Below are 288,358 nucleotides of genomic sequence, written 5' to 3' on the forward strand. Positions count from 1 at the left end.
TGGAGCCTGGTGCAAAATCTGAGTCCCCCCTCCCCCCGTGCAGCTGCTGTGATGCTGGAATCCACCCCCAAACAGCATCACTTTCAATGATGTTTAAACTAGAGAGCCCAAATTCTCCTTTTAAATCCACCTTAAAGGGACAATCTGGGGTTCCTAGTTAAACAACATTGAAAGTGATGATGTTTTGGGGTGGATTATCCCCCACCCTGAAACAGCATCACTTTCAATGTGGCGTAGTGGTTAAGAGCAGGTGCATTCTAATCTGGAGGAACAGGGTTTGATTCCCTGCTCTGCCGCTTGAGCTGTGGAGGCTTATCTGGGGAATTCAGATTAGCCTGTGCACTCCCACACACCCCAGCTGGGTGGCCTTGGGCTAGTCACAGCTTTTCGGAGCTCTCTCAGCCCCACCCATTGCCCAATCAGCCCCACCCATTGCCCAAGCATTGTTTTCCTTTCCCCACCAACTCAGACCCACAAGTGGGACCCAGGTAAGTCTGGGCCCCTTGCTTCACAAAGCAGCCAACAACTTATTCTGGAGGGGAAACAAAATGGGACATATAGGTAAATTATTGGTATTCAGTGTTTTGCTGACTCTGTATCTGGTGGTTCCTTTAAATCACAACAGCTAGAAGTCACTGATGGATCTATCCCCCATGAATTTATCTTCACCTTTTAAAGCTGTCTACATTCATGGCCATAACCATTGGCAGTGAAATTGATGACATCATTACTCTTTGAGTTAAGAAGTATTTTCCTTTTATCTGTCTTGAATGTATTGCTTATCAACTTCTTTGGCTGCCCCCGAGTTCTAATATAATAGGAGAAGGAAGAAAAGGTCTATCAACTTTTTTCAACTCTTCCATAATTCTATAAACCTCTTTGATGTTCTCCCATAGCCTTCTTTTTTCAGACAGACTTTTTTTTCAGGACTCCTAGAAGTCCTGACTCTTTGAGCTGAAGCCAGCCTGCTGAATCAACTTGCGAAGAAAGAAAACAATATTTGTACATATTTGTGTTTATTTCTCCATTTTAAAACATGTTATTTTTTGCCTCATGTTAAAGGATATAATTCTACTATGGCTGGGTTGTTCAAAGGCAAATGTTCAGTTTAAGATGGGTGAAAATAAGAAATCTGTCTGATGTATATGGCCTGTTTTGTTGGTTTCCACCTCTGACTTCCAGGTTATGAGCACCTGAAGTGTTTATCATAGGATCTGTGAATATCAGTGGAGCTCTTTTAAATAGGGTAACTTCTGTGACGAAAGCATCATTTGATGAATAAAGAACTCTATTTTAGAAATAGCAATAAAATGCTACAAAGGCAAAGTGCGCAAATGCTTCACATACAGATCACTGCTTGGCAACCAGGTCTCTGGGTTTTCATATTTTACCTACTTGGTTGCTAGGAGACAGGAGGACTATGTTTCTACCAGCTCCGCACTTGCTGTAGAATCTAGTAATTGGTATGTGTGTGTGCATGTGATTTCCCAAAATATCACAGAAATGTATTTGACAGAAGAACTTTAGCATACTGAGGAGAATGCTAGAAGAACCTGAAAAGGCCATTGATATTTGGAAGGATTTTCAGTAATATACTGAAAGGAAGACTGGTCGGGTGGCATCCTAAATTATGAAAGAAAGTGAATTTTTATTTTTAGCAGAAGTTCCACTCAGCTTGACTTAGGCTAACGTAAGCAAGATAAATGAGTGAAAGATGACTGAGAAATATCTATATATCCCATATACATATTCTGTAGACAGAGGATTCTCGCATAGTGCATAGAATAGTAAAACCAAGATTGACATATCTGATGTTTAAAACCATCATAATTACAAAACATGAATACAGTAGTTACAACAATCACTAATGAATAGGGACTTGTAAACACAGCAACCACCCCCCCCCCCCCAATTCTGGCATGGTACAATTTTTGCTATTATACATCATGCTCCCTTCCATGCAGGAGTTAGACATCATCTGGTAGACATCAGTCTTCTCAAATGATGATGTACCACCAACAATAGGTGGCACAGATATGAGAGACTGATGTACCCTTCCCCTTATACTGCCTAAACCGTGTTAGAGAATAGAACAGAGGCTGTATTTATAACTCTGCAACTCTCTTAAGAGGTACTAAATTTGCTAAAATGTATCCAAGAAAGGCAGCTTGCAAGCACAAAGACAAAATAAGAATCTGGAATAGTGCAAGCCAATATTTATTCACTGCAAGCCACTATTATTCAGCCAAACTGAATAATTCAGTCAACTCTTTTTTGAAGAATTAACAAAAAACAAAATACAAACCTGCTCCCTGGACAAATGAATTTCTGGAAGAGCTCTCTCACTATGATTCTATGCCAAACAAGTATGTTTATCTTTTGATAAAAACTAATTCCCTTTACAATGTATCAGAACATTCCCTGTACAATGTATCAGAACATTTAAAATAATAATTGCTTTCACCAAATTTTTTAAAATTAGTCATTGTATTTGATTTATTAGTGGCACTATCCTATGTTACTTCCCAGCATTTCTCCTGTATTTCCACTTTTTGGACAATGAATCTTTTTCACAAAGGAGTAAATTACAGAATGAATACTAATTTAAAAACTTGCTGCTTCTGGTCTATTGCACAGGCTGTAGGTCCTTGCACACGGAACATTATCTGGGAGAGCAGTTATTGCTTAGATCTTTTCATGCTTTACTAGCTTTCCACTTAGCAGGAAATTGTCATACAGGGGAACTTTGAAACATGCAATCCCTTACCTGTGGCCTGAAGAGGTACAGCCCACTCTTCCCCCTTTCCCCCATCACAAGTTAATTTTGCTGCTGGCCTCCAAGCAGGGGTACTTACCTTTTCAAATAACAGTCTATTCCTGTGTTGACACCAACAGGAAGTATTTCACTTTTCTGATGGGATTGGCCTCTCCAGTTTCTAGGTTGTCAGCATCATGTGGATAGATCTCATGGCTCTGGGTTCCCCACCAAGGGACTACAGTATGGACTCCTTCCTCATCGAAGCACTTATCAGAGTATAGGACCTACATTTATCCCCATCTCACAGAGAACTAACATGATCTCTTTTCAGCCTTGAAGACATAGCCAGCTGGGTCATAGGGCACCACATCTTCTGCAAGCCAGATGCCACAGACATTTTTTCTAGCTTACTGGGTTGGGCCTTTCTGAGCACGGTCTTCCTGCTGGCTCTCTCCTCTGGACAATTAATGCCCTGAGCACTCAGATATGGGCATGTTGCCTTGGCAGTCTGTTTAGGCTGTGATTTTGGGAGCACCAGCAACAGTGGAGTAGGACACCCTACTTTTGTGGTAGTCTGGGTATTTGGGTAGATCCACTTCACCTGGGGTGCCCATATCCCCCAATTTGGGACTCTTATAAGGGATCTTGGGATTGGGATCATGTAGCCACATGCCCAGCTCAAAGGCTGAAGGCTCTTAAGTGGTAAGAGAATCATGTGCCCACTCACACCTGGGTGGATTCCGGTTTTGTCACTCCAGGTCCCCACCCCCAAGCAAGTGGGCAAGGGGGACAATGTAATATCAGATGGCATAAAGAAAGCCTCATCAGTGGGGAAAAATATGATAATCCTGATCATGGATTACATGCATTCCATTCAGGAACCAGGTCTTCACATACATAAATGATTAGGAGTCATGTTTTCAGAGGGAAGAGGTTGGAATGGGAGAATAGAGATATAGATAGATTCAGCCCTTTAGCCTTCATTCTTAACAACAAATTATAACTGCCGCTGATTCATTAATCTGTCTTGATTTAAAATAAATGTTAAAAAAAGAAACCTACATGTCTTGTTTTCTGAACAAAGATGGAAGTGCAAAATAATGATGCTATTGTTGTGATGTGTGCTACACTAGAGAAATGAAGTTAAAAGTTATTAGGGTATTACACAAAAACTTGTTGATCATCTCCTATAGACATTCTACAGAGAATTTTTTTCTTACAGTTGATTTTACAGTGAATAGTTAAACAGAAAGCGCGGCCGCGATTTAAACGCGGCCGCCGTTGCGGGAGGGCGAGGGGCCCGGCGAAGGCTCCAGGCCCCCTTTTGCGCATGCGCGGCCGTCCGGCGCATGCGCAGAGGGGCCGGACAGCTCGGGCTCGCCCTGCGCAAGCGCAGGGGAGCCCAGCTGATAGGAGGCGTGCTCTCGCGATACGCGAGAGCACGTCTGCGGAGGGGGGCGAGAGGCTGGGCCTATAAAAGGCCCTGCCTCGTGGTCGCCGGCCCCACTCCGCAGCGAGAACGTCGAGGGACTTTCATCGTGGATTTCATCGCCGAGGATTTCATCGTGGATCTATTGGGTATGGTGGGGGGAGGGAGTGAAGGCCACAGGTCGCAGCAGCGGCCGCGACGCTTTACCGGCATTTTACCGGCAACGGCCGCAGCGCCTTGGCGGAGGTGACGGGCCTCCCGCCCTCCCCCCCTTCCTTTCATCGGCAACGACTGCGGCGCCTTAGCGGGGCGACGGGCCTCCTAGCCCCCCCCTTTTTTCTCTACAGCGGGTCCTCCGCTGCACCACTGACTCCGCAGCGGGTTGGGAGCAGGCAACGGCCGCGGCGACGGGGGGGGGGCGACGGGCCTTCTTGCCCCCCCTTTTTTCCTTTGCTCAGCAACGGCTGTGGCGCCCTAGGGGGGCGACGGGCCTCCTTGCCCCCCCCTGTTTCTACCTCCGCAGCGGCATGACTAGGCCTGTGGGGGAGGGGGGAAACCGAGCAAGCGCGGCGGCTGGGGCTACCCAGACGCACGTGCCCCCCCCCCGGGCATTTATCCCGGGCAAGGGGTTGATTCCCCACTCTGCAAGGGTGGTGGACCTGGTGTGAGGGAAGGGGGATCTATCATCACCCCCCCCCCCATTGAGCAGGTGGGGTGGCTTCAGGCCGGTCACAGTCCTCTCAGAAATCTCTCTGGCCCAACGCCCCCATCCCCCGGTGTTTCTTTAACGGGCCGGCTTTGGGGAGAGGAAAACCCCGCAGTCCAAGGGTTGGAGTTGGCGGGCCCAGGGCAGCAGGGGTTGGCCATATACTTTTCATAGTAATCCCGGCTACTTACTAATGCTTGGCTTTGTTTTGGGGATCTCCATTTCCATTCCTGTCCAGCTGGCTGAGTAGCTATTCGACGCTTTGGTCGTTGTTCCCAGCAGAGTGGGTTACCACGCTATAGCTCATTACAGCTTTGCAGCTCATTATTCTCATTACGCCGCTGTTCATTAGATCATGGCACCCGCTAAGGGAGATAAAAGAAAGACCCCGAGCGAGGTTCAGGGCCGGGCTAAACAAGCCCCCAAAGTGAGAGTTACATCCTCTCGTGGGTCGGGTTCCAGCAGAGCACACCCGGGCCCCTCCCGGGAAGCTCTTAGGGAGCCCCCCCCGACTAGCAGGCCCAGGCGAGCAACGGCGGGGAAGGCGCCTGCTTGGCGTGACCTAGATTCCCCAGCAGGGGCCAGGGCGGGGCAACCCATTTCCTCATCTCATGTTGCCCGGCCTAAGCGCTCTAAAGGGGCAGCCACTAGAACTTCAGAAGCCCAGAGGCGGGTGGCAGCAACCCCGGCGAACAGGCGTACGGGGCAAGGGGCGGCACCAGCCCCCCCCCCTGGGACACAACCAGGGGTTTCAGATCTCAGTGCCCAGATTTTCAACGATTTGGCGAATACATTCGCAAGGTTGGCCAAGGGCTCTTCAGCCAGTGGGGCAGCGGCTTCTTTCGCAGCTACATCAGCAGGACCATCTCAGCCAGCAGGGGACCAGGGGGAGGAGGCCTTTTCACAGGAAGAAGAGGAGGAGGCCGAGAGCCCATCATCGGCAGAAGAGGGCGAAGGGTCCAGCCGGGACCGCCAGCGTAAGAAGCCAAGGAAAGGATCTCGCCGCATGCATCTCGGCGCTCTCTCCATCGCTCTTCCTCCAGTGAGTACTCCTCGGATGAGGACTCTCCTCGGGGAAGGAACATTCTGGGAGGATGCGCAGCCATCCCATCACTTCCCCAGGCCTGAGCGATCGCAGGGGACCCGCAGCCTGGGCTTCCCCGCTTAGGGGCCCCACCCCCACCAGTCCCCTTTAGTGGTGCGAAGCCCACCAAGCATCCCCCCAGGAAAACACCTCACCCGTAAGCTGAAGGATAGGGCCCTCAAACGGGTATTACGTGGATATTTTTAAATTTATCCGCCCAGGTGCCTCTTCAGGTGTCACGGGGTCCTCCTCCACCGGCCCCAAGGCAAAACGGGTGGAGAGGACCTTTGATAACTGGTTACTGGGGTTTGGGGAATACATGGCATTGGTTTCGGCTGCTTACCCGCTAAGGGCCTGGCACCTGGGGACCCACCAGTGTAATGTGCTACGGGCTCGCCTTTATAGGGGACTCTCTGCGGCTCTGAGTTACGACGAGGAGTTTCGCAAGGATGCATCAGGTTGCAGTGATGCCCGATGGGACAAGTTAAATCAGGAAGCGTGGACAATGTTTGTACAGCCATTTGCCCGCCCCCAAGGCCACTCTCTTAAGAAACGGCCTAATTTTCGGGGGGAGGGTTCCCGCCAGGTTTGCTGGGAGTTTAACTTGGGCAGGTGCAACAGGGCAAAAATGCAAATTGGAAAGCACTCCTGCGAGGTTTGCCTAGGCCCCCTACACTAAGACAACTTGCACAAGAGGCCTTAAGTCCCGGCCTCCTTTCGGGAGCCCGGCCCCTCATGTAACCAAACTCCTTAGGGAGGGGCGGGCCACTCCGCTAGCCGCCTTCATCTTAGATCGGGAATACTTGGGTCCTGGGAACTCCTGGCCGCATCCCCGTCAAACTCCCCGCACTACAGTCCCTAAGCTATCTGGCTCCCCCACCCGCTGGGTTGCCAAATTCCTTTGGGAGGGGTTTTCTCAGGGCTTTCACATCCCATACACTGGCCCTAGGGTGGCAACTGACTGCGGCAACCTTAAATCTGCCCGGGAAATGCCCCTAGTGGTAGAAGCAAAACTTGCGAAAGAAGTGGCCGCCGGCCGCATGGCTGGCCCCTTCCCTTCTCCCCCACTCCCAAACCTGAGGGTTTCCCCCTTGGGCGTGGTGCCTAAAAAGACCCAAGGAGAGTTCCGTTTAATTCACCATTTATCCTACCCCAGGGGCTCCTCAGTAAACGACTACATAGAGCAGGATCTCTGCTCCGCCCACTACGCATCGCTTGACCATGCCATCAATCTGATCAGGGCTTATGCGGCCAGGGGCCCTCCTGGCAAAGTGCACATACAGTCCGGGCCTTTAAGTTACTCCCCATACACCCAAATGACTTTTGCCTGTTGGGCATTAAATTCCAGGGGCAATGGTTTGTCGATAAAGCCATGCCCATGGGTTGCTCCATCGCTTAGCGCAGCCTTTGAGGCCTTCAGTTCCTTTTGGAATGGGCAGCAAAGGGTCGCTTTTTTCCAGTCCATTTGTCACGCATTACTTGGACGACTTCCTCATAGTGGGGAGTGGGCGGCACCCTGCAATGCCACCAAAGGCTTCACGACTTTCAGGCATTGGCGGCAGAGCTGGTGTACCCACTGGCTGCGGAAAAAAACCGAGGGCCCTTCGCGACACCCCTCAATTTCCTGGGGATCACGCTTGAACACGCTACAGGGCACATCCAGCCTCCCAACAGACAAGTTAGAGACCATTAGGGGACTTATTATTTCAGCTGCAGGGAAATCCAAATGTACTTTGAGAGATATCCAGAAGTTGTTAGGCCACCTGAATTTTGCATGTCGGGTGGTGGCACCTGGCAGACCATTTTATACCACCTGGCACACGCCACTAGAGGAGTGGGACCACCCCCCACCACCACATACCGGGCTGACCAGGGGCATCAAGGACGACATGAAGCGGTCTGGCAGGAGTTCCTCGCCCATTTTAACGGGATTTCACTGTGGCAGGAACGGGTTCACCCTGAGTCCACTTTTTACAAGTGCATTCCGATGCTGCGGGCACAATGGGGTTCGGGTCTACTTCTAAAGGGCAATGGTGTGCCCAGCGTGGCCATCAGACTGGAGTGGCGAGGGGCCTGGGAAAAGATGCCTTTACCTTCTTGGAATTTTTCCCAATAGTGGTGGCTTTATACCTGTGGAAGCCAGTAGCGGTTGCCAACCGCAGAGTCGTCTTCTGGTGTGACAACCAAGCAGTGGTCAAAGTGATCAATCGGCAATCATCTCGCTCTGAGCGGGTTATGCGGCTTGTCAGGAAGTTCGTGGTGGTGTCTTTGATCAATAACATTTCCTTTGTGGCCCAGCACATTCCAGGTGTGGAGAACGACATAGCAGACGCCTCTCCAGGTTCCAGATGGAGAGAGATTTCGCTACTCAGCCTCTGGAGCATCCTTTGATCCGTCCCCTTCCGCAGGGAGCTCTGGGCCCTTTGGGAGGATACAGTCATCACCGGAATCCTGAACTCGCTGGCCCCAGCAACGCTGGCAGGCCTATCAGGGTGCAATCCATGCTTTCTTCCAGTTCCAACAGTCTCTGGTATGGGGCTCCTCGGTCACTGAGTCGTCTCTCCTGATGTACCTTGGTTGTTTACAAACGCAGGGGCGGTCTCCCAAAACGATGCGAACACACCTGGCCGCAGTATCCTTTTACTGCAAAGCTTCAGGGATTACGGACCCCACGGGATCCTTCCTGGTCAGGCAGGCCATAAAGGGGGGCCCGGATAGCGCCTAGGGTCAGGGACGGGCGCCTCCCAATTTCTCTGAACTTGCTCACTCAGATAGCCGCGACACTACCCCGAGTGTGCACATCCCCTTTTGAGACTTGCCTCTTTAGAGCAGCCTTTAGTTTGGCATTTTTTGGGGCTTTCCGAAGCGGGGAAATTGTCTCAGCGTCCAGGGAGGGTACTAGCGACAGACCCCTGTCACTCAAGGATGTCCGGATCCATGAGGGCACTATATATATCCACCTGTGGCGGTCCAAGACGGATCAGCAGGCCAGGGGCACCTGCATCTCCATGCAGGCCTCCACAGCCCCCGGCCCTTGCCCCGTGGAAGGACACGTGGGCCTTACCTGGCAGTCCGCCTGAAGGGAGCCCCTTATTCGCCCACATTGATGGGACTCGCCTCAAGGCTACCAACTGGCGGCGGTGCTGAGGCTTTGCCTATCGGCCCTGCACCTCCCTGCGACATCCTACGGGCTCCATTCCTTTCGGATCGGAGCAGCGGCCCACTCTAGCGGGGTGGGAGCCCCAGCCGGCAGAGTCATGGACGTGGGCTGTTGGCGGTCTTCGGCCTACAAAACATACATCAGGCCGTTTGCGCATTAATAGGGTTCTGCGCCCAGTGGCCCCACCTAACTGCGATTTTGTCAGCTTCTTAGGACACCAGAGAGTCATTTGGGTGGTTGGCCACAGCATCGTCTTCTGGGCCGGCAGACACGCAGCCTCTTCAAGATGGGGTCGGGACCTGGGCTTACACCACCAGTCCAGGCTACGGTGGATCGGAAGAAGAGGCATGCATTGGCAGGACCTTCTCCCCATCCCTTCGGACCAAGCTGAAAGTTGCCAAGCCCCCCCACGCTGGTGCTGCAGCTCGGAGAGAGAACGACATCCCTGCAGTGAAGAGCGCGGCAGCCAGCAGCAGACGATGTTAGCGGACTTGGGACTCCATTCACCACCTGCTACCGGATACCATGATCTTCTGGTCTCACTTGTTGGGAAGACGCTGCCTGAGGGTGCCTTGGACCCGTAATGGGTGAATGGAGCCAGAGCCGGTGGATCTGGCCGGACCGTGGTCGCTTTTGTTCAGGGTTTTGGGGGGCGGAGGTTTCACATCGGGACATTTCACCTAAGGTAGAAGCACTGTACAGACAGGGATGGGGTTCATTTATCGCCTCAGGGCACGGATTTATGGTTGTATAGCCTTAGAACAGCATTGTGTGATTGGCTGAAGGCATAGGAGGCTTTTGGCGGGAGCCGGGGAAGGGGATTACCTTCGCCCGGCTCTGTGGCGGGTGGCGCATGGGAAGTGATCCGCTGGCAGGGGAGCTGGGAGAGCTCCCCTGTTCATTACACCTCCGTAAGAGGTAGGGGTGGAACAAGCCCACGGTTGGAATGACTCCCGCTGGGGCTAAGGAGCTTGCACCCCTAGCTTAAGGATGGAGATGGGGCCCCCAGTCATGGAGCACTTCAGCCGGGTCTGGAAGGTCCCACTCCAATCTCTGCTTGGTTAGATTCCCTCCAGCAGGCGGGCGGTAGGAACTAGTCACCCTCTGGGGAACAGCACTCGGGCTGCCCAGACGCTTGGATCACCTCCCATGCTGCGCCAATTTGCCTTCCTGTACTTTCGGTCAATAAATTCTTTGGCTATGGCCATTTGCTTACCCACACTATATACCTGTCCTGTGTATTATCTGTGTATCCGGGTCACTGAGCTTGTGAAGGGCCACATTCCTCTACACGCAGCGCCGGCGATTTAAACGCTGCCGCCGCCGCTATGGAGGGCTTAGAGGCCCGGCGAAGGCTCCAGGCCCCCTTTTGCGCATGCGCGGCCGTCCGGCGCATGCGCAGAGGGGCCGGACAGCTCGGGCTCGCCCTGCGCAAGCGCAGGGGAGCCCAGCTGATAGGAGGCGCGGCTCTCGCTGAGCACGCCGAGCATCGCCTGGCGAGGGGGGCTGCAGAGGCTGGGCCTATAAAAGGCCCTGCCTCGCGGTCGCCGCCCCACTCGCAGCCGCAGAACGTCGAGGGACTTTCCCACCCACCCGATCCCTGTTTTAGAAATGTTTAAATGTTGTGTTGTTGTCATAGCCATTTTCGGGTTGCGCATGGGAAGTGATCCGCTGGCAGGGGAGCTGGGAGAGCTCCCCTGTTCATTACACCTCCGTAAGAGGTAGGGGTGGAACAAGCCCACGGTTGGAATGCCCCGCGGGGGGCTAAGGAGCTTGCACCCCTAGCGAAGGATGGAGATGGGGCCCCCAGTCATGGGCACTTCGCCGGTCTGGAAGGTCCCACTCCAATCTCTGCTTGGTTAGATTCCTCCAGCAGGCGGGCTGTAGGAACTAGTCACCCTCTGGGGAACAGCACTCGGGCTGCCCAGACGCTTGGATCACCTCCCATGCTGCGCCAATTTGCCTTCCTGTATTTTCGGTCAATAAATTCTTTGGCTATGGCCATTTGCTTACCCACACTATATATACTGTCCTGTGTATTATCTGTGTATCGGGTCACTGAGCTAGAAGGGCCACACCTCTACACGCAAAACCTCTTCAAGTCCTACTGGATATCTGCAGTTTTCCAGCTCACCTCTGCACTGTGTGTGTGTGTGTGTATGTGGTGCATAGTCTTATAAAAACGAAGTACCGGTATATATTTTTAAACTCCAAAGGTTTCCAAAATGGCTGGGACATATCCTGCTAATTAACCAGAGAAGTACAGTCGTTTTGGGGTGCACACTTGAGCCATGGCTATAAGAGCCTTTTTCATGGGAGAGGGTCTTTTTCAAGGGATGGGGGAAGGTGTTGGCAAGGCAAGACATCTCAGTGGCAATAAAAGAGAGCCTGCTGGTGGTGTTGGCCTCAATATTTCTCAAGTGCTATCTTGAAAACAGACTTCTGAATTCTACAAAGCCAAGGGACACCTAATGAACCTTTATTATGGCAGTAGGCAAGATCATGTGGAAAATTGCAGGCTGTGGAGATAATGTGCTATAGCTGATGTGGTACAGAGGAAATGCTTAAGGCTGCAATTCATTTGAAATTATACCAAACTCAATGGGACTTTTGCAAAAGTACATAGAGAATTAGGTTTCAAGTTTTCCAGAGCTTACAAAACCTTTTCAGAATTGTACCGGGCCAAGTATGGACAGAATTAATCAAACTGAAAACATTTATGATAGAATAATTCTCACATAAATTTAAATAGAGAATACTTCAGTTCTAAATGGTAGTTTTACATACACAAATTATTTAATATTTCCAGTGGTCTAATGAACTGAGGACCAGAGCTGAACTAATTTTTTTTTCATTTTTGTGTTGAAATTTACATTTTCAAAAGGGCAAGGTTTTTGTATTGATGATGGCTCATACAAAGCACACAAAAATCAAAACTATTTAACTATTTGATCTGCCATGGATATGAAGCACTGATCACAGTGAACTGTATAGGAACTGTATTTATTCTTTAACTCTCCAAGGAATGCTATAGTCTCTGTTAATTAATGAAACCAAAGCAACATTGTTGGAGGGCATGAATGCCTGGGAGACGCTCGAGTACGGTGGGCACCCCCCCCCCCTGGAAAAGGGTATTCCACACTCCCCCGACTGACCTCTCCTTCCAAAATGTGGATTCGGAGAAACTGCTGAGGTTGCAAGACCTCCTGGCTTCAATGTGTACGTGCAATTGCCAAATCCCCTGCCCAAATCCCCCTGCGCCCTTTGTCCTGTTCATTGTCTTGTATCCAGGTGCTGCAAACCCCTGCCTGCCTTGTTTGTTTTTCCTCTTGTAAACTATCAATAAAAGGGCTTGGGAAGAAACGGGACGGCAGAGCTGCCCCTGCATCTCTCACTTGCCGAAACGACACGCTGTCTCCGCTGGTGTAAGACTACACAACATGCTCCTTCTTTCTGTTCCCCAGAATGGTTTGTGGCCTTCCTTTGCCGTTTTGAGTCATGTTTACTCTGTGAGTGGGCAGTGTTTTATTTTATTTTATTTATTTCTCAGTATTTTGGTGTTGGTGATAGACCTTATGGAAGACTGTTGCCCATGATTGTTTTGTGGAGTTTCTGCACAGAGGCACATCCATTCTTTTACTCTCTCACTTTGGGATACTATAACTTTGCTTGCTATGCTTGGAATTTGCACTTTAAGTTCATTCATTCCATCTGGGAAGCTATTAATGTGGCATATGAGAAGATAAACATGTGGCTCTGCTACATGTATTTTATCAACTGATGTACCACTACCTTGGCCAAGACCACCATATCTACCACCCACTTTAGGAAAGGATTACTGTACCGTATATACTCGTGTATAAGTCGATCTGCATATAAGTCGAGGCACCTAATTTTACCACAAAAAACTGGGAAAACTTATTGACTCGCGTATAAGTCGAGGATGGGAAATGCAGCAGCTACTGGTAAATTTCAAAAATAAAAATAGATACCAATAACATTACATTAATTGAGGTATCAGTAGGTTAAATGTTTTTGAATATTTATTTCAAATAAAAACAGTAAACTAGCTCTGTAAGCTGTGATTCTCCCTTTAAATCCACTCAGACGGGGGGGGGGGGTGATTTAAAGGGAGAATCTGGAGAAATTTGAGGGTGACTGTCAGGGAAGGAATGTTTATATTAGCAGTACCAACATTTCAGAGTATCTTTAGAAGGCCCTCCTGATGATACCATCCAGGTTTGGTGAAGTTTGGTTCAGGGGGTCCAAAGTTATGGTAGCCCCATCTATTGGGGCTACCAAAGTTATGGTAGCCCCAATAGTAGCCCCATCTACTATTAGCTTCCATTGGAAACAATGGGGGATAGGGGCACCCCTTTTGGGGGTCCATAACTTTGGACCCCCTGAACCAAACTTCACCAAACCTGGCTGGTATCATCAGGAGTGTCACCTGATGATACCCTAAAATTTTGGTGCCGCTAGCCTAAAAACTGTGCCCCCTAGTGGCCAACAAAGTAAAAACCCTAAAATATTTTTAAAAATACACCTCACTCGCGTATAAGTCAAGGGGGGGGGGGGCTTTTTAAGAAATTTGACTTATATGTGAGTATGTACGGTAATTCTTGTTTATAATTCTTATTGGATCAATTTTATTTTTAAGTCATCTTGAAGGCCTATGTCTTAGGAAGCTAGAGTATAAATCTTGAAAATAAACAAATAGTAATAACATTCATAATATCAATAGACACATAATTCCACTTCGTGTAATGCTTCTTTCTCCCAAAAGAGTGACTGCAAAATCAGACCTAAATGAGTCCGTATTTGTAAAAGTGCAGTATCACACATTATCCTATATTGTGGGTAGGAAAGATATGCACTTCTTTGTTCCTTATGAGTATCAGATTCATGAACGGCAAACATTTGAAGCTGCTCTAAGTGAAAAGCTAAAGAGATGTCAGAGACTATCTTTATCTAATTGATGAATTTGTCTTTTGAGACTAGGAAGAGGGCATTTTGTCCTGGCTCTGTTATTTTGGTCCACAAGCCCTGAATAAAGTCTATGCTGTCCGTAGCCCAATATGGCTTCCATACAAATCTGGCAGTTCATTTTAGTACAGAGTGCTAGTAGTCATAGGACACAAAGTTCATAAACGTTCTATACTTTCTTAAGTAATAGTCAGTTTATCACTAACAGGTTTTTTTGAGGATGACACTGTTTATTGTAGGACATCATTTTCATTAAATACACTTTAGTACAAGAGACTTTCCATGTCAAACTGAGAGAAGCTGATCACATGATTCACAAACAATTTTTTTTAACATTGCTACTCAAGCATCACTTCAAATTCAGCCAAGATGCAGCTGAGTTTTGTTTTTTTTAAGCAGTGGATTTGGATAACAAATGGCAAAACAAGAACCACTAAATATCTGCACGGAGATGTCACATTCAAATAAAAATGGAAAACACCAGGTCACAGTTTAATATAGATATGTATACTGATCTCCAGCTCCTTCTCTTGCTTTCTCTCACAACAGACAATGAGAAGCCTAGAGAAAGACCTAGAAATATACCTATATACATTTGCCTATGTACATATACTATAGATGGCCCCTTGCACTGGGACAAATACTTTCCAAATTAAATTGATTCATGTTGCAATTAAATCCATAGCAGCTTGAATTACTGATTTACAAAACATTCTCAGCTGTTGATTCAACATTTGGTATTTTTAAGTTTCAGAAAGATACCTCCTGTGCTGTATGTAGGTCTCTGGAAAGGTTTGAATTCTGTTTTCTTCTATCTTCCTGTCAAACAGCCTTGCAGTCAGCAGCATTAGCTGCCTTGGCTTAGCTTTAACCAAATGTCGTTCTTAAATCTTCTCTCAGCAAACAAAATAACCATAGACCTGGCTTTGAATGCATAGATGGTAAAAAAAAATAACCATCAGTTCCCGTTTCTTCTCCTGAGACATATGTTAAAAAAAGATGGCAAAATAGTAACTTGGTTGGTTGTGTGAAATTCACAGTGTTTTCCCTGCAACGTATAGAATTTTTTTGCTTCATATTTGCAATGAATGTATAAAAATTAAATTAAAATAAACATTAACTAAGGCTTTTAAAGGATCTCTTAAATCAGAGGAGCACTGTCTCAGAGCCCTGATAGAAAAATATCTCAAGTGTGCTTTCAGACCTTCACATTTAACTATAAACTACACCACACTGCTCTCTATTCTCATAGCAACATTTGCAATTTCTTTACAGGCTTTAACAACCCCATGACAGTTTTCTTAGTCAACCAGTGAGTCAATAACTTCATTGGGCAGTTTCTTTCCTTCAGCTTTTTTGAAAATGTCTGTTTCAGTCAGAATTATTCTACACCCCATACAAATCTACTTCAAAAAGAGAGAGAGGGGCAGCATAAAAAGGCTTCAGAAAAGCAAGCCCATTAGGAAACATGCTACTACATGCCATTAGGAAGCAGGAGTACCTGAAATATATTGGACCGTTCAGAGGATGAAATATGGAGGCTGCCTGCAAACGTATGATGCTTTCTGATGCAATAGCGTCAGGGCAGTTTGTTGTTTGGTGCGGGTGGTATTCAAGGGCAGGATGCAGAGGAGAAAATGAACTGGGAAAAAGGTCTCAGCCCATCTTCTCTGTCCTGTAAGGCCACACTTGCATCACCCCCTAAAGAGATCATGTCTGGCCAGTCATGAGCAGGATATGCTGAGCGAAATCATGGAAATCTTTCACAGGGAGGCCACAACAAGGCCAAGACTATACCAGACACCTTCTGAAGGTTGGCAAATCTACCCGAACATTAAGTTCAGTTTCATTTTGGCTTTTTGTTATTGTCAAAAAAGCATCTCCAGATCTGTTACTTGCCTTTCAAATATAGATACTAGAGGGAAATGTGCAAAACAACCCCAAAGGGCAGCATTTAAGCCTCCAGGAAATTGTGTAACCCCTAACCTAGCCCAAAGGTTACAGTATTCAATTCTATACTTCATGGATAATGCAAAGATTTTTTTAAAATGACATAAGTCTTACTCCAACCCATATGACTGGGAAGAGCCTCTCTCTAGCCCTGCTTAAAAGTTTGTCAGCTTTGTGTTCATAGAATATATCAGCTTTAATTCAGTTGCTTTGAGGAGATTCTCTGTTAGTCCGACAAGCTCAGGGACTGCACAGCTTTGTTATTCCCAAGTTTTGGGAGCTTCTCTGAGTTGCTGTCTAAGAACTTTATCTCAGGGACTATAGTGTTCCCTAGTGTTTAAAAAGCTGTTGGGAGGTTGTCTGTCTTCACACTGAATCATGTCCCAAGATTTTTGACTAATTTGATTAACAATTTGATGATAAATTCTCTCTAACTGAACATGCAAATTTAGACACAAAGCATACACAAAACTCATCTCATCTCTAGCTTTAATTGAACACTATTTTCCCCTTGTTTCTATCTCATCCATTACACAGTACCTGAATTTTCAAACTTATCCTTGGAATGCGACTGTGTATTAGTGACAACTGGGAAATCACAATGTGGGAAAGGATGCTCGTCAACATAATCACAAATAAGAGTGAGGAATAGCTTAGCCTCAAAGGAGACCCATAAACACAATCAGTTAATTCCTCTGCAAGAAATCAATAGATGAAATGAAGACCGTGATACTATTTTAAACATTTAGAAAACAATCTGTAACCTTCTTCCTAGAATTTTTCCACTTATGTAGACCTACATGCAAGTTAAATACTGATCTCAAATGTCTGAGGAAAACGTGTTATTAAAAAAACTTAGAGAAAATGTGGAAAATAAATGGATTTTGGTTACTCAGCATATCAGTCTATCTATAAGTCTATTGATCTCACTGACCCCATATGTTACTAGCAAGAATATATGTGTACAGAAATTTATACATATACACCCAATTATATTGTCTGCATATGTATAAATCAAATATTTATAAAATACATATACAGATATGTATGTACTGTGGATATATATACATTACTTATGTAAACACATATATATAACATATATTATATATATGATTGTTTGTAGCATAGTCAAGAAAGTTTTTTACTTTATTAATAAGCCTGATTGTCATATTTGCTCAGAGTTGAATGTTTAGCTGAAGTCATAAGCATGACAACTATGTACACAATAAACCTTTAACTCCCCCTTTGAATCTATTTCTTTTTTAATCTTGACACTTTCTTTTATGTACATCCAACAAAAATGAATAAATGCAAATGTTGCTTTGATAGTATTTCACACCTTTCCTACAATGGCAGCTTTTATTCACTAAGGTCCACATTTGCAGTACAGACCAAGCTTTATCCACATTGTACAGAACTCTGGCTGTATTGAACAATTTGGTCCTTTAACACAGACACATGGTTATGCTACAGCACACTATATAATAACACAACATTTTTAATGACTCCACAATGCTTCTCCAGCAAGGAAACAAACAAAAAACCTCCATCTGGTCAAATTATACATTTCTTTTGGTATACAGTCTTTCTCTACTCATACAATATACAAAGTTGCTTTCAAGATGAGGCTATCTCAAAAAGCATGTATTGTTAGATAAAATGGGATCTTTAAATAAAGATTTTGAGAAATGACTATGGAACACATGGGTCTTAACAGATATGCCTCTTGCTGATCTCTGACATTTAAAATTTTTATTTTACACATTTATCACATATTGGAAATGAAGTTGAATGATGTTTTTAAATAAACAGGCAAACAAGCAAACAAATAAATTACACCTTAAAAGTAATAGGTAAGACAATGTGCAACACTGTTTTGTCTCTGTGTTAAGTTCTCCCCAGCCATCAGTGATATACTTTTCAAAGTTCATTTCATATTAACCATCATTTGTCATTTAAAAATATCACTGGTCAAACCTTATTTAGCAACTAATATATATGGCTTTAGAGTTACATGGTTATAGGTACCGTTCACTAACTTTTGTCAATTACATCAGAGAATCCAACTCCATCACATTTTTTAACATTAACTATTTTAGTTTAGTTTTTGAATATGAAAAGTTTCCAAACCATTGAGGAAAAACAAAAATATTGTACTCAATAAAAATGCAAGCAAAATGTATATTAACCAATATTGATACACTTAATAAAATAAATGCTTAGCTTCTTAAATAAAACAACAGTAACAAACATTGATGACCTTGTTGTGTTATTAAAAATCTCATTTTTTTTGCAGAACCCTTCACTCAGATGGAGAAAAAGAGTTTGATTTGATCTTACCATTTAGTATTTATAATATAAAATGACCTGACAAATGTAAAATCTTTCACATCTATTTGAAAAACCGTTATCTATGCCATGAGCTTGTCTTCTTCGATCTATCACCCATGCTGTATTCACACAGTATCCACCTTAAATCAATAACAACAAAACACTTGGCGGCTAGGAATATACCCATTTGATCAACCAGAAACTGGTGCTGAACTTTGGCCCTAAAGTTTTGCACCATAGAGTGAACTTCCCTCTTATCTAGTATCTTTTTGGCCATCTTCTCTCACCCATCATACTATTGAATTACTCTGTTGCATTTGTAACAGTGTAAACAGGTTTGAATGTAGTTAACCTCCCCTACAACTAAACAGAGGTTTTCCTTGATGAGTTTGGGTGTACACTTAGATAAGCAACTGTTTTATGCACAAAAGGTATTAATAGACAGAGACCATGCTAGGTTTGGTTTGCACAGCGGGGTGAAAAGAGGAATAGGAAAGAGAAAAAAAGGAGGAACACGCTGTTGAAACAGCATCATACAGGATAAGCTTCCCTCCATATCTGCGTCTGTCCTCTCTCATCTAAGCTATCATGTTCTGGGAAATCGCCCTGAAAATTATACTGCACTTTAATACATCCCATCTTTCACTAGCATTGCCAAACTCTCACTAGAGAAGATAAGCAGCAATGGCATAACAAATCCTTCTGGTGAAACAATTCGGGGATGGTGGTCCTGGTTGAGCATTTTGGGCAATGTTGGCAGCACATTTTACTCTTCAAAATGGATTGTATTGACACATCTATCAATGCAAAAATGCTAGCCCCTTTTCTGCTTGGAACATTTCTCAGTAGAAATCATGGCATTCTTACCCTTTTGTCAAATCATTTCATTACATGTTAAAGTGGTACGTTGGATGCCATCTGATCCTATAATTTCTTTATACAGTGTGTTATACAATATGCTGATATGTTTCCCTCTGGCTTGATCACAGCTAGAAAAAAAAGTTTCCCATAGAGAATGCCAGTCTTCTGCTTTCCACCCAGATGCCAAAGAAATGAAGTAGAAGTGAATCCATAGAAGCTCCAGATATCCATACAGAAGTCACGAAGTCATTTTCCCTTTTTTATCCAGATCAAAGGCATGAATACAAGGCATTATTAGTTGTGATGGGCAAAACTGCGTGTCTGTTGATATAACAGGTCAGGTTTTTAAGGCCTTTGTCTATGCAGAGTTATAATAATGCAGAAGCCAGATTGAATACAAATTGAGGAAAAAACAGAAACAGAAAGAATGGAGAGAAGAGATATATTTCAATAATGTCAATATTGTGTCTACAGAGGGAGAAATGCACACAGCTTGCCCTTTGAAAGCTTCTCCATTTCCTTGTCTTTAATACTTTCAGAGGTAAGAACACATTTTAATGGAGTTTAGTGGCAACTGAACATTTTGGTTCATACATTCCTTATGAGTTTCTACCCTAAAATATCCAGGTAGACAGGTGATGCCTTGGCCAAGTTCTGAAGGAGGGAGTGGATTTCTTTGATGTTGAGCCTCATATGAGGCTCCCGCTGCCAACAACCCAGCATCAGATCATACACTTCCTTTGGGCACGTACGAGGTCGCTGCAGAACTCTGCCCTGAGTGATGCACTCGATTACCTGGAGAAAGAAAGAAGACAGCCAATGGGTTTATTCTTTTATTGAGGATTCAGGCAGATAGCCCATAAGCTGTGACAGCTACCTACTTCCCTGCTGATATTTGACTAACACTTCAGCTCCCATTTCCCTACAAAAGTCCTGACTTTGGCAAATAGAAGTAAATGTTTGGATGCAAATGGGTGGATTATCTCTAGCCTATAGTCTATCCATAAGATTATGGACTACCACATCTTGACTCTGGGCCTTAACAAATATATTACATACCTCATTGTTTGAGAGCTGGTACCATGGCTGCTTGCCGTAAGTAAAGATTTCCCATAAAACAACTCCAAGGCTCCATACATCACTTTCAGTGGTGAATTTTCTGTACATTATACTTTCAGGAGGCATCCAACGAATGGGTAACATGGTGTGTCCACCAACCTATATAGAAGATTTGTAAAGAATTTAGATGGCTTGTTGAGGAAGAAATGTACAGAAAAGGACATATATTTTTCTGTCTTGGTTTTTTTTATATTACAGTATAAGATCTTAAATTTACATGATTTTTCTCATCATCTCTCGTGCACCCCTCATTATCTTCATCAGCAATGTGAAATTATCTCAGTTCATGTACAAGTAGTTTGTTATTTTCTGCTGCTGTGACAAGCATCAGAGGAACCTACCAGTTCAACCAAGGTTTCATGGAAGATTTTCTTCCACCTGAAAATTAAAGTTTAATTATGGTGTAGTCCATACACATCAAGTTCAGAGCAATTACATTGACTACTAGAGCTAATTATTTATTGGTATAAAGTGCTTGTTGTAAACTGGGTCTCTCTACTGATTTCTCTGACTTCAAGGCAGAGCCAGGCAATGGCAAGTCCCTTGCCTTAAAAACCCTATGGGCTCATCGTAAGTCAGCTGTTATTTGACAGCACTTTCCAAGGTAAATAGTCAACAGTGCAATCCTAAACAAAGTTATACCCTTCTAAATTCATTGAAATAAATGGACTAATAAGGGGGTAACACTTTATAGCGTTACACTACAATTTACCTTATTCCTGTTTATGAAACACCTTGCCCTTGCTGCCTTCTCAGGGCTGCCAAGTCACAATGTTGCTGTGTGAGCAGAAGCCATAACTAGCATAATTCTTCTTTTTTTGGAAGCCCTACAGGATCTATAGTTAAGGTTTGAGTGACCCAGCCTCCCTATTAATTATTTTTGCACATCTGGGACATGTCAAACAAACCTTTTCTGTTCTGTTATATTTTTAAGAGTTTAAGAATCCTGCAGAGCTTTCAGAGCATTTCATGCATTTATATGAACATGCTACCAATATGAGGTATAAAAAACATCCCTGCATTATAATGAACCACCAATGGCTGAGGTAAATTTGGGAAATATAGTGTTAATAATGTATTAGTAATCTGCACTACCAGACACAAACAAGGATTCAGTTTCTGACCTTTGCTCTAAGATGAGCTAAGGCAAACAGCTCCCCTCTACTGCATTTACTCAGTGGGAGAATAATCATTCATTAGAAAATAAAACACATTAGACCCTTAGAAATACGTGACTACAAACCAGACCAAAGGGCAAGTGCCATTAAAATGTTATTAGTTGTTAGAGGCTTTTGGTTCATTAAATATTAAGTAGCTCTTAAACCTATTCATCATATGATATCTACCACTGATTTGATTCAGTGGGGTTTTATGATACAGTCTTTAAAAATTAATGAAAACTGGGATTGTAAAATACAGTTCCATCTTTTATTACAGTTTTATTATGATTTAGGTTTTCAACTGTCATTATAAAAATGTAAAAGTCTATGAGAATAGATGAATTTCCTTTCCTTTACTAGCCTTCCTATAGCTCCCTATAGCTTTCCTGATTGCCTCACTCACAGGGACATCAAAATAACCATTTACACAATAGATTAAAACACTGCTGTAACACCTGTTGATGTTGCAGTCTTGTTCCATTCCCCAATGTCAATGTTAACTTCCATTTGAATCAACTGCACACAACATGGGCTTCCAAGTACTAGAAAACTGAATAATTTTCTACAGCTGACAGTTTGGCCTGCTTTACATTTGTTCTAAACTCAATTCTTATGATGTTTGATGAGAAATAATTCCCCAAAAGAAGTGTCTAGATTTGCTAAACATTTGCTAAATTTACATGTACTCGGTAAATTCAGTTTTGGGTTGTCTCATGCAATAGAAGGCTGTTGTGTTTGTGGCTTCCACTGAGCAGAAACACAATAGCAAATCTACAAAATTTTTGAAACAGTCCCTTGAGTGGTTAAGTACCAAAACAATAACTTCTCCTGAGCTGCCTACATGAAGGTTGTGCATCTAATTGTATCTTAATCCAATTGATTTAAGACATCAAGCATGATAAACCCTTTTTGCAGGCCTTTTTGAAATGGAATGGCAACATTTCAACTACTACCGATCAATTATTGCTCTTCAGATGCATCTACAATACAGGCTTTAAAAAGGCAGCTTCATTATGTGCTGTCATGGCAGGAAAAGATGCAGAATGTTATGATTACTGCAATAGTTTCATTTTCTCAATGTACTGACTACAGTTGACATTGAACTAGCTGCTACCAATAATTAATTTATCTCAAGGCACAACATTTAATTTTAGTTTTGGTGCTGATGAACTTTTTCATGAGTCTGAGCTGAAAGTAGAGGGAACTGTGTGAAAGTATCAGTGCAATACAGTGGCTAAAGAATTTCGTTCAAAAGCCTTTGGAGAACATTCAATTTCTATTATAGGTTAGTAATGGAAAACTCTCTACTGCCCAGTGTAAGATACTTCAGAGAAAGTTACAGACTTATTAATGAATTGGAGATTGTATGATCTCCTGTACATAAAAACTGATTCAGAATGATAATAGTAATGCTATCAGATCTGATATCCTCCCCCTTCAAAATCAGTTCATAGGATCCTCAATGTCCAATACACAGTCACCACCACTTTAATTTGGTATTTCATACTGAACTAGTGTTCTAGTATTTTTTCCTTCCTTATTATTTATTTTAACAAGAATATGTGGCTTTGAATAAATAGCTTATTTCTTTCAGATTAACTCAAGGAGAATTTTTAGTCTTTACCACTGATCAATGTTCAAATATCTCAGTACCCCGCATCTCCTATGTCTGCTAGAAAAGATTAAAGAAATACTATATTTTCTTAGAATAATAACTATTTGTGTAATCATTGTAATATTTTCTGGTCAGTATGGTATAAAAGGGAAAAGGGGAAAATCTAGACTAAAGGTACACACAGAAGCACATATCTGGTGTTCCTTATCAGTCTCAACTGCCTATTATAAGGCATGTTCATGTTGGTATAATAGGTACCTGTCCTTCAGCTCTGCATGCCACTGGTTAAAAATAAGAGAACATGTTCTCTTCTAATTCATTACCACTCTGATGCTGCAATGGCACAAAGCATTGCCTGCTTTTGTGGGAGCACACTTGAAAGATGGCTATGGTATTGCATACTAATTGACATACTTTAATGACTCCTCTGCCTCACTCTCCCCCTCCCCTCTCCTCCCCTGAATTACCAGTTAGTAGCACATGAGGTTCGGCTGCCATGGAAACGAAGTCTCCAAATGCGCAAAACCCACTACATCAACATTTTCAGCATACTGCTAGCGAACTGCAAAGATATGATACGCTAGCTAGAGGAAAGGCATAAAAAGAAGCATTTGCAGACTAGCTGCTAGAATCCTAACAGATTTATTATTACCAGCAGATAAAATTCTTGCCCAACTATTCCATTTACAGACCATACAACAACAATGAAATATTTACAACATACACACTACAGAGTTCACTATATGGAAAATCATCAGGTAAAAAATGTACCAGCTTATTTGCTTCACATTCTTCCACCAAGGCTTACACTCCTTTAAAACACAGATATTTACTGGTACCTGTGACAATTAATGATTCACCAAATTATATAGAATTAAAGTTTTCTTGCCACTGCAATGAATTTGAACAATGAAAATGCCATCTGCGGAAATGTGCTATGGAGCCATTCCAATTTTTGTTTAAGGGCTGTACAGGATCGAAGGGGGCCTAGCCATCCAGGCAGGCTGGACTAGGTGGTAAAGGCTCAGGACAGTCTCTGAGCTGGAGTTATTTGCCAGAGTTCATAAAAACAAGTGCTTGAGCAGCTGATCTGAACTCAGGTCAATCATCATTGGCTCAATTCCTTGGCAGGTTTGTAGGACACAGAGGGGGAATAAAGGGATTTGCAATAATAATTTAGGTCATATGTAAAGTTTTATGTGCCTAGACAGAGAGGTAGTAGCAGAGCAGGGTATGGGCAACAAGGTAACATTCTGATGTTTTGCCAATCTCTGCATCTAATAGTAAACTGGCAGGCCCCTGTGTAGATAAAAAACAACTAAACCATACACAAACCAGGTAGGATTTCCTAAGCAATGAATTTGAACAATGAAAATGCCATCTGCGGAAATGTGCTATGGAGCCATTCCAATTTTTGTTTAAGGGCTGTACAGGATCGAAGGGGGCCTAACGTAGTTTTGAGGATAACAGCAGATAATGAACTATCCTCATGAGCTCCCATTTTCCAGGACAAACTTGATGATTGAATCACAATGGTATCAATTTTGGATACTATAAATCACTGCTTCTGCAGTTTCCATTTATTGAACAGCAGTCATGAGTCCCAGATTGAACTGATGAAAAACAATAAATTGAAAAAAAGGAACAGGACAGCTACATTACATGTTATCCTATCTAGATAGATTTTTTCCTTTTGCAGGAAGTAACAATACTCCACATTGCAGCAGAAATAAATAGTATCCACAATTTAAGACATTTAAGGCAACTTTTGCATTTTTTCAGGACACTTTTCTCTAGATAGTGGATAAAAGGGAAGCATTTGAACCAGCAGATGTCAAAGGCAAGATGATTGAATAGGCATCAGGAATAAAATAAACAGAATATATTCAAAAGCCTAGCAGGAAACCCCTCAGAGTAATAACATGGGGACAATAAGAAAAGTGTTCCAGTTATGTTTAATTGTGCATTAATGGAACAATGAGCATTAGCTTCAATGTCAAACCATTTATATGAATATGCTAAGGTATGTTCTGGTATAATAATGCTTCTCATTCAATTATGACATATTCATGTAACCAATGTGTTGTAAACTCATGTTACAAGCATGCTTAGTACAAAAGGGTAAACCTAAGTAAAACTATTAATTAAGTAGAAGCTCAGAAGTAAAAAAAAGTGGCATAACTTGAAGTCAACATAAATCTAGAACCCAGAATTCAAACTAACAAGAAGTACCCAAAAACTATGGCCATTTATGCACTTGCAGTCTGTCCCACAGTGAGCACTTTTGGTCAGATTCTTGGGCCGTTTCCGCACGGCCGTAAGGGCGCCGTGAAAACACGCCCGGCAGGGAATTCCGCCTGCGTGGAGGCGAAGGAAACCATTCGGGCATGCAGGCATCGCGGATGAAAGCCTCTGGAGAGGTCGACGTAGATCGGGCAGGCGGCTCTGCATGGAAGCCGCCTCTTCCCCCCTGATCCCTAGATTCCAGCCAATGTACCTCTGCATTAGCCGCGCGTCCTGCTGGCCTCCTCAGCCCTGCCCGCGCTGCCCTCGGACCTCTAGGGGGTCGGAGGACAGCGCAGGGAGGGACTTAGGGAGGCCAGCAGGACGCATGGCGTACTCCAGAGGTACATGGGAAAGGGAAGAAACTAGCGTTGTTCCTCGGGCGGCGCTGTTGCGCGACCAAGCTGCCAGCTGGAAGACGCTTTCCCCTCAACAATAACTCCTTTAAAGGGTTAGTTTGTTTTAGAAAGCGACCCTGATGTCAGCCCTGGGGGAGGGGGAGCGCCTGCGCGAACAGCGGCCTGGGGGCGGCGTTTTTACCGCCCCCAGGCCGTCGTTTTTTGCCTGTGCGGAAAGGGCCTTGGTTACACACAGATTTCTCCCCCTCCTGAACTCACTGAGTTGCAGATGAGAGGAACCAAGTGGCTCCCAGAATCTTTTAAAGTGCAATGTTTCCCTTTTCTTTGCTGAAAGAAAAGCCAAGCTCTGTTCATCCCTCCCACCTTCTTTTGCCTACCCAACAGCAGTTCCTCACACTCTCGGCCACCAGAGCAATGCAAAGGGTTTTTTTTTTTGTTTAAAGAGAAACAAAAAAAGTGGCAGGCAATAAGAGAAGTGGCAGGTAAAGGAAATGGTGGCTGGTTTGGAAAACAACCACTAGCCAACAGGCCCTGTTCCCTTCCCCACAGCACAGTTCCTACTTTCTTTATTGAATGCCTTGGTAGTTTTATTTCTGATAAAACTTATTGCTGCTAAGATATTTTGCATAAAATACAAAAAAATGAACTGATGATGTATGGATTTGAGGACTAAGAAAATAAGAAAATGGACATAATAGAGAAAATATGAGAAAAATATGAATCATACTTAATTAGTAATAATAAGTATGAGTTAATTGAATTATACTTTTACTAGGCAGACTGTATTTACATGGTGATTTGCCACTGCCTTCTCCCGGTCATCTATACTTTACCCCCAGATAGCTGTATTCTCATTTTACAGACCTTGAAAACATAGAAGATTGCCAAAAATAGAAGATTATCCAAAAGGCCAGGCAACCAGATGTGGTGATGCCGCTGTGCCAGACCGCCTTTCCCAAAGGAGATTTTCCAGTGGCGTCAGGAAGCTGAAAAGCCAAAAAAGCTTCCAACTGCCAGAAATTCCCTGTTGGGTTTAGTGGATCTATGACACTGAAAATATGGCAAAAGTCCCAAGCTCCAACCATTGGTGCAGCAGAGGCAATGGCTGAGTAGAAGTCAACTACAATTGGCTCCTCCCCCTGGCCTTGCCCCCAGGCCACCCCCGCTATGGTAGCAGTGGCAGTGGGGGCTCAGGGATAATGGCTGCCCACTGGTGGATTCACCCCTTCACCAGGCAAGTATCCCAGGGAGGGCTGGCATGGCCCCGCACTACTCCCAAAGGTGGATTCATCACCCCTTTTGGATGGGACTATAAGTCAACTTTGAGCCCACTACCTGAAATTGACTTCTGTTCTGTTGGAATCGAATTGAGGTCGTGAGCTTTGACTGCAATACTGCAGCTTATACTAGAGTTTTTTCTTCTTTTTTGTGCATATTTTTAGTTGTTGTTTGATTCCTTAAAAAACGTAATTAAAAATGATGGCATAATCTTGCATTGTCTGTGGTGGCTCTACCTTGTGAACTAGTCTGTTTGAATTGGTCTTGAAGGCTCTCATTCTTCCACCATTCTACAGAATGTGCAAAACAGAAATGATCAGGAGGGAAAACAGGTATGGCTGCCTCCACCATACTCTGTATTTGGCATCTGGGTGTCCTTCGGTTTGATCTAGCATGGCAATTCATGTATTCTTAGGCTGCTTAGTTTAACTTTTTTTGCTAAAGATTTTTTTTAACCTTAAGTTTAATAAGAAGATGTAGGAATTGAGGGAGGATGGCTATTAGCTTGAAACTCTTTCCCCCCTTTTCCTTTCCTGATGTGGGTATTTAAGTTTGGCTCAGGGTGTGAGTAGATCTTAACTCATGAAATACAGCATGTAGCCTAGCATTGTCAGTTCCAGGGGTGGCCTGAAGATCTCCTGGAATTACAATCTCCTGGAATTACAATCTACAAAGCTCATCTCCCCTAGAAAAAACAGCAGCTTGGAGGGTGGACTCTGTGGCTTTTTACCCCATAGAGGCCTCTCTCTCTCCTCCAACCTACCCTCCACACAATCCACCTCTCAAATTTCAGAAATTTTCCAGCCCAGATTTACAGTATCAACCTTGCCACAGCCTTGACTAGTCAGATTAATGTAGTGAACATCAGCCTAGGACGTTATGTATGCTTTTTTTTTGTTTATTGCTTGTTTTATACTATGTATTGTTGAAGGTTTTCACGGCCGGAATCACTGGGGTACTGTGTGGTTTCCGGGCTGTATGGCCGTGTTCTAGAAGCATTCTCTCCTGACGTTTCGCCTGCATCTGTGGCTGGCATCTTCAGAGGATCTGATAGTTGAATGCTGCTAGGACACGGCCATACAGCCTGGAAACCACACAGCACCCCACTTGTTTTATACTGTTTATAAATTTGTTGAAGGTATTTTTGTAAACTATTTTTGGTCCTCACTGGCGAAAAAGTGGCATAAAAATATACTTAATAGATGACTAAATAAGTGGGGCAGAGCTTCTCTATGCCAGCAGTAGCTGCTACAAATTGACGACATCAGTTGCTGCTCCATGTTATCCTATTCTGATTAGGCTGAAAGTCTCTTCAGCATGCAGGGGAACATATCCCAAATCATGTCCACATGCTCTACTGAAAGTGGATTTTACACAGCAAAAATATATATTTTGGCATTTTGTGTTCCCACATGGGAGAACACAAGCATTGCCCACAAAAATGGATCTTTTTTCCCACCTGCTGCATAGAGCTCTTGTCAGTTTCACTGTGGCCCCCACCATTTTGCGTGCTGCAGGAGATTTTCCATGAAGATTCCCCACAGAGGTTTCCTCTGCTTGTAGCTCATCCATTTGCTATTTCACTGTAAAAAGTAGATGAATAAAGTTTGTTTTGCCTAGCGATTCCATGCATGTGTTGTTTTTCCTTTTTTGTTTTGTTTTGAAGGGGATGTCTGTGAAGCTAAAGCAACATGATTAGAGATGCTGCAATATGCAGATATTTGTGTCGCCATAGCTTTGCAGAGATACCCCTCAAAACAAAACATGGAAAAACACATGTGCACAGACAGGATTGCTAGGAGAAACAAACTTCATTTGTCTACTTTTTCCAGCAAAATAGCAAATGGATGAACTGCAAGCAGAGGAAACCTCTTTGGGGAATCTCCACAGCAAATCTGCTGCAGCACACAAAATGGTGGCCGGAAGTGACAGAAACCTCAGTTAGAAGTTTGAGCTGGAGAAATAAAGCATTTCATTACTGCTTGTGTTTGCCCAGCAGGAAGGACACATCTTCAACCCGGATTAGGGGGAAAAGATCACTAGTTTTGTGATTTTGGAAGAACCCAGGTTGAGAGGAACATAACAGGCCAAACTCATTCTGGGGAAGAGAACTGTGTGAAGTTCTTCCCCAAAATGCTTTTTATAATGTCCTAAAGATGTTATATTTGTGCTGTGCGGAATCCACCAAAGTTTTGTGCTACTGTTGTCCTGTCAAGAGATGCTGTAGAAGGATCTAGTTAGGCTTGGATGTCTCATTTCTCAATTTTATGTCCTTCTTTATCAGCAAAGGCATCATATAATCTCTATGCTGTGAATCTTCTCTATAACCAATTTACTTTGGGGGTATTTTATAGGGCTTTTTTCTGACAAATGGGTTAAGAATAGTTAAAAAAATGAAAATAAGCTAAAAATAAAGTCAGATTCTTCAGTAGTTCTAGCCACTGAAAATCTCGTTGTCATTCTCTAGATCCTGGCATGACACAGTGGCCCAACCAGGTTGTGACGTAAGAATAGAACTGAAAAGCAAAGGTGGATAAGGAGCTCATTTCATCTGAGTACCAGTTGCCAAAATAGCATCTAATTAAAAAAAACCCTTCGAACTGTGACAGTTCAATACAAACACCCACATGGATCCCTTGGCAAGGTGTTTGACTCGTCACAAATTCTTGCTTTTTCCTGTGCGAGGCTTCAGCATAACTCACCCACACAGGTATGCAGCTGCGTAATGACAGCTAAGACCTGCAGGTGGGGATTGCCATTTCTGAAGCAAAAGAAAGGCAACTTGTCTGTGGCTTCAAGCATTTACAGTGTCATGCTTCTACTGGCATTTCAAGCCCCAAAATAATTTAAAGAAAAATAACAATCCTGCTGTCATACATTAACTCTCCTTAATGAATAGGCATTTTGTACTAGAAATAGGCAAAGTGAGATCACCCTCTGGGCTTATTATGCTGCCTTTATCTTTAACAAACAATTAAGAGAATCACAAGGAAATGGCTGATGTGCAGAAGCCAGAAAGCAAGACATTGAATAGCTCAAATTCTAAAAAATTATGATCAGACTGTGCCAAAATTATGGTCAGACTGTGCCAAAATCAGCATCATTCTACTGAGTGAGTGTGTATGTGTGCGTGGGGTAACTGCTGTTTACACTGAAGACTGAGATAAACATCTACCAAAAAGTCTACAAGATCTACAAAGCCACATAATGTTATTTAGACTTCCAAAAAGGTGAGGGAATTGCACATTTGCATTGGGTTTTACCTTCCAAGCAAACCATAAAGGAGGTAGGCAAGGTGGTGACAAACAGAAAGAGATTTCCATGGTGCTTCTTGATAGGCAATGAATAATTTCATACAAGTCAATGGGAAGGACGAGAAGGAAAACTAGAATTTCATTTTATGTGTGCTGGTGTTATTGTTGTATTCTGCCAAAAGTTTTATTATTTGGTGACAAGGTTTTAATTAAAAAAAAAAGACTGCAGGGCTATGATATCTTCATAGAATTACAGGAAACTGAAATTTGAGTGGATTTCTTCTAATATAAGCACATTAATGTTTGCTTAACTACATTTACTTTATATTTAAATAGAATTACTTGTCAATCGTACGTTTCTATTATATTTGGAGGAATTATGTGTTAGATGTGGTTCCATGATTGTTTTTCCAGATGGTTTTCTTTTACATGCAGAACAGCTGCTGGATGGTTTCAAATCCAGTAGAGTACCAGGAAGTAACTGTTTAACACTTTTCTTGCTGGATGCTTGTCAGCTAAAAATGGCCTCTACAACTGCTCTTCCAAGCAGTAGGAAAAAAATTAATCTTTTTTCTTTGGAGAAAAAAGCAGCTTAGTCACAGATGGTAGGAGAGAAATTGTACTTTCACTGTAAAGTGTTCTGGGCTGAAGACTGCTTCTTAAATTTTTTTGATCATTTTATTTGAATGACCCTGAAAAAAACAAATACTGTGACAGACTGTATACATTGATGGCTGAATGGAAGTCAATAATATCAGAAGGAATTAATTAATGCATGTATGCATTGTATTATTTTAAGGTTTGTACAGTTTTGGATGCTTTTTATTTAATTGTTATATTAAATTTATTACAAGCACTGAAAAGAAGTTGGTAATCTAATCAGCATGAAATTCAAACACAATTTAAGCTAAAGAGAGCACCTATAAATAGGGTATAATTTTGCAGAATGTCAAAAGAACTTTTAAGGACAACGTTCTTAAAAGTTCTATCTGGTCTCCATCCAAATAGAACCAGGGGGAATACATTGAAAATGCTGGGGGAGAAGAATTAGGACTAATAAAAGGAAACACTTCTTCACACAATGTGTGATTGGTGTTTGGAATATGCTGCCACAGGAGGTGGTGATGGCCACTAACCGGGATAGCTTTAAAAGGGGCTTGGGCAGATTTATGATGGACAAGTTGATCTATGGCTACCAATCTTGATCCTCCTTGATCTGAGATTGCAAATGCTTTAGCAGACCAGGTGCTTGGGAGGCTATTGCTTTCACATCCTGCATGGGCCACTGGTGGGCCACTGTGAGTAGCAGAGTGCTGGACTAGATGGACTCTGGTCTGATCCAGCAGGCTCTTTCTTATGTTTTTAAGGGCTTTATATCTTGCAACTAAGGTAGCCTGGCTTGTGGGGGGTGAGGGGTACTCTCTCATTTCATTCCATGTTGGTTTTACTGTACAGGATAATTAAAGTACTTTTCCATCCTATCTCTACTATGATTCCAGGCAGGCTTTAAACAAACAAACAATGTCTGTGTAGCTAACACCATGCTGTAGCACAACATGCCAATTATCCAAAGGTTATCTCTCTCCACAGTCATCCCTGCAGCATCTCTTAATAGCTAAGCTGCCACTGTGCAAAATATCATTAACAATCTGACAGAACACAAGAGGCACGAGCCTCTTTTCACTATAAGCAGGCAAATGGTATATAATAATCGCAAATGCAAATGAAAATCTCAACAAATCAGAGCAGGCATTATGGAGTGCCACATTCTAACACATTAATAAAGACAATTATGTTGACATCAGTAGCTGCCACATTTTTTTCCACCATCTATGGCAAAACCGGAGAGGTACAGACCAGACAAATGAACAGCTGATAGAACAGTCAGCAGCATATTATGTAATTAAATAGCACAATGCAGGAACTTACTGTCTGTCCTGATTTTTTTTAAATAGTAGAACTAGTTGTTGTTGACCAAAACCCACATTGTTAAAATGGCAGTTCCTCCACATGAGCAGAGCCTGTCTATGTCTGGCACTGGGTTGCAAGAGGGGAACTCAGGCTGGCACCTGAGCTTGTACTGCCATCATGCAATACCATTAGCTATTGGGGAATTAAGACTTTTGGGCAGCCTGTCAAGGTTCCCTATTACACTGTCAGCTGGGAATGCTTCACTGCCACAGTTCACTACAGCCATCAGTAAACTGCTACTTTCAGTGAAGGAAAGGAGTTGTCATGTCCAGTCATATACAGGGCTGACCATAATCCCACTCCTGGCAGGAGGTGGGTACAGTGCTGTGTGTGTGTGTGGGGGGGGGGGAATGGCACCTGGGTCAAAATGATGCCTGGCCCCACCAACCACGCCCCACACAGCACCCGCTTCCCCGCACAGCACTCGCTCCCCCACTTACCTTAGTATTTTAGATGTCCTAGCAATTTATGAGTTTGCTGCTAAGAGTGTGCTGCTACCTTAGAAAAAGCAGCCTGGTGGGACCTACACTTCCCAGGAGACCTTGCGAGTCCAAACTCCTGCAGCGAGTCCAAACTCCTTTGGGGCTCACAAGGTCTCCTGGGAAGTGTAGTTCCCACCAGGCTGCTTTTTCTAAGGTAGCAGCACACTCTTAGCAGCAAACTCAAACTAAGGTAAGTGGGGGGGTGCACAGGAGGAAGTGGGAGGGGGGAAGGGGTGTGGAGGCGATTTTCTGCCCCCACGTGACCCCAACGGCGTGCGCCCAGAGCACAGCGTCCCCAGCCCCATTGCAGCTCCATTTATGGGTGTGTATGATAGTTTGTGTTTCCTCTCCCACCTTGAATTGAGTTCTGGGAACCCACAGCCTGTTATTTTTGTTAGACACCTGGGGTTATTTCTTATGTTGGTTAGGATGAATGCAATAAGAAGAAGCCAGCCACATTCCTTTCCAGCTGAGAGGGAACAGTCATTTTTTTTCTGGGAAAGGGGGTATGGCTTGGGGTAGGGAGGCAAATCCTTTTTCCTGTTTGAAAGGCGGTTTTGGCGGAGTTTCCCAATTCTGTCAATAAACATCTGATGCTATATCTTTCCCTGAACTGCTTTTTCTAAAAAAAAATTTTTTGCTCACACGGAAGTGCTTTTCTTGAACAAACCAGGGGTCATGACAGGAGTTTTGCTTGTTATAAGACTCATTGGGTCAAGCAAAACTCCTGAGATTACCCCTGTTCTATTCAAGAAAAGCACTTCCGTGTGAGCAAAAGTTCGATGACTATTTCATAATCAAACCCATCATTTTTCTTGTGATGATTTGAGGACTCCAGTTTCACGATCGGCACTTTTGCTTCAGGTAGGCTCTATGCCTTTGGAGTTTTCACCACAGAGGGTACTCTGAACTAGTCCAACAATTGGAATCAGATAGCAGTGACCTTGCTATCTACAGGGTTACTCCCAGGCTATAGTCTTCATTGTTACTCATACTTCTATTCAGACGCCCTCAACTATTGACCTGGTTGCCGCCTTTGTTACTCACAGACAAGGTTTCCCCACCCACCCTGGACACTCCAACAGATATATACTCCACTTGCTTTCCCACATCAGATCCTCTGAAGATGCCAGCCACAGATGCAGGTGAAACGTCAGGAGAGAATGCTGCTAGAACACGGCCATACAGCCCGGAAACCACACAGCACCCACTCCTAGTATTCTTTTCAAACCCCCAGTGTCTCGGCATTCTATTGCTGATGCAATCACCCCTGTTTCTTTGTATCTCCGCCTGAATCTTAACATCACAACTTCTAAGTGGAATTGTCAACACTGATCCAATCCCCCTGCTTGTCATACCTCTGCCTCAACATTACATCACTAATTTGATTTGACAATGAGAAAAAAATTCCTTCTGAAAATAGAAAAGGAGGTGGAAAAATGGCTTTAAGGGAGGTTGGGCAATTACGTGGAGTGTGAATAAGGGCCATATGTTTGGTGGGGCAGAGAAATAAAGATAGTTTCAATATATTTGCATGCTCAAAAGAAGCTGGCTCAGAAATTGATCAAAAATGTGGTTTAAGTATTCAGGAAAATATGAAGGAAAAATGTTTCTGGAAACAAATGGAGGCAACAACCTGTGGAATTAAAAGGATAAAAAACCTGGCAGCATTTGTCATCAAGATGCATTGTAAATGACTCATACAGAAAAGGCCTATTATTCATAAATTGTAATTGTGTCATGGAATACTCAAAGCTTTACGTATCAAGGAAAAATCAGTTAATTATCTGCTTTCAGGAAAACTTGTCTGCTATTGTTGAGCTTTACCAGGCTTCTCTAAAACAAACTGAAAACTACTGCCTTGCTTCCAGGATTTTAGCAGACTGCAGATTCACTGGAATCTGATAAATCTGCAGCACTCTAGTTGCCTTTGATTGGTAACTGAGAGAAATAGGATGCTGGACAGGATGGATTATTGATCTGATCCAACTGGATCCTTCTTATGCTCATATGTTAACTATCTTCTCAGTTATTGTTTCACCATACAGCAAACTTCAAGAAGGACTCATAAAATCCACAAGCTGAAGAGACTATGGATGGAAACTGTTGAAACTTTGCAGATGTAAACCGATTGATGACGACTTTTCTGTAGCAAAATCACACAGTTGTACACTAGCCACTCATCTCTACCCCATTTTCAATCCTTTGATGTGATATTATTTCTTATATTGTAATGATGAACCCAGCTAAAGTTCCAGAGGATAATATGTGACAGAAATCTGCTTCAGATGTCTGCTAATTGCTAGGCTTGGATCACTGAAGGAAAAAACAGTCCATACAACCCATAATAAAAAGTGTTCTTTGCAGTTTTAATTAAAACAGCTGTGTGAAAACAAATACTATCCTTGTGTGTAACTTCCTTTGCCTTGCCTCTAACCATATGCAACAACTCACTTCTGATTCAACAGTCTCACTCAAACAATGGTGCTGCTCAAAATATGTTCTGTCCTATTATAGAGTCACTCACTAAAAAAAGAATGAGCTAGCAAATATGGTTATACACCATAACCACAATGCCATATGAACATGACCTTTCATGTACAAGTGATCAAAACCAACTATCCACATAAGGCACTACAATAACCACAGGGACTTGCCTCATTAAAGAAGCAACAATAAAAAATAGCAATAAACAATCAGTTTAAATAGAAGCTTTTTAACTTTGGTTGAATTCTTTGTAAATTTTACAAATTGGCCTATAAGTAATAACTTAATTTCTGCTCTACCCTGAGTTCATAATCCAACCAAATGCATGAGGAATCAAATTATGTTATTACAGGAAAGTAGACATTGCGAGACTGGAAAAAGCAGCAAATACTAGTAGCCCATTATAAGTAGGAACTATAAGTAGGAACTATAAGTAGGAACCACTGCTGGTGGTTCCTGGCCCCTCAATGATGTGGCTGGCCTCCACACGGGCCAGGACCTTTATGGCCCTGGCCCCGGCCTGGTGGAACACTCTCCCTCCAGCTGTCAGACCCCTCGCTTGGGACCTTTGCAGTGAGTTCCATGCTTGGGGCCTGTAAGACTGAGATTGTTCCTACTGAGACGCTTTGGAGTGTCCAGTATAAAGCTGAGGTACGCCCCCTCCCCCTCCCCCCTCCTGTTGCTTTGCTCCTTGGGCTTTTTTGCTCTCCTATTTTATAATTCTATTTGTATATTTATTGTTATTTTTAAGAAGAGTCTGGCCGCTCCTCTCTCCTTTTTGGGGCGGTTCTTAAAGAATTGGGTTATGTGGGACATGCCATGTCATGCATTATTGTTTATTTTACTTTGTTTTTGTCCGCTGCTTAAATGGTTTTAATGGTTTTAATGGATTTTAGTGTATTTGGTCACCATTGTGACCCTTGTTATATATTGTGTATATAATGTTGTACACCGCTCAGAGCCCCCCGGGGATTGGGCGGTTTATAAATTCAATTAATTAATTAATTAATTAATTGTCATCTCTAACCAAACTTTTACTCAAGATATAGTCTCTCTTAAACTTGGGATCAGATATTGTTGCTGTATATTTTATGCCAGCTTCATAAAATCAAACATGATAAGATCAAGCTAAACCTGTTTAGGGAGGGACCATGTCTCAGCAGTAAAGCAAATGCAGAAGCTACCACATTTAGTCCCTGGTACCTTCAGTTAAAGGTTCTTGGGAAGCAGGTGTTGGGAAGGACCTTTCTCTGCCTGAGACTCCAGACAGCAACTGCCAGACAGAGTAGATGATAAGGAACTTGGTGGAATGATGGTCTGACTCAGGGTCTTAAGAACCAGAAACAATAAAAGTGGTCAACTGGAGCCCTTCAGGAAACCCATAATCAAAGAAGGAAGGTCTACCTCTGCTTTTTCCCCTCTGGTATTCAGAGGAGCATTGTTATTGAGCATATAAGTTTCAGTTAGCCATCTTTGCTAGGAGCCATCAATATCCTCCATGAATTTATCCAGACCCTTGCTAAAAAAATCTAACTGTGAAATCCAAAGGGATGGGGCCTGAAGTCACATTGGAAGCAGCAAGAGCCCAACACCAATGTCTATACCCATTGTGCTGGGCAAAGGGACACAGAGTGGCATAGAATCACGTACTTAGGCCTTAGGTCACCACATGGCTGTACAGCAGCCAAACCTGGAAGCTGGCCCCTGCCGTTGTGGCTCTCAACCACAAATAGCTGTGTTGGTGTCATGGGCAGAATATTTTGGGACGTTCCTATAGGCAGAGCTGATGTTAGCTGGCTCCCAATGTACTTTCAAGTTGGGAATGCTCCCTCCCAGTGGCGCAGACGTACACCACCAACAAAAGTCACTCTATGCTTTCCTGGTGGAGTAAAGGTTTTCTCCTTCTCATCCAGGCTTACACCACTGATTGCTGCAGCTCTACCTCCCCACCCCCGGACTAAGCTGTTCACTATCTTGTTGTCATAAGTTCCATTTGTACATTGGAATTTTTTTGACAAAAGTACCTCCTGCATCTACAGCTCATCAGGACACAACACTTTTTTAGCACACAGTGTTTAACTTACAGAATATATTACCAAAAGTTAGATAATCGGTAGTCAAGAACCTCTTTCTCAACCTTTCTCAGGTTGTCAGCCTGCCACATAGCTTTTAGGCATCAGAAGAACAACCCAATAAGAAAAACTAACAACAGCTATCTAGTTTTTGTATTCAAGATACTGGTAAACTACAACCAAATTGTGTTCAGCAAACTATCTGAGACAGGGGTGAGTCAGCTACTGTCCAGAAATTCACAAGCAATTTCTCAGAGTCTACCCTTGATATCTTAAACTCATTGCTCTCAATGATTCCATTCTTGTAGATTCATAACAGAATTTTTTTCTATTGTAAAAATGTCACGAATATTTGCAACAAAATGGCAGATCAAAGCCACTGATATTAAAAGAAACAGATTGCTTACCCTGTAATAATCTGTGCTGTACACGTCTCTTGACATTCCAAAATCTCCAATTTTTACCAACAAGTTTTCACCAACTAGACAATTTCGAGTGGCAAGGTCACGGTGCACAAAGTGTTGTGATGCCAAGTAAACCATACCAGCTGCAATTTGCTGGGCAATATGCAACATCTGTGACTGGGTCAGCTCAGTTAGACGATTACCTTCAGCCATCAGAACAGCATCAGGTCCATGAGCCCTGCATAGGACATATGAAAAATACAAGCTGATCACGCTATTCATTTCTGAAAGATTAGAGACAACTTCAGGAGAACTGAAAGAGAAAGAGAGAAACAGGGATTTAGGGAGAAATCCTATGCAGTATCTTTAAATAGCTCAATATACCAAACAAGTCCTATGCCAGCAGATTCTCAGGGTACACTGATGTATTTCAAAGGTATGTTAATGTCTCTGGAAAGACTCCATTGGTGCTGCACTAGTGTGCCCCACTACCAGCATAAAATTGGGTAGCATAAGGAGCATATGGGGACAGGGAGAATGGGGCTTAGTCATTATCCTAAGCCTTTCCAGTGATAACCCTGGCATCATTGTAAAAAATCTCTCAGAGGTCATGGCTAAATCTGCTGTCAAATACAGCCCTCCAAACCAATATTAAAACTTCTGCCAGTACACCTATAACTTAGATGACAAGGCATGCAGGACAGGACTCTGGATTTATGCAAGGCACACTTTCAGCATCCCTTAGTGATTGCAACTCTAAATAAAGGACACTTGAAACAAAAAGGGTAGAGGCTAGGGTGGACTCCATTCGCAGTCCATTGCCAATCATTTGTTCAGCCACAACACACCAGCATCTGCAGAGAGGTGTGTTTCTAACTATCCTGCTATGGGGTTGCCAACACTCTTAATCTAGCCTGGTTACAGCACCATTGCAAACTGTGTGTCACTTGTCTGATCACCACTGTGTTGGAAGTAACACTGTCGAGTGCACAAAGGAACTGAGAAGAAAACCCAGCAAGGATGGGTAAGTGTTTAGATAGATAGAGCTGTAAAATTAGAGACCTTTCCATCCTTATGTATCACCTCTTGTCCATCCTTAGACTGATAATCTCAGGTCTAATCTCCTCCTTCTTGGAAATCTTTTTTTCCTTCTTTCCCTAGCTTGAGAGGTAGCTGAAGGCCATCCCTGTGTCTCAGCACTCCTATCTAAAATGTAGTTTCATAATAAAGATCTAACTTTATCTTTAATCAATAAGTCTGCTGCTTCTCTGAGTAATTAGCAAATGGCCATCACTGGGTTATGGGCTGGACTTGGCTATACTGATTAAATGAAAGTATGCCCTGAGGCTTAGGAGAGTTAGTGAATAAAGAGAAAGGAATGGTTGTTGTGGGTTTTCCAGGCTGTGTGGCCATGGTCTGGTAGATCTTATTCCTAATGTTTCGCCTGCATCTGTGGCTGGCACCTTTAGAGGTGTATCACAGAGAGAAGTTTGTTACACACTGTGTCCAGAGAAAGGAGTTAAGATAGCCAACTCCCTTGGAGATTGGTATTGAAGCATTAACAGATTTGAATTATGGTACCTGGTGTGTCAAGATTGAAATATTTTTACAAGAAGAGAAGTTATACAGCATGATCTCATTGGACAGAAACACACAAGAGGGCCTTCAAGTATTGTGGGATGAGAAAAATGCCCAGGTCAGAGATATTATAATTTCAATTGTCTCTAATTATTTGCTTATGAAAATAGCAGATCTCATAACTGCCAAGCAAGTATGGGTTGAATTAGAAAAGGTGCTGGGAAAGAAGACATCAAGAACAATAATATTCCTCCAGTAATAGTTATCTACTATATGCATGCTTGATGCGGGAGCTCTAAAGAAACATTTAAACCAAATGCATAGCCTGGTTGGCCACTTAAAATAGCAGGAAAACAGATTGTTGATGAGGATGTGATACTGTTATTATTGATTTCACTTCACAAGAGCGGCCATGAATCACTGCACCCGCCATTGCTGCCTGGGAAGGGCAAAGGAGAGAGTCCTCCATCCTCTGCCCTGAGAAGGGCGGAAGTCAGGCTGGCAGCCATGCCCATTAAGAGCAAAGATGTAGCGATGCCACCAGTGCCATGATGTCATCGAAGAGGGACGGCCAGGGCCTATAAAAGGCTGGCCTGGCCTTTGTCCCTCTTCCACATGAAAAAAGCAGCTGGCAAGTCCACCCATCTCTCCCCCGTTTTTTGCGATGTTGGTAATGCATGTGTTCTCTGTCACAGTCATCCTGGTGAAGTGTGCATGGGAACTGATCTGATGGTGCAGGGGGGGGGAGATAAAATCAAACACATGGGAGGGGTCAAATCAAACACATGGGACCTTGACAATGGTTGTACAACCCTTTTAAGTGGAGATAAAAATTTATTTGACACTTTGGATAAAAGTAAAAGAGAAATTTTGTATGAAACAGATGATCACCCTGTAGAAGGAGCAATAGTGGGGCAAGTTACCATCAAGTGTTTGTAATCAGGAGGATTTTTCATAGAGATTACAATTACAATCTGTTTTTTTGTACCAGTACTTACCATAGAAACAACTTGATATAAATGAATGCTTTAACAGACAAGGGAATTATTATATTGTTTGTCAAAAAATGCCTTATAAAGGAAGGGCAGAATTGACTGCATAGGACACAAGAAAAGAGAATTTTGTTCAGAGATAGGCAGTGCATAAATGTATGCAACCACAGGCACAGTGCATAAATTTATGGCATAGACACTATGCCCATAGAAATGCTAATGTGTCACTTCTTCAAAGCCAGAATTTAACTAAGAATGTGTAAGTTGTTACATGCCCCCAGGAGCAGGAACGTGCATTAAAACAAAGTGTGTGAGATCATGTTTTTCAAAACTCCCAAGCAAAAGCTGTATCATTTGGAATTATTATACAGTGATGTCTGTAGACATTTTAAAATGCAAACACCATCTGGGAACAAATATTTGCTAACCTTTATAAATTATTTTTCAAGATATACTGTGACTTACTTCATTAGACAGAAAAGCCAAGTACCAAACAAATTTGCACAATATAAATAACAGATTTCAGAGAATGCCAGTTGCAATGCACACTGACAATAGAAGAGAATATATAAGAAATCAGATGAAGATTTTTTTTGAATGGGAAATACAGCATAATCTAACTGTTCATGTTAGTCCAGAAATGGAGTAGCTGAGAGCAAAAATTGTTCCCTAGCTGAGATTGCTAGATGCACACTGCACTGCATGAAGCAAAACAGCAAGCAAAATATTGGTGAAAAGCTGTTAATACAGCAACTTACCTGCAAAACAGACTACCTACAAAAGGTGCAAGGAGCACACCATATGAATAGTAGTTTGGACATAAATCTAGCATGAGTAAATTGAGAGTGCTTGGATCAAAAACATATGGTTACATCCGAAAGGAAAAACACTCTAAGATGGATTTCAGAACTGAAAACATGATTTTTGTAGGCTATGCACTTGGATGCAATGGATACAGAATCCTCAATCCAGAAACAAATGTAATAAAATGTGTAACATAGTCTTCACTGACAAAAGGGAGAAAGAACATTCCAGTGAATCTGTTTTAACACAGCAAAATCAAGCACAGCAGCTGGATGAGGTCTATGGACAGGACACTTGAAGCACCTGCAGAACAGACCACCATGGACAGAGCACATAGGAAGTGACTACAGAGCCTGTCGAGTCAGAAGGGGATGCAAAATCATGTGTCAGATGCTCAGCAAGATCAGAAGAGTACCACCTTTGCGTTTCACTTATCATGTAAAGGCAGCAGTTGTTCCAGAGTCCTCCACATGGGAAGACTTTGAAAGAATGCCTGCAAAGAAGCAGAAAGGTGGAGAAAAATCTGCAGAAGAAGAAATTGATGCAGTAATTCCAAAAAGGCAATAGGGTGCAAATGGATCTTTAAATCCAAGCATAGTGCAGAAAAGGAAGCACAAAGATACAAAGAAGGACTAGTAGCTAAAGGCTATTCTCACTCTCAGTGAGACAACTTTTAAGCATTGCAGCGGCAAGAAAGATGCAAGTGATGCATATAGATGTAAAGAGTACCTTTCTACATGGCAAAATAAAGGAAGAATTCTACCTACAACAGCCACCAGGATTTGAGAATATAAAGGTAATTAGCTTATGTGCAAACTGTGAAAAAGCATCTATAAACTAAAACAAACTGCTAAATGCTGGAATGAAAAACTTCATCAAATTTTTACCAAGATTCCTGTTGAACAAGGCAAAGCAGAATCTTGCCTGTACTCAAAATACAGAGACAACAAATGGACTTACATTTTGACATATGAGGATGATCTGATTCTATGCTATGAAAGCAAAGAGGACCGCAAAACAGTTCAACATTTGAATCAAGAAGTGGAAGTGGAACAACTTGGAAATGTCTACTGTTATTTTAGAATACAAATAAAAAGGGAAGAAGATGGGAGCTGTCTTCTTAACCAAAGCAGAAAATCTTGGAATTTCTGGACTGTATGAATATGAAAGATGCTAAACCAGTCAGAACTCATATGGGAACTCATTACTTGAATAAGGAAGGAAGCAGTGAACTTCTACCTGATAGCATGTGCTACAGAGAAGCAATTGAGAAATGGCTGCTTACAGACACACTGACACATGCTGACCCAGCAGCAGCTATAGGGATGTTATGCAGGAAGACTGGGTCACTGAACACAAGCAACTGGAATTCAGTCAAGAGAGTGGCCAGATATCTATATAGAACTACTAATCTGAAATTAAAGTTAACAACAAGCAAGAATCCAGGGTTGATTGGATTCATGGATGCAGACTGGGCGGGTAATACAAAATTTTGGAAGTCAACAGTGGACACCTGTTCTTTTATGGAGATGGAGCAATCAGTTGGAGCAGCAGAATGCAAAAAAGTGTTGCTTTATCATCAAATGAAGCCACACATGCACCTGAGGCATGCAAACAACTTGAATGAATACTGCAACCGAGGCAGAACTTTGGGACAGATGTTAAATTCTAGATCTAAATTCATGCATGTAAAGCATCATCTTGTGAGAAGCATGTGTGAAGATTGGCTTGTGATTTGCAGCAATGTCATACAGAAGAAATGATTGCAGATACATTCACCAAGACTTTACCTGCAGACAGGTTTGAAAGTCTGCATAAGATGAACCTGGTGGACTTTGAAAAGGGGTGTTGGAAGTAACAATGTCTAGCATGCAAAGGAACTGAGAAGAAGACCTAGCAGGCAATGGGCAAGTGGTCACCTAAACTGGATTGTAAGATTAGACCCTTCCAACCTTTTGTGTCACCTCTTGTCTTTACTTTGGCTGATAATCTCAGGTCTAATTTCCTCCTCTTTCTTGGGAGCCTCTTCCCTAGCTAGCGAGGTAGCAGAAGGCTATCCCTGTCTCTCAGCTTTCCTATCTGCAAAGTGTTTCCCTAATAAACATTTAACTATCTTTACTCACTGAGTCTACCACTTCTCTGTGTGGTGTAGTGGTTAAGAGCAGGTGGGCTCCTCTGGAGAACCGGGTATGATTCCCCACTTCTCCATATGAGTGATGGAGCCTTATTTGGTGAACCAGATCTGTTTCCTCACCCTGCTGGGTGACCTTGGGCTAGTCATAGTTCTTTGGAACTCTCTCAGCCCTACCTAGCTCACAAGGTGTGTGTTGTGGGGAGAGGAAGGGAAAGGACTTACAAAAGTAAATCCCATTGAGTCTCCAAACTCAATCCAAACTCCTCTTCTTCTAACTAGTAATCTGCCGGCGCACTATTGTTCCTCTCATTGGCATGCGGTGATATAACAGCTCCACCTGTGATCCTGCAGCTTTCAAAGGCCAGGAGACCTTCCTGGAATATGAGAACTGGCATCACCATTAATTTGTCTTGTTTTTGGTATTCCTGACACTGTTCAATAAATGTGTTGATTATCTCATAGATGACTTTCTGGTTGTGGTAGACAAGGAGTGATTTTAACCCCCTAGCCTTCAGAAAAAACAAATTAGAATATTTCAGTCCTTGTGTGACTCTTCCATAGCTTTTATCACTCTGGCTTAGATTGATTAAAAGAGATATGTCAGAGCCTGGCTGAATTTTCTGCAGCACTCTTCAAGAGATTGAACTCATCCTTAGAAGCAAAGAAACTGATTTTTTCTCTCTCAAATACTGACTCACCTGTTTTGAACAGAGGGTTGCCTTTTGCCTTTGCAGTCAAGAAGATATGGGCAAAAGTTGCATTTGAAGAGTGAAATGTTTTAACATAAGTGCTTTTTAGAACTGATTATGTCATTTGTGATTATGTTCTTTGTGAATGATTGAAATAGCATTTGGCTATGTACAGTAAATGCTGTCACTCATTTATTATCAGATAGTAAGCTTGTGCCAGGGTCCACTGTGGCTGAAATGCCTTTAAGAATGAGCAATGCTCTGTCATTCTAGTCATGCTTCTGCACTGCTTTCCTTTCCAACCCCCCCCCCCCCCATTTTTTATCCATAAACAGTGGGCCATGTGAGATAAACCATCTTACTCTGCCTTACTGGACAGGTAGGAAAACATAGGTTAGCGTAAGATGTGATGCTGTTGCAACCGTCACCACATTTGTAGGTAGTCTGTTAAATCACGAATCTCTGCCAAAAATACATAAGAATTATTTCCATCTAAATTTTAAAATTAACATTTCTTTTTTGCCTATGTTCAGGTTATGTGTACAGAACTGCCATGTTTACTCCGCTGCCTTGGCATTGCTGCTGTTCCCCTCACCCAAAATGCTGCACATTGGAAAGCTTCTGACCTTCAGTTCCTTTCCTGAAATTTGACATGGTGCTGCAGAAAGCAAACACCAAAGGACACTTGTGAGACAGCTGAAATGGAGAGAGCTTATTTTTGATTAGTGGCCTCGGGGGCATTGCAGAGTAAGAAATCAGTGTTCTGCGGAGTCCCTACTAAAAGCAGTTCTTCATTTGTTGAGCAGCCTGTTTTAATGTGGTAATTCTGAGTTCTAAATACACCCCCACAACCTTCCCCCCACGTCAATGTAACCAAAATAAGGACTCTGCTGTCTTGGGTTATGTAAGAGGCAGAACCAGATAAATAAAAAGAATTCCTCCAGCGCTGTTGAATGACTACAGTGATTATTAATCTTTAATGCATGTGTTTAATTGTTGAAGACTTTAACTTTCCCCTACATCATATCTAACATATCTATTCACAAGCAGCTTTAAATATCACTGCTGTCTTTTTAAGGTTGCAGAACACTTTGGCTTGAGATTAAAACTCCTTGAACACAGTGGGGATGCACTTTTGAAAAAGCATGCATCACAGTGCAGGCATTCTCCCCATGAAAATGAATGCATGCCCTTTTGGCATTCTGTCATTAGCATAGCCCAGCTGCCTAAGGACCGCTACATAAAATTTAAGCAGCCTTGCTTCTCTGTGAGAGACCCTTGCAAGATGAAGCAGTTAGTAGCCAAAAGACCCTAGTAATATAGTTATTGATCGTATTCATGCCCTGCCACTCTGTGCTCCAGTGGCTCCTGGCAATACTTCAAACATAATATATAAAGCAACATGCACTAGAGGACCTGCACTCAAATAGACAAAAGTACATCATCAAAATCCACAGATCACAATAAGAATCACATTCATAGTAATAAGCTGATGGTAATTATCACTAAAAAGCAATTTGACCACAGTTAGGTCTATAAGCAACACCAATAGAAAACCAGACAAATACAACAGTTTTTACAAGGCAAAATGAGAAAACCCTTTCTGGTCCTGCAACAAAAAGATATCTGGAACTACTTTGGTAGAAAAAGAAAGACAGCAGCTAGCCCAAAGCCACTTTGCTTAAAACTCTAATATGGCAGATTTGAAAGAAAGTAGTGATTCTCTCCAGTATTTGGCTATCTGGGATGCAAAATATCCTTCTAAATTCAACTAAACCACAGTTGCTTCAGTATGTCCTGGAGATACTTGTTCATAGATGATCCAACAAGCTAGATCCAGACACTGATTACATCCTGAGAATGTGTCCTATGTGGATGAAACGTTTTCACTTGGATGTATCCACATGATCTTTCACTGCGGTGGTAATGGCAGCTAAAAAGCAATCCAAAACTTAAACAAGCATCTGCTTCCTAAGGGCTTAAATTGCTCCTCTTGTACATTGGAAATGTCTCTCAGTCCCAGATTATCAAAATCTTGGAAGCCCATTTAGCCCCAGCCTGACTACTAAACCTTTATTTGCTTGTTTGTTTGTTTGTTAGATTGTTAGATTTGGGAATTGCCCACCCCTGAAGGGTGTACAGCAAATGCAAATACAACAGTACATAATAACTTCAAAATTCATAATTCAATTCTATAAAAACACAGCAGCAATCCATAGTCAATATAAAATGGTGGTGATCTGAAGGTCGGGAGGGGGCGTTGTGCCAAAGGCGTTATAGCACTCAGCATGGGGGCGTCCTGGGGAGGGAATCTGTGGCCGGCCTCCCCAAAAACCCGGTGGAACAGTATGGTTTTACATGCCCTGCGGAATTCACCGAGGTCCCGCAGGGCCTGCACATCAGATGGAAGTGTGTTCCACCAGGCAGGGGCCAGGGCCATAAAAGCCCTGGCCCGGGTGGAGGCCAGCCGCATCATAGAGGGGACGGGAATCGTCAATAAATTGGCCTCTGCCGACCGCAGAGGCCTACCTGGGACAAACACTGGATAACTGATCAAACCACAATTAAGACTTCATAGCGCAATCCTATACAGAGTTACAGAGTTACACCAGCCTAAATTTACTGGAATTATGTGGGCTTCAACTGGAGTAATTCAGTACAGCACTACACTGTTGCTCTGAATCAGTGAGAATATGAAATATGCTACTGTTTTAAAAAGACAGTTGAGATTGTCCAGATTTTGGGGAAGCTATCATATTCTTTGAGGCACAATTGCCATGCATTCTAGTATCTAATATTTCTCAATAAGCCTTTTTACAAAACAATTTCATATGTAATGTCTACTCCAACCTCTACATCGGAGCTTATTTACAGGGAATATAAGCAGTATGCATGTAGATTTTGCATGCACAACCAGTACCTTGCAAAAATAGGGGTAAAAAAAGTTTGTGTGGATACAAACAGAGGTGGATTCAGTTGGTTCAGATTGGTTCGCTAGAACCAGTAGCTAAATTGATAGCTAATTTGCTGAACTGGCCGTGGCTGGCTGGGGGTTCCTTCCCACAGAGGCTGCCCAGCTGGCTGGGAGGCGAGGATCCTCTGCACGGGGAAGAAGCCTCTGCCAGTTCTCAGCCAAGGGCTGGTGACTGGGCTTCTTTCCTGCCCTCAGAGGCCACCTGGCTGGCTGGGAGGCGAGGATCCTCACCTCGTCCCCCTGCCAGCCAGGCAGCCTCTGTGCGATGAGGAAGCCCCAGCCAGCTCCCAGTCAAGGGACTTGGTCTTCAGGCTACCAGATGCGAGCCCTGGGTGTGTGTGTGTGTGTGTGTGTGTGTGTGTGTGTGTGTGTGTGTGTGTGTGTGGATGGGGTTTCCTTCCCCAAGTAGGTTGCCCAGGCCTTCAAGCCACTACCCTAGCCCAAGAAGGCCACAGCGGTGTGCTGGGAGGCCTGGGCAACCTCCAGCAGGCCGCGTGCCAGGACTGCAGGCTGGGGTCCTGCTGGAGGTTTCCTAGGTCTCCCGGCTGCACCGCTGTGACCTTCTCGGGTTAGGGCAGAGGTCAAGAGGCCTGGGCAACCTCCAATAGGACTCCAGCCCAGGCGTGCAGCTCCTTTGTGCCAAGCTGCCGCCGCCTTCCCTCGCCTCCCCCTGGCCCAACATGTTTTGAAAAGGGGGGTGCAGCAGCCAGATAAGTGGGCGGGGGGAGGGGAATGTAGTGGGGGGGCACACAGCAGGAGCCCCTGAACCAGTTGTTAAAAAATTAGAATCCCACCACTAGATACAAATAATAGCTATGAGCAGTATGCAAACATTTGGAATCGTAGAGTTGGAAGAAACCACAAGGGCCATCCAGAAACAGACAACCAAAGACCCTGTTAAGAAGACCCAATGAACACATGGCTCTCTCCTCATAGCATCAATCTCATGTTGTATTTTATACACCTTGAGAGCAATGCTAAACAGGTCTAAAATTGCAGCTTTTAATCTGTAAGTTTTCCACGGCTTTTAAACTGTCAATCAACTTTCTCAATTTATTTCACTTATTTAAAATATTTTTATTCTACTTTAGAAACAACCACCCCATATATTACAGTACAATGAAATGCCTTTCCTTTATTGTTAAGCTCTGCATTCTCGCTGTTATGTATAGTAAGCAGACCTATTTTGTGAACTTACCTGAGGAATTTGTTGAGGTCCCCATGCTTCATGTATTCAAAGACCATGATGAGAGGATCCCCCTCCACACATACTCCATAGAACTTCACAATGTGTTCATGCTGTAAGTTAGTTAGTAGTTCTGCTTCTCGGTGGAAGTCTTTGCGGGCATTATCGCTAGCATCTTTTAATGTCTACAAAAAAGGAAGAAACAGTGAAATGAAACAAAATGAAAGGTAATATGCATTTTCAGAACTTGTACCTTTTTGTCTCATGAACAAAATCATACAATTAGATACACTATATCGATTTTTTTTGTGTTTTTATCTGTTATACTTCCTAGTACGTGTTATAATTCCGAGTATCATTCTCCCCACACCCTTTCCCTCTTAAGTGCTGCTGAACAGTTTTACTGTTGGGAAGAAAAAGATCTCTTCTTGAAACACTGAATAACATTCCCCCCAAATTGCTGTTCTTGTTGGCATACAAGCCCATGGCAAGGCAGAGCAACCAGTTTCTGAAATGTGCCCCACCAGTCACTTCTCTATTGGTGAAATGAACAGTTCAGACTAAGATGGGTGCCAAATCTTAATTCCGCACTTTGATACTAATGGGGAGACTCTTCTCTCCACATGCGTCTCTACCCTATTCGCTAATCAAGTTCGTTCCACCCCACTCCCTAATCAAGTTTGCTGCATAGTAGTGAACAACACAATCTGGACAACAAAAACCACAGTCTTGGGAAAGCCACACCTGTCTCTGATTCATTTGAGCCAATTTCCAAAATTTTGTTCTTTCCTGAGAACAGAACTATGCTTTGCCCAGGAAGATTACCTCTCTTGGCATCACCAGAAGGTCAAATTTTCCTATATCTCATTCTCCCAAATGATGGCCCCTTGCCCTTTGAACCTGAGTTGCCCTTGGCTTGGTTCCATTGTGCCCAATGTAATCCCTCTCTCTGCATCCAATGCTTCCTCAGACCTTCTTCTCCTGAAACTGGTGAATATCACCAGCCCAGCAATGATCTGTACTATTCCAAACCTATTTTTTCACCTCTGTCTAAATACTAGGCTCCTTGAAATGCTCTCTCTCTCTCTCTCTCTCTCTGTTTTGCAAAACTGTGTGTGTACTTTTTATTATCTTTGCTCTTTTATAAAATAGTCAAACATCACTTAAATTCTGGTTTACTGCACATTTCTGAATGGCAAAAACACCTTATAAACTGGTGGAGAACCCAAAGACTGGTCCCTCACATTGCTAATTCCCTTACCAAAAGGGAACAGACCCCACTAATTTGGGTAACTAATGCATTCACTCACATGGTTACCCTTTCTCCTCCAAGAGAGCTCTGCATTTTAGCAATCTTGTAGTTCAATGGCTGCCCCAGTATCAAAGTGTGAAAGCCCCACGTGTTATGAAACTGAATAAATTTGTAAGGAGAAAGCTGTTTGGGTACCATATCTGTATGCCAGAGAGAGTTCCATTTGGACAGTAAAAGGGACCTCATGTCTTTTTCAACACTGAAACACCCTCCCCCCTAATAAAATGTCCTTTGGAGAAGATATCGGGGGTGAGTGAGCTGCTCTATTGTTCAAGGGGGAGGGAATGCAAACCTAAGTTCTGATACATTTAGTCTGGAAAGATGGCAAAATGAATACATGCTTTTGATTTCTGAGAACCAGATTATTTATGTGATGGAGCTGTTGCTGTAGTAACAAAATGATGACCTGTCAAACAGCCAAATGCATAATGTCTCCAAATACAGATGGGTTATTGATGTTGGCCACTACATTATGGCCTCTAAATCATCTTTGCAAAATCCCCTAATAGATTTTGTCCTGGATTTAGAAACTCACTTTGCCAAAATGCTACTTACTCCCATTATGCAAGATTTTGTTTGATAACTTTTTTACAGGCAGGACACTATCTTTGTGTCTTCCTGATGATACTGTCACTTTGACACTAGACAAAATAAATCTGTTACTTCAATATAGTTGTTATGGAGTTCTGTTTGGCTACCCAGCCCTTTTCCTAAAAATCTTACTTTTTACCTTCAGGTAAGTACTATACACATATAGTTCTTTGGACACTTAACACTAAGAAAAACTCTCCCTTAGACAGTATAAATCATAAAAGGATTTCGTTCTCCATGATGAAGCTCCAATTCAGCCTATAAAACTCCCCTTCTCTCAGAAACGTCACTGATTCATATCTGAGTGGGGTTCTCCTCAGAGAAAAAAAATAACCAAGCCACCAGTGTGATTGATCAGTGTTACTGTGTTATGTTTAACTCTGGTACATATTCTGCTCTTCCTGGACCTTAATTCAGAGAAGCACAGCCCACTCTGAACTGGCCCTCTGCTTCCAGAGAACCAAGCTGATTCAGAGCTACAGTTCACTCTGGCTCTCAAAACAGAACTCTTTCTTCTCTTTCAGAACTCCTGGTTCTCAGGCTTTATAATGCTGTGTACTTCTCAGAGCCAATCCCATGGAGTTCTAAATTAATTCTTTGGCCTTGGAACATTCCACTGACTGATAAGCCTAAGTGCTTGCATACATTACATCTTGGCTTCTTGTGCTTCCCTTTTTTACTTTCCTAAGCTGAGCCCATGTATTATTCCAGACTGCTCCCAGTTCCTAGAATCCTCCTCCCCCTTCATTTGACTGCTTCCTTCTCCAATTTTCAATCCTTCCACAAGAGCAGCTTCTTGAAACCACCTAAACCAAAATGGTCCTAAAGGTAATAGGGATATCTTGCAATGAAGACAAACTCACACCTTTATGCTCAGAATTATCATCTCCATTGAAAGCTGTTGCTATGAAGTCTACAATGTAGCCTTTAGCCTGCACTCTGTTCACAATATTCCAACCAGGACAAAAAAAATAATCAATGTGGGTTCTCAGAATTCTTCAGCTCTGGCCTGAACAAAGAAACAGAGAGGTGGTAGAACACCCGAAGGGCTGCACAGGCATTCAAAAGTGTGTACATGTACAGAGGGGAAGTACTGGCTCTATTCCCACCATTCATAGCTTCAGCCAAACATCTGCACATGTATAATTGTATGCACATAGGCTCTTTTGCATGCCTGGGAAAGCTGCACAGATCCTGTCCATGTACACTTGCCTAGGCTCTCTGCTGTTCAGTTAGAAGTGTGGATATGGCTTGGGGGGGGGGTAGTGATTAGAATCAGAGGCGACAGTCCTTTTCCCCTCTATACACACTGTATAAATGCTCTTCATGTTTAGCAAAAGAAACGAAGGAGAGTTTGGATATGAACCCTGCCTTTCTCTCCTTTAAGGAGCCTCATTGTGGCTTACAAACACCTACCTTTTGTAAGGGTCTGTTACTCCAGTCAATAATTGAAACTCAGGAATGGTTCAAGAGCTTTATTGAACTGTGCCAGGACCTTACCTGCAGAAAGCCAGAGCTGGCACTCAAGCTTTTGCAGCAGGTATATATCTTCAAACATTGCCCATTCAGGTGTCCCCCCCCCCTCCCACCGGTTCCCACTATACCCTGCATAAGAAAAGGATAGTGTGAAGACGGTATTGTTATGTGTTTGCACAAGGCCAGTGTTAGAACTCACTCCCTTCTCCAGAAAATTGGGGGATGGGGGGAGGTTTCCATATTTCACTAGTTACAAGCAAAGCCATAGAAAACAGAAAGGGCCCTCAGGTCACAGATATCAGCAAGTACAAGTCCGACCTTGGCTCCAGCCCTTTGATGTCAGGTCCAGGAGAGATCCAGGCCTGACACCTTTCTCCTGTTCACAACAGACACCTTGTAAGGTAGGTAGGGCTGAGAGAGTTCTGAAGAACTGTGACTACTTCAAGATCACCCAGGAGGCTTCATACTTATGAGTGAGAAAATAAATCCAGTTCACCAGGTAAGAGTTCACCACTCATGTAGAGTGGGGAATCAAACCTGGTTCTCCAGATTAGAATCCACCACTCCAAACCACTACACCATGCTAACTCTGCAAGGCTGGATGTTGTGCTTTTGTTGCACTATAGCAATTATTTGCCATCAGATTGCCTTTTCCAAAGAGGATACCAAATATACTCGCCTATAAGTCGAGTTTTTCAGCCCTTTTTTAGGCTGAAAAATGCCCCCCTCGACTTATACGTGAGTCAGTGGCAGAGCTGCCAGGGGGCCGGGGGAGTGTGCCATGCACCAGGCGCACAGCTTTGGGTCACGTGGGGGCAGAAAATTCCCCCGATCCCTGACCCCTCCCCCGCCGCCCCTTCCCCACACTTACTTTACCAAACAGAGCAGGCTTCAGAAAAAAGCCTGCCTGTGTTCCCTTCCAGGCTGCAAACGACCTGGTGGGAACTACATTTCCCAGGAGACTCTTCTCCAGCCTGCTCAATTTGCTAAAGAAAGTGGGGGGGGCGCCGCGGGGGGGTACCAATCAGGGAAGCCCCTCTGCCCCAGGGAGAAGGAGACTGCCTTCTCCCTGAGGCAGAGGTGGAATGGCGGAGGCACCCTGCTCTGTGCTACTGGCTCTCGTGCTGCGGGAGAGCAGGAAACCCCCTCTGCCCCAGGGAGAAGGCGGCTGCCTTCTGGTGGCCTTCTGCCTTCTGGCAGCGGCGTCCTGCTCTGTGCCACCGGGTCTCGCTCCGCTGAGCAGGGAACCCACTCTGCCCCAGGGGGTCCCCTCCAAACAAGCTCCCTCCAAACATAATGAAAGTAAAAATAAATTTGATTCAACATTTCCCCCCTCAAACACATCTTTCTCTGCATGCGTAGGTATATGGTGTGTCTCTTTTTATATACTATCTGGTTTATTTGGGGGACAGATGCGATGACCTTTAAAACCAATAACTATGTGAATATTTGCCTACCCTTCTCCAGAAAACATTTTGAGTTTTAGTCTTCCCATAGTGCAGGGGTCTGCAACCTGCGGCTCTCCAGATGTTCATGGACTACAATTCCCATCAGCCCCTGCCAGCATGGCCAATTGGCCATGCTGATGGGATTTATAGTCCATGGACATCTGGAGAGCCGCAGGTTGCAGACCCCTGGCCTATAACCTGATCAGACTATACTAGACAATTTTTCAACGTTTCTTTAAAAAAACTATTAGTCTTGGGGCTTAAGGACATGTTACAAAGTCCTCAGATCATGCTAATTTCCATGATGAGGAACTGGAATTAGATGTAAGTTGCAAGTTCCCAACTGGGAACTCAGTGTGTGTGTGTGTGTGTGTGTGTGTGTGTGTGTGTGTGTGTGTGTGGACAGTTCATATCAGGACTATGGTAATGGGAAGAGTGTGCTTAAATCTTTCTTGATTCCATTTTCTCAACCTCAAATGTCTGTAGAGGGGGCAATTTCAGTCATAAAAAATGGTATGGGCCCCATTAACCATGGGCCTAATCTTCCCCTGGTCCCCTGGGAGTCTGGGAACTGTACTCCTATAAGAGATTTGAAATGAACATCTGATTGAAAGCCTTTGTGGTGACCCAGACATTTCAAGCATTTTGTAACATGTAGTTAGACCCTTAGGTTTTGCTGCGTCTCCAGAAATGAGGATCTCCAGACTTGTAAAACAGAAAGAAATGGCCTAATCTAACACTGTGCATGTTTGTCCCTTGCTGGATATTGAACCATGCACATAGGGGTGGGTAGCGTGGTGGCCAAGTTTGCGGATGATACCAAATTATGTAGGGTGGTGAGAACCACAAAGGATTGTGAAGAGCTCCAAGCGGACCTTGATAAATTAGATGAGTGGGCTCAGAAATGGCAAATGCAGTTCAATGTAGCAAAATGTAAAGTGATGCACATAGGGGCAAAAAATCCAAACTTCACATACACGCTACAGGGGTCAGTGCTATCAGTCACAGACCAGGAAAGGGATTTAGGCGTCTTAGTTGATAGTTCCATGGGAATGTCAACTCAATGCATGGCAGCTGTGAAAAAGGCAAACTCTATGCTGGGGATCATTAGAAAAGGAATTGATAATAAAACTGCAAAGATTGTCATGCCCTTATATAAAGCAGTGGTGCGACCGCACTTGGAGTACTGTGTCCAGTTTGGGGGTGGGTGGTGTTTGGAATATGCTGCCACAGGAGGTGGTGATGGCCACTAACCTGGATAGCTTTAAAAGGGGCTTGGACAGATTTATGGAGGAGAAGTCGATTTATGGCTACCAATCTTGATCCTCTTTGATCTGAGATTGCAAATGCCTTAACAGACCAGGTGTGGGGGGGGGGGGTGGGGGGGGGGGGGGGGGGGGGGGGGGGGGGGTGGGGGGGGGGGGCGGGTTTGGGGGGGGGGGGGGTGGGGGGGGGGGGGGGGTTGGGGGGGAGGGGGTGTGGGGGGGGGGGGGGTGGGGGGGGGGGGGGGTGGTGGGGGGGAGGGGCGTTTGGGGGGGGGGGGGGGGGGGGGGGGGGGGGGTGGGGGGGGGGGGGGGTGGGGGGGGGGGGGGGTGGAGGGGGGGGGGGGGGGGGTGGGGGGAGGGTGGGTGGTGGGCGGGGGGGGGGGGGGGGGGGGGGGGGGGGGGGGGGGGGGGGGGGGGGGGGGGTGGGGGGGGGGGGGGAGAGGGGGGGGAGGGGGGGGGGGGGGGGGGGGGGTGGGCAGGGGGGGGGGGGGGGGGGGTGGAATCCATCCATCCATCCATCCATCCATCCATCCATCCATCCATCCATCCATCCATCCATCCATCCATCCATCCATCCATCCATCCATCCATCCATCCATCGTCAGGAATAAGAAATTAATTGAGGATAATGAAGCACTGCAGCAGCACCTCCAGTCCTGACCTATGTGCATTAATGGAAGCTCTGAACAGTACAAATGTGATTTTTTGAAAATCCTGTTTATGTAGAGAGATCTCTGTTTGTGTACACTTGCACAATGGATGGGTGTAGGTAAATGGCAGAGTTCATCACTGTGATGCCACTCTGCTTGCTACACATGTTTTATGTCACACAAACTGAACATGTTAAGAGACTAATACCTTGCAATTTATGACTGTACTAGAAATAAAACCTGTTGTGTAAAAAAATACAATGGCTCTTAGAAAACTGCTGTCGGTCATTTCTGTCATTGTTCACGAAACATTAAAATTCAACGTGCTGAAGCGTTTGCAGGATGCTGATGCTCCTAAGGCAAGAGATGTGGACTCTTTCCACATGTGCACCTACACAGTTCTTAAAAAGTGAGTTGTTCCCAATATGCCTTGCCTTAATTATAAATGGCAGCAGTTGGTGGGCCTTGTCCATTTACATTATACATCATCCCAACCTACACTTTTTGCTTACACACCTGCGCAGCTCTTTGAAAAGTGAATCGTCGCCAATATGCCTTGCCTTTTATATAGGTAGAAATGTGTGCCTGTGTGTATGGAAGCACTGCAATTAAATAGCTGTATCCTAAAGAAAAATCTGTACTACAATTTTATGCTGACAGTCACACTGTCTCAATAAGAGTCCTTCCTAGGCATTGCAGGTCTGTAACAAGAACTAGGAATTTCTTAGTACTCTCGTTCAACTCCATGATTTTGGCCATAAAGTGGGGGAGGGGAATCATGACATTTAGTCAACATATATAAATATATTTATATAGATATCTGCACTGTGGAGAGACTGCAACAAATCCCTTCAAAAATGTGATGAAATGAAAGCAACTGTAATGTTTTGTAATGGCTACCTTTTTCAGCAATTATAAATGAAAATAAAATAAAATGGGATCATGGATTAGATTTGAAATGCTGGGCAGGGAACCTTCATTTCTGATGGGATTGAGGTAATCAATTATCCCGAAACGTCTCTTCTCTTTAGAGCTGACTGAGTCGTATAGAAAATGATTCTGAACACTGCTGTTTCAAAAAATAGATTGTAAAAAGAGGGAAAGCCTGAAAAACAGACCATGTTTTTTTTCTTTTGTCTCTTCTGTTTTTTATTTCTTTAACCAGTGCTCTCCTTTATTGCATTGCACAGAAAAGGAAGGAGGGGGGAATCAAATACCCGAGAAGACAAACTATGTCCTCCCCTTTTAATTAAACCCAAGCTACTTTCTGGCTCTCATCACTTGCTCCTCTTAAATTAAACTGCCACTTACTCTGTCTGCTTCATGCAACAACTGGGATAAAGAAGATATTTCATTCTAGCAAATATGATTTACACTCTTGCTCTGTGGTACAAAGAAGAAGGGGGAGAGGACTAAGACAAGACAAGCTATATTGTCAAAAGAACGTGTGCCAAATAAACTGGCTACTTCCTTTTAAACATTTTCTTTTATACACAGGGGTTTTTTCCTTGAGGAGGGGTTTTTCTCTCTCTCTCTGCCCTTTTGTCTGTCAATGCTGGAGACTGTAGGAGAGGCATTAGGGAAGGCCATGGTGATGATCAGCTGCATCTCTGCTTGCCTTTGTTTGCCTTCATGTGAAATTCACTTGCATAGATGGCGTGAAAATGCCAGGTAGGTAGCCATTTTAGTCTATAGCAGGAAAACAATAATTGAGTCTAGTAGTCCTTTAAAGACCAGCAACATTTTCCATGATGTACATTTTTGAGAGCCAGAGTTCACTTTGTTATAGGCAGTTTTGCAGCTCACAAAGTGAGTTTTGACTCACAAAAGGTTATACATGGAAAATTTGGTTGCTCTTTGAGGTACTACTGGACTTAACATACCAATGTTCACTGCTTCCACTAGGCAGCCAGTGTATGAGAAAAACTGGGTCTGCAAATCCATGTGCTGCTACTTTCTTAGGATGTATTAGAATTTACTTCTAAGTGAACATGTATAAGGGGCTGTCAGTGTCAGACTTTTTAGATTACCATTAGGGACCCACTGAGGGCAGACTCTGTAGCTAGCAGTGATGCTGCCACCTGCTGAGGACTGGTTTGGGATTCAGGATCAGAGAACTACCTTTTATATACAAGGAGCAGCAGTGGCATAGTAGTTAAGAGCAGGTATACTCTAATCTGGAGGAACCAGGTTTGATTCCCCGCTCTGCCGCCTGAGCTGTGGAGGCTCATCTGGGGAATTCAGATTAGCATGTACACTCCAACACACGCCAGCTCGGTGACTTTGGCTAGCCACAGTTCTTCTGAGCTCTCTCAGCCCCATCTACCTCACGGGGTGTTTGTTGTGAGGGAGGAAGGGAAAGGAGTTTGTAAGCCCCTTTGAGTCTCCTACAGGAGAGAAAGGGGATATAAATCTAACTCTTCTTCTACCTGAAACTGCACAGGGCAGATTCAGTCAGCTGTTTCATATGAGGCTAAACTTTGTGGTCAGACAGTCAGTCAAGTTCCATCCTTGCTATGATGCTACTGACCTGCCTGCATCTATGTGTACATTCTCATTTTAATGTTCTCCCTTTATGAGCTGATAATTACTATGTTCTGAGCCAAGCAGCTGTCACTAAGGAACAGGAGCTGCCCAAACACTTCCGCAGTACAATGCATGCAAGTTTATTGGCTGATTTATCACACTATAATGAAGTTGCTCACAGCTTCCCATAGCATGGGAAGCAGAGGAAGATGGGCACAGGCTTGAACATTTTGTTCCGATGCATCTGAAAGGAGGGGTGAACAATCAGGAGAATTCTTATACACATTTTTCCCTCCCCCCACAGCTTCACCTCCTCACACACTGTCCAGTGTTGATTGAAAAGTGGGCACCAGGCAAGCATCCAAAGCTGGTTGGTATTCACAGAAAGGCACAGTTCCAATCTTCCGGCAGATGCAAGAGCTGTTGAATAAGGGCATGCGTGGATAATGGGCAATTAAAAAACACAGGAAGGGAAGGGTCAGGAATGGTCAGAACAAACTTCATTCAGCATTGTCTTACCCTGTGAGATAGGTTAGACTGAGAGACTGTGATTGTCACGAGGTCACTCAAGAAAGCTTTGTAGCTGGGCGAGATTAATCTAGCTCTCCTTCTGGGTCCATCAGTCTAGTTATTATACACCATGCTGGTGTTCAGGCTATGTGCACATGTGCACCAGGATCAATATATTGGGATACTAATCCAAGTACATCTCCAAGCTCTTTCAAAAAGCACATACTGTGAGCAGTTGGGAAAAAGACACCCCCACTAATCTAACAGAAATCAGAAAGGGATTTCTGCAAGTGTACATTCAATACACACAATAGGAAAGGCTCCACAGCATTAGACTTCCATCCCATCTGGGAACACAGTGCCCTCCAGGTGTCCTATAAGTGCTTAGCAGAATCTCATCACACACAATGAGAACCTAGGTCCTAGGCTTTAAGTTTAATATTGCCAACCTTAGCAGAGTCTTAAGGTGGCAATGCAAATTTTGTGAATAAAAGGAGACTGAATTAGTATCTTGTGATGGACTGCAGATTAAGGGTTAATTTTAAAATGCAGTTCTGTCAGAGCAGAAAGAATTTAAAGAGTTAACTTGAGCTCCACCTGATTGGCTACTGCAGTTGTTTAAAAAGCCAGAGAGTGGGTGTTCCTGAGAAGAAGGGAAAAAGGAAAGGGAGAGAGCTTTGGTTGTCAAGAGGCTGGATAGCTGGTTTTTGGTTAAGGACTAGAAAGGCCAGGCTGAATGTGAAACCTGAGCCAAGGGAAACATTATCACAAGGGCAATACTTGAATCACACAGAGGGTTTGTTTGTAGGTGTCTGGGGAGAAAGCACTTAGATATGGGACAGTGAAGTCTCTGAGGGTGTGTGTTATTTAACTAACAGGATCAGGAGTGGATTTCCAGGTGGAATGCTCCAGAGCTTGCTCTGGTAAGACTAGTGTGCCTCTCTTTTAGTAAGAGGGGTTGGATGTTTAAGTATCTGTCAAGTTTTGTGAACAAAAGATTTTCCCTGTTTAACAGTTTAGTAAGACTGTTAAAACTGAGTCAGAGAACTGTTTGGAAACTATAAGAGAATATTTGAAACAGCTAAAGTGTTTAGTAAAGTATTCCTGCCACAGAAAAAGAATAGTTTAATTATTTCTGTAACTTATTTTCTTGTAAATCTATAAATAAATGTTTCATCTTTGTTTGCCTGTTAATAAGCCTCAGGAGTCATTTAAGAGTGCCCCAATCCAGCCTGGTAAGGACAGTCAATTTTGGAGGGAAAAGCAAAAATCCCCTCACAGAGCTGTTAATAAACTCTAGTGGTGGCAATTAGAGTATGACTGACAGGATGTCCTGAGGAGCCTTAGGTGTGTGCCCGCTCATTTGGCACTAGAGATTGTTACACATTTCTAGACAGAAAATCTTACTATTGCAGTGCTAACTAGAACACAGGTATAAATATTTGATCAGGAATGTCACCACGAATCATGTTTGCTTCTCTCTTTTACCATTCACTTCTAACTGAATCTTCCCATTTTTGATGGAATTGAACATATCCTGGCTCTCTTCAGACACGCTACATGTGTTTCTTCCATTGCTATTTTTTAAAAATGTTCATTATTATCAAGTTGTTACTTTCATGTTTTCATTTCACATGCTTCTTTTGGACTGCATGCCTATTCACGTAGGTATGCACAATTCTTGATTGCTATCACTTCAGTCAGTTCACACATTCAAATCCCAGCCTTCAAGGAGGAATCATTTCAAGGGCTCAGCTTGAAATGCCAGTAACTAAACAAACAACTTCAGAAGTATAGTATTTGGTATGACGTTAGGTGAGAAAAAAGTTGTCTAAGGAATGGTTCATTTGTAAAATCTATGACTGGTGAACACTGAGGAATGTAACTGTTTTGAAATGCATTAGGATGACGACTACTACTACTACTGTGCAGAATTCTGTGGCTAGACTGCTAGTTGGTACCAGCTACTGGGAACATAAAAAATCCTTATCTGGTGGGCACATGAAAGAGGGTCTTTTTCTGGGAGCCCAATGATTATGGAACAACCTTCCAAGGAAGGTGCGTCTGGCCCTCTCACGTTCAATCTTCAGGAGGCTGCTGAAGACAGTTTTATTAAGAACTGCTTTTGACTGATCTAATTTTTATTTACTGGGAGTCCTCCTTGAGTTTTTAAATTGTGTATTTTAGGATTATTTTGTTTTGTTTACATTGTAAGTTACCTTGAGTTCTACAAGGCTGTGGAGTTCCCCCTCTTCCACCTGGCTGGGTGTGGCCAATGGTATTGTCCTCCTTCCCTTTCCTGAGTGGTCTTCTGCCTGTCTTGCTCCTGGCACAGCTGGAGAGTTTGCAGAACCAAAGGGCTAACCCTGTAGTTAACCTGTGGGCTGCTGGTTGACAGGCAGGCAGGACCACCATCATGGTCTGGCGCAGGCTGGGCCCACTTGAGTTGCTTGTGAGGATGGCCTGTGGTGCATCTCCTCACTCTCCCTCTCTCCTTCTCCTCTCCATCTCTCTCACACTTTCCTCTCAACTGTCTATTCATTCCTCTCTCCTTCTTTACCCACCGTCCCGTGTCTGCATTCCTTCTTTTTATATGCTTGGATTTTTTTTTACATTTGCTCTCAACTTTTTGATTAAAACCTCAACAGCATTAAAGTTTGGTTAAAGTTTGAGCAACATGTGTATGTGGTTGCCAAAAATGAAATGTTACAACTGATCGTTCATATCAATTTAGCATCTAATCGCTAGTGCCTAAAAGCCACTACACATACACATGTCGCTCAAACTTTAACCAGAGGCTGCAATTCAAAAATCAGAAGTTTCAGGAAATTTTCCCCAAACTTTATTCTCCCCATCCCGATTTTATTTTCATTGTAGCCTGCACCCTTTTGTAAACCTTTTTAGTTTGCTGTGATTTAGGGACTGTGCACTTCACTTCTGAATGGCTCCTTTCCAAAGCACAAATTGAGGCAGACTATCGAAGGGTGCAAAGCATGTGTACGAGGGCCTTCCATGTAAATTGTTTCCATTTTCAGGGTTAGGATGTCAAAGAAACACAAGTCTTTGGAGCAACCTGAGCAAGGGTGAAGATCTGTACAGCAAGGGTGAAGACCTGAATGAAAACTTCATTTTGCTGTACTGTTGCAATCCAAAGCACCTGTAAATTGGAACAGATGCATGAAAAACTAAGAAGCAGTATGTGTGATCCTACATGTTCTAATTTATATTTTCCTGCAAGAGGAAGAAAAATCAGATTTCTTTAAAAATAAGATTTCTTTTAAAAATTACAAATTCTTGTATGTATATTTTTAAAAGGATTTTGATGGAACATATATCCAGGTAAGTGTACATAGCTTTGAATGCCCTTGAATGTATAAAATTGCAGGAGTTCCCAAGATCTCCTAGGCCAAAGTTGGCTTAGAAGTGCAGGCCGAGGGGAGGGGGGGAAGGCTTCAGCTTTCTTTCCTACATCATTTTCCTGATGTGGAAAAGCTGCAAGGGGACCCTCTTTGCCTCGCTGTAGGATACCATGGAGTTCCACAGCGGGGTAAACAGGGTTCCCTTGCAGCTTTTCCAGATCATGAAAATGGTACAGGAGAGAATGCTGAAGTCTCTCCTCCCCCCAGGCTGCACTCCTGAGCCAACTATGGCCCTGGAGTTCTTGGGAATATTACTGTCTTGATGTTACATGTTACTGCAAGTTGGCATAGATCTTTGTTACACCTATTGTGTAGTTTGGTTTAAAATTTGTAATTCTTCCTTTCCCTGGATAGTAAACCAGACAGCTATTTGTCAAGGATTCCTTTGTAGGTCAGGAAGACAGATTAGACAACTGGTGGCAGATTATTTTCATTCACTATTTTCATGCTAAATTTCCAAATCAGCTATCTATTACAAAGTCTTTTATTCTTCCAACTCACATTTTGTTGTACTATGAACAATCCTCTCAGTGGGGTCTCATCTTTTTTCCCCCAGCCAAATAGCTACATATAGTTATGTCAACAAAATTATTATCAAAATGCTTAAGTACTCTCCACTCAGGAAATAATTCTGAACTCCTTACAAGGGTGTGATTTGATTTCTGAGACAGATAACAGATGAAAACTAAATACAGAACATAAGTGAATCCTCACAAAGTTTGGTTTCAAAATTATAAATGTGGGCTTTAGAAAGACAGCCAGATACACATTAGATAATAGAGAGAGAACAATCAAAACCCCTGGCCACAGAACTAGACTGAGGAGAAGCGGCAGGCACAAGTGTTCTGCTGAGCATCATGTGTGCTTACAAAGCATAAGAATACACTTGCAATCATGTGGGAAATGTGGTAGTTGAGCTGAGTTTTGCCTAACCTGGATCAACTGAAATGTTCAGTGTCCATCAGTACCTTCCACACATTTGTACTTGAATGACAACTCACCTAATAAAACTTGTTAAATTCTTGCAGAACCTAGAAAATGTTTCTGCCAGAAATGTTACCAAAAATGTAATGTCTTTAGCCCACTCTCCTTAAGGGACCACATCCTTCCCTGTGTTTCATTGCAATGTCCACGAAGGGCTAAAGTGTTTTCCTCAGTTTATATTACATTCTGGCCATAGGGACATGAAGAGAATCATTCTTAGGAACTGCCTCATCAATTCTGACTTCCTGAAATATATTAAAACCTCAACTCTGAACATATGTGTTTGTTAAGATTAGTATTAATCTTATTAAAATAGAAAATAGAGAGGTAGCCTCATCTTTTTGGCTCACCCAATTGGAGAGGAGGACATCCACAAGCCATAGGGGACCAGAAAAGTTGCTAGGTATAGTAACAGAAAATAGGAAAGAAAATGGTGAGCATGGGATAACAGAAGAACAGGGAAAAGAAGATACAGGAGAGAGGTAAAGAAGTGTAGTGATAGAGGAATGCAGTTAACATATTGAGATACGTTTCAAAAATATAACATTGTGCTGTATAGCTATGAAGGTGTCAGAGAATGTCTTGATGAGAAATGGTGATTTTTTTTTACCTTGCAAAAGTGAATTTTTTTTAATCCTTGCAAAGGTAATTTTTAATGTAAAGACCCACTGAAGGCAGGATGTACTTCCAACATTGAAATATGATGTTTTTGATAACCAAACACCTCAACAAACCCAAAGTATTTTATGATAGGGAGTATCCAAAGAGCAAGTATATACCATTTGATTAAACAAAAGTGTCCTTTAGCACAAAAGATCAAGCAAAGCATCTCCTGCGTTGCCAACAGAAGTGCTGTCCTGCTAGTGTAAGTGCTGTTATGCTACCACAGCCCACTAAAAGTATAAAACTTTACAGCATCACCGAAATATATGAAATAAACTGGAATTAGGTTCATAACAATGCAATGGGCATTATTATCAAGAAGGTCTAGAAGATGTAATTTAATTGGGCACCAACACTAACTGCACATCACAATTATATATTATATCTAAAGTGGATAAGCCCAGAGGCATAAACCTTTGGAAGTTCATTTGATACGTTGAAGATGGGCTTGCCATCGATGCTTCTAAAATTGGAGAACAATACAAATTCCACTGGTTGCAGATAGCATCAAAATTTGGGCTTAGCAAGATTTGTCAAAAGAAGGCCCTAAGTTAAGATGGCTTTTGGTTAAGTTGGGATTTTAAGTGTACCTTTTAAGTGTCCCTGATTTGTTAAGCAATGCAATCCTATGTCAATCCTACTCTGCAAACTTCATTCAGCTCAATGAATTTTGCCTGTCTCATGGGCAGTAAATCCCATAGTGACCAATGAGGCTTACTCCTAGTTCACATGAGAGTGCCGCCTTTATTGCTTAAGAATACATTGCACATAATTTAGGAAGCTTCCATTCACCTGTCCTTGCTTGTTGGTGCTCCCCTAATATTCCTTTCTCCTGTGTATCATGTACCTTTTCAGTGGTCAACAAGGACTTTCTACCTTGGTTGTGGTGGGTTCCTACCTTGTTCGCCAGCTGAAGAAGTTCCTACCTTGTTCGCCAGCTGAAAAGTAGTAGTGAATTGGATCCAAACTACTGTGCAATTGTGCATCCCTTTCAGAATTTAGTGGAATTCCAAAAGCACTCTGTGGTGTGGCTTTTGGATATATGTATGAGCAGTGCTACTGCTGTTCAAATAAAACAAGTCAGAAGGTCCACTGGAAGTATGGAGGCTTCTGTACATGTCCCAGCAATAATTGTTTACTTGTCCAAATCTCTTGGGGAACAGGATAGGCTAAAAATAAGACTTAAAGATATTGTTCACTGTATGCAGCTACTTAACTTGACATGGGAAGAAGATCATCATCACAGATGGTTTTACAAGCCAAAAGAGAATATTTCTGTGTCGCATCGGCTAGCAGAGTTCATATTGAGTAACGACACATAGGCTTGAAGCTGAGAAGAGTAAATGAAATTCTGCTTTTGCAGTGAAGATTTCCTGTCTCCCTTTCCTAGGATAAAGTCTCTTCAAAGAATTGGGGCCAATCCTTCATAACAAGGATGTGGCTTAGGAGATGGCAGCTGGACATGGAGGATCAATGGAAAGAGGAGAACCCCCCTCCATAAATGGACTCAAAGAGAAATCATGAAACTGCCTTTCAGACACACAAGGGACTGTCTGGATCCAAGCCACTGAGCTGTAAACTGGAAGTTTTTTGTTCTAAGGTTATTTGTCTGCAATGAGAAAGATAAGTTTCTGATTACAAATGTTCTTTTAAAAAGAGGAAAGGCTGAAAAGATTAAACGAGAGAAAGGGAAAGTAACACATGCTTTAGATATAAGTGGCAAGAGTACAAGTAAGCTGCTCAAGTTCAAAAGAGAGGCAAGTCTCCAGACCTCAATTAATTTGTAGCGTTAATCAGATTTCCTCCCATTTTCCCACTTAAGCATTTTTGGTAGTTAATTTAGATTCATTAATCTTGAACAGTCCAGAACAGCTGCTTAGCAACTGGCCAAACATCTGCTTAGAAAAAATGCTGCTCAGTGAGTCTGACCCTCTGTCCCTCCGTGGTGGGCCACTCTGCGAAAATCAGTAATTCAGCAAGCAAAGGACCACTTCCCCGCATCTGACGTGATACCTTAGCTGGTTGTTGTTATCACTTTGATCATCTTTCATGTCAGGCATCCTTCCTCTGTGGTTTTTTGCTTGTTTATTTAGTCTGGGGTTTTAAAATGGCAGAAATTATTTTGACTCAGCATCCTAGCTTCATAATGAAAAAAACTCCAGCAAACTGTGGATGCTTTGCATCTTTTGTAACTTTTGATCCAGAGACTGCAGCTGTGGCTGTTTAAAAAATTTGCTCCCTGTACTAATATATAGCACTGTCTGATGGCTATAGATATTGGTTTGTGTTCTACCATTTTCCATTTGATCTCACCCAATTCTTCTTTTCACTAGAGCCCCTGATCCATTTCACTTTTGTCCTTGTGGGTTTCCTCAGGTTTCCTACCACAGCCTTTTCAGTGGTCAGAGAGCATTTCCTAATTCTTTAACCAGCTGAATAGTGGTAGTGGGTTGGATCCAAAGTAGGGTGAACTAGAGGAAGTTTGCAGGGTGGGGCCTTCCCCTCTCACACCAGCCCACTTAGCCCATTGAATTTCTGCTCTGGCGAGGGAGCCTGCATGAACAGAATGGGATATGTGAAGTAGGTGTTGGGAGGAGACAATCAACAAACATCCCCTGCTTTGCCAACAGAAGTGCTGTCCTGCTAGTGTAAGTGCTGTTACGCTAGCACATTTGAATCCAATCCATTAGCTGTAGTGATGGAAGCAACAAAGAGTATGTGGAATAAATCTATGACCAGTTAGACAGTTGCTCTCTTTCCCAAAAGAAGGAGAAAAATTAGGTCTCCCCTCTTCTCATGTTACATTAATTCACGTGCAGAAACAAGGGGAGAAAGAACACTGGTATGTATGTGTTCATTACAGAACTGTCCAGAGCCCCATTCACTCAGTGTATACCTGTAGAATGAACTCCTGAGTGCTAAGATCAGAATCATACCTTGGCCACTCCCTCTGTTCATCAGAACTGTACAGAACTTAAGCATGTGATTTAGATTCTTCTGAAATATGACTGGTTATCCAATGGCAAAGCAAAGGAGAACAAAATAACTATACATTGGTTTTTCTTTCTATGTCCTTTCAAAGTTTAATCCTGTATTTGGAATCACTATGATATAGGACAGAAACAGGGTACATTGCTAATCCTATTTTATGAGATCTTCAAGTTTTCTAGTGCTCCCAAATCCAACCCACAGCACTGTCCAAAAACACCAAGGTTTGGATTACATGAAACACTTTCTTGAGCAGGAAATGCCTCTGTTCACACAAGAAGTGGGACTTCTCTAGATTTCTAGTTGTGGGTTTTTTAGCCTGTGAGGCCATGGTCTGGTAGTTTTTACTCCTGCACCTATATCTGGCATCTTCAGAGGCATGCCATGGATCACCATGACAGGTTTCTGAAAATGCTAGCCACAGATGCAGGTGAAACATTAGCAGTGAAAATTACCTGTCCACTGCTACACAGCCTGGAAAATCCACAAAAACCAGCTAATTTTGCCCATGGAAGTCTTTAACATTCGAGTGTTTTCAGTTATTTATTAAAACATTTATGACCCACTTTCTCTTATGGTTCAAGGTGACTTTGCGAATTCTCTACTCAGGCTACTATTTACCCCTGGGAGTTACATTTGTGTGGGGTGGGTGGTGGTGGTGGAAATGTCCCATGCCCTCAGTGGAAAGCCACATGTATTTGTTATGATCTGATCCTTACTCAGAATGTTCTAAAGTCACACCTGGATTAGAAGGTATGGGGAAAAAGGATTTGTCAACAGTCCTTTACATACAGGAGATATTTCTTCACTGAGTGCTTGATCCATTTGAGTTCACAGAATTATGAAAATAATTTTCAGAAGATAGTATTTGAGCTTATCTCATTAACAAAGTAGAGCATTTTGATTAAATTACTACCTTGCTCGAGTAAAAAAAAAAACCCTGCAATTTAGTTTAGAAAAGTATTTCTTCAAAGATTTTAGGGGAACTCCTGTCAGGAATAAGTGGATCATGAGCAAAAATTGTGGTTGGAATGGTTTGGCAATAACAATCTTTTTATTTTAAACCATGATTCGAAATGTGATAATGTTGAATTCTGGCAAGCCTGTACAAATTCAGAGATATTAAGAACATAAGAAGAACATAAGAATAAAAGAACAAGCCAGCTGGATCAGACCAGAGTCCATCTAGTCCAGCACTCTGCCACTCGCAGTGGCCCACCAGGTGCCTTTGGGAGCTCACGTGCAGGATGTGAAAGCAATGGCCTTCTGCTGCTGCTGCTGCTCCTGAGCACCTGCTCTGCTAAGGCATTTGCAATCTGAGATCAAGGAGGATCAAGATTGGTAGCCATAGATTGACTTCTCCTCCATAAATCTGTCCAAGCCCTTTTTAAAGCTATCCAGTTTGGTGGCCATCACCACCTCCTGTGGCAGCATATTCCAAACACCAATCACACGTTGCGTGAAGAAGTGTTGCCTTTTATTAGTCCTAATTCTTCCCCCCAGCATTTTCAATGTATGCCCCCTGATTCTAGTATTGTGAGAAAGAGAGAAAAATTTCTCTCTGTTAACATTTTCTATCCCATGCATAATTTTATAGACTTCAATCATATCCCCCCTCAGACATCTCCTCTCCAAACTAGAGTCCCAAACGCTGCAGCCTCTCCTCATAAGGAAGGTGCTCCAATCCCTCAATCATCCTCGTTGCCCTTCTCTGCACTTTTTCTATCTCTTCAATATCCTTTTTGAGATGTGGTGACCAGAACTGGACCCAGTACTCCAAGTGCGGTCGCACCACTGCTTTATATAAGGGCATGACAATTTTTGCAGTTTTATGATCAATTCCTTTCCTAATTATCCCCAGCATAGAGTTTGCCTTTTTCACAGCTGCCATGCATTGAGTTGACATTCCCATGGAACTATCAACTAAGACGCCCAAATCCTTTTCCTGGTCTGTGATTGATAGAACTGACCCCTGTAACGTGTATGTGAAGTTTGGATTTTTTGCCCCTATGTGTTTCACTTTACATTTTGCTACATTGAACTGCATTTGCCATTTCTGAGCCCACTCACCTAATTTATCAAGATCCGCTTGAGCTCTTCGCAATCCTTTGTGGTTCTCACCACCCTACATAATTTGGTATCATCTGCAAACTTGGCCACCACGCTACCCACCCCTACTTCCAGGTCATTTATGAATACCATATATACTCATGTATAAGTCGAATTTTTCAGTACATTTTTAATGCTGAAAAAGCTCCCCTCGACTTATACGCGGGTCATTAAATTTTTGTGTGTGTTTTTACTTTGCCGGCCAGCAGGGGGCGCAGTTTTTATGCTAGCGGCACCAAAATTTCAGGGTACCCTCAGAAGACTCTCCTGATGATACCAGCCAAGTTTGGTAAAGTTTGGTTCAGGGGGTCCAAAGTTATGGACCCCCAAAGGAGGTGCCCCCATTCCCCATTGTTTTCAATGGGAGCTATTAGTAGATGGGGCTACCCTTTTGAAGGTCCATAACTTTGGACCCTCTGAACCAAACTTCACCAAACCTGGCTGGTCTCATCAGGAGAGTCTCTTTATGATACCAGCCAGGTTTGGTGAAGTTTGGGTCAGGGGATCCAAAGTTATTGACCCCCAAAGGGGATGCCCCATCCCCCATTGTTTACAATGGAAGCTAATAGTAGATTTTTTCATTTCTGATAATATCCCTCTTAAAATCTAAGTTGGATTACATTTGGACATACAGATGATGATGAGGAATCCAGTTTTGAAGGATTTTAACTCTTGTGTTTTAGCTTGGTTGCTGGTTGAGCTAAGGTTTTTGTACTTTTAAAGTTATTGTTGATACCATATTGTTCTTGTTGACCCTCTTTTCCACTTACAGAGCCAGTTTACTGTTTTTCTTTGAAATAAATATTCAAAAACATTTAACCTACTGATGCCTCAATTGATGCTGCATTTCCCACCCTCGACTTATACGCGAGTCAATAAGTTTTCCCAGTTTTTTGTGGTAAAATTAGGTGCCTCGACTTATGTGCGGGTCGACTTATACACGAGTATATACAGTAAGTTAAAGAGCACTGGTCCCAATACGGATCCTTGGGGGACACCACTCCATTGTGAGAACTTCCCATTTATATCCACCCTTTGTTTCCTGTTCCTCAACCAGCTTTTAATCCATAGGAGGACTTCCCCTCTTATTCCTTCATTGCTGAGTTTTCTCAACAGTCTCTGGGGAGAAACTTTGTCAAAAGCCTTTTGGAAATCCAAGTAGACAATGTCCACTGGTTCCCCCTTATCCACATTAATGTTTACACCCTCAAAGAACTCTAGTAAGTTTGTAAGACAGGACTTGCCTCTGCAAAAGCCATGCTGACTCTTCCTCAGCAGGTCTTGCTTTTCTACATGTTTAATAATTTTATCTTTAATGATAGATTCTACTAATTTACCAGGAACAGATGTCAAACTGACTGGCCTGTAATTTCCTGGGTCCCCCCTAGACCCTTTCTTGAAGATTGGTGTGACATTGGCCATCTTCTAGTCTTCAGGGATGGAGCCCAATTTCAGGGATAAGTTGCATATTAAAGTGAGAAGATCAGCAATTTCATGCTTGAGCTCTTTAAGAACTCTTGGGTGAATGCAATCTGGGCCAGGGGATTTGGTAGCATTTAGTTTATCAATGGCTGCCAGAACTTCTTCCTTGTCTACCACTATCTTCGCTAGTTCCTCGGATTCACCTCCTAAGAAGCTTGGTTCAGGTGCAGGAATTTTCCTAACTTCCTCTCGGGTGAAGACAGATGCAAAGAATTCATTCAGCTTCTCTGCAATCTCCCTGTCATCTTTTAGCACACCTTTTGTTCCTTCATCATCTAACGGGCCTACCGCTTCCCTAGCTGGCTTCCTGCTTTTGATGTACTTGAAGAACTGTTTATTGCTGGTCTTGATGTTTCTTAGCCATGCGTTCCTCATAATCCTTTTTTGCCTCCCTTACAGCTAACTTGCTTCTCTTTTGCCACCATTTGTGTTCTCTCTGGTATTCTTCATCAGTTAAGTTGGACTTCCATTTTCTAAAAGACATCCTTTTTTCCCTAATAATTTCCTCAACCTCTTTGGTTAACCATGGTGGCTTTCTTTTGGACTGGGCGCTGCCTTTCCTAACCTGCGGAACACATTCCACTGAGCTTTTAAGACTGTGTTTTTAAATAACCTCCAAGCACCTTGGACATTTTTTACTCTCTTGATTTTCCCTTTCAGCCTCCTGCGCACTATCCCCCTCATCTTTGAGAAATTTCCCTTTCTGAAGGCAAATGTAACTACATTAGTAGTTGTCACTTGTTCGCATGCAGAGATACTGAATCTGACAGCATTGTGGTCGCTGTTCCCTATTGGCTCAACAACACTGACTTCCCGCACCAGGTCCTGGGTCCCACATAGAATTAGATCTAGGATCACATCTCCCCTGGTTGGTTCTACAACCATCTGCTCTAAGCCACAGTCATTTAGCATATCCAGGAATGTTATCTCCTTACTATGACCTGAACATGCATTTTTCCAGTTTATATGGGGATAGTTAAAATCGCCCATTATCACTACATATTCTAGTGAATAAATAGATATATAAATATGGAATAAAGCACACCTGAACAAAATTCTTCTGGGATTTACATTATTCACCAAATATGAACATTCACAAAATTTTGGACATTCTCTGCATTGCATTATTGTTAAATAGGTATCATATGACCTAAAAGGTCTTTCTGACTTGAGACTAAAAGAAAAAGCAACAGTAAAATTACCGTCTGCTATTGTATATGTATATGGAATATTTTTATATTTGAAAAATACACGAAAATTATCAGCTGTGGCTACTATCTTAATACATAATTGGCTGAGGAAGGAATGTGAGTCGATGACTCATTTCCAACCTATGGCACTCACCATGCAGCACTCACCTGTGCACCCATTGGTTGGAAGTGTGACCCTCACGTTCCAACCAGTTTTCCGCTTGCCTTCCACTTACCCAGGACAAAGCCAGGTCTGGCAGGGAAAGCAGTAAGCCGCCCTCCCTGTGGTCTGCCAGCACCCTTCCCATTGCCCCAGCACCCTTCCCCACCCCCCGAAAACAGCCAGGCATCTTGCATTCAAGGTCCCCCCAAAGTGGAATGGGGGGAAAGACAGCACAGTTCTGCATGTGAGACTGAGCTAGCTCTGTCCTGCATGCAAGATCACCCTCCACATCCCATTTCCCAAAGCCTGAGGGCCTTGGCAAGCATGGGGGAAGACAGCATGGGGGGTGCCTATGGAGATGGGGGGAATTCTCTCCATCTTCACAGGTATCCTGCTGGCTCCTATCTTTTGCAAAGTCAGGATCCCGGTTTTGCTAATGATTACGGGAGAGATGGAGAGAATTATCCCATGTTCAGGCATGCTGGCGGTACCTCCAACATTGCAAAGCCTAGCTTCAGTTTGCAATCGGGGGGGGGGGTATGCTTATACACTTGGGGAGAACATAGGCACCCACTCCCGCTTGCAAAGCTAAATCCTGCCTTTACAAAGAGGGGCAAGTCAGCAGGGCCAAGGGGGGACAAAAGGCAGGAGTTGCCCCACTTTGATGGTATCATTCCCACCAACATCTTTTTAGAGTCCATTGAATTTGTCCATACAATGGGCTTTACTGATAGTACTGCTATAAATTAACAATTTCAGAAGTATCTCACCCACAGGTGTTTGATTTTTTTCATTACATGTTTTAATCTTTGAAGGATTCCATGCTATTTGTTTAAGAGTCTAGTATAGAATGGTGAACATCTCTAGTGCATTCACTAGACCGTAAGCTGCCACCGGGCTCAATGAGACAGACTTCTGAGAATGCATGTGGCAGCTTGTCTGTTTGCTTAGATGTGGATCAAAGAAACTCAAATGCAATGCCTTTTATTCTTTCTAAAGCCACAGAGTGAACTGCACCATTATCCAGGATTATATATTGTTTATCAGTCTTGCTCAGCTACCTTGGCATTGTCATAATGTCACTTATTTACTGATTAGTTTAGTTATGTGACATACACTAATATTGTTTGGTAATTAAAGTGCTGGAGTTAGTCCTGGTCTAAATGTTTAATGGAATGCAGTAGTAGGACTGCAAGGTAGTAGTGAGGTGCAGTTGGGGTTGCCAACTCAGGGTTGGGGAAAACCTGGAGATTTGGGGGTAGAGACTCAGTAGGGCAGGATTTGGGAAAGGGATGGTATAATGCTATAGAGTTCACTTTCCAAGGTGGGCATTTTTCTCATGTGAAACTGATCTCTGTCACCTAGAGATCAGTTGCAATAGCAGGAAATCTTCAGCCACCACTCGGAGGTTGGTACTCCTAGTGTATTGCTTCAGGCTGCCGGTGAGGGATACCATTTTTTAATGTTCCCCAGTGTAACAAACTTCCTGGAAAAAAATCTAAATCTTTGCTCTTGGCAAGAGAGATTCTAATTCAGTTAGCTTCCTCTTGAGCTAAGCAGATTCCGCATGGGCAAAAAACAGATGCGTGAAAATGGTGTAAAAGGGTTTACATCGTTTTCACCCCGCTTTCACACTGCTGTTTTTGTCTCACTCTAGTTTTCTATGTGCATGGTGTTTTTCACATAGAGCATTAAAATATAATGCATCTCTACAGTCTGAAGTAGTATAGTCCACTATTGAATACCTCAGGATTTCACCACTTAATTCTGCTGTGTGGGTGAATTAGTCAAGGGACATGGGTTTAAAAGTCATCCAAATGGTCATTCAACCTAATTTACCAACTCATGATTCTTGTGAGATCACAGATGGGTAAAATTCCTTGTCACTAACCTGAGATCCTTCTAGGAAGCTGAGATAATTATGGTAAATATTATTATTAAGTGTAGTAGTAGTAGGAGTAGGAGTAGGAGTAGGAGGAGGAGGAGGAGGAGGAGGAGGAGGAGGAATTTAAGCTTTTTCTTCTAGGTTTCCTGTACTAAACCATAATGAAATATACTTTTTGTGATATACTTGTGCCTCCAGACCCTTATTCACAACATGGTCTTTTGAGATAAAAAGATGGATTAAAAATATTTTGGTTCTGGTTTATTCTGTTTCATATGGATCCCAGTCCTAACTAAGCGGAATTCCATTGGAAGGTGCTGATTAAATAGGAAAGGACCTTGTGACGGACCTTGTCACATTCACCCAAAGACAGCAGAATCTAATAGAGCAGGTGCTGCCACCATCTCAAAGGTACAAAGAAGGGACAATACTCATGCAATTGAAGCAGAAAAAATGAATGTGTTTCAGGCTGTTTAATTTTTTTTTAAAAAAATGGATATAACAAAGATTTAAATAATTATGGAAAGTGCAGGGAAAGTACATAGAAGAATTTTCTCTCTCTTTGTAACTCTCAAAATAGTAGAACTAATAGTACAACTAAACTCACAAAAATAATAAAACATTAAATGAATGTTTGATAAATTCAGGATGTATAACAGAAAGCGTTTTTTCATACATATTCAGTTTATAGGAATGGCTGCCCTAGTATGCAACTTTTAAAACATTTTTTGGAAAACAGATTCATAATGGCTGTTTTTCACGATAGCTAAATAGAATCCCCCTATTCCAAGGCAGTATGCCGAAAGAAGAAGGGCTTCACAAGGCCTCAGTAAGACCAGCTTAGCAGATAATGTAACGCTGAAGTTTGTAAAATGAAATAATTGCTTGTGTGAGCATGAACTATGTGTTTGGATTACTAATTCAAATGACTTGCTGAATTATCTGACATGTTGATCTCATTTATAGACATTATCTACCTATATGTTGTCATTCTGCTGTGTTGGATTGTTTCACTTCAGAAACAGTTCTTTGGAACCAGCAATGGTATTCTTTTAATTACTAACTGTCATGTCAACAAAAGGTTTGTTGAGTCAACAATTGCTTTTTTTCTCAAGCTAATCACTGGAATTCTTGCCAGAGGCAAGGAACATCATGCAAGTACAAACACTTGATTAATGATATGATCACTTGATAATAAATTGGAGAGAAGATGATGTTTGGCCGAGAGATGAAGAAGTCTGTTATGTGTTCTTTGATTTACTTCTACTGTTCTTACCTGAAGATTTATGAGAGATTTTAATGCCAAAAATAAATTAACATACATGAATTCATTAGGAGTTGAAAATGAATTGGTTATTGTGTGTGTGAGTGTTTAAATTGTAGCTTGTGGTCCTTATACATTTCTTCCTTTGGCCCTTCATATGTTGCAAGATAAATCTGCAAATTAAAATAGCCATAGTATCCAACCTGTATTAACTGATGTTAGAAACACTGGATCTTTAACAATTTATGTACCTTTTATGCATTATACCAAATGCAATTCAACGAAGCTATTTAATACAGTTTATATGATTATATGAAAAGAACTATGCAAAATATTTGGCACAGAACCAGTCATACCACAGTGGTTATACGGTTGCTTATGATCAATAGCATAGCCTTAACTTATAGTCAGCAGGAATCATCAGTGGCGTTCCTGCCTAGGGACAGGGGGTACCCTATGTCCCCGGGCGCCCCCCATTTGGTCACGTGGGGGGCGCCAACATTTCAGGGTCGTTTGTGTGTTTTTAAATTTTTAAAGTGTTTTTTCACGTTCCGGCCTGCAGGGGGCGCATTTTTAAGGCTATCGGCACCACAATTTCAGGGTACCATCCAGAGACTGTCCTGATGATACCACCCAAATTTGGTGATGTTTGGTTTAGGGGGAGCAAAGTTATGGACCCCCAAATGGGGTGCCCCCATCCCCATTGTTTTTCAATGGAAGCTAACAGGAGATGGGGGGCTACCCATTTGGAGGGACTCATAACTTTAGTTCCCCTAGAACATAATCTTCACCAAACTTGGGTTTGGCATAATAAGAATAGTTAACAGATGATACCCTTGAAAATTTGGTGTTACTAGCTTTTAACAAAATACACCCCTTCCAGGGCACCCCTAAGAAAATTTGCTCAAGATTCTTTGTTTTGGTAGCAGTGACTTTGCTCCACTTGCAGCCAATGGGGAATTTCTGAAGTGTGTAGGCAGGCTGCACATTTTTTTGAAGACAGAGGTACCAGACTTTCAGGGTGGCTCTAGGAGGGCCTCCTGGTAATAAGACGCATCCAGGTTTGGAGACCTTTGCTTCTGGGGGGTTCAATTTTATGGGCCCCAAAAGGCTTATTTTGTTTCCCGCTCTTGCACATGAGAAGCCTGTGGGCTGGAGTTCCTCTCAGAGAACTCTCTCAACTCCCCCACTCCACCCAGAAGCAAAGCTTCACCAAGATTGGATGCTATTACTCAAGGCCTCTTGGAGCCTTTACCTTGAGCGAAGTCTGGCACCTCTATCTCTGCAAAAATGTGCAGCCTGCCTCAGTGAAATTCCTCATTAGGCTACAATGGAGCAAAGTCACTGCAAAACAAAGAATCTTGGGCAAATTGTCTCTTGGGTGCCTGGAAGGGAGGTATTTTTTTAAAGCTTGAAGTGACACCCAGAATTTCAAAAAAAGGGTATCATATGTTAATTATTATTATGATGCCACCCAAGTTTATGGTAGAAGAGATTATGTTCAGGGAACCAAAGAGATTATGAAGTCCCTCAAAATGGGTAGCCCCTTCTCAGGTTAGCTCCCATTGAAAAAACAGTGGGAGATGGGGGCATTCCATTTTGAAGATCCATAACTTTACTGCTCCCTGGAACCAAAGACTTATCGCCAAACTCGGGTGTAGGTACATCATTAGGGCAGATCTCTCTCTAGATGATGCTTCCCCTAGAAAATCATGGTGCCATGGCTAGCTTTTAAAAAAATGCACTCCCTGCAGGCTGAAAAATGATCACAAAATATCCCCCAAAACCCAAATACTCTTGCAGACTTAGCATTTTGGTAATTTTTAGGGCAGGACACTTAATCAGACAATTTTTTGTCTGAAAGGTGCTCCAATTTGTCCAGATTCCAGCCGAATCTGCTATTTGTTTCATCTGAATCTCCAACCCTCAAAAGTGATGCTGTTTCAAGGTGGGGGAGAATCCACCCCCAAAAGCATCACTTTCAATTTTGTTTTAACCGGGGACCCCAGATTCTCCCTTTAAGGTAGATTTAAAAGAAGAATCTGAGCTCCCTAGTTTAAACACCAATGAAGGTGTTTTGTGAGAGATGATGCTGACATTTGTTTGGTAAATGTTTTGCTGGGGGTGATTTGTGAGAGATTTACATGCTTAATACCCACTTGCACTAGCTTGGAGTTGTTTCTCAGGCTAACAACCTACCTCATAGGGTTGTTGTGATTAGGAAATTAGGAAAAGAGTTGGTGGGTAGAGAGCCATGTATGTTTTGATGGGAGTGGGAGGTGATTTGTGAGCTGGAACAAAAAATCATTGTTTGGTCATGGTGGGGGAGGGTAGCCGCCCATACGCCAGGCGGGGGGGCACCAAACTCAGGTTTTGTCCCCGGGCGCCAGTTTGCCTAGGTACGCCCCTGGGAATCATAGCTAAATAGTAAATGGAGGGGTGATACCCAAGCTAATGTTAATGAAGATTTTGGATTCCAAGCCAAAGCTAATAACTTCAACTTTAATAACTTGGTTAACATTACTGAAAAATCGTATTTCCTGAGCTGGTGGCATCAGGCAGCACCTGGCTCATTTGGTAAACTGGCTAATGTCGGTATCTACTAATTGTGCTTGATTTGTCATATTATATACTTATTCTGATTAGGTTTCAAGTAGACACATGGTATGCTTACCTCGGGACTCTTCTCGGCACAATGGGCTTGTAGAGGGCTCTCCTCACATTTCTCTGTCTACACACAAGGAGGCACTCCCTCTTGTCCCTGGAGTTTTGCGGCAGAGAGCTCTCCAGACCTGGTTCTTTTAACTCTGCCCATCCAATGATTCTTAAAAGCACAGATCTCATTACACTTCTGGCTTAGCCCTTTAAGTTGCACTTATGTCAATATTACTGTTCCAAAAGTAATTCCCCCTCCCCACTCAAGTGAAAGAGGCAAAGCAATTCCCTGGACCACAGGCTGCTTAAGGGGACAATCTTAGAGCAGATATTCTCTCCTCCTCCTCTCCCCTCCCTTGCCCTCCATACAACACTTCCTGCTGCTGGTGCTGCTGCCACCAGAGGCCAGAGGCTTGTTAATTCCAAGCTCTCGTTAGATTGATATCTGGAAGTATCAAGAGAATTAGCGGTTGGTGTTGTATGAGTGAGCTTTTTTCTGTTTCTTGAAGCAGGAAGGGGAGAGAAGGGGAAGACATGCAAAGCGGCACAAGGGAGCGGGAAGGCTGGCTGTGGGTGGCGGGAAGATCTCTGGGACAAAGCTATGCTACTGGTCAGATTTCGCTGCTTTGGTGATGAATCAAGTTGTGCTAAAAGTGGTCTTGCTTGCCGCCGAGGGAATGGAAAGTGAACGTGGGTTTTGAGGAAACAGGTTCACACAAGAAATCTTGCTGCAACGGACATTCACCCCATCATGCAGCAAGCACATTGTGTGTAATCAGTCCCTAGGATATTTCACATGTTACGCAATACAAATCTGAGTTTTGTAGCTGCAATCAATTTTATCTTCCTGGTGAATAAATCAGGCTGATACATAATGCCACATTCACATTTCACAACTGTAAAACAGGTATACATAAACAGGGATACCCCCCAAAAAATTAACCCGTGGAGTGTTTTTCTGCTTATATGCTGCACCTCCAATACTGTTGCTTGTGCAATATAATCTGTCCATTTACATAAATCTTTTGCCTGAAACAGATTCTCACCAATGGTGATGAAGCTTGTTTTAAAGGGTGTGGGGAAAAGATAGGCAGCACATCTTCACTTGTCTCCTTTACCTACTGTTACCTTATTGTAGCCATGGTGGAAAAGAATCCCCTATCCTACAGTAGCCTCACCCAGTGTCATAATCCATCACACTTAGCTCTAGAAACAAGTTTAAGTGCCAACTACTTTATATGAGTGGACAATAAGATCACTATCTTCATTATGGAAAATTCTTGGAGATTTCTGGGCAGAGCCATAGAATGTCAGAGTCTACCCTCCAAAGTCATTTTCTTCAAGGAAACTGATCTTTATAGTCTGGAGATTAACTGGGAGATCTTCAGGTCCTGCCAGGATGTTGACAATGCTATCAGATGATCCATTCACAAATTCTGTACAGATCAGACTCTGAAACAAGGCAAACAGGTTTCTTGGTGGCCAGTATCCCAATGACTACATCCAGGGCTGCATCAAAATAGCAGCTTCTAATAGGGGAGCTGAGCTTGGAATTGGTCCAAGAGGCAAAAAGGAGTAAGTGTGTATGTCTGCTTGAGGTTGTATTGATCTGGAGCGGCTGGGGGTTTGTCCATCTGAAAATCTCTTTCTGGCTTTTGGTGTATGCACGTGGTTCTGAGGGGAGAGGTATCTGCTGAGTGAGGCAAGTCAGATTACTTCTACCATCTAACGGCTGGGGTGGAGCCAAAGCTCACAGCTGTAACTCACAGTTCAGTGTCGGTCAGACTCTGCAAGAAGGCACACAGGCTTTCTAGGGGGTCACCCCCAGGGTGTTCAAACAGAGGTTTCCAATAGGGAAGTTCACAGAGGGAGTTTGAAGGGAGCAAAACAGCATATCTGAAGTCAGAGTTTTCCAGAAAAGATACATACGAGTTCCATCAGCAAGGACAGCACTACACCACATTATCTTTCCTGCTATGTAAATCTGCACAGACCCAGGGGAGCACCTTATTTCAACCTAAAATGCTTTTAAACACCCCAACCAGTTATTAGGGGGATAACCCAGCAGAAAAGTGGGGAGTATCCAGTGTTTTGCAGGAGTGCCATATGTACGAATATCTGTGCACTGAGTGGAAATTGTGAATATGAGCTTAGTGGATGGGGGTCTTCTCATTTGGAGAGCAGGTTTGTTCTCTTGAATCTAGAGTTGTAGGCTTGGAAAACCTGAAGTGAGGTAGAGAGGTATGTGAAAGAGACCTTCAGGAACTTTCTAGAACAGTGTCCTCTTCTTTTACTGACAATCATGTGGAACACTGTGCATTGTTGTGGCCATTAGCTCTTAAAAACATTGCAAAGCTGAGAAAAGACAACCATGACAGTTCAGGGATGGAAGCACCTTTCCTTTGAGGAAAGGCTGAAGAGTCTGGGACTTTTTGGGTTAGAATAACGGGGACATGACAGTAGTATGTAAAAGTATGAATGGAGTAGAGAAATTGGGCAGAAATAACTCCCCCCCCCCCTCTCAATACTAGAACTCCATGACATCCAAAGAAGCTATGGGCTACAGATTCAGGATGTTCAAAAAGAAATGCTTCTTTATTCACTGAGTTATTAAAATATAGAATTTCCTGCCAGAAGATGTAGGCATGACCACAGCAATAAATGCCCTTAAAAGGAGATTAGACAGGCTAATGGAGGATAGGTTGATCAGTGACTACTAGCCATTGTGATTAAAGGGATCATCTACATTCAGAGGTAGTAAACTTCTGAATACCAGTGCAGGAGGCAACAGTGGCAGAAGGCTGTGGTCTCTATGCCTTGTTTGCTTTCCAAAGTAACTGGTGTGCCACTGTGAGTCAGGATGCTGGACTGATTTCCAACACAACATGCATTTTGCTCCTTAAATGAGTGGCAGTCAAAGGAAGAATTTGAAGTATGCTGATATGGGAATTTATAGGAATTAGTTTTATAGATAATTGTTCTCATTCCTTGATTCATATACTATCACAGAAGAATCGCTGAACAGCTACAGGGGCTGGAAACAAGGAGGAGGGGATGAAGTCCACTTTTCTTCACCAGAACTGCTCTTACAAAAAGGGAGGAGAAGAGGTTTCATTTTCTGGTCCCTTCTCACTCTAGTTTCCCAAACCCCAGGGGTGGAGCGAGGGGGAAATGCGCCCAGGGCACGCATGCGCCCTCTGCCCCTGCTGCAGCTATCAACAATTGAATGGTCAGTCACAAGCCTTTATTGGCATAAAATAAACATACAAAATCAGCATACAAAATTTGCCCATTATTGCTCACAATTATAGACACTGGTACTAAAATACTAAATACTAAAATATATACATGGTCCTTCTGTAACTATAGGACATTCCTTCAGCTAAGTTAACTCACTTAAACGTCATCGGATACTGACAGAAGCTAGCAAAATTACTGCTGGCTATATGTGGTCATAATACATAGACATTGGTTGGTATTCATCTAGACTTACGTCTATTATTGTTAGCAGAAATTTTGCTACATTCTCACACACTGTGGGATCCATGTTGTTCAAAAGCATAGGTATCTTAAGAGCATCAGTTAGATTGTTATACAGAAATGGGATAAGTGCAGATTGTGACATTCTGATTTTTGCAAACCTTACACAATGAAAGAGGGTATGATCGAGTGTCTCCACCTGACCCATATTGCATGGACATAGCCTCCTCTGTTTATCAATTTGTTGATATCTGCCATAGAGCAGCATAGAAGGCATTAGATTGAATCTGGCCAGTGTTAAAGCTCTTCTTAATTTAGGGTTGGTGATCCACTGTAAATAATTGGCCATGTGTCCTTGTTCACAATTGAATGGTGAAAAACCTCCTAGGAACAGGATAGCACCCTGATTGGGTAAGCTGACCTGCACTCTGATTGGTGGAGCAACCATTCCTGTGAGTTGACATCAAGTCCCTTAACTGCTTGTGTTGAACTGAGGGGATTTCAGTCAGGGAGTGGATCTGACTTGAAACATACTGAGTTCTGTGTGTGCTGAAAGCAGAAAATACACAGGTAGGAAAATTGGGAGTTTTATTTAGTGGACAAAGCTGAAGGTGGAATAGTAGTAAGACTTTCCATAGGTGACCATAAATAAAAGGGAAGAGAATATATCTTCTGTGTGAAGAAAAATTCCTTGGCCAGTCAAGTGGATTTGTTTTCTGCTATAGTTACCTCAGGATAGAGATTTATGTGAAGGAGGTAGCTAGCAGTGTTAAGGCTGAATGTGTACTGCGTGAAAGGTACAACCTGTTAGAACCCAAAATCATCATAACTCCATTAGCCAGTAACATCTGGTATCTGGACCATCTTAAATTAAAGAAACTCTCATAACATCTAAGCAACTGACAAAACTTATAAAGCTTGATTAAGAATTGTGCCTGTACCAATACTGAAGTTTGTATGTAGTTATCCCTTTTCTGATTTCCATCCATTTGAAATATCTCCTGATCCCATCTAGTTTGACGAACTTTGCCAAAAGGGAAAACAGGGTCCTACCACCTTTCTGGAGTTCCTACGGCTGAGCAGATAAGCTTTAAACACCTTGTGCACTACCATCAAAGCAGCTCAGCCATAGAAAAGGCAGGAAAACTTGCCCAGCATAGTTAGGAGACTGCCTGAGTCTGCCACAAATATGAGTCTGCCACAAATAGTTAGGAGGGAAAAAGGACCTGTCACAACCACCTTGGGTCCTGAAACATTTGAGAGAAGGTGGGTATGTAAATATTCTAAATAAATAATGCTAATAAATAAACCATGGTTAATTACTGGTAATTAAAAACTAAACTCAAATGGAAAGAAACAATGCAAGCAAAAAACAAAAAGCCACAGTCTGTAAGTCAGTTTTAGGAACATTATCACTCAAAGGAATTTCTTGGCATGCTCTTTCTCGCATACTCAACTTTCAATTGCTATATTAAGTTTACTCCCCTCTAACATCATACTGGCTTCCTCCTCTTGCCATTGCACCATTTTGTGTTGTGCTCTGATGTTGGCAATTCAGAAATTTCAAAAATTTCAAAAGATCATACATCAGTGTAGTGGCTTCAACTATGTGATAATCAGGTGTATTTTTATATTGCTATTCTGCAACCATTTCAGATATAGATAGCTAGGAAATGTTTTAATTGTCTTCTCCCTACCTCTCGGTGTTTCAGTTTTGTAACATTAACAGTTTCAAAGTTTCATGAATGAAAGCAGGGGACCAATATCATGAAAGTCACAATGAAAGGCAAGAAGGTCTAGGTCAGCTTCAAAGAGCACTGAAAGCAGTTTGAAAGTGCATTATTCTGCATGTACGGAATGAGCCTGAGGAAGGAAACTTTAGAGCAAGGATGGCCCTCAGCCTTATGAGATTTCAAACCTGAGAATGGATCCAAAAGAGAATAGTATTTTAATATACTGCCATCCATACCAATGCATGCATATTATTTCACTGCAATGCCATGGCTTGACTTGTATTGACTGAAAATAAAAGGCCATTCCAAGGTGAAGCTTGCTCAGGTAGCTTCTTATATAGTGAAACTCTTCTGTACACAATGATCTCATATCAAAAACTGCTTTTTCACTCCAGAGCTATGAGCCTCCTAGGTTACAGCTACAATACCAGTTAACTGGATACTTTTAGATGTGACTGCAACAATACATGTATAACTACAAATTACGGATAGTTCTGTAATACTTATGACCAACTTTTGAAAATTTCATACACTGCTGCTAGTTTTCTTACTGAAAACTGCCCTATGCCTAAGTTTGTCATGGTTGTACTTCAATAAACCTTTTAGTAAGATTATGTACACCCTTTTCCTACCCTTTTCAGCAATGGAAAACTGCCAAAAAATAGGTGAGCCTGAAAAAGAAACTGGAAAGTATAGAGGCAAACAGTATGCACAACCGAAACTGGAGATTTACAGAGGTTTTTTTTAAGCTGTTAAAATACGCCATGTATTATATGAATGGATGCAGTATAAGCATAGATGGGAACTGAAGGACATTCCAGTTTATTTCTTACTATAGTTGTAGTTCAACTACAACTACAACTGTTGTAGTTCAACACAGAGTGTGCACTTCAAAAAGATCTGTATAAATTTCATTTTGGGATTTCATAAAGGACATATTTATTGGCTGTTGTGGGTTCACTGGACTGTGTGGCCATTGTCTGTAGGTTTTGCACGTAATGGCCAATTGCCCACAGGACAGCTGCCACATGCTGGCAGCTGGAGTGCGTCACAGCGAGAAATCTTGTCTTGACGTGTTTCCTCCCTGGTGTGTGCCAAGAGAGGAAGTACATTTTGTCCAGATGTGCTTCCTCTTGCCCCGCCTGTACTTCTTGCTCTTCCCGTGGAAAGTGGGAGCACTTCTGGCCCGATGTTTGTACCAGAACAGGGCAAGGGTGGGGGCAGAGCCGGCTGTGGGTAATTGGCCAACGTTTCGCCTGCACAACAACCAGTTGATTCAACTGTAATATTGATACTGTCTTTTCTTCTGATTTCTTTTTCTTTTTTTTGAGGAGAGAGGGAGAATACAGAGAACTGGTAGTGCTGGCCATTGTATAGATGCCATGTCTATAGCCACTGTTTACCCCCACTGTTTTCAGTGCAGCAAAGAGAAGGAACAGACATGCAGAAGTGCATAGATTTGCAGTATTTATGGAATAAATAATGATATTTTGAAAACAGTGGCAGTAAACCTGGCATCTGGAATCCAGATTCCATGTCTAAGTCCCATTGCTCACAGTGGAGCCCAAAACTTGAAACAACTAAAAAAAATCAAGTTATAGCTCAAAAATATGGGGAGTGCTTTTTGGCATTTCAAATATCCACAAACTTACCTGAAGTAGGAATTTTGAATATAATGTTGGCTCAGAAACTTGAGTGCACATATTTAGTTCAATAATTACAGGCTAAAATCACTGAAACTTGAATACTGTAATATATATGCAGTAAGTCCATCATCACTCTGAAACTTTCCAGTGGATAAACATAAATACCACCTTACGTTGAGAACCCACTAATATAAACTGCAGGATTTTCGGCACATCCGCTTGCACATCATTCAATCAATATATACCATCATGTGCCATCAGTGCCCTTTTACTGTCTACATGGGACAAATGTGTTGGTCCTATGCAAGAGAATCAATGAAAACAAATCTGACATATGAAATATAAACATTCAGAAAGCAGTGGGGGACATTTTAATCTTCCTATGTCACAGATCTGAAAGCTACCAAAATGACAACACCCACACATTCAAAGGGGCTACAAAATGCAAAAGTGCTGAATTAAAACTCATAAATAAACTAACCACTACATCCCTGGCTTAAAAAGAATGCTATGTTTCCTTCCTTCCTTATTTATTATAATTTCTAATAGCTCAACAGGACCCTGTCTTAGCAATATTAATTGGCTCTGAGTTTGTTGTAAAACACTATAACTCTTCATTGACCTAAGTTAATTTTCTTCAGTCTGCTTCTTCCTTTATTAGTTGCATTTTATAGTACTTAATACTTTTATTTATCTGTGCTCCATAAGAGAGAGGCTATAATTTCTGATTTCTCTCAGATTATGTATAACAACTGGTCCATTTTAGTCCCTTATACAAAGAATCAGATCTGAAAGATTTATGACAGGATTCACACTAAGCCTCCCCCTACCCCCAATTCTTCCAGTTCTGTAATTTGCCCTATAAAATGGGGACTATGATTTCATCTTCCTAGCATTTGAAGAACTGAGCTCTGACTCAGAAGAGCTTATTCTGGAATACATTGTGTTAATCATTAAGGTGCCGCTTGACTTCTGTCTTATTCGCAGGTAAGAGTGGCCACACTGAATAATATACCACAGTTTTTAGTTTTATTAAATGCTAGAACACAATTATTTTGGCCACTAAATATACAAAATGGTATTTTACAATTATTGCATTATCTCCTGTAACCAAATCAAGATTTGTTTTCAGGGTCTGATTGAAATGGACTCCCCATATTTTGAGTACAGTTGAACACAGATCATACCGTGTTTCCCCGAAAACAAGACAGTGTCTTATATTAATTTTTGCTGCCAAAGATGCGCTATGTCTTATTTTCAGGGGATGTCTTATTTTTCTGTGTTCTGTTCATCGGGCATGCTTCCAAACAAAAACTTTGCTACGTCTTACTTTTGGGGATGCCTTATATTTCGCACTTCAGCAAAACCTCTACTATGTCTTAGGCCCCTTCCGCACACGCAAAATAATGCGTTTTCAAACCATTTTCACAACTGTTTGCAAGTGGATTTTGCTATTCCGCACAGCTTCAAAGAGCACTGAAAGCAGTTTGAAAGTGCATTATTCTGCATGTGCGGAATGAGCCTTATTTTCAGGGGATGTTTTATATTAGGGGAAACAGGGTACTTTCAGGAGAATAAGGTAGTAGGATGGATGGTACCAATTCAGACTACAGGTACTAGTTTTAAATATTCTTTTTCTTAAAATACTTCTTACAATTAAACAAAGTTCTAGACCAGCCCTCGCTTTGCTAGCTTTCTTTTCATAGAGAGATTTTTTTAAACGTAGGAAAGTATTAAAATATGATTTTCCATATGCATTTTTTTAAAAAGGTACATTTCATTCAAAACTCTACCATTTCATTCTCACATCATTTACCTATATGTGTTGATCCAACTGTATTGGCAGAAATCAATGACAATACTACTACTATCTTAACTCTTAAATGAATGAAAGAAACTGGAAACCAAATTTACTGGAAATAATACAGTTGTACCACAATTTGACCTTTATTGCCTGACAGTCTTAAGAATCACTAAAATATTGAACTACATTTTGGCCTCCAGTATATAAGTTTAATGTGTTCATTATATGCCTAAAAGAAGTCACTGACAGCTGGTGTCCAATTTGTTTCCACTTCCTCCTTTGCAAAGATACATTTTATTAACAACTAGGCTCTGGGATGCAATCTAAGAGACTTCAAAAAGTTACAAAAATGTATATAAACATCTTTTACTTACATGTATCGGGCTTGAGTTGACTGTTTGTGATTCCAAAATACTGAGGATTTTCAATTACGGGAATCTTAGTCATTCCAATAATTACTGCATCTGGGCCACCTTCAGAAGAGGATGGAGTGTTACTCCCATTGGAGATGTGATGCAGCGGACTTGCCGAATCGTCGTCATTGCTGATAACTGAAGAAGGACCTAAAGTTAGAAACAAAGATTCCCCTGTAACTTGACATATTTTTCCCCTCCCTCTCTTTGACACTCATCACTTTGACTAAAATTTAGCTAACAATAGGGTACCAATAGTCTCAAACTGAGACTTCTCATGGACAGGCTAATTGCCTTACTTCCACTGAGGTTGAAGATCCTCTAAAGCAGGGGTGTTGAACTCATTTGTTACGAGGGCCAGATATGAAATAAATGTGACTTGATTGGGCCAGGCCTGGTGGGGAGGGCAGGGAGGCTGGCCCAGAACAACACTGGGGAGGTGCCTGGACTGGCAAGCCCACAGTGGGATCTGGTGGCTGCCCTGAGAGGTCTTATCAGGCCTGTGAGCCAGCTGAGGAAATCCCCCCTACCAACTGGCCAGATCAGGAGCAATCGCGGGGGGGGGGGGTGCCTCAGCTGGCTCCTGGGCCTGATAAGCTCCTTCAAGGAGTCAGATCCACCCCCGGCCACATGTTTGACACCCCTGCTCTAAAGTAATGGCAGGTTAAACTATGTTACCCAAGTGTTACCAATATTAAACATATCAGCACACCCAGCACATAGACAGGTGATCCAGGGAACTGATGCCACTCCACCCGGCTCTACAAAGCCTTTGTCCAGGTCTACCTTCTCAGTCTCAATGAGTCACTTTTTTTTCTAGTGAAACCTACCTGATTGTGAGACCTACCTGATTGTGACCTTACTTCCCATGCTTCTTTACTCTAGCAGCTGCATATGGAATTTAACTGTTTGCTTACCTTGGACAACAATGTTTGCATCTGGCCCATATGCTCATTAGCTGCTGCCTCTAGAAGTTGGCCCGTTCCCATATTAGATCACACCACTTGTCTTTGGTCACCTGAATTGTTCCTCTCGACCTTGGAACCTTGACCTTGTTACTAGTTGGGATGTTGTACCTCAGAGAACCAATGTTTATTCTTAGAAGCAATAGGTGGGGACACAGTGCAACTATTTAGGTTAATTCTCTAATCCAAAGCATATTGACTTTGGATATCATGAAATTTTGATGCAGTGGAATGGAGTGGAATGGAGGGGAAGAGACAGTTCAAGTGCCCCATGTTTGCTGTTCATATCTCTCCCACGTGTAGAGGATTCAGGAGTTTCATTACTAATAATACCAACTGGTGTTAGGAACAGGAGGAAGAGGTACATGTACTTCCTATTATTCTCCCTATTTTATCTGTAAAGTCACTAAGTATATAATTCCAAAAGCTTAAATACACAGCTGTGTTATTCCTGAAATACCTAGCACATCCTATTGTCTTCCTGAGACTGCAAGGCGTTTTTAAAATTTCAATCACTAATTTGTTTAAACATTAATGGGTTAATCAGAGGCTGGGGTGGGCACAAATGGGAAAAAGAGCTTTTGAATAATTAAAGTCACTATAATAAAGCTGCTTCTTGAGTGTTTTGAGATTATGTGGGTAAGATCTATGCTTTTATAAGATGGCAGAAGAAATTCTGTGGGCAAGGGAGAATAATAGCTCCCTGCAGTATCCTTAACACAACATTTGTTAGTACAGAACTTGCTGAATTTCAAGATTAGGGTGCCAAAAAGCCAGCAGACAAATATAAATTTAACCTGACAGAAATGTAGTTCTTTATTTCTTTATGCTTTAATATAACAGTTTAGTGGGAAGGGTCAAGTGCATTTTATTATTATAGCTTGGTAAGCTCTCATAGATATATAATTTAATAGTGGTGTTCTGCAGCCCCCATCATTCCCTTCTGAGCACGAGAAAGATAAATGCTTCATCATGTGCTCATTCCAGGCATGTAGAGATTGGAAAGAAGTGCATACTAAGCGCTGGCAGAATGGCGATAAGTACAGTGAATAACAGTAATACATATTGGGGACCTCATCCACTTTTCACAGTGCAGAAATGTCACACATTACACAGCCCACATCTGTATAATGATATAGTTTCTCTTGTAAAAACCTCAAATACATACAGAGTTATTTTCTGTTCCAGGACATTTTGAGCTTTGGTCTTTTCAGCTTGTTTGTTATATCATTCTAAAGTAACGATTGGCGTACGCCATTAGCGCTGCTGCATTAAAGCTTGTGAATGAGCCACTGGAGTTATATATCATTAAAGTTAATTTCTTTATCTGTGTGTGCACCGTGTACGTATGCATATGTGTGAGTGAACAGACACTTAATGGATATTTTACCCCCCCCCCCCCGCCCCAACACTTCAGAATCTGGTATATTTGTTATGTCGCAGCACAATTCTCTGCAAGGATAAGTGGACCAGAATTCATATGCTTGTTACACCTGAGCTGGCAATACAGTTGAGGACATGTTCTTGAAACACTAAAAGATCTCCAGAAGATAGCTAAGCTACAAAACGTATATTAATTTTATAACAGCACAACTTTCACAACAACCCCAAAGACTTCTGTGTTGTACTTCTGTTGACCTTAAAAAGCACAAGACTTCAGCCATTCACTCTGTTCTAGAGAAACCTAATACATGTGGATGCACATGGAAATCCTGCAACAGGAAGTTTTTCCCATCGACTTTGATGTTGGGCGTCATTCCATGCAGCCATCCTCACTGGGTATGCAGTGCTGGCCCTAACCAGGGGCTAATTTCTTTATCTGTGTGTGCTCCCCCCCCCCAGACGCCCTCCCATGTGACCAAACTGCTTGCGCCCAGTTGCATGCCACCAAGTCCCGCCCCCAGGAGCCAGCCTGCAGGGAGGCAGGGATCAGCCTGGAATGCCTGCTGCCACCGAGCCCCAAGTCTCCATGTCTGCTGTGGCCGAGCCCCCCTGCAGGTCAGCTTTCAAAAGCTTGTGCCCAGCCACACACCACCAAGCCCCGTCCCCAGGAGCTGGCCTGCAGGGAGGTGTGGCTCAGCCCGGGATGCCTGCCACCACTGAGCCCCTAGCCCAGGGGTAGGGAACCTGCGGCTCTCCAGATGTTCAGGAACTACAATTCCCATCAGCCCCTACCAGCATGGCCAATTGGCCATGCTGACAGAGGCTGATGGGAATTGTAGTTCCTGAACATCTGGAGAGCCGCAGGTTCCCTACCCCTGCCCTAGCCCCTCCTGCAGGCTGGCTTTCAAAAGCTGGCTTTCCAAAGCCAGCCTGCATGGAGGCCAGGGGCTGGGCTTGGGGGCATAGACTCACCTTCCCCACTTGCCCAGGGGTGGAGCTCAGGGGCTCCCCCGAGGCTTTCCCCGGCCTACATGCAGGCCAGCTTTGGAAAGCCAGATTTTGAAAGCTTTTGAAAGCCAGCCTGCAGGGGTGCTTGGGTGCTGCCACACCCCCAAGCCATGCCCCTGAGCACAGGGGTGGTGTGGGGACGCCCAGAGAAGGCGTTGTCTCCAGGCGCCATTTCCCCCTGATACGCCTCTGGCCTTAACATTGAAGTTAAAGGGGAAACCAACTCATTTGGAAACTATGCACATAAACTGAGGTACGTACTAGTCTTTGGCTCAAAGCTGAAATAAACAGCATAACCAACTAATGAAAGAGGAAAATATTGAAATGGGGGAAAAAACATTGTAGCTCAGCATTTTATAAAAATATCTTATGTTGCCACAAAACAACTATATGAAGGTAATAGTTTTCAAATTCTGCAATGTCTGTCTGATTGTCTGTCTGTCTTTCTTTCTTGTTTGTTATGTAATTAACAGATGGCAAATTTCTGTGTCAGGGCACAGCTAAATTTACACATTTAAGTACCTAGTTCTCAGAGTCCCTTGATAAATGTGGAAAAATGGGTGTACAAAGTGTTTTTATCTTTGCTTATCTGACAGACGAGCTATTAGACAAAAAGCCACATCCCTTTTTCTTAATGCACTGCCAAAATTACATTATATTCAAAGCATAATGCTATGGAGCCAACATTTAATTGAACAACCAAATGTATGTATAATGTTTCAAGAATGCAAAATAATTTTCAGAAGGGAATTGGACAATGTTCGCTTTGCATTGGCAAAGTTTCCCTGCTCCCACTGTCTCTTCCAAACCACAAGATAAATGGTAATTTCCACCGGAATGCCTGTATTCTGCCCTACCTTGCTTAAACAGGCTCACCTAGTTACTTGTCAAAAGCAGATGAATCATTTGTTGACACTTATTATTGGTCTGGTTTTTACAAATCCATTTTGGAATTCAATCACAAGTAGTAAAAGTATGTAATACAGATCACTAACAGCCAACAGCCATCACATACACAGGTCAAATAGAGTTTTGTTGGGTGTGTGTGTGTGTGTCGGGGGGGTTAAAGGAGGAAGTAGCAAAGGTTTCCTTGCAAACAGAAAAGTTGTGCTTAATGCTTCGCATTCTCATGAGAATTCATTTTAAGAATGTATTCCTTATCTTGAAAAGATAGGAAGTGAAGTTAGATAAGAAACAGGAATCTGCCTTGGAAACAGAGGAGAAAAAACTAGGCGAAAATAAATCTTATGTTCATTTCTCTTTCTCTGTCTCTGTACAGAGAGTTCCTCAGTTGTGCAAGGCAGCACGTGTTCCTTTGTCTAACATATTCACTATGCACATATCGTTGCCAACATGAAGTCAAGGCAGGAAATTTAAGGCTAGCAATTATCTTTATTTCTGTTTGTCAAAAATGCACAGATTGTGACTGGCCCTTGTGTGGGTGTGGAAGTTGTGGGGGTGGAAGTATCTTTTGCTGTACACAGAATGGAAGTACCAGAAGCAGTCACATATTCCTACCCCCTCAATATCCTCACTCCCACTCACAGTGTACACTAGTCACATTCCTACACACAAACACTGCCACCATGGGGCAGCCATCTGTAGCATCACAGATTGAGAACTCCAGTGTAGCTTTGCAAGAAGGTAGTGTTTTGCTTGGCCACTGCAACATCTGAAAGCCAACACTCACCACTTGCAACCACATGGAATAAATCCAAAGTTGAAAATCCACAGGATTGTTTTCCATTTCTGACACCTTTATCACCACATGACCAAAAAATGAAGGAGATTAATAACCCCAGGCAGCAATCCTAAATGGCTCTACTTGGAAATAAATCCAATGTTATTCAGACAGGCTCAGACCCAGGAAAGTATTCTTAGGAATGAAGCCATAGTGCCATCCTAAACAGGAGAATAGCCCCTTTGGTCTGCAGTAGAAGAGCTAGATTTAAGAGTAAATAGTTCCCTTCATCCCTTTGTGTGTACCTGATGAAGGGAACGTTGACTTGAAAGCTTATACCCCAAAAAACCTGGGGGTGTCTAAGGTGTTCTTGAGCCTAGGGCTTAGAACATTGAAAGACTTATGCAGTAAAACTCCCATGTTCACTTTTCTTAAATACTAAAACAATAAAGGACATTATTACATTATAGATTATGACTGACAAGCATCCTGCCATCCACATAGTTCTACTCTGGCTGCAACTTCTGGTTTTAATTGACACAAAGCTGATATAGCATTGTGTTTACCTTGTTGAACTTTTCAGGGACTATATCTTGCACAAGCCTCCCAGGACTGATGTAGCAGATGAGCTCTTGTAAAATGTATCTCACCAATTCCATTGCCAGTAAACTTGTTTAAGAATCCTTACTGAAATTGCAGCTCTTTAGTGTAAACTGGAAAGGTGACGTGCAAATCAGGAAGCCATCATTCAACTCTCAGCTGAACAGCTCTCATCACAGATAACTTTTGCACAGATGAGGGCAGGCATTTCAATACCTTACATCCGTTTGATCATGCCTAGCCCCATCCTTAGTACTTCCAACCCCAATCCTTAAAGTCTTATAAGTTCTTTCCTAACCTAGGCTGTTATACCTAACTACTTTTTCTCTGCAGTACCAGCCTTGCTAGCTCACATATTTCCTTGATGTCACTGGCCCTTTCTGCCCTAAATAAAATGTCTTGCAGATTTTTTTTAAAAAAATGTGTTCTCTTTTTTGCACAGCACAAACAAAAAAAAAAGCAGGTCCCTTCCCCCCCACTAGCTGACTGGAGTTTGTGAGTTTAATTTTGTTGCACCCACCATTTTGTGCTCTGAAGATCCTCAGTCCCTGCCTCCATTTGCTGAAGGTTTCCCATGGAGGTTCCCTCTGCTAATAGCTAATCTGCATGCAATTTTGCTGTAAAAAGTACATGAATAATGTCTGTTTTGTTTGGCAATCCCGCACATGTGTCGTTTTTCCTTGTTTTGTTTTGAGAGGGTATCTGAGACACTATGATGACTCATATGTGCATATTGCAGATTCTCTTGTTGTGTTGTAGCTTCGCAGACACCCTCTCAAAACAAACAAAACAAGGAAAAACAACACTTGTGCAGGATTGTCGGGCAAAACAAACTTCATGGTGAAATTGTGTGTGGATGAGCTGCAACCACAGGAAAACGAATGGAAGAGGCGGGAGGCTCCTGAAGAGGGCAGAAAATGGCATGTGCAACTGCAGCAAAAATTAAAGTAAGAGCTGGAAGGCAGGAGAAATAAAATGCCTCCTGCCTGCTTTTGTTTGCACATGTAAGCAGATGTCCTCAACCTGTCTTCAGGAAAAAAGATCACTAGTTTTGCAATTTTGAAAAACCCAGAAATAGAACGTTCTGAAGATGTTTCGGGGGAGAGAGCTGTGCAAATCTACTTCCCCTTTTTATAATGTCCTCAAAACGTTATATTTCTGCTGTGTGGAAAAGACCACTGAGATAAAACTCATGAGAACTCCTGGAGGCAGGATTTTTTAAAGCCTGACTCAAGTACTCAAGTAGCTTCAGCACCTTACTTCGCTTGGCTTATCCTTCCAGTATTTAATTTTTTCCAACATTTAAAGGATAGAACAGAACAATATTTTCTGCCATTCTAGTAGTCACATAAAGTCATTATGAACTGTATATACAACAATTTGCTTAAGTCACATATTGTAATTACATTTTCTCTAGCAACCTGAACGTTTTGGTTATTCTCCATATGAATGTACACTGTATGGTCCAGGTGTGTTATTTCCTTCCCTTTTCCATTTATAAGAGCATGTGTGAGGGGATCATTTCCAGAGAGACAGCATGCTACCAAAAAGCAGACTCACAGCATTAAAAAAAAGCTTTGTACTTTTATGCAGATTATTGAAAATTACTAGAAACAGCTCCATCATATTGGGAACTACACCCATGGAAAACCATCCTCCACCAGATGCTGTGCTCAAACAAAAGGAGAAGGTTGTTGTCTTTCTGTCCCGCTTTTGAGCATTTCAGAGGCATATAGCTAGTCACTGACAAGAGTTCAAAACATGGGCATGAGGTGGATACCACAGGCTTTTGGACAGCTGCAGCATAATCACTCTTATGTGTAATCCAACCCTTCATTGTTGTTGTTTTTTAAGAAGGCTTTCAACATACTAGAAAGGATGGGGGGAGGGGCAATATTTTAATAAAAAGTCAAGTTTATTTACATACTTTAAAATATTTTTCCAGCATTTCTGATTTAAGATGTACAGAGGGGAAAATATATACCGTATATCTCACGTATAAGTCGATCCGCGTATAAGTCGAGGCACCTAATTTTGCCTTGAAGAACTGGGAAACCTTATTGACTCGCGTATAAGTCGAGGGTGGGAAAGGTCCATGGGGAGGTGGAGCGCTGAGCAGGCAAAGGAGCCGCAGTTGGGGGAAAGGAGCGCCCCAGAAGCCTTTGGGAGGCTTTTTAAAGAGGGGCAAGGTGGGTCTGGGGAGAGGGAATAAACTAGGGGCCTTGGAGTGTGAATGGTATGGGAGGTGTTGGTGGAAAAGGCAGAGGAGAACGAGGCACAGAAAGCGGCTGAAAGGGGGCGGCAGAGAAAAAGGAGGCAGAGAAGAAGGCAGAAGCAGTCACTAACGCACCCATTTCCCTCCCCCCTTCCGCAGGCTGTAAGACTTGATTTCAGAGAAGCTGCCTGTTGGGCAGTCTGCCTCTGTGGTTTTCTTAAAAGGGTAATGCTCCAAAGGTTGCTTAAGCAATCTTTGCAGCATTGCCCCTTTAAGAAAATCATAGAGGCAGGCTGCCCAACAGGCAGCTTCTCTGAACCAAGTCTTACAGCCTGCCGGGAAAGGGGAAAAAAGGGTGAGTTAGTGAGGGGGCCTGCCAGTCAAAAGCGAAACAGAAAACTAAGCACAGAGAATGGCTGAAAGAGGGGCGGCAGAGAAGAAGGCAGATCAGAGCAAAGAAAGGACGGGGGAACACCACCCAAGAATTACCGGTAAGTGGGACCCGCGTATAAGTCGAGGGGGGCATTTTTCAGCCTTAAAAAAAGGCTGAAAACCTCGACTTATGCGCGAGTATATACGGTAACCTAATATGTTGCCGTCAAATAAGGTAATTGATTTTTTTTATGAAACACTCCACTAGATTTACACCATCCTTTCTTGGTCTTGGCCTCTGGGTCTGGAGGCCACTAGCCTCCAGCAAGTCCTGCATGCACTGTTCTGCACCTGTATAGCATCTCCGCCTCCTCTGCCCCCCCCCCTCGGGCAGCAGCCACTCGGAGTACAGGCACCAGGCCTGCCAGCCGAGTCCTCCCTACTCGCTGTGGTGTGCGCACATCGTGCCCAGCGGCCCAGGCCAGCCTAGATGTGTGTGCGTGCCCACAGAGAGGGCTCTGAGAGCCACCTCTGGCACTCTTGCCATAGGTTCACCACCACTGAACTAGAGCATGTTAAGGCAAGAAGCTGGCAGGAAGATGGATGAGCCATGAAATCAACCAAATGCACTTACGTATCAAAACAGTGGATCATGGAATAAAGCCAATGTTTCCAGCACTGTGCAAATATTTCCCTCAGATAAAATTTAATTAAAAAAAACCCTATTAACATTAACATATAACTGGAGATGAATAAGTGCTTGCTTGCATGATGAATCTTTAAAATATTTTCTCCATTTAATCATTTTGTCATTCTGCCTATGCCAAGAGTATTTACAGTACAGGAAGTGATAGATTCCCTCAGTTTCTGCACAAGAAGTTCAAGTTCATGAAACACTCTGTAGGATTTTGCTCACCCCACTGAACTGAGATCCAGACGGAAGGGCACAGTTTATAAACCCAACTGGAATGAAACATCTTCTTATGCATCTTTCATTTCACTTGCCAGGCTCTTATCATGTTACACCTTCCTATTTGACAAAGAAATCAGTTTTTCTAAGGCCGTTTCCGCACGGAGGCCGTTTCCGCATTTCACGCCGACCCGACGACGCTGGGACCGTCCGCATGGACGGTCCTGGAAAGAGCCGAGACGCCGGTGCCGCGGAGTGCTGGCGCCCGGCTGACCCGGCGTGTCCCCGGGCCTCCGGCACGTCGCCGAGGCCGGGGGACACGCCCCCCCGGCCCTGCGCGCCTGCTCCAGCGGGGCAGGGCACGGGGGGGCGTGTTCCTAGGCCTCGGTGACGCGACGGAGGCCCGGGGACAAGGTAAGTGCCGGGAGGGAGTGGGGGGGGGAGGCGTCTTGAAGCCGCTGCCGTTCGCTTGGCAGCGGCTTCAAGGCGGCGTTTCCCCAACAAGTGCGCTTCCGAGCGCACTGGGGAAACGCCGGCTTCGCGGCGATCAGGCGGCGCGAGGGCGGCGTGGCTGCGATGCAGCTGCGCCCCTTGTGCAAACGGCGGCCTGGAGACGGCGTTTTTGCCGTCTCCAGGCCGCCATTAAATGCCCGTGTGGAAACGGCCTAAGGTTGAAGAAGATTTTGGATTACCTTTGACTTAGATGAAAAGGAAATGCACTCAAGTGACCATTTTAGGGTTCTCCATACTGAATTATGCTAGCAAAGAGTAATGGCAAGAGTAAAGAAAAAGATATATTTTGTTTCTGGATACTAAATAATTGATAATGCAAAGTGCCAAAGAGTCACTCATCTAATTTTAAATACACCTTTAAGCTACAGGTTTTGTATTCAGGTAAATGTTGTTTGTATCAAATGTACTGACTCCTAGATGATGAAAAACAAGCAATTTCCACTGAAATTAACATGCACTTATTTTAATGATTCACATTTTATTATTACTGTAACACTAAAGGACCTTAGAGATGAATATTTGTTCTAAAATATTTATTCTAAAATAATTTTATTTCTAAGCAGCCTATTCTAAGGCATTTTAAAGAATCTGCATTCTTTTATTACTAGGGGAGTTCCACATAAACCAAATGTAGAAGAGTCATCATCATTTGTAAATCAGTTAAAGCAGCAGTTAAGACACTGCATCAGTAGCCCTCTGATTTCTTGTTCTTTTCCCATTGCACTCTTGTTTTTTTTCCCCTCTAGGAGTGATCTGTTTGCTTTTGTGCAGAATACACACATAATCCTTGTGGTGTATGGATGGATTTTGTGCTGTGATTTCATCATGTTCTCAGGATGATCCCTTTTGGCATATGCTGGAAAGCAGATTTCCAGTTGTCAATCTCTGAACTTCTCCCTACAGGGGCCATCCGCTCCTCCTACTTTTTTGATAGTGGCTCTGTTACAGCTGTGTGAGTTGGTGGTATTTCTATTTCTGCCATTAAGCAATATTCTTGGTGGCTTAACATAATACTACTAATCAGTTCAAAATGAAAACAATTACAATATCACAACCACCAGTAATAAAAAATAGGGGGAAATGGATTCATGATCATAACAGAACTCCCAGTTTATACTGGAAAATTTGGTAAATCACTTCAGAATTGCAGTATCTATCAATGTATGTATCCTTCACTGTAATTTCAAATATAACTAATGCCTGAGCAGCAATAACTTGATTGTTATGCCTTCACTATGGACACTGGTCATTAATGAAATATACTACTTATGATCCAGAACAGGAATTGTGAGATTTTTTTTGTACTTGATATTAAATATGTGAGCAGCAAGTTAAATGTGAAACATGCTTGCTTGTATTATTATCCCTGTTCCTCCTCAACACAGATGCATGTGGGGATAATAATACATCCCGGTACAGTTCTCAATATAAAAATTCTCACAGGACCTGTTCCACAGATCATAGCTTTGCAGTGGGGTCCTGGATTCAATAGTGTACAAAGTTATCAAGATGAGGCAGTTGCTGGGGGCATTTTTCCTATTTTCAGTATTTAAAAGACAGGTAAATCTTTGCTATAGTGGTATACTGTGAGTATCCCATGTCCCCAGGTGCACACCATTTTGTCATGTGGGGGGGGGGGTGCTGGGTGCCGGCTGGGTCCCCAAGCCTGGCCTCTCCAGCAATGCGGCGACCCAGCCAGCACCCAGCAGCTCCTCCCATGCTGGGGCACTGCTGGCTGGCTGAGCTCTTCGCTGCAGCCACAGGCTGGCTCCCGCACTCCCCAATGAGGCCGGGGAGGGCAGGAGACAGCCTGCCGCCATGGTACCCACCCAAGCTGCTGAGCCCTGCCCCTGGCCTCCCTGCCATGGACGTAGGTAAGGGGGGGGGGTTTCTCGGGTTCAAACCCCTCCCATTACATGTCCGGATTGCTTAAAACAATGCACGGAAAGAAACAGCAGGAAAGCCCTCATTCACTAAACCCATCCCATAAAAATCTATACCTACATGGCTCCTGCCCTTCCCAGGGCCTGGGGAGGGCAGAAGCCAGCCTGCAGGGAGGTTGGGTGTGGGGCTCGGCAGCAGGCTGGCCCAGTAGCCAGCCTGCTGCTGAGGCGTCCGTCCAAGCCCCAACCCTGCCCTTCCCCACCCACCCTGCTGGCTCCTGTAAGTGGGGCGGGGGAGTGGGGTGCAGGGAGCCAGGGTTAGGGGAGCCACTGGCACCTAGACATACAATCACTGAAATATGTGACGGATGAAGGGTCACACATCTGCTACTCCATGAGGGAAAGACTATGCCACTAGAAATTTATGAACAGGGCTTAGTCCTCAAGGGACTCCAAGATGCATCAATTTAAATAAATGTAAATATCTCCTTGCCTCCCCCTCCCCCAATCAAATTTAGTACTTAGTTCAGTATGGCTTAACTGTGCATCAGATTTCATTGTTAGTCAACAAACCCTCAGTGCCTCTCCAAGGTATCAGGCAGAGATTTTTCACATCTTTGCTACTGCAATGTCATGGTTTGAAGTGGACTTTTTTGTAAGCAATGTGTGTGCTGTACCACTGAGCTATGATCACCTCCTTTGTGTATTTGTGTGAAGCAATTCACACATTAAATATAAGCACACATCTAATCACTGAACTTATTTCTGTCTCTCTCTTTCTTCTGAAATTGGCATGAATCAACCCTAAGAGAATATGTTCTTGTCATCAAGGAAGGTGCAAGGAATCTCTAATCAAAAGAAGTCACTTGCCAATCTGAGTCAATGGTATAAAGTGGGGATGACATAATTTACCAAAGGCATTAGGGATCTCTGAGAATCCTTCTAGCAGTGGATCCTAGCCATATCACTGCTGCAGTCTGCTGCAGACACTTCTTGTATATAGTGCAGCTCCTGCAGGTGCAAGGAACTGATTGGTGAGGACAATGTTTAAAAAGTAGTTCTAGGCTGCAATTCTGCACTTGCTTACTTAGGTTTACTGGACAAAATGTAATTTATTTTCAAGTAAATGTGCATAGCATAAAGCTAGGCATCTCTTAGCTCTTAAAAATTAGCAATGGAATTAACAACTACATTTAAAAAAATCCATCCATGTACTATATGATATGGCTCTCTAGGAAGAATAAACATTATTTTATTTCTGTAAAACTTCAGTAATAATAATACATGTGATTTACTAAGAAATCCATCTAAGTACACTAAAGTCGATGGGTTTAGAGCAGTGATGGCAAACCTTTTCGAGACCGAGTGCCCAAATTGCAACCCAGAACCCACTTATTTATCACAAAGTGCCAACACGGCAATTTAACGTGAATAATGAATTTCAGTTTAGAAAAACCGGTTGGTTCCGAGGTGCGCAGTACTCAGGAGTAAGCTTGGTGAAGCAACCATGCAATGCTTCGAATGGGTGAATCATGACCCTAGGAGGGTTTACTCAGAAATAAGCCCCATTACCAGCAACCGAGCTTACTCCCAGGTAAAGGATCGTGCCTAGGACAGCCTAGATGTATGTGTGTGTGTGTGTGTGGGGGGGTGATTTTCCACCCCCCACATGACAAACTCTGTGCACGCATGCCCACAGAAAGGGCTTAGTGCCATCTCTGGCACCCGTGCCATAGGTTTACCACCGCTGGTTTAGAGGACTGAAACTTACAATTAGGGTGGGCTACTGGCTATATAAATAAAATAGCAACATGTTCTATTTTAATGTATTTACTTTAATAACCCTAAATGAACACCTTTTCCAAAGAAAAGATTCACAGGATTTTTCAAAATCCTAAAATCCTTTTCATACAAATTAAGGCATAATACTGTCTACGGGTTAACTCAGACTGTATTAAAAAGAGCAACACTTCCTTCAGCAAGGCACACAAAAGCAGACAATATCACTGAGTTTGAATGAAATACATATAACTACCCACCAAGCTGTTAACAGCTGAGAAACGTTCTAATAATCCATTAAAAAGACTATTGTGGATTTACTTGATTTATATTCTCCTAGGCAAACAGGAGCTTGAATCTGCCTTTCTGTAGGGTTTTAAATATAATGTTATTTAAAAATAAATTAAAGGGGAAAATAGGTTTTTTAAAAAGAGGCTAAATTGCAGATAAGTGAATGTTTTGTCAAAGGCCTTGAAGAATGACACAAGAATGTTCCTTGAAGAATGACACAAAATATATTACTACTCTGAAAGAACAGAGACTACTGGGTTAGCTATTAGGTCCTTAATATTTGCAAGTTTGTAAAATGGTCTCCATACAATGGCAAACTGTTCCATCTGCTTTTCACTGAGCTGGTTGTATGTGAGACCTGGTACTAAATGAATCCCCTCACAACACAAATATGACCAAAAAAAAAAAAAAAAACCAGTGGGAAGGGATGTGAGTAATATTCCTAGACTAGGTCCCTTTGCCTCTTTTCTCTTGCCCCACCCAACATGTCTTCCACTAACACTCAAAGTGTCTTCCTATTGCACCATCTACATTTATACTGACTATATTTAGTGCAAACTCTTGACAAAGAAAAAGGACAAAAACAAATATTGGGCAAATACACATTAATAAACTAAATCAAAATTACAAATTCTAAAACAACACAAATCAATAATTAAACTGAGTAACCAGGTCCCAGAAAAGATACCAGTCTTCATACCAAAACTCTCCAATATATTTTACCACATAATTTTTAATATAGCAGATTTTCTTGGGGGCTTTTATTTCTGATACTCTCATAGGCCCATTCACTTCGATTATATGTAAGTTTCTTTTTTTTAAAGGCAGTGAGTACTCAATGCTACATATATTCAGTGTTGCAACAAACATTCAACAAACTCCAAATAGGTAAATCTTTGCTATAACAAAATTACTAACATTTATCTATAACGCTAACTCAATGTGAGTAAACCATTCATTTATGAGAACATCCCAACTCAGCTTGTTTTTTCCAGAATGAAAATATGTCACTGTACATAAATAACTTAGAATGCAGAATCTGTATATGCCAAGTTAATAGAACTACAGTATCCAGATCCATGGGATACACATTATATGATCACACAAAAAGCAAAAAAGAGGCAATGTTGAGACCAAATTGCTTTAATATTCTGTTTTCCTTCTCTGTCACAACACTTAGATAATGCTGTGTTTAATCACTATCAAATTTAACCCCCTCACACACATGTGAGCTTTTCGTTAATTTCTTGTAATTAAAAGCACATTTCAATTCCAGTAACTTATGTTTCTCACTTGTGATAAAATCTGTTTACTTTTCTTATTTTGATTTTGCAATGTTAAAATTTCAAGTGATGGCATTGCTATCAATCAACTAATGAAACTCATCATAGTTCGTCCAGCATGGTATAATAGTTAATAGTAGGTGAACTCTTTGTTTCCCCACTCAGGCCCTTTCCGCACGGGCCTTTTACAGCACCCTGGGGACGGCAAAAACGCCGTCCCGAGGGAGCTGTTCGCATGGGGGGCGCAGCTGCTTTGCAGCCGCGCCGCCCTTGCTCCTCCCCAGTGGTGCGAAGCCGCCATTTTCTCACCTCGCTTCACAGTGGCGCCATCCCTCCCCCCTTGCCCAATCGATTTACCGTCCCTGCGACCATCTGGTGCGTCGCTGAGGCCTGGGGACACACCCCCTGCCCTGTGACTCCGGAGCGGTCGCACAGGGCAGGGGGGCATGTCCCCTAGCCTCGGTGACACGCCAGACAGTCGCAGGGACGGTAAATCGATCGGGTGACGGCACAGTGCGGCACCGTCTTCCCGGTCGTTACCGGGACCGTTCGTGCGAACGGTCCCGGGGGGTTGGGTCGGCGTCATGTACACCGACCAGACCCCCAGCGTGGCCGTGTGCAAGCGGCCGTGCAGTCCTGGTGGGTGACCTTGGGCTAGTCACAGATTGTTCAGAACTCTCTCAGCCCCGCCCACCTCACAAGGTGTCTGCTGTGGGGAGAGGAAGGGAAAGGAGTTTGTAATCCCCTTTGAGTCTCTTTCAGGGTAGAAAGGTGGGATATAAATCCAAACTCTTTTCTTCTGACAACTGCATGAAGTTTAGGTTGCGAGGGAGTGGCTGGCTGAAAATCACTCTGAGGCTGAATGAAGATCCAATCAGAGGAAATTATGTGAGACTCCTAATTATAAATACCGTTTACTCCCAGTATTATCATTTCCAAAGAGCATCAGAGCCTGGAATTAGAAGGGGACATCAATTTTTAACCCTGCTCAATACAGAAAATTCAAAGCATCAGTAAACCTGATAGATGGCTATCCAACCTTTGCTTGAAGATCTTCATGAGGTCCTACCACCCCTCTAGGTATTTGCTCCATTGTTGAACTGCTTGCACCATTAGGAAGTTATTTTTTATAACAAAAAGGTTGATATTCTTTGGTATCCCACCCTTCCTTATCCCACTTATCTTAAAATACCTTCCCTTCATTCTCTCATTTTTAACCATGAGCATTTAGCTGTACTCTGTCTCCTCTCATAAAGTTATCAGAAAACTATCTGTACTGTTATCGTGGTGATCCTGGGACCCTATCACCACCAAATCATTACATAATTGTAATGAGATTTGCTTCTTTAAAATGCATTTTATTTTACTTGACTTTGGAAATGAAGTGACTTATATTTATATGAACATGTCATTTACTTTAAAATCTGAATGAATACAAGGTGTATGATGCCTTACAATAACTGCAGACAAAACTAGGAAAACAGCAATTTATAAGCAATGCTGCAAGCTATAATCCTGCACATGGGATTATATACTATATAAATATACTATATTATACTATGTAAATGTACTATACAAATATACTGTAACATAAACTTAAATATCTCCGGACACAGTGTCTAGTGAAGATTTTCCAGTGTGACATTTATCAGAGAAAGACTATGTTTGATGATATTCATCAAGAATGCAAGACACAGTAATAAAGAATTATAAAACTTTATTGACTTGTTAAAATAAGTTTAGAAAGTTCAACAAGTACAGTATGGTCACATTGTCAACACTGATTTGAAATAAAATGAATGATTGTCAATCATTTACATTGTACTCAGGGCAAAGAATACCTAAAGAGTGTTGATCGGTTACAGCAACTGGTATTTGATTGTTACTCAAACAGAAAACTACAGACCTAAGAAAGCAGTGCCTATTGTCATAGCTATACTTAAACTTAGATTGTACGTAATTAAGTTGGAAACAAATCTGACTATATAAATGAAATGAACTATAGGAGTTTGATTCTGTACTTTAAGCAATGAAATGCAAAAAAAGTCAGCACCAGTTCCCTCTAGATGTAGGACAAATCCTACAAAACACATGCAGTGTACTATATGAATAGACAATATATTAACTTTGCTTTCAGTCAGTTTCAGCATTTTAGTGAAAGCTTGATAAGTCATAGATTCATTGAGAAACAAGTAATATGCATAACCTAATGTGAACAGTTTGCCCACAGGAGTATCTTTGCACAGGAATTTCTTGCAATTTCTATCCTATATTTTGAAAATCTCACCTGTGACTGTCATTCAGTTATGTTTCACTGGTCAGAACCGATCAGCCACTTCCTTTAGACCTGCCACAATTATTTAGAAGCATGAATCTTCAGTAAATGCTTCAGAGATTTTAATCACTGGATTCTACAATAAGACTTCAGCCTTCATTTATAGAGCTTAAAAAATTAATCCTGATCAGAAGGTAATCCTGATTTCACTGCTGTGAATTGCAGCCTCAGAGTACAATTCTATGTCCAGTCACCCCAGTATAAGGCAACTGAAATCAATAATAAGTTTGGTCTCAGCATCAAACTAAATATGATGGTGCCCTTGTGGCTGCTTTGGAAATAGTACTATAATGTTAAAGTGATTTTAAAAAATGCCATGAGAACCTAATCCTGATCACAGTGACAACACAGTGGGCTGAGGCACAACATGGTAGACTGAGTCTTCCCCGTGCCTTACCAAGTACTGAAATGGCCACCCACTGCAGCTATTATGGCACTAGAAACAGTATGTGTGAGTGGGGGGGGGGGAGCGCTGTGCCAGGGAACCAATCAGAATTGTGCCCTCATGACATTTTAAAATCACCTGAAAGTGGTGGCATCATCAGGCAGCCACAAGGATGCTGTTACATGTAATTTGGCTCTCATATTGGAGTACTTTTGAAAGGACACTAACCATGGTTTGCCCCATGTCAAAACCTTGGTTTGTTTTAAATGTCTGAACGCAGCCAATATTTCAGTTAAACTCTTTTGTCTGTTAAGAACAGTTCCTTTCAGTCACTGAAAAATGAAAATGATTCAAGAGTTACATATTCTAACTGGATGATCATCACTCATTTTGTGTCAGAAGAACAAACTGTAACATGATCAAATGCAAGCAACATTTATAAATAACTAGAGCTGTAATGGCCAGTTAATCCCTTTAAATAATATCCTTTATGCAAAGTTTTTTGTGTTAAAATAAATAAAATTGGAACAATCTTTCTACTGCTATACTGGATAAGAATAGAAATTTTACATTCTCAAAATAATAATTGGGAAAGCGACCCAGGTTTTTTTTATTAACCAGAACTACTAACCAAGTTTGTGATTAAATGTGTATTCATATTTAACTCAAAGACAGCAGCTGTTTATGAAATTATTTTGTCCTGGCTATTGCTACTGAATTCAGTGAAAGATGGAAAAAGTGTGTAATCCAGTGCTGAGTACACCTGAAACTACACAAACTAACGATCATGATATGATAAAATAGAGTTTCACATCATGATCCCAGTCTCTCACCAGTTACAGGCTGGTTGACAATTTATGGCTGTTTTTTGCAAACATCATACCACTCCATGGTATGATAATGTGATTTATTCCATGTCATTGCAAAGGATGGGAAAGACTTTGCAATGGCATGCTGGAAACTGCCTAAAGCGTGCAGAGCTCTTGAACATTAATGATGAAAAAAAATTAAAGCAGCTCCCATGTTACTGCAATATTGAAAATCAACTGTGGTTGTCTTACAGTGCAAACAATGTGGGGGGGGGAGGGCTGTGGAGCCGGCGTGATCCTGACACTGACGTCATTGCCACTCCACATGGAGTAAGCGGCATTCAAACCACTGGACAGCACTTGTGCCAGCATCAGTGAGCCACATGACTCTGCATCGCCTGGGTGCCTACAATGCTGCTGCGCTGGCACAGGAACCAGAACTGGCACCAATGTAGGCATTCCTGGGGTGGAGTCAAACAATGGATTTTCTCAGGTCTTTCAGCTTGGGAATGCCCCTTTTTAGTATTTGACATTTGGAGTCTTGATAGCCCAATGATGAATCTTGGCGCAATCTTTCTTCGGGGTTAAATGCATTTAAATATGTTATTTGTTAACAAACTCCATTTCAACAGATTAAATTAATTAAAATCACCAGTTTGGCAACCAGGGTGATTTATAATAAAACATTTCAATCACATAGCAAACTCTCCTTTCAGTATTTTGCACAATTCTGTTTAATCTGTTCTCACTCTGGAAAGGAAATAAATGTCTTATTATTTGAGCACTGTTTCTACCAAAACAAAAGCAGCAAATAACGATGTGCTGTAATCCATAAAGTGTTGTGAGCAACCACAGCAAGTATAGTGTGTTTGGTGGCTTATGCATAGTACAAAAGTACCCAGAGAACACCACACATTGTGTGTGGGCATATATACAGTGGTGATGCATAAATCCATTCTGCTTTATTAAAATAAATGCCTTGATTACATAGAATACAAAATACCCTGTCAGTATATGTCGAACTACTCAACAATCAGACCGGCAGCTATACCTTAAGTCTGAACTGTAAAGTATTATTGAGGAATAATATATCCTAAACTTGTATATGCATCTGAAAGTTCAAATACTTTGAAAGAATGAAGTTTAGAGAACTTTTGAAGTTTGACACTCAGCAGCTGAACTTCTAAGTGCGACCTATTGATCTTATTTAAATAGATGAGATTATTCACATTGTCCTTCAAAACAGTACTGATTTATTTTATTTAACTTCTGTTTTATAGATTTACATGACTATGAGTAGGATTATGAATTTTATTTATGAGAGTGGGATCAGTAAAGATTCAACTATTCTACTGGACAAACAGAAAGGAAGGCATCTTCAGTTTTCAGTGACTATCTTTCTAGCACATAGCATTCTGGAGTATTCTGTAATCTTCAAATAATTGCGAGGGGTGGAAGGGCACAGGGGCTACAACAGGAAAGATATGGAAAGTCCTGTTCCACCCAGTTTTTAGGGATTCCATAAATTTCTTAAGTGGCTTGAATTCCATTACACAGCTTAACTTGGGTATAACACAGAATTACAGCGCAGTTCTACAAGGGGAGGGGTAAATTGAGAAGTGGAGTGGGTGCAGAGCTCCATCAGTGTGTTTGCCCCTCCCCCTTTTGCGCTGATGCTAGTTGGATTCCCACCCAGCTTTGCAGGCAGGTACTCTGTGGCCTGGGGTTCCAACTTTTGCTACCCTTTTGGGTGGCGTAAACACATTTAGCCTTATGGAGGATTTTCCAGGGGCAGAGTCTTTCTTTCTTTCTGTTGTATTTTCTGCCCCCGCGTGCCACCACAAAGCCCTGCCTCAGGCTGTGGACTGTGCTGTTTTATTCTGATCAAGATGCAAGTGGCAAAGGACATACAGGAGCAATCAGAAGTTTACCACTCTTTTTCTCCTTTAATCTTTACTCAGTTTTTTTTTTATAAAAGAATATCTATGACATAGGCAGAAATTCAGCACAACTTTATTAATTTTTCTACTGCACTAATTCTGAAATCCCCAAATCATCCCAGCACTTATGTCTTGTCAGAAATAAGAAATATGCACAAAATGTGAAAAAGTGAAGAGACTTCCGAAGGCCCCTGGAGTACAGTATCACAGTAGGCATGGTGGTACATATGACAGCAGCAGGATAAACTGCAATACATCTTCCTGTGGAACCCAGATCTAGAAGTTTATCCATTATACAATCTGAATTGCACAGATAGCAATTCAACCAATGTAACTTATGGGCAGCCTAATCCATGAGCCCCCAGAAGCCAGGTATAGTGCCACTCAACTGTGCTGCCTCCAGAGGGCTTTCAGGTGGCACAGGGAGGCAGCTAAAACAAACACCTTCCCCAGCACCCACACAAATTGGTCACCTGAAAGTCTTCCTTGGGCTAAGTGTATTTACACCATGTTAGTTGGCTTCCACCTAATGTTCGGCTGGAAGTTAACAAAGGCAGTTTCCGCACGGCCTGTTTATGGCGCCCTGGGAACGGTAAAAACGCCGTTCCCAGGGAACTATTCGCACAGGCGGTGCTGCTGCTAAGCAGCAGCGCTGACCTGGCGTCGCTCCCCCTCCCCCAGGGCGGCGTCAGGCCGCCCTGAAAAACAACCCTTTAAAGGGTTGTTTTTCCCTCAACAGCGTGTTCCCGGCGGCGCGGTGCGAACAGCACCGCCGGGAACACGCTGTTTCCCTTCCCCGTCCGACTCACCGTGTCCACGTCGTCGGCCTGCTGGCCGTCGAAGCCCCGCCCATGCTGTCCTCCGACCCCTGGAGGTGAGTCGGACACGGTGAGTCGGACAGGGAAGGGGGCAGAGGTGGCTCCATGCGGAGCCGCCTGCCGGCCTCTCCTGAGGCCGCCCGTACGCGTGCGTGCGAACGGCCTCCGCCTCCACGCCGGCAGAATTCTTGCCGGCGTGGAGGCGCATCGACAGCCGTGCGGAAACGGCCTAACTTTGGCTTCACCCTCAGGAACAACCTGCCCCCCCCCCCATTGCTGCTGTCCACTTGGACGCCAATGTCCCTCTGCAGTGGCACCCACTTCCACGTTTTGCTGGTGCCTTTGTCCTCTTCACCAGAAGGGATAACCTTTATGCCGGGGAGGAAGCAGACATATTGGCTTCCATCAGTCCATTTGCCACCTCCCCTGCATAGAGTGGGCCATAAGAATAGAAACCAAATATTTAAAATTATTTGGGTACTGCATTTACTTTTCCAACCAACAAAATCTTTAGAATAAGAAACACTGAGCTCTGAATATAATAAGGCATATTAATAAATTGTGACTCAACTATGTGTTAGAAGTTCCTTCTGATGGGTGATTTTTATTGCTTATAATTTCTCCAAAGAAATTAGTGGGAGGTTTCATAACAAGGAATACTAGGCATGAGGAAAATCTGCAGGAGTATTTTTGTTACATCTTTAGACTCTTGGTATCCTCCAAATCTGCAGGCACTCAGTTCTTAAAAGAGCAATTGCCCCACTGAAGTCAGGGATGAAATCATTCATAGGCTGAAATCCAACAGTCAACAGAATGAGGATGTCAAACACTTTAACGTTTTTAGTAGACAAATATCTGTAGTTCACCTTTAATAAATATTATCTATAAAATTAATTTTTCCAGCTAATTTCAAATAGACAAATTAAAATAATACAACATGATTTTGCTGAAATGTCACTTTATGAGCAGAATCATTGCAACAGAATACAACAGCTTATTTGTTTTGCTTTCTTGAGTTTTAATAGTAGCACTGATGTTGCCAAAACTGTGTGTACTTCTAGTCCTCCAAACACAAGCCATCTCTACAAGAGAGGTCCAAGGAATGTTGCAATTGACAGCACAACAAACATGTCCACTGCATGCAGTATATAGCTTCAACAAATATCCTCAACAGCCCCCTCTGTTTTTTTCCTCATTTCATTTACCCATCCAGTGGGATCTTATGAAACAAAACAGAACCTAAAAGAAACAGAACAAACATATGAGAAATCATGCTTAGAACAGTTAAATAAAAATTAACATAAAGAACCAAACACAAATGAATATCTAAGAATAAAATAAACATGGGATGTATTTACAAAATATATGCCAAAAGCATAAGAAAACAAAACAGAAATAACTTAAGAAATTTACAATTTGATAACACTTCTACATTTTAAAAAAGTATTTAATGACCAATAGATGAATATATATAAATCTTATAAAAACATTCAGTACTGAAAGCAAAACAATGATTAGCACAAATATAACATGATGGGGGAGGGGAGAGAGGAAGCACATCAACTGAGTGAAAGACTGCAACCACAATCACCAGTTCAGAAGAGAATAAACTCATCTCAGAATCTTTCAAGGCAAAGCTGTGCTCCAATAGCAAGTGAAGGAATATCCCAAGCTCCTTGTAGATAACCTATGATATGTTTTGGGTCCTCTAGTTGGGTCCACTCAACTGTTCAGAAGATCAGTTTGTACAATTTTCTCCTCTATGTGATCTGACACTGAGTTTACACTACAGGGCACATACACGGTGTAGGGGCAATGCCAATATTAGCCCTCCACCTGCTATTTGCAAGCTAACCTATTCAGAAAATGAGAATCATGGACAGAAACTTGTCCCTAGCATGTCCTATGTTAAACTGCTGTGGAGGAACACACCTAAGCATATTTGTATATCTGATGAATGACATGTAATATTCATGAAGTTTCAGCACAGAACTGACTGTTGTGCTGGAGCTGTTTGCAGTGCGAAGTGCTCCCTCCCCCTTTCTCACGTCTACACTTACCAACAAAAACTCCATATCCTCGAAAGTGGTAAACAACAATCAGTTCATTTGAATTCCATTTGATTGCTAATTTAACCCCTGAGCCATCAGCATTATCTCCTGCTGCCCCATAAGTAATGACATATGTGCAAAAACAAACAAGTTTATTAGATGTTATTTCATATTTCCAACAGGACATGCCTAAATTCCTCTTTGCTGAAACAGTCACTATAGGCTTGGAATGAAAAGCCAATAAAAAGAGAGACAATGAGATTTGGTTAAATCACAAATTATTATCTTAGAGAAAGTGTAATCAATTTAATACTGCCGCTGTTCTGTAATGAGACATTCTCCTAATCTGTTTGAAGGAAAGGCTTTAGGACATTAACAAGATTAATTGCATAAGGTAAAATTTACTTGTAATGACAATTATGATAACTACGTCTGCAGAATACAGAATTAACTTTATCTTATTAGCAGATTTGATAAAAGGGACCCTATTTACACAGCAAGATATTCACATCCAGGGACCACTGCCACTTCCATCCAATAGAATACCAAACACACTTTGAAGTATATATTATATATGGGCCTATTCACACCCTCACGTTTGTATATGGAAATTACAGAGTTAAACAACTAAAAACTGGGAAGGAGCCATGGCTCAGTGAGAAAGGAATTAACTCAGCATATTCAATCCCTGGAATCTGTAGTTTCAAAACAATCAGATAGTAGGTGATATTAAACTTGAGACCCTGGTGAGCCACTGCCAGTCTGAATAGAAAATAATAACCTTGATAGGCCAATGGTCTGACTCACTAAAAGGCAACTTCATGTGGCATGATGATGATTGACTTTGAGAAAGCTGTGGCATAGATCAATATAGCAGCTCAGCATTTCCTGGAAAAATCTGTGAAACTGACTAAGAACAGGATGAGCCACAATCTTGATATGTCTTGACACACTACTGGCATCAATCTGTTTACACTGAGAAATTATTGTGAAATGAGAGCCCTCATCTTTTTCATGGCGCCATTTTTCGCCAGAGATGTACGTATGACTTGAAAATGTTAAATCTGAAATCTTGCTTTTAAATCTAGTTAAAACACACTCAATTTGTCTCCCTCTATGTGTCTCAAAGTGTTACTCAATACCCCTTGCCTCTCAGGATATTTTAAACAAGCTAAATATAAACTTTGACGTGAAACAGTTTGGAAGCAATTTACTATAACATGACATGTAACTGTAGTCCATTTAAATGAAGAACAATTTACTGGGAGAAAAATGAAAAACTGCTGAATACATGAGAAAGAAGAAAAGATACAGTAACATTATCTAAAAAGGAAATCTTATGGAGATTTTCAGATTCTGATTTCAAGGAGAAAATGAAATGCAATCATTCATGTCTTTTTTCAATTGCTACTTGGAATCACGTTGTTCTGCTATACAGTGACACTGGTTAATGCTGCCATACATTTTTCAAAATTCACAGAGGTTCTTGTCTGGATTTCTAGAAATTATTTCTTGAATAAGAACAATGCCTGGTTTATCATCAAAATACAAACATGAAACAGGAACTAAAAACATTTGGAAGAAGTCGGGATTTTCATGTGGCATTATAGTTGGGAGCATTGTGTGTGTGTGTGTGTGTGTGTGTGTGTGTGTGTGTGTGTGTGTGTGTGTGTGTGTGTGTGTGTGTGTGTGTGTGTGTGTGTGTGTGTGTGTGTGTGTGTGTGTGTGTGTGTGTGTGTGTGTGTGTGTGTGTGTGTGTGTGTGTGTTGAATGTTAGAGAGGCAAAGAATGCCCCAGATACATTGCTCAGAAAATGAGTTTCTGGGAAGAGTAAACTCTTGTATTTCCAAATCTATGTTAGTATTTCTCAAGCTATGGGAGCAATACTGTTTTTTTCTGTGGTCTGATTTGCTGCCCTGTATGGGGTTATTTCTCCACATCTCATCTTGCAAACACTCGCAACTGTAGTAAACACAAGCATGTTGCTCTGTCTTTGAATGGCATTTGAAATGGTATTTTGAAATGGTATTTCAAATTGGTTGGTAAGGTGAGGTGAAAATAAGAAGTAGGAAAGAAGAATGATCCAAATTCTAGTTATTCTAATTACTTTGTGTCTATAAGTAACTTTAGCAGAGGAACCTGATTTTGGTAATTTTATAAACACTGTTTTATTATGTTAGCTGCAAACTGTATATACTCACGTATAAGTCGACCCACATATAAGTCGAGGCACCTAATTTTACCTTGAAGAACTGGGAAACCTTCTTGACTCGAGTATAAGTTGAGGGTGGGAAAGGTCCATGGGGAGGTGGGATGCTGAACCGGCAAAGGAGCCGCAGTTGGGGGAACGGAGCACCCCAGAAGCCTTGGGGAGGCTTTTTGAAGAGGGGCGAGGCTGGCGCGCATGGGTCTGGGGAAAGGGAAGAAGCTGGGGGCTGTGGAGGGTGAACAAGATGGGAGGTGGTGGAGGAGAAGGCAGAGGAGAACGAGGCAGAGAAAGTGGCTGAAGGCGGGGCGGCAGAGAAGAAGGAAGGAGAGAGCTAAGCAGAGAAAGCAGTGGCTTGTCCCCCTCACTAACTCACCCTTTCTTTCCTCGCAGGCTCTGAGGCTCAGCTTCAGGGAAGCTGCCACTCAGGCAATCTGTCTCTATGGTTTTCTTAAAAGGGCAATGCTCCAAAGATTGCTTAAGCAGGAGACAGCGAAGCAGAGAATGAAGCACAGAAAGCGGCTGAAAGGGGGGCAGCAGAGAAGAAGGTAGGAGAGAGCGAAGATGGGACAGGGGGAACGCCACACAAGAATTACTGGTAAGTGGGACCCCCGTATAAGTTGAGGGGGGCATTTTTCAGCCTAAAAAAGGGCTGAAAAACTCGACTTATACGCGAGTATATACGGTAATTTATTTACTTAAAGAATCTATCTTTCTCTCACATTAGAACATCAAGATGGTGAAAAACTCAATTTAAAACAAACATAAAATGGCAGAACAAAAAACACAAAGCCTTAACACATCAACAGCAGAGATTAACAGTCATTATCAATATTATTTACCATCAAATGTGGGAAGAAAAGCACAGTTGTTCCTGGAGGATAACAGCGCTGGTACCAGGAGAACATGTCTGGGAAGTTCTACCATCAGGTTCCACCATAGTGAAGACCCTGACTCCAGTAACCACTTAGCTAACCTTTAAAGTACAGATGATAATCTTGATTGGCAGGCAAGTACATACATGCTAACACAAATGATTAGGTGCATAGGAACTTTCAGATATCTTCTATAAACAGGAATCCACTAGATACACCAGGTATTCCCCACAGCATATGCCAAATGTCTGCCTGTTTTCACTGAACGCTGCACATATAATAGAGCTGCAGTATTAAAGTTAATATCTGCACAACACTGCTGATATTTTATCTCCACTTTACATCATGATTTACACCCAGAATATATCCACAATGTGATGAAGTTGTATCCTGTAACTCCAACAGGCAAACTCATACCAGCATGATAGATAGCTTTGATCTCCTGGATGGAGAACCGGAAAGCCTATACAAATTTACCAGTAAGCAAATGGTCAAAACATCAAAGTCTAGACTGCCTCATGGCAGGGAGAGTAGTTTTCCTGGGAAGTGAGGACAAAGGCTTTAGGAGATTCCACCTCAGGAATTGGCCAGAGAACCATCTCTGGGCCATTGGCTCCAGAGATAAAGATAAAGGAATCAAAAGAAGAAATCTATGCTAAAAAATCTATGTAAAAGGATCTTTTTATTATTTTCGTTTGAAATAAAGCCTTTAAAACTCGGCAATTTGGAATGTTTGGTTGAAGAAGAACCCAGTAAGAGATGCTAGATTGGACACACACCACCCCATCTTGATCTTGTGACACACACATTCAGTAATGACTTATCATACTGCAAAATAACCAGCAAGAGTAGGTATAACTGTAAGAATACTGTCACATTTACCACAGTAACTACTTTTAACAAGAGAAGCTCAAACACCTGTCTAACTCATTTCCCATTTGCCAGCAGTGATTGGTAATCTTGGCATCTTGGGCTGCCAGGGACGTAGATATAGATTTTTTATGGGGGGGGGGGTTCAGGAGTGGGGCCACACCCCCATCTGCCCCTAGGGCATGGCCACGCCTCCCCAAGCCCCGCCCCTGGCCAAGCGCTTATAAAAGCAGCTCTCTGAGGCTGGGGACAGCAGACTCCCCTGCCCTGCCCTCCCCTACCCCCCACCAGCTGGGCTCCCAGCCGGCAGAATGGCAGTTCCTTCTGTCCTCCCCTCTGGGCAGAGGCATAGAGGGAAAATGGAGCCCAGTGCAAAAGCTGAGCCCCCCCCCCCCGGGCAGCTGCTGTGATGCTGGAATCCACCCCCAAACAGCATCACTTTCAATGGTGTTTAAACTAGAGAGCACAAATTCTCCTTTTAAATCCACCTTAGAGGGAGAATCTGGGGTCCCTAGTTAAACAACATTGAAAGTGATGCTCAAAGCATCACTTTCAATGTGGCGTAGTGGTTAAAAGCAGGTGCATTCTAATCTGGAGGAACTGGGTTTGATTCTCTGGAGGAACCGGGTTTGATTCCCTGCTCCGCCACTTGAGCTGTGGAGGCTTATCTGGGGAATTCAGATTAGCCTGTGCACTCCCACACACGCCAGCTGGGTGACCTTGGGCTAGTAACAGCTTTTCGGAGCTCTCTCAGCCCCACCCACCTCACAGGGTGTTTGTTGTGAGTGAGGAAGGGCAAGGAGATTGTAAATTCCTTTGAGTCTCCTACAGGAGAGAAAGGGGGGATATAAATCCAAACTCTTCTTATTATTCTAAACTGAGGACTTCAGATTCTCCCTTTAAATCCATGTCGAAGGGGGTGGATTTAAAAGGAGAATCTGGGGAAATTTAGGGGGGTGCCTGCTGTCAGGGGTGCAATTGTTAAGCTAGCAGCACCAAACTTTCAGGGTATCTTTAGGAGACTCTCCTAATGATACCACCCATGTTTGGTGAAGTTTGGTTCAGGAGGTTTAAAGTTATGGACACTCAAAGATGTAGCCCCCATCTTCTATTAGCTCCCATTGGAAACAATGGTGGATGGGGGCACCCCCTTTGGGAGTCCATAGCTTTGGACCCCCCGGACCAAACTTCACAAAACCTGGGTGGTATCAGTAAGAGACTCTCCTGATGATACCTCCCAGGTTTGGTGAAGTTTGGTTCAGGGTGTCCAAAGTTATGGACCCTCGAAGGTGCAGCCCCATCTTCTATTAGCTCCCATTGGAAACAATGGCGGATGGGGGCACCCCCTTTGGGAGTCCATAGCTTTGGATCCCCTGCACCAAACTTCACAAAACCTGGGTGGTATCAGTAAGAGACTCTCCTGATGATACCCCCCAGGTTAGGTGAATATTGGTTCAGGGTGTCCAAAGTTATGGACCCTCGAAGGTGTAGCCCCATCTTCTATTAGCTCCCATTGGACACAATGGCGGGGCACCCCCTTTGGGAGTCCATAACTTTGGACCCCCTGAACCAAACCACACCAGACCCAGGTAGTATCATCAGGAGAGTCCCCCAAACAATCCCTGAATGTTTGGTGCTGCTAGCCCAAACAATGCGCCCCCTGCAGGCCAAAAACTGAAAAAACACTTAAAATGTTTTTAAAACCCACAAACGGAGGGGCGGAGCTTCGAACATGAATGAGGGGGTTGAACCTGAGAAAAAAACCCCCTTACCTACATCCTTGTGGGCTGCCAATGAAAAGAGTGAAACAATGATTGTTTCTGACTCCACACAGATTGGAAACTGACCATACTTCTCCTTTTGTATTGCAAAGATTAAAATCATTACATCTGTCCCTGCCCAGTTTGAAGAAGAAAGAGAAAGGAATTCTTTCTCCTCTCCCCTTTACACCTTCAATGTGTAGCTGTTTTGTGGAAGGGGGAAGGATCAGAACCAGATACTAAGTCCCCCCTCCCTCAACTGTGAGCTGAGTTCTGAGCAACAGGCAGTTACAAACTTACTTGAGAGCGATATCAAAGTTGCTTGATGCAATCCAAATGTAATACTTATTGTCTCACAGTCTGATCATGTGTGGTGTACAAGGTAAATCTGAATCCCAACCATGTTTCCTAAAAATTTAGGTAATCTCTATTTCTTACCATTATATTACCATAAGCTTAAAGAATATCTGAAGTATTATTACAAGTGAATGCAGATTTTCAGCACAGAGTACCACACTGCTTTACCAGTATGAATGTAAGAAACAAAACATAACGTGCTCTGGTATTAATGTACCTTTAGACAGTTTATATTGACTGGTTTTTGTGATAAATGAATCAATTTACAGAGAAGTTAAAGGTATAATCAAGCAAGGTCACATATTCTGTCAATGGGTAATCTGAGAGGAGTATATGACTCCCAACTCTCATCGTACTTTCTCTTGGTATTTCAAATACATTATCTCTGTCAATCATGAACTCTAATAATATGACAGGAAACTTACTATAGACATGGCGTGAACTTACCTCCCAGCATTGGTTGCTGCCCAGGAGGGGTGAAGAAGGCAATGCAGCCAAATGGCCAAAACTGCTGAACGGCTGGAGTGAGATTTGCATGCTTTGGTGGGCTGCATGTGGACAGAATTGAGGGCCTGGGGACAGGCTTAAATGGCAAGTCATGCAGCCCTTCATTCTATGGCTGGCCACTTGGACACCTCCAGAGGACTCCACAAAGACTTGGACAGCTTTGGAAAGACTCAGGCAGCTTCAGGAGGAATCAGCGCAATGGTGGATGCACTGGAAGCCTTTGCAGGACTCCAGACAGCCTCGGGACAACTGGTGTGGCAATGGACCATCAGAAGCCTCTGAAGACATTCAGGTCACTTTGGAGAACCTTGGTGCTGCTTTGGGAGGACTCAGCTTGGTGTAAGATCCTCTGATCATCTTTGACTCCCCAGCTTGCCTTGGAAGTTCGGCTCCTGCCCCTGGTGGCCAGTGATGGTGGGAAGCTCATGGAGGAGCCTGGGGCCTTGCACTGGCAGGTCCCCATGGCAGTGGACAGGAAAGAGGGAGCAGGTAGGTAGTCTAAGCGGGTTGCTGGCAGACTACCATATTTTGGTTGGGGAAGATCTCATTGGGCCCATTGATGAACAGAAGCTCAGGTGCTGCTTCCGCCAATGCAATCCCTCTCCCCATGTTCTTGCCTAAATTACATTGATAGGTGAACTCCTTCCCACTTGAATATTGTCTCCCTCCCCCATCTCACTCAATTTAAAGCCCTCCTGATAGGGTTTGTCAATCTTCTAGCAAAAATGTTCTTCCCTACAGCCGTGAGGTATAACTTATCCCTTGCCAGTAGTCCCTCTTCACAAAACCACAGACCATGGTCCAAGAAGCCAAAATGTTCCTGGCGGCACCACCTGTGAAGCCAGTTATTCACCTCCACTATTCTTCTTTCCCACCTGGGCCCATGTCCTTCAACTGGAAGTAGAGATGAAATGACTGTAAATCCAGCTCCTTCAGCTTCCTTCCGAGAGCCTCAAAATCTTTTCTGATATTTTGAAAGTTACGTCTAGCAGTGTCATTTGTTCCGACGTGAATTAAAAGGAAGGAATAACTGTCAGTGGGCTTGACAAGTCTTCTCAGCCTGTCTGTGACTTCACAGATTTTTGTCCCAGGGAGACAGCAGAAGACATTAAATGAATAACAGTTAAAAGTAAATGCAACTTTGTTTTCATTGTTGTGCCTTCAGTGCAGTCCAGCATGGGAGAGTAGCAACCTCACCTATAATGGAGGTGGAAGTGGGCAACAGAACAACAGCACAACTGCTCTCACAACAGCTGCATCTCTCCTGGAGTTTGCACTGATGGGCTAATGAAAAAGGAACATGAATGGAACACACCATATGTCAAACCCAGAAAGAAAAGAAAAGAAAAGTGGGTAAAGGTGAAAGTCTAAACCATACTCCCTGAGCAATTTCTCAGATGCTCTTAATTAAAAGAAGGGCTATTGGAGCCATACAGGAAACTCATTATCAGATTTGAGGATCTTGAATACTACTGAACACAATCAATGCCCAAGCCTTTATCCATTCGTATCAACTGCTCTGAATAGAGCTTGAGGTCTTCCATTGGAGAATATGAAGATGGATCTCCAATGTCACCATCAGGAGAAGGCATGGAAGTGTTCTTAGATTCAACATCAGACTTGGAAGGATGACTGTTGATGGGATCTTGATAGAGATGCAGTGAAACAATTAGCCAGCGTGATGTAGTGGTTAAGAGCAGGTGCATTCTAATCTGGAGAACCAGGTTTGATTTCCTGCTCTGCCACTTGAGCTGTGGAAGCTTATCTGGTGTACCAGATTAGCTTGTGCACTCCAACGCATGCCAGGTGGGTGACCTTGGGCTATTCACAGTTCTTCGGAGGTCTCTCAGCCCCACCCACCTCACAGGGTGTTTGTTATTGGGGGAGGGGAGAAAGGAGACTGTAAGCCCCTTTGAGTCTCCTTACAGAAGAGAAAGGGGGGGATATGAATCCAAACTCTTCTTCTTCTCAAGTTTCAACATCGAAGGCTATTCAACAGTTAATCTTGCACGAAGAGAAGATATGGGACATGGAGGAGGCATGTCCTAATGTCCCAACCTTTATGGTTGACAAGATGAATGAGCTACTGACATCTGTTCCTTGATCCAAGGGAGGCAGAAAGACTTCAAAAACATCACCTCCCAATGATGGGGATGAATGCCTGATGAAAATTGGGGAAGATATCCTTGGATGACAGAAGCTGTAGACTGGCAGGGATGGCAGTCTATGACAGGAGATAATGACAATAGAGAGGAACAGGAACCTTGACACGAGTCTCTCAGAATTCAACTCCAACCACGCGTTGGACGACATGCAAGGATGGACAATATGGAAATGAAGGATCTTCGTGTCAAGAAGACAATGGAGATTGATGCTGAAAAGAGGCATTGAACTGATGAAGCGGAAAGTCAAACTGACATGTTGGTGATGAGCCTCACTGTTGAAGAGATGATGGCAAGCGATGCTACAAAAAGACTGTTGGTGGACAAATTAGGTAATCTGACAGTGGATGTATTGGGACGAGCCTTGGGGCAGGGGAAGCAGCCACTTGACCTTTTAACAGGGCTCCAAAGCAGTCTGTGTACCCACCGAAGTCGAGTCAGAGGATGGCCTAGATGGAATCATAAAGACTGAAGAAGACAAAGGCGTACAAGTCTTCTCTGAAGACTTACTGGGGGAATTGCCTCCAAAGTAAGAGACTTCTCACATACAGTGACCTTATACCTTGAAGCCCATTCATGTCTGGTCTTCTGAGTGAACAGGTGGAAAGACAAGCACATCTCAGAGATATTAGTCTCATCAAGATATAAGAGACATTCATCATGCTCATCATGCTCAGCATTTCATTTGGAACACCTTTTCAATAATGCCCTCATCAATTAGAAAAAAAAGATCCTGAGGTGTTTGAAGTGTTTAATTAAAGCACATCCTTTATGCATGACAGCAAAGAGAAAAATGAGGGATGAGCACTCTCCTCACTTTTTTCATGTGATTGTTTGGGCGAGAAACCAGCCCACTCTCAGCTCCAGAGAGGAGAAGTGAGAGTGCTCCAAGAGCCTGAAAGCTTCTAGAAGACTTCTGGTCAGTTCTCCACTGCCAGCCTGTGCCTGTGTAGTCCCATGCGGAAATGCAATGAAAACACGATGAACTACCAAGTATCTTATTCCCATAATAACTAACAACAAATCATATTCAGAAAATCATGTCAATGCATTCAATCATCTTCTTGAAAGAATATTAAAATAGAACTGTAAAGTACAGTAAGTTATAGGTGGCTTATGTATGTTTATCAAGGAACACTGGTAGAAAGCAACCTTATTCAATGGAAATTCCCATGAATTTCTGTTCTGCATTACCTTGGGTGTTGCTCATTTTATTTTAAAAAATTACTTAGCAATATGGTGCCCAGGGTCCTCTTCCCCTTCTCTGCCCCCCATTCCCCTTACCTGTAGCTAACTTAATGCCTACCCTTCCAAGTTCCCCTTTATAACTTAAGCAGAAAACTAGTCTTGTGAAAAGTTTAACAATATGTTTCCACACTGAGACTCAAAGCCCTGAAAAACTTATAATGTTCCCTGTCTGAGTCACCACATTTTGTTTTTCATTTTTCCCTTGGAGAATGCAAATACCAAGATTTTCATTTTTAAAAGTTCTATTGGTGTATCCTAGGTTTAAAAAATTTAAAGTCTAGATCAGCACAAAAAATCAATTTAAAAGGGCAACTGTTGTTAAGCACCTTTTTACCACATAAATGAAGAAAACAATGTAGTACTCATATTAGTACCCAATTTAGTACCCTTGTCTTTGTTATGTGGAAACCCGTACTACAAGAAGTGTCATGTGTATCTGAAAACATTCGAGACACTGTGTTTGAGTCACCAGGTCTACTTCTTTCTAACCATCTGTTTAATTTGTCTATTCTACATCCCATTTAAAGTCTGGATACAAATGATTCCTTATCTATAGAGGGATCTGGGGAACAACAATAAAAAAATCACTCACCAAAATACCACTAGCAGGCAAGGATGTAGGTAAGGGGGGGTTTCTTGGGTTAACCCCCCCACAATTACATGTCCGAAGCTCCACCCGCCATTTCTGGGTTTTTTGTATTTTTTAAATGTATTTTTTCGGGTTTTGGCCTGCAGAGGGTGCAGCTTTTAGGCTAGCAGCACTGAAATTTCAGGGATTTGTTTGATGACACCACCCAGGTTTTGTGAGGTTTGGTTCAGAGGGTCCAAAGTTATGGACTCCCAAAGGGGGTGCCCCCATCCCCATTGTTTCCAATGGGAGCTAATAGTAAATCGGGCTACCCTTTTTGAGGGTCCATAACTTTGGACCTCCTGAACCAAATTTCACTAAACCTAAGTTGTATCATCAGAATAGTATCCTGCTGATACCACCCAAGTTTGGTAAAGTTTGGTTCAGGGTGTCCAAAGCTATGGACCCCCAAAGTGGGTGTCCCCATCCCCATTGTTTCCAATGGGAGATAATAGCAGATGGGAGCATCCATAACTTTGGAACTCTTGAACCAAACTTCACCAAACCTGGGTGGTATCAGAAGGAGAGTCTCCTGAAGATACCCTGAAAGTTTGGTGCTGCTATCTTAACAATTGCACCCCTGAAAGCAGGCATCCCCCAAATTTCCCAAGATTCTCCTTTTAAATCCACCCTCTTCGGCATGGATTTAAAGGGAGAATCTGAGATCCCCAGTTTAAACATTGAAAGTGATGATGAAACAACTTTCAATGTTGTTTCAACTGGGGACCCCAGATTCTCCCTTTAAGATGGATTTAAAAGGAGAATTTGGGCTCTCTAGTTTAAACACCATTGATAGTGATGCTGTTTGGGAGTGGATTCCAGCATCACAGCGGCCGCCCATGGGGGAGGGGCGCAAAACTCAGATTTTGCACAGGGCTCTGTTTTTCCTAGCTACATCTCTGCCTGGAGGGGAGGGCAGAAGGGACTGCTGGCTGCCGGCTGGGAGCCCAGCCGGTAAGGGGGGGGCATGGGAGTCTGCCATCCTTGGCCTTGGAGAGCTGCTTTTATAAGCACTGAGGCCGGGGGGGAGGCATGGCCCCCCCATGGAACTCCCCCATAAAAAATCTATACCTACATCACTGCTAACAGGTATTGGAAACCTACATATTATCCTCTCTGATATTAAATGATGGCTATCAAAAGCTAGCTCTAGTTTTATTCCCACTTATTGCTGCTTCTAGATCCAATAGTCATAGCATTGTCCCTGCATAGCATTGTCCCTTCTGTAATAGCATTGTCCCTTCTGTCATAGCACTGTCCCTTCTGTCATAGTCATAGCATTGTCCCTTCTATCTTAAGCAAAACAGATGGGAGCTAAGACAGTTTAAACTACAAAATGGAAGCAATCAAAAGTCATCATTATCCTCCACTTTGTTGGACCTGAAAAATATGCATGAATGTAACAATCAATGAACTATATGAGACCATACAATGCAAGAATGGCAAATAAATGTTTCACACTAAGACTACTACTGTGATGGAATAATTCTATAGTATGCCCATTTTGAAAAAGAAAATGGATTATAATTTTTGTCTCTGATCCATGAGCTATGAGTCTGTACAACTGATGGTCTCACCTTCATTATCGGAGTCTTGCAATGACAGCCACATTTGATCTACCAGACCACCTTGTTTTAATTGAACTGCAACGAAATGCACTGGCATTAATGCAACAGAAAAAGGATGCTGATCAAGCTCAAAAACAAGATTATTTTACATAGCCCATTATTCACATGAGCACACACTTCAATGGTTCCTGAATTGGGTGGAAAGGTGGAGGCAGAAATGAGCTGTAAGGTTTAGATTTTTTTTTAAAGCAAAAGATTGTTACCTTTGTTAATGAATTGCTTAGTTATAACAGATCTTTTGAACCTAAAGTGATTCTATTAAAATATTTAAAGGAGACTGTTGTGGAGTCAAATTTGTTTACTGCTGCTAAAATGGCGATATCAAGAGATGATTAGTTGTATTTGGGAGACTGCATTCTTAACAAATCTGATGCATTTTGAATATTAAAATTAAGAAATGGACCAGAAACATACAGAAAGAACATATCCCATCACCCAAACTGCCTGCTCATAAGAACCATAGCTGAACTAGCTCCTGTCTTTCTGCTCGGAGAAGAGTCCATGCAGCATAGAGAAAACTAGGAAGTTTCTGGCACAGCCTTTGATTATGATCCACTCTGTGAGAAAAGTAAAAGCAGTCTGGCACTTAACCCTGAATAATGACCCAGAAACACCTTACCCTCTTTGCTTGTGGGCAGATAATGTGGATACAAAGGATTCCTACTTGAAATACCTCTGTATTCAGAATGACTGACATGGAGTAAAAGTATTAGTAAATTCAGACAATAGCAATAATTTTTAATTAACTGAACAAAATTATGCCACAATTCTGTACGTTTTTGTTCCATAAAAATGGTATTGACATCCTTTCCTATTTACTGACTCTGGCCAAGATTCAAAAAGCCACTTCAAGGTGTATATGAGGACCTGGGCATACCATGCTACAAATAGTTTTCAAAACTCCCTTAGTTTCAAAAGAGGGTTGCAAGGCAGTATGGTGAAATGCTGTTTTGGGACACTCACAACTAGTTGTGCTGTTTGCTGAATCCAGTACAGTGTTTGCAAGGTTCATCTTTGGTTTTAACACTGGTATTTGTTAGGAAATGAGTTTGTATGTTTGTTGCTCTACATGAATGCTAATGGGATTCCAAATAGAACTAAAAGGTTCAGCATTTGTTAGCTTGCGCTCTAGGGGATTCAGAAGTAGGTCAGTAAGTCAGGGCAAAAAAATCACGGCTGAAGCATCCTGCTTTTGGTTTCTCCTGCTTCTTTGCTGGTAGGGATTAAATTGGGTGAAGAGGACAGCATTCAGCTAATCACTGAAGCAGAGGAAGTCCAGCACTAATTTCATCTTCAAGAAAGTACAGTGTGCTAATGACACTGAAGTTGCATTAATTTATTACATAGTACAGAACTAGGTAGGAATTCTTTTTATAATGGAGAGCAAGTGGTGAATGTTTTGGAAGTTTGGTTTATGAAAAAACAAACTAAAAAGCATTTTCAAAGTCAACTTTCTAATGTATGTGCAGCTGGGAAGAATGTTCAGAGTGAAGTGCACAGGCTTGGATGAAGAGTATGAGAAGCAAAGACATGGCAAGATTTTACTCAGGACAGTTTAAAACCTGCCTAGCTTTATCAAACAGTCTTGAGTCCCAAAATTTTGCTTACCATGAAATATATGATTTCACAGAGGTGGAATTTGGAAGGCATGTTAGAACACCTTTTTGTGTATTTGGGCAGTGTCTGCATTAATAAATGAATGCAGTAAGTGAGCTGGTAGGTCACAGATATCAGTCACAGCAACTAAATACATCTTAGTATTAGTCTTGTATCTACATAGTGATACAATGCTTCAAAACTGGGTTGTCAATTACATACAAAATGGACAAGTTGCTGAAGATTTGTAATCTTCATGAACTAGAGAGGAGGAGGGGCTTTTGGATTGGCCTTACAGTTTAATCTTTCCTTCTGTATTATTTGTGATGACCTTGTACCTGAAGTGCTCTCCTAAGCACATTAATACCCTTTTAAGTTCATTATGGGAATCTGTTAAAGACTGACAATCTGAGGCAGACTTCTATAATGGACTTAAACTAGCTGTTGAGGGTTGCACGATACATTTTATTATGGAATTGTGCACAGCTGTACTTCAGTTTGACAGCTATTGGTAGCCCCCCCCCCCCCCCCGGCGCTGTCCACATTTGTGATAAGGCATGTCCTTTTTTGGTGGTTGCTGGTCTTTTGTGGAACAGTCTTCTATGAGAGTTGTGAAGATGCGAGAAGTGGCCATGTTTCAAAAAGCATGCAGTTCTTTTGTGGGCTCCAAAGGGTTTCTTCAGGTTATTATTGGTTCTGTCTGCAGGTCTTCAAATATCTGCGTTGACCTGTAGTGTTTATATTGTTTGCTGCTAATTTTATTTTAATTATGTAATCTATATAAACTGCCCAGAGCCCTTTGGGGATGGGGCGGTATAAAAGTCCAAACAATAAATAAATAAACAAAATAAATAAATAGCCCTGAATCTGTAGAAAGCAGAAAAAAAACATTTAAAAATATGGCAGTCTAAATCCAATTAAAGCCCCAATTAAAGAAGTAGGAGATCCAGTCATAGATCTCCAATATCTCATCCAGTTTGGCCTTCAGTGTACTTGTGTACTTGGTTACATATCTGATAACAAGATTATCTGTGGAATTTAACGGCCAATGTAATACTTGCAGAAAAATGGAGAAAACACAACAGAAATAGATTGTCTATTACCAGGATTTTATTAACAGCACCAAATCAATATAGACACATCAAACCTGATTGAACTGTAAGAATAATAACACAAGTATGAATGAAGGTATAAGTTTTTATCTGACTGATAATGGTTAATTTGGATTGGTCTTGTTTAACTCATGATTAATTGTACTTGTATTATTAGGACAAAACCAAAGGCAAGGTGTTTAATCTCTATTATAGCATACCTTAAATCACTTGAGATTAGATATACTTATACCATGGGGGGGGGGGGGAATTCTTTCAATCTAGCCTTCTACGTTTCAAAACAATAGTAAATTAACAATGCAATCCTAAACAGAGTTACACCCTTATAAAAGTACTGTTTCAACAGACTTACTGCAACTCTGTTTATGATTACACAGAGATCTCTCACATGAAAAATTTTTTTGTTTCTATATCATATACATAATCAGGAAGTATTGTCTGATAGTTTTTACTTACAAGATCTAAAATTGCTCAGTTGATTTGTACCTACAAGAAGTTTGTCATTTTGACAATCACAGTGTATATGGATCAATTTAACAGAAGCTGCCCATTATTCTTAAAATTCAAATTCTAAGTTCTCTCATCAACATCAGCCCTGACCTTGTGTGACATTACCACACCCAATGGTATAACTACACATTACTTAAACAGGTAAAACAACCCAAACAACCTTCTTTAGAAAAGCAGCAGGGGGTGGTAGAGGTGGCAAGAAACAACCTGAATCCTCTCTTGCTCATTCCCCCCCCCCCCCGTGTTGTCTTATGCCAACAATGTCTTACAGAGACAGTATGCATAGCCCCCACCAGGTGAGGAAGAAGTAAAGTATAAAGAATGGGAAGATGGAGAACCCATGGGGACTGTGAGGGAGAAGACACTGAAGGGGCTGCAAGAGAGAGAACACAGGGGCTGTGAGGAGAGAGGAGAGGTGGGTAGGGATGGGAAGAGAAACAGCTGCTGAGGGGGGAAGAAAAATAAGGTGAGGGAAAGGAAGCAGAAAAATTGTGTGGGGAAAACAGGAACAGAGCCAGCAAGTGGCCAGATGATGAAGCAAGTTCTACCACCAAGGTAGGGAATCAGAGAACAAAATTTAAATTCTCAGAGTTTCTGACAGATACTAAAGATGTTACCTAGTGCCATGCTGAAGTGAGCACACTTACTGATTTTATCCTTTTAGAAGAGAGGAAGACTTTTACAAAAGAAGTACTCTGTGATACCTGTTGCAGAAGAAGATGTGAAGGTGGGCCTTGGAGTCACTTACTGTGGCCAGAAAGTCTTTCCATCTCATGGAAGAGAAGACTGACTGGACAGTCTCCATTAAAAAAGAAAACATGCTTTTGACCAGGAACTGGTTGACCATTTTAGATATGGAATAACTCATGCTTCCCGAATTTCTCTGATACAGTGAAAAACATAAAGAAGAACTCATTCTTTTTTTCTGAAAGAAGAGTTGGTTAGATGACCCATACAACAAATGAAGATATATTGGTCTTCGGAAAGACTATCAGAGTGTTTAAAAACATGTGCCAAACAGAATACATGACGGTTGAAATGAATAGTCCATGGATAACCATTCATACACATCACCTATAAAACAACAGCCAACTGGGGAGTTCATGCTGAATGAGAAGATTATCATATGTAACTGAACTTATGCTTATGCTTATGCTTCTTGCCAAGGCAATGACAAACACATCTGGAATTCTTTTTTTCTTTACTGTCTATAAAAATTATTCTGAGGAACCCCCAAATAATATGTGACTAGGGGAAAAAACAGACTAGTTTGGTCTTAGATTTAGTGCCACATTCCAGTACTGGATCATCTTGAAGTCATTCAGGGCCAAAGTTGTAAACAGCAGGTATATGATCAAGCATTCTTCAAGAAGGACATTTTGAGAGAGACCCTCTAAATACTGTTCCCAATGCTGTCCTCAAGTCTATTCTTGATCAGGATTACACCAACGCATGTGAAGACAGCTATAGTGAAAACATAAGTTGTGGATGAAACTAATAGGGCATTAACTTTCCATCTTTTCTAGCATGCAAAAAACCCTCAAAATTCTAAGAACATCAGGACCTGGAAAGCTCAATATGAGACCCAGACTGTTTTTTAAAAATCTACTCTCGTTACTTTGTTTTCTGTAATGATATTGTCTGAAATGTGGGCTTAGGAGGACTGTTCTCTTCAGGATGGGATGGGAAGCATCATGAAATTCCTGCTCCTGGAGCCATCAAGATACATGAGGCCATTTTGTGTCCTTGATTTACCGAGAATCCTGCAACACTGCCTGTATCTGAAGAAATGCTAACAAAAGTGGGACCCGCAGCAGTCAGAACAGCCCAAGGCAAAACAAAAGTCCAATGACTCTACGTATATGTCTACAGGGGTAAGAAAAGTGGCATCAGTGTAACTACTATTCTGCTTCTGAACTAGCAATGAGAACTATCATGAATATCCTCTATGATGCCAGGAACAGCTCCTGTCACTAACTGATTCTGTCATGGTTTATTTATACAGCCCTTACTGGGTGGAAGAGTACAGCTCTGTACAAAACCTGTGCAGCAAGGGTGAAAATAAGCTGTGTGGAAGAAGTACCTGTATAAAGGCAGCCCTAACATACACACTCTGGTCATGCTAGCTAAGCAAGGCTGGACCAAAGGCAGATGAGGGAAGGCACGCATTGCCCGATCAAGCCATCTCTAGGTCTTTTCATAACACTCACTCACTTGTTCTTTTTGTTTTTGAGGATACAAATGAAAATGCAAAAACTGGCTGAATCTGCCTTCCATGATAAAAGAAGAAGTTATCTGGAAAGTAAGGAGAAAGTTTACTTCTCTTTTGGTTCACACTGAACTCTTCCTTACTGGCTTCAGTGGACAGTCTTTCCCCAATGCTACTAGCCCTTCTCTACTTCTTGAGGCGATAATAAGTAGCTCAAATAAGCAAACATCTACCTGCTAACTGAAATTCAATTACTTCCATATTTTTTGTACCTACTTGTAAGAGTAAAATCTATGTTCATGAAAATCTTCACGCTCACCATTCCAGAAATGCTTCCTACACGCTGAATGGGATGGACAGAAATAAAAAAGAAAATTATACAGGAAAGAGAGAGAGGGAGAGAATGAAGGTTATGCACGTTCAAACTGGAGAGGAGCGTTAGTGATGACCTTGACAGAGAAGTATTGATCATGATTTTATCTTGTGATTAGAAGGAAGAACTGTAACCCAACCATTCTGAATCATTAATGGACCCAATGGTATGCTCTGAACTTTACTTCTATGTAATGAAGCCCCCACATTTCATCCAGATCTTTCCTAACTTAACACATATATTTTCCTAACTTAACACATATATTTTTAAAAACTGGTTTCCAAACTGAGGTGTTTATATTAATATTTCTAAGAAGATAACAATTTCCGGACTATAAAAATATTTTCTACCTGTAGAGGCAACAGCAACTGAATAAGAAGTATTTAAGAATAAGACATTTCATCATACATACTATTTGTGAATGATAAACAACTCAGTTAACCCAGAGCAATTTGAACAAATGAAGCTTAGTCGCATTGCATAAATTGCTCTAGTATTTTGATTATTTTCCCCCCTTCCTATTAAAACTTTAATACTCTGCTTTCCTCAATCTTGGCAGTTTACACATTCAATACAAAATGCAGAAAAGTCCCACATAACCCCTCATCCCAAATAATGCCTGCAGCCTAAGCCCATTCAAAATGATAGTAACAGTGTAGCCTTGTAGTGCTTCCTAAACACCTCTAGAGACTATTCCATCCTCACTTCCTCAAGCATGGGAGCTATGATGGAAAAGGAATAGGCTCTAGTTGCCAGGTAAACTACCCCAAGAATGGGACAGCTGGAAGGTTGCAACCTGAGGACTGCAATTGTCACATGATAGGGACATATGGAAAGATATAATCATTTCGATGTATGGATTCTAGGCCATGAAGGGCTTTAAAAGTCATAAATAGCACTGTGAATTGGTCTTGGAAACAAACTGGCAGTCAATATAGATAATTTAAGATGAGCAAGCTATGCTCCCATCAACAGCAACTGACAATAATTGGGCTGCCACATTCTGAACCGGCATCAGTTCCCACCTGTCTTCAAGGTCAGCCCAACACAGAACACAGAACACAGAACACTAATCTAACTCCTGGGTCAGTGTGACCAGGTTGCCTGAGGATAAGAAAGAACAATGTTAGCTATTTAAAAGCAGCTGATCACTCTTGATATCAGCCTACTGTCCAACATGGCTGTGTTCATGAGCATCCTTAATCTCTTAACTTCCTCAATCTCTTAACTTCCTCTGCAAATGTCAACTCAACTCTTATCTACCACAAGAGGATTCAGTACCTTTAAAGCATCAATCCTCCCAACCATAATTACCTCTGATTGGTAAAAATGCTACTGAATTATTGGTTAAAATCAGGGGTCCCCAAACTACGGCCCGGGGGCCAAATGTGGCCCCCTGAAGGCATTTATCCGGCCCGCCAGGCATGGCGGCGATGGCTCTATTCATGTGCAGTGGGGGCTCGAGGGAGAGGAGGAACCGGCCCCAACAGCTGTTGATTGCAGTTACATGATGGCACCCCCAAATCTCCATGAATTTTCTGACCCAGGAAACCTTACATGTGGCAACGCCTGCTCCGCCCTTCCCTCTCAGCTACTCCATGTGTTGCTCTCAGGCTTTCTGTTCCGCCTCACTCCCATTGGCATCAGCCAGGCTGGCGAATCGCTCGCTGGCTGCTAGGGAGGAAAGAACCCAGGAAGATACCTGATCCTGGGTTAGATGGAATGTTTCATTGGGAAAGTTCTGCTTTTTTTTTTTTTACAGAGGAAGGTATTCCACAGCCTCCCCAACAATATTTGGAGCCCACCCTGTACTTGACATACTTTGGTCACTGTTCTAAAAATAGACCATGACAGAAAGGCTGAAAGGTGAAATCAAACATTTTACAATCATTTGTGCATAGGAATTTGTTCATAGTTTTTTTGAGTCCGGCCCTCCAACAGTCTGAGGGACAGTGAACTGGCCCCCTGTTTAAAAAATTTGGGGACCCCTGGTTAAAATGCTACTGAAGGTGGTTGAGGGATATGGGGGTCAAAGTTTCTGAAAACAGTAAAAAAACCCTCTTGGATATAAATAAAACAACCCATTACTGCCTGGAGAGCTTAGTGTTGCTCCCTGGATGATAGCAAGTCCTAGTCTTTTTATCCTTCTAAGAGTGTTCTTTGGAACTCAAGCTATTATAGATAGGATGTGACACAGAAAGACACTGGTAAAACTTAGGCTTTCTTTTGGCATACATACCCACTAAATAACTATTCTGATACACTAGGGCTTCATCAAATGCAAGCTATCACAGGTTCTGCACAAATAAGCATTTGAGAAAGAGATTTAATGTAACCTTTGCCCAAGGACAATGCAAAGCTATTGACAACAGCAAAAATTAGCAGACTGGTATCAAATTCATGTCTTTCCTACGGTAACTTGAAACTATTAGCCAATGCAACAAAATCATCACTTCCACTGTTAATGAGTCAGGGTCTTTCAGGAATTAGAAGGTGAACAGTATTTCGAACTCTAACAGATTGGGCATCTAGAAATGAATATGATTTAAATGCATGCAGCAGAAAACAAAGAAAAATGTTAAATCAGAATTCAGTTTTTTGGATTAAATTTAATTCAAAAATAGCAGCTGTGCTCACTGAAGAAATGTATGCTGTGTACTGGCAAGCACTACAGAAAACAGCAGTGCATCATATACTTTAAAGAACCAAGAGAGGGAGCCAAGATTTTTAACTTAATTTAGGCCCCACCTTTCTCCCAACAGCGACCAAAAGTGGTTTATATTCTCCTCTCAATTTTATCTTTCCAACAACTCTTAGGTTAGAGGCTGACAGTGTGGGACTTGTCCAAGCAAGGAGAGACCCACTCTGATCATTCCAGCTGGGGAAAATGTGCCGCAATGAAAGCTAGTGTACATTGGAAAGTAAAAGTATAGGCATGGGGCAAGTAACAACACATATTGGCAGGAAGGCATACGAGCAAGCAGACTTTGCCAAAACATTTTATAATGCTAAGTAAATTATTAATTAAGCTGCCACTGATAGAATGTTGCATTTCTTTTTTTTTTTACAAAACAGTAAAATGCTAATTACTATGATGAACGGGGTATGTAGTGAGTTCTGCAATGAAATTTAATTTAATGTGTCACAGCTCTTGGTGACAACTGTGATACCAAAGTTTTCAGAATTAGAATCTGAGGAAGGGCATTCGTTTTCACAAGCTGCCACTTCTCAAGCCATAAATGAACAGACTATTTTTGTTGCAATATGGATGCTGTAATTATGGGGAAGAAGGAGCTCAATCCCACTTGAGCAGAGCATCCACAATGTTCCTCTAGTGTTTTCTTGGAGGTTTTGGTAAGTTGCCTGCCCCCTTATTCTCGTGAGGCTCTTTGATGTACCAGCTGCTAGAAGGGATATATGTCATCTGACTCTAATGCAGGATTTGGAATGTATATACTAAATGAAGGGAACCCATAATGCATTCACTGGCACGGCACTAACCCATGAGGATATCAGTCCTGATGCACAGTACTGAGGGGACACTAGCTTCTGTACATGTACGCTACTTTTGGCACATGCTGGCCTCTCTGTCTTTCTCTTTGTAGGAAAATCTCTGTTCTTGAAGTCAGGTGAACAAGAAAGAACAAGCATTAGGACAACATGTAACACCTACCATTTTATCATGCAATAAGACTTATGGGCCAATCCAGAGTGAGTGTGGGGCACAAAGTGATGTCTGGAGACAATATATGGCTGCACCAACAGATTTGCCACTCGGGGGCACTTACCTTGGTGGAGGGGCAAATCTGCTGGTGGGTGTACACTGCAGCCCTCCACAATGCATTATTGCTCCTGTGCCCCCCACCAGCTCTACAGGGTTAGTGGGAGAAGTCCAGAGGTGTGGCCAGGGATAGAGGCAGGCACTCAGGGCTTGGACTTACATCACCCTTTTGGATGATCTAAGACTAAGTCCATTAAGCATTTCAGCGGGTTTTTTGGCAGCAGGGAGAGGGTTATTTTTCGCCTTTTTGTGCCACCAAAAAGCTCTCTCTCTCAACCTCCATTCAAAACAATAATAGGGCACAGCTCTGACCTTTTTTAAAAAGCAAGTTTAAAAAAAACTAGTACAAGAACAATTCATTCTCTCAGTACTTCTGCTGCTAATCTGAAAGTCATAATTATTCAGCAAAAGAACTGCAAGGGAAGACTACATTCTGAAATTCCTGAATTAGAATGTATCAGGAAGTCTGATACCACCATTTAGGCCACAATTGCAAGAATGATTTTCTCTCAAATTACAAGTGTTAAATTAGCTTGTCTAGAAAGACTGTCTTATCAGCAACTACTGCTAGATACATTTGAACTTTGCAAAGACATATCACAGACTATACCTCTTGCATTTCACTGTACTTCTGACCCCTTTTTACAATCTTTTTCTGTATGTCCACACATGCTAGCCCAACTGAGCAGGCTCTGAATACATTTGATGAGAACTGTGCTCCACAAGAACTTATGCCAAAATAAATTTGAGAGTATTTAAGGTAAACTTGACTTTCTGTTTTGCTGTAAAATACAGTTCCTCTAGAACTGCTGTAAAATACAATTCCTCTAGAACTGAAATAACTGGTGAAAGAATGTCATGAAAAGAAATACTAGATTTGAATCAGATAGAAATTCATCAACATGGTGCTGCTTTTGACATATTTCTTTTAGGGTTATAGCAAGAGGCTCATAAAATTGGACGTTAGCACTGGGGAGAGGGATAAAACGGAAAATTGATTTTGCATCTCCAAGGATGAATAAAATGGAGATAAGTAGTGACTTGCTTGTATTAAACTGAAAATATAACCCAAAAAAGTGTGATCATGTGGATACTAAAACAGGAATGCTCTTACTAGGACAGATCTTCCCAAAATGTTAATCTAACAGGGCCTGACTCTTTTGCAGACATTGGCTGAAAGGCAAAGAGTTTTCAGAAGAGTATTTTCCTTTCCTAGTACAAGTGAATTCCCCATTCCTTTTCTTTTTCACTGTTAACCTTGGTTTTCCTAACCATGACTAGTGTGAATCACAGTTTACACACTCATTTCTAATCATGAATGAAGAATGATGTGTGTAATTAATGAAAACACCAACAAAGACATAACACGTATCATAATTCGCTCTGAAAAGGAAAGGGGGGAAATAATTTGAATGCAAGAGGGGATGAGTGTGGAAAACGTGGAAGCCCACAGTGGTCCAGATCTCTTAACCTTGCTTAAAAGAACAGGTTGTATTACATGTGTCTTCTTTCTATTCTTGTTTTACTATAAATGACAAATACATACAACTGTGTACATATATATCAAGAAAAGTTTTTAAATATGTTATTTCTCATGTCTGCTTGCTAGGCCTCCATTTTATCATGAATAGGGGATGTAGTGGGCAGGACCACAGATTCAGAGAATTATTTTGTTAAGCTTCCTCTTTACGGAAAACTGCACAAAATTTGTTTCTTATCTTTTACTGCTTTTATTGAGAAAAATTATAGTTATCACCTCAGAATGTAAGTAACAATAAAGAAACTTTTGACAGTGGGAGGGGGTGGAAGAGATTTCTCTATCATTTGAAAGCACTTCCCACATGGTTTGCCTGATTAAATACTGTGTAATCTAGATGTTGGAGAAAGTAGCATTAACAGTAAAAATAAACCAGCAATAAGGTAGCTGCCATATCTGTTTTTTTCTAAAGGAATGTGGCCTGTTTTCTGTTTTTTAAAAAGACATTGCAGTACACAACTGCAGAGAAGGAAAGCCACATCTGGAGAATACACACACAGAGAAAGAGAATATACTATTCAGTTGGGAAAACATACCACTTGTTAGAAAACCAGTCTAAAGTTTAGATCTTTTTATGAAACATACTGGGAAACACAAAGTCAAGCTCATCATTTTATTTATCAATTGATCACATTTTCCCCAAAACCATATTTAGCATAGGATTTCCAAGTCCTATAAAAATATACAATTATTGTCCATATTCTCTGATTCTGAAGTGTAATGGGAAGAAAAATCCACTCTGTATCAGTGCACAGGTTTTTAATTGAGATATATGGTTGCACAATTACTCATCTCAATCAGCACAGGAATGTGCCCATTTCCAGGTAAAGCACAAATTGCATAAAACTGTACTGGACCACAAGTTACTGAACTGAATTAAAAAGATTTATTTACTTCTCAATTTTGTATAAGTCTGGGTAAATTCTCTTCAATTGTAGTTTAAGCTATTCGTGATGATCTTATCGAAGGAGAAAGGGAATTCAAACAGATTTCTAGTTTACATTTGCTTTTCTGTAAACATATTCCAGTGTAAATGAAGAGGAGATGAGACATCAGAATTACATGCTCCGATTGTATAAAGTACCTAGCACATTCTTAATTTTGTTAGAAGCAAATTCAGGAACTAAGGAGGTGAACTGAGATCCGAAGCAGAATTACACACCTAAGTCCACTGAAGTTTTTTGGGCTTAGAAGGACGTAACTCCGTTTAAGGTTGCACTGTACATGTCTCTAAGCCAAGGACGTAGGTAAGTTGGGGGGGGGGGGGTGTTCCCCCGGTTCAAATCCCCATATTACATGTCTGAAGCTCCGCCCACCATTTGTGGGTTTTTTAAAGTGTTTTTTTCAGTTTTCGGCCTGCAGTGGGTGCAGTTTTTAGGCTAGCACCACCAAAATTTGTGGGATTTGTTGTGAGACTCTCCTGATGATACCACCCAGGTTTGGTGAGGTTTGGTTCAGGGGGTCCAAAGTTATGGACTCCCAAAAGGGATGCCCCATCCTCCATTGTTTCCAATAGGAGCTAACTGTAAGGTTGCAGTTCAACCTTGGAAAAGTTCCTGCTGGAGTTTCTGGCGGAACACCCGGGAAGGGGAGTCTTTACTGTTGTGGTTATCTTGCTTTCACTCGCTTGCCTGTGTGAACCTGTCTGTGTGAGATTCTGTGTGAGAACTGAATTGTTTATCTTCTTTTGTCGGGAGCTTGTCTGAAGCCCGTATAAGCAGCTGCTTGGGATTTGGGTGTTAGTTCTTGCATTGTCTGTATCCGACTAAGAATGCCAGCTCAATAAAGAACTTAACACGGTTGCTTTTGACTGGACTTTACTTGTTCGTTACACTAATAGAAGATGGGGGCTACACCTTTGAGGGGCCATAATTTTGGACTCCCTGAACCAAACTTCACCAATCCCAGGTGGTATCATCAGGAGAGTCTCCTAAAGATATCCTGAAAGTTTGGTGCGGCTATATTAACCACTGCACCCCTGACAGCAGGCAACCCCCAAATTTCCTCAGATTCTCCTTTGGCATGGATTTAAAGGGATAATCTGAGGTCCTCAGTTTAAACATTGAAAGTGATGCTGTTCCAGGGTGGGGGAGGATCCATCCCAAAACAGCATCACTTTCAATGTTGTTTTAACTGGGGAGCCAAGATTCTCCCTTTAAGGTGGATTAAAAGGAGAATCTGGGCTCCCTAGTTTGAACACCATTGAAAGTGATGCTGTTTGGGGGTGGATTTCAGCATCACAGTGGCTGCCCATTGGGGCGGGCACAAAACTCAGATTTTGCACAGGGCTCCATTTTCCTAGCTATGCCTCTGCCCGAGGGGAGGGCAGAAGGGACTGCTGGCTGTGAGCCCAGCTGGGGGGGCAGGGCGGGCGGGGCGGCTTACCTCATTCGGTCCCATATGCTGCTGTCTGTTTGGAGGTGGGCCAACATTTACTCCATACAAGAGCATGGTGCATGACTTTCCAATTCTGGATACAATTGTGCTTTAACAACTGCCACAAAAGTTTCACCTATCTGGCTCTTTCTGTCATAGCCAAAACTGAGTGGTGGTCCTTTGTTGAGGCAAAAATCCATGAAAGGGGTCTATCATTGGATGCATTGGCTTTAATAACACCAATGAGCTAAAGTTGACTATCAAAAAGAGATTATATGATCTCGAGTATAGTTACCTGATGCAGCAGGCAAATAAACGCTGCTCTGCCTTGCACTTGGGTATACTGCTAAAACCGTATACCATAGCTAAATATTTCCATTTAGTTTTCGAACCCAAATTGGGACGAGCTCTGACTCTTGCCAGGTGCAATATTCTCCGTTCAGCTACCACTCAGGGTAGAATACAGAAAGTGCACTTCAATGAAAGACCTTGTCCCTGTAGTTCAGCTTATGAAGAATCAATCCAACACATGATATTACATTGCCTGTTACACAGCTTAGCCAGAAATAAATATCTAGACCAGTGGTTAAAAACCCGCAGTGATAATACTGACATATCAATTCTGGTAACTATGCTGGATTGTGGATCTGCAAGTGTATTGGAAGTGTTGGCTAACTTTTTGTGCTCTGTCATTAGCAAACAATTATAACTGTACTGGAGATTGTATTTATTACACTGGTGTTGCCACTGTTGCTGTTATATTGTTGCTGTTGTTTTAATTATGCCATTAAAGGTTTATATAATCTATAAGCACTGAGGCCAGGGGTGGGGCTTGGGGAGGCGTGGACCCACGCCCCCGAACCCACCCCATAAAAAATCTATACCTAAGTCACTACTCTAAGCTCCTCAAAATCACCTGGTGTTGTGATAATGCCATTATCATTGTGAAGTTTGCCAGGATTTCTATTGCAGTAGAAACCTCGGACATCATATAGGTCCACTATCAACTTGTTCACAATGATCTAGAACTTGGGCTGAGCACTGACGTGGCCAAGCTGGCAGATAACTAAAAATTATTCAGAATGGTGAAAACCAAGACTGTCTTTGAAGAGCTAGATTGCAGAGGAACTCCACAGATTGGGTAAGTGTGGACAATATGGCAAATGTAATGCATATCACAACCCTATCTCCACCGCAGTTTTAAGTGTATGCTAAAACATCTGAACTTGCTGAAACCAAGAGAGAAATAGTCCTTAGAACTATAGTGGACAGCTGAATGAAAAATGTCAAACCAGATTGCTACGGCAGTATTAAAGGTAAACTATACGGGGATGATAAAGAAAGTGAAAATAAAATAGCCAATAACATGGAGGGAATGGGTCTTGAACCTGGGTCTTCCAGTAAGAGACTGGGGATGCTGAGCGGATCTCTTTCTCTGGATGCCTCTGAGAAAGCTTTTGCCAAATGGGGAGAGAGGGGGAGACCCTGAGAATCCAGAACCTGCTTCCCGCAGTGTTTGCTGTCTGTTCAGCTTATCCATACTGAGGAAAATGCACTCTCTGTATGCTCAGGAGTACGATCTCTGAGTTTTTGGCAATCCTAATAGATCCAGTCTTGGGGTTCTGTCTCACCTCCTCTGCTTCAGGCTGGTCCCAGCTTCCTGCAGGAGGATCCTGCCTGCCTTTGCTCCCCGTCCCCTCCAGGAGCTGGGAGTGCAACTCTGGCTGTTGCTAATTAATCTGCAGTCTTCTCTCTCCTGTCATGGCATACGTTCTGTAAATCCAGACCACTCTCCCCCATTCTTCTCCTTACACAAATTTGGGTTCCCGTACTGTTGTCTGTGACCAACTGACATTAAACTAATGTGAAGAGAAGGATGGCAGGCTGAAACGGGAACTTTTCAGCAGTGGCACCAAGATTATGATACACCCTTCTCCTGACCTCTCAGGAGGAAAAAAAATTATTTCCTCAAGTTTCCTTTTGGTTCAGTTACTAGTTGAATGGTTGCTTTGGTTTTTACTTTGTGATTTAAACCTGTACAGTTGTTTTTTACCTCCCTTACTAATGTATTATAAAGCATTTTTTAAAAAAATTAATTGGGTTATTTCATCATTTTACTTTTAGTTTGCTTCTATCATACCGTATATACTCATGTATAAGTCGAATTTTTCAGCACATTTTTAATGCTGAAAAAGCTCCCCTCGACTTATACGCGGGTCATTAAAATTTTTTGTGTATTTTTATTTTGCCGGCCATCAGGGGGCGCAGTTTTTATGCTAGCGACACCAAATTTTCAGGGTACCCTCAGAAGACACTCCTGATGATACCAGCCAAGTTTGGTAAAGTTTGGTTTAGGGGGTCCAAAGTTATTGATCCCCAAAAGGGTGCTCCATCTCCCATTGTTTACAATGGAAGCTAATAGTAGATTTTCCATTTCTGATAATATCCCTCTTAAAATCTAAGTTGAGTTACATTTGGACATACAGATGATGATGAAGAATTGTTTTCAATGGGAGCTATTAGTAGATGGGGCTACCCTTTTGAGGGTCCATAACTTTGGACCCTCTGAACCAAACTTCACCAAATCTGGCTGGTCTCATCAGGAGAGTCTCTTTATGATACCAGCCAGGTTTGGTGAAGTTTGGGTCAGGGGATCCAAAGTTATTGATCCCCAAAAGGGTGCCCCATCTCCCATTGTTTACAATGGAAGCTAATAGTAGATTTTCCATTTCTGATAATATCCCTCTTAAAATCTAAGTTGAGTTACATTTGGACATACAGATGATGATGAAGAATCCAGTTTTGAAGGATTTTAACTCTTGTATTTTAGCTTGATTGCTGGTTGAGCTAAGGTTTTTGTACTTTTAAAGTTATTGTTGATACCATATTGTTCTTGTTGACCCTCTTTTCCACTTACAGAGCCAGTTTACTGTTTTTCTTTGAAATAAATATTCAAAAACATTTAACCTACTGATGCCTCAATTGATGTAATTCTATTGGTATCTATTTTTATTTTTGAAATTTACCAGTAGCTTCTGCATTTCCCACCCTCGACTTATACGCGAGTCAATAAGTTTTCCCAGCTTTTTGTGGTAAAATTAGGTGCCTCGACTTATATGCGGGTCGACTTATACACGAGTATATACGGTACTTTAAAATTTTTTTTGAAATGTCTGTTACGTGAATTGTTTTTAGTATCATTACTAGTGGGGCCCGGCCACGCGTTGCTGTGGCAATTGTCCTTCTCATCACAGTCCTCAACCCACACAGATGTCCATGCAGGTCCAATGATCCCCAGCATAGCCTTTTGGGGTGGTCAAATGGAATCCCTATTTCCCTCTTCAATGCACATCGTTATATTGTGGTATCTTTTTTTTTAGTATAAGGTAACCCTTTCCATTCCACAATGGAACTGTCCAGAGTGCAAATCCCACTGTCCATGAGGCTGGTTGACACGCACAGTCCTGGCTTGGGTAAGGTAGAACTGAGGCAAGCAGGCTATCCCAGTCAGGCAGCAGAGCCGGGGGGGGGGGGGTGAGGTGCTCAGATCGAGGCCAGCTCCCTGGGTTCTTAAAGGGCCATGTACAAAAGAGGCGGAGCCTGTAGTGTTGGTTCGCCCCCACACCGCGGATTGTCTTAGAAGAAAAAGGCAAACTCCAGCTCGCTTTTAGTAAAAGAAAGCTGTGGTGAATGTGGGTGAGGAAGTGGGTAAGTGGTGGTTGGATGTGAGGGAGGGCAGAGTGAGGTGTGTGAGGATGAGCTGGATGTGTATGAGAGTATGTGTGTTGTGTGGTAGTAATGGGTGAGGCACAGAGAGTGAAAGTTACCTGCGTGTGAGGGGGGGGACCCCACTGATGTCTCCACAGCAAAGTATGTATGTGTTTCACTTCCACTTGTATTACCTAACAGTATTACCTATTTACTGTTTTCAGTGCTCATCTCTGGCCATCTGCGCGAACATTGTAAGGGTGACAGTTAAACACAACCAGCTTCATGGCCTGGTGCGCCAGGAAAAAAGATGTTTTACCTGGCTCAGGTATTGAATTTCAGCAATGTGAATATACGAAAACCTGCCTGCATTGGAAAGGCACGTTGAGTGAAAATTTGAAAGCAATCCGTCTAGTGGTTTCGGAGTTAGAGAACGACTCACAAACGGACAGTTTGCTTTTTATATATAGATTATTAAGTTGTGAGTATGGGACTGGTGTTCCAACTTGCGTAGTATTGTTATTATGTTAATTAAACAATAAGCAAATACATTATTCACAGCTACACACATATAAATGTTTTGTGGTCACCAAGCAAATATTTTGATTTTTTTTTTACACCTCCCTCATCAAACTTTTTTTCCATAAAAAGTTTGCTTTTCACACTGAGGTCCTGCTAACCACATACGTATTTGACATGGAATTCTGATCAACATGAGAAAATCAAGTTTTCCTTTGGTAAGTGAAAGAAGAACTGGGTATTATCCTCCACTAAACATACATATCATATATTGAAGACCCATCAAATTTGGATGGGCTGAGTGGGAACAGAGAATTCCAGGCTTTCCCTGATCCACTTTCCCTTGTTTCTCCAACCTACCCTACCCATAAGTGGAAGCAGGGATATGCACAGGCTTACTTTCCCCTACTTTTTCTCCCAAATAAATCTGACTTCCAGGCCCAGACAAGGAAGGAAGGAAGGAATGCTTCCATTCACCCTTGAATGCAGAAACAGTGAACTGTCCATTTCTCTTTGAATCTGAAGAACGGCTCTTGGATTTGACAAGGATCCTTGGCACAAGTTGCACTTTGTGCAAAACTGAAAGCTTTCTGGGAAAGGAGGATGGGAATTTCTTCCTCCTCCCTCCACTGGACACCTACTGACAGAGGATGTGCCAGTCATCAGAATTAATAGGTTTTACTTGTAACACAGTGTCCTGCTAGGTTTCTTAGTCAGAGTGTGACTGAACATTGGGACTGGCTTTTTAATATATTATCAATTATGATAGAGGGATAGTGTTGGCAGAAAGAAGTACACTAATAGGAGTGAAAAACTGTTTTTGTACTCGGAACACACTGCAGGGTTGGACTAGATGGCTTGTATGGCCCCATCCAACTCTATGATTCTATGATCTTTCTTGCAGTTAGTCTTCATATTCTAGCAACGTCTCCATATGAAGCGCTTCCTATTTCCTGTAGGAGTAAATGGCTACTTAGAATAGAATAGAATAGAATAGAATAGAATAGAATAGAATCTTTATTGGCCAAGTGTGATTGGACACACAAGGAATTTGTCTCCGGTGCATATGCTCTCAGTGTACATAAAAGAAAATACATTTGTCAAGAATGACAAATATTATTCTCTTACACAGGAAACAGTAAAAGGGCTTAATCATGACATTTAAGGTAGGTGCATTAGTTTTCTCTAAGACTTGATGAACTCTGAAGACAAGCTTTTCCCCATCCCCACAAATTCTAACTACACACCATATATTTGTCTCCAAACTAAAAAAAGTTTTAAAAAACAGTGGAGGCAGTGAAAACTGAGCCTGAAATTTGTTAACACCCACTCTGAACTTTGTTTCTTGCTTGTGTGACAGAAACACAGGAACTTTAAAAAATATGCATATATAAAATCTCAGAATGCCTTGATCATACTCTAACATCACCATGAGTTGGGCAGGATTATGCAAACAAGTGTGTGGAAATAGATGTAAACCAGTGCAACTGAGTCCGGGCAACAGGTTCTGCGAGCCCCTAAGGTTTCTAAATTCACTCAAACTGATAATGCTAGTTGTCATCGCAATAAGTGTTAAAACAAAATATGTCAGTTCCAGATCTAAAATTTCACTTCGGGATACCAGCACAAAATTATTCAACAACCTGTACAGTGTCTTGGATTACAATGTTAAAAAAACTATTCATAATATTACAAAACATCTTGCATCACAAACTATTTAAATTAAATGGAAGCCAAGCATATTTTACTTTTGCTAGGATTTATTCATAAAAACAGAGTCAATCTATTGACTTCAATGAGTCTAAGACATGTTGTATATTATCCCTGAAAGCTATAAATCCCAACATGTATTTGATACAGGGTACTGATATACATTTGTAACCAGCAATATAACCCAGAATAATGTATCCCTTCCTTACCTTTCATTCCGAACTTTGAGTGTCTTCCAAACTTGAGAATAATGAGCATAATAACTAAGCCAGTGCACACTAATGCAGCAGTCACCACTACAACATAAACCTAAGAGAAAAGCAAAGCCCATTAAATAAAATGTGATATCTTTTATCTCCTAACCTTTACTTTTATCAGGAAGAAGTGGTCTCATTAACAACATGTCTGTCATTATTAAAATATTCTTAGTGGGTCTTTGCCTAGAGAAACTGTGGTTTAACCCCAGAATCAGCTGTACCATAACCATATAAAGATAGTATCAAATATAATTATTTTCAATAGTTAATTATTCAGAATAATTCAACTGATGCTGTAAAAAAAGCCAAAATATTTCAAGCTGTAAATGAGAATTGAGTTAAGGAAACTTGGGGAGTCACAATTAAGTAATGTAACATAAAAGTAAATATATGAATAAATCTATGCAAATTGTGCACTGTCTAAAATTCACCAACTCTTTGAAATAAACTACCATTAATGTAGTGTCATGTTAAAAGTTAAAATATCACAGTCATCAGACCACTAGTCAGAAAGTCTGCTGAGACAACAAGCCAAGAAACTATGCATATACTTACAGTGATGCTATCTTCATTGTCGTTTGAAACACCCGTAGAAGTAACTGCATTACTATTATTTGTGGTGTCCTCAAAGTCATTGGGTGTGGTCCCATAATCCTCTAGAAGAAAGAGTGTATATTTTATTTACTTCCTTGAATGCAACTTTTAAATCTCCAATAAAAACACCAAATACAGAAAATGTGTATTTGCAAAAGCATTGTTAATTTGTATCTCTAAGATTTGCTTGCAAGAAAACCAGATAACTTTAAGTTATTTGCTCTTCAACCAGTGTTTAGTGATTCTGAGTTTTCTTTTTTAAAAAGGAAATCAATATATGACATAATATTAAAAACATTAGAAGAGAAGCTTTTACTGTGTATGTACACAGTGCCATGCAAAACAACTACTCCTAATAAACTGACAATCTATATTTAGAGCAAAACAAAGGAAACAAAAGAAACACGGGGAATGTTAAACACAGCTTTATTTTAAGGCTTAATTACAGCTGTGATGTAAACTGTAAAGAGTTAAGGAAAGGCTTGATGGGAGTGGTTGGAATTTGAAGGAAGAGGTAGCACTTCACAGATACTGTGAGATGGCACTCTAGCCATCAGAGGAAACAAAAGAGGAATGAGTGGTTCACTATGAGCTAAGTAATGTATTTCCCAATGGAAAAAAATGTCTTTTAAAATCCTGATTTACAAATATTGTTAATATTTTTAGTATCTTGCCAAATTTCACTTCTATGTTTTTAAGTGAAAATGTAATAAAAGAAAAAAAATGCATCAGAAATGTTACAAAACTGAAAATTTCCAAAGTACAAAGGAGGTTTCTTTCTTTAACAGATGTCGTGCTTATAAAGAGAAAGGCTAAATTTAATAGCCTAGATCCAACAACTGAAGTTTCTTATGTGAGACACCCCCTTATTTCCACCTTAATAAATGATTATATTAAGAGAAATAAGGACACCACCTTATTTCCTCTTATTAAGTGATTCCTACCCTCCAGCTGACTCCTGGAAAAAATTTTCAGCTGTTAGTGAAACCTTGTGAAGATACTAAAGAGGCTGGGGATGGTGGAAATCACCATCATTTCTTAAGAAAATTTAAGGGCCCATAAGTCTTCAAAATAAAAGTAATAAAAATATAAACAAGATGTTTTTAATGTGAGATGAAAAGTAAATGAGCAAATTACACCTTTTGGAAGTTTCCTCTTCCACAAATAGCTAGTACTGATATCCATAATGGAAACTGATAATAGATAAATATATTTTACTATGAAACTGTTTTACAATAATTTTTTGTTTATTGTACAATTTTTTTTTAACACTTAGCGGCAGTGGAATAACCTGTTTTGGGTGCTCAGAAAACAGTTTTCCCATACTCATTCATCATTCAGCCCTCCAAATGTCTTCATTTCAGATACATCACCCAGTAGCTAATCATGTGTGTTCCTTTATGTGTTGCATTAAATGCTATTTCAATGTATTACTCTTAGAACCCTACGCTCTTGTGGCCCATGAAGTGAAAGATGTAGGAAGACTTCATTTTGAATCAAACCAGGAAATCATATTAGGAATTAAGTGCAATAAAATGCCATCTCATGATCAGAAAGCCAGGTCCCATGAGAAACTGTCACACCTCTTTATCAACTGCTTGCCTTGTGATGCCATAATAGTGATCCCCCGCCTTTTTTACTCACATATCCCTTGGCAACCCATTTCCCTAAAATTGTACCCACATATTAACAAATCCATTATGCAATTGTTTTCACGTACCCTCAAATACTGTGGCATGTACTCCTAAGGGTAGCTTACTCCAAGTTGGGAACGTCTGCTCCTAAAGCTCTCCACACACTCTAACTAAAATGAACAACCAGACATTCCACTCCTTCCAAAGAATATCCAGAGCAAGCAATACTATGCCAGATAAAGTTAACAAGTTCACTCCTGTGACCCCTGAGAATATTCACACTTCAGGGTCAGCCAACTTCTGAATTCATTTCTTATCTTAATCATTTTCTGTCCAACCATCCCTTTCCCTTCCCTCTCCTTGCCTCAGTCAACATTTCTTACCAACAGATTTCCCCACATCCTCCTCAGGATAGTGCTTATTTTCCACTATCCTTTTTCCTCTTTCCCGTTAGTGTCATATATTATGCACGGTGCACATAAAATGAAGTTTTATTGGCTCTTTAGAGGTACTATTGCCACATTATGCTGAAGAATCAAGAAAATATAGAAACAATGGCTGATCTCTTTTCTACTTTCATTAGCATTAAGAACTATGAAATTTGAAATATAAAATATTGGTCAGGTGTCTGAAGGCTGTAGTAAGATGGCTGAAGCTGAGTCAATTGAAACTCAATTAAAAAGATGGAGGTCCTGTAGCTGGGCCAGGAAGAGTCAGGACTGAGATATTTGCTGCCAAAGTTAGACAGGGTGGAATGAACACCTACACCCGCTCTCAAGAGCCCGTGTGTAACTCTGGATGCCTCCCTTTTTTCGGAGGCCAGCATGCAAATATAGTCAGAGTGGTGTTTTTTTTCATTCTTGCCAGGTTACGCAGTTGGCACCCTATCTGTCTCATCCCAACCTAACCACTGTGATCTTGCAACAGTTCTCTCCAGACTAGTCGACTGTCACTCCCTTTATGCAGGGCTGCCTCTGAAACTTCAGTTGGTCCAAAATGCAGCAGTGAGCGGTTCTCATGTGGATACCTTTAAGATCTCACATTCAGCCTATACCCTACCAGTTGCACTAGCTAACAGTTGAATAATGGATCAGGTTCAAAGTTTTGACGTTAACCTGAAAACAATCAAAATGTTCTATTGATCAATCCATTAAATATTGGATTGATAATTGTGGATTTACAATTGTTAAGAATTATTACATCTGCTTAACTATACATCTTAAACTCTTTGTCATCTATGTTCTTTGATTCTGTCTGATTTTAGTTGCTAAAACTTCAAGTTCCAGAGGTGTTAATGAGAATCCTTGATGCATCCCTTTTTAAAATTGCAGCTTCTGTGTTAGAAAGTACTAGATTAGTACCCTTGCATGTAGCTTTGTGTAAATGCTCTGTATCCAATTAAAGGATCTTGATCCACATGTTAAATTTTCTAATGTCTTTAACAAGAAAGTCCAAGCAATATTGCCAAATGCTTTCTTTGCATTCAATTTTATAAACTATTTCTTCTTCATTTTAATAAACTCTATAGCATTTATTACAAAACAGACATTATCCTTCATGTATCTTTTTGGAACAAATCCTGTCTAATCTTCATGAATTAACTTTGTTATACATGTTCTTAATCTAGACACTAGTATAGATTTAAACAATTTATAAACCACATTTAATTGTAATATAGGTCGGTAACACTGAAATAATTCCGGATCATCTCCTTCTTTATGAATCAGTGTTATATATGCTTCTTGCCAGGATGATGGTAATTTTTTTCTCTTGACTTATTTTGATCATCACTTGTTGTAAGGGTAAAATTAACTGTTCTTCTATACGTGTATAATATTCTATTTTTTAGCCCGTTTGGTCCTGGCACTTTATCCTTTTTCAGTTCCTTAGTAGTTTGGGGCAATTCTTGGATTGTAATGTTTGGTTTAATATTTTTCTGTGTTCAGATGAGAATTTTCCAGTGAGTAATTTTTTAAATGTATTCACTCCTTGTTTCCAGTGAACTTCCTTTTTTAAATAATTTAAATAATCTGTTCCAAGCTGTGTTTTTTTCTGTTTCGTCACTATTGCTATTAGTTTCCCTCTCATATAAGCTTTACTCATCTCCCAAATCATTGTAATAGACATGCCTTCAGTCCTATTGATTTTGAAAAATTCTTCTAAATCCTTCTTACATTTCTCCACAATACCTTCTTGCAACAAAAGGTTAGCGTTTAACCTCCATCTTCTTCCATTCTTATCCCACTGCCATATCACTTTTATTAATTGTAATCTGCAAAGACCTTTGGTTGTATCTTAGCGTTCTTTAAATTCATAAGTAGGGTTTTTAATATGTCTGTCCTCAAATGGTAGTCTCTTCTGTTTAAATTTTTAATTCACCATAAATCCAATAAATTCAATATTTCCAAATACGTAAACACATTTCTAGAAAGTCTGCCTCCTTTAACTTTTTTTAGACCTACCTTTATTAGAGACTGTAATGCCATTTATATCACTAAAGATCATTAGCTCTCCTTGAAAATTCAAAATAGATTGGTGATTTTTTTCAAAAAAAATTCTCTGGCATTATTTAGAGCATATACAGTAGCTAATGTATATATCTTGTCCTATGGCAACTTAATTTTTTAGATGATATATCTTCCTTCTGGGTCTTTAACTTTATCAAAGACATCTGTTGCCCATTCTCTGTTCTCATATATATAATTAATATAATTAATATAGTTATAAACTATATAAAGACAAAAGAAAATTACTCTTGTCTGAGAACAACCAACACAACAACCAACGCCCAGCAGGAAACAGGAAGCCACTACACTCATTTCAAACTTGGCCACTATTTTGGTTATATCTGGGTTGCCATTATTTAAGAGGGAGGATACTTTCTGGAGATCCAAAAGCCTTTTTTTAGCTAATAAAGGCATCAATAGGTTGACCCAAATAGTTGTGTAGAAACAACAATAGAGAAGTACATGAGAAACAGATTCTACACAATTCATCTTACAAAGATAGGTCTTTTTTAAAATAAGGGTATTTCCAAAATCTCCCTATTAGAGTCGGGGATGGCAACATATTACACCTAGCAAGAGAGAAGTTTCTGCAATGGTTAGGAACAACTGGTTAATGCAGGTAAGGCGTCATTTGAGTTACATTTAGAGGAATTCCCAGATAGAGAGGGAAACAAGACTTATTTGCTGTGCTGCTGAGGATTTGGTATTTGATGTAGACTAATCTGCACTTTAAGGCTTGAAATGCTTTCCTGGCTGATAGCCAGCGAGTCAAAAGATAGACCCAGAGTTAAAACTTTTTACTCATCACAAGCTAACTAATCTGAAAGCTGAAGATCAGGGAGTAATTGATAGGTGAGACTAGTAGAATCCAAGTTGAAGAAAAGGCATAACCAGAATTTAAAGGTAATGAGCCATGCTTTAGTCTCAAGTAAATGCTAGCCAATTTCTAGACAAGGGACTGCATAAGATACATAATTGGGCAAACCAAGAATTTTATACAGGAAGCAGGACTGAATGACTTCATAGAGCAATCAATGGAACCTATCAAAATTGGTAGGCCGTAAAGCAATTGCTGGCATTCTTTTGCATTGAAAACTTTGTGCAGAAGGAACATTCTGAAAGCCTCTAGTGGGAAAAAAAGAGAGATGGCCAAGACGTTATTCTTGGCTGTGTTAGTAACTAGTTTCCTATGTATAGACCAGCCCACTTTACGATGAAAATAGAGAACTAACTATTTGAAGGATTTGACCTGTTCTAGGATACTGCCATTTAATTCCCATCAAGTTGGTTTCCAAGACCTTGAGAAGAACAGGATTTTAGATTCAAATAATTTACAATGAGGCTGTTCTTTATACAGAAATCATGACAATAGGTAAGTAGATGTTTCAGACCCACCACTGAGCAAGATAGCAGGACAGCATCATCAGCATAGAGTAATATTGGGACTGGACAGAACAGAGTTTGGGGCAATAGCTGCTGAAGCCCATAAGAGTGGGAGAAAGATTGTTTTTAAAAAGTTAAATAAGACAGATGCTAAAATAGGAGACCGTATATTCCAGATTATGGACTGATATCAGTTCCCCGCCAGCATAGCCACTTGGCCATGCTGGCAGGTGCTGATGAGAATTGTAGTCCATAACATCTGGCGTGCCAAAGGTTCGCCACCATGGTGCTAAAACATATCCCTGTTTGACCCCTCTGTTAATAGGAATTTTAGGAGAGAAAATGACTAATTGGGTACATTTAATTCGACAATCAGTAGCTGTATACAGTTTCCCAATAACAAATAGCAGCCTTCTTTCAGTGCCCATTCTGGAAAGTTTTTCCTAGAGCAGGTCCCTGGCAATTGAATCAAAAAACCCTTTAAAGTCTAGAAAAGCAGCATGAAGCTTCATATTAGTTTTCCTGCTGTATTTGTTAATTAGATGGTTAAGGACAATGCAGTGATCAAGGAGATAGCTGGAAAATTTATCTTTTCCCCTCAACCATATTAGCATTACATCTGACCAATTTTTTGTCTTCTTACAAATGTCTTCACTGTGTATATAGAATTACAGCCACACAGCCAAAACAGCTCATTTTAAGACTGTGACACTCAGTGCTTGGGAGACACAGATGGCTCCTTAACATGCCACATGTGTCTTTTCTAAATACTGCCCCCCTGCGTGGCATTGACCCTGTGCTGGCAGGGTAGGGTGTGTGTGCTGCTACAACACCACCAGTACAGAGAAGCTTTCTGAGGCAGGGAGTCACCCTGACACAGGGTCAGTTCATTCACCGTCAGTTCTAGGCACAACACAGCAAACCAGTGGGAGAGTCCAGAAAACAGAGTCAAAACAGTCCAGAGAGTCAAATAACACAGAGTAGACAAACCAGGAGGGCATAGCCGAGAAGTGAAGTCGTGGAGAGCCGGTACAAGGTCAAAGCACAGTCCAAACACTCAGAACAGTGGCATGCAGGAGTTGCTGAGAAACTCACGTGTTGCATCCACAGCTGCAGCTCTTACAGCAGCTCATTATATGCTTCTGGGCTGCTGGCTTGGGAGAACTGCTGCAAAAACTCTAATCCACATCAGGCTTGCAAGCGAGCAGAGCGACGCCTCTGTTTCAAGGCCACCCTCAGTTTCTGCCGGCAACACTGTGCTACATCTAAAGAATCAGAAGAGCTTTCATGCTGCCTAGTATTTCTGATCAACCCTGAACTGGGAAGCTGTAATTCTTCCCCTTCTGCTGACACAGCTGGCGTGGCTCTGCGAGGGTCAGGCAAGTCTTCCTCTAACGAACTGTCAGTCACAACAGGGGGGCCATGATAGGCCCATGTTTCAGGAAAGCAGGCAAGTCTCCCCAAGTCTACCCAAGGTATTATACCAGCAACAGAAGTAAATGTAGCTCTTTTGGTAGATGGTAACTGCAAGTGTGACTTTACATAAGATGTGGAGTTTTAAATAGACTTAATTTGTCCAGTCAAAACTATGTTATTATCAGCTTCAAAGAGTAACAGCACAATCCCAAACAGAGTTATACCCTTCTAAACCCATTGACATAAATGAACTTAGGTGGGTGTAGCTTAGTTTAAGATTACACAGACACTTCTTCAGCAATGAAACCTACTGTTTTAATTTCAAGCAACTATTTCCTTTGAATGAAATCAGTGAGCCCTAGAAGAATTAATCCTTCTTCCTGAGAGTTTGCCATGTGACAACAAACTATCATTTTGAAAGAAAAGTAACATATTTACTTTGAGCACGCAAGTAGGAGGGCAGCACACATGCATAGGGCTCAGTTCCATGGATGCAGAGAACTTTGTCGGTGTTGTTGCCATCTGGATATAGTGTTTTTAATTGTCCCAATCAGATACAAGCCAAAACTGAGATCTCTTGGCCCCAGAACCACACAACTCAAGCAGCTGCAAAACAGGTTTGTGACTGTTTCTCAGTTCACATGCTGCCAGCTGCATCCCTTCTGAGATGCTTCAACATTTCTTAAGGCTGTCCATTAGAAAAACTCTCAGACAATCAGAGGCACAGCTGACCAGGAATATTATCCTCTCTTTTCTGCAAGGACCCAGTGAAATTGGGGAGGGGGTGTCAGAGGGTAAATCTCAGTCAACTGAAGCACCTGTTGAAATACAGTTTCTGATCCCTTCCTCCATGTTGTCCCAGCAAGGCTGTGACACTGCAAGGAGTTTCCTGTTTGTGCTGAACAGGCAGCCAAGCAAACAGTCAATGAACTGGCTCCCTGATCATGAATGGCAATCAGAAAGTGAGCAGAATTAGTAGGAGCTCAAACCCCTAGATTTGTTCAAGTAATATAAAACTATAGTTTTTGCATTATGTCTAAATTATGACCAAGAGTCTAAAAATGAAAAAACTTTTACAACACCAGTGAAATGGTGGGATTGAAATAATTTAACAACCAGTTCTGGTGGTGGGATTCAAATGATTGAACAACTGGTTGTTTACAAGTACCATTTTAACAACCAGTTCTGCCGATGTGGTGAGAACCTGCTGAATCCCACCACTGTGAGACCAAGTGTTTATGATTTGCCTACTCACAAACTAAAGGAACACTGACACTTTCTCCTGATAAGCTCCCACCTGTATCAAAACACAATAATGCTGATCTCTGAGCAACACCAGAACACAGCATATTCCCACCATCAAAAGATATTAGTGTTGTATTGTGTAAACCTGTTGGTTAAAGCCATCACTGTGTGCTGGATGAGTATATTTTAAATAAGTATATTCTTAATTACTAATTTATCATACAAACAGAACAAAAATGTCAAAGAACATACAAAGCATGACCCAGACAAAGTTAAAGACTTTAAAAATCCAGCATTTTCAGTGGAAGGGTAATCACAGGCTAAAATATCTTCCTAATAAATCCATAAAACTTGTAAGTGTATTCAACACTGACTGGATTAGGTCTTTAATAAACTTACGAAATGCTGTTAAAATAGCATCCAACTTAAGCATAACTGAGTTTAAAAATCAATCATACAGCCTGGAACCACACGATACCCCAGTGATTCCAGCCGTGAAAGCCTTCGACAACACAATCAATCTTTAATTTGTCTCAGTCATTTAAGTAGTCATTTTAACTTTTGCATATATTTAAAATAGAAAATGAAAATATACCAGATCCCCCATAACTGATATGGTCATAGTATGGACTACCTAAACAGCAAAAAGAAAAAAGAGTCACAGTTATAGAACAGAAAGTGATCTTTTAAAAAATTAACGATTATGAGTCTTTAAACAAGTGATGTCATATAGCATCAAGTGATGTCATATAGCATCAAATTCAATCCTAATTTTTTATACATATTTAGTAAACTTTTAATAGTTTCCAGAGATCTAGAAAATGCCTACCCCATCACATGAAAGTACATCATATACTACGGCTGAATTTGTGGAAAATCAGAGTAACAACCATTTGGAATATGTTCTGTGCCTTTGGAATATACAAAATTTAATAACTAACATTCATAAGATCTGAATTCATTCTTCAACTTGAATTAACAAGTTTATACCAATGAGTTTTTATTATAACAATCTGCACTTCAGCTTTTTGTAAGAAAAAAAATCTTTATAACTGTCAGGCAAAAAGAAAACAGTTTGAATAGTACCACTCTGTTCATTGTTAAATTTTTAATTTCAAGTCATATTCTTTTTAACTAGCCCACATGTACAGCAAAACAAAGGGGGACCCAACAGAGTCAGTTGACCTGGACCTCAAATTCAAAATTTAAATGCTTATTAATATTTTGACATCTTAATATATGACTCACGGCCCCATCCAAAGGAGGTTGGCTGAATCTGCCCATGGAAGCAGTGCATAGCCATTTTGGCAGATTTGCCCTCCACAGGCCATTTACCCCAATGGAAGGGCGACTGCACTGGTGTGCGACCACAGCAGCCCTCCCCAGTGCTGCGGCGCCACACCAGCATCTCAACACCCCTGCCACCCATAGCTGCCATAGTGAAGGAAGGTCAGAGGAGAGGCCATTTACCACCTTATCCTGGAGGCCAGTAAGTCAGACTTAACCCACCAAAAAGGTGGCATAAGTCTACTGAGACCCATAGGGACTTCTCAGTGGCGGGGAGGCTTTTCTACACTGCTAGGAAGTCTCTATGGGAGCAGCACACTGGCTACTTGGATGTGGCTGCCTGTTTTTTTGGGGAGAGATACAATAGAGATACACAATACAGTATACAATGTTGTACAATGTACATATTACTTGGTTCCCATGAGGGAAACTATATTACACACTTTCACTTGAGAACACCACTGCAGGGAGAGCAAAACTGGCCCTGGATAAATCCAGTTTCTTTCAAACAGGGAAGTGCATTGCAAATTGTAGCCTGTTTCTTCTGTGCTATCAACTCAGTAAGAGTGACCAAATATCCATGATCACTCCCATCTGCCCTACAGAATAGTTCCTTTAGCTAAATATTCCTATCCAAGTTCTCAGCCCTGACAGTATATGGCACTAAAGTGTGTCAAAAAATAGAACACTATCACTAGCTATTAAATATAGATATGTTTATAACATCATTAGCCTCCTCCAAAAGTAAACAAGTGAAATTTGCTTTGCATTCCTAACCTATTATCACAGCAGAACAATTCACCAATGATGTAATACGTGGTGCTTGACTGTACTCTAATACACACTATTAGTGTTACTGCTTACAAAGAGAACTCATGCGTTATTGGTCTTAGAGATGTCATGCTATGATGATAATTCCTTGTTATATTTTAAAATTGATAGATACATGTTTGGTGGTGGAAAGTGTCATCAAGTTGTAGCTGACTTATGGTGACCTCATAAACAAGAGCTGTTCAGAGGTGGTTTGCCATTGCTTGCTTCTGAGTAGCAGCCTTGGACTTTCTTGATGGTCTCCCATCTAAAGAGCTAACCAGGGCTGGTACTGCTTAGCTTCTGAGATCTGATGACATCAGGCTTTTCTGGACCATACAGATCAGAGCTACATTTGTTACAGCTTTTAATTTAACTTCTATCCTATCCTGACCATGTACAACTCAACGTGATCACAGAACCAGTTGTGAGATCTTCATTAGTCCTGAGTCTAAAGAACTGTTGAAAACTGTATACCACATATGTAAATATTAAGAAAGAAACTTTAGGTTCTGTCACATAATGCCTAGTTACCCCAAGCCTAGTTGAGCTCCACTAGAGTCTGGACTGGTACAATCAAGTTTATATTTGCCACCCACTGGGAACCAGGCAATTGACTGCAGATGCTCCAAGATGTAAACAAGCTTTTTTCCTCAGGCCTCCAGCTTGTCCTTCACTGGATATTCTAAACTATGTTTGCCCCAAGCTCAGAACCATGTTCAGTGTTCGAAACCCCTCAGAAATGGAGCACTATCTATGTTCAGCGCGAGTCTCTACAAAAATTGCCCAGCCCATCACAGCCCCCTGTCACACAACCAGCAACACTTTAAGCCCATCTGAACCATAGTGAAGGAACTTTCATTACAAAATGGTAACAAGATAATAAGAGGATGTTGCTTAGTAACACAAAGGAGAAACCAAACATACTACTTAGTCTAGACTGGATTATTAGGAGAGATGTGTGAAATTATTTTCTGGCATTCTAACGTGTAAGAGGTAATGTTCCTCCTCACAGTCTGCAGCACCCACATACTACTAGTCCCAGGACAGATCAAGGGCTTTTGAAAATATTTTTCTTATTTTGTGCTCTTTCAACCTGTAACACTTAGAACTGTTTCTAAAGGATAACTTAGCCTTCTCTGGGGAATTTCTACCTAACTAGTTTATTAGTTTCTTCTGCAAAATAAGTGCCCATTAAGGTCAGTTTACTAGGCGGAAAGGGTGCTTAGGTTCTTTCATTTCATCAGCAAATTTATTGAACCATTTGGCAAGTTATCAGGAATGAAGGGAAAATATAATCCAACTATGAGGAACTAGAAGGATTCACTGACATTTTGAGATCTGGATTCTGTCCTCTGGGATTTCCATTTCTTTCAGACTCATCTCTATAGTGTAGAGATCAGTTATAGATCCAGGAAAACTCCTGTCAAGTTGGCAAATTTAAGTGAAATGCAATAAAGTTGTCTTAAGCACCACAAAAGCAAAACATATCAGAGCTTCTTATGGTTTTCAATTTTGCTATGATTTTAATTGTTTTAAAAGCTGAATGAAATGATGAAACAATAGTCATCAACAAATACTACAGCTGTAGAAGCAAAAATCACAAATATATATGAAAATGTGCTCTCATAAGTTGAAAAAATCTGAGTATGGGGTAGTTAAATACAGTCCTTACACATTGAGGAATCTATGCTAAGGTCATGTGATCTACCCCCATGGTGCAGCTCCACATTTAGAGAAGGGCTTGGGCTTTTGCTAGAGATTTCTCTGTTGTGAATACTGAGAGAGAAAGGCCTTTTCTGCATGGGCGATATACAGCGGCCCAGGGACAGCGAAAATGCCGTCCCTGGGCGGCTGTTTGCACAGGAGGCGCTGCTGCAATGCCGTCCTGCAAACAGCTGTCCTGGCCACCTGAATTTTTTGGTAAAGTCAAATAAAGCTGATATCCCTGGGCCTTATTCAGCTTTTTCTGAAAATATTCAGGTTTAACAAACCTAAACCTGATTTTTTTCCCCATTCTCTCCCCATCTTCTCCATTTCCCAAGACGACCCTTCCCCTACTGATGCTTTTCAAGGCTCCAGGGCTTGAAAAGCACCAGTGGGGATAAATTCTGCTTGTGGTGCAGACCCTAGCAGAGTACTCTATACAGGATCTAGTCAACCCTTCCTCTGCCGATGGTTTTCAAACTCACAGGGCTTGAAAAGCAGAGGCAAGAGACAGATCCTCCAAGTGGTGCTGAGCTTGAAAATCTCCAATATGATTTTTTTCCAGGTTTTTCTGTGATTCAGTAGAGGCCCATCTGTCCCTTCCCTCTTCACAGCCTTAGGCTGCAAGTTGTTTTTTTTTTTAATGAGGTAACTATATATTTCAGTGCAGGATAACACTTTTTATCATTTCCACCCAAGAAATATTGGGTAATAGACTGAATTTGTGTAAATAATATCTGGTATCTGAGACCCACAGTAAAAAACTTTGTCAGAACACCACCACCACCCGCCCCCGGTTAACTATGGAGAAAAGTTGAGCAAGGAAATTCTATACAGTGGAACCTCAGTTTTCTCCGCTAATCTGTCCAGTGACGGGCAGCAAAAACGGCATACTTCGAGGTATGCCGTTTGCGCATGCACAACGCTGTTTGCGCATGTGCAACGCAAATGGTACACCGGAGATATTCAAACTGCCGATCTCCAAGGTGACCAAATGGCCGGGGGCGACCGGCAAAGACCGAAACTGTCAATTTCCGAGGGCAACGAAGACCGAGGTTTGACTGTATTTAACAATTATGGCCTTCCTTTGGCAGAATTAAACCTTTAGCTTTCAATACAATACGAAGTAGTAATTCTGAAAAGATACTTTTACTATGATTTTTTCCATTTGGTAGCAGTAGTGGATGTCCATTTACCGGCTTAATGACACAACCAAAAACATCTTCTGTTTTGAGAAAATAAGTTCATCAAATTTGCATGTCCTTGCTTTTCAGTGCTCAAAAGGTATGACTTTATACCCTAAAATGCCTGCAATAGAGTTCAACTAACAGGCTGAATCCTGCCTGTCCCCCAAAAGAAATCTTATCTTAAATTCAATAGCATCATAAAACAAACTAAAAAGAAACAATAATTGCCTCATGATGTTATAGACAAACTATACTTACTACCTCCAGGATCTTCCATAAAATAGGCAGAAATGCTTGCTTCATCTTTTCCAAGTTGATTGTATGCCACCAAGGTATAATCTCCATTGTTCACATGAGTAGGGTTATCCAACTGAAGGCAGCCATGGTATTCAGTCTGATTGATAACATGTATTTTTGTCCAGATATAGTCCGATTCATTCAGTTTTACTCCATCGTGCAACCATGTTAGGACAGGTTGTGGGTTTCCTCTTACACTGAATGGAATACACCAGTGGTGATCCGGATATGGCAGTTCAAGAAATGTGATATTTGGCGGAACTATATTAAAACAGCAAAAGTAACATCGGTATCCCATAAAGTATTCCATTTGCATATTAATCAGCATGCCTTTCTTTTTTGAATCTACTCAGCCATGAACATTATTTCAGCAAATTTCTCATCAAAATGGAAGTTGACATAATAAAAAAAAGTTCAGTTTCTACAATAATATGCAACAATATCCTTTCTTAAACTTTTCTTGTGCATTAATCCAGAAATAACTTGCCTATGGCATACTCTTCCCGGGATCTTTTTTTTTTTTTTTTTTGCCATCAAGTCACATCTAATATATGGCAACCCCCGTTGGAGTTTTCAAGGCAAGAGACATTCAGAGGTGGTTGCCTTTGCCTGCCTCCGTGTCACAACCCCTGGTATTCCTTGGAGGTCTCCCATCCAAATACTTGCAAGGGTCAACCCTTCTTAGCTTCTGAGATCTGATGAAATCAGTCCAGCCTGGGATATTCCAGGTCAGGGCTCCATGGATCTTTCAGAAGAAGAAACCTAACTGTCCACCATAAACTAGGAAACTGAACTAGATCAGAAAGATAGTTTTACTAAAATCCAATAGTGCAGTGATGGCACCAATTTCAAATCTTTGTCTTAGTAATCTCACATACACATTGAACCAAGGAAACAATTTCAAAACTTCCAAGGAAGATCTTTGTGAATAAGTCAGTGTAGTGATAGCTTTAACTATTAAATGCTACTAAGCAAGGAGGAAACAAAGTTTTTCTCTTCAATTCAATGCATGCAAATATGCAATATATAAATAATGTGCCCCTCTGGGAAAGGATCAGTAGAAAGTTTAGCATTACTGTTTTCTACTGATGCTATCATTGTTAGTTAAAACTGTACACAAGACCATTTACATACAGAACACTGTGAGATCAACAGAAACTTGGTCTTCGCCCACACTGTTTTCTGCTACACAAGAAATTAGTGCTCCACTGTCATTGGATGAGACATTCTTTATGGTAAAAGAAGCTGGGTTCTTATTTGTATCACTCTAAAACAAGAACAACAAGAAAGAAATAGGTTATGGATAGTTCTGCTGAGTCCCACATGAGGAACATCTGCTTCTTGCAAATGCTAAAATTTTTACTGAAACTTATATAATTAATTAATTATGATTATATCTCATTCTTTCAGTCCTTCTGGGCTCATGAAGTAGTGTACAGTCATTAAGAAAGGAAAGGGGAACTACAATAAAAAGACAGGAGAGTTAGAAGTAGCAGAAGAGTTCATAAACACAGTTAGCATAGTGGATAATTCTTTTCCTTCCCCAAGCAGCTTGCCATTTGTGCCAAAAATCTCTCTGAAGTCTGGGAAAACCTCAAAAATGAGATAAACCACTGGATGAAGCACTGCACCTATGAGGGAGAAATAAATGAAAATCTCCTCTTTTTTCTCTCCTCTGCTGATTCAAGCCACAAGCAATGCCTCTTGTCTCCTTGAAAATTTATTCCTGTGTGAGCATTACACTTAGCAATTCATTTGAAGACAGTCACAGTGGAAAACCAGAAGGGTCTTTGACCAACTTGCAGAATTTATATAAAAAGTGGGATCCTAAACCAGCCATACATAGGTTATATCTTTCCAACCACAGCTAAATCAAGCTATAGAAAAATACACACATTCTTCAATTCAGGGTTTATTCTTCCCCAGTATAAGAGAGACACTGTATAAGATCCAGATATGTAACTGGATCACTAGTCCACATTAATATTATATAATCAAGACGAAAGGTAACATGAACGAAAGGTAACATGTGAACTAAAGCAGAAATAAAGATGGTTCTGGTGGGTTTTCCAGGCTGTGTGGCCGTGGTCTGGTGGATCTTGTTCCTAACGTTTTCCTGCATTTGTGGCTGGCATCTTCAGAGGTGTATCACAGAGGGAAGACTGTTACACACTGTGTCCAGTGAGAAGGGAAAGTTTAGTGGGGCTAGACACAGTGTGAAACAGACTTCCTTCTGTGATGCAGGTGAAATGTTAGGAACAAGATCCACGAGACCATGGCCACACAGCCGGGCAAACCCACCAGAACCAGTTGAATCCAGCCATGAAAGTCTTCGACAAAACAGAAATAAAGATAAAGATAAAAATGACTATCATGCCTTTTTTAAAAAGTTATAGTGCATTTTAAGATTTCAATACTTCAAGATGAAATTCCTACCTCATGTTTTGAAGTAAGACTACTGAAAATCCAAGATAGAACTGGTGGTGGAGTTCCTGCAGCATCGCAATACAATGTGACACTTCTCCCTTCAATAACAGTAAGGTTATGTGTGCTCAGGTTAACTGAAGGTTTGCCTATGAAACAATCAAGATATACATACGTGTATACGTGTGTTATATCATTGCAACAAGCACAAAAAAACATAATGTGTTATATGCATCTCAGCTCCAGTATTCCAAAACACAGGCTCCTTAGAAATAAATTTCTCTATTCTTCTGTAGCAGCTGCAAATGACCCCATATTCACAGCAGCAAAGGACAAACACATGATAGTTTTTCCCGCATTTTCCCAGCCACCTATTAAAAAAAATCAATAATCAACATATCACTACAGCAAGCTCTAGCAATGTAAATCAGATGATTTTGGTTTGTTTTTTTTAAAAGCCATCTCTGGGGTGGAGAGGAGCAGCCACATAGGCCAGGGCAAAAAAATCTGCACTGATCTGGATGGGATCTACACAACTGCACATCTTCCCATCCACGCATGAATATTTATATGGAAATGGCTACAGATCTGCTCATCTTGGGTGACTAGGTTTCCAATCTTGTCCCTAATCGGGACAGCAGAGCTGTTCCTGGCTCCATGTCCTTCGCATGGAGAACATCGGATCCCAAAGATGGTAATGAGGTGGATACCTCCTGCTGTCAAATGAAAGTGGGGATGCCCCCGAAACACCTGGAGGAGAACATTCGTGCAAGACCTGAAGGCACTAAATATTGCATGGGAAGAGGCTGAAACATTCGCCCAAGATCAGAAATGCTGGAGAGCACCTGTTGCTTGATATGCTACTTAGCATGATGGATTCAATGATAATGAGCAACAGATCTACAATAAATTCTAATTCATTCATTTGTTAAGCGTACCTTCATTTGTTAAGAGACTGAAAATACTTAGCGTAATACTTCATGACACTTGCAATGTAGTAACTATGGCCATTTCCGCACGGCCACGCGGCGGCGGGGGGGGGGGGGGGGGGGTGTCGGCGTATACAACACTGACACACACACTCCGGGACCGTTCGCCTGAACGGTCCCGGTAAAGGCAGGGAAGATGGCGCAGCACTGTGCCATCGCCTGAACGACGTATCTTCCCTGAGACCTGCCGGCGACCCCTGCCCTGCACGACAGCTCTGGAGTTGCAGGGAAGGGGGGACATGTCCCCAGGCCTGGGTGACATGCCGGAATGTCGCAGGGAAGGTAAGTTGTTCGGGAAAGGGGCGGATGGCACTTTCCAGCCACTGCCATTCGCAAGGCAGCTGCTGTTTCCAGAAAACCTTGCTCGGGGAGCGAGGTTTGGAAACAGCAGTTTCACACCACTGGGGGGGAGCAAGGGCAGCGCGGCTGCGATGCAGCTGCACCCCCCATGTGAACAGCTCCCTAGGGACGGCATTTTTTGCCGTCCCTAGGGTGCTGTTATTGGCCCATCTGGAAAGGGCCTTAGTTAATATTTCAGCCATTTCAAGTTGATGTTCCCACTCATGCTATATTGCCTCAGAGTCTGAAACAGCAGTTGTAAACAGGAGGGAAAATGAACAAAGTCCTACCAACCAGCTCAAACAGTTGTTCCTACGCACAGCATCATTCACTTAATGCTTTCCTCCTCTTAATCACACTGAGGCATGGATGAGACACTTGGATTTTTCTATATGATTATGCTACACTGTTGTACATCAATTAAGACAGAACAGAATACTAAAATAATTGTTACAACAACATCTTTTTCAAACACAGTATTTTCACTATTTTTAACAGTTGTTTCACTAATTATAATTTGTAATTGCACATTACAGCTATTTTTCAGTGAAATGACGATCATTCATCTGGGTTGACAGTGCAAATAGCCTTTGATTTATCCCTGACAATATTAATCTAGCCGATAACCTCTGAGAATGGAGATCATTTAGAAAGCAGTTCTGAATCAGAAGAAACAGCTGCAGATGACAAATAGAAACCAGTTCTTAAGTGGCTGTTCAGAAAAGGAAAAAGTCAGACTGTATATTTCCCATGTCTAATTCTCCCTTTCTAAAGTTATCTATGTTGGAGGCTCTGATCGTGGAGGAACTATGCAAATGACATTCACACATGAAGTAGCAGTCAAGATAGGTAAGGCAGGAGGATGCACGCTACAGAGTGCCGATGGTGGAATTTTCACTTGCCTCAGATACCTGTCTGCATTGTAACACTCATGTTTGAAAGACTGGAGTTTCTTTCAATTCATGCAAACCTTAATTTTTCTTTGAACTGACACTTGGATGGAGAGTTCAGAAATGGAATCTATGGAGTGTTCTTTTCTTTAAATAGCAAGCCTTTATTGGCATAGACAACAGTACAACAATAATAAAAAATGGATTAAAAAGCATATACAATACAGGAATTAAATGTTAGGTCGAAAGAAATCTACTGCCGTTTAGTAATTTCCAGGAGAAAGTCTGCCACTATCATACAGGGAGAAGGATCAGGATTGTCCAACAAGTAGTGTAATCTAATTAAATCAGGGAGATCGGGTAAATGTAAAGGAGTAAGATTCACATACTTGGATCTGATTTCCTTGAATCTGAGACAGTGTAGTAATTGGTGGGCCAGATATTCAACTGAGCCATCATTACATGGGCACAATCTTTTAGCCTTTTCTTGCTTATTAAATCTGCCATGTAACAAGGCAGAAGGCATAACATTAAACCTGGCGAGAATTATCGCTCTCCTTTGAGCAGGGTCTATTAAGCAATGCAGGTAGTGTGCCAAGTGGCCCCGTTCAAATGGGAGAGAAAAATACAGGGGGGAGCACGTTTTCTTGGCTGTGGTGATTAGGGTAGAGAACTCTCTATCCAATAGTTGACCTTTTAATTTTCTATAAGCTTCTGAATAGGACAAAGGGCAAAGTGAATCCACTGACAGTCCAATAGAGGCCATTTTTCTTCAATTATGGAAAACCAGGGGTTGGAATGGGTGTCAGAGAGCAGATGGTGGACCAGGGAATTACAGTCCGAGATAAAATGAATTCGCAGCCAGAATCTAAAAGCCCTCAGCCAAGCGGCTGATTCCAAGGAATTTTGACCTAAGACAAAGGGCTGCATAGGGCACGCAATTTGGGAGTCCAGTTATGAAAAAAATTGGATTGAAGAGAATTCAAGGAGTGGTTAATAGCTTGAATCCAAATTGGGACTCCATAAAGAAATCTCGAGGTGACTTTGGCATTGAAAAATTTGAGGGCAAGAGGGATAAAGGAGTGGCCACTGCTGTAAAAGAAACGTAGTAATGCTGACATACTGTTAGATGTAGCTAGGAGAGCGGCATTCCTCTGGGTTGTCCATGAAAGGTTAAAAGAGAATGAGAGGCCAAGGTATTTATAGCACTTAACCTGTTCAATTTGGGTGCTTTTCATTGCCCATGTGAGCTTCTTAAAGCGCCTAGAGAAGACCAATACCTTGTTTTTTCATAATTAATTGTCAGTCTGTTGGATTCACAGTAATCCACACAGCGCTTCATTAAGCTGTCTTGAGGCCAACTCTGGATCGAGAGAGAGAAGGACAGTCAGCCATCTGCATAGCGCAGAATTCATACATTGGATGTACCCATTTCTGCGGCATGGCTGTTCACTGCTGAGAGAGCAGAGGGGAGGTCACTTAAGAAAAGATTGAAAAGAGTGGGGGCCAGGACGCAGCCCCGTTTGACCCCTTTGGAAATTGGAATACTGTCTGTCAAAAGGCCTTCGTGGGAACACTTGATCCGGCAACTGGTATTTGTGTGCAGTTGCCTAATTAAGAACAAGAGTCTGGCGTCAATGTTGAGGGCAGCCAGTTTTGCCCAGAGAAGTTCTCTCGGCACAGAGTCAAAGGAAGCCTTTAAATCAATAAAGGTAGCGTAGAGTTTGTTATCTGCACTGATTGAGTATTTACTGGCTAGGTGTAATAGCACCAAGGCATGGTCCAGAGGAGATTTCCCCTTACGAAAGCCTATTTGTTCAGCCCCCACTGCACCAGAGTGGGAAAGCCACAGCTGATGTGAGTGTTCTTTTCAATGATGCACCATTTATGTATTAATAGGGGTTGGCCAAATATGTGAATACTTATATCTGGTGAATGGAGCTGTAGACAGGCAATATATATATCTTTCTACAACCCAGAAAAGAACCACAGCTTTGCATAAAATAGTAAAGTAAATCAGTACTGTACATTTTTCCATTTTCCCTACAATTTCAGATTATTTTCCTCAGGGAAAATGCAGGGAAGGGAACAGATTTTTTCCTCCACAGTTTCAATATTTTCAGAATGTTTTACTTCCCAAAATTTTGAGAATGTCTGCTCATATATTGCACATATGCTTCTCCCTTGTGCAAATTAAGTTATACTTTCAGAATAACTGATGTTGTAAATGTTGTATCTCTCATTACAACAATTTGAGAAATTAAAATCTGAACACAGAAATGCTAAATCTATCTTGACAAAAAGACAACTTATAGATTTAGAGAAAGACTGATGGATGTGATGGATTAAACACACAAGATTCTGCCCAAAATATATCTTAAGAATGAATAGGTATAAAGTAAGCTTAGGGAATACCAGAATCAGAAACTAAAAGTAATTTAATTTTTCTAAGAAAAAATAAAGGGAACAGAAACAGAGAAAAACCCAAGTTCTTCATTTGGTCATCTGTGCAAATAGACATGAGATTTCTGTGCAGGAGCAGAAGCAACTCCAGAAAAATTGCCACATATAGCTCTTCTTCTGAGAACTTGGCATCTCTGCACATGCCTCAATTGAGAGATGAATACATTTATTTATTTATATACATTTCTATCCTGCCCTATGCTTGAAGTTCTCAAGGCAAGTTACAACATAAGACATAAAAATCACCTCAAAACAATAATAAATTTGTACAATAAAACGTGTTTAAAATTCCCACAAGCCTATTAAAATTCCTACAAGCCTATTAAAATTCCTAAAAACCTATCATAATCCCTAAAACTTATTAAAATCCCTAAAAATCCTGCACACTCCCTCAGACCATTGGGTGCAGAACTCTCAGAAATAGAGAAGTTGGCATAGATAAGAAGGGGAAAATTGTATGAGTGCCAGATGACAACCCAGAGAACATCCACTATAAGCTTTTTTCATTCTCTATGTTCTTTGTGCAGTCTACTTATGGAAATCAGCATCCTTATTATCTTAGAGGAAGGCACTGGCATTATATTGTAGAAAAAAGAATAGGAAGTACAAGCTAACCAAGCACTGAGTACATGTCTGGTGTCAAAGGGATAGTGGAAGATATTTGTGGATGCAGCCACCCATGTTGCAACTCTACACATTTATGTAAAGATTGTATTAATCCAAAAGATGCAAGTTTTCAGTAACATGGATTTTGCACTAACTCTTTCCCAGTTGAGATGTTTTAAAATACATCCCATGTTTCCAACACGGCACAGGCTTCCATTTTTAATACTTTATGATACTGAAAGGTTTCACCTTTTTTCTAAACTGCAGAGGATACAACAACTTCATCCCACAAACAGATCCTATCTAATTTCCTTGGCAAATTCTCTTCCCCTTTTCAATACTGAAACATAATCCTGTTTCAGCCCTTCGGGGGTTGGGCGGTCTATTAAGTCTAATAAAATAATAATAATAAAAATAATATACTAACCTAGATGCCTTCCACAGCACATTGGGTTGGGTCCCTGAATATATCAATGGAACAGATGGTTACAGATTCTTCCCTCGCTCCCTACCCCATAGTAATTCCATATGATGCCAGGAAATGTAATTCTTGGGGTTGCAGGGATTTACAACTACACAGATGAAGTTGGATGAGGAAGTGACAAAGCTGTTCTGATGGAAGGGGAAAGGCGATTTTGATCCCTCCTCCTAGACAGTATAGCCCTTTGACCTGAATATTAATCAACATAAGTCCGGAAGCCAAGGAATTAACTTTCCACGGTCAGATGGGATTGCTGAGAAGGTAGAAGTATAAAAATTATCCCAATCCTTATGTTGCTAGACCACAGGAACCTACCGATTATGATCGAAACATTAGAAACGTTTGATCTTCTACAAAGTTTGTCCTTTTGTGTAAAGCAGAAATGCCCTAAATGCCTGATTCCCATTTTAAAGAAAAAGAAATAATAGATGTTCACTCTTTAATATCTTTAATATCTTGAGAAAAACCCACATATATTAATAATTCCATTATATAAAATATATTTATATATTATAAATAAGAACAATTCTTAGTTAACCACTCTAAATGTTCAAAATTCTCACTTCATAAATAGTATTGTGTTAACAATGAAGAAATGAGGAATGCCCATAGATGCTAGTAAATTTGCATAGGATTGTACTGTTAGACCTATTATCATCATTAAGATTCTTCTATTTTTCAGTCTTAATTACAGGATAGTGCATTGAATATGAAAAGAATATATGCATACAAATTCCTGCAGCATTTAAATAGATAACAGTGTGATTCTGAACAGAGTTACATCCTTCTAAGTTCTTTTTTTTAGTTTTAAAAAGTAACCTTTATTTAACAAAAAAATACAAATAGAAAAAAGAACAAACATTACAGACTAAACAGTTACAAAACAAAATACATTAAGTAAATCACAGTTGTAATTAGCTCATTTAAGTTTTTAAAAACTCATACAGTATGTATGTATGTATGTATGTATGTGTGTGTGTGGGTGTGTGTGCGTATGTATGTATGTATGTATGTATGTATGTATGTATGTATGTACCGTATATACTCGCATATAAGTAGAATTTCTCATCACATTTTTTGTGCTGAAAAAGCCCCCCTCGACTTATATACGACTCAGGTGTATTAAAAAAACATTTTGGGTTTTTATTTTGTCGGCCGCCAGGAGGCGCAGTTTTTAGGCTAGCGGCACCACAATTTCAGGGATTTTTCAAGAGACTCTCCTGATGATACCACTCAAGTTTGGTAAAGTTTGGTTCCCCCATTGTTTCCAAAGGGAGCTAACAGTAGATGGGGCTACATTTTGAGGGTCCATAACTTTGGACCCCTTGAATCAAACTTCACCAAACCTGGGTAGTATCATCAGGATAATCTCTGTCTGATACCAGCCAGGTTTGGTGATGTTTGGTTTAGGGGGTTCAAACTTATGGACGCCCAAATGGGGTGCCCCATCCCACACTGTTTCCAATGGGAGCTAATAGTAGATGGGGCTACATTTTGAGGGTCCATAACTTTGGACCCCCTGAACCAAACTTCACCAAACCTGGGTGGTATCATCAGGAGGGTCTCCTAAAGATACTCTGAAATGTTGGTACTGCTAACATAAACATTCCTCCCCTGACCAAAAATCCAGTTTTGAAGGATTTTAACTCTTGTGTTTTAGCTTGGTTGCTGGTTGAGCTAAGTTTTTTGTACTTTTAAAGTTATTGTTGAGACCATATTGTTTTTTTACCCTCTTTTTCACTTACAGAGCTAGTTTACTGTTTTTCTTTGAAATAAATATTCAAAAAAATTTAACCTCAATTAATATAATTTTATTGGTATCTATTTTTATTTTTGAAATTTACCAGTAGCTGCTGTATTTCCCACCCTCGACTTATACGCGAGTCAATAAGTTTTCCCAGTTTTTTGTGGTAAAATTAGGTGCCTGGACTAAATTTAGGTGCCCTTCGGGGGTTGGGCGGTCTATTAAGCCAAATTAATAAATGATGATGATGATGATGATGATGATGATGATGATGATGATATATGCGGGATATGCGGGTCGACTTATATACGAGTATATACAGTACGTATAACCGTTTCAGAAAAAGAGGATTCCAATTATTTCAATAACCTTAATTATTGCTTCCTGCTAACCTTAAAAAAACACCAGATTTTCTCAATCCTCTTCTAAGTTCACTGATTTCAAATGATGGGCAGTCCAATCCAGATGGCGAAGACTTATCTTTGGAGTCAGCACAGACTCATGCCAACAAAAGTGGCAAATGCACTGGCAAAAGGGGCAGATATGTGGGCAGCGGGGAGATGCATGTCTCTGTGCACCCAACTCTGGAAGCAGCCACCATTTCCTAGCCCCACAGGCACACAATGATACTCCCGCATGGGTGGGTGCATTCCTGGAGCGTACTAAGGCAGTGGAGCCAAACTTAGCGGCTTCCACCAGTCTTTCAACCCGGGTTCACCACTGCTGGGGGAGGATTCATACATACGCCATGCTTTCAGATGGCACAAGTCCATTTAAAGTTATGGGAAATTCTCCAGCAGCGGATTTGATTTCCTATTCATCCACCTGAGTAGCTGAGGCTTATCTGGTGAACCAGATGTGTTTCCGCACTCCTACATTTCTGGTGGGTGACCTTGGGCAAGTCACAGTGCTTTGGAACTCTCTCAGCCCCACCTACCTCACAAGTTGTCTGTTGTGGGGAGAGGAAGGAAAAGAAGCTTGTAAGCCACCTTGAGTCTCCTTACAGGAGATAAAGATGAGATATAAATCCAAATTCTTCTCTTTCTTTCCACTGCCTTTCCCACCACCCAAATGCCCTTTGGAGGCAGTACGGGAGAGCAGAAGCAGTGCCATCCCAGACAGTCTGGAGTGCTGGATTGGGCTGTTAGAAGGATGTACTATAACAGTACAATGCTATTCAAAGTCTCTCCAGCACAAATCTATTGAAATCAGTGGGCTAGACTGAAATAATCGTGCAAAGGATTGTACTGAAGACTGACAGCAATGCAATTCTTGAATCAAAATCCATGGGCTACCACTGAATAGACCTGTGTATAATTCTGAATAGACCTGGTTAGGATTTCTCTCTGTGGCAACTACCTAAACATGATCAATGTAGAATTTCTGTGTTTCAAATGCATACGGAAAAAGAAAGTAGGGAATACAATGTTTTAGGTTCACCCATTTATTAATGGAATATGCCTCTTAAGCAACTCCAGCCATGTTATATCCTATCACATACCTGACAGGGCATGACAGTACAGATATGTACTTTCCATACTGGCATGAATTCTATAGTTCTTCAACAATACATCATTCTACCTCTACTTTACAAGTAGGGAGTGGCTGTTTTAATCATGAACTAAAAGGTGTGCCATTCTTTTTATGTTCTTGGTTCTTTTGCATTGGAAAATTTAATCGTTCCATAAACCATTAAGTATCTGATTTGTATTAATTATACTATGTGAATATGCTGATCAAAAAGCTCAACAAAAACTGCATTTGCTTAAAGTATCAGATACAATTAAATAACTCCGTAGAACTGAAAAGAAACACAACAGCAGAACAATTTGTTTTGCAGGTAATGTTTTGTTGCCCAACAAGATTTTGAAATGTGCATAAAGATATGAACATCATTTCTTTCATATCCAAACACATATTTGGTCATTGACCGTAAATAAAGCCGCCGCCTCCTCCTCCTCCTCCTCCTCCTCCTCCTCCTCCTCCTCCTCCTCCTCCTCCTCCTTCTTCCCTAATGAGCCCAGTCACTGACCTTATATCTGCTTAGGTTCAGCAGGGTTACTATAGTACATGCCCTCCAACGTAACTCTGGAAACACTGATTTTTCCTTCAGTAAAATCTGTATGACATCCATCAAAACAAGTAAAAAGTGTTCAGTTCACTAAATCTTCTTATTAAATGATTTTTTGCAAATTTTGAGGTGCTTCTTATTTTGATTTTTAATTTCTGAATCGCTGCTTAGTGATTTTTTAAACTCTCAATTTAATATGGATGACAAATGCATAGGAGCAGAGCTCGACTGCAATGGTGACTTCAATAATGCAGCCCACTTAGATTTTGCCATCTGGTTGTAAGCAAGAATTATATTTCTTGCCTGCTTCATCTGTTTGTATTACCAGACAGGGAATAGGAGCAACACCTGTAATTGGGGCCAGAATAGCTGTGGGATCATAGGGATACAGGGAGAGAGAACTCATACTAAGCAGCTGTTATGGCAACCATCATTTCCATCCTGAGTTCTACTGAAAGAGAGATCCACCAGCATTTGTAAATTGCCATCAGTGGCCTGGCTTTTTCTTTACATTGCCAGTTTGAGTAGTAGCAAAGATATTTTTGAAGAAGCCTGAATGTGTTAAGAGTTTTTGCAGTGGGGACGGGGAGCATCCATTTCAGTAATCCTGACCTAGTCACAGGCAGATACAGAAATAGGTGTGGGACATCAGTTAAGGGGAAGTTCAGGCAGTTTTCTGTCTCATGATCCCTTTTCAGTCTCTTGCATTGATAAAACATATGCTGCTCTTATAAAAGTCTTACTATTAAATAACAGCTCAGACAAATCTAAAAAAACTCTAATCCAGAACTTGGTCCAAGATTAAAGAGTCAACCTGGTTTATATCACCAAGACTTGGCAGGATGAGTTGTTAGGATCCAGCCTCCAGTAACGTCCATTAGGTTTCTAGGTGGTTCAACAGTCTAGCAAGGGGGTGGGTGTCATTTATAATAATAGGATTCCTTTTTTCAGGTGCACTGTCAGAGTCCAGATTTTGACTAACTGGACAGATTAAAGTATACAATCTCATATTTTCTACAGGGCCAATTGCTGGCGGCAGACAGGGTCTGGCCCTAGCCTCTCCAGGACTCTGGGGACTGTCAATCTGATGGGTGAATTAGTTTGGGTCCTTTTTTTTTACCCACTAGTTTTGATTCAATCCTGGATTGGTAATGTGTGCACTGGCAGTTCGTCTTTTAGAAACAGCCTCTCTATTAGGTTTTTCTCTTTCCTCCCTGACTTTCCGTAGACTTTACTTTCACTTTCTTTGGGAATTTTATTTCATTTTTGGGCTCTTTGTTTTTCTTCTTTTTTTACTGGATCTGCAGTATGGTTCTTTTAAATAAGATGAAGGATTATAAAACTTTTTTAAAAAATAAGAAATGGTTAAGTTTTTTTCTACCGGACTGGATTTACATTGTGTGAAGTGTGAAACAAGTCTCCAAACTCATTAAAAGGATTACAAGAGTGTTTTACTTAAAAGGATTTACAATTGACAGGCAATAAACAGGCAATAAAAAAATAAACTACATCTATTCTTCTGACAAGGACTATGTGAACTTTTTGCTATGGTCGTGATAAGAGGCTTTCTGAGCATTTACTAGCATCAACGGGTACCTTGGCAGAAGCTGAAGTTTGTTGTTGGTGAAGCTGAACTGAAAGTTTCTTATGAATATTTATCTTCATTCCACTCTAATAACATTTTAATAAGATTAATTTTTCTTCAGCCAGAGCCCTGCGGGAACGAGAATTAGCCCTTATCAAGATGTTTATATCTCAATATAAACAACTGACTTCCAACTTCTTTGGAAATTGCCTTACTTATTTTAATACACTGTTATCATCTTGTGCCATCTTGTGGCTTTGCTGGAACTACAGTTAGCAATTAAAAATTTTAAACTCCATTGGCAGATAAATGACCTTGAAAAACTGAATAGAGTTTGTGCTATCTGAGTTTCAGAACAACTTTTGGTTTTTCTCGTTTCTTGTTCTTTTTTTTATCTTTTTGACAATTTCTATATAATTTTGGACAACTGGATTTTTTTAGCCCCCTTTAACGTACTAAAATCATACTAAATTTGGTTTGGTATAGGTTTAGGATAGGTTTACTGTACCTATCAGGATTAATACACTAATATACTACCTGTGGATTTAAGAATTTTATCACTCCCCAGCTTTCTCTACTATCTTTACCCAGTGTTTCTACTTATTCTATCCCAGTGTTATTATCCTTTTATTATTAATATTTTGTTATTTTTTATTAATAACTATTTTAAAGAAACAAAACTGAACTGTTTATTGTTGGCTTAATATTCTAGATAATATTGTAAACTTAAATGTAGTTGAGATAATTATACACAAAGTATTTGAATTGTATATATAGTAATTGCATTTTTAAAAATCCCAAGATGAATGTTGTAACATTGATTACAGAACACTGTTCAAGGTCAAAAAAGGAATGTGTTGTTTCAAAATATAAACTGATTTATGCCATGTTATGTCTTCTGCTAGAACCAAGCATAAAAAGGTTCCTTCAGATAGTTTTTTAAAAAGTAGTAGCTCAAGAAATGGCTGCAAACTCTGCAGAGATGATTAAACAACTTCAAACAATATCTGCTCAAATCAGTAAATCAGAAAATAGTATGAAACAGGAGATTGAAAACATAAAACAAGAAATTAAACTATCAGAACTTACTACTAAGGAAGAGGTGACAAGGAAATTAAAGAGCATCAGACAAGAGATAGCTTCAGGTTCAGCTGCCATTAAAGGAAATATCCAAGAGAATACACAAGATATGGTGAAAATAAACACAACAAGAATTTTATTGTCAAATGGATATTTAAAAAACTAGTGGAAGTCAAGGAGAGAATTGATATTTTAGAAGTTCAAGGAAGAGTTAATACCCTGCAATTTAGAGGAATATCAGAGACAATTAGCAAAAAATATCTTGAAGCTGAATTCTATGACATTTTAGAAATATATGTTCCAGATGGAGATGATTTCCTTGACTTTGAACAAATGTATAGAATCAACTTGAGATTTGCTGCAAGAAATAAAGTACCAAGAGATAGTGAAATTTGCACACTAGAAAGCTAGAGTTTCTATTCTTAAAAGGCAACAATCTCAACCACTTGTGGAAAAGACTGAGATATCCATCTTGCAAGATTTACCAAGCTCACTTTTGAAGACAATAATTCAATTTCTTCTGAAATTCTACTGACAAAATAAATCAAATACTATTGGAAAATTCCATGTTCACTGGAAAAGTCCTTACTTACCAGGAAAAAGACCACAGACCTGACTCCAAGGGGAAACAATTAGACCAAAAGGAAGAAAACAAACTTAGTGCAGCAGCAGCTCTCCTTCCAAATAACTGATCATGAAGATCTTTTCAGTTAATGTCAGCAGTTTGAATTCTCTTTGAAAAAAACCCAAAATAGTTAACCACTTACAGAAGCAAATAATGCAGATATCATCTGTATTCATGAAATCCATATTAAAACTGAACATTTACAAAATGATAACAAATTCGGCAACACATATATAGCTTCAACAAATACTAAGAAAAGGGGCACTGTCACCTGTATTAAACCTCAGAAGATTATTGTGGCCAAAGAATTTAAACATCCAGATGAAAGATTTATTTTGTTAAAACTTAATTTATCACAAGGTAAAGCATGTGTTTTAATAAACATATGTGGACCAAATAATTCAAGAGAAAAATTCTTCAAAAAACTCAAGTTATTTATATTTTCAAGAGGATGAATTATACTAATTGGAGATATGAATGAAGCATTTGACTTAAACATGGATAAATCCAAAATGCTAAAAAAGAATACCCAAGAATGTGTATTCATATATTGAACCTGACTGATCTATGGTGAAACAACAACCCCCAAACAAGAGGCTATACATTTTTCACATCAACATCAAACCTATTCAAGAACTGACATTACAAAGACATTAATTACAAACATTGAAAATATATTTTACCACAGACCATTGCAGATCACAACCTACTTGAACTCATACTGAGAAAAGGCAGAAATGGACAAAGATGATGGAGAATGGATGATAATTTGATGTTACAGAAAGAAGTGGTGAGACAATGTCAAGAAAATTTAGAAGAATTCTTTAAAATCAATAAAATGGAGGGTGTGCCAATTAAAACAGTTAGGGATGCAAGCATACATGGGAGGAAGATTAATTGCCACAGCATCCAAACAGAATTTTTTTTTAAAAAAATAGAAAACATCATGGAGTAGCTAAAAAATGTGGAGGAAAAACATAAAAAGGTATGGAATGTTTTTAAAGGAGATTTGATTTTAAAGACTTACTCAATTAGACTTACTAAAAACAGAGGAAATGAAAAAAACCTTGCATTTTTAAAACAGAAAACATTTGAACATGCAAACAAACCTGGCAAATTTTTGGCATACAGTTTACAAAAGCAAATAGAAAGAAGGTCAATTAATAAATGTTTAAAAAATGATAAAGCAACTACAGTAGAAAAAGAAATCCAAGAATAATTTGTCCAATTTTATTCAGGGTTATATAAAAAAGATATCAACAAAGAAGTATTACAGGAATATACTAAGGAAAATTCCACTTGAAAATTTTACCATTAAGCATCATGAAATACTTAATCAGAATATACTGATTCAAGAGTTGTCACAGGCAATTAAATATTTTTTTAAGGCAAGGTACCTGGTCCAAATGTCCTAACCACAGAACATTACAAAAGATGGGGAGAAATTAAGCTTAACATTATTAGATGTGATGAATTCTTTAGATTCTCCTGACAAACTGCCATCTTCATGGTAAGATGCACATACAACACTGATTTACAAAAAAGGCCTCAACCCAGAAACACCAAAATCATACAGGCCTATCTCATTACTGAATGTTGATTATAAACTGTTCACATCAATTATGACAACCAGATTGAGAAGATGTACAAATAAAATAATTCATGAAGACCAAACTGGTTTTATTTCCAAAAGATTTATGAAGAATAATATACTATTTTTTTATAAATGCCTTCAAATATGCCTAGTCAAAGAAAATGAAAAGCGCCTTTATTTTTTTTAGATTCTGAAAAGGCCTTTGATAATATTTCGTTGGACTTTATGTTGACACTACTAGAATATTTAAAATGCAGAGATAAGTTTTATAATTGGATTCAGAGTATGTATACCATGCAATGAGCAAATGTTTTAATAAATGGTCTTCTTACTGAAGAATTACAGATAGAAAAGGGCACCAAACCAACATGTTCTCTAGCTCCATTGTCATTCAGTTTGGTACTAGAAATGATGGAATTGGCAATAAAACAAGATCCCAAAATAAATGGAATTCAAGTCAATAATGATGGAATTTAAACTGAAATGCTATGCAGATGATGTAGTAGTAATGCTCATGAATCCCCAACAATCAGTTAAATGTCTGATGGAATTAAGATATATGGATCTTTTTCTGGCTGTAAAATTAATAGAAATAAAACTAAAATTATTCCAAATGTTCTAACAGAACAAGAAGTACAAAGGGGCCAGGAACTTACAAACTGTTATGTTAATTCCAAAACTGTGAGATATTAGCATATATAAATAACTGGACACAATGAAAAGTTATGTAAATAAAATTGGATGCTTGGAAAAAAAATAAAAGAAGTCCTACTAAGATTCAAAGTTTTACAAGATGAAAAGAAAAGAAGAGGGTGTACCATTCCTAATATCAGACTTTATTATCAGGCAGCTGGGCTGATTTGGATTATAGATTGGATTAAACATCCAAGATGAAGAATAATTAAATTAGAGATGCATAATTTGAAGGCAGGTACACATTATTATATATGGCTGAAAAGTTATCATACTTGAAAGAAACATATTAAAAGCATGCAACAATGAAATTAATTGGAATACTGATAAAGCCACATAAACATCTCAGCATGCCAACTTCACTTTTAATGTCTCCTATAGAAGCCAATTATGATGTGAATACCTAAAAGAATAAAGATCCTATGTTATATAAAGATATGATTAACAACCAAGGAAAAATTAAATTGTGGCAAGAAGTTAATTAGATGGGGAAAACATTCAATGGAAGACATACTTTCAAATCACTTCAAGATTAAGGAGAAATTTAAAGATAACAGGAGGTGAAATGTCAGAATTTGAAAAAGAAATTGATCAACAAAAACAACATTTAATAGAAAGAATCTATAAGATATTACTTAACAAGTTAAGAATGGTATTATAAAATGGATGCAAAATCTTCAAAAGAAGATCAATTTCCAGCAGTGGGAAACACTATGGATAAAAAACATTAAATTTCCTACCAGTCAACAGTTGAAAGAAAATTGGTAGAAAATGTTTTACAGATGATGAATAACCCAAGAAGATATTTTTTAAATGCCCAAAAAATATAAGGGCATGTATTGGAAATACCAAGAAAAACCTGGTTCGTTCTTTCACATGTGATGTACCTGTAACAAGATTTTTTAAATGTGCATACTAATTCACACAGGCCCTTTCCGCACGGAGGCGGAAGGGCTTGTGTCGGCGTTTCTGACGCCGACCCGACGACGCTGGGACCGTCTGCATGGACGGTCCCAGAAAGAACTGGGAAGACGGCGCCGCTGGACGCCGTCACCCGGTCGACTCACCTGCTCTCCAGCCCTCCGGCGCGTCGCCTGGGGACAAGCCTCCCCTGCCCTGCGCACCTGCTTCCGTGTCGCAGAGCAGGGGGGCGTGTCCCCAGGCCCCGGCGACGCGCCGCAGGGCCGGAGAGCAAGTGAGTGAAGGCAGTGAGTGGGGGGGGGGGGAAGCGCCGGGAAGCTTCCAGCCGGCGTTTTCCGAAAAGTGCGCTTCCCAGCGCACTCTGAAAACACCAGCTCGGCGCCGGGCGGGTGGCACAAGGGTGGCGCGGCTGCAAAGCAGCTGCGCCCCCTGTGCGAATGGCGGCCTCGGGACGGCGTTTTCGCTGTCCCCAGGCCGCCATATTCCGCCCATGTGGAAATGGCCACGGAAATGTTTTTTTTAAAAAGTCAAAATTCCAGACAAACCCCCAAGCTAAGCTGTTGGGAATTTTACCCAAAAATCTATCCAAAAAGCATCAAGAACTATTTTTGTACTTAACAACAGCAAGAACCACTATTGCTTCCACTTGGAGAATGGAAAGAATTTGCTCACAAGAGATTTGGGAGGAAAAATACAGTATTATTGTATGGTGACATTAACTCATTTTGTAAACAAAAGATCTTACCCATGAATTTAAAGGAAAATGGGAGTCTTATTCTATTATAAAATATAAAGTATTATTTAACTTGTGCAGCTGTTACGATTTGAATATAGAAGTATATAAATGTAGGTATATTTCCTTAAGGAGAAGCAGTGACATAGGAGGTTAAGAGCTCGTGTATCTAATCTGGAGAAACCGGGTTTGATTCCCAGCTCTGCCGCCTGAGCTGTGGAGGCTTATCTGGGGAATTCAGATTAGCCTGTACACTCCCACACACGCCAGCTGGGTGACCTTGGGCTAGTCACAGCTTCTCGGAGCTCTCTCAGCCCCATCTACCTCACAGGGTGTTTGTTGTGAGGGGTGAAGGGCAAGGAGATTGTAAGTCCCTTGGAGTCTCCCACAGGAGAGAAAGGGGAGATATAAATCCAAACTCTTCTTCTTCTTCTTCTTCTTCTTCTTCTACTATTGATAAGTAATTTTAAATTAATCAATTATAAGGCTGCAGGAAATATTTGCTTTCTTTTACATCAACAATATTATCTGGGGTGCTGTGTGGTTTCCGGGCTGTATGGCCGTGTTCTAGCAGCATTCTCTCCTGACGTTTCGCCTACATCTGTGGCTGGCATCTTCAGAGGATCTGATTCAGAGATGCTCTGAAGATGCCAGCCACAGATGCAGGCGAAACGTCAGGAGAGAAAGCACCCCAGTGATTCCAGCCGTGAAAGCCTTCGACAATACAAGAATATTATCACCGCTTATTTAAATCCCTTCAGTATTATTTACAATTAACACAGATCCATCTTTTATGTTTGTATACTATTATTATTTTTCCTGTGTTTTTTATGTTGTTATGCTATATGAAAAACCAATTGTTTAAAAGTGAAATTAAAGTGACATAAGGTAGGGTTTTTTTCCTCCATTCTTTGTTCTTTACTATACTCAGATCATGTTTTCCAGATGTTCAGGAACTACATATTCTTATCAGCTTTCTCTTACCAGCATGGCCAATTGGCCATGCTGACAGAGGCTGATGGGAATTGTAGTTCCTGAACATCTGGAGAGCCGCAGGTTCCCTACCCCTGTTCTACACATAGCAAGGGCCAAGACAACCTGTCTGAGACATGATCTAGGCTAGCTATACAGAACTCTCCAGACACAACAGTTTATAAATGTAATCTGTAGTTTATCTCATATCTATGTCTACAATCATCTACAGCAACTTTACTAGGCATATTCAGCTGCACAATTGATCCAAAGGATGCTGACACATATAGAAACAACAAATACTTCAGTATACAAACCACTTCTGAATAGGACCTCTTAGAAAAATATATAATCCTACTACTAATAGGATACAGATAATGCGTATACTGTGGCTCTTTCCACACGGGCCAGGGGACGTGGGCTACAGCCGGGATAATTGATCCCGATGTAGCCCTGGGGCTGTTCGCATGCTCCCATGCAAGCAGCCCCATGGTTGCTGTGACTTGCTGACACGCCTCTGCATGAAGGCACATCCTTTTTAAAAAAACTTACCTTCTTCCCTGTGCAGCCCTGCAGGGACAAGGGGGTGGGCCCCCGTGGCCATGGCTGATGCCTCAGGGGCCAGAGGGCCGATCACCCTCTTCTGCAGAGTTGCGCAGGAGAGAATATAAATTTTAAAAAATGCGGACAAAAGCGGCAGCTGACACCCAGGGTCCTTTGCACGGATGCGGTGGTAACCCGTGATATTCAAAAAGAATTGCACATAGCGCGATTATCGAATATCCCAAGTTCTGCCATTTAACCTGGGGCAGGGCCGATTTAGGCACGAGACCCGTGCAAAGTTCCTGCCCCAAATGGTTTTAATCCCCAGCCTGATCCAGGTTAAATGGCCCGTGCAGAAAGGGCCTGTCTTAGAATTTAATCCGTTTCAGTAAACACTACTCTAACATCTGCATTTAATTAATGAACATCATACTAATTGTCAAATAGGTGATTCTACTGCTGTCTCCATAAAGGAAACTCAGGCCTGTTCACATGCATGTTATATATGTGTGACAGGGTATGAAAGCAAACCTCAAGTTTGTACACCATTCTACACTACACATACATAAAGAAAATAGATCCATCAGCCTGCTTGTTCCTTAGCTGCCTGGCCATCTGTCTACTGCTACTATCAGCCTGAGCTGGATGCTGCCACCACCACGATCCTTAAGTTAAGTAGCAGAAAAGTAAGTGGGCCTGTAAGAGGGGAGCAACTGGATTAACTTAAAGGAGAGTCACAGTTCAGAAAACAGAATTTCCACATGGTAGTTCAATATAGTTAGGTGCTTTACAGCAGAACTTAGGTAGCTTTTGGGGGGCATCAAAGCTTGTGAGATTATCAAGGCAGGAGACATTCAGAGGTGGTTTACCATTGCCTGCCTCTATGTTATAACTCCAGTACTCCTAGGAGGTCTCCCATCCAAATAATTGCCAGGGTCAACCCCAGTTAACTTCTGAGATCTGACGAGATCAGGCTAGCCTGGCCTATTCAGGTCTAGACATAGGTGGCTTGCTCATCTCTGATCTCTAAAGCTATACTGGTCTATTTGGTACTGCAAATGTATTACGGGTTGAAGCCGTTATAACGGAACCCACTTTCCTTTTTCCTGTTCACATGTACGCAATGCAGTGCAGCAATTGGAGCCCATGGAAACAATCTGGGTTGGTTTCACGCCTTTGCACGGAGAGGATTCTTTTTGTGTACTTCCTTCAACACATGCATACAGAAATGAACCCACACAATCATGCTGAATGTCCCACAATACGATACTAATTTAGCCAAGAAGACAAAACTCTTTGGAAAGAGAAAATGTCAGAAGCCTCTTCTGGAAAGAAATAAAGGTCAGAAGCCTCAATTTTCCCACTCCATATAATAAAGGCTGGTGCTGCAATTGCATCATAAGGGAAGACGGAATGAATATAAAGCAAATTTTTTAAAAATGTAAAAGCAACTCAGAACAATGTCATCTGGATTCTTGTAAAACCTGAGAAATATGATGCCCATTCCAGCCTAAATAGCTATTATAAAACACTGAAAAAAACATTGATATCACATAAAAATATAAAATGCAAACTGCTACTACCACAAATAACTATGGAAAGGTACAGCCAGAAGGTACGGATATCTTCTGTCAGAGGTGTATGGTGGGAAAATGGCGCCTGGAGACAGGTGTTTTCCGGGGGGGCCCACCGGTATGCCAGGGGGTGGGGCCCCACCCCCCGAGCCTCATGTCTCCCTCCCGACTCTCAGCCGGCAGCCAGCTGTCCCAGAGGGGAGGGCAGAAGGGACTGCCAACTGGGAGCCAAGGGGGGGGGGTGAGGCTTAGGGGCAGTTTCCTCTGGTTTCCTTGGCCCTGCCCACGTTGATGACAACATGGGTGGGGTCGAGGGCATCCGAAGATGACGAGGCAGCAGGATTTCCTGCTGCCTTGCATTCTTCCACTTTTGGCCCCCCACATGACCAGATTAGTGGCGCCCGGGGACTGAGGGGCAGATACGCCACTGTCTTCTTTATACTACATACATTCTCTCTTATTTTCACTTTATACTTCACTTATTATTTTTTTAAAATTAAAATTAAAATTATTTTATAAAAACCTTTTTGCTGAGAACACCCCCCACCCAAAATAGTTTTGTATACCAAGTCACGTATGTAACCGCATATATATCCCAACTTTGTCTCAAAACAGACCACTAAAAGATTGTCACTGTTACTGTTTTGCTTTACCACCATTCTGAAGAAGTGAACTTCCATGGTACACTTTAGGTTTAGTTGCATGTTGCCTGTGATCATTTCAACCATGAAAATCATCCACAGACAGTATTACCAGCTATCACTATTTCCTGCTTCACTCGTCTGCAAATGTAAATAACCTTACCAGGAAATCACAATGGTCTCATTCCACTTCTTGGCAAGTAATTTATTAGCAACTCACTGTTACACATCCTTGCACTATCTACACTAATCTGTTACACAGCACTAAGCAGGGAAATACTATCAAACAAAATGTAAAACATCTGTCAAAACAAATGACCAAAGTACCTTGCCCTTCCTGATTTCTTAGTAGTAATATCTGCATGCTTTCTTTCAAGTTCACAAGTATTCAGAATGAAGTAATGACAAGTAACTTCTATGATGTAGTAAAATTGCCACGCCAAATCTTACTGCATCAAACAAGGAGTTTGTGTTTCATTTCTCTTGAGATCTTTTTTCTTTCAAAAAAAATTGAGTCAAAAGTAGTTCATTTTCCCAGAACAGGAAGAAAACAAAAAACCACATATTTATCAAATAATTTAAAATAATTCATCTTGCTACCTCAATTAAATTAGATTCTTTCTCCATGCCTGCCAAGAAGAAGAAGAAGAAGAAGAAGAAGAAGAAGAAGAAGAAGAAGAAGAAGAAGAAGAAGAAGAAGAAGAAGAAGAAGAAGAAGAAGAAGAAGAAGAAGAAGAAGAAGAAGAAGAAGAAGAAGAAGAAGAAGAAGAAGAAGAAGAAGAAGAAGAAGAAGAAGAAGAAGAAGAAGAAGAAGAAGAAGAAGAAGAAGAAGAAGAAGAAGAAGAAGAAGAAGAAGAAGAAGAAGAAGAAGAAGAAGAAGAAGAAGAAGAAGATGAATTCTGAAAAAGAAAACTGAACCACTGATTTTAACCGCTCAAGAGTGGGCCATTAGAACAAATATGGTCAAGGCTAGAATCTAAAAATCCTCAGATGATGTAAACTGCAAATTGTGCAAGGAAGCCAACGAGACTGTAGATCATGTATTCAGCTGCAGCAAAAAGATAGCCCAGAATGAGTACAAACAGGTACAACTCAATGGCCAAGATGATCCACTGAAATTTATGCAAGAATTACATTAGGACAGCTAAAACCTGGTGGGAACGTTGTCCAGAGAAAGTCATGGAAAATGAGAAGGTCAAGAGCTTGTGAGACTTTCCAATCCAAACAAACAAAATATGGGCACATAATACTCCGGACATCACAGTGATTGTGGACAAGAAAGTGACCATCATCCTCATAGCATTACCTGATCATTGAAAAAGAATAGGAGAAGGTCACTACATACCACGATTTGAAAATTGAACTTCAGCGACTATGGCACAAACCAGCTGAGGTTGTCCTAGTGGTAATCGGTACCCTGGGCTCCATTCCAAACACACTGCGACAGCACTTAAAACATCTTCAAACACAAAGCTGCTTTGGATCACCTCTTTTGGGATAAAAGTGGGGTACAAATGAAGTAAATTAATAATAAATATAGCTGAAAATGGAGCAGCAGCTACAAGGTCAGTTAGATGATTAGTCTGGAGAAAGTAAGGAACATATAAAGGATACAGAAGCTGCCAGAAGAAGGAATGACGAAATAGTGGGTAAAGAGAAGGAAAAATCAGGTGCCCCCTGCAAGTCTTTGCAGGTCTCCCCTTTCTTTATCTTAATGTAGGTGTTGGGGGAACACTGTGGGAAAATGGATCTGGCTGAAGGATCGGATTCACAAATTTTCAATCATCGTATCATCCTTCATGGATGAACATTCATTCCCACCCTGGCCTCTTCAGGGACATGTAGAGTCAAAGCAAAAAAAGCTTATTCAAGCTATAAAAATAAAAAGCCCTGACAAGGAGGACAGAAGAACGATGAAAGACAAACAAGCAAGGATAGAGGAAGCTGGGCAAGGGCAGTTGTGGGGATCCTTCCATGCAGTACCTCTGCTCCTTCCCTTGCCTCTGCAGCTCAATGTGGTGCAGCTTACAGGCTAAAGAATCTGCCTACATGTCAAGTCATGACACTGGGGATGAAGATCCAGGGGCCCTACAACATCAAAACTGAAAGCAGCTAGGGGAAGTGAGCACGCCACAAATCAGGAGCATAAGGTAGCACAGAGGGAAGGAATTGCACTCCCACAAAAAGGGCCAAGATACAGTCCAAGAAGGTGCTCCCTAGTTCTATGCAAAAAGTCAGGAAGACAGGAGAACAAGGACATTGGATGACTTTCAACTGCCTTCCCTTTCTGAGCTGCTGAGTTGGGGTAAAACAAATGTTAAGATAGAAATCAATAAACTCATTACAGAGTACTGCACTTCCACTGCACTGTACTGAAAAAAGGAGCTGCAGCATCACTGTATAGTGGGCTATGCACAGAAATATGAAAGGGAAAAGATACAAAAAAACCAAGGCCTACAGCTCACTTAGGAGTTCTACCAGATAAGCAGAATCGATGGGATGGCCCCTGTCTTCTGGAGTGCTTAGGATTCCATTTTGTCATTTGTGGGCTCCAATATTTACATAAGGCTACATTGACATGGTTAACTGGCTAAGGCAGAAAAAGCTGAAGGTGAATCCAGACTAAGACAGAGGTAATGCTGGTTGAAAAGGTTGCTTCTTAGAAAAGTTTGGATGCACTGCAGACAGAATAACTGGGTGTTTTTCCAGAGGAGGTTAAGAACTTGGGGATACTCACGGACCCAGTTGTACTATTTGAAAAGTGGGTTAGCACAGTGGCCAAGGGTATCTTTTTATCAGCTTCATCTGGCTGACCAGCTCTTCTTTTCTAGACTCAGTGGATCTAGCCAAGCTGGTGCATCATTTTGCAATCTTGTTTATGGATTATTGTAACACATTATTTTGGATTACTCTTGAAGATAACGTAGACATTACAAATGGCTCAGAATGCGAGTCATCTGTTGTTGGTTGACGATCAGAATGACATCTTGCCTATCTTAAAATAGCTTAATTGGCTAACAGTTTATTTCCAAGTATAGTTCAAGGACACAGTTAAAGCTCTTCACAGCCTGAGACTCATATATAATGGACTGTCTCTCCCACATACTGATGTAAATAATATAGTTTCCAGCTTGCTACGCTCCGAGTGTTTCCTCATGAAAAGTGGCCCTGCCTGGCATTGACATGAGCTTATGCTTTAGGGTGGATATACCCACTTTATAGGACTGGCTCTATGAGGAGATGGGGGACCATCCTGGGAAACCTTTTGAGGGCACTGCAAGATTATTTTGTTCAACACAGTTTTTAATGCAGTGTAAGCTGAAGACGTTTTATTGGGGATAATCAGGATTTTACTGTTATGTGATATGTTTAATTACGTATTGCAAACCACCTTGAGTCATAGTAAAGGTGATATATAGATATAGATACACACTTACATAAGGAGCAAACAGTTGACAAAAAAGCTTCAGGACAGTGCTGCAGTGGTCAAAACATACAACTGAGTATGACAATACTTATCAAGGAATGTGAATCAGGCACAATTTCTCCTTCAAGGAAAAGAATGCTAAGCTCCCACTTGTGGGCTTTAGCATTAGAAAGTTCTGAACCAATCTTTGTGTAAGCACAACAAGTGCCTGGATAAAGAAATACACAGTTATCATACAGAACAATTAAGGGCAACTGCTACTCCACCCTATTCATCCAGGAACAATAATTTACTAAAAAGGGAGGAGAAGCAGGAAACCTAAGCCAAGAAGCCTCGCAGTGAAAATCTCAACGACAAAAAAGGAAGAAATGGAAATTAAACATACAGTTTTCTAAAAGTAACTGAGCTAAAGCCTATATAACATTAGCATCAAAAAGTTTAACAAGTGATAACAAGATACTAGTTGGTTTAGTGTTTTTAGAACTAGACAATGAACTATAATATAATCTAAAACAGGACAAGGCATTTAATACATTGTGCACAGAAATGCACAAATCGCTACTTCATTTGCTCAGGCAAATAATTATTTTACTCACATAGGCAGGTCAAGTTTATTGACTAAATACTGAAATATGACTTTCAACCTTCAAGATAGAATGGAGGCAATTTTGAGGTTTGTTAAGCTTGAAATTATCATTTCAGTTTAACAAATAAGCATACAATAACAAAAGAACAGGATATGAACAGTTGTCATCTGGGCTCATAGAAAACAGAAATACAGAATAGGTAAAGCAGTATCTTCCTTTCAAGTTGTATCAACATTCTCAAATTATAGCAATATATCACTAAACAAAATATTAATTTTGTTTACTAGGAAATTTCAAAAAATCTTTGTGACAAGAGCCCCTAAGATAACTATAAAAAGTTCTGAAAAATCACAGAATGGCTCAGGACAAAAATTCTGAATAATTTTTAAACCTTTTCAATTTAAGCAGTCTGCATGCAGTATAGCAGTATTTAAAATACCTCTAATCTAAAGTATGACATAAACATTTCAGTGTGTTTCACTGATAAGGTTACACCTGTATTATAAATAAAAGGGTGATGCACGCAGAATTGTTCATATAGAAATTCTATTAAAATTAACAGAGTCTAGTGAAGGAGCCACTTGGTGAGCTGTTAGGGTTGCCACTGAACATATTGTGACAAGGTAAGAAATTATGTATTATATGTGTTAGATTATATCCAGTATTTTATAGAATAAATTACTTTGATATATATTTAACTGATTTAATATATTACAATATAACAGAACAGAACAGAAAGCCTTTATTGGCATGTTAAAAGAACACCGCAGCTACAAAACAAACCAATACAGCAAAACACATCCAATACAAACCGGCAAGACACATCAGTCCGTGTTCACATTTTCAACAAAAAGAAGGCCACCAATTCACATTACACTAAGCCCGAACCACCCAACAACAAGCAAATTCTGTCTGCATCATACTGGCCATGTTTGTTATGATTACTATTAGCAAGAGACAGAAATTAAGACACATATTAAATCTAAAATTAATACCGCAGATAAACATTTCAGAGCTGCTGAAAAAAAACTGATTTTTGCATTTATGGTGCATTTCTTCCTTTCCTGTTATTTCTGAAATAAATAAGGGCCAGTTCTTTGAAAGAAAAAGCAGATGGCACTATGGGTTGTACTCCAAACATTTTATAACTTAAAACATTTATGCTAATTGTTCTACATTAAAAGTAAATTACCACAGTTTGGGACTGGCTTCTCCATCAGAGATACCCTCTGGTTGTAGTCATTCACACAGTAAAAATCCCAACTTTCTGTTTTTGATCTCTTGGTCTCTTGAAATATCTTGATCCACATTATGTCACAGGAACACTTGAATGGGTTACCTTCCAAAATCCTACATTTGATAAATGACAGGAAATCCATTTTTATAAAGAGCAATTCGTTTAAGTAATGATTAAAACACATATTTCTCTATACAGCAGTTCACAAGTCAAGCACTTTAATGTGGATGTCTAAACTGAAGCCATTTTAGCTGATTAATCAAATTCGGTTTAGTCCATGAATTGATTAAACCATTAAAATCCTCAGGTATCTGCATATGACTAAATGAATAAAAATATTTCTGAAGAAAACTACATCTAGTTTTTCAATTATGTAAGCACACTGCAGCAAGTACCATCAGAGGAAACATTCTTTTATTTGTGAAAAAGAAGATGAAGTATGTCTTCTTTGATGGTGCTTGTCAGGTTTCAAAAGTCCTCATACAGAAAATAATTAACAGTTTTAATAAAATCTGCTGCTCAGTTAATCAAAGGCACCTTTTAGTAAATCAAAAGGTTTTAAGTGATAAATATAAGCAGCTCATCAACTAAATATTGCACCTCTATGGTCAACTGTTGACCTAGAGAAAATAGATGCAATTTCAGTGAATATATCTGAATTCTGTCAGCACTGTGACATCTAGTACATTGTTATGCTACTTCTGCAAGGAGCTCTGAACAATAAACATGATTCTCTGCTTCTCCATTTTGCACTAAGCATAAAATATGTAAAGCAAAACTCAGCCTCAAGAGAAACTTAATTTTTTAAAAATAGCATTGAGTAGAGTGTGTCAATAGTATATGACCTATAGCATATTTTTTTCTACAATGGACTTTAAATGTTTTCTAATTTCTGGGATTGTTAGCTCCCCCTTATGGTCAAACTTCACAGAAAATAGAGGTTTCAAGTAATAGCTAGAAACACTTTGAAATCTATTGTGAATCTCTAGAAACTGAGATAGAGTTGCTAACAAAAACCAAACTGGATAGTATATTCTAAGTACAGAAGCTCATCCATATGTAAACATATAGAATTATCAGATGCTAATTAAAATGTTCACGAATACCACAGTCCACTGTAAATCCAAAATGTAAGAGTCAACCACAGTACAGAAAGTGTAGACGTCTGAATCAAACATGGAACATTATCTGAGTGTTCCTCATAAAAGCACGCCGGCTGGGAGAGGCCAGCTCTGTCCATCCAGCCCCCACCTCGTCCACTGGGCTGAGGGAAGGGCCATGGCTTGAGAAGTCAGCTGGCCAAAGAGAAAGGCAAGTGTGTACAAGAGAGAGACAGCATGCAAGTTCTACCTGCTCTGCCCCACTGCCGGGAGAACATCGACCAACCTGCTGCTTGCCCTGTCCGTACCATCCTACCTCATCCCATCATCCTACCTTATCCCATCAGGCTAGAGGCAGGGAAGCCAGTTAGCCCAAGAGGAAGGCAAGTGCAGGCAAAAGGGAGTGAGAGAGATCACAAGTTCCACCTGCTCCATCCTGCCACCAGGAGAAAGCTGAACAGTCCTGCTGCTTGCTGCTGGACTGGAAGATGCCAGCCCCATCCATTTCACCCCCCACCTCATCCACCACGCTAGGGGCAGGGCTATGGCTTGAGAAGCCAGCAGACTCAAGTGGAAGGCAAGTGGGTACAACAAGAAGAAGAGAGAGAGTGCATTCAAGTTACACCTGCCCTGCTGCTGGGAGAATACCAACTGCTTGCTGTTGGGTGGGAGGAGCTGGTCTTGTCCATTGCACCCCCACCTTGTCCACGAAGCTGGGGGCAGGGCTGAAGGGAGGTCACTGACCTTGACCTGTATCCCTCTCCCACCTGTTTACCAGGTTGGGAGGTGGGGCCATGTACCTCCATCAAAATAGACTAGCCTGAAGAGGAGACAGGAGAGAACGAGCAAAATTGACATCAGTAGTGCTTCACACAGCCTTGAGTTGCTCGCCACACTACAATTGAACAGCTAGGCAGGGCAACATTTGTTGTGAGGAGGGGTTGTGAGAAGTCACTGTGGGGGTGCCAGAAGAGAAAGACGGGGTAGAGGAGAACAAGATATGTGGGGTTAGGGGGAGGTTCTCGTATCTGACACCCCAAGCCCTGAGAGGCACACTCAATGAGTGAGAGGTTGACTTTGGGGAGAGGTTACTGAATGGGGTGGCAGCCCATATGGGTGCTCCATTTACCCCGTCGATTGGAAACCCCAATAGACCTTGTGACAGTGGGATTTTGTGTACACTGGTGAGCAGGAGGTAGCATTTCCAAAAATAGGGGTGGATAGCCCAGGAGGATAGAATGGCTTTGGACAGAGGGGACTGGGAAGGGGTGAGGGGCAGATCCTGGTGCTGATGGGAAGGGGGAGGTATGGGAGTGGGTGGCAAAAGAGGCTGGTGAAGAGAATGGAAGGAAGATGTTTACAGGCTATCTTTCCTTCTGTTCTGCCACCCAGTCCTGGAGTCAGGAGGGCATGCTAACCAGCCCGTGAATCTGGTGGTGCTACTGGTGAATGCCAGTTCAGTCCAAAATAAAACATCTATCATCATGACTTGATCATGGACAAAGTGGCCAATCTGGTATGTACCACCAAGACCTGGGTGGGTGATCAAGACTGGAATTTACACAACTTTGCCCCCATAGGCTACACCATGCAGCACCAGGACAGGTCAGAAGGGAGAGGTGATAGAATACCGATAGTCTACAAAGTGGCTCTTATCACCAGGTACTCTTTCCAATCTACACCTGGAACTGAGGGCCTGTTTCTGTTGCCAGAGGGACAGAATGGGATACTAATGCTGTACCATTCACCAAGCTGCCTTACAGCAACCCTGTCAGAGTTGATGGAGTTGGTGTTGTAGATCCCCAGTACAGTTGTGTTGGGGGACTTCGCTTTCCACATGGAGGACGCCTCTTGCAGATCAGCTCAAGATCTCATGGCTGACATCATAGCCATGGGTCTGTCTCAGTATGTGCAGTACCCGACACACAGGGAAAAAACCTCGATATGGTTTTTAATACAGAGCAGCTAAGGGGTAATCTGTTGTTGGGGGAATGCAAAGGGTGTCCTTCATCATGGATGGACCACTACCTGCTGACTTTTGGACTGAAGGAGCAGCAGTGGCATAGTGGTTAAGAGCAGGTGCACTCTAATCTGGAGAACCAGGTTTGATTCCCTGCTCTGTCACCAGAGCTGTGGAGGCTTATCTGGGGAACTAGATTAGCCTGTGCACTCCAACACACACCAGCTGGGTGACCTTGGGCTAGTCACAGCTCTTCAGAGCTCTCTCAGTCCCACCCACCTCACAGGATGTTTGTTGTGGGGGGGAGGGAAAGGAGATTGTAAGCCCTTTTGAGTCTTACAGGAGAGAAGGGGGGGGGGTAAAAATTCAAACTCTTCTTCTACAGCTGTTGGAGTGAAGGACCTATTGTGGTCCAATTGCAGACACACTTGGATAACAGATTTTCTGGAATCATGTCAGTCAGGTTTCAGGCACAGACATAGTACTGAGACTGCCTTGGTTGCCCTGATGGATAAGCTGCTCAGGGGGTTGAGACGGGGCATGTGTCCCTGTTGGTTCTCCTTGACCTATCAGCAACCTTTGATATACAGATAGATTACTCCAGACTATAGATAAGGATGAGCAGTCCAGCCCTGAGGGCGTATAAATGTTAACTACTATCAGATTTAGTGTCCCTATGATCAGCAAAGTCGCCTGAGCTATCGGTGGGCAGCTCTGAAGGGCTTCCGATACTACTTTGGTAGACACCAGGGTGGCTAAGCTACCAGAGGAGCGGCCCGAGTTTCTGGATTAAACAGCTGGGAGACAATACGTACAAAAACTGTCCAAGATAACATCTGAGTTGGCCCAGGTTTCTTGCAAAAGTATTACTGTGGTTTTTTTTTTTTTTTTAGGTAGCTGCAGAAACAGGCGTTAGTAATTTTATTCCCCCATCCTGCAATATTCCAAGATAGGAGCTTTGCATGGGAGTTCATATTGTGTCATGCTGATGTTCAGAGTTCAACTGTAAAATGACACATATTGGAAGCAGCCATTGTTGACCCCCAAAGTGTTATCTAAGGTAGGAGTGGATTAGCTACTTCACAAGTAATTTTACAATTACCAGAGCTTTAGTAATTCTCATGAGGTAAAAAGATCATGTATTGGAAAGCTTTCGCGTTCTCCTAACTACCACTGTAACTCTTTGGAATTTCAAAAGCATATTCACAGTGAGCAAATGTTTGCAATTCAGAAATCAAATTATCAAATGTCCTTATACTATGGGTGCTTTGTAAAACACAGTTGCCCCAACCACTTAAATCTCTCCACCTAATGCTTGTAATTAGGATTGGAAAAAATGTCCTATCTTTTTAACAGTGGCTTAATGCAATGTTATTTACGTTCATTCCAATCCATGCAAAGTTTCAATTGCCCACTTCTATCTATTCAGTCTCTGTTAAAGGAACAGGATATATTTCTGCAGGCCAGGTGGCAGAGGACTAATCAGACAAGATATTTGATAGAGGCTGCAACGATGGGTGTAGCGTGAAGCAAAATTTACTTTTTAAAACAAAAAACTTTATCTGTTCTCTATCTAGTCAACCACAATTCCTGAAAAAATAATTATTATAACAATCACAATTCTTTCCTTTTACACAAACTTTTTACTTACAGATCAGACAAATTCAGGTGACGGAAAGACTTTCTAGACAAACTTGAGAGCTTGTTTCTTGAGAAGTTACTATAAAGAAGCAAAATTTTTTTTATTAAATACGATATTTCAAAATTAAAAAGGAACTTCCACTTGGTCCTCAGAAAAGTTCCTGGCTTTCTTTCTATCTTTTGAAATGTGAGGACCTACAGGAGTGACACAAATTGTCCTTTATTTGAAGACCAGCTTAAAGAGATTTAGCAATGAGTACCTTATAGCACGTCAAGTCATATAAGGTGGAAAAACTGTTAAGTAAATATTTCCAAGGAAGTTCTCAGATGTTGACTACATACTCAATTTATTCATAAACAAAATACACATTCCTCATATTTTCTTTGATCCTTCATTACAGCTAATACTTACCTAAACCCTGACTATATGCCAAACATTTTTATCTTAAGTCGTTTAGATATAACTTAAAAACCCAGTGCAATATGTGCCCACATGAAAGATCACAGGAAAAACTGCAAAATGCAGCCATTACATGTTCACATCAATTAAGAATTTTTGCTTCATAATGCAATTAATTTTAATGTATTCTGTCATACTGAAGATCAGAGGCATCTTACTTGAGACTGTTCTCACTATGGCAGGCACTGCTTCACTAAAAGAGATAAATTGGGCAAAATTAAAGATATGTAGAGCAGAAACATATTCCTCTTTCCCAGTGGGACTGTCCATCCACATGTGAAAACAGTGGAAGACTATGGGACCTTTCTATGCTCCTCCAGAAACTTAATTTTGCTTATTTTTAAATAACTTTTCTCCCAGTCATAAAAAAAGATTACACCATGGTCCATGACTAAACTACTTCACTGTCCTATTTTATCTAAATTTGCATCAATGGCATAAAAAGCAGAACATGCTGTAAAACTGGCGGCCTTTTAAAATATAATGTGCATGTTTTAAAATAAAGTCTATCAAACTCAGCCAAATAAAATCAATTACTTTCTTTCTCTTTAGATATTACTAGGCCATTGTTGGAAAACCATCTTCAGGCATTCAAGGTTTCATAAAATATGCAACATAATCAACAACTGATCTTATTTGCTATGTAACTGAATACATTTTTAATATATGTGACAGTAAGCTTGTATACCTGCATTGTTCTCTGAGTGCACAATAAATTTGCTAAAATGGAGTATCTAAAAACGGAGATATAATTAAGTCTGATTGTTTTCCACTTTGTCAAGTAAATTTTTAAACTCTGAAGGTTAAAAAAGAACATCCACTATTCTTCTAAAAAGAAAAAGCCTATGTAGGGTATGTTCATGCATAATTTTTTTTGTCCCAAGAACTCCAGAACATCCACAAGGACAGGACTGTGGAGATAAAATTATCATAAACTGGCAGAATGTATGTACAGGTACTGAAACCAGAACCCAAAAGAGCCTTCATATACATTCTTCAATCTACTTAACATAGGCAGATCTTTCTCACTTTGGTATTGTAGTACACTCCTTCTGAAAATTCCAGGTTGATAAAAGGGAATGCATGCGGGACATAAAAATCTCCCAAATAACCTGGCCTAGTCCCTGGATCACACCTTCTACCAACTAAACAAGTGAAAGCAGTTACCATTTTCTAATGCAACTTCCCACATTTTCCTAAAGATAACCTCCTACACTTTTGACTTTATAAGTGCATTACAATTTATTTCAATTAAAAACTGCAGTTTAACAGTATTTTGTATATGAATAGCTATGAATGTATTTTGTATATGAATAGCTATTGCTGAAAAAGAAAAGAAAATTGCTTGTATCTATGCAACCCTTGAGTAAGGCTGTTAACGATAGGACCTTTTGGATGTCATTAATTCATAGGGTTCACATAGGTCAGAAGCAACTTGACATACCTTAACACATATGTGCCCTGATCGGGATAGACTAAGCCAACCTGATCTCATCAGATCTTGGAAGTAAAACAGCGTCAATTCTGGTTAATATTTATATGGGAAACCACCAAGAAATACCAGAGTCATGATGCAGAGGCAGGCAAACGACCTGTAAACATCTCCTGCCTTGAAAACTTCACAGGACTGTCATAAGCCAGCTGTGACTTGACAGAAAAACATACACACATATTGTTGTTGTTTTTAAGTATAAAGATCTAATTTACAATTTAGCCTTGAAAAAAACTTCTTTAGGCTTTTCCATGACTTACTATTATATTACTTCATTCCAAGTTCATGTATTAAATAAACTAAGAAAACATACAGCAGATCAACTTAAAGGTGTCTAGTTAGATACAGCAATAAAGGTATAGCAAAACTAACTAAAGGTGTCTAGTCACATGCAGTTAGATACAGCAATAAAGATACAGCAAAACTAACAACTCAAAGTAATAACTATGTGCATCCAGAGAATGAAAGCCAAAACTAGGCAGTCACTTTTAACAAGAATTGTTTGGAGGTGGTGTTAGGGGTGACAATGGAATATATCTTACCAAACAGAATTTTCCTGTGTACAATTTGTTCAACATCCAGAAAGGTCACACTCAGGGTCATGGGACCCAAATTAATGAATAGGTTGTGGAGGGCTGTCATGAAGATGGACAAGATGGTGAAATCGTTCCTCATTCTTATGCAAGCATAGCTCCACTGAGTCAGTTTCATCACCTTGTACATCATCACTTCAACCTACCAACCTGCATGGTTGTTTCTCCAGAAAGATTCCAAAAATGTTCACAGAATCACAGAGTTGGAAGGTGCCATACAGGCGATCTAGTCTAACCCCCTGCCCAATGTAGTATCAGCCTAAAGCATCTTGAGAAGAGTGCTACTTGAAGACTGCCAGTGGCAGGGCGGGGGGGGGGGGGGCACATCCCTGGGCAGCCAATTTTACTGCTGAACTACTGTCACAGTAAAAAATGTTCTTTCCAGGAGATGGAAATTTTTTACCATGAAGCCTTAATTTCTCTGAGCCCAAGCAGAGGATGAAGATAATCTTGTTCAAGACAGTGAATTATCAAGAGTGGAAACCTACTGTATATACTCGCGTATAAGTTGACTTTTTCAGCACCTTTTTTGTGCTGAAAAAGCCTTCCTCGACTTATACGCAAGCCACCCGCCGCCTCCGCCGCCCATCATCCCCCTCACTCACTCAGTCATCTTTTTCTTTCCCCGCAGGCTCCCTTTCAGGGAAGCTGCTGCTCCAGGCAGCCTGTCTCTATCTTTCTTAAAAGGGCAATGTTCCAAACACTGCTTAAACAAGGAAACCCCAAAAGCAGGCGAATGCTCTGTCTGGCGTTTTCTTGCTTGCAAGTAAGGAAACACCAGAGCAGCCAAGGACTGGGGCTGCTCTGGGGATCCGGAAGGCAGCCGGGGGGGGGGGGGATCCGGTGGGGAGTGGGCACCCTGGCTCTTACCTGACCCCGCCTGCTTTGGAGATTCCTTGTTTGCAAGCAAGGAAACATCAGACAGAGCAGTCGTCTGCTTTTTGGGTTTCCTTGCTTGCAAGGAAAAGCCAGAGCAGCCAAGGGCTGGGGATGCTGTGGGGATCCAGGAGGCGGGGGGGGGGGGAGCAGGGGGGGGGAACACCCTAGACTTATGAGTCAATAAGTTTTTCCAGTTTTTGGTGGTAAAATTAGGTGCCTTGACTTATACACGGGTCGACTTATACACGAGTATATACGGTAGGTCATTTGGGGAGCTGATCTCTAGCAGAAAAGTAAAATCAAGTAGAGTGCACCTAAATATGCTGCAGGAATGAAGCCAAGCAAACTCTACTTTGTATTCTAGCTGATTAAGATGAGAGCTGTACAGTCAATTAAGGACACTTGAGTGTCAGACATACAGATAGGAGATTACCCAACAGTACTGACAACTGATGTCCACGTTCATGTGACAGAACTCACTAAGTACTAGTGTTGAAAACTCACAGAGAAAAGTGAGCAGTGCATTTTGGATGTCATCAGGTACTGATCCAAGTCTTTGTACTAACAGTCTTTGTGCTCTAAACAGTTAGGACATCAACAAGAGACTGGTCAAAACTGATCTTCACACTCACAAGACTGACAATATTAATTCCAGGTGTCTGGTAGTGAATGCCTGGAAAGGTCAAGGTATCATTGCAGGACAGGAATCTATCTCAAGAATATGTAAGTGACAGGAGATTGGGATGCAGTGGTTAGACAATATCATTTATGGAGTCTTCTATCCGGCTTCAGAAAAAGATCCCAAGACCTAAGAATTGGATGCACGGTGAGAGTTGTGTCATCATATGGGATATTTGGAATATGCTTAATAATGTTTAAGATCATTCCTGGTTGTCTTAAGACTGGGACTTCCAAATCATACAAGAAAACATCCACTCCAGAAGATGGAAAAGACAGTACAAGCGTGGCTCTCCATTGTCTCCCTTACATAGATGTTTCCTCTTTATGTTTCTTTTTCCTTAGTTTCTGTGGCAATGAGGCCCAACATTTCAGCCTCCACAGATCTGTATTCTGTTGACTCAGTAGTAAATAATGGTGTAGTGATGGTGCCAGTATCAGAAGACAATTTACTGGCGCTACTACCAATTTATCAGCCACTGATAACTAATCGTGGCCATCAATCAGGGACAACTTTCCTCCTTACTGCTGATATCACAGAACCAGGGAACCACATAGGATAGGATTAAGTAAGGGGATAAAAGAAAACAGGATAGAGACGATAGAAAAGAAAATGGAAAGGATGGAAAGGAGGAGAAAACAACTAGGTATTTCTTTTGAGAAGGAAAGACTAGAATGTTTGTCATATATATAAATTAGAATTCTGAATGTTAATTATAAAAATGTAGTATGTGAAGCAGTAATTAGTAAAGCATGCTACATAATAAATTTCTATTTCCCAAATAACCTATACACTTCTATACACTTCTTCAAGGGGATTAACTATGACGAAACTTTGGTAGTTCATAAGTCATAAAGTTACTTACATGTACTGTAAGTTGGTATTTTTCAGGAAAGCTTGACGTGAGACAAACTTCAAACCTGAATCCACCACAGTTCTGTGAAAATATGAAATTTATTAATGTCAACAGGATGAGAAATGGTATAATATAGTCCCATCTCGTCAGATTTCAGAAGCTAAGCAGGGTCAGTACTTGGATGAGAGACCACTAAGGAAGACTTTGCATAGGCAGGCAATGGCAAACCACTCTGCTTAATCACTTGCTTAAAAAACCTATGGAGTCACTGAGACTGAACAGCACTTCACATACACACACAAACAAAACTGTCAAGTATGCTATCAACTTCAGTTCATTTCTCAATTTTTAATGTTGAAATGTAGTTTAAGGGGATTCATTATGAGAAGTCTAAATTGTGAGCTGTTGGTTCAGGAACTACAGGATACCTATCAGCATTGTGGCTATTAAACACTGTTACCCTAATTGTATTATCCATGCAAGAACTTCAGTGTGCAAATGGGTTAAGTGTTTCTTCCTGTAAAAGAAAAATTCTTCCACTTGTTTCAACAGAGGGGCAGATATACAACATACATCCTTTTGCATGCACAGAGATATTCCCTCTATTGAAAAATACAAGAACACCACATATAAAACTGTGCACAGGAGAGCAAGATACTTCTATTATGGAATAAAGATGTATAATTAACAATAACAACCATGCATAATTAAACCATGTACTCACAGATTTTTTAATCCTATATAAAGGCCAACATCTTGTTCATTGATGCTTTCTAGCCTCCGCTGGTTTGCAATATAACTATTTCAAAAAGGAACAAAAAACGAGAGAAAGTCTGATCAAGCCTTGTTACTCTGTTATTGTATAAGTTCCTCTAATTCAAATTTTAAAAAGCCACCCAAACATTGGATTCTACCATGAATGAGCAGAAGTTCATACCAGCAATTGACATTTCTCCTTTCAACCAGCTGCCCTCTGGGTACCCTGAAAAACCTCTGCTAACAGTCTCCAAGGATAAACAGAATGCCATGCATGACAAAGTACTGAAATAAAGGCGAGGGGGGGGGGATCAGGCAACCCTTCCCCCCACTCCACAGTTCCAAGGTGTGTTAAAAATATTTGGTCAATGAACAGATCAAATACTGTCAAAAATTATCAAGTTATTTTAAAATCATGAACTTTATTAGAACAAAGTAGTTCAATCATCAATGTGTTTCTTATGCAAGCTAATTACAAATACAAATTTGTTAATTGCTATTGTGAAACAATTAACTATATAAACAAGGAATTGATTATTATAACTGTGAACGATGTTAATATTTCAAAAAACAGTGAATAATTCACTGAACAGTTCTCTTTGGCTCCTATCCTAGAATACCAGGGTCAGCTTATATTTATAATTTTGTTTCTAAAAAGGACAGCAGAAATAAAAGAAAGTAATAGCAGCTATTTGAAAAAAAAGCTTTTTGAAAAATTTTGCAAATTGACAATATAATAATGACATCAAAATATAGGCCTCAAACTAGACTATTCTTTGCTTCACGGAACATATGTCTGACCACAGTCACCTAATAATTAATTGACCCAACAGAAATCGGGAGAAAAGTAGCCAAATTTAACTTCAAAGTGATTAAATAGAGAACACTGAAAGTAACTGAGAAATAAAATGAACTGGGAGGATGGCAAAATAAGGTTTTACTGAACAAAACTAATTTTAATCTTGAGGAACTTTCAGGGCATCAAACCTTCCCCTCACCCCCTCAACCTAATACAGATTCATTGTAAAGAGGTCTGCCATCACCTACTGGCCTCTGACTGCCATATGCCCTATCACAACACACTTAAAATCCAACTTCAGTTGTAGCTTCCTGAGTAGTCTAAATGTAAGCTAGCGTTGGTGTACGTATGCAGACTTGACACATGCAATATAAGTACCAGATGCATCATATAACAGCGACAACACAGCAGGACATAAACAGAAAAGCAATATAAAAATAAATATAAAATAAAATAGAAATTACAACAGAGGTTTATGCACAAGCTCCCTCCTGAGGGTCATCAAAGGCAAACTCATCTAAACCTTTAGTGCTCATTAAGGGCCAGTGCAAACGAATGAAACAACAGTATGGATTATTAGAATAAAACCCTTGTTGCTCATCAGATCACATTACTGAGAGTCTCTACACAGGTTGGGAAAAGAATCTTTCACTGAATGTTCAAGCCTGTTCACAAAACCAAGTCATTTCTGAGGATAAATCAGAATTGTAATTGAATTTTTTTAATCTGTGTTTGCAGTTTTAAAAGGCTATACTCTTTAAAATTAAAATATATAAGAGATTAAACAAAAAGCAAATAAGCATAAAGCAATATTACGCCCACTAACCAACACAAGAAATACTGAATAAGCTATTCTAAAAAGATAAATTTATTCAGATATGAATTATATTGCTGTCTACAGAAATTATTCAAGGGCAACTAACCTGACATAAAGCCTTCCCCTATATTTATTGAGCAGTTTCACAGAATTTCTGTTTTTCGTTCCTCCATCATGCAGTGCTAATGTTCAGCATAGACAGGGTGAGAGAAGAGGGAGAGGCAAAAAGGTCATCTTCCCTCTACCCATAAGCGGCTTGATGCCGGATACTCATCTTGACAAGCATTTAGCTAGCCATGTAATAAAACTGTAAAAGTTGTTTATAGGCTATGGATCTATCTGCAGTAACATAAATCAGTTAGCAAAATGGGGAAAGGGTAGGTTCCTGATGTACTATGAATGTGAAGAAGTCACTGGAAAACTGCAGCATTTCAGAACAATGCATAAATTGCCGCACAAGTTCAAAAAATAAACATGAATGCTGCAAAAAATCACAGGTGTCTTTTGAATACTACTATCCTGCACATCTTCACTGTAATATTCCTCCTGTAGGAATAGAGAAAAATCAGCCAATGGAATCGCTAGGGCCCAAGGACAGTGAACGGTGGAGAAAAGAGCAACAGCTTTTTATGAAAGAACAACCCACTGGATACTCACCGTGTAGGGGTCTTCTCCTGGGGGACTAGGAGGCCATCTTGCATGGGTCTTCCTCATCCTCTGATAGGGATACAGGAACTCCAAAATTTTAATTTCCTGTCCCGGCTACGCCTCTGGTTGAAACATCAGTATTTGACTAACAAAGCAGTAACAATGCAACACAAAACTATCAAACGGGAAGTAACTACAAAAAATGTCACAAAGAATTATTCATGTTCCTAATGGTACAATAATAAAATGAATGTAAGAAGCAATCAAAACATGGTATCAGGAACGGACACTGTGCATCTGATGACAACTATGAGAGGGAGGGCCAAGATTGCCTCCTAGTCCCCCAGGAGAAGACCCCTTCACAGTGAGTATCCAATGGGTTGTTCTCCTGGAGGCGGAGGCCATCTTGCATGGGACCTCCCAGAGAAGTGTCCCAGATGGGTGGGTTGTCATCAGACGCCCAAAATGTGTTCCAGAACCCTTTGCCCAAAAGCTGTCTCCACGGCTACCCTAGACTATAGTTTGTATTGTCTAAGAAAGGACGAAGGAGTGGACTAGATAGTGGCCCTACAAATCTCCTCCACCAACACGTTTTGTAAACGCTGTGTTGATGGCCGCACTACAAATGGAATGTGCCGTGATACCAATGGGCACTGGTAGGTTAGACACTTTGTGTGCCTCAATGATGCATGCCTTTGATGTGGAACTAATGGAGGGCGTGGACATAGCATGTCCCAAATTTGGAGGGGTGATGTTAATGAAGAGATTCAGTCTTGCATATACATTCCATTCTAATAATGAAGGCTTTGAGAGCTCTTCTAACATCCAGATTGTGCCAAAGGCGTTCCTTTGGCTGGTTGGGTTTTGGGCAGAAGGTAGGGATGATGATTTCCTGTCACAAATGAAAACTCGAGGAGGCTTTAGGTCGGAAAGTTGGATCAGTACACAGTATTACTCTGTCCTTTAAAAAGATGCAGAATTCTGAATTTACCGACAAGGCCTGGAGGTCTGACACTTGCCTGACCGACGTTATGGCTACCAAGAAAGTAGCCACTTCAGAGATATTGGTTGTACAGGTTCAAATGGCACCTTAGTCAGGGCCGAAAGGACCAAGTGCAGGTGCCATGAAGGGAATCTGTGTATTGTAGGTGGCTGAATCTGTTTCACTCCTCTGAGAAATCTGATGATGTCCGAATGTTTTCTGATTCGGTTACCTTGGATAACAGGGCATACTGTAGCAAGGGCTGCTACTTGTCTCCTGAGAATGGAGCATTTGAGACCCAACTCTAGGCTGTCTTGTGGAAATTCTAGAATGTGAGGGATGGTGGTAATTTGGGGGTCGAGCTTCTGTAGTGACACCACCTCACGAATGCCTTCCATGTTGTATTGTAAATTCTGACTGTTGACTGTCGACGGGAGGCAAGAAGAGTAGAGGTGACTCTGAGCGAGTAGCCCTTGTTGGTTAACCTGTGTCGCTCAACAGCCAGGCAGTCAGATGAAGCCATTCTGGATTTGGGTGTAGCAGAGGCCCTGGTTGGAGGAGATCTGGTCGCTGTAGGAGAGGGAGTCCCAGACCTATCGCCATCTCCTGAATTGCGGAGAACCAAGGTCTTCTGGGCCAACAGGGAGCTATCAGAATTACCCTGGCCCGGTCCAACACAATCCTCCTGAGTTGGTAGAAGAGGAAAAGGAGGGAAGGCGTAGAGCAACATCTTTTCCTGAGGGAGAAAGAGAGCATTCTTGACTGAGGAGATGATTGCCCCAAGGTGCTCGATTTTCTGTACTGGTGTCAGAAGACTCTTGTCTTGATTGACCAAGAAGTCATGTTGATATAGAACCTGAAGAGTCTGCTTCACGTCCCTCAGCACTTGGGTTTTGGGCCGTGAGCAGATCAGGATGCTGTCCAAATAGGGGTGGACGTGGATTCCCTTCTGACGCAGGATGGTGATAGGAGTCAGGAGTATCTCTGAAAACACCTGTGGGTCAGTCACCGGTCCAAATGGAAGTGCTTGAAACTGAAAAGCGGAGGAAATGGCGATGGACAGGAATATGCAAGTAGGCCTCCGTTAGGTCCCCCAGGCGTAGGGCCTCTGATATTGTATGGAGGAATTCCATCTGGAAATGTTTCAGTTTGATGTGTTGATTGACATAGCATAGGTTGAGTATCGCCCTCCAATCCCCATTCCTCTTGGTAACGGAGAAGAAGTGTGAATAAACCCCAGACAATCTTTCTTGTTCTGGGACTGGATCTATGGCCCTGTTGGCCAGAAACTGATGGATCACTTCTTGGTTTCATAGGCCCTTGGCAGTGTTAAGACACGAAAAAACTTGGGAGGGGTTGAGAAGAGAACTCTATCGTGTATCCTGTGGAAACTACCTCCCTTGTCCACAGGTCTATGTGACTGCCCTGCCAATGATCCTGAAAAAAGGACAGTCAACTTCCTACTGGAATGAGCAGGGAGCCATGCACTGGAGGTGCGGTCAGACTTGTTGAACTTGTCTGACCTGCCCTGATATCCCCTGGCCCGAAAGGAGCCACTACCCCGAAAGGAACCCAGGGGACGCCATTGTGGCCTGGGCGTATCCCTGGATATCCTAGGGAGAACTCGTTGGGAACGAAAAATAGTTCTTGGGAAAAGGAGGAACGTTTTGGGCGTACAAACCGTGGCATAGACTTCTTTTTATCTTTGGACTCAACTAAAACTTGGTCCAGTTCTTTCCCAAATAACATATCCCCTTCAAGTGGTATCCTGCCACTAAGACCTTAGAACAGTGATGGCGAACCTTTGGCACTCCAGATGTTATGGACTACAATTCCCATCAGCCCCTGCCAGCATGGCCAATTGGTGCTAATGCCTTCATAGATGTGGCAAGCCATTCGTGTGCCCTTCTAAGGGCCGCATCTGACCGTTTATCGATTTGGTCTTTAATTGTGCCATCACCATCTTTGGCCACTAGTTCCCGATTGCAGGTCAGTGACAAAGGCATTGACAAATGGCACCGGTAGCATGTTACGAACGTAGCTGGGAACAACATACATCTTCTGGATGTATGAAGGTAGCCCCCTGCTGGCACCCAGTCTTTGCCACTCCTTTCTAATTTTTTGCTCAAAATATTCTGGTAGGGGAAAGTACTGTGGCTGGGAAATATTGATGGCTACCTTTTGGGCACCCTTTAATAGATTTGGAGGATACATGTAAGAAGGATGGATTCTCTGCCCCCTCTCCGTCATGGAGCTCTAGGGCAGAGATTGACTTATTAATAAGTAAGGGTAACTCCTCTAACTTGAAAAAGCTAGAAAATTGTTCAGACAATTCTGAGATCTGATCTTCCATGTCTGAAAAATGCTCAGCTCCCTCCAGTTCCCCCCCCCCACACATTCCTCATCTCCTGGGAAATGGAGAAGATCCCTGGTAACCTCAGTAGATCTATGGGAGGATCTTTCCCTGTACTTCTGAGACACTTGTGTCCCAGAGGGGCCAGGCAGTGGACCTTGAGTAACAGTTATGGGGTTACCAGGAGCTTGAGGGAGGCCAAATCACTGGCTACGGTAATCAAACTCTTCACTGACTGTGCGCCTGAGGAAAGTGGCAAAATCCAAGGGGGAAAGGGTTAATGAAACGGAGGTGCTAATTAAACGTTGGTTCTGAGGAGGATATGGCTGCCAGACCTGTATCTCCCCCACCCACTTCCTCCGCGGATCACTCTTGCCTGAGTTCCGTGCATTGGACGTAGAAGCTGGAGGAGAGGGAGCTGATGGCCCAGCCATTGCCTCGCTCTGGGAGCATGCACGCTCGTGAGGGGCTGGCGGGCAAGTTGAATCCAAGTGCCTCTTCTTATTACTCGTTTTGCTCCCTTGGCTTGAAGCCGAAGGGTTTTTGGCGCATTTGGAAGCCACGTTCTCAGGGTAAACCTGCCAGTCCCCCTCTGGAGCTAGCTTTTTCTTAAAGGCTCCTCTTGTGGCTTCTGCTGTTGAATGGCAGAATTGTTGCCTAGGTGGCGTGATACTGCCGTCCACCTTATTGTAGTGGCAAAAAACAGCAAAAAAAGGCAGGAAAAATGAAACCTGTGCAAAGAATAGGCAAGGTAAGGGCTCCTAAAACCCACACATCTAGACACACACAGACACAAAATACAGCAGACACTTGAATACGGACAAAAAGTACATGACAGGAAAAAAGTACAAATGGAGCCGAATGCTGGAGATGCCTTCCCTGATGAGGCAGGAACAATACTGAAGTTCCAACCAGAGGCAGAGCCGGAACAGGAAGTTAAAATTTTGGAGTTCCTACCTCCCTATCAGAGGACCCATGCAAGATGGCCTCCGTCTCCAGGAGAACTTACAGTTTCTTTCAGTGATAGAAAAAATCCTAACTACTGAACAAAGTACTTCAGACACATTACCATAACCCACCATAAACCCTAGCTTTATGGCTAAAAGTAGAATCTCTAAATGGGTTCATTGTTTTATCCATTCTATTGAATTTTTACATGTAAACTTTAAGAGAGATTACCCAAAATACTGGTGTGGCGGTAATCAAAATGCTGATGAAACTCCACTTGGCATAACTCTAATGAAGTCTCCCAAAACAAGTACCACTATCCTAAATTGAAAGCCAGGATGGTGTAATGGTTAAGAGCAGCAGACTGGGTTTGTTTTCCTACTCATCCACATGAAGCCTACTGGATGACCTTGGGCCAGTCACAGTTTCTCAGAACTCTCTCAGCCTTACTTACCTCACTGTGTCTTTGTGGGAAGAAGAAAGAAATGTGACTGCAAGCCACTTTGAGACTCCTTAAGGTAGAGAAATTGGGGTACAAAAACTATTTTTCTACTCTGGAAACAGAGTTCAAATGGGAGGGGGGAACAAGCTGAAATGAAATCTGAAGCAAAACATAAGGCTGATAAGGCTGACTGGTACAAAATGCAACTGTTTGTTTGTAGACTGATGCTGGGTGCTATGGGAACACAACACCTGGGTTTAAGCAACTCCAAAGGCTATTTGTTCTGTTTGATTTCAAGGTGCTTATTATTAAGTTCTTATCTAGGACTAAAATATCTGAAGAACCACCATTTCTGATATGAATGTCTACACCAACTTAGATTGCCCAGAATTCTTTGCCACTGATTCACTTCCCCATCCACCATTTTGCCCACCTGGCATCCATCAAGTGTTGGACCTCTCATGCAACACTTTTCCATCAAATGACTAAGAAAGCGTAGTCGTTCGCCTGGGAGGCTCAAACATGACCCGTCCCTCACATTTCAGTTGTTCATTCTCAGGAGGAAGTACAAAACATTTCAGGAGGAAGTACAAAACATTTATTTCTCAAGGAGTACTGATTAAAATTGGTGTGTACTAGTTCTGTGGTTTACTGTCTGCAATTGCATATAGTGTTTTATTGGTAGGTACTAAACCTGTAGTATAGTGATAGTGATTTCATTTCTGATAGCAATGCTGTTTCTGTGGATATTGCATTCAGGTACCATTTTTATTTTTCATATATTTTTGCCTGGGTAATGTAATTATTTGGGAAGTTTTTTATGTAATTATTTGGGAAGTTTTTAATGTAATTATTTGGGAAGTTTTTAATGTAATTGTTTGGGAAGATTTTTAGCTGCATTGAACCCTTTGGGATTAGTGAAGCTATAGTTCCAGTAATTATTGGCTATAAAACTCATCCTTAATAAACATTAATAGGACTGGAAATAATGAGATGATTTACAACACAACCCTAAATAGCATTACCCACTCTGAGCCCATTTAGCAGGAAGTGTGTGGTATTAAATTGAAATATTCATAACAACAACAACAAAAATTGAGTCAAAACGATGAAAAACTGGACATCACTTGGACATGATCAACTGCATAGCTTCTGGCTCAAATACCTGACTAGTTTACACCTGACAATTGCCAAACAGTTCAGTGAAGTCATGCAAAATGATAAAATCGATGAATGGATAACAACTAGAAATACATACTTGATTCAGAACGATCTGGCCAAAGGAACAACACCTTTAAACTACAAGTCAATGACATGCTTGCCTACAATTTTCAAACTACTGACCTGCAGTCACTACCGCCCTTACTGTTTATCATCAGCATGATTCCATTAACAATGATTAAAAAAAAAAGTTGGGATATCAAATGGCCAAAGAGGCAAAAAGCTCACATTTGCTGTACATGGATGATTTGAAGCTCTATGGGAAATCAGACAGAGAAATCCAGTCACTAGTGAACACAGTCCAAACATTCAGCACAGACATTTTGATTGAGTTTGGCCTGGAAAAGTGTGCCACTGTAGTGATAACAAGGGGCAAGATCACTGAGAGTGACAGCATAGAAATATCTGATGGCCAACTAATCAAGAGCAACCAAAAGGAAGCCAATAAATATCTGGATATTTTGTAGCTGGATAACATCAAGCACAGGAATGTCAAGGTTGTGGTCAGCAGAGAACACACCCAGAAGGTCAGGAAAGTTTTGAAATCCAAATTAAATGGTGGGAATACCATCAAGCCCATCATTAGGTACACCACCAGAATAATAAACTGGACACAGGCTGATTTGGATACAGTGGAAAGAAAAACTTGGAAGCTTATGACAATTCAGTACTCCCTATACCCACGTAGCGATACTGACAGACTATAACATCCCCCAATATCTGGTGGCAGAGGGTTCCTACATGTAAAGCAAACAGTGGAGGAGGAGAAACATGTGCTGGCCAGTTGCGTGAATGATAGTCAAGAACAGGAATTGATTGAGGTGAAGAAACAACATTGGTCTTACCTGTGAAGGAGACTTCTATATTGAGCAATTGAGGACATGTGGGTCTTGTTTGATCTCCATTCAGGAAGGCAGGGGTTAATAAAAAAATTCTCCGAGGCTCCTCCGCTTTCTGAAGGTCCGCCTCCTCTCTCGCTCTCCAGTTCTGGTCTCTCCAAAAAGCAGTGCACGACTGAATAAAGAAGGTTCTGGAAAAAAACTTGTAGATAAAGAGTTCCCAGAAAACAGCCTCCCATAACAAGGGGAAGGAATAAGTAGTCCAGGAAAAAACCACAAACAGAGAACGATAACATCTAAAAGGCCTATCAGAAAAACAGAGGATTAATTCCTGAGGAAAAAACCTCTACAGCAAATGCTACAATGATATGAAAAATACTGGAGAGGATGTATGACCATTTCGGGTGGGCAAATGTCCTCAATTGCTCAATGGAGATGTCTCCTTCACAGGTAAGACCAATGTTGTTTCTCCATTGAGCAAGAGGACATCTGGGTGACCTCCCCTAGCAGTGTCACAGTAACTAAAGGGTGGGGTCGAAATCCTCTCCTATGATGTGCTGTAGCACCCTGCGGCCGTAATCTGCATCGGCCGGACTGCAGACATTCAACCTATAATGACGAACGAACGTGGAAAGGGAGGACCACGTCGCTGCTCTACATATTTCAGCCACGGGCACATTATTGTTAAAGGCTGCGTTGGTGGAAGCATCACAGACAGAATGAGCCATAATCCCGATTGGGACTGTCATTTTCTGTACCCTATATGCCTCGGCTATGCATTCTCTCAGACAGTTGCTAATTCAGAGGGAGGACAGTTTTTGACCTCTATGATGGCGATCGAGATGAACAAGGACTCCGATCGTCTGAACTCTTGAGTCCTAATCAGAAAGGCCTTCAAGGCTCTCCAGACATCAAGTTTATGCCAATATGCCTCCTTAGAGTGTTTTGGATCTGCACAAAAAGTAGGTAAAAATATCTCCTGTCGTCTATGGAAGGTAGAATTAACCTTGGGAACGAATGCAGGGTCCGTACGCAACACCACCTTATCCTTGTGGAATACACATAGTGGTGGTTTGACCGAAAGTGCTGCCAATTTAGATACCCTTCTGGCGGAAGGGATGGCAACTAAAAAAATAATCTTCATTCTGAGGTGCTTTAACAAAACGTCCATAATAGGCTCAAAGGGAGCCACAGTAAGTGCATGTAAGACAGTGTGCAACCTCCACGTTGGGAAATGATGGTTGACTGGCCTATCCTTCAGGGTAGCTCCCCTAAGAAACCTGACAATGTGTGGATGGGAGGTAGGAACAAAACCTTCCAGCCTAGGAAGTACCGAGGTCAGCGCCGCCAGCTGTCTGCAAAGGGTATTAGCTCTAAGGCCAGTTTCCAAGCCTTCCTGTAGGAAGGCTGGGGTCTGTAGGTGAAACCTTCTTCCGCCAACACCATCTAACAAAGGCTTTCCACGTGGTGTTATAGATTCTCTTAGTGGAAGGCCTTCTAGAGGCCAGGATAGTGTTTAATACGGCTGTGGAATAATCTCTGGAAACTAATTGTCGCCTTTCAATCTCCAGGCAGTCAAGTTCAACTGCTTTGGTTCCGAGTGAAAAATGGGACCCTGACTGAGCAAGTCTGGGTGAGACGGGAGATGTAGGGGTTTGCATACTGACATCTATAAGATGTTGGTGAACCATGGGTGTCTGGGCCACCAGGATGCCACGAGAATGACGTCTGCTTGTTCCTCCTTGATCTTCCGTAAGAGCCTGGGGATCATGGGAAAGGGAGGAAAGGCATAAAGAATTCTGGGAGGCCATTTGGAGGATAAGGCATCCGTGTTCTCCGCTTCCGTGTGATGGAAGCGTGGCATGAATCTGGGAAGTTGTTTGTTCAGATTGGAGGCAAAGAGATCCAGTATTGGATTTCCCAACCTTCAAGAGATCCAATGAAAGATCTCCTCCTTCAGGTGCCATTCTCCTGGATGTATGCTCTGTCTGCTCACCCAATCCACCTGAATGTTTAGATTGCCCTGGATATGCTCAGCTCGGATGGAGGATATATGAGTCTCTGCCCATTGGAATAGTAAAATGGCTTCCCTCTGTAGATCTGTCAACCTGGAGCCTCCCTGTCTGTTCAGATATGATTTGGCTGTCGTATTGTCTGTCCGTACGAGAACATGGGCTCCTACTAACAAATATTGAAAACATTTGAGGGCTAGGGAAATTGCTCGTAGCTCCAATACGTTGATGTGTAGATGGGTCTCCGCTGTCGACCAAGTCCCCTGAATCGGAATGCCCTCTAGCGTAGCTCCCCAACCCTGAAGGCTGGCATCCGAGAACATCTGTTTGGTGGAGGGTATCCAAAAGGTTCTTCCGATGTTTAGGTTGGACAGTCTGGTCCACCATAGAAGACTGATCTTGACTGGTCTCGGGACTACAACTTGTTGTTGAATTTTGTTGGAGATGACTTCCTGAAAAGGTAGTAGGAACCTCTGAAGTGGTCTGGACCTGAATAGTCCCCACTGAATGGCTTCAGAATAGGCTACCAGCAAACCCATCAAACTGGTGAGTGTAAGAACAGAGCATTTGTTCCTGGTAAGGACCTGATGTATTTTAACCTTCAAAATCCGTTGTTTTTACGATGGAACCAGAATCTTGCACGACTGGGTATCTATGATGAAGCCCAGATGTTCCAGTCTCTGGGACGGGTTTAAGGAGCTCTTTTCCCTGTTGACTATGAAGCCATGTTTCTCTAGGCATAGTATGGTCTCCCAAATGTCTGATAATGCTTGATCCCAAGAACTTGACCAGATCAATATGTTGTCCAGATAAGGATGTAGTCTGATGTTTCTTTCCCTGAGTAAGACCACCAGATTGATGAGTAGCTTGGTGAACACCCTTGGAGCGGTGCAGAGCCCAAATGGGAGAGCCCTGAATTGGAAATGATCTTTTCCTACGCCAAACCGGAGGAATTTTCAGTGGTTCTCGAATATGGGAACAGGTAGATAAGCTTCGGATAGATCGATTGAGGTGAGGAACTCGTTGGGTTGTAGAGAGTCCGCAATGGAGCGCAGAGTCTCCATTCTGAAGTATCTCAGTTTGACAAATTGATTGACGTATTTTAGGTCTAAAATCGGGCGCCACTCCCTATTTTTCTTGGGTACAGTGAAGAGGATAAAGTAGACTCCCTGCTCCCTCTGTTCTATTGGCATGGGCTCCACAGCTTCTATTTCTAATAGATGTGAAATAGCTTTCAGTTTTCTGTACTTCTTTTCTGGGAATTTGGATAAGGGAGACATCATGAAACGAGTTGGAGGAAGAGAAAGAAACTCTATTACATAACCTGATGTTACTATTTCCAGAGACCATGTTCTGTGTGGGAGGCTTGCCACACCTGGTAAAACTTTAGGAGTCTTCCTCCCACTGCGCAATGACTGGCATCATGCTTTGGATTGGCGATTGTCCTGACTGTAACGATCGGAACCTGGATTCTTCTTGCATGTGAAACCCTTCTTGGGTTGTTGTCATCCCTGGTTCCAGTAGGAGCGTCGAAAATTGTCTCTTTTGAACTGATTAGGTCCCTGTTGGGGAAGAAAATTGGAGTTGGAGGATGGTTTTCTATCGAAGCCACGAAAGGGTTTTGGCAGATGCTTTGGTTTCTCCTTGGGGTCTACTAAGAATTCTTTTAGGTCTTCCCCGAATAGCTTCTCGCACTGGAAGGCGCACTCCAAGACCAGGGATTTGGATCTCCAATCCATCTGCCACGCTCTCAGCAATAACAGTCTACGAGTGGCAACCAAGGAAGCCATTGAACGGGCTGAAAAAGTAACCGAGTCTAAGGTGGCATCAGCAGCAAAGCTGGCAGCTTTTAGCATTCTGTTAACTCCCTCTATGGCTTCGTCTCCGTAGGGGGTAGAAGTTCCAGCATCTTCCTTGCCCAGATGATCGATGCCCTGGAAACAATAGAGGCAGTAGCAGAAGCTCTGATGGCCATAGCAGCTGCTTCATGAGTTCTCTTGCAGAATTGCTCTGACCTTCCATCTTGCATCTCTTTAATCCTTGGATACAAGACCTGATACAAGACCTGCAGCGCAGCTACGGGACTGTCTATAATGGGAACTTATAAAATATTGTTAGCATATGCAGGTAAATCATACAACTTGCGCAGGAAATTGGGACACCGCCGGTTGGCCGCTGATTTCTCCCATTGGTTAATGACTTGTGTCTCAAAATACTCTGGAAAGGGGAATACCTTCTTGGAATTAGGATTGGAAGGAAAAAATTCCCCATCCACCTTGTGTAGGGAGGTGGATTTACACTTAGAGGAACCCTCTCCACTTTGTGCTTCCCCCAGGTGTAGGGAAGCAACAGCTTTAGACAATAAGTATTGATAATCATCCATCTGAAAAAGACGGGAGGATTGTGAAGTAACCTTCATCTCCTCCAAGTCCTCTTGATCCAATAAGAGGATCAATAATAAGATCCCTTTCTCCCTGCTGGGTGGCTCTGAATCTGAATTCCCAGAGGGCTCAGGAATTAGCTTTGGCCTTTCAAGGGCTGCTTTGGTTTGCCAAGTGGTGCCAGCCCTCTTATTGTCTCTAACCACCTGTTTGGAAAGAGATACTATGGAGCTGGAAAGAGGGCTCGCTGAACAAGGGGCCATTTGAGATCTGTAAAGTTCAATCATTTCCTCTCTCATAACAGCTCTTTCTTGTTGCAGGACTCCTTTAATAAAATCAAATAACTCAGATTTTAAGTCTCTCAATGAGAGCTTACCGCCCTCCTGTAGACTCTCTGGGGACTCCTCTCTCTCCTCTTGTTGTGATATGAACATAATAGAGCCCTGACCCGGGACACCAGGGTGCAGTGGGCTGTTGTGGTGCGAACCTCCACGGCCAACTGCCATTTTGCGCGCACCTTCTTTTTGGCGCAAAGGCTCAGTTGGCTGGGAGCCGTCCGCCTGGCGCGTTTCACCTGCTGGAGAGATTGCGGTCGCTCTCTTCTGAAAGACTTCTGCACTGCCCGCTCCGTTCTGGGAGCGTTCGCAGGAATCTTCACTGTCTTCCTCTGAAGACAACAGTCTCTCCCCGTTTCGGCATTGCGTTGCGTTCCGATTGAGAGGGGAGTGGAAGAAAGCGAGTCGCTCATATTGGCGCCAAGAAGGCTGCAACAACGAGACTGCCGATCAGCGCGGCTGGGCGGGAAGAAACGCTGTGCCGCTTAAAGGCAGAGGGCTCGCGTTACTCCCAGTTCTATCCCCAGCGTTATTAGAAGAAAGGATGATTTTCTTTAAGAAAAAAGATCAAAATTCAGTGGCCGCTCTTCCTAAGGAAGGAATAAACTGGAGAGCGAGAGAGGAGGCGGACCTTCAGAAAGCGGAGGAGCCTCGGAGATTTTTTTTATTAACCCCTGCCTTCCTGAATGGAGATCAAACAAGACCCAGATGTCCTCTTGCTCAACGGAGAACAGGCATTTACTGAAAGCCCAGAGAACCAAACAGAAAAAAATGTGATTAAGAACATAAGAACATAAGAACTAGCCTGCTGGATCAGACCAGAGTCCATCTAGTCCAGCATTCTGCTACTCGCAGTGGCCCACCAGGTGCCTTTGGGAGCTCACATGTAGGATGTGAACGCAATGGCCTTCTGCTGCTGCTGCTGCTCCTGAGCACCTGGTCTGCTAAGGCATTTGCAATCTGAGATCAAGGAGGATCAAGATTGGTAGCCATAAATCGACTTCTCCTCCATAAATCTGTCCAAGCCCTTTTTAAAGCTATCCAGGTTAGTGGCCATCACCACCTCCTCCCGTGGCAGCATATTCCAAAACACCAATCACACGTTCGCGTGAAGAACTGTTTCCTTTTTTATTGAAGTCCTAATTCTTTCCCCCCCAGCATTTTGCACAACAATGAATGCCCCTGGTTCTAGTGTATTGTGAGAAAAGAGAGAAAAATTTCTCTCTGTCAACATTTTCTACCCCTACATGTATATAATTTTACTTAGACTTCAATCATATCCCCCCCTCAGACGTGTCTCCTCTCCAAACTAAAGAGTCCCAAACGCTGCAGCCTCCTCCTCTATAAGGAAGGTGCTGCTCCAATCCTTTCAATCATCCTCAAGGTTGCCCTTCTCTGCACCTCTTTTTTTTTTTCTATCTCTCTTCTTCGATATCCTTTTTGAGATGTGGCTTTCACCAGGAACTGAATACAGAGTACTCCAAGTGCGGTCCGAACCACTGCTTTAGAGTATATATGGGCATGACAATCCTTGCAGTTTTATTACTCAATTCCTTTCCTAATTATCCCCAGCATAGGTTTTGCCCTTTTTTTCACAGCTGCCATGCATTGTGCTTGACATTCCCATGGAACTATCAACTAAGACAGCCCAAATCTCCTCTTTCCCCCTGGTTCACTGTGACTGATAGGCACCCCGACCCCTGTAGCGTAGTATGTGAAGTTTGGATTTTTTGCCCCTATAGTGCATCATCAGTTTCTACATTTTGCTACACTCTGGAACTGTGGCATTTGCCATTTCTGGAGACCCACCTTTCACCTAATTTATCAAGGGTCGGCTTGGAGCTCTTACGCCCAATCCCTTTTATTGGTTCTCACCACCCTACATAATTCTGGTATCATCTGCAAACTTGGCCACCACACTACCCACCCCTACTTCCAGGTCATTTATATGAATAAGTTAAAGAGCACTGGTCCCAATCACGGATCCTTGGGGGACACCATACTCCCTACATCTCTCCATTGTGAGAACTTCCCATTTATACCTAACACCCTTTGTTTCCCTGTTCCTCCAAACTTTCAGTTTTTAATCCATGAGGAGGGACTTCCCCTCTTATTCCTTCATTGCTGAGTTTCTTTTCTCCTTGCAGATCTCTCGATGAGGAACTTTGTCAAAAGCCTTTTGGAAATCCAAGTAGACGAGTGTCCACTGGTTCCCCTTATCCACATGTCTGTTTACACCCTCAAAGAACTCTAGTAAGTTTCTGTAGAAGACAGGGCTTGCCTCTACAAAGAAAGCTTTCACATGCTGACTCCTTCCTCAGCAGGTCTTGCTTCTACATCGTTTAATAATTTTATCTTTAATGATAGGATTCTACTAATCTCTACCAGGAACAGATGTCAAACTGACTGGCCTTGTAATTTCCTGGGTCCCCCTAGGACCCTTTCTTAAAGATTGTAGTTGTGACATTGGCCAATGTCTTCCAGTCTTCAGGGATGGGAGCCTGATTTCCTGTGGGGATAAGTTGCATATTAATGTGAGAACATCAGCAATTTCATAGCTTGAGGCTCTTTAAGAACTGTCCTTGGATGAAGATGCAATCTGGGCCAATTTGGGATCTTGGTAGCATTTAGTTTATCAATGGCTGCCAGAACTTCTTCCTTGTTCACCACTATCTTCGCTAGTTCCCTCGGATTCACCTCCTAAGAAGCTTGGGTTCTAGGTGCAGGAATTTTCCTCACCTCCTCTTTGGGTGAAGACTTAAGGTGATGTGCAAAAGAATTCATTCAGCTTCTCTGCAATCTCCCTGTCATCTTTTTTAGCACACCTTTTGTTCCTTCACCATCATCTAATCGGGCCTCACCGGCGCTTCCCTCAGCTGGCTTCTTCCCTGCTTTTGATGTGCCATTTTGAAGAACTGTTTGTTGCCAGTCTTTATGTTAGCAGCCATGCGTTCCTCATAATCCTTTTTTTGCCTCCCCTTACACAGCTAACTTGCTTCTCTTTTGCCACCATTTGTGTTCTCTCTGGTATTCTTCATCAGTTAAGTTGGACTTCCATTTTCTAAAAGACATCTTTTTTTTCCTAATAATTTCCTCAACCTCCCTTGTTAACCATGGTGGCTTTCTTTTGGATTGGGCGCTGCCTTTTCTAACCTGCGGAACACATTCCAGCTGAGCTTTTAAGACGGTGTTTTTAAATAACCTCCAAGCACCTTGGACATTTTTGACTCTCTTAATTTTCCCTTTCAGCTTCCTGCGCACTATCCCCCTCATCTTTGAGAAATTTCCCTTTCTGAAGGCAAATGTAACTACATTAGTAGTTGTCACTTGTTCGCATGAAGATACTGAATCTGACAGCATTGTGGTCGCTGTTCCCTATCGGCTCAACAACACTGACTTCCCGCACCAGGTCCTGGGTCCCACATAGAATTAGATCTAGGATCACATCTCCCCTGGTTGGTTCTACAACCATCTGCTCTAAGCCACAGTCATTTAGCATATCCAGGAATGTTCTCTCCTTACTATGACCTGAACATGCATTTTTCCAGTTTATGTGGGGATAGTTAAAATCGCCCATTACCACGACATTTTTGCTTTTGTTGGCCTCTCTAATTCCTTTTTCCATCTCAGAATCCTCTTGTGCACTTTGGTCAGGGGGACGATAATATATTCCTAATGTTAAACTATGCTTCACCCCTGGTATTGATATCCACAGTGCTTCTGTAGAGGAATCAGCTCCCCCTGCATTGTCTATTTTATGTGACACTATGCTCTCTTTGACGTAGAGGGCCACCCCACCCCCAATACGCCCTGTCCTATCCTTCCTGTAGAGCCTGTAACCTGGGATAACAGCATCCCACTGGTTCTCCTCATTCCACCATGTCTCTGTGATGCCCACTATATCAATGTCCTCCTTCAAAACTCTGTACTCCAGCTCCCCCATTTTAGGTCGAATGCTTCTACTATTAGCATAGAGACACTTGTATACTCTGTCCCTAACCTGGGATTTATGTGTTTTGCCCTCTAGCCTTTTGTAGACACTATCACTTATCACATTAAAACGAGGACTGAAAGCTGGCACAACAAAGCATTGCATAGCCAATTTCTGGAGCAGATTAAGGATAAGGTGGACAATGAAAAGACCTGGCTGTGGTTAACAACTCTGACAAAGGAAACCAAATCACTGATTTTAGCCACTTAAAAGCAGGCCATTAGGACAAATATTATCAAGGCCAGAATCGAAAAATCCTCAGATGATACAAACTGCAGATTGTGCAAGGAAGCCAATGAAACTGTAGATCATGTACACAGCTGTTGCAAAAAGATCGCCCACACTGAGTACAAACAGAAGCACAACTCAGTGGCCAAGAAGAAAAGTTTGGATTTATATTCCCCTTTTCTCTCCTGTAAGGAGACTCAAAGGAGCTTACAATCTCCTTTTCCTTCCCCCGTCACAACAAACACCCTGTGAGGTAAGTGGGGCTGAGAGAGCTCTGAAGAACTGTGACTCACCCAGCTGGCCTGTGTTGGAGTGCACACGCTAATCTAGTTCACCAGATAAACCTCCACAGCTCAAGTGACAGAGCAGGGAATCAAACCCGGTTTTCCAGATTAGAGTGCACCTGCTCTTAACCACTACACCACGATGGCCAAGATGATCTCTGGAACTTATGAAAGAATTACAACATTAGGACAGCAAAAAACTGGTGGGAATGCTGTTCAAAAAAAATCACAGAAAATGAGAAGGTCCAGATCCTGTGGGACTTTCAAATCCAAACAGACAAAGTGTTGGCCCATGAGAGCCTGTGTGGTGTGGTGGTTAAGAACAGGTGAATTCTAATCTGGAGAACCGGGTTTGATTCCCCACTCCTCCACTTGAGTGGCAGAGGCTTATGTGTTTGAGTGGCAGAGGCGAACCAGATGTGTTTCCACACTCATACATTCCTGCTGGGTGACTCTGGGCTAGTTACAGTTCTTCGAACTCTCTCAACCCCACCTACCTCACAAGGTGTCTGTTGTGGGGAGAGGAAGGGAAAGGAGCTTGTAAGCCACCTTGAGTCTCCTTACAGGAAAGAAAGCTGAGGTATAAATCCAAACTCCTCTTCTTCTTCTACAATACACCAGACATCACAATGATCAAGGACAAGAAAGTGACCTCCGTCAACATAGCAATAATTGAAAAAGAACAGGAGAAGGTCACTAAATACCACATTGAAAATTGAGATTCAGCGACCATGGCACAAACCACCTGAGGTTGTCCCAGTGGTGATCAGCATCATGGGCACCATTCTGAAAACATCTTCAAGTCAACAAAATTAACATCTGTCAGATTCAGAAGGCAACCCTGCTGGGATTTGCATGAATACTACAACCTAGGCCTCTGGGTGAGGCTCGAATTGTAACAATATGCCAGCTGAAGAACTGGCAGCTGTAATATTAAACATAAAAATAATGTGTTTTGTTGATTTCAGTAAACTTAGAAGGGTGTAACTCTGTTTAGGAATACTCTGTAAAATTCTACACCATAATGCCAAAAATAATTTGGAAACAAAGACCAATACTGGTTTCATGACAAGATTGAAATACATTGCCAAGTCTCTTTTAATCTGAACTTTCTGGATCAAAAAGGGATGCACACTTATTGAATAGGTTATATATGTATCCAGTAAATTCAAGGATGGATGAGCTTTTATTCAAGCTCATTGTTGAGAGCCAAGAAATACTTTTTTTCCAAAGGTTAAGTTACCAGTCAGAATTTAATTTGCTCCCTGCCATAGACAGGTCACTTGTCTGACTAACAAAGTAGTTCCAGCAGAGATGCACTCTTCTAAGCCCATTAAAATCAATGGATTTAGAATGGTGTAATTCTGCTTAGGACTACACTGTATAACAAAGCTATCTGCTCTGCAGGCAGAATTGGTATGAATGTACGTTTGCTTCACTTGTGCCACGCTTCGGGCCATATCTTAGGGCAGAAAGGCAAGATAGAAATGTTGTTAAATAAATAAATAAAATGGGTTATATATGCAGTACTGAAATTTTTGGCCTCATGTGCACCTTTGCCTCACATACTATTATACGGGCATACTTCTGATTCAGAACAAAGTTTGAAACAAAACCTCTTATCTTCCTGAAGCCTATTTTCCCCCCATTTGCAACTACTCAACCTTGATGTTGCTTATCAAACATTAATACTCCCCAAAGCTCTGACTTCACCATGCATTTCTGAGGTCAATTTTGAGAAATGTAGTGTGCTTTTGTGCTCTCAGAAATAGCTTTCCTTTTATGTAATTAAATAGTTTTTATAACTTACAAGAAAATCACTCTAAGTTATGAGTGGCTAACTGAAGTCATGTGATTAGTACTGATGTTCCTTTTATATGCCACAGCAAATGTCAACAACCATAATACCACGCGCTATTTTCACTACCAGATCATTTTGTATCAAATTACTTTAACCTCCAAAATGACATGATGGGCACCCCACCCAGAACGGGGGGGGGGGGGGAATGGGTTCTTTGAGCCAGCATGGGGCCATGCCAGCATCTGTGCTCACCCTAAAACCATAGGTGGCAGTTTTACCAACAGAGGAGGCAAACTAAGGGGCGGATGGGTGCTGCACAGCTCTGCAGCTCCCAACCCAGAACAGCCTGCAGTCCACAGCTGTAGGCTGGTGCAGCTGATGGTAGGCTAGAGCAGGGGTCAGCAACCTTTAACACCCAAAGAGCCATTTAGACCTGTTTTCAATGGAAAAGAAAACACTTGGAGCCGCAAATACTTTTTGACATCTAAAATGAAGATAACACTGTATATATTCTCATGCAGGGAGAAGTTCCCTTCTTTGGGGCCCATTTTTTTTCCCATAAAAACAAAAAAAAACGGGGGGGGGGGTTAAAAGCCTGTTGTTTTGTACATGATTCAAATGACCAGCAATAGACCCCCCCGTTTCACACATTTCTCTTTTCTTGTGTTGAAAGACACTGATTATGCTCCCCAAAAGAACCCCCTCAAATTCCATTTGGATGGTGGATTAAAATTGATGCCTTTAATGGGGTTGTCAACTTCCAGGGGGAGGGGATGAACTTCTCCCCCCCCCCCAAGAAAATGTCTGCCATGGAGGGTAGACTCGACAGCCATATTCCTCACTGAGCATGGCCCCCACCCTGGACCCAAAAGCCACAGCTTCTGAAAATCTACCCCCAAATGTCCTGGGATTTGCCCGCCGGGAGTTGGCAACCCGCGACAACCATGGCTGAGGATGATCCCAGCCTTCCTTCCTTCCACGATCTACAAGCATACCCTCCACTTACTTACTCTGAAGTAAACCTTCCAAGATCCACGTGCAAGGCTTTTCCCATGCGCTCCTGTCCTCCTTGGCAATGCAGAAGCAAACAATTCTCACCTGCCCCCGCCTCCCCATCAAACAGCCCTGACGAGTGCAATCTTGCAGGGCTGCAGGTAATAACTCCTTTAAAAGCTGACATCGTCTTTCTTACCTGGACTCAGCCAGGCTGCCATCTGCCAAGAAAGCCCCTGGAGCTCAGTGGGGCTGCTGGGGGGGCTGCAACCCAAGGCGGCACTGCTGGGGTCCCCCATGTGGTCCCGCCCCCCAAGAAGGACCCAGGGGAGGGGAAAATGAGGCCACCCAAAGCAGGGTCGACCCCTGACCCCACATTCAAGGGGGGTGGACTGAGGTTAGGATTGCGCTGAAAATCTGTGCTCCTGCAACTCCCTCCCATTTCCCGCCTTTCACTGCTCATCTGTTCAAGAGGATACATCAGCACTGCTCTGCCCCTGCCCCATGCCGTCATCACCGGCATCAGCCAACCAGGCAGCTGGGACAGGGAAGCTGGTAGTGGCTTGGGATAGCCGTCTCAGGCTGTGCCTCTGTAGGAATGGGGACTCTTTCCCATTAACCCTTAGGGCAACTCTCCAAAGGAGGCTGAGAGGACCCAAGCCACATGGAGCCGCAGTGCAAGGACAAAAGAGCCGCATGCAGCTCTGGAGCTGCAGGTTGCAGACCCCTGGGCTAGAGCATTCCTGGGGTGGAGCCAACTTAGCCTGCTTCCACTGGACTTTGGTGTCAAGAAAGGCTGTCAAAAAGGGCTCTCATGCAGTTGGGAAGTTTCTGCAGCTTGCTGCCTTCCCACGTCATTTCAAAGCCCCCTGGTGGTGTTGTAGAAGCAATGCTGTACTCAGCCATGACAGCTCTATAGATTAGGCTATATATTTTCTTCATCAATGATTATCAACATGTACTCTCCATTTTCAAGTCAGCACTTTTACTTGTAAAATAGTGCCTGAAGACAGACACCTTGAGGCATTAATGGGGAGAAGAGGTGGAAAGATTAAACTGGGCAAAGGTAAAAGTTGAGGATGTGACAAATAGATAAATAAAGGAATCAAAGGAGTGGTAAATTACTGGTCCCAATTTATTTTTTACAAGTCTTCACAAAATGTAGTTAACATGGAAGATGGGTAAATTTGTACCTTTAAAGAGTTACCCCACAGCAAGTACTTGCCCCACCTCTGTGACATTTCTGCTGAGTACAAACTCATTTGAAACAACCATAGATTATGCAGCATCCGTACCAGTAGATTACCTTGAAAAATATAAACCTGTATTTGAACAAACTGTAATATGTATTTTTAATTACTGAAATATAAGATTAAATTAAGTTGCACTGTGGCTGATTTTCTCATCAAAAAGCAAACAACATCTACTTAAGAGAAGATTATGGGACTGCAACTTGAGACAGCTAAAATGGCACTAAAACCCAAGGACACTTTGTACCTCAGACTCCAATGATATCAGAGAAGGGGTTTGCAGGAGCATCTCACTGGAGCCTCTGCAGCTATTTATGCCCTTGGACCCCACTGAGTTGTTTGAGAGAAGGACAAAAGAGAACTGCAAGTAGAATTTATTGTGAGGGCACAGAGGCAGTGAATCTCTATGTGCTCTAATGCAGAGAGAATCACTTCCCATCCCATGAAGCGTATCTTGTATACCTAATGTGACCAAAATATACCAAGGCATTCATACAGATTCATACAATGCAATACTTACTCTTACACAAAATATCCAAATAAAGGCATTTTCACCCCATGTGTTCACAATTTCTAAAGGCTTTACATTTCTGTACTGGAGATTAATCTTTCCAAAACTAACTTATGACAAATACAGCCACAAGCAGAAGTCATTCCTGCTCAGCCCACATATTTTGGAAAAACTAAATAATATCAACTAATTTAGGAAAAGAATACATTTCATGCTTATTTATTCTGAGTTGGGGTAGTCCAAATAGGAAATCACTTTTAAAACTTGAAACATGGCATGTTTACCATTTTTCCCCATGCTTGAAGAAATTTAGGCAAGAGAACAATGTCTACATAATTTATTTGAAAAATCTGTTTTAAAAGTTAAACTATGCAGTTTAGAATTACAAGGGTGCTCTCAAAAGCCATCTATGCAAATATGAACTATGGGCAAAAATGAGTAATGTGGCAGTTTGGTCCATGTTCTACTATCAAAATATCCCATTTATGGGAAACATATTTCCAAATATGCAATCCTTCCTGTTCCAGTTCTCAAGGGCGGGGTGTGGGGACAGGCAGTTATCACTGGAACCAGAATTCTTTCTGCTGAGTAAAATCTTGGAAGTTAATAAATCAAGCTTTCTCATGAATTTTCACTCATGTCAGCTCTTGGGGAAAGGGCAGGAAGTACCAAACCCTGAGAGTGAAAAATGAGAACAGACCTCCTGCAGCTTTAATAATTTTGTAGAAAAGTACATGTCAGCAATTGTATTTCTTACACCTGCTCGAGGAGGGGAGAATGATATGATAAGCCACTTTAGGTCCTTATGGAGATAAAAAGGAATATGACTGAAATATAATACAAAACAATACTTCAAAATTTAAAAACTTAAGTTTTTTATATAATAACAAATGTTAAAAGATAAAACGTATGCTAAAAATGGTACCTAAACATCCTTTTTTGTGAGATCAGTCCCTGGCTCCTTCTCTTATTTGTATACTACATTTGTTTGTTTGTTTGTTTGTTTGTTTGTTTGTTTGTTTGTTTGTTTGTTACACTGCTTTGGTGCCTTTCAGTCAAACAGGGTCCCAACGCAACGAACATTAAAAACATTAAACAGTGATTAAATTGAGGTGTACATAAAACAACACAAAAAGATAGGACAGGTCAGTACAAGTTACTGAGGATAAGTCAAACAAAACAAAAAGTTTTCATCTGCTGGCAACAATAGAAGAAAACAGACAAATCTGTACCCTGTAATCTGTAACCAACTGTAACCTCTGGATAGTCTTCAAGGACAGCTTCTCCATGCAATCAAGAGCATCACTTTTGCAAGAAGAGGATGCAAGCCACTGCAACAGTGACATCAGAACTTGGACATGACCCAGAGTGCCATCCTAAACACAGTTACACCCTTCTATGCTCAATGATTTCAATAGACTTAGGCGGGTGAAACTTTACATAGGATGTCTCTGCCAGTCTTTCATTAAACTAATCCCCTGGAAGGTACAATTCACAGGTTATCTTTCTTATTTAGATATTTATATCTCACTTTTCTCTCCTAGGAGAACCCAAAGCAACTTTATAATATAATTCTCATCTCCTCCTTTTATCTTTGGTCTTCTGATCTTTGGTCTTCTGATGTCATTATGACATACACTTTACTAGTACCCTAATAAAAGATACTGACCAGGGATCACATACCTATGTCATAAAGACACAAGATGATACATATTTATTTCAATTACATCTATCTTTCTTTGGCAGCAAACAATGATCTCAGACAATTTCTTGAACCTCGATTCCTCCCAGATCCACGGATGAAACGTGGAGGCAGAGAATGGTAGGAACTGATAACAGGCAGTATGCAACATTGAACTCAGATAGTTATTAAATATGCTGCAAAAGCGATACATCAAGGGAAAATGTAGTACATGAAATGTAAAAAACTATCCTATAGTCTCAGTAAACTGATAGTCGTTATGTCAGAATTAGTGCTAGTGTAATACAGTCATGATCCATTTTCCAGCAGCAGAATTGCCTGCACAACAGTAACTATGGAAACAAAAATTAACAAAGCTTTACTGACAAAGATTCTGCAACATTCCTGAAATCCACATTGCCACCTACCAGAACCACATCTTGCTAACAGTACCCCCACATTAGCCATGTCAAGGCACCAATCAATACACAAGAGATGGCCAGATCATTACGGTAATTTTACCTTATCACACACATAACTCCAGACAGATCAAGAAAAATAGTAAACTTCAGTGGGGAAAATATATTTTTCAAAGGTAGATTCTATCTATTCAAAATATGTATTATGAACACATCCATGTAAAACAATACACACAATGTGTGTATTATACACAGTGTATTTTCAAATATATGTCTGTTACTAAATGTGACTATTTTTGTCCACAAACAATTGCTTAAATGTGCATGATTACTAAAAAGACAATGTTTTCAATGTCAAAAAGTGAAACCTTTTATTCAAATACCCTGCTTGTTTAACTTTAATTGGATCAGATTATATCTGTCCAAATAACACACTTTCTTTAAGTATTACACAATTTGTGCTTTCTACTCAGTGCCTTAGATTACAAAAACTGAGGGCAAACCACATATTATGGTGTTCTACTGGTTGGATCTAGATTTCCCAACTTCAATTCAGTCATTCATACAGCAAAAGGAAGTTCCCTACTGGGAACTCAAGCTTTTTGGGCCCACAGTGCGGTTGCAGAAGAAATCTGAGTCCAGCAACTCGCTCTTGCAAACTGAGTTCTCAGCAGGGAATTCCTTGTAGTCCTGTGACTGAAAGTTAGGACAGGGAATCTAAAATTTTAGAGCCCTTTGGGGATTGGGCGGTATAGAAATCAAATCAATCAATCAATCAATCAATCAATCAATCAATCAATCAATCAACTCATATATTCAAGATATCTTAAGAAGCATTGGGTGAAGCAGTATGTACACATTTTATTTCTTACGATGGATATACCCATAATTCTGCATGGAGAAAACTAACACTGTCATCCTCAAGCAGGTTACCTGAAAAAGCAGCATTAAAATCTTCTAATTCAATAAAATGGAAAGTTACTCCATTCTAAGCCCTCTGATTTCTGGATTCAACATTCTTAGAAGGCTGTAACACAGTTTCAGATTGCACTATTATATTTTGAAATTCTATACGTTAAATAATGATGTACTCTACGTCATTAAAGAAGTAAAATAAGTTTACATTTAATAAAAATACTCTCTCTCTCTTTGTACACACACACACACACACACACACACACACACACAGAGGTGGGATCCAGCAGGTTCTCACCAGTTCCTGAGAGTGGGTTACTAATCATTTGTGTGTGCCAAGAGGGGGTTACTAATCGGGTCCGCTTTTCCATCTCCACGCCCTCGCCTCACCCCTCTCTTCTTCTTTCTTGTAGCCCGGAGCTTGCCGCCTAGTAAGAGGAGGGACCCTTTAACTACTGTTGGGTCCAGGGGACTCTTTACTTGCTTGGTAGGCTATTTATTTTGGCACTCTGTCTGTTCATTTTATGATAAATTCTGATTTACCATGAGGCTTGGCCACTTAAAAGCTCTGTATTCCTGTATGTGAGAATGTTATGCTAATCTGTGTCTCTAATCCTGGATTAATTAATGTGAAATATTTGCAGAATATACAGTATGGATTGCGAATTCTAGTTCACAATGGATGATAAGTCTCTTTGGTTTATTTTTTTACTTTAAAACAGAAGAAGAAGAAGAGTCTGTTTATATCCCCCCTTTCTCTCCTGCAGGAGGACTCAACGGGTTTACAATCTCCTTTGCCCTTCCCAAACAAACACCCTGTGAGGTGGGTGGGCTGAAAGTTGCCAGACTCAGCCCTCCAAGGTCACCCAACCTGAATAAAAAAAAAGGGAGTGTTTAATGACTGACCATTTTAGGTAAAGGTATATGGGGCTAAAGGATTACAAAGCATATTTCTGGTATAAGTGAAAAGTTAAAGGTATTAAACTACTAATGCTTACTCTAATTTTTTAAAAAAAGTCATGACCTGTGCATCCTGGCAGCAGTCTTGATATCTAGCCTTTGAATATGCCTTATGCAGTAGGAATGGTCCATCGGATCCATGTTTTAATTACCATTTGTGTCTTAATCTAAAGTGCAAATTATTTGAGTATATTGAAATGTATTAGCCTCCTTCAGAATATAAGTTAACAAACAGTGGTGTGATGGTGAATCTTCACTAAACTGTGTAGTAACCACTCATGATTTCACAGTTGGCATAAAGTCCCATACTTTCCTATGTGGCTGGTTACGGCTGCAGAAAACGGGATACCTTCCCTGTTGGGCTGTTTTAAAAACATGTTTTAGAAATATGGTAAAGTTCCTTGTTTGCTGAAAGTATCCCTTCTCTTTGGATTTCTAGAAACAAAATTAAGTATTTGAAAGTATTAAGTATTTGATATGCAGTCAATTAGAGGAGAAGTAGTTGTTTCCTGTTGGCAGCAGATCTATAGGGACTTTACATAGTGAGAGCTTTTAAATTATGGACAGAAAGATACCAGCTGGAAATTAGGAACTTTTTTTACAGTAAGAGTTTTTTACAGTAGCAGAGAAATTATTAATGCCCCGCCCCCGGAAAGCCTGGCCACACCAGCGCCCGCCCAGCTCCCCCATTGGCTTTTACCGCCACTGTTTGAATCCCACCACCATGGGAACCTGTTACTAAAATTTTTGGATCCCACCACTGTTGTGTGTATTCTGCTCAAATGTTCTTTTTCCACAAAAAGTTTTTCCCCAGAAATTTTACTTCTCTCTTATTCTCTCATTCATTTCTACTTCCCATAAGAGAACTACAGGCACCTAATTTATTCTCAAATATATAACCTACCTTTTGTTTATTAACTTAGTATATTATAAGCATTAAAATTCCATACATAATATTAAACAGTAATGCCACAAGCAGTTAGAATTAGAATCAATTTATTGGAAAGAAAAACAAAAACATCTCCACAGTTTTTCTTAAAATATATAAAAACAGAACCTGGGCTTTCGTCAAGCAAACAGCCTAATTCTGGAATTACAACCAAAAAAGTCTCTGACTAATGCTGCCTTCAGCCTAGCCTTTCATGGAGCCTAGCCTATGTCACAAACTGGAGAGCATATTCACAAAGGTGAAAATCCCAAGCTAGGATAATTCTTCCAGAAGCAAAATCACTCTGCCCTAGAAAAAGACACCTATGCAATATATGCATCCAACAGCACCCTCAAACTGCCTATGCCTTCAAGGCAAAAATGTCCTACTCCCAAGATCAAGACACCACTAAGTCAACAACTCCATCCTGTATGCTGCTGAAGTTCGCCACTGACTCTGTTAACAACCAAAGCCGTCATCTAAATTAAAGTTTTTAAAAACAGCATATATGGATTGTACTTATACTGAGTACACATATTAAGTTTCTGAAAACAAGCATCTGTTGAAGGAATATGATAAATATAAGAACAGCCCCAATAATTTCCACTAACATTTCATGGTATTAAAATTAAATGGCACTAAATTGAATTTTTATACAGTTCTCAATTCAGAAGCACCCATGCTGAAAACGTAATGTCACACATATAGTTATTGGCATGCAACTCACTTCATCACTGTGAGATCACACACAACAATTCTAAAACTCTATGCACAGGAAATGCATGGGCGTTCCAATAGGCGTTGAATAGATCCTTCCCAGCCAATTTGTGCCCTTTTTCCTAGATGACCGCGTAGCAAGATGCACTTAGGCCTGCCAAAGTGTTCATACTTATCACACAGCATGGGATTCCTCCACAGGGAACAGTTCCCCACCACTTGTAGCCAAATGCAGTTGGAATATGAATCATCAGCTTTATAGAACAGCTTACCTGAGATTGGGTAACTGCTTCTAGTAATGTTTTTAGGAGTTTTTATCTGTTATGATGATGTTTTTATAGTAATGCTCGATGGATATTTTGATTGCGTAACCCACTCTGGGATGTATTTGAAGGGCATAATAAAAATCTGCTAAATAAATAAATATCTGGAGATCAACTGTAATACTTCGAGATCATTATGTCACATCCACAAGTTGTCACTGACAAGCCTCCCACAGGATTTCTTTGCTTTTCCTTCCTCCTCTGGCCTCTTAGTTTCAAGAGAGGGAAAAGAAAAGGAACTGAGAAAAGGGTCTGGAAAATGCATACATGAAATACTACTTATAAATCCTATGTATACCCCCTGAGTTCTATGAGCAAAGTGGCATCTAAATGTGGTAATAATAAATAAAATAAAATAAGATAATGATAGTTTTACTAATGTACATTTACACAGTACAGTACAGTACATCTTTACGGTCACTGTATTCTTACCTACAAAATCATTGTAACTGCAACAATATATTAAGATTCCCCTGTCCTGGTACTCATAGCTTCTTGTGGTTAAAAAAGAAAAAGAAAAAAAAAGAAAAAAGAGCACCACTAATCCTATACCAAAACATGCTAAATGCATGTAGGAGGCCATGGTACATGTAAACTGAAAATTCATGAAGGAAGTCTAATGTCTTACGAGAATCTTTCCAGCTTTCATCCTTTTTGTGGGCAGACTGCATAGCCTCCACTAATCTGCCCAGTTAATACTGCCTTAGCAAGTTCTCCTTGCTGAACAATTTTCTACTTGTTTCGGGATAACTTTAGAACAATCAACCACCCTATAAAAAGTTACAAGCAATTTATCATGGAGAGACATGTAAATGGTTTCTGGGATCAATCTGCATACACAATTTGTGCATTTATAATCTGCATCATGCTCCAACACACAACTTAGCTGTCAATGGTTTCTCCATCATGACACATTTCTGGACCTGTTCAGAGATTATTTATTGGGGAAAAACACAACTTGACTGGAGCCTCGGATTCATTACTTCCCTAGCCTTCCACAAAAGGGAGACCTTTCCATGGTCCAGACTACACTGCATGTGGTTCAAGCTTTACCACACAATAAGGGAGCAGGAGAGATGTCACCACATCCCAAAATCACAGGAAGGACCACAGTTTCAGCATAACTGCAGATTGACAGAGACCTTCAAATACAAAACATAGATAAGGGTATTCTTTTATACTCTCTTCTTTTGTATTGCACACAAAGCCTATGAAGCAAAACATGGAAGAAACCCACGATTATTAACAGGGCAAAACTTCACTGTGATGCAAGGAGAATCTTTCTGCACCAGCTTACAAACCTTGCTAAATAATTTATTCTTTAAATTGCACGATGTGTCTTATTTATTAACAGGTCTGTAGTGGTTTGCATAACCACATCACAAACTCATTTTGCGGTTTCTGATATACACACATACACAATCTGTTCTTTCACTGCCATAGTGGAAGAGTTGAAAAGTTGCCTACTTTTTTTTGTTGGCACATGCTGTATCCTTAAATAGAGCAATTAATTTCAAACTCTGCTTGTCTGAATAGTGATAAATCACTGTAGTAATGGCTTGAGAAAAGAACTGGTAAAGTTAGCTGCAATGTATTATAGTCCATAATGAAACAGTTTTTAACTGTTTCATTATGCACTATATTTATGCATAATGCACTATATTTATGTGTCAAAACAATATATTCATCAAAAAGTCTCAAGACAATGACAACTCATTATTTCAGCTCTAGAAATTCCACCCTGAAAAAATAAGTGCCCCTGTGGTTGTCTCTCACTTCTCCTCTGACTCAGATTTGTTTTCCAAATTATCAAAGCAGACTGAAGTCCATTACGGAGCAATAGCCTTCATACCTAACAACAGCTTTTCAAGCCCATATCAGTACCCCTAAGAACATGATCAAATAGAATCACATTATAGGCATATCTTTATAAGAACACTTCTTGTAGTCATTAAAGCAGTCAAGTGAGTTTGTGAAAAATCTATTACAGGAGACAAGAAACGTGGCCATGCAAGGTATTCTCTTCTTGATGGGTTTTATTTATCTACACTAAAACCAAATTTACCGGCACTTTTTACTCAGTAGTGAGTTCCGGCCTAAACTATGTAAACTCTCAAAGGAAGAATGTCAGGTTGGGAAAATTTAACTTTTCGCATTCACCCTCTGCTATATCAGAGATTATGCAGATTTACAATTTAGAAGAAGAGGAGGAGTTTGGATTTATATCCCCCTTTCTCTCCTATAGGAGACTCAAAGGGGCTTACAATCTCCTTGCCCTTCCCCCCTCACAACAAACACCCTGTGAGGTAGGTGGGGCAGAGAGAGCTCCGTGACTAGCCCAAGGTCACCCAGCTGGCGTGTGTGGGAGTGCATAGGCTAATCCAAATTCCCCAGATAAGCCTCCACAACTCAAGCAGCAGAGCTGGGAATCAAACCCGGTTCCTCCAGATCAGAGTGCACCTGCTTTTAACCTCCTACGCCACTGCTGCTCTATCCACTATCTCTGAACACCTACGTTGACTTAAAGTTCCTCATCAGCTCCCTCATCTGGGAAAAGCTGCCCCACCCTCCCCCTTCTCTCTTTTGCCCTTCTACCAGATCATGCCCTTCTAACAATGATGTGAAAACTCATTATTACGTAGTACGTATTTTTAAAGACTAATTCTATTGCACTGAACACTTACCCTGATTACAAAGCCAAGTCTCAAGTTTCCTCCAAATTCACTCAATAGTTGCTTACATTCTAAATTAGCTTAGAAGGAAACGTGTATAGTAAAACATTGCATCCATCCCAAAACCACTATTCTTCCCTTTTATATACACATAAGATATGAAAAACTTCATAGATTGTCAATTTTTGCACAGATGCGATGGAATTGGTACTAAGATTTCTTTATGGCATGCTGAATAAAAGAAGGCCTATTGGTTTTGTGGGTTATTAAATTACGAAGTAACATACTACACAGGAAGCATTTTTACACTTTGTAAAACCAACACAGTTTGTTTAATGAAAGTAGAACTAGGTGTTGTACAAAAAGCTAAAGCAACTGGATGTTTAACTGGCATTCAACATTAATGAATGGTCTTGGCCTGCACATCCTCTAAGAAAAAGGTGCTTTATCAATTATTTCTATCTTAAATTTTTGCAATAAAATCTTTGTATGAGCAACCTGGCAAACTAATGATAAGTGTAATTTATAGTAGAAAAGTTACCAGGCAAAATTGTGGTGACAGCTAGAAGAAATACATACTGCTAAAAAATCTCTTAAGTGAAACGGAAAATGAATCTTGCTTTATCAGTGTATTTACAATATACGGTATTTAGTTTTAAATTTGAGAAAAGCCATTCAAAAGGTTACTGGATAGTTGTTAATAAAGATGATTGATAAACAGCATTTGAAACTAAATCAGTTACGGATAGTTGTTAATAAAGACGATTGATAAACAGCATTTGAAACTAAATCAGTGTTACATACTTGGGTAATTGACTAACAATAATTAAAACAAGCACTTTCTGCAGCTGCTTGCAACTTTTGATTTTTCAAACTGTTGAGCAAAGTCAGAGAAAATATTCACCGTCTTTCTGCCATAAGCAGGAATAACAAATGCCACAGGAGAACTATAATGAATTCAGAAATATTATTATAAAGGAAAAAAACACCAACAATATAGGTGCTCTGAACAGACTTTTCAGTGACAGAACTGTAAAGAGAACCCTCTAAATCCTTTCTACACTGTAAAGACCTGTAAAGAGAACCCTACATACTATACTGTAAAGAACAATGTAGTAAAGACAGATGACTCAATAAGAGGTCTTCAGTCATTTTTTAACACCTCTGGCCTTCACATCTGCACTCAACTATCCTGAGCTACTTATTCCAGTGACAATGGGGTCTTTCAATGGGCTATATTTCAAAGGAGAAATAAAATATTATGAGATGAAAAGAATTATCTAAAAATAATTACTAACATCCAAGGAATATAAAATTTTAATTAAACTAAATTTGTTTTTAAAACTCAGAAAAAGTAATGTAATTTAATGTGGCTCAAACTTTTGAACCTGCTGCTATTTCATTTTACCATAATTTATGACATACACACCCTCCCCAGGTGTACAGCCACAGTGGTGCACAGTGGGGCAGGGCCCCATCAATTATTTGTCATGTCCCTCCCTGAAACTCATCAATAGTCTTTCAAGTGTAAATTCTCTATATATAAAAAAGGAAGAAGCTGAGGTAAAAAAAGTGTGGAACCTATAATAAATATTCCAAATTCTCTGTGCAATTGGCTAGAACGGAATTTTCAGTTAGCAGGGCTGAAGTGTCCTAATTCTAAAAGTCTGGGGAGAGTGAACTAGGATGTCTGAAACTTTTTTGCACTGTTTAAATTTTTGTAATCGTACATCTATTGTACTGCTTATAGGATCCCTCATAACATTCAATTACATTGCTTTAAACCACGTACACACCTTGAGTCTCAAGTACAAAATTGGTTAATAAATAATAAAACACAAATAAACAGTAAAGAAAATAAATAATGATAGGCTGACCATTACTGTACTCATTTGCCCCCCCCCCTCCCCTGAAATTTGGGACTGCGGGCCCTCCCTCACTGCTGAATCCTCTCTTTGCTACAAATGAACATGTCTATATCTTTTTTATTAAGTTGTATCCAAGTATACAAGCTTTGTTCTACAGAGTACTACTCTGAATAGTCCAGTAGAACACCAGAATATCTATGATCCCTTCTTAAAGTCAAATAGGAGAAATATCATTACAATAAACAGCAGTTCTTTTTTTTTTTAGCTCCCTTCTCTAATGTAGTTTGACTGAGGGGCAACAGGGGTAATTCCCTAAATCTGAAGAGGATTAACAAGGTCCTCTCCCAGTTGGTATTCCACCCACCCACAAAGTTGATGAAGAGAACGTTCCACCATTCTTATCCCTCACTGAAAGCTCCTGCCCACAAGTGTCTTGTGCACCAAGGGATGCCGACTCTATGAATCAAGATTCTAGGATTTATTATGTTGTACACAGAGGAAAAGCAATTCTACATTCCCAGTTGTTACTAGCATTGAATTTTTCATACACCTTACAGAAATGATGTGCAAAAGGAAAGTGTAAACACACACAAACAAAACGTGCCACTTGTAGTTTTGAAAAAACATGAAAACTGGCAGAATCAGTAAAAAAAGAAAGAAATCACATCTAACTTTCCTATTAGTGGCCACTAATAATAAATTCACATTAGTACAAATGGCCTTACATTATGTTTTACTTATTTACAGAACTGCAGCAGCTAGCGAAAGGTTAATGATAGCAAGCAGAAATGTGCATGTTACCCTACCATAGTCTGACAGCAGGCTTGTAACAGAACACCAGCCTTGTCCTAAAACCAACACCGATCTATGTTCTTTATTGCTTTATCATCTATTTATTCCCAGGAAATTGCACTGCAGGCAATTAAGATTTATAAGCTAAATGGTTTCAAAATTATATCTCAGAGAAAGTCAAATCTAAATTAGATCAGCACAGGCTTTCAGGCTTGCAGTTATGAGCTATGTAAGCAAGTGCATTGCTATACAATCTCCTCTTACACATCCTTTCCAAAATGTAGTTTCCTTACACAAAATCTTCTTCAGTGGAATCTCCTTATGGCTAGAAATTTTTTTCCCAAATACACAAAAAAATGAACTGGAAATATTTTAGAAGGATTGGAAGATTTGCTGAAGAGAGGCCAACGAGAGCTCTAGTGCTAAAAATGTCTCCAGATCACTTCAGAAGTAAACAGCTCTGAAGGCAAGGGTGTTTTCTCCAATACAATAAGAAGCATTACAAACTGTGCACAAAAACACATTAACTGTTCTCCTTGCCCCTACCCTTCTCTAGGTTGAGACGCTGTTCTCTAGGCACATGTCCGACCACAGCAAGAAGGGGAACTAATTTTAAAAAACGAAGTAGATAAAAAATACCTACGTTTACTCCGACTGAGAATTCTTCCCCCCAAAAATAAAACAAATAGGTATGTTTTACACCTGAAATAATCAGGCATTTAGGCACGACCTACTTGCATAATTTAGGTATACCAAGAGAGACTTCCAGGGACTGTTAACAGAAGGTGTTAAGATAAGACGCGACGTTCAGGTTGCATCGCTCCGTGTAAATAGGGCAGATAGCAGATACCTTCCGCCCCCACCCCACCCCACCCCCCAGGTCATTCTCCCTGCCAGTTCCCCCTACCCTTCCCGCCCCCGTTCGGGCGCTGCTCACTCACATGTCGGTGACTTTCTCCCGCTCGCTCCTCTTGCCGAGCACGGGGAAGGACACGAGGCTGGCGGCAGGGTCGCTGCACCAGATCCGCTCGGGCCTGCACGTGCACGCGTTGGGGCAGGCGGCGACCAGGAGCCCTCTCCACGGGCCCAGAACCAGCCAGCACAAGCTCCAGAAGCGGGCGGGGGTCGCCGACGGCCGAGGAGGGCCCTGCGGCGGCCGCCACCACCACGTCCTCGGCCAGGCCCCCATGCGGGCAATGGGGGTGCCGCCGCCGCCCTCTCCCGCCGCGCCGAGCGCGCTCAATCCAGCGCGGCCGCCCGCGCAACAGTAGCAGCAGAAGCAGCGACGACGTCCAACGCCGGGTGCTCACTCGGGCATCCTCTGCACTCTCCCTCGTGGCGTCCCTTGAGCCTCTCGCCTTCGCCGGCCCTCGTGGCGCAGCAGCCAGTGCCCGGGGAGCCTTCGCAGGAAAAAAGAGCCAAAGACCCCCGTGAGCGCCGAACCTGCCAGGAGACACCCCCCCCCCCCCCCCGCTTCAGCCTGACCCGCGCCCTGCCCGCTCCCCGCCCGACAAGCAGGGGGCGCCGCGGTTACGGAGCAGAGCGAGCCGTCCGCACTCGGCCAAGTGGCGCGCCGGGGCTCCTACCTGCGGCTGAACCTGCCTGGACTGAGCCGCGCTAGGAAAGGGAAAGGGAGAGGCCGGCCCGGAGGGGGCTCGACTCCCGGCCGCCTCCTAGCCCCCTCTGGCACACGCCCGTCCGCGATCCCGCCACCGCCTGCCCCTCTTCTTCTGGCGGCTGATAATAAAGCTCCAGCGCCGAGCCCAGGAGCTGCCACCGGTCGAGTGACGTGGGGCTGACGCAAGGAGGGGGGCAGAAACTCCTCAACAAAATCCTCAGCCTGAAAGTGCCCCCCCCCAAAAAAAAAACCAGGAGGGGAAGTGGGGGCTACTTTGAATCGGGTACCAATCGGTGGTCAGGAAACGATCTGGACACAAGCAGCCAGGCACCCGCGCTCGCGCCACTAGCCCCGCCGCCCGCTCCTTTTGCACCCTCGTCCTCCAGCCCCCGCTGCTGTGCAGCCACAGACGCGCAGCGCGGACGGACCCTCGGCGCCGTCCTGATTCCCTGCCTGCCTGCCTGCCTGCCTGCCTCCCGCCGCCCTCCTCAAAAAGACGTGATCGGAATAGAAAACCTGGGTTGGGAAGAAGGTCGGAGATCAGCAGTCGAGATGCGGCTTTCAGCCCATCTCTCTCCTCCCCTCCCGGCCGCTGCCTGTAACTTTGCAGGTTGCAGCGAGCAGTGTTAAAATGATGAAGACGTTGCAATGATCAAATAAGGGGCAATTGATTCGATCTCAGTCGGAGCTCTAAAGCTTCTGGTACGGGGGAAGGGAAAGAGAGATGGTTCGAGGTTTTGCAGCTCTTCACCATCAAAGCATGCTCCTCCTATCATATGTAAGCATGTAACACGTACACACGTATGAATGTGGACGGGGGGGGGACGACTGCTAATAAGAAAAAAAGGTGTTGTCCTTTATCATTGTATAACAAACGTAATCGTTTTTAATACTCGGGTATGTGATGAATAGCTGGCATTAAAACGCCTTGTCGGGGAATTTGTCTTTTCATTAGGGGCTGCTCTATAGGTTCCTTCCCCCTCCCCGTCCCTTTCTCCTCCGCAGTAATTTAAAAAGGAGCAGGAGAATCCACCGCAGTGCTTTCGGCCTTCCGCGAGCTCTGGCGCCGCCCCGCGGATGAAAGCTGAAGTGCTTGCGGGAATGCAAAACACTGCGTCGAGCAGGCGGCTGAGTAAGGCTCCGGGTGCGTCTTTTTATCCTAACCTATACCCAGCGAACCATACGAGGATCCTGGCGAGCGCAGGTCTAAACTACAAAACACTGCCGTGGCCTAATTAGAAAAGACACGGGAGACCCATGGTGAGATTTAACCACTTTTTACATTGAGCAGCGAGGAAAGAGATTCGAACTGGATCAGGACCGCCATGCTTTGTCCGTCCTCCCCGCATCATTTCAAATTGACCCCGAGGGGTGGCAGAAAAATACAGGAGATGCACGGTATGAGACACTGAGATCGTGATTGCCTTCAGAGCCACACAATTCAGTAGTCACTCTAGCGTTGCTCTGGTGTGAGAGTGAGACTGTCTTATGAAATTCTCTCCTATTTGCCATGCACTCAGCAATCCTGAAAACTGCATCATTTTTTTTCCCGGTAGAAAAAACATGGAACCTTTTTAAAGATTTAGGAACGCAGCTTTACCAAGCAGCTACAAAAATCTGCACTAGAAGGCAGGAAGGGAAAAACCTTATAGGGAGGCCAGGCACCTCCTGAAAAAACAGAGCCACCCATTTCACATTGGATTATAGGATGTGTAGCTAAGATGTGACTTTGAAGAGAGCTTATGTTCCACTGGAAAGTGGTGTAACATGTTTCCCCATAGACGAATACACAAGAAAACTAGCACCATCAGTGTTACTAATAAGATGCTGATGTTTGAGTTTTGAAAAAAATGCATTGTCCCAAGCTGCAGAAACATGACCTTTGGTCTACTTACAGGGATTTGTGTGTGTCATAGGGAATTTTGCCTTTTTTTTCTTGGAATAGCAGACCATACAACAAACCCTTGGTGAAATATTTGGAAGCCCAAATTTCTTATTTGCAATGCTCCGCTGAAAAGGTTTAAGTTGACAGCAATACGTTATACTTTGAAATGCACCACCAACAACACTAACAGTCGTTACCAGTGGTCCACCAATAATGTGGATGAGTTTGGTGGTAAAGCATTATTTTTTACTAGTCCTCTGTAAAGTCCACACAGTCTCACAATATTTTCTGTAACAATAAAATAGTTCTTACACTATTAAATTTTACAGTAATTGAATTAACAAGAGAAAGACAGTTATTTAAACTTAAATGTTTTTTATTTGTTAAAAACAGGAAATTGATTCATTGTTGTATGCAGTAACAAACAACCCAGAATTAAGGGGAACACTGAAAAAAACTTATTATTATTATTGGTTGATTTCACAGCTGCCGCATCTTTAGCTGGTTGTTGGCCTTTCATTACAATTCGAGCCTCACACAGAGGCCTAGGAAGTTGTAATGTATCCGCGTAGTATTCGTGTGGATCCCAGCAGGGCTGCCTTCTGAATTTGACAGATGTTAATTTTGTCAATTTGAAGATGTTTCAAGTGCTGCCCTAGTGTTTTCGGAATGGCGCCCAGCGTGCCGATTACCACTGGGACAGCCTCAGCTGGTTTGTGCCATAGATGCTGAAGTTCAATTTTCAAATCGTGGTATCTACTGACCTTCTCATGTTCTTTTTAATAAACAAAAAAGTTAAATGCTTTTGCATTCAGTATAACTTAATATCCAAATTTGTTGTTAATCCTTGACACTAAAAACTGTTCCTAAATCCAAATAATAAATCTCTTTTTGTTCACTTTTGAACCAATGGTTCAATTTCAAATTGTATTTTGTCCTACTTCTCAGATACTAAACACACATATACATATATGTGGTTTAGTACATTAAGTACAGCAGCCTGGGGCGGATTCCACGTGGGCCAAAAACAGCAGTGTGAAAACAGTGTAAACTGTTTTACACCATTTTACACCGTTTTCACACCATTTTCACACAGCTGTTTTTGGTCCTTGCGGAATCTGCCAAATACTGTAATTATCAGTACTATATATTAAAATTCATAAATATATACCAGTTACAGTTTTATTTAATCATGAAGTTATGAATCATGGATTTTATACTCTTAGAGCAGTAAAGAAAGGATCTATTATATGCATTTCAACTTGACCAACTGCTGTAGATAAAGAAATGGCAAGATTTGGACTAGACAGATAAGTTAGAAAATTATTTGTTTTTTCAAGATAAAATAAAAACTACTAGCACAGAAACTTCTGTAGAAAAAGAAATTACTGAATTTTACATTGGCAACATCAATTCCCCTATTGAGAAGCTTACTCTAAACTTGTTTCTAGTAGGATTAAGGCCAACAACGGTGAAGCCAACAATGGTGTTATGTCCATGCAAATACTAATCATTTACAGCTTTCTGTATTCTAAAATGTTCAAGGGGTGGTCCATTTAGAGAAACCATCATTAACCAATCCTAAGTAGAGTAGCATTGTTATATAGCTCATGAACCCCATTAACATTTGGTTTACACAGACCAAAGGCTCAGGGCAGCAGACAGCCCTAAAAATATCAGGGGTGTATGGATAAACCATTCCAATAATGTTTGGCCATAGGACATTAGATGTGAGGGAAAGAGAATCTTCTTCCCATCAAAGAAGGTCTATTGGTTAAAGAAAGGAATTCATAAAAAGCATTCCCTACATGGGAACATTCCAGATAAAATACATAGAGCAAAAAATCATTTTGAAACAACAGCTCTTCACAGCTTCTTGGCGATAAAGGCCGGCCTAGGTTTTACAAGTGTGGCGCTCTCCCTCCCCCTCCTGCGGCTGGGGCTGACAAGCCGTCCCACCGTCCCTTTCCGAGGTGTTGGTCTCCTCGTCTGCAGCCCCAGTCTTTGGGGCTCCTAAAGAAGTCAGCTGCCGGAACCACAGGGTGCCCCCTGAGGGGGGGGAGGGGGAAGGTGCCCTCCCCCACCGACTGGGCACTCCCTACGCGCGCCTGGGGTTGGTAGCCCCTCCCACAGGGGGACTGCCGCCCCTTAGCAAGTCCGTCTCTCTTCCCTCCTCCTCAGTCTTCCCTGTTCCTTCCCCGCTCTCTCTCTCTCCTCTCCTCTTCGCCTCCTTGCTTTCTCTCCCTTCTCTTTCCTCCACCTCGCACTCTCTTTCTCCTCTTTCCCGCGCTTCTCCGCCTCCACTCCCTTCCGCCACTTCAACCCGCCACCCCCTCGCTAGCCTCCGTGCCTCCTGTCCTAACGCTCCTTCCCCGGCCGAACCCAGCCTCCGCAGCTCCCTCCCGGCCCTACTGTGGCCAGCCTTGCTCTCCCGCCCGGCCTTTCCTTTTCTAGCCTCGGCTGGGCTCCGGGGGCGTGCCTCTCCTCGTTCGCGCCCCGATCAGGCTCGGCTGGAGGCTTCAGCAGCTGCGTCTCGTCGCGGCCGTCTTCCGGCCGCGCTGGGTCCTCGCTGCCGGCTCTTCGGCAGGCCCCGCCCTCGCCGGCTCCCGCTGCCGCTTCGCTGCTGGCCCCGCCCCTTGGCCAGCCGAGTCCGGGACGAGCCGCCACGGCGACCCCCGGACAACAAGATAAGTGAAATGTTCTTTGCAAATGCAATTCACTGATGATACAATAAGTAACCCAGAAATCATCTCTCAAATAACATCAATATTTCCATGTAAATCTTAACATCTACCCCAGTACCTCTTCTAAGCAGTAATTTCTGGTCTAATGTCAAGAAAGACATAGGCCATTTATGCACAAAGAATCTCTTTTGCTCTCAGCATACATTCCCATTGGGGCTAATTTTTTGTACACACATTTTTTCGCAAACTCAGCACAGGACACCTCTCACATTCCCTGCATTTTCAGAATGCTGGGTTACAGAGATTGTTGTCTTCATAGGGAGTACAAAAGTTATCCTGGTGAGCACAGATTTGCTCTGGGCATTTTCCTTCCACCTTCCTCTGTCCTCACCTTGGTCACTCCATTCACAATTCTGCCCATCTCCCTCCCCATCTTTGTCCCTGAGTTACCTCCATGTTTACCACCATTTCTGGATTTCCTCCAGCGTGATATTTCTTTCTCTTTTTTTTACTTGGCAGCAAAAGTTTATTGATGGACTAAAGGATTCAGCAGATAAAATGGACACAGTCAGTTTATTAGTTTCTCCCATATTGTGGGTATCAACCACTTCTGAATTTAACACACTGGATTTCCCAGTACACACTCTCCCTTCTCCCTTCCCAACCTGATGAAGAGAGATAATGTTCTCTAGTGGGTGTTCCCTAGGTGATGGGTCCTCTTTTGGCTGGCACCCATTTTCCAACCTGTTTTTCCCCACCCCTTACTTTTTGGTGCTTTTGGCTAGATTTGTTCCATGAAATGATGATGAGATTTGCTGGGAAACAACATGTCCAAAACCAGGAGTCTGTTCCATAATACACACATATACCCTGGCCCCCACAAGACCTTTCAGCCCTTAAATATGTAAACCCTTGGCAAAGTTGTAATGAACGAGCAAACTATGGGGGGGGGGGGGGAAACCTCCCTAAATGGAGGTTTCGCAAAATTCTTATGGGTGAATGGGCAAAATGGCAGATGGAGTGCTTTTTGAAAAAGGGGGGAGTATGTAGGAAGAAGGTGGAGTTCAAGACATAACTGTGAAGATCTGCAGAGTGCAAAGTATAATGAGGCTGCAACCCTAAATGCATTCACTAGGGAGTAAGTTCCACTGAACTCAATAGGATTTCTGAGTATGCATACTTAGGAACTTTAATTGGGTATTTGACTGAAAGAAACACAACTACATGTTAAGTTTGTGTATAACAAACTGGCTGTACTTGGTCTCTGAAATTCAACTGATGCTCCATTTCTAGTGTGCATCTTATTAGGTAACCTGCCAGTTCAAAGATTTGCCTCCCTTCTGTCTTTTCTTTCTTTAGGAATTATATGCTGATACAAAGTGGTGTATACATCAAACTGAATGATTCCGGTATGTATTGACTGTACACAGTATAGTGTACTGACATGACTGGGCTGGCACCGAAACTGATTTGGCTAACAACATCCTTCCAAGTCCATTTAATTCCGTAGGACAGCACTGTGACTCTCTCCAACCCCTGGATTCTATCTCTGTTCTGAATTCTTCTTTTGTTCATACACCTAATTCCTCTTACACAGGATGCTGCTAATTCAGAAAAACTACCATTATAGAAAGCAGCTTTTACTCAGAAAAGAAAAACATTCCTGATTTGCTAGTGGTTTCTCAAGCAGATCCTCAAAATGTTGCCCATGGTCCAAAACTGTAATTTCATACCATCTGTCTTTTATTTTTGTTAAAAGTTCTACTGCATGTTGGTCTTCCACAATGTGCTTTTGAACATATGTGGTTAGGATGTCAGAGTCTTCTTTTCCATAGTTATGAAGAAATTCCTTCATTTGTTAAGAAAACGTGTCAAAATTGATACTGAAGAAGTCATTATAGCGATATTGTCCACAAATACAGTTAAAATTGGCATTTGGGGGCTAATCTCTAACTTCTTTACATTTGGTTTATATCCCAAAATACATGTCATATTTGAACATCTTATACAAATAATTTGTTTGCTGTACAACCACTTATGCACACTTTTCTAGGAATAAACCTTTTATTATTTGTTTCCTGTACTGTTTACAATAAACAATTTCCTTAGGCACTAATCTCAGGGGAATAGCTGCAATCCAGTATTGGTACCATGGCCTGTTTACCAGTTACAGTCTACACAGGTTGTGTCTGGTTCCCCACACTGTTTGTCAATCAGACATGAGTTGTTAGTTCCTAACGAATCTTGTAAATAGACAGCCAAAGTATGAGTTTGAAGAGAAATGGGAAACATATTTTCTGTATGTGTCTGAATCATTAAATATGTCAGTAGCTAAGGTTATAAGTAATTGTTAAGTTGATATATACCAGTGGGTGTAACCTAAATTATGAAGAAGAAGAAGAAGAAGAAGAAGAAGAAGAAGAAGAAGAAAAAGAGGAGGAGGAGGAGGAGGAGGAGGAGGAGGAGGAGTTTGGATTTATATCCCCCCTTTCTCTCCTGTAGGAGACTCAAAGGGGCTGACAATCTCCTTTCCCTTCCTCCCTCACAACAAACACCCTGTGAGGTAGGTGGGGCTGAGAGAGTTCCGGAAAGCTGTGACTAGCCCAAGGTCACCCAGCTGGCATGTGTGGGAGTGTGTAGACTAATCTGAATTCCCCAGATAAGCTTCCACAACTCAAGCGGAAGCTGGGAATCAAATCCGGTTCCTCCAGATCAGCGTGGACCTGCTCTTAGCCGCTACGCCACTGCTGAACGGTCCACATAGCAGAACATTAGATGAAAAAAGGATAGTAGGTTCTTTCTTAAAATTGTATCATGTTTATATGTTATGGAATATTAAGGGGCATCTTTTTGTTGTCTTCTCTGCTTTATGGTTAGATTTTTTTCTATTTTCCAACTCTGTGTATGTGTGTGTGTAGAAAATTAATTAAAAACAATTTTTAAAGGCATGAGTTAGTTTTCTGGGGTGCATATTCATATTGGGACTGTGGCATACAGAAGGAACGCTCTTCAGCCTTTTTCCCCATACCATTTTCCCATCCTGAAATAGCCGTCAGGGTGTTATTTGCCCCACATTAAGTTCCATGTTATGCTTTCTGTGTGGGATGAGAGAGGTAGGGCATAATGACATTGCAGAAGTGTACTGGCATCCATGTGTATGGAATGTTTGTTTAAGTGCATGGCTATACTCCATGAATACTGCATGCTAGCAGTGCCATATTTCAATGGCGTTTGATTTTGCTAATGTTTTACTATGTCAAGTCTCCAGTTAGCTTTAATTTGCTTGTTTTATTGTAAACCATTCTGAGCATTGACAAAAGGCACTATAGTAATTTAGTAAGTTAACAAATAAGCTGGAAGGGAGTTGTGATGGACAGGATGGAAGGGCCTTTCCTGGCCTTCCTTCAGTCATATACCAATCATCTGTAACCAAGTTTTGAATGTGCAGAATCATAGAAACATCCAGTCAGAAAACAAAACCTTAGAATGCTGAGGAGAAGGAAAAAACTGAGCATCAACCAAGAACAACATTGGTTGTTTTAGAGAGAGGAACAAATCTGACAGCTGACAAGATTAGTGGGCTAGAAGTCTGCAAAATGAAGAGCTGACTGGTTGATAAGGGTTACTGAGAAAGCATGGTCTTAATCCAGAGCATGTCTGCCTTCTGAAGGAAATAGATTGTATATACCTGGACTGCTGTGACTGAGGAGTTTGGGTCATTTGACAAATTCCTAAAGTTAGTATTGTCAAATGTTGGGCAATTGCATCACTACCAGTAAAGGTTGGAAGTGCCTTTAAGCACTGAAGAAGTTTGGGGTAATTTGTAGTTAAACTTCCCTGTGACAGTACCCTGTTTCCCTGAAAATACGACCAACCCCGAAAATAAGCCCTAGCATGATTTTTCAGGATTTTTGGAGGATGCTTGAAATATAAGCCCTACTCCAAAAATAAGCCCTAGTTACAGATTCCCCGGCGCAGCTGATCTGGTCATATGGGAAGGGGGGGGCACAAAATCATAGGAAAAAAATAAGACATCCCCTGAAAATAAGCCCTAAAGCATCTTTTGGAGCAAAAATTAATATCAGACCCTGTCTTATTTTTGAGGAAACACGGTAATTCTGTGAAAAAGATAATGGGTGCCCTAGCAGAAAACTATGAAGGTAATTGCTGCTTTAAAATACAAACTTCGGCTACTGTTAAACACAGGTGTGAAACCCTGCTAAGGAAATAAATCAAGCCACTTTTTTGGAATTCTATCATCTATGCCTCAATCATGTTTACAAATAATTCAACGTTCCCCACACTAATAAACTTATACCAGTATAAGCCATTGTAGTTTAAATCACATCTTGAGAAATCTCTGTCACAAGTAATCCTGAAGGTAAAGAAGTCAAAGATACTTAATAACACAAGGGAGTGAGAATATAGGAAGAGCACCATTGTATCAAACCAAAAGTCCAGCATCCTGTTTCTTACCTGCTTCAGAATGTATATAAGCTGAGTCATGGAGACTAATGCCTCCCACTCTCCCCAGCAACTAGCTATCAAAACATAGAGTTTACATTAAGTCATCAAGGCTAATATCAAATGATAGACCGGCTCTTGCTCTTCCTTCACCCTGGGGAGGGCAGAAGCCGGCCTGCAGGGCGCTGCCTGCCAAGGAACCCCACCCACCCCTCATCCCTGCAGGCCAGCTCCTGCTGTCCCCAGGCCCTGGGGAGGGCAGACACTGGCCTGCAGGGTGCTGCCTGCCACAGAGCCCCCCCCCCCAGTGTCCCTGCAAGCTGGCTGGGAAGGGGTGGGGCACTGCAGAGTGTGGGTCGGGTGCACACCATTTTGTTATGTGGGGTGGGGCCCGGGGCCCTCCCACACGTGACAAAACAGCATGTGCCCAGGGAAATGGGATACCCCGTGTCCCCATAAACAGTGCATCACTGTTGGCTGGGGTGTGTGTACACATTTTCTTTATTCACAGGCACTTATACAATCACATGGAGCCTACCTGGTCTGGTGATAATTTCACACCATAAAACATTAACTGTATTTTGAGGCTAAGTATAATTTTCTTTACGAGTAATGGCAACATTCCATCCCTCCCTCTTCAACACATGCTTTATCATCACATTACTCAAGTACCAATCCTGAAGTGGACAGAAATGAAAACCTACCTTAATGAAGGTAAGTGCCTTGTTGCAGGAAAAGCAAGCTATTTGATATTTCCTACTTTTCCTGAGGGGGGGGGGGACAAAGTGTTCCCCCTCAGGATGAATATTGATTAGACTTAAAGCTTTTCTAGTGGAGCATTTATACTGAAGATAAGGATAGAGTTCCTTGTGTTCACCACTTTAAAAGGATGGCATGAGTGGTTCTGCTGCCCAACAGGAATAGCACTCATCTGGGAAAGAAGTTTTGAAGAACTGAAAGTATTTCTGTGGGAAGAGAACACTTAACATTTTATGGGCTTTGGTAATGGAGGTAGAAGAGCATGTTTCCATTGCTCTTACTGATATTATGGACACTTTCCAGTAGGCATCCTTGATGGTCACAAAATCACCTTACCCACCTCAAGACTGCTAGCAATAGAAGCGCTGGCAGGATAGTTCTGTTGTGGGAAATCAACATGGGAAGTATAACCTATGCTTTCTGTTGAGCTAAGAAATTAAGAAGTATCCTCATTAAGAGCACAAAATAATAATTTGGATATAGTTTAATTTGCTCAATACAGATAGGGATTGACAGGGGAAAGAATATATGTTTGTATGTTGTCCCATTTTAGTTATGTACAAATTAAAGGGTATCACTGGACTTAATGTTTTTCAAAAAGATGGGAAACTAATAAGAAAAGCTGGTACAAAAGCATAGGGAATTAGTTATTTAGAAATTGTATGCATAAGGTGAAGGTAACATGGGTGCCAGTTAGATCTCTTATCTTTTTTATTCGGATTTTTAAAAAATAATTTGTCACTGTATGGGTTATTGGTTATTTTTCAGGAGACAGCAGTTGATATTCTATTATTTCATGCTTTTTTCTTTATGTAGAGCTACAGGTCCACCATTCTTGTAGTTTGTTGTGAAAATTTAAAAAATAATGATTTAAAAAAATGTCTTGTGATATAGTGGGCACTGTAAAAAGATCTTCAGTTTACATTATTTTAGAAAGAAGATATTTCTCCTGAATAGACAATGTGCAAGGTTTTCCTTGGGTTTCTCAACTGACTGAGGACTTAATGAGAAATATGTAGGAAATAAGAGGGATGTGGAATGGTATAGCATAGCCCAGTTGGTACAGTATAGCCTGAAAAGCAGCATTGGTACAACCAAGGGCAGCTTTGCAGAGGAAGGCAGGGGCAAACTACTTCTTCTTCTCACTTGCCTTCAAAATCTCTTGCTAGGTTCACCATAGGTTGGCTGTGACTTGACAGCACTCTACAAATACACACATGTAGGAAATTGTATTTGACAGTTTTTGAGCTTTGATGCTAACAGCAGAGGTTTTTTTTAACTTTAAAAGATGTTGTTTGTGAAAAAGTTATGTCACTCAAAAGATTTTTTAAAATGAACTTAATAATGGCAATAGAGTTGAGTGCTCTGCACCCCTCGAATTATCTAAGTATTTATCTCTACTATTGGTGATATTTTACTTGCATTAAGGGAACACTTCCCTTCCATTGGTTTGCGTTCAGAGAAGATCATTGATCACTGACAGAGCATCTGTTCTGCATGGTTCCTGGTTCAATCCACAATACCTCCAATTTAAGTGGCTCAGAAGATAATGGGAAAGGTAATGTGACATCTGAGACCCAGGACACCAACAGCTAGTCAGGTCAAACTGTACTGACCTTGACATATCAAGAGCCTGATTTAGTATTCACATGTTCACATGCAGTATGGGAATTTTAAATACGTCAAGCACAAGGCAGAAGATGGGTTCATTGTCAGATAAACAGTCAAGGGATTCATTTTGGCAGGGTTCCTGTTCCGCATCAAGCATCCCAACACTGTTCTCACACAAAGCCTTTGATTTCATGAACATAATTCCCACTACTGGGAAGTTCAGGAAAAGGGTCACATTGTTTGATCACTAAAACGTTATTTTATTATCCACATAAATATTAGTTCTGTAAAAATTGTAAATCTGAAAAATAAAATTCTAAACATTAAATTTAAATACATCAATCTATAGTATGGTAAGGGAAGAGTAGATTAATATTGAAGTGATTTTAATTGTATACCCCTTTGAACAGGATTCTGAATAGGTGGCACATAAATGTTTTAAATAAATAAGTAGCTTAGAAAGAAAATATTGTATCTTCTCACTCAGAGAATAACCTTACTCTGAAAGGTTATTCTATCCTTTTGTGTGAAGTTTCAATAAAAGGGAGTTTATGGTAATTTTTCAAGAAATCCTGAAAGGAATTTGAAAAAGTCAAATCATCCTGTTAATTTGATCAAAATTCATGAAGTTCAGGTTGCAGCTATGAAATTCATATTTCAGCATTAATGTTCCTCAGCCCACACCATCTAATTTTTGCTACATAAGTGTGGTGGAAAATAAGGGTCGATTCCCCACGGGAAAATTCTATCTAGATCAAACCAAGTTTGTAAAGAAGCAGCACCTTTTAATTGGGGTTTCAACCTCCCCACCACAGCATATCTTTTGTGAAGACATGTAGGCCTGTCTCAGATTCCAGAAATGTAGCAGTCCCTACCACCATGCAATCTCCTTTGTGGGTCTCTCCTGATTGGCTGGCATGCCATGTTGGGGCAGGACCTTTTTTGGGCGGGAACCTGAGGTTCACTCGTTTGCAAGGATAAACATTTAAACGTTTAGGCATTTAAGTGGGTTTTTGCTCATTTGCAAGGATAAACATTTAAACGTTTAGGTGTTTAGGTATTTAAGTGGGTTTTTGCTCGTTTGCAAGGATAAACATTTAAGCGTTTAAGCAGGTTTTTGCTCATTCAGAAGGGTGAAAGTTAATCGTGTAAGCAAACCAAAACCCGGAAGAGGCTACATGCACATCGCTCAGCGCCCACCGAGAGCTGATTGGTTGCTAAACTTGCGTCACGCTCCATGGCAGGAATTTTAAACACAGATTGGACCCCCATTCCTCCCCACAAAACTAGACTGAAAGCGTGCTAAGGAGAAAAGTTGTACATGCAATTACATTCTGCCGGGATGCGGGATAAGGGGGAGAAAAAGCGCCAGAAACAGGATGAATCCCTGTTCGTCGCTCAAGCAGTGGGGAGTTCTTCCTGAAACCTGGTTATTTCGTGTGAGTATCACGTGGTTATTTCGTGTGAGTATCACGTGATTAATTAATCGATCCTTGTGTCTGAAGTACAGTATGAAATACTAAATAATGTGATACTTTTAAACTAGAAAGAGTTTTGATGTAATCCAGCCTAAGTGAAGTCCCATTTCAATGGGAGGGAAAACTTGTGCTTATCTCTTCCACTGAAATCAATGTGACCTAAAAGTTCTTTGGCCTGCTTCTCAGAATTAGATCTCTGGATTTTTCTTTTTCAATGGAATGCAGCCACAGGGCTTTGCAGCAAAGGGAGGTGGGGATGGCGCTAACCTATCTTTTTGTCCTGCACTGTTTTCTTATTCAAAACTAGACTGTTTCCTTTTCCAGGTAACATAACTGCTCCATTCAAACTGGCAGCCCCCTGCAGCTGCAATTAAGTTTTTTTAAAAAATCTTTGAAAAATCCAGCTATTGGTCTGCTGAGTAATATGTAGTTTGGCCCTTATTTGAAGTCAGGTCTGTACAGCGTCACAGATTAGGACTCACTTAACAAAATATTTATTCATATAAAAACTCCTTCAAAATAGAAAACTACGGTATCAAAGATAGTGGGCAAGACGTCTTCCTTCTAACATCATTTTGTTAGAAATATGGAGTGAATTTCTCTGTAAAGGAATATTCCATTATGTGACCAGCACTAAGGTGTAGCCCAGACAAATTATGGTTTCAATTACTTCAAGTAAACATCTATATTTTTAATTTAGGACATTTTCTATTTTACGGCTACTTTTCCACCTATGTGCTTGGTATCAAGTACCTATCAGAACCTGAATTGCTGACGATGAGGCTGTTGCATTAATGTAAATTGAGTTGGTTCTTGTCTATTTTCTGGTAATCTGGAGCTTACTAGAAGCTCAGTCTCTGGGGGTATTTAAATGAAGATAAGGGAAGCTCTCAAACCTATGTTGTAAGAATAATCCTTCATAGGCAATGATCAAGCTAAATCATCTCATACGCATTTTCATTCTCTCTATTTCTAAGAGAGAGAACCTGGGCTGTTTAACAAAGAAGTTCAAATACTCTTTATGTCAATGTAGTTATATATTGATTAATTAGATCATGTTTAATAATGTTAGACAAGGTAATGTCCATACAATCAATGTAAAATAAGATGGAGAAAGTGATCTGTCTCACTTTTACTCCTGAGCACCAAAAAGTCCATAATTAGATTAGACAGGTGGTCAAAAGAGAGCACATACATTGCAAAGACCTCTCATGGGGCGCAGCCCCCTGAAACCACTTTTCTTAGAAAAAAGCACCATTACATACTTTTGCATGTAACATGCAATTTGCCCATTACTTCTGCCCACTGAGGTAAATTGCAGTCATTCACTTTTTGAAGAGAAAGTCAAAGGGTGCATGTTTGGATACTGCTGAGTTTGGGAACTAAATCTGCACCAACTTGTGGCATTTCATTAGAGACATGAGGGGAAGTTTACCTAACCCATTTTCAGTACACCCATAAGGCCTGCTGCAAAGAAGGAGAGCTACAAGCAGTGGTGGGATTCAGCAGGTTCGCACCACTTCTGCAGAACCAGTTGTGAAAATGGTGCTTGTAAACAAACAGTTGTTAAATTATTTGAATCCCACCACCGGAACCAGTTGTTAAATTATTTGAATCCCACCACTGGCTACAAGACTCCTGTAAAGGCATAACACAAGATGTTTGTTTATTTTTTTCAAAAATTCAAGACTCTCTGCACTCAACACAAGATGAAAATAAGCCTACCTCCCCCAAGGCTTTGAAGAGGACAAAAATATATTGCTTATTCATCTTCATAGCTATATCCTAGATATCATTTGTCAGTCTGAGCCAATCCCCACGCCCACAAGGGTGGATGAGAGAGTTGGGGTTTGCTGGCAGCTTACAGAGGGGAGTTAATGGGCATTGCTGGACCTAGGCATACAGATCATGACATAAGGGAAAGGCAGGTGAAAGCCACACAATATCGTTGTCCAACATTTCTGGCTGGTGTGCATGGATACTCTTTATTGTCTTGAACAAACTACTTTCTGGGGTTGTTTTCACACATGGTGGATAATGCACTTTCAATGCACTTCAGCAGTCACTGATAATTATCCTGTGTCAAAGTATTACTAAAGTGCACTGAAAGCACATTACCCAATGTACATGAAAGCAGCCTTCACTCTTCATTTGAAAACAGAGTAGCAGCAATATCCTTGCCTTACAGGGTTTCTGAGCCCATTCATCTCAGAGAACATGGCAGCAAAATATTGTCTCTGGAGGCTGAGCTGGATGAGCTGGAGCAATAAACATAAATTAATGAATCCTGAAACCGAGGACTAGTGATCTCTCTTTCAGGAAGGCCATAAAGATGTTTTGAATTCTATGCAGAGGTACATCAGTTTAATTAAAATACACATGACATTTCTTAAGCTGGGTCTCAGCTTCCTTGACCTGACTCAGTTTCCTAACAGTCACACAACAGCTGCCAGTAAAGTCACTTTTAAAGCCTGTGGAGGTCTGAGGGGGTTGGGACTGCAGTGTGAGAGGAAGATATTGATTTGTGCTGTTTTACCAAGCCAAAACCACCATGCTGGGTAACTATTTGCATATCTGTTGAGCTGCATTTTCACAGACTACTCCAGTTTGTCCCCCAGCCCATTAAAAGTAATTGGTCTTGGCTGGAGTATCTCTGTTTAGGATTGCACGGCAAGTGTATCTTTTTGTAGAAAAAGGAAAAAAATATACCCTGCATCAGTGGTTAGCCCTAAAACCTTATAAACTAAAGGAAACGTACTTCCAAAAGGATACTGCAAAGCTGCTTTGGGTCCCCACTAGGGAGGAAGGTGGAGTATAAATGACATAAAAATAAATATATAACATGGACCTGTGTAGCTGAGCACTGTAGTATTATTTCCCTTACAAGAAACCTAGTGTATGATAGACACAACTGCAACAAATCCACTTTCCCCATCCCCTCATCTCCTTGCTAGGAAAAGCTGCGTACATTTTTGTAGCTATCATGTAGTTTCAAAGTCAGGAAAATCTGTCAGTGAAAAAGAAAAGTGGCTCATTTAACAAGGTTGTATGGGGTCACTGAAAAACAGGAACAGTTCTCACAAGATACCACAATAAGGAGACTTGCCAAGAGCAGTAAATCTTGAAAAGCAGATTTCCTGGGGGTTCAAATGTAAAAAGCTTTTTAAAACATCGATGCCCATGGTCATTTATTGTCAATTTAAATGGTCTTTTAAGGTTAACCACTGATGCAGGACACATTTCTTCTTCAATAGACTGTCAAATTATTAAATATGGTTTTTAATAACTAAATGTCAGACATTGAGCCAGTGAAGAGGGAACTCTGGTAACAATGTAGTTATAGGACCAGAAGATACACAAAGCAGTCCTATTAAACTTGGGTGATTTATTCTTTGGTAAACGTGCTGAAACTTGTGAAGCAAATTGACAAAGGCTGAAATTCTATACTATTTAGATGGCAGTAAGTCTTGTAGTGATAGGACTTGTTTCCAAGTAAACATGCTGTGGATTTCTGTATGTTCAGAGTTTCTGTTTGGGATTCCTGATGGTTAGGAGCAGGTTGGCACTGAATAAACTTTGGGAATGAAAAAAATGGCCACTGGAATAGGACAGAGTATAACAGTAATCAGGAGCAGGTAGATTAAAAAAACAAAGATTCAGTTTTCCAGTAAGCTTGTATCTCCCATGGATATTTTTTGACACAAAGGGAATTTCCAAAAACAGAGTGTTATGGCTTGGGATGGTGGGGGTGGGGGATTCTGCCATTAAAAAGGGTTTTTTAAACTTCTGGGTATGCCTAAATCAATGGTTGTTCCTGTTTCTTTCAATTCTGGTGACTAGATATGCTTACAGATGAGGATTTTATGTGAATCTGATTGGATCTTTGCTCCTTGTAAAAGGCCAGCTTGGAATATGCTAGACTTTTGCAGTGGCATAGCAAGAATCCCAACTCTGCAAAGCCATTGCTGATAAATGAAACACTACAAGAAGATAGCTGCTAATAAGAGTACTTCACATTTATATATAGTGCCTGTATTGTTTAAAGCATGTTGTGTAATCCATACAGCAGCCACGTAAGGAAGGCCATTCGCATGTTGCAGTGGGGTGGCAAGGTAGAGAGGATGTGTGCCCTTTAGATCCTACCTTCACATTACAAAGTTCTCACATTTGTTGGAGAACAACACAAGGCAATGGGAGTTTTGTGCCCTCCACACACACATGACTTCTTTTCAGTTTGCAGTTTTGTGCCCTTTCCAGTTTGGAGTTTTGTGCTCTCCAGACATACATGACTTCTTTTCAGTTTGCAATCACAGCACACAAGAAGAAGCGAATCACTGCACATGTTTTACACCAGAGCCAACAGCTGCTCCATTAGGTGGTTTACAGGTGCACAAACAGTGTGGTGGGGAGACTAAAGCTGCTGTTCCCTGCATGGCTTATTTTAAATGGAGCCTTACTTAAGATCACCTACTAAACTTGAGACAGATGAGAAGTTTGAGCCACAGCTCATTTTCTTAGCTGCTACGCTACAACAGCAGGCAGGGATCACTCCAATATGAAAGAAATTTTCTTTGCACTGGCCTGGCAAAAGACACACTGAGTTTTCCACAGAATTTTTTTCCATTTTATGGAGACTGTTTCCATATAAGAAATTACATTCTGTGAATCTTTCAGTTCTGGCTTAAAGTCACATCATATAAAAAACATTTTTTTTTAATAGTAACGTGAAGGTGTGTTCTTTGCTACCATTACTGTCTGCATTACCAGTCCAGCATAGATCATATATAAATAATGGGGCATTTGAAAGGAATTGTGGTTCAATTATTAATATATTATTACTGTCAATAAACAAGTATATAAATTTTATTTTCTTGCAATGAGTTGTGTCCATTAGATTCCTTTTCCCAGGTGTATAGTCCCATATCCCTTCAGCTTACATAACATATTTATGGAGTTCAGAACAGCTGTAGCTGTACTGTTTAAAGAGAGCAGAGGAAGAGGTTTAAAGCTTTAAAGAGGTTTTTACTTCGTAAAAATATTCAGGATTCATTTTAATTGTCTTGCACATTGTAATCCATGAGGAAAATCATACATCAAAAGAAGAATAGTATTGTGAAGTCCACAAAATACAGAAAATATTCAAGATTGCAATTAAAGTGACCCCCATGAAGATAAGCTTGGATTATCCTTGTGTTTTCAATTAACTTTTGTCTTCAGGTTATTTGAGATTACATTTTGATATTTCAAAATATGAATTCATATTTGAAATATGAAATCATGTAAAAAATGATTCATTGACTTAATTACCCTGCTTTTTTACTACTTTAGCGTTGGGTATACTCATGTTTGTTCAATAAGAAGCAAAAGTTTGATTTGCAAAAAGTTAAAGCCCTCACAATTCTGTAAACTGGGACCATGAGCACTGGAAGAAGGGTTTGTGTTGGCATGCATATATGCCCAGACTTGTTTGTGAGCACAGAAGTGTCTTCTTCAAGATAATGTAATAATATAATTCACATAACTATGTTTTGTTCTTTTAATATTAGACTTACAGCCCAATCTGGAGGGCAGGGTGTGTGAATCCTTCATTGGATGTGGTGCAGGCTCACAGCAGTGTGTTTACCCCCTCTGCTGGCATAAGGGGCACCACTGCTGGTGGAGAACTGGCATTCCCCTCAGCTCCAAGGTGGTGAAACCCAGAAATTGTCACCACTGCTAAATTCAGATGGCATCTGATTGGATGCCAGCATGGGGGGAGGGGGCCCTTCTCTGGGTGGAGCTGGGCCCTTCCTGGGTAGAGCTGACATTAGTTGGTTTCCACCTGGACTTTAGGACTGGGAACATAGTGGCCCGGGTCTTGGACTTATACAATCTGGAAGGATGGTGTAATTCCATTAAACCCTATGGAGGTCTTTCAGGTGACCACGGGGATTTTTTGGTTTGTTTTAGCTGCTTGCCCGTGCTGCCTGAAAGTCCTCTAGAGGCTATAGGGTGGCACTACATGGCATCATCCCCAGCTCTTTCAGGCTTTGGAATGGGCAGTTAGAACAAGATAAATTAAATTTTTAAAAATCAAATCATATTCTAACCATGAAAATCAATAAAACAATACATTCAAAAAACTGATTTTTTGAGAAATTATACTGGGAATAATCTGTCTAGAAGTCAGGAGCAATTCACAGGAGTAAGACTGTTGCACATTTAAGTGGCTTTCAATCACCCCAAACCAGCAAACATTTTAAAAGGGCACTCTCAGGCCCAGTGAGACTGATCAATGTTTTTGTGGCTTGCCACAGATAACAATTTTTTTACGCCCAAAAATGCTAGAACCTAAACTATCAGCAACAAGCAACTCATACACTCTATCAGTAAATTCTATAACTGAACCTTTGGCTATGCAAAAATATTTTGTGTGCATTATAAAGTACTGCATCTGCCACATACCAGACTCAGCTGTACTTTCCTCCATGGATTTTGGAGAGGTTCAGATCCATAATGATCAAAAATGGGCATCTTCTAAAGTAAGTGGCAGTGCTTAAAATAAAGATAATGTTGGCAGGTGCGTTTATGCTGAACACTTGAAATTGTTCTCCACTTATATTTTCCTTATATATTTTGGAGAATATTACTATTGACTTGAAGCCTCTGTAACAAGAAAGAATTTAAGCAGCAGGATATCTATAAGTGCTGATTAAACTTGTCTTTGAACAAGGAAAGGTTGTTGAAATCCTCGCCGCTATCTTTATATTAAACGCAGCTGCTCTTTGTGTAGTGTGGTTCTCTTTCCAGGCTAGATGTTCAGCAGCTCAGTTTTCAGCTTACAAATTGGACTCCTACACAAAGCTGACATCATCATTAATTAATGAGAAGTCATTGCTCTGCCGCTATTGCAGGCGCAAAGCTTTACAGAAGAATTCTATGAATGGCATGCCCTTCTTACAAACTATGTCATGGATTTCCTGACTCTTGACACAAATTGTTAGCTTTAGAGCAATAACCATTATATACTTGCCTTATCTGCTAATGAAACAATACATTTAATTTCCAAGGGAATTTATATTTCTTTGCATGAGTAACTGATTTTTAAAAAATATTTCTATCCCACTTCTCTTTTATAATGGAGCTGGAGCCATCATACGTAGGGTTTCCCAGTTTCTCATCCAAGTACTAATCAAAACTATACCTGATGGATGCAATGTAGATGCATCATGCAATCTAGGACCTAAAAGCAAAAATAATTGTTCATACTATTCAGAAACAGCTATGCATAACAGAGAAGCAATGTGATGTAGTAGTTAAAGTACTATACTTTGATCTGGGAGGCCCAGGTTCAAATCCCCAATTTGTAACACAAAAGTCATAAAATATGAATAAACCTAAAAACATTTGTAATATATAACAATATGACAATAAAACTTAAAGTCAATAAAACATATTAACATTAATAAAAATCCATTTTAAAATTCATAAAATCTATTTTAAAATTCATATTACCAGAAGGGGAAAACCATGTCTTCAGCCAAAGGGGAAATTTCCTAATTTTTGAAATGCATATAAAGAAGATGCTTGATACATCTCAAGGGGGAAATCGTTCCACAGTCTCAGGGCCACCATTGAAAAGCCCTGTCTCAGATGCCTCGCTGCAATGAGCTCCTGGCACTCAAGGAACGTGTGCGTTCTCTTGAAGCCAAGGTGGCAGACCTGGAGAAGCTGAAAGAGGCAGAGGGGGTGACAGACGAGGCTTTCAGGGACCTAACAGCCGGGTCCCACTCCCAAGGTGACATCTCTTCAGATGTCATGGAGAATGAAGGTCTTGGGGACGGAGGGTGCCAGTCGGAGGTGGGGGAAGATGCTCCCTTAGATGGGATCCCTTCCTTAACTGGTGATCAGCTATCCTCTCGCACTGAGGATACCCCTCGGGGAGGTGGGGGGGGCTCCTTGTAGTGGGTGATTCGATCATTAGAAATGTAGAGAGTTGGGTTTGTGAGAGGCGTGATGACCGCATGGTGACTTGCCTGCCTGGTGCGAAGGTTGCAGATGTCACGCTTCGTCTAGATAGGCTTTTAGACAGTGCTGGGGTGGAGTCAGCAGTTGTGGTCCACATTGGCACCAACGACATTGGGAAATGTAGCCGGGAGGTTCTGGAAGCTAAATTTAGGCTGCTAGGAAACAGGTTGAAGTCCAGGACCTCCAAGGTGGCATTCTCAGAAATGCTACCCATTCCACGCGCAGGGCGAGCTAGGCAAGCGGAGATACAGGGTCTCAATGCGTGGATGAGAAGGTGGTGTAAGGCAGGGGGTTTCAGATTTGTCAGGAACTGGGGAACCTTTTGGGACAAGGCAGGCCTGTACAAACGGGACGGGCTTCATCTTAACCAAAGAGGAACCAGGCTGCTGGCGCTCAACATTAAAAAGGTGGCAGAATAGCTTTTAAACTGATCACTGGGGGAAACCCGACAGGAGCTGAGGTGACTTCGGTTCGGAATACAGAGTCCATGGGGATGCAGACAGAGAGGAAGGTTTTTCTAAATCAACCACATACAAGCGAGGAACATAGCAATGTGCAAGTGACAAGGGATAGTGTCTACAAAAGACTTGAGGGTAAAGCACATAAATCCCAGGTTAAGGACAGAGACAGGGTATACAGGTGTCTCTATGCTAATAGTAGAAGCATTCGACCTAAAATGGGGGAGCTAGAGTACAGAGTTTTGAAGGAGGACTTTGATATAGTGGGCATTACAGAGACATGATGGAATGAGGAGAACCAGTGGGATGCTGTTATACCAGGCTACAGGCTCTATAGGAAGGACAGGACAGGGCGCATTGGGGGTGGAGTTGCCCTTTACATCAAAGAGAGCATAGTATCACATAAAATAGACAATGCAAGGGGAGCTGGTTCCCCTACAGAATCACTGTGGATATCAATACCAGGTGTGAAGGACAGTTTAATATTAGGAATATATTATCGTCCCCCTGACCAAAGTGCACAAGAGGATTCTGAGATGGAAAAAGAAATTAGAGAGGCCAACAAAAGCAAAAATGTCGTGGTAAAGGGTGATTTTAACTATCCCCATATAAACTGGAAAAATGCATGTTCAGGTCATAGTAAGGAGAGAGCATTCCTGGATATGCTAAATGATTGTGGCTTAGAGCAGATGGTTGTGGAACCAACCAGGGGAGAGGTGATCCTAGATCTAATTCTATGTGGGACCCAGGACCTGGTGCAGGAAGTCAGTGTTGTTGAGCCGATAGGGAACAGCGACCACAATGCTGTCAGATTCAGTATCTCAGTATGGCTCCATCCCTGAAGGCTCCATCCAATCAGGCTCCATCCCTGAAGACTGGAAGATGGCCAATGTCACACCAAGTGGCAACTACTAATGTAGTTACATTCGCCTTCAGAAAGGGAAATTTCTCAAAGATGAGGGGGATAGTGCGCAGGAAGCTGAAAGGGAAAATCAAAAAAGTCAAAACTGTCCAAAATGCTTGGAGGTTATTTAAAAACACAGTAATAAAAGCTCAGCTGGAATGTGTTCCACAGGTTAGAAAAGGCAGCACCCAGTCCAAAAGAAAGCCACCATGGTTAACAAGAGAGGTTGAGGAAATTATCAGAAAAAAGAAAATGTCTTTTAGAAAATGGAATCCAGTTTGGCTGATGAAGAATATGAGAGGGAACACAAATGGTGGCAAAAGAGAAGCAAGTTAGCTGTAAGGGAGGCAAAAAAGGATTATGATTAACACATGGCTGCGAACATCAAGACCAGCAACAAACAGTTCTTCAAGTACATCAAAAGCAGGAAGCCAGCAAGGGAAGCGGTAGGCCCGTTAGATGACAAAGGAACAAAGGGTGTGCTAAAAGATGGCAGGGAGATTGCAGAGAAGCTGAATGAATTCTTTGCATCTGTCTTCACCCAAGAGGAGGTGAGGAACATTCCTGCACCTGAACCAAGCTTCTTAGGAGGCGAATCCGAGGAACTAGCGAAGATAGTGGTAGACAAGGAAGAAGTTCTGGCAGCCATTGATAAACTAAATGTTACCAAATCCCCTGGCCCAGATTGCATTCACCCAAGAGTTCTTAAAGAGCTCAAGCATGAAATTGCTGATCTTCTCACTTTAATATGCAACTTATCCCTGAAATCAGGCTCCATCCCTGAAAACTGGAAGATGGCCAATGTCACACCAATCTTTAAGAAAGGATCTAGGGGGGACCCGGGAAATTACAGGCCAGTCAGTTTGACATCTGTTCCTGGCAAATTAGTAGAATCTATCATTAAAGATAAAATTATAAAACATGTAGAAAAGCAAGACCTGCTGAGAAAGAGTCAGCATGGCTTTTGCAGAGGCAAATCCTGTCTTACAAACTTACTAGAGTTCTTTGAGGGTGTAAACAGACATGTGGATAAGGGGGAACCAGTGGACATTGTCTACTTGGATTTCCAAAAGGCTTTTGACAAAGTTCCTCACCAGAAACTGTTGAGAAAACTCTGCAATGAAGGAATAAGAGGGGAAGTCCTCCTATGGATTAAAAACTGGTTGAGAAACAGGAAACAAAGAGTGGGTGTAAATGGGAAGTTCTCACAATGGAGAGATGTCGGGAGTGGTGTCCCCCAAGGATCCGTTTTGGGACCAGTGCTCTTTAACCTATTCATAAATGACCTGGAAGTAGGGGTGGGTAGCGTGGTGGCCAAGTTTGTAGATGATACCAAATTATGTAGGGTGGTGAGAACCACAAAGGATTGCGAAGAGCTCCAAGCGGACCTTGATAAATTAGGTGAGTGGGCTAGGAAATGGCAAATGCAGTTCAATGTAGCAAAATGTAAAGTGATGCACATAGGGGCAAAAAATCCAAACTTCACATACACGCTACAGGGGTCAGTGCTATCAGTCACAGACCAGGAAAGGGATTTAGGCGTCTTAGTTGATAGTTCCATGGGAATGTCAACTCAATGCATGGCAGCTGTAAAAAAAGGCAAACTCTATGCTGGGGATCATTAGAAAAGGAATTGATAATAAAACTGCAAAGATTGTCATGCCCTTATATAAAGCAGTGGTGCGACCGCACTTGGAGTACTGTATCCAGTTCTGGTCGCCGCATCTCAAAAAGGATATTGAGAAGATAGAAAAAGTGCAGAGAAGGGCAACAAGGATGATTGAGGGACTGGAGCACCTTCCCTATGAGGAGAGGCTGCAGCGTTTGGGACTCTTTAGTTTGGAGAGGAAGTGACTGAGGGATATGATTGAAGTCTACAAAATTATGCATGGGGTAGAAAATGTTGACCGGGATAAATTTTTTCTCTCTTTCTCACAATACTAGAACCAGGGGGCATTCATTGAAAATGGTGGGGGAAGAATTAGGACTAATAAAAGGAAACACTTCTTCACGCAACGTGTGATTGGTGTTTGGAATATGCTGCCACAGGAGGTGGTGATGGCCACTAACCTGGATAGCTTTAAAAGGGGCTTGGACAGATTTATGGAGGAGAAGTTGATTTATGGCTACCAATCTTGATCCTCCTTGATCTGAGATTGCAAATGCCTTAACAGTCCAGGTGCTCGGGAGCAATAGCCGCAGAAGGCCATTGCTTTCACATCCTACATGTGAGCTTCCAAAGGCACCTGGTGGGCCACTGCGAGTAGCAGAGAGCTGGACTAGATGGACTTTGGTCTGATCCAGCTGGCTCGTTCTTATGTTCTTATGTTCTTAAATCTCCACTTTTTTTTTTACCACATAAGGTAGTGGCACCACCAGAAGCGTTTCTGCTGATTTTAGGACATGGGCAGGTCAATATGGGAGGTGCTCCTTTAGATACCTGGGGCCCAAACCATTTAGGGCTTTATAAGTCAAAGAGAAGACCTTGAATTGGACTCAGTAGCAAATTGACAGGCAGTGTAGTTCTCCTACTGCCTATCTGCAGCTTTTGAACCCTCGTCAGAGGCAGTCCCATGTAAAATGCATTACGATAGTCCAATATGGAGGTTACCAGAGCACGGATTATTGTAGCTGGATTGCCTCTGTCTAGAAGGGGTCATAGAAGTGTAGCTGGGAATAGGTGCTCTTGGTCACCACCTCCACCTGAGCTTCAAGTGTTATACCAGAGTTCAGGAGCATCCCCAGATTTCACACCTGTCCCTTCAAGGGCAATACAATCCCATCAAGTACAGAATGTCCCTCCATTTCTTGAACCCAAGACCTCACTGACACAGCACTTCTGTCTTGTCTGGATTCATCCTCAGTTTATCAGCCCCCATCCAGCCCATTACTGCCTCTAAGCACCTGTCAAGAATATTGACTGCCTCTCCTGTCATCAGCATATTGATGGCACCTTACTCCAAACCTCCTGATAACCTACCACAGGGACTTCATATAATTGTTAAAAAGCATGGGACAAATAGACCCCTGAGGGACCCCACAAGAGAGTAATTATGATGTTGAGAAAGAGTCTCCCATGACTAATATCTGGTGTTAGCCTTGGAGGCAAGAGTGGTGACATCACAAAGCAGTGCCTCCAACTGCCAAGCTTCATAACCTTTCCAGGAGAATACTGTGGCCAATAGTATCAAAAGCTGTCAGGAGATCTAGAAGTACCAGCAAGGCTGCATTGTCCCTTTCTCTCTCCTAGAAAAGGTCATCATTCAGGGTGACAAAGGTTTCAATTCCATGACCAGGTATGAATCCAAATTGAAATGGGTCTAGATAATCAGTTTCTTCTAAGCATGTCTGCAGCTGAACAACCACAACCCTCTCTAATATCTTGGCTAAAAAAAAGGTATGTTAGACACTGAGTGATAGTTGTTTAGATCTTCAGGGCCTAAAGAAGATTTGTGAAGATGGGAACACCATCACATCCTTTACAGCCAGCAGAACCACCACCTCTCTCAACAAGTTATTCACTACCCCCTGTACCCAATCTGTAATACTCAGGCAGCTAGCTTTTATAAGTCAAGAAAAGTAAGGAACTAAAAGGCATGTTGTTGGCTGGACCCCAGCAAACAATTTGTCCACATCATCAGGCCTCATTCATTGAAATGGATCCAAAATAACTGGCATCCAATTCCCTGTGGATCTGAGCAACTTTGTCGTAAAAGTGTCCACTACTCATAACCACTACATTTAAATTTTTTTGTATATGATCAGTTTTATAATCAAGAGTGACAGAGTTGCTGTGTATTGCTTTGCAAATTTTACAGACATCCTTTGAACACCAATAACTTTCACATAACCATAATGCAATGTGACACATACACATGCAAAAATCTGGAGTACTTCTCATTTATGGAGTGGTAACTATTTCCGAACTAATTATACAAGTAATAGATGCCCAAAAAACAATTTGAACTAGGAACTGGTGAAATTCTCCAAGTCCAACCATTTATCTAAGTAAAAAGACTTGTTCATATAAATATTTGAAAGGTTTATTTAAAGGGTGCTGAAAATGTGGGGATTTTTTTTGTTTAAAGAAGCAGATGCTGTGCAGAGAAAGAAATCAGAAGCATCTGTGACTCTTGATAAAATATTTAAACCAATGTGTGAAATATTAACAGTTTGCATTTTTATACAAAATCTAGATGATTCAACAAATATTTGCTCTGGATAAACTTTTATTCTTGTTAAAAATTTAAAAGGTGGGCATCTAATGTCCTTTGCATTAAGTTATGGTAGGTTCATAAAACAACAGGAAGGATAGTATTAAAAGTAGACAAGTAATGAAAAGAGGTACTTAAAGATCTAGTACTTAAAGACATGAATGCCCCCTTCAATACAATTTATGCATTTGGATATTACTACCGGTATGTTTTACCCAAATGTGTAGAAATATTTTTGATGTTTTAAAATATGAAAAAAAGAAGTTGACATTGGTTTTCCAATTAGATTTAAAGCCCAGCGCAACATGCAGTTCCATTCTATCCATGCTTATTTGAAAATAAGTCCTTCTGACTTCAATGTGATTCAGCCAAAACAGATGAGGCACTGAGAGGCGCATGATCATATCTTCCCAGCAATTTTAAAGTCAATAAGTTTTCCCAGTTTTTGTGGTAAAATTAGGTACCTTGGCTTATATTCGGGTTGACTTATACTTGAGTATATACGGTATTTAATTAACAGAGTCAGGAATGGATTTCCAGATGGAATACCCACGAGCCTGCTCTGGTAAGTCCAGTGTGCCTCTCTTTTGGTGAAAGGAGTTGGTTATTTAAGTAAAACATCAGGATTTCCTCACACTCACTAATGTAGGGCTTTCGGGATCTGCAGCACTATAACACAGAGCACATCTGTAGGAAATGTCTGCCCCAAAGAAATATGCTCTTGCTGTGGGACAGAGCAGCAGTGTGCAGTCGACTTGTATAAGCAATTGGCAAGGCATGGAGATATGGAGAAAATATGTTCTTAGGATCTATGTTCCTTAAGAAAATATCTGTAGTTTGCCATGAAGCCCAGATTTCCTTTGCTTCTTCTATGTTCCTTGCCTGTTTTCCTTGGAGTCACAATTATCCTGTTTTTATTTATTTGTTTGCTGATTTTTAACATCCAATTTTTTCATCTTCAACTAGACAGACTGCTCAAATAATTTGTTCCACTTTGGGGGAAAAATACAACAAAATCACAGTCTTCCTTCTAATATTTTGTTAGACTTTCCATAGTCAGTTCCCATCTGAATAAGCATAACTTAATTACAATGAATTTCAGTATATCATTTTGAGAGTCATGCAATGTTCTTTCATCATCCTAAAAATTAAAAAAAAATAAAATTAAACTGCACAGGACAGAACATGTAGTATATAGGAACACATTTAGCCTGATCATCAGGCCTAGAGCATAGCCAAGAATGTGACACACCTGAAAAAAAGACTGACAACACATCTGATAGAGTAAAATATTTTAGCCTAGTGGCTGAGAACTCTGTAAGAGCAGCACCAGCATAAGCTTGTGTAGCTAGTTGGTATCCAACGGCGTCTCAGCAGTAATTTTAAAAAGGGGCTCCGGGGGATTGGAAGTACAGCAACAAGCACTGGCACCATAGCAGTACCACCCACAGCCACTAATCAAGGAGCAGTGCATCTTCTATTAGCTCCCATTGGAAACAATGGAGGATGGGGGCACCCCCTTTGGGAGTCCATAACTTTGGACCCCCTGAACCAAACCTCAACAAACCTGGCAGGTACCATCAGGAGAGTCCCCCAAACAATCCCTGAAAGTTTGGTGCTGCTAGCCTAAACAATGCTTCCCCTGCAGGCCAAAAACCGAAAAACACTAAAATGTTTTTAAAATCCACAAACGGGTGGGCAAAGCTTCAGACATTAATGGGGGGTTTGAACCAGAGAACCCCCCCTTACCTACGTCCTTGGTAGCACTCCACATGAAAGTAGGGGCTATGGCATGACTGCAGCTAATACACTTGGATGAGGTTGAGTCTCCACCTGCATATCCTTTTTAATGGGTCAACAGACATAGGAGATATTTATTGATTTAGTCCACTGTTATCCCACTCTTCCCCTAAGGAGGTCTATGCACTGTATAACATTCTTTCCTCTTCCATTTTATATTCAGAACTACCCTCCAGGAACACCCATCAGACCGCCCCCGCTTCTGCCGGCACAAGATTCTGCACCTGACAGATGCTGTCGCAGTATGGACTGGGTTCAGAATTTGTGGAACCATGCAACACCCCCCTGCTCACCTATTCACCCACCCCACTGGTGTATTTGCCCTTTACACTGGCAAGGTAGGCACCCTTGTTGACACAATCCTGCACTGATTCCACAATGGATTTGGCTCCCCTACTCCATATTGGACTCTTAGTGTTTTCTACAGCAGCTCAGTGACCACTGAATTAATGAATAACACCCTCCCCTCCCCCCACAAAAAAACCACCATGCTGCCTCTGTACCAAACTACAGGCTCTGAAAGGTAACTTTACTGAATGACATGTATAAACACAAGGGTCACTAATGGCTAAGCATAGACCTTTTCCACACTTGATTTTGTGTGTGTGTGGGGGGGGTATACATCAATACTACAGCAACATGTTTAAAAATTCCATGGTCCTATTTTGCAGCATATACATGTTTCTGGTGTCACAAATTGGAATTTTGTCATATCTGAAGCAGTATTTCCCTTGCTTCCAACAACCAATATTATTTATAATCCCAGTGCCAAGCAAAGCCCAACCATTTCAATGGATTGTGAACTCTGTTTAGATCTGTCCTGTTAGCAAGCAATCCCGAACAAATCTATTTGGAAATAAGTCTAACTTTAGCCAATGGCCCTTACTTCCAGAAAAGTATTCTTAAGATTGCAGCTTTAGTATCTTAAAAGTGTTCAAATCTCTCCACTTAAAATCTTTAAATGATAACAACTCGGTAAGGTAGGATGTTGATGAAGAATGCTCTTTCTATGGGCATGACAAAAAATTCTAAGAGAGGGTATGCATCAATTGTCTAATTTTGGCTATATTCAAAATCAAATTATAAAATCAGTTGATTTGTAATTGTTGATGGTACTTTTTTAGTTGGTTCTTTAATTGTAGTAGTAATAATAGTTTATTGTTGGCCATTGGCCATCACAATTCATAAAATACATCCTAAAAAACATAAGTTATTAAAATAATAATAATGGCAGTTTAACAGTACAACCATAAAATCACTCATTACAATTATACTAAATACTAGCGGGCCCAGCCACGCGTTGCTGTGGCAATTGTCCTTCTCATCACAGTCCCAACTCACACAGATGTCCATGCAGGTCCAATGATACCCAGCATAGCCTTTTGGGGTGGTCAAATGGAATCCCTCTTTCCCTTTTCAATTCACATTGTTATATGGTGCTGTCTTGTTTTTCTAGTATAAGGTAATCCTTTCCATTCTACAACGGAACAGTCCAGAGTGTGAATCCTGCTGTCCATGAGGCTGGTTGACATGCACAGTCCTGGCTTGGGTAAGGCAGAACTGGGGCAAGCAGGCTATCCCAGTCAGGCAGCAGAGGCAGGGTGGTGAGGCGCTCAGATCGAGGCCAGCTCCCTGGGTTCATAAAGGGAGACAAAAGAAGCCCAGACGATAGTGTTGAAGATTAGCCAAAGAAGCCGGAGCGGTAGTGTTGGTTAGCCCCCAGCCCCGATGGATTTTTTCTTAGAAGAAAAAGGCAAACTCCAGCTCGCTTGTAGTAAAAGAGAGCTGTGGAGAATATGGGTGAGGAAGTGGGTAAGTGGTGGTTGGATGTGAGGGAGGGCAGAGGGAGGTGTGTGAGGATGCGCTGGATGTGTATTGTGTGGTAGCAGTGAGTGAGGCACAGAGAGTGAAAGTTACCTGCATGTGAGGGGGGGGCCCACCTGACGTCTCACACGGCAAAGTGTATATGTGTTTCACTTCCACTCATATTACCTACCAGTATTACCTATTTACTGTTTTCACTGCAATACATCTCTCTGGCCATCTGTAAACATTCTAAGCCCTGCATACCTGCCAAGCCCTCAGGCCACACACACAGACAGACAGGCTGCACGAACATTCCTAAGGGTGACAGCAGTTAAACAGAGAGGCAGCTTCATGGCCTGGTGCTCCAGGGAAAAGACGCTTTACCTGGCTCAGGTATGGACTTTCGGTGATTTGAAAGTCCAATTACCTGCCCACAACAGGGAGGGACGTCCTGTAAAAATTTGGGGGCAATCCGTCCAGCAGCTTCTGAGAGAGACCATCAGGGACAAACACACTGTTAGATTTTTATATATATATAGATTTAATTGGGAATAATTCCTCCATAAAATGGATACTAAAACATGGAAATAAACACCTTAACGGTGACTGTAAGGAAAGACCTACCGATAGAAAATACGACATCGTCCTTAAGCCATAAATTCTAGATAATCAATCGATACAATATTTTGCATTAATGCTATTCTGAATTAAGATCATCACCATTAAATACAGTCATCTGCCTTTAACCTCATTTTCCTGGCAGCATATGTAAATAAAGCAACACAACTTGAAATGTAGTGGTCACAATCTGCTAAAAGAAAAAATCATTTTTTCCTCCTGACCCTTCTCCTTCATCATTGACATGAACCCCATAATATACTTGTTTCTGGGTTCATCATACAGAGGACACTCCAAAACATAGTGCACTAAATCTTCTTCCCTTCCACAACCACAAATGCAATTTTTACTTCCCCCTCCTTCCTTGGAGTATAGTGCCTTACACATTTATGTGGGAATGGAATGGAATCTCAGATTAACTAGTTCAGTTCTGAAAACATAAGTTGAAATATTTACTAAGTATGATGATCTTAAATGATTTTGTTTACATAGCTTAAAATCGGGGACAATCTTATATTGTTTAATTATATTCCTATCTAGTTTTGCATCCATAGTGAATATCCATTCTTTTAGGCCTTTCTCCTCCTTTATTTTACCAATAACACGTTACTGTACGTAAGAGGTATGCACCCCATAATTTATCTTTCTCTGCCATTTTTGTACACTGTGCCAGCTTAAGATGTTGAGCACATTAGTTATGTGTTTATTCCAGTGTTTTATGACTCTGTAATCAATGTTTGCTTTTAAAGAGGATAACCCATGCTCTGCTCTCATTATCAGAACAGGCACGCCTGTGGGGAGAGCCAGGATCTTCCTCATAAATACATTTTGAAGTATTTCCACAGCCTTCGTCACTGTTTTCCCCCAGCCCCAGATCTCTATCCCATATAACATAGAGGGTATGACTTTAATTGTATAAATTTGCAGAACTGGATCTATCGATCTTCCCCATTTGGAGAAAGAGAATTTTGTTATCAGTCCAATGTTCCTGAGGGCATCCATTCTCAGTGATTCTAAATGCTGATTCCACTACAGTGTTTTGCCGAATGTAATGCCCAGGTACTTAATATAGGATTTGGTTTGTTCAATACTCCAAAGGTGTTTTTTAGGGCATTTTTTAAACACTACTATCATAGTTTTTGAATGATTTATAGTTAGTCCTTTGTCTTTACATAATTGGCCCAGAGTATCTAGCAATCTTTTCAGTCCTCTCCTAGTTAGAGAGACCAGAGCCATGCCATCAGCATACAGAAGGACTGATACCTTTGTTTTTCCTATTGATGGCGACATAAACCTGGTGCCTTCCATTTTGCTGAATATATCATTAACATAAATATTGAATAACACAGGGGTGAGAACGTACCCTTGCTTGATGCCTCTGTTCACTGGGATTGTGTCTGTCAGTGCTCCTGACTTCCCTATTTTTATTTTGGTGTCCTTGTGTAATTGCCGGATTAGATAAAGCAGCTGTGAATCCAACTTGAGGTTGCTAAGTTTTTGCCACAGTCTACCCCATTCAAGGAGTCAAATGCTGCAGCCAAGTCCACAAAAGCAACATTGAGTGCTTTAGTTGGGTCTCTCATTGCAGAGTGTGCTAGATTATATGTTTGACAATATTCTACCGTAATATGTCCCCTTTTAAAACGCAGTTGACAGGGATGTAATATATAGTTATCTTCAATCCATTCTTCCAATTTAGATTTCAAATATTTAGCATAAAGCTTAGATGCAACTGGTAACAAGCTTATTGGTCTATAATTTTTGGGGTCTGATTTGTCTCCCTTTTTAATTGTTAATGGCTCACAACAACCAAGAAATAAAAAGGAACTCCTGAAAAACAATCACTGAACCATAGCACGGCAATTCCCTATCAGATCCCTTGGAATTGTCAGGAGCAAAACTTGAAGCTATGCTGCACAATCTACATCCAAGCTAAAGTGAAGCATGCAGATTTAGCATAAAGTGTATTGCAGATTTAGCAATGTAAACTGCAGTACAATTCACACATATTTGAAAGTAAGTCTTGCTTATGTACAGTCAATTCAAAAGTTCAAATTTCTTTTGTAGTTTTACTGCTCCCAGTGCCTTAATGAAATATCATAGAACATTGCTGTAAAAACTGGTGCCATGTTTTGCAATAATTGCAAAATACAATGGGGTTTTAAAAAAAATACTGTGCTGGTGTTAGTCCCATGACTTCTCCTGCCAGTAGTACCTGAGCCCTTTTCATGCAACAAACTTGTACGTGCGTGCTTATTCATCCCCAAGCTAGAGAAACAGGCTCCAAACAACTTTCAGATTAATTTGTCTCCTTTCAATAACATTTCAGCAAACTACTACATTTATTCAACCATGTGCTCATTCAGTTCACATTACTGGATTATTTTTCTGACTCTCAGATGATTAAAGATGCCTACTACCCTGTTTCCCTGAATATAAGACATCCCCGGAAAATAAGACATAGTAGAGGTTTTGCTGAAGTGCGAAATATAAGGCATCCCCCAAAAGTAAGACGTAGCAAAGTTTTTGTTTGGAAGCATGCCTGACAAACAGGACACAGAAATATAAGACATCCCCTGAAAATAAGACATAGCGCATCTTTGGGAGCAAAAATTAATATAAGACACTGTCTTATTTTCGGGGAAACACTGTAAATGACAGACACCATGTGCTCTTACCAGTAATTTATTCTATAAAGAATGTAAGCACAGCTTTTAAAAAACATATTGGACTCACGTCAAAGGTAACTTTTAATAATCCTATTTGCCAATAATAATTGGCAAGTTACAGCATGATATCCTACTCACTTAAACAGAAGAGATTAGATTTATATTACAGTAATACAATGGCATCTTTGTACTTTTCTGCAAGACACAAACAGTAAGAAGACTATAACCTGTACACAAGCTAAGCTCTTCATCAAATGCTCTGTTCCGTATACCCCCATAAGTATAAGAAAAGTAAATGAACATTAGAGACAGAGCCTTTTCTGTTGTGTCACTGCGGCTCTTGAACTCTTCCACAGCAGGTCGCCTGGCACCAAAGCTGCCATGTTTCAGGCACCAGGCAAAAATATTATTTCATTCAAACATCTGTATTTTCTTTCCCTCACCATTTTTGTTTGTTTCTTTGTTTTGCTAAAAATCTCTCATCTCTTTTTATCATGGTTGAGACAATTGTTTGTAGCTGTGTTCTTACGTTTATGGACCAGTATTCATATTGGTGCAGTTCACCGGTGATGTACTGTTTTAGTCCGATCAACTTTTGCGTAGCTGACTTCTGGTATGTTTAAAACAATCTTAAATATATTGTCGAAGGCTCTCACAGCAGGATTCAATTGGTTGTGGTGGGTTTTCCGGGCTGTGTGGCCGTGGTCTGGTGGATCTTGTTCCTACAAGGTGGATCTTGTTCCTACCAGACCATGGCCACACAGCCCGGAAAACCCACCACAACCAATCTTAAATATGTTTTCATGGTATTTGCAGGGTACAGATTACTTAGAGAAATTAGATATTTGAAATAAATCAACAAAGTTGAATTTAGCACAAACAACAACATATTCCTAAGGGTCCTAAACTGAAATGGCAACCAACTAAATACTGCTAAAACCATTCCATTTGCAATTCCTTAAGCAATGTCTAAATAAATGCTTCCCACATGTGTGCAGGGAGAGTGGGAGAAAGACATAAACAAACTGGACTTTATTATGATGTCTATGGGTACATCTGCAGAGTGGTTCCTTGGGAATTAAATGCACATACAGAGAACATCCAATTCCTGTCATCGACATATCCATTTTTGCCTACTGCCAGTCTACGCAGGTAGCAGAGGCAAGTGAGGGGTGACCTCAGTTCACTCAACCTCCCTTCGAGTTCGTAGCAAACCTTCCACTGGCTGAGAGACTTGTAGGTCTCTCTCTAGTGTTGTTTTATTGTGCTGAAAATAAGCACTCATTAACATACATCTTTTCCCAATTAGCATTTTGGTTGGATGAAAGTCAGGCTTTGCTAGTATTTAGAATTAAGCATCCTGTTTCAAGGAAAATCCTATTTTTATTTTTGTTTCCTTCCCAACAGTGTTATCTCACACTGTGAGATACAAAGCTCATGAGATCACCCACAAAGATTATAAAAAAAACAAATAATTAAAAATATATAATAGATAAACAGGGGCATAGCATTCACAGTAAAACTACAGCATCAACAACAACAAAAACCCATAGAATAAATCATAATTTATTTATTTAGGGCACTTTTATGTCCTTCTTTTCTCAGGGCAGTATACATGTTCTCCAGGCTTTCATTTTATCTTTGAAACAACCCTGTGAGGTAGGTTAGGTTGAGAGAGAATGTCATGCCAAAGAATATCCAGAAAGTTTCACAGCAGGTAATGAAGATTAGAACTCAAGACTATCTACAAAGTATGTGGCAAGGCGCAGTAGTGAAGATGAGGGATACACAGTCTCAAGGTCACCAAGAATGGGATGACTAAGAGGAAAATTTCTGATGACCTTGGAAAACAAGACGTCTTGTATGTCTTCAGATTATGTTTGAATGGGGTCTGGCAGAATGAAGGCACAGGAAGAAGAATTGTTTGGGGATGTGGTGGATCTTGGTGTCCCTGTAAGTCTACAATCAAGGCTATAATCCTTTGCACATTTCCTTAGGAGTAAGCCCCACTAAACTACAAAATGAATATCTTGGAAGTAAACATGCACAGACATTTATTTCCCTGCTTTAAACTTAGTTGTAGACTGTGCCCTTTCTGTTGCCAACACTGTAACACTTTTTTTAAAAAAAGAGAAATGGCTATACCCACAGCATGACTATACTGACTGCAACAAGTCCAGAGAAGTTAGTGCTATTTTAGAAATGTTTTAAATGCTATCATGAGATTCAACATTTTTTTTCCATCAGCTGTAAGGGTCATGGCTCTCCCAGGACCTTATCACTCTTCTCTACAGTACCAATAAGATACAATTTAACAAATATAAATGGCCTATATATATTGGGACAGGGGGAAGCAGCTGCATATTAAAAGGAAAATAAACAAAATAAAGCAATTACAGAGGGCAGAGAGTAGATCTCTGATATGTTGAATCTTCATAAACGTTTGCTTATGCTGGGAACAAGTCATACATCTGACTTTTAAGAACTTTGAGAACTTTTTCAAATGACAGAGGCAATAAAGCACTGACAGCAATGCAGCTGTGCTATTGCAGATGATTTTTTTAAAATGTTGCCATGTGAACTTGTAATCTCTACAAGATTTTGCACATGAGTGCTGATGACTGAGCCACATGACACACTGATGCATGATATGTTGTTTATGTCAGTGAGAAGTGACAGTCTTAACCACATTAAAGCATTACTTTGCCAAGCTGGGTATGTTGAAAAATCACTTTCAAATCATATCATGAATTGTCACAAAAATGGCTTGGCCAGAGTTGTGACCCTGTAATCCCATGTCAAGTGTCCTCTACACAATCAGTTGTACTATTAGGGCGTTTTCGCACACACTGTTTGTTGCAGATCTGGCATGTGAGGTCGTCGCAGTATCACACATCTGTTCGCACACACTTAAGCCGAAATGTGTGCCGACCCCCTTTTTGTGCCACATTCCAGCCGTTGTTCCACATTTTTCCTGTAAATTTCGATACTTGTTGTGCAACTTTTGGGAAAAGCGCCGGTTTCCCCAAATTTGGTGCCTAGTTGCTTGAAACAAATGTGGAAGCGAAAGTGGATCAGAGCTGACGGCGAGGGTTTCATGCCCAGCGTGTGGCGAGATTTGATCCATCCAATGGGAGTCGCGACGGGCGTTCTGGCTAAGCGCAACATTCACTTTGTTCCCCTTTGCATCTCACTTTCGCCTCCCCTGCTTACCCGTTGATTGCGTTAATGCGCCTTGCGCTTTCGACCACACGAACCCTCATTAATAGCCCCGTTGCGGATGATATTTGCCAAGCAACGGTGGCTTCGTCCAGCTTCGTTTCCTGCCCGTTACCATGGCATAGCGTTTGAAGAGTCATACCGTTAGCGGGATGGGAGGAAACCGGAAAGCGCACAAACAATGCGGCCTTCATTTCGAATGGGGTCGAGGGTAGAGGAAAAATTATCGCGTTGGCGGAGGAGGCGAAGGACTCGATATTGCGATTAATGGGGGAAGAGAGGAAGTTCAGCTTCGCTGGGGATCCTCGTACCTGCCATAACTTGGGCGTGTTTGAGAGGGTGGCAGATCAAATGCTTGGCGAAGGGGAGCTGCAACAGGGCGTCCGTTGAGTGCAGGGCGAAGGCAAAGAGACTTTGAAAGGGACTTTAAGCGGATACACCAGCGCAACAACGCTTCCAGGGGAATGGGCCTCCGGACGATGCCAGCTTCTATGAGGAGCTTCGAGCAGATGTTGAGGGAGACGGGGCGATCGGCCCCCGCATCAGCTCCGGTGAACCAGAAGTCTTGTCGTGACCGCTTCTCCAGGCAGCGGCCTTGAGGGATTCCACCAGCGTTGGGAGCAGAGACTTGGAGACCATGGGCGAGACCCCTGCAGGTTTTCCACCCCATCCCCTACATCCCGGGGCAGGTTTTTTTTCCTATACTTCTACCCTGATACCCCGGATTACAGCTTGCTCTGTTATTGCCTCTCTTGTGATGGGGCACTCCGGGCCTCTGCAGCTTCACTTCTGGGTTGGTTTAACTGTGAGATCCCAGCTCATGTCCCTGGCTTCTCTGTAAAAGGTCACCGGATGTGTGCAGGAAATGCTTGCATTCCCGCTGTAGCTGTTGTTGCACAGTGCAGTGGACTACAGGGTGAATCCTCAATTCTCCCCTCTCTCCCTCTTTGGTCAGCGGTTCTGCGCGGCTACTGAACTTGTAAAGCTTTTCGCCAACAGTTTCCACCTCAGAAATCAAGCAGATTCTCCAGAGGGCGATGCTTACGCAGATCCCTATGTCGCCCAGATGAGTGGGTGAGTTCGGTGGCAATGTTTTAGCCTGCTGGTGTAAGGCCATGCTTTGTGCAATTGTTCCCGACATCCCTCCATCACCAGTGCGTCAAGCCAAAGGTGGGGAGACGGGTTAAAGGGGCACAACTGTTCTTGATGGAATTTGCCCCAAAACAACGGTGCATTCAATGGTTTCCTGCCAGGAGGCGATACGTGCAGGAGCAATGGTCCCTCACAGGCTTGGCCCGAACGTGAGGTGGGCCACAACAGGATGCCTCTTAACCATTTGCATGTTGGTGCTACGTGTCGCATACCTACCAGGGTGGTGTGCTAACGCTGAGCGATTGATAGCGACCAAATACCCTGCGAATCTCAGCACTCCTGGCGCTTAATCGCGTTAGTGCTTGTCCAAAAGGAAGAGAAAGTGATGAGTCTTTGACCTCATGTTCTTCCTCTTTCATGGCAGCTCTCTTTGCAGACACCTCTGGTGACATGAATGATGTCCTTGACCATCCTATTGCTGGGAGTTCTGGTGCAAATGAAGGTGCGTTGAAACACAAACCCCAACCCACACCAAAGCGATTTTTGTGGTAGGCACTCTGAGCATGGGACAACCCACTCCATTGCTGCGACAAGAGAAGACAGCATGCATAAAGAGTGGGCTGCTCATTACCGATGCCCACTGAGCTCTCACTGCTTGATTCTCAATGGCAGATACTAGGGGTTCTGATTCCAGCTTATCTGCCCAAACCCTGGGATGCCTATGCAGATCTGCTCATGTGCTCAGCAACAGAAAGTGTGTCTCCCTCCATGCGAGCCCTAGGGTAGATGACAGTGGATTCGCCAAAGTTCCTTCCATCACCTGGCTATTAATTTTGCTTCTTTCAACTGCGATGTCCTCTTACAGGCTCCACACCTACCCATGATGGAACTGACTTCACCAAGTGAGAATGACTGCTGACAGAAGCGTTAATCGCGGCGATGTTGGAGTGCTTCGCTGACTTTTCGCGAAGAACCATGGTGGAGCAGGGGAGAGTCCGAGGAGCAATGGAGAGGAGAGGGAATAGGCGGGGAAAGGGGAGGTGGCGTCATTCATGCAGAGCAGCGCCAGAGCAAACAGGGGAGCTGTCATCGCTGAGGCTGGCCAGCCGACAGGAGATGACATAATGCAGACCGCTTGGCGGCTTTGCTGCAGCGCTTGGAGCTCCCTCGGGTGGCAGGGGTGCTGGGGGGGGTTCATTGAAGCCTCTGCTCCTGCGATCGTATGCTCGAAACCTTGCCTGCCCCAGCGTTTTCAGGCAGTGCCACCTTACTTGTGAAATTGCTGGCCCGGCTGCAAATCTCATTGGAGATCGCGGCAGAGGTGACTTATCCCACTCTGGCTGGGGACGCAGAGCTTGGGAGTTCCGGTGTAGGCCAGGCGTACCATCTAGAATTTGGAGGACCTGATGATGGTTGAGGGGAGACCTCTGAGCTGTGCTGCACTCGGGTGGCTTGCCAGAATCGCAGCCAATGCACAAACGCTTGAGGAAGCCCAAAGCAAGAATGGACCTGTGAGGACCTCCCCTGTTATTTCTCTGGCTCTGCCACCACCCACGGGCCAAGCCCCCCCTTCTATTACACTTGGGTTAGCTAGCGATTAATGCGTTTAGGCATCAGAGTTAAATTTGTGATTTAATATTTTAAAACAGGCTACACATGGCACCCTCTCTCCAAGGTAGGTTGCCAGGAGAGGGATGGTCATGGAAAGCAGACAATCCTCTGCTTTGCAGAGATGTAACCAACCAACGACCACCACCCACCCACCCTTGTTTTCTCTCTGTCTGCCACCACCCGGCAGAACCCTATACTTTTACACTAGGCTATTGATGATAGCGTTTAAGCATCAGAGGGTTAGTTAGTTTAATATATTTTAAAAGGGCTACACATCCCTAGCCTCTGTAGTGGAGTTGCCAGGAGAGGGATGGTCATGGAAAGCAGACAATCCCTCTGCTTTGCAGAGAGATGCTTAGCAACCAATAGCGACCCACCCACCCTTGTTTTCTCTCTGCATTCACACCACCACGGCAAAATTCCCAGCTTTTACATGGAAGCTAGTGATGTCGTTTAAGCATCAAAAGGTTAGTGGTTTTAATATTTTTTAAAAAGGGCTACGTGCCTGCCACCCTCTAGCAAATTTGGAAGAGTTTGCCAGGAGAGGGATGGGGTCATGGAAAGCAGGAATAATCCTCTGCTTTGCAGAGATGTAACCAATAAGCGACCCACCCACCCTGTCTTTTCTGTCTGCCACCACCGGCGGGACCCCCACTGCTTTTGCATAGGCTAGTTGATATCGCGTTTAAGCATCAGAGTTTAATTTGTTTTATGTTTTATAAAAGCGTTATACATGCCACAATGTCCTCTCAAGGTTGGTTTGCCAGGAGAGGAAGGTCATGGGAAAACAGACAATCCCTCTGCTTTGCAGAGATGTAACCAACAGCGATAATAAACCATATGCACAAGCATTTGTGAAAATTACAATTGCCTTTATTGTGTGATTAAAGCTTAAATGCATTTACAGCTAAGACAACTGAGGGCATGAGGAGATGGGTTAGGGAAGTTTGGTGCTTGTTTACGGCTGGATGCTTGCCACGGCGCCATGTGGTTTGCCACCTGCCTTCTCTGCAGCCCTCCGGCTTTGCCAGGAGCCTCACAAAGTGACCCAACTTCCTCCTGTTCATCCCGCTTCTCAGCCACAGCCAGCCTGCGCTCCAGGTCCCTGTCACAGAAGAGTGTGGAAGATATAACTTACAGTGAAAAAAAGAATTTAGATGATGCAAGTGGGGTCCTGGTTCCTGCTGCCTTGTGTCCCCTTCAGAGCTCTTCAGTTACCGCCAAGCCATCCAGCTCCAGCATGCAGAAAATTCTGCTGCACTTAACCCGCTTAAAACAACCCGGCCATTTGGTTTTCCCATGCTCACAGTTGGCATCCAGCGATGGCTCTGTCTGAGAATGCCAGCTGCGCGTGTGCGTGGTTTCTGTTGCAGAAGCCCTGCGTGGTTAGAGCCCCCTCTATTGTCCCTAGACATTCCCTTGCAAACATGGAGAGATTCCAGAGCCAGTTAGCATTTGAGAGATGCATGACACAGCTCTCGAAGTAACATGGGCAACGTTGGCATCCAAGCGGCAACACCCTTCCCCAAAGAACATGGCACTCTGGGTAGACTTACCCATCATCTTCACTGCACTGCACCACAGGTAGCCCCTCGGCTCCTCTCCTCCCTTGGTTTGGTGGTAGGTGAAATGGCTGCTCCTGAAGGGAATGGGGGGGATGCGTGGCTTTAAGCTCCAGATAGCCACATACATCTAATTTTAAAATTAAGCTCTCTCCACATTCAACAGAGCCCCTGCTGTCATTGAACAGGAGGCCAGCATGTGGGGCTCCCCATCGAACAAGGGTAGGCGTGGCAAACTGAATACAAGTTCCCCTATATCTTAACTTTCTCAAGTTTGTAGTTCTTAAAGTTTGCCTTAGACTCCACGCATCCAAGTTTCTCAAAGGTAGGGCGGGGTATGAATGCGCTCTTCAAAGCGTCCGCTGTTGGTTAAAGGGTGTAGCTTAACTGCTGCGTTGGTGGGTAAACTTTCAACGGCAATGCAAAGCAGCGGGAGGGAGCAGAGTGGTACCTGAAACTTACTCGCGTCACAATGTCGCTCCCACCGCTTGATTTAAATGCGCTTTGCAGCTAGACCATAAGGAGCCAGACTGAGAGCATGCGTAATGCGGGAGGGAGATAAGCGGTGCTCACATGCCGGCTTTAATTTGCATGACTGAGGGAAGTGGTAAGGGGAAGAGGAGAAAAGAGTGTTAGCCCTCCGGCCCCCTTCCTCTACTGCAGCATGCTCCAAAGGGCATCACATTCCCCTCTCACTTGCCCCCACCCTCAAGAAGACTGCACTTGGCGTGGATTTGGATTCAGACACAGCCTTTAAATTACTGGAGCTGGCCAAAGTAAACACCAGCAATTACGACTTTGGGCTTTGTTCGCGGGAGACCTGAATTGACAAGGTGGGTTTCCCATCACCAGCCCGCTTGCCCAGCGTTGAAGGGGGGTATGCACCGCATGACCAGAGGAGTGGTCTGGCTCTGGCTGGTAACCTCAAAATCCCACGCTGCACGGGTGCTCGGCTGCTACCTGCACAATTTGCTTTCGTTCACACAGTCACACACCTCTAATCGTTGTGCTCCAAACGCAGACCCATTTACCCAGCAGAAGTGCTCGCCCAGCTTAACACTAAAGTAGAAGTCACACTCCCTTCAAGCTAAACTCACAATCCTCACTGATTGGTTGGTTCTCCAGTGGTGCTCCAGATTAAAAAGCTAGCAGATTGCATTTGAAACCAGAAACTGGTTTGTCACTGCAAGAGCATGCTGTAGGAAAATTACCGGCTCACCCCCTTCATTTCCGATGTCTGCCGGGACCACCAGCCTTCAATAGAAGCCTACGGCGCATGGGGAGTGGTGCTGTGGCCTCCCAGCGACGCTTGGTTCTCCCACCATAGCAGGCCACTCTCAGCTTTAAGTACTCTTTTGGCGCTTTCCACTTGTTTTTTGAATCTGAGTAGGGCTCCTGTTGTGTCCCCTCCTTACCATGGCCTTTACTGAGGCCGAATTATATTTTCCTGTTGGGGAGCCTTCCGCTACCCACCAGGTTACGGCCTTCACCCTGCTGATCACGAACGGTATCATGCCTCCACCTCCCTCTTCCGACCAGTTCCCGCACCCGAGAGGACGACATACCGATATAAGTGCTCACTGTTACTGAGGGGTGATAAGTGCGAGAAGGGGATAGACCCAGCTGAGCCTGAAGCCTTGGAAGGGGCAGCCTAGTGAGCTAGCGGGAAAGCGGCGGTGGCGTTGCATGTTTAACCCGGAACTTCCCGCAATCCTCATGCCTCCAGCGCACAGGCACAGCAAAACTGCTGTTAGGTGCTCCCAGCAAACAAGCATCCATGCGTTGCATGACAGGGTCCTAGCGGTGTCCTATGAACTTCCAGTGCACAGTCCTCACTTAAGGCCTCACTGTTTCCCGCACATACCTCATAATGGCCACAATTTTAAATACGCGGGTCCGGGCTGTCGCTGACCCCATCTTGGAGCTTGCCAGGGACCATTGAATTCCAGGTGATTCCCGGCATGACCAACGGCATCTTTTTTTCCGCCTCCCAAAGGAAATTAGCACGTTTTTACTAATCAACTCGCTCATGAGACAATTCCCTTTGCTGGTGAAAGGTGGATTTCACCCTGGATGCTGTCTCAAAGTGTGGGTGGAGAGGAGATGTGTGAAGTAGAATTGAGAGACCGCAGGCGTGTAGAGGTTTGGTAGTTTATCAGTGGAAGAAACTTTGTGCAGGAGAAGAAATAAAAAAAAAAAAAAGAGATTTTTTGCACATGATAGCACACACACCAATGGTGCAGGAACCTTAAAACAGGAGGAGACTACTGCTGCACAGAGGCGGTTGCCAGTAAGAGGTAAGGTGTAGGGCATTCCTCCACAGCCTTCCCCACTTGCCAGATGCTGATCCTCAGAGTGGGACCCTCACCCTGGTCAATTATGATGGGCTGCTGCTCTTCCATCCCTGAGTTAGCAGGGGGGCCAGTCCGCCATTCACTCTCCGGAGAGGAATCCTGATTTTCCGGCTTTACGCGGTTGTAGAACAACACAAGTGGCAACCAGGGAGTTAACCCTCTCTCACCTGCTTATGGGCAACTTGTGCCACGAAAGGCACTTCCACCTCACTGGTAATAGCCCAAAGGCAGCATCCACAACACATCATGGCCCTCTCATTTCTTCTGTTGTACAGAGGCGGCTCCTGCTCGGCCGTTCCTGGATGAGAAGGTGTGGCTACAAGAGCCACCTCCGCGCATAAGAGGAATGCGCCATCCATAAAATCAGCGGTGGGACAGCCCGCGCCGTGAATGGACAATACAGGGTTAACTGGGAAGGCACCCCTGTCCATGGCGCTGTGTGAATGGTAACCCCTGAATGTAATGGCGGCATTAAGTGGCTTCTACGGGGTGACCAACCTCACCTCAAAGGCGTCCTTTGTCATGCATGAAGCAGCCATGGGAACAATGGGGGGGCCACCCTCTTCCCTGTTGATGTAGTCCGCTTGAGAGCGTCCGATGGGTTTAGAATCTATATGTGGCACCCCATCAATTGCTCAAACGCTGCTAATGGGTAGAGCCTATGTTGGCAAATCCAGCGCATAACCTGGGAGTTGTTTGGGGAAAAAACAGACAGTTAGTGTCATGCTAAGCCATTGCTCTGTAATGTCTCTGAACAGCTGACGGGGGGTGCGGGAGCACATGAGTGCGCTATGGGACATTCTGCGAGCATGCTTACTGCCATGGGGCTACTCTCTCACCATCAAAGATCCTGCTCTATGAATTTGCTTTCTTCATTTCCTCTCTTCTCTAATATTTTTAATACACAGAAGAGAGCGGGAGGGCCGAATAATTGGCTGAATGGCCCTCCCTGGATCAAAATCTGGGCCGATCCTGGTACGCTGCTTTACTGCCAGGATAGACCCAGGTTAAAGATGCTACCGCACCAGAATTCACCCATAAACCTACCTGGGTTGGCCCAGTTTGCCCAATTACCTGCAGCAGCTGTATCATTACAGTGTGCAATGCCAGAGCTTAGCCCGAGCCGCCCTATAAGGAAGTGGTGTAGGATTGGGCGCCATTTACTAAGATACTCAAATCACGAAAACAAATTGATAGCATCCTTATCTGCACCTCAACCCCTGCGATCCACCGGTGAGGATATATCTGCCCTAGATTTGGAACCTTCCCCAGCCCTTCCTCCCAAAACTGGCCCCAGAATGTTCAACGCATTTTTTGCCCATCTCTGACCTGGCGCGCCCCACAGCTCCCTTTTTCTTCAAAATTAGATATGCATACCCACCAATTTCCTGGGCCGGTCCGGCTCTGGGTTCGGAGCGAGCATAAAAGAGCGCTTCATCCGATGGCGTTACGGCCTACCCACCACGGGAGTGCGCCTCCCCAGTCCATTTCGAGATAAAAAAAATAAAGAAAGGGGAACTATGTGTCCCCCACTGCCTGGACTCTGTGTAATCAAACTCCAAGAAAATTCAGAAACGCTAACACCTCAGGGCCACCAGACCCAAGAGACCACCGCACCCTTTAAAAGTGCGAAGTGTACCGCGACTGGTAGCACTTTCATCGGCAGCTGTCAACCTACCTTCTCCACTGGATCCGCCAAACCCGGACAACCCTCTTAGACAGGATCTTCATTCACGGCTTCACAGAATTCATGGACAGCCTGGCGGTGGTGGTGCCCGCTCAAACTGCTACCGCGCTTATCCCTAGCGAAGGAGGAGTTGGGACCCAGCCAGATACCAAATGGCCATCACTACGCGGCGTATCTCCGCGAACAGCGCCCGCCCGCGTCTTGCATTATGTCTTGGCCTACCAATGCTGGTGCTAGGCTGTCAACGATCCTCTGGAGCGTTCCTCTGCTCATCTCGCGGAAGTTCTTGAGCCATTCCTCATGTCGTTCCATGATGACCACTGCGCAGTTATACCACCAGTCCCTGCTTTCACGGTCGGGTACACCCAAGCGGCCCGGAGTGAAGTGACCAAAGGCAATAGCGAAGCGAGACCCAGCCCTAAGCCACTGACGGCGAAGTGCAGAAACCTGCGGCGAAACTATCATGCATCCATCGTAAGTGAATGAAGGCTTGTCGCGACGAACCGCGACCCGTCGTCAGTGGCACAGAAGCGTCACAACCAGAAGCAGCAGCTCTGTCTCCCTCTGTGTCGGAGGCATTGCGGGCTGGTAAACTTTCCATCCCGATATTATGCCCACAAAGAGAAGCGGTTCTGCTTATGGCAAGCGGGGCACCAACTAGTGAGGGGCAACCTACTAACCAATTGCCCGGTACCTTGACTCCTTGGTACTTAGCGAGGAACTTCGAGGGCTACGATATGAAATGGCGGCGAGATCGCGCGTCTCAATCAAAGCGAGATGTAGCTCGAGCTAGCAATAATCAGGGTTTCGCCCACCCGCGTCCAGATCCTCCGCATTGACAGCGAGGCATAAAAGCAACCCTCACCCGGGTGGCCGCAAGAGGCGATTTAGCCCACCGGACCGCCCCAGGGACTGCTAATGGCAAGCCAATCAGATTGATGGGTTGCACCGCGTTCCTGTGAGAGATGCAAAGCTTTCACGGGTTTCGCGAAACAAGAGGGAAGAATCGTCGTGACTGGGGGCCGTACCAATCACCAAAACAAGGCGGCCCACGAAAACTTCATTAAAAGACAAGGGAATCAATGCGGTTCGCTTTTATTCTGGAACAAAAAGTGTGTGCGAAAACGCCCTTAGTTGCATGTATAAATCAGCCCTAAGAACCATTCCAAACAGTATAAAAAAATTTAACACAGCTGGGAAAGTAAGGTCTTGCTTTCCTATAGTACAAGAAACAAAGGCAATGTGCAGTGAAATGTTGGCATATCTTCCCTGATCCCTTCTTACCACAACCTCTGCTGAAGTTTATGGAACTTTGCCACCAATTAAGCAAAGGCATGCATGTTTGCACTCAGTCTTGCTGCAGCCAACCTGACCTGTAGCAGTGTGGAGGGTGAGAGAATGTTCAAGGATTTCATTTGCCTCAAGACATGGTCTTTCTCCCAGAATACTGCCCTGTCAGTGAGCCATCAGGTCAGTGGTCTGGATACTCAAGACCATTACCTCATCTGGAACAGCAGGAAAAATCCTTTGTTCAAGGATTTCATTTGCCTCAAGACATGGTCTTTCTCCCAGAATACTGCCCTGTCAGTGAGCCATCAGGTCAGTGGTCTGGATACTCAAGAATACATTCCACCCTCATCTGGAACGCGGCGGGAAAAATCCAGCTGTTCAAGGATTTTCCATTTTGCCCTCAAGACATGGTCTTTCTCCCAGAATACTGCCCTGTCAGACCTAGAAGAACAGTGCCCTGAAACATAGGAGTCTGTTTTGATTCAGAAACTCCATCTTGGGACTGTCTCACCTTGTGAGCAAGAATGCCAAAGGACCCCCCCCCCCACACACACACACACACTGATGCCTGGCACATACTCAGGAAACATTTGAATATGAACAATAGCACACCTAGGTGGACCCAGTTCTCTTTTGTCTATTTCCTAACCTTTCTTCTGACTCATCCTTCTCATGACCATATATGTTGCAACACCCATTAAGAGTTATTACCTATTTTGTCCAACAGCCAGCAAAACCCATTAAGATTATGAGTGAGCCATCAGGTCAGTGGTCTGGATACTCAAGACCATTACCTCATCTGGAACAGCAGGAAAAATCCTTTGTTCAAGGATTTCATTTGCCTCAAGACATGGTCTTTCTCCCAGAATACTGCCCTGTCAGACCTAGAAGAACAGTGCCCTGAAACATAGGAGTCTGTTTTGATTCAGAAACTCCATCTTGGGACTGTCTCACCTTGTGAGCAAGAATGCCAAAGGACCCCCCCCCCCCACACACACACACACACTGATGCCTGGCACATACTCAGGAAACATTTGAATATGAACAGCGCACACCTAGGTGGTTAGTTCTCTTTTGTCTATTTCCTAACCTTTCTTCTGACTCATCCTTCTCATGACCATATATGTTGCAACACCCATTAAGAGTTATTACCTATTTTGTCCAACAGCCAGCAAAACCCATTAAGATTATGAGTGAGCCATCAGGTCAGTGGTCTGGATACTCAAGACCATTACCTCATCTGGAACAGCAGGAAAAATCCTTTGTTCAAGGATTTCATTTGCCTCAAGACATGTTTTGCCCTATAAAAGCATGCCTCAGATCCCAGTCAGTGTTCAATATTATCACACCACCATGGTGTTCAATAATATTGTTCCATCAGTACTGATCATCCAGAGCCTAGTGCTGATCATTAGGTCTCTGCTTCCTGGACATCCACTACAAGACTGGTAATATAATCTTTGATGCCCCATTCCTTCTCTCTCTATACCCAAAACCTGTCTTTCACCTCTAAATTACATCCTAGAAAACCTTGTATGTGTGTGTTTTTACCCCAGTAATTGAGTGATTTTGTTTTGTTGCCTCCCACCATTTTGGGTAACGTTGCAGCTACCCATCGACAAAGTTAAAGAGTTAAAATTATGCAATGCAAACTCACTATGGACAGAGTTAACTTACACAGGTACATTCATTGTCTTGAGAATTTCCTCCTGCATCCCATGAAAGGATTATCTCATCTCTGACAAATAAACAGATTAAGGAAAATTTACTGCACTCCAGTTAATTTGAACAAGATTGCTTACACCATTTACAATTGTATTTTTCATTCATGCTGTTTAAAATTAACAGGCCAGCTCTTAAATCTGCTTCTACTGTACCACTGTTCTCATATACACTTAGCAAGAATTGGAAACATAATTAGGTCAATGAATAACTGTGCACTGTGATCCATGTGGCATTTTGTAAATTGCATTATTCTGATTGATTCTGGATTGCAGACAGTTAATGCATAGCAATCCGTCACATTCATTGAAAACAGTGAAATTCACATTTAGATTTCTCTGTTTCTTTCTGACAGAATCTCATATATTACACTGCCAAATCCAGAGTCATTTATAATGCACTATGCCATCACCATAACCATAAAGTCTGAACATTTGTAGTTACAATAAGTAATTGCCTGGTACAAACTAGCAATAGTAAATCACAACTGCAAGATATAGGTTTCCTTTTTTATCTCAGTTATCATCAATGCATACCAACAAATTACTTACCTGAGTCAGAAAACATCAAGATTTGTGTCAGATGTAAGCCTATATAATATTTAGCATGGTTCATGTCTAAGGAAGCAATATGAATTTTAGAATATTTCAAATCAGCAAGAAAGTACGGATGCTCTCACTAAAACCCAACTCATTTCAGCCTGCACAGAGCAACCCAAGCTGACAATTTCACTGATGTTCTTGGCCCTTCACAAAGTATCATAAAGATAACAGGTCCCTCTCTTAAAAACATAACAATCCAACAACGGTCAGAGTGATAAACAGTAGAGGGAGAAGAAGAGGACACAGGCCAGGTCAACAGGGGAAGGATGTGCCCAAATGCAGCTACTTTGGGTGTCTCAAACAAAACTAAGAGAGCCCAAGAGAAATAAAGGATTTTATTTAGGATGCACAAACTTCTCTTGTCACTAAGACACTTATATTACTACTGCAAATAGTCAAGATAGCCATTCCCTGGCTGATTATACGCTGCTGCTCTGCACCACAGTGAGGGAACCATCCCAGTGAGCCATCCCAGACCCCCTCCTTATGCATGGAGTGGGTCGGCATTATAAAGGTTCCAGTTTGTAGTGGTGCTGCGGCAGTGTTTGCCTGCCGGGGAATTCGGTCTGGACTTGTTCCGGATAGGAACGGCCATGTCAGCAGCGCAAGATGGCTTTTCTCCAAACCAAATTGGGGCTATTGGCCAGTGGAGATCACTTGCCTACCAGGCGTATGTACGGTCTCACCTTATGTTGTGATTTGTTTTCCTAGTTACACTGGGCCAGCAGACCTGTGTATGGCTGGTTGGACACAGCATCGAGCACTGGAACGGTTGGTATGCTGCAAGTTCCGGATGGGTCTCAAACCTTGGATTGGACAATATCTTGCCTGTTCACTGGCTGGGACATCAGGGCATGATCTGGAACACTCTGCTGCCTACAGTGCGCAAGTTGGTGCTTCACTTTGGCCCTCCCCATGGTGTAGTGCTCCAGCTGGAGGAGAATGACAGCCCGGCTCAGAAGGGTGTGGTGCTGGCTCACTGGATGGGTGCAGACCTACGGGTGCTGCATTGGCAACTGCCAAGGGCCAGATGGTTTTGGTCCTGTTTGCTGAAAAGGAGGTCATGGCGGGATGCACTGAACACTGGGAAGGTTAACTGGACCAGGAGGAAAGCTTGCCAGGCCACAGTCCAGGTGGTACGGGATATGGGCAGTGAGGTTATCCCGCAGATGGAGATATCCCATGCACAAGAGGCATATTTTTGCCCCGACAGGGTCCACCTGACCGCATGGGGCATGGATGTTTGGCTGCACACTATAAGGCATTCTTTATTGCAGTAGCTATGCGGCATGTAATAGGGCAGTTGCTAAGGGCTTGGGAAGCTGTGGCGGGAGCTGGTGGATATCAGCTCAGGGCAGTTTGGGGGCATAGGAGCACATCCTTATTGGGAAGGCCGAGCTTGCATGCTAGACCTTCCCACGGCTGGGGGCCTCAATAAGAGGTCTGGGGTGGTGGAGGGCTTGATGGCACAAGCTGCAGAAGCTCTGCTTGAGAGCTTACTACCCCAGGCAGGAAGGGGTGTCACTAAATGGGTACATGCCCAAGTGGCACCTAGTAACTTTCTGTCCTAATCCCCATTGGGGGACGGTGCCAGGTTCAGTATGCTTGCTTCCCAAAGAGCCAGGTTCAGCACGCTTGCTGCCTGGCACCCAGGATGTGCCCCTTTATGCTCACCCAGCTTCCTACATTGCTTATTAATAAACAGGCTGCAGCTAATTTCTATTCCAACAACAGCTGTGTCATTGGTCAATGGTAAGCGAACATCTGCACATCAGCACACAATTAGCTTTTTGAAACTTGGCATGTAAGACAAAATATGAAAAATGAAGCTTTATTTTCATACCTACACTATAAATGGGTAACAGATGTTTATCTATCTTTGCCATCCTGTTCATCACAATGCAAAAATCAACAACACACCAGAACAGAATCTGTGGAAAGCTCTTATGATCCAAATGTCCATGAAGAACTTGCCATTAGTCAGTGTATCTTTATTTAAAACAGATATGCCGGAACTTCCCTTCATAAAGCTTAGTGAAGAGCTTTGTGTTCCCTGTTCCCTGCAGCAGATTTAAGTATTACAGCCAGAATTTTTTAAAAAATCTGAAAAGCAGTGCAGAAGTCATTATAAACTTTTCCAAAGTCCATCTGTTATTTTTTAGTTCATGTTATATCTGAAGTTCTATTTCCCACTTTCCTTGTAACTGAAATTAATACAAAATGTCAATAGAATTTATTCATGAAATGAGTGTAACAGGTCCCTTCTACACAGCGAACATGCTGCTCACAAAACGGGTTGGGTGATAACTTAAGAACATGAAAAGAAACTGCTATTTCAGACCAGTGGTTCATCTGTTCCAGCATCCTAGCTCACACAATGGCTAACCAGTTTCTCTGGAGATCCAACAACAATATGGGTCTTGTTCCATATGGGTCTTGTTCCATGTGAGTCCTAATATCATCGGGTTTTATCATCTCCTCTCTCTCCTCTTTTTCTGGGAGAGATTTAGTTATGGTAAGCACTGACTTTTGTGGGATGCCTAGGTTAGGAAGTATTCGCTGTTTTTAATTGATATTTATGATAATTATGTTTTAATGATTTTATGTACACTGCGTTGTTCACCGCCTAGAGCCCTCTGGGGATGGGGCAGTATATTAAGTCAAAATAAATAAATAAATAAACAAACAAACAAACAAACAAACAATGCATAGAGGCCAAGGACTTCCCCTGATGTTGCCCACTGGTATTCAGAGATTCACTGCCTCTGAATGGCGAATAGCACTGATAGACCTGAATCTGTCTCATCCCCTTTAAAATTCATCTGTGGTATAGTGGTTAAAAGTGGCAGGACTCTAATCTGGAGAACCAGGTTTGACTCCCCAGTCCTCCTCATTAAGCCTGTTAGGTGACCTTGAGTCAGTCACTTCTATCAGAATTCTCTCAGCCCATTCAGAAACAGAATGGCAAACCACCTCTGAACGTCTCTTGCCTTGAAACCCCTATGGGCAGAGGTGGGATTCAGGGGGTTCCGAAGGTTATGTAGAACCTGCTGTTAAAATTTAAAATATCACTTTTTTAATACTTAAAATATTTTTATTAAGTATTAATATTTTAATACTTAAAATAAAAAAGTGATATTAAAAATATTTTAATACTTTTAAACAGTCATTATTTGAATCCCACCACCATCGGAACCAGTTGTTAAAATGTTTGAATCCCACCACTGCTTATGGGGTCACCACAAGTCACCTATAACTTGATGGTATGAACACACATGAACACATATGCTTGTGGCCATCATATCTGACAGCAAATGCCATATTTTAAACACCTTCTCTTACTGAGTTGTCCTTCTGCAACACTGTAAGTTCTGCCAGAGCAAGACTCCATTTACAGGACATAGGCTACTCGCTAAGTGGAAGTGAATTGTAGGCTCCTATCCAACAAGAATGATGAGTTACTTGTACAATGGTTTGTCATTCCATCCATCAATCCAAATGGAACTCCTTTCAGAAATTGAGAATAATCAATATAGCCCTCCAAAACAATAGAAATGGCAAGCTGTGTTAGAAGTCATGAGCAAAACTAGAGTTCTCTCCTAGTTACAGGATAAAGGAAGTTACTGTGAGGACAACACATGGCTTATTTTCCTCCACTGTACAGCCTACAGTAAAAACAAACTACATGGCATAGCCCAGTCTCCAAAGGCAGAGGAAATTAGCAGCTATTACCTTAAAGTAATATTAATTAAATGCCCTTCATAAAAGGACTGTTTTGCATACTGTCCAAAACAGGAAAAGAGATGGAGCACTCTGGATCTCAACCAGAAGAATGCTAAGTTAGAACTAAGATAAAGAAGGAACAAGCCTTATTGGAGCCAACCACATTTGACAGACAGAAGGGACCACCAGAAGAGGTTTGTGAACTGGCTAAATTAGTGAGCATGAATATATGCAAAGAAGAGACCCTTCAGGTTTGTAGGCCTATGAGTCCATGAACTGAGACAGTGAAACTGTTCTAGTACCAATACAATGTACTCATAGTGCAAAATGTCCTGTCAAAAGGCATGCATCTGCACTTTGCACCATTGGTGTCGTGAGGCTTGGGGTGGCTCAAGCCTCAGACACAACTTGAGGAGATCATGTGGGGGTGCATTCAGCCACCCTCCTTCTCTGTCCAGGAGTGAGGAGCTAGAGCATTTGTACTGCCTGCCTGCTGTCAACTGCTGTGTTGCCCCCCCCCCCAGCTTCTGCCTCCCACCTCCTTGGACTATTGCCACTGTGACTGCTGGTCATCCACCTGTCTCTGTCACCATTGGCCACCCACCCTCCACTCAGGCTTCTTCTGGGGGCAAAGAGGACACAGCAGTCTGGGAGAAGCCAGAGTCTGGGAGAAGCCAGAGACTCCCCCCCCCCACAATCCCTCCATAGCTATGCTCCTGCTGAAGACAATCAAACTGAAGAAAGGACCTATGCACTATGCAGAGTGTATAAGGCACTTCTTGCCACCACATCAATCTGCTTCTTCAATCACAGGAGGATCAAGAAATATCCTTAAGCTGATCAGAATAACTATATATAGCTTTATATTTAGCTTTAAATATCACTTCATAAAAAGCTTTATATATAGCGTTACATAACAACTTTATTCTGTCCAATAAAGACAACCTCCAATAATTCTACTTTTCTCAACAGCATCATCTCCATCTTGTCTGGATTCAATTTAAGTTTGTTCTGATCTATAACTAATGGATATATGTCATGATCAGCCCCTGTTTCCTGCCATGTCTTCTGTTTCCTGGCCAGAATTTGGGAACCGTTCTCTTCTCATTCCCCCTCCCTGCTGTACTTACATTATTTCACTTTGCTTCTCAGGCAATGCCTCATCAGCTCATTAGAACCTGCTGTTGTAGCTCTGTTAGTAGTGTGGAATGTAGGGTGTTTTGACTACTTTGTCTCTGGATCATGGGATTGGAGGGGTGCCATCTCCCCTTGCGAACTGGTAGTCCAGGATGGAGTGATGTGACGTGGGGGGAGTGACGTAAGGTGTAATGGAGGCCTCATTGCTGGTTATGCTTAGTTTTGGCAATAGAAGTCTAAATATTTATTCCTGATACTGTTTCTTAATAAAGAAATCAACTAAATACAGAGTCTTGTTATTGAATAATCCAGGGGCATGTCAACATATAAGAAAATAATGTCTGCAATATCTGTCTTATTCGTAAGACATGTGGCCTGCTACTAACCCTTCATATGAGTCATCTGGATATTGAAAGCAAACTCCACTGACTTTGGAACAGACAAATCATTAACACCTGTACATGGCGATGGGCAGAATCTAAAGCCACATCATGACACATAGTTCTGCTCCTAGCAGTTGGCTTAGCCCAAGTATTAGTATACCAGATGCTCTGGTTTGCTCTAATCCATTAGTGATTTCAACTGCATTCCATGGCTTTTATAAGAACTGACGCAGCTGTGAATCCATAAGGTGTCTCTTAAAGTGATGACTGACTTTGGAGAGGATCATTCCCCTGTCTGGCACCACAGGAAACAACTTCTCCAGAAGCTCTGTTCAGGAAAGAAAAGCACCCCTGACCTGACTGGCTAATCCGAGCAAATCTTTGCAAGGGAAGAACAGCGTGTAAAGTATTCTGTGCTCTCAGGAAGACATTATTGTGCTACTTTAACAAGGAGCCACATTCAAATATGAATATAGAAGACAGACACGTGCTCCTGAATAATTTGTGAATCATCTAATATTGTTTGTCTATGTTCATGTGAGTTTAAAAGCAAGAGAGATTAGGGAATCTATATGTTTCCCATTGAAACATTTGCATTATTTATGCTATGAAGAACAAAGGAGAGAACATTTCCCAAACACCCATATGTGCAGTTTACTTTGACTATGCATGATTAGTTCCTGGCAAAAGTTCCTGGCAAAAACTGGTAGTTACGGATTTGCCACACATGACAATAACTATTGCTGCTGTTACAATGGACATTTTTTACTGGAAGAAGCCAGTTTCCAGTAGCTATTGGAAAATATTAACCCTGTAGCAGACATTTCCATTTTAGGCTGGAAGAGCTAAACATCTTTTAGAAAATATCCAGGCACCTGTTTGTGCAAGCTGTAGCAGCAAAACATTTGTGAAACACTGGAATCATTTTAGGATGCAGCAGTTGTGGAGAAATGGCAGGCTCAGACTCATTCGGGGCTGCTTTGCAACCAAAGGGTGAGAGGGCAAGCTGGGGAAAAAGCTGCTTCAACCCAGCTGCCTCAACTATTGGAATTGCTGGATCCCAAAATTAGCAGAGTGTACAAGGCAAATAACATAGCAAAATCCTTATATTCCTGTGTGCTATGCTGAGAACAAACTTACACATGGAATCTCTTTTCCCTTTACAATCTACTATAAACTCTTGCACCCTTCCAATGAATCCTTGAAAATTATCCAACATGCTATGTACAAAAATACTTATCTACTTACTTGAACTGTATTCTCTTCAGAGCTGTACAGCCCAAGATAAACAAAGTTGTTCCTTTTAAACTGACGACTGATGCAAAAAGAAAAGCCATGTCAAAATCTTTGTCCAGGTTTCTGTTAAGCGCCATATACATTAAATTTAGCTTAACCAATGCTTAAAAGAGGAATCATCAATCTTTTAAAAAAGATGATATGTATCAACATTCAGATCAGATGAATTCTTTGCATCTGTCTTCACCCAAGAGGAGGTGAGGAAAATTCCTGCACCTGAACCAAGCTTCTTAGGAGGTGAATCCGAGGAACTAGCAAAGATAGTGGTAGACAAGGAAGAAGTTCTGGCAGCCATTGATAAACTAAATGCTACCAAATCCCCTGGCCCAGATTGCATTCATCCAAGAGTTCTTAAAGAGCTCAAGCATGAAATTGCTGATGTTCTCACATTAATATGCAACTTATCCCTGAAATCAGACTCCATCCCTGAAGACTGGAAGATGGCCAATGTCACACCAATCTTTAAGAAAGGGTCTAGGGGGGACCCAGGAAATTACAGGCCAGTCAGTTTGACATCTGTTCCTAGTAGAATTAGTAGAATCTATCATTAAAGATAAAATTATTAAGCTTATGTAGAAAAGCAAGACCTGCTGAGGAAGCTCAGCATGGCTTTCAGAAACAAATCCCTGTCTTACAAAACTTACTAGAGTTCTTTGAGGGTGTAAACAGACATGTGGATAAGAGGGAACCAGTGGACATTGTCTACTTGGATTTCCAAAAGACTTTTGACAAAGTTCCTCACCAGAGACTGTTGAGAAAACTCAGCAATGAAGGAATAAGAGGGGAAGTCCTCCTATGGATTAAAAACTGGTTGAGGAACAGGAAACAAAGGGTGAATTATAAATGGGAAGTTCTCACAATGGAGAGATGTGAGGTGTGGTGTCCCCCAAGGATCCCGTTTTGGGACCAGTGCTCTTTAACTTATTCATAAATGACCTGGAAGGTAGGGGTGGGTAGTGTGGTGGCCAAGTTTGCAGATGATACCAAATTATGTAGGGTGGTAAGAACCACAAAGGATTGCGAAGAGCTCCAAGCGGACCTTGATAAATTAGGTGAGTGGGCTAAGAAATGGCAAAATGCCTACAGTTCAATGTAGCAAAATGTAAGAGTGATGCACATAGGGGCAAAAAATCCAAACTTCACATGCACGCTACAGGGGGGTCCAGTGCTATCAGTCACAGACCAGAAGAAGGGATTTGGGCGTCTTAGTTGATAGTTCCATGGGAATGTCAACTCAATGCATGGCAGCTGTGAAAAAGGCAAACTCTATACTGGGGATAATTAGGAAAGGAGTTGATAATAAAACTGCAAGGATTGTCATGCCCTTATATAAAGCCGTGGATGCGACCGCACTTGGAGTACTAATGTTCGAGTTCTGGTCGCCACATCTCAAAAAGGATATCAAAGAGATAGAAAAGAAGTGCAGAGAGGAGCAACGAGGATGATTGAAGGATTGGAGCACCTTGCTTATGAGGAGAGGCTGCAGCGTTTGGGACTCTTTAGTTTTGGAGAGGAGACGTCTGAGGGGGGATATGATTGAAGTCTATAAAATTATGCATGGGGTAGAAAATGTTGACAGAGAGAATTTTTTCTCTCTTTCTCACAATACTAGAACCAGGGGGCATTCATTGAAAATGCTGGGGGGAAGAATTAGGACTAATAAAAGGAAACACTTCTTCACGCAACGTGTGATTGGTGTTTGGAATATGCTGCCACAGGAGGTGGTGATGGCCACTAACCTGGATAGCTTTAAAAAGCACTTTGACAGATTTATGGAGGAGAAGTCAATCTATGGCTACCAATCTTGATCCTCCTTGATCTCAGATTGCAAATGCCTTAGCAGACCAGGTGCTCAGGAGCAGCAGCAGCAGCAGAAGGCCATTGCTTTCACATCCTGCATGTGAGCTCCCAAAGTGGGCCACTGTGAGTAGCAGAATGCTGGACTAGATGGACTCTGGTCTGATCCAGCAGGCTAGTTCTTATGTTCTTATGTTCTTATCAATAGATCAAAAAAAAGCCAATATAAGGGAACTGATTTGCATAACTGATACGATAAAATGTAACACTACTAATAACTGGTATATTGGTATAACTGACACATGATATAATCAGGTGCACCCTGCACAAGTGGTTTACTGAACTGGTTTAAATATGTGCATGGTTCACACTTGGGTTACTGGAAACTTCCCCTCTATCTCCTAAAACATCTTGAAGAAACTGCTCAGTTACATAAAAGTGTTCCCTTTTACACTGTGGTTATTTTATTATCCCACTGACTGTCCCAATGCACCTTAGCGTCAACATTTTATATTCTTTTTTAAAGAGGCATTTTTGGCTTTACAGCAAAATGCCCCGCTGACCCACAAGCACTACTTTTCTTTGGGACCTCTGAGTGGTCAAGATACTCAGTAGCTGTTCCTGTTCTTCACTCTGCGCTGAACCATGCAACTTCCAGAGGGATTTCTAGTCTCTGATTGGTAATTTACACTGCCACCAGCAGGATGCTTACAGTATTTCCACTAAGAAAGCCAGCACTTGTAGCACTACCATCTACCAAATCCACCTAATGTCCATGTCTCCTTTCACTCTGACTAGCCTTCGCAGGTAGGACTTACTGCACTCATGAACTCCTGGGACCTAGCAATTTACTGACCAAAGCATTCTTTTTAGAAACTTGTTTAAATGGGGGCAGCCATTGTTGTAGAGAACAAATGTCCAACATTCAAAAGAAGCAAAACTTTATTAATAAATGAAATTGATCATTCTAGGTTACAAAGTAAAGGTGCATACACACTGGCGCTTTTCCAGATATACCCTCATTACTGTTATTCTAGGATAGGCTCTTTTACTCTTAAAATTGCAGTGTTTTATCAGTTATCCATTACCGTGAGTCTTTCTCTGGTCTACCAGTCCTTTGTTAGCTCCATGTGGTAAGGGCAGCCATCAAGATGGAGCCTAAATGTGAGCACCCCTCTCTCCAAGTTATTTCCACAATCGATTCTGTTCCCCTCATGCACAATATTTGACTTTCTTGTCTTGGTATTCATGAGAGCCATCAATGGGATGGTGGTGCCTGAGTGCAATTTATCACTCTCCTATTTTCTTGAACTGCCAGGGAAACTTTTTGGAATTAATGTGGGGATTTTATAGCCCCCAAACACTCAATAGTGTGATGAAACATTTCTCCATAGGTTCCATACTACACTACATTTGGCTTCAGAGCCATAGGTAGACCCCTGCCTTAACAGAAGATAGCAGGTTATGGAACATACAAAACAACACTATATTTCAACTTTGATAGATTTCACGCTGTGGGGGGAACAATATACCCAAATCCCAGTCTCACAGTTGAACCCCACCACTAAACTGTGAATGTTTACATGCTCTCCCTTGCTTTTTTACACCCATGGAACAGCCAATATAGGGTGGAACTGTATAATGGAGCAACCATATGTGTGAAGTTTTATGTTGTTTAAAAAGCTCATTGCACTCATACATGAGAATGGAAGGAGAAAAATTTCTACTGATTCCCATTGCTTGCTGCAGCTCCCCTCCCAATACATTAGACCCGTGGTGGCGAACCAATTGGCCATGCTGGAAGGGGCTGATGGGAATTGTAGTCCATGACATCTGGAGTGCCAAAGGTTCGCCACCACTGCATTAGACCATCTTATGGGTCTTCTGAAGTTGCCCAAGAACAATAGAAATGGTTTGGAGGGGCATACCAAGCTGCATTGGTAAGGGAACAATAGTACAAGGATTAACTCATTATGAACACTTTATCAACCACACAATTTTTTTTTGTACTACCTCAACTCTATATGTGATGGAATACAAAACTCGCAAGCCATGACTCAGTCAAACTTAAGCTATTTCAAGTTACACTGAAATTTTCATGGGTGGGTTAAGCTAATTTCTTTTTGATTAGAATCACCAGCTCTTCAAGGTGCTTAACTTTGGTTAGATTATGTCCACAACAAA

At 41.9% G+C, this 288,358-nt stretch overlaps 1 protein-coding gene across 1 annotated transcript; it reads right to left on the bottom strand.

Moving 5' to 3' along the window:
• Positions 1–14,332: 14,332 nt before the first annotated feature.
• NTRK2 (neurotrophic receptor tyrosine kinase 2) lies at positions 14,333–229,709 on the bottom strand. The gene is made up of 18 exons (XM_048504371.1): positions 229,311–229,709; positions 228,666–229,124; positions 193,583–193,657; positions 192,868–192,939; positions 187,910–187,978; positions 183,154–183,311; positions 157,416–157,552; positions 156,114–156,246; positions 154,941–155,240; positions 150,287–150,325; positions 141,468–141,568; positions 140,865–140,964; positions 85,724–85,912; positions 49,425–49,558; positions 48,119–48,291; positions 37,753–37,987; positions 20,325–20,483; positions 14,333–20,060 (listed from the first exon to the last, which is right to left on the bottom strand). The coding sequence occupies exons 2-18, from the start codon at positions 228,911–228,913 to the stop codon at positions 19,875–19,877; spliced, it is 2,508 nt and encodes an 835-aa protein (XP_048360328.1). The 5' UTR covers positions 228,914–229,124; positions 229,311–229,709; the 3' UTR covers positions 14,333–19,874.
• Positions 229,710–288,358: the final 58,649 nt, after the last annotated feature.

Source organism: Sphaerodactylus townsendi, linkage group LG07 (genome assembly GCF_021028975.2).
Source record: "Sphaerodactylus townsendi isolate TG3544 linkage group LG07, MPM_Stown_v2.3, whole genome shotgun sequence".
NCBI classification, from domain to species: domain Eukaryota; kingdom Metazoa; phylum Chordata; class Lepidosauria; order Squamata; family Sphaerodactylidae; genus Sphaerodactylus; species Sphaerodactylus townsendi.

Excerpts from the sequence above, each read along its gene's own strand:
- NTRK2 (XM_048504371.1), bottom strand. The coding sequence starts at position 228,913 with ATGGGGGCCTGGCCGAGGACGTGGTGGTGGCGGCCGCCGCAGGGCCCT. Across the intron at positions 157,553-183,153 it reads GAAGCCAGTCCCAAACTGTG|GCAAACCTTCAGTTAACCTG; the intron begins GTAATTTACTTT and ends ATTGTTTCATAG. Across the intron at positions 150,326-154,940 it reads TATGGAAGATCCTGGAGGTA|GTAGTCCATACTATGACCAT; the intron begins GTAAGTATAGTT and ends TTTGCTGTTTAG.